Raw genomic sequence first — 226,064 nt, 5'->3', positions numbered from 1 at the left:
TGTCACACACACTCATTACCTCTCTCACAACAACACTCAGCCCCTCTCTCAAACACACACTCACCCCCTGATCTCACACACACACTCACCCCCCGATCTCACACACACTCATACCCTCTCTGTCACACACACTCATTTCCTCTCACACATACATCCATCCACTCTCTCACATACACTCATACCGTCTCTCACACACACACTCATACCCTCTCTCTCACACACACTCATCCCCTCTCTCTCACCCACACTCAGCCCCTCTCTCAAACACACACTTACCACATCTCTCTCACACACACTCATCCCCTCTCTCACCCACACTCAGACCCTCTCTCACACACACACTCAACCCCTCTCTCAAACACACACTCACCCCTCGCTCTCACACATACTCACTGCCTCTCGCACACACAAACTCACCCCCTTTCTCACGCACACACTCAGCTCCCCTCACACACACACTGATACCCTCTCACACATACACCCATCCCCTCTCTCACAACCACTCATCCCCTCTCTCACACACACACACTCATCCCCTCTCTCAAACACACACTCACCCCCCTTTCTCACGCACACATTCAGCTCCCCTCACACACACACTCATACCCTCTCACACATACACCCATCCCCTCTCTCACACACACTCATCCCCTCTCTCACACATACATCCATCCCCTCTCTCACACACACTCATCCCCTCTCTCTCACACACACTCATCCCCTCTCCCACCCACACTCAGACCCTCTCTCACACACACACTCAACCCCTCTCTCAAACACACACTCACCCCTCGCTCTCACACATACTCACTGCCTCTCGCACACACAAACTCACCCCCTTTCTCACGCACACACTCAGCTCCCCTCACACACACACTGATACCCTCTCACACATACACCCATCCCCTCTCTCACAACCACTCATCCCCTCTCTCACACACACTCATCCCCTCTCTCAAACACACACTCACCCCCCTTTCTCACGCACACATTCAGCTCCCCTCACACACACACTCATACCCTCTCTCTCACACACACTCATCCCCTCTCTCACACACACTCATCCCCTCTCTCACACATACATCCATCCCCTCTCTCACACACACTCATACCCTCTCTCTCACACACACTCATCCCCTCTCTCACACACACACTCATCCCCTCTCTCACACACACTCATACCCTCTCTCTCACACACACTCACCCCCTCTCTCACACCCACATTCATCCTCTCTCTCACAAACACACTCATCCTGACGTGACCTGCAGCCTGCAGGTCGAGTTCTAGTCGGTCAGGTTTGAGGGCTGATTCCATAGTAGTTTTCTTCAAGTTTCCTATGATTATTAAATTGATGTGACCATCAATTCACAATACACGTGATTGGAAGTGAACAGTGGTTTTAATAGTCTTGCAACTGAGCCTGCCTGCGACGAGATGAACTGGCAGCAGGCTCACAACTGCAGATCTTTATACTTTCAGTTAGTGGGAGGAGCCATGGGCAGAACCATGGGCGGAGCCAAGGGTGGAGCCCAGTACAAACTCCTCATTTCCCCCCATGGGCAGAGCCGCGCAACTGCTCGTACACCGAGCTTAGAAGAACACAACACATGCAATATAACACAGTGTGAATTACTAGGAATGTGATTCACCACATTCACCCCCTGTACAAAAATCAAGTCCAGCGGGGGTGATGGGTCTACAAATTACAAATTGGGTCGGTCCGGCGGTCGCGTCGTCCTGAGATCTACGAAGCACCGGGGTTGCAGCCTCTTCTGGTGGCTGGGTCGGCGACTGGTTCGACTGGCGACGGGGAGCGCTGGAAACCCATAGGTTTCCTACAGGGAACCTGTAGGAGCGAGGGCGCAGGGCGTGGAGGGTTGTGCGGGGTGTAGTGTGAGGGGTAGCTTAGCAGTAGTAGTGGTGGGATTGGATCCTGCAGGCGCCAGGTCCCGGAGGGAAACAGTGTCCTGACAGCCGTCAGTGTATTCGATGAAAGCGTATTGGGGGTTGGAGTGGAGTAGGAGCACTCTTTCCACGAGTGGGTCAGTTTTGTGTGCCCGGACGTGCTCCCGGAAGAGAACCGGGCCTGGTGTCTTCAATCATGCTGGGAGCGAAACCCCCGTGGTAGTGCCCCTAGAAAAAACAAATAACCATTCGTGAGGGGTCTGGTTGGTGGCTGTACATAGGAGGGACCTAATAGCATGGAGCGCGTCGGGGAGGACCTCCTGCCAATGGGGGTCGGGAGCTTCCTGGACCGGAGGGTCAGTAGGAAGGTCTTCCAGATCTTTGCGTTCTCCCTCTCCACCTGCCTGTTCCCCCTGGGGTTGTAGCTGGTAGTCCTGCTCGAGGCGATGCCCTTGTTGAGCAGGTACTGACGCAGCTCGTCGCTCATAAAGGATGAACCCCTGTCACTGTGTACGTAGCTGGGGAACCCGAACAGGGTGAAGATACTGCGCAGGGCTCTGATGACTGTGTGGGAGGTCATATCGGGGCACGGGATAGCAAAGGTTCCCCTTTGAGAACTCATCGATGACGTTCAGGAAGTACACATTCCGATTGATCGAGGGGAGTGGCCCTTTGAAATCGATACTTAGGCGTTCAAAGGGCCGGGAGGCCTTTACCAGGTGGGCCCTGTCTGGTCTATAGAAGTGCGGTTTGCACTCTGCACAGATCGGGCAATCCCTGGTGATGGCTTTTACCTCCTCGGTGGAGAAAAGCAGATTTCGGGCTTTGACGTAGTGGGCGAGCCGGGTGACCCCCGGGTGGCAGAGGTCATTGTGGATAGCTTTCAGGCGGTCGTCTTGCGCGCTGCAGCACGTGCCGCGGGACAGGGCATCTGGGGGCTCGTTGAGCTTCCCCGGTCGATACATAATATCGTACTTGTAGGTGGAGAGTTCGATCCTCCACCATAGGATCTTATCATTTTTAATTTAGCCCCTTTGTGAGTTGTCAAACATGAACATAACCGATCTTTGGTCGGTGATGAGGGTGAACCTCCTACCTGCGAGGTAGTGCCTCCAGTAACGTATAGCTTCCACGATGGCTTGTGCTTCCTTTTCGACTGAGGAGTGTCGGAGAGGGTTCGGGAGAAAAAGGCGACTGGTCTCCCTGCCTGATTTAGAGTGGCTGCGAGAGCAACCTCTGAGGCGTCGCTCTCCACCTGAAAGGGGATGGATTCATCCACCGCCCACATGGCCACTTTGGCGATGTCCTCCTTAATGCAGGTGAAGGCCTGGCGAGCCTCATCTGACAGAGGAAAGAGTGTGGCCTTAAACAGTGGGCGGGCTTTGTCCGCATACTGAGGGACCCACTGGGCATAATAAGAGAAAAATCCCAGGCACCTTTTGAGGGCCCTGGGACAGTGAGGGAGAGGGAGTTGGTCCGGGTCGGGTTCCCAGGATTCCGTTTTCCACGACATATCCGAGGATGGCTAGTCTGGTTGTGCGGAAAACGCACTTCTCCGTGTTATACATGAGGTTGAGATTCTGGGCAGTCTGGAGAAATCGATGGAGGTTAGCGTTGTGGTCCTGCTGATCATGGCCGCAGATGGTGACATTTTCCAAGTACGGAAACGTGGCCCGCAGCCCGTACTGGTCCACCATTCGGTCCATTGCTCGTTGGAACACCGAGACCCCATTCGTGACGCCAAAGGGAACCCGGAGGAAATGGAAGAAGTGGCCATCGGCCTCGAACGCCGTGTAGTGGCGGTCCTCCAGGCGGATTGGGAGCTGGTGGTATGCAGACTTCAGATCCACCGTGGAGAAAATGCGATACTGGGCGATCTGATTCACCATGTCTGCAATCCTGGGGAGTGGGTACGCATCGAGGAGCGTGAACCGATTAATGGTTTGGCTATAGTCCACTACCATTCGGAATTTTTCCCCGGTGCCACGGTGTACTGTACCCGTTGATTTTAAAGGTCATCATCGAGTTGCGGAGGTGTTTCGGATGCGACTGGTCCACCGTGACCGCGCTGAGTTGCGGGTAGTCGGCGGCTCAATCAGCTGTGCTGGAGAGGCCCCGTGATGACTGTCCGCTGAGGTCGTAGTCTTCGAGGTGAGTTTCAGTGTTTGAAGAGGATGGATCGCAAGATGGCCGCCCCCGTGGATCGCACGTGGCGGGCGGCGAGGAAGATAGCTTCCAAGATGGTGGCCCCCATGAGTTGCACATGGCCAGCCGCGTGGAGGAGGGTTGCCAAGATGGCGGCCCCATGAGTCGCACGTGTCGGGTGGGGACGGAGTTGGAGTACAGGCCGCAGCATTTCGGGGCCTGTGAGTTTTGGAAGCGAGTGCTCTGGGCTACGGGAGAGTTTGGAGAGGGGGATTTCTTCGGCAGGCAGACCCGGGCATAGTGTCCTTTGCGACCGCAGCTGCTGCAGGTCGCGTTGCGGGCCGGCAGTACTGCCGTGGGTGTTGGGGCTGCCCACAAAAATGGCAAACTGGGGCTGAGTAGTGGGTGGGTGCCGCGCGGCGCAGGCGTGGGGCAGTCGCTGGTCGGGGGCCCAGGATGGGGTCGCTTGGTCCGCGGGGAACAAGGTGAGGCTGCGGAACGAGACCTCCATGGTTGTAGCTAACTCTACAGTGTCCTCCAAGTTCTGGGCCTGTTTTTCAAGCAACCGCTGGCGCACATAGTTTGACCTGAGCCCTGCCACGTACACATCTCTGACAGCGAGCTCCATATGCTGTTCGGCTGATACAGCTTGGTAATTACAGTCCCGAGCTAAAGCTTTTAAATCGCGCAGTAATTCATCCAACGACTCCGCGGGGCGCTGGCGGCGGGTCGTAAAAATGTGGCGCGCATAGACCTCGTTGATGGGCCTCACGTACATTCGATCGAACATGGCCAGGGCCTCCGTATACGAGGAAGTACTATTAAGTTGAGTAGAGATACGGTGGCTCACCGTTGCGTGCAGTAGGCTGAGTTTCTGCTCATCCGTAGTTTCTGAAGTGCTTGATTCAGCCAGGTAGGCCTTGAAACATCTGAGCCAGTGTAGAAAGATTTCTTTCACCTCTGCAGCCTGCAGGTCGAGTTCTAGTCGGTCAGGTTTGAGGGCTGATTCCATAGTAGTTTTCTTCAAGTTTCCTAAGATTATTAAATTGATGTGACCATCAATTCACAAGACACGTGATTGGAAGTGAACAGTGGTTTTAATAATCTTACAACAGAGCCTGCCTGCGATGGGATGAACTGGCAGCAGGCTCACGACTACAGAGCCTTATACTTCCGGTTAGTGGGAGGAGCCATGGGCGGAGCCAAAGGTGGAGCCCAGTACAAACTCCTCATCTCCCCCTATTTTTTTTTAATGTTTTTTTATTGAGTTTTCATATTTTATATACAACATATTACAAATCATTAGAGAAAAAAAAACACACGCAAAAATTAACATGTATATTTACAGGTAAGCATCTTCATAATAACAATTGTGGCCGCCCCCTTTCGCCGGCATACATATTTTACATTCCCCAATATGGCCGAGGCACATGTTTATAGGCATTCATTTATAGTTTGGTTTTGGGCTTTAGCTTGCCATCAAACCCCCATAACGAACCCCCCCCCGGCTACCTTCCCCCGATTCCCGTCCATTTTCCCCTGATTCTTGGCCACCCGACTATTCTTCCTCTTGTTCGTTGGCCACAAACAGGTCCCGGAACAATTGCATGAATGGCTCCCACGTTCTGTGGAAGCCGTCGTCTGACCCTCGGATGGCGAATTTGATTTTCTCCATTTGGAGAGATTCCGAGAGGTCGGACAGCCAGTCTGCAGCTCTGGGCGGTGCTGCTGACCGCCAGCCAAACAGGATTCTACGGCGGGCGATCAGGGAGGCAAAGGCAAGGGCGTCCGCCCTCCTCCCCAGGAATAGATCTGGCTGGTCTGAAACCCCGAAGACCGCCACTATCGGGCATGGCTCCACCCTCACCCCCACCACTTTGGACATAGCCTTGAAGAAGGCTGTCCAGTACTCCACAAGTCTGGGGCAAGACCAGAACATGTGGGCGTGGTTGGGCGGGCCTCTTTGGCACCGTTCACATCTGTCCTCCACCTCCGGGAAGAACCTACTCATACGGTTTCTCGTTAAGTGGGCTCTATGTACCACTTTTAGTTGCGTCAGGCTGAGCCTTGCGCACGTGGAGGTGGAGTTGACCCTATGCAGTGCTTAGCCCCAGAGTCCCCACCCTATCTCCATCCCCACGTCGTCCTCCCATTTCATTCTTGTTGCGTCCAGTACGGTGTCGGCCCTTTCCACCAGTCGGTCATACATGTCGCTACAGTTCCCTTTCTCTAGGATACTTGCGTCCAGTAGGTCTTCCAGTAGTGTCTGTCGTGGCGGCTGTGGGTACGTCCTTGTCTCCTTTCGTAGGAAGTTTTTGAGTTGCAGGTACCGTAGCTCGTTCCCCCCAGCTAGCTGGAATTTCTCTGTCAGTTCGTCCAGTGTTGCGATCCTGTCGTCCGTGTATAGGTCCCTGACTGTCAGTGTCCCCCCGTCCTGCCTCCACCTTTTGAAGGTGGCGTCAGTCAGTGCTGGTGTGAACCTATGGTTGTTGCAGATGGGAGCCTTGTCCAACATTTTGGTCAGGCCAAATTGCTGCCGCAGTTGGTTCCAGGATTGGAGGGTGGCTGACACCACTGGGCTGCTGGAGTGTTTTTTGGGTGGGGATGGGAGTGCTGCCGTGGCGAGGGCCCGGAGGGAGGTCCCCACGCAGGAGGCCTCCTCCGCACGCACCCACTCGGCTTCTGGCTCCTGGATCCATCCCCTTACTCGCTCGGCTGTTGCCGCCCAGTGGTAGAATTGTAGGTTCGGGAGGGCTAGCCCCCCCCTGGGTTTTGTTTTTTGTATGACCTTCTTTGGGATCCTAGCATTTTTACCCCCCCATACGAACGCCATGATAAGTTTGTCCAGCACTTTGAAAAAGGCCTTGGGGATGTAGATCGGAATGGATCTAAACAGGAAGAGGAACCTGGGCAGTACGTTCATTTTGATCGTCTGGACTCTCCCCGCGAGGGAGAGTGGGAGTGTGTTCCATCTTTGCAGGTCCTTTTTTACTTCCTCCGTCAGGCTGGTGAGGTTCCATTTGTGGATCCCTTTCCAGTCATGGGCTATTTGGATCCCCAGGTAGCGGAATTTGTGTCGGGCTTGTTTGAACGGCAGCCCCTTTAGTGCTGCCCCCCACCCCCCCCCCCCCCCCCCCCCCCCCCCCCCACCACCCTTGCGGGTGTACTGGGAAGATCTCGCTTTTGCTCATGTTGAGTTTGTAGCCCGAGAAGGCTCCAAACTCTTTCAGGAGCGCGATGATTCCGTCCATGCTGCTTTGTGGGTCCGAGATATAGAGGAGCAGATCATCTGCATAGAGTGAGACTCTGTGCTCTCTGCCTCCCCTTCGGATCCCCCTCCAATTTTTTGCTGCCCTGAGCGCGATTGCTAGCGGTTCGATTGCTAGTGCGAACAGCAGCGGGGACAGTGGGCATCCTTGTCTGGTGCCCCTGTGCAGCTGGAAGTATTGGGAGTTGGTATTGTTGGTCCGTACACTCGCCATGGGAGCGTTGTATAGGAGCTTTACCCAAGCGGTGAACCCTGTTCCAAGCCCGAACCGCTCCAGTACCTCTATGAGGTACATAGAACATAGAACATAGAACAGTACAGCACAGAACAGGCCCTTCGGCCCTCAATGTTGTGCCGAGCCATGAACACCCTACTCAAACCCACGTATCCACCCTATACCCGTAACCCGTAACCCAACAACCCCCCCCCCCCCCTTAACCTTACTTTTTTTTTTTTTTTTTTATTAGGACACTACGGGCAATTTAGCATGGCCAATCCACCTAACCCGCACATCTTTAGACTGTGGGAGGAAACCGGAGAACCCGGAGGAAACCCACGCACACAGGGGGAGGACGTGCAGACTCCACACAGACAGTGCCCCAGCCAGGAATCGAACCTGGGACCCTGGAGCTGTGAAGCATTTATGCTAACCACCATGCTACCCTGCTGCCCCAAAAGGTATTTCCATTCAACTCTGTCGAAGGCCTTTTCTGCGTCCAGGCAGACGATCACCTCTTGTGTTCTCTCCCCGGAGGGGGTCATTATCACGTTCAGCAGGCGCCTGATGTTCGCGGTAAGCTGTCTACATTTGACGAAGCCCGTCTGGTCCTCTGTGACCACCTCAGGTACACAGTCTTCTAGCCTTTTGGCTAGGATTTTGGCCAGTATTTCGGCGTCTGCGTTCAGCAGAGATATGGGTCTGTATGACCCACATTCCGTTGGGTCTTTGTCTTTCTTAGGTATCAGCGAGATTGAGGCGTGTGCTAACGTGGGTGGCAGTGTGCCCCTAGCTAGCGAGTCTGTGAACATCTCCCGCAGGTGCGGGGCCAGCCCTGTCGCGAATTTTTTGTAGATGTCCGCCAGGAATCCGTCCGGTCCCGGAGCCTTCCCCGCCTGCATGGAGCTAATGCTCTCCATGATCTCTCCCAGTGCTAGTGGTGCTTCCAGATCCCGTTTTCTGCCCTCTCCCACGACTGGTATGTCCAGTCCATCAAGAAACCGGTTCATCCCAGCCTTCCCCGTTGGGGGCTCTGAGGTGTACAGCTCTTGGTAGAAGGCCTTCAAGGTTTCGTTAATCCTCTCTGGTTCTGTTTCCAACGTGCCTCTGGTACCTCTGATTTGCGCAATTTCTCTGCTGGCTGCCTGCTTTCTCAGCTGGTGTGCCAACAGGCGGCTGGCTTTGCCTCCGTGTTTGTACAGGGTCGCGCGCGCCTGGCGGAGTTGGTGCACTGCTTTCCTGGTGGAGAGCAGGTCAAAGTTCCTTTGTAGTTCTTTTCTCTCCGCCAGGAGCTCTACGGTCGGGGCCTCGGAGTATTTATGGTCTACCTCCAGTATGGAGTCGACCAGCTTCTGCCTAGCCACCCTTTCCTCCCTATCTCTTTGCGCTTTGAAGGCAATGATTTCCCCTCTTAGTACGGCCTTAAGCGCTTCCCAGAACGTGGAGGATGAGACCTCCCCGTTTTGGTTGTTCTCCATGTACTCCGCTATGGCCCGCGCTATCCTTTCGCTGAAGGCCTTGTCAGCTAGTAAGGCACCGTCCAACCTCCATGTGGGGCGCTGGGCCCTTCCCGTCTCCAGCCGCACGTCCATGTAGTGTGGGGCGTTGTCTGATATCACAATTGCGGAGTACTCCACTTTGTCTATCCCTGGAAGCACCGTTTTCCCCACCACAAAGAAGTCAATTCTGGTGTACACGTTGTGTACTGGGGAGAAGAAGGAGAATTCTTTCTCCCCCGGGTGGGAGAATCTCCAGGGGTCCACTGCTCCCATCTGCTCCATAAAGTGACTGAGTTCCCTTGCCATGCTTGAGGTTTTCCCCGTTTTGGGGTTTGATCTGTCCGTCTTTGGATCCTGTACACAGTTGAAGTCGCTATGATTAGTCGGTGCGTCGCTATGTCCGGGATTTCTGCCATGTTCTTTTTGATGAAACTCGTGTCGTCCCAGTTGGGCTAGAACTACCGGCGCCCCATCCAGGGCCCCGCTGACCATGACATTCCGCCCCCCTGGGTCTGTAACCGTCTTTGTCACCCTAAACATTGTCCTCTTGCCGATCAGGATCGCCACCCCCCTGGCCCTTGTCCCATAACAGGAATGGTAGGTCTGTCCCACCCAGCCCTTTCTTACCCGCAGTTGGTCCTGCTCCCTCAGGTGTGTCTCTTGGAGGAAGACTATGTCGGCCCTCATGTTTCTGAGGTGGGTGAGGACTCTAGATCTCTTCACTGGGCCATTAAGTCCCCTTACGTTCCAGGTGATTATCCTGGTGGGGTGCTTCTGCCCCCTCGTTCCTGTGGGATTAACCATATTTATCCGGTGGACGTGCCCCTGCCCTCTGGGGTTTCCCTTTGTTAGGGGGCCGTCCAGGATGGCTGTTATCACTGCTCTCCCCATGCGGTCGGGTCTCTGCGCTCCGGGGTTTCCCCTTGTCCCGGGGGCACCCGCCATGGCCGTCCACTGTGTGTCCACCACGCGGGTAGTCCCCTGCACGCTGGGGGCCCCCTTCGCCCACAGACCGTACTGGGTGGGTGCTTGCAGCGGTTCCCTGTTTCGAGCCCTTGGTTGTGGCACTTTGTGGCCCTGTTCCTTTTCTGGCCTCTTTTGTCCCTTTGTCCCTGCATTTCCCCTCCCTGGTCTCTCGCTCCCAGTGTGCCCCACCCCCCCCCCCCCCACCCCCGGTCTCTCCCTTTTCCCTCCTCCCCTGTATACCCCTCCTTTGCCCCTCTATCCCCTATTCCTGTCCCCGTTTGCTCTCCCGACTTTGATGGGTGATCCCCCCCCTCCCCTGCCTGGCGCCTTCCCCCCTGTTGGGGGTGACTGTGGCCCTGCTTTGTTGCGTGCCCCCGGCGATAGCTTTCCTGCTAGTACGGTGGCTCCCCTCTCGGAGGTTGCTGTCCCGCTTCTCCTCTGCCTGGCCTCTACGGTTTTCTGCCCGTTCTTCCCCCATCCTACCCTGCGCCCCTCCCGCTTGCTCTCCCTTCTCCAATACTCCCGTTCCCTCGTGCTGGGGCCTGGCCTCCCACCTGGAGCGGTCCCTTGGGCAGTGGGTTGTTTTTTGTTCTGGGTGTTCCTGCCGGGGAGGGGGGGGGGGGGGGGGGCTGGCTTTGCCTCGCCCCTCCCCACCCCCCCGTCAGCGTGTCGTTGCCCCTTGCCATGGGCCCCTCGTCCCTACCTCCCCTGATGTTTTTCCAGCCCGTGCTTTTCGACGAACCTATTCGCCTCAGCAGGGGCTGTAAAGAAATATTCCTTGTTTTGGTATGTGACCCAGAGTTTCGCTGGGTACAGCATACCAAAACGCACTTTGCTCTTGTAGAGAGCTGCTATCGCTCTGTTGAACTCAGCCCGTCTCTTAGTTATGTCTGCTCCAAGATCCTCATAGACTCGGATGGCGTGCCCTTCCCATTCGCCGGCTGGGCCCCCCTTTGGTCACGGCCGCTGCCGCACTGTTCCTGGCCTGCGTTGGGGGGGGGTTGTTGGGGGGGGGGTTGTTGGGGGGGGGGTTGTTGGGGGGGGGGTTGTTGGGGGGGGGGGTTGGTGGGGGGGGGGTTGTTGGTGGGGGGGGTTGTTGGTGGGGGGGGTTGTTGGTGGGGGGGGTTGTTGGTGGGGGGGGGGTTGTTGGTGGGGGGGGGGTTGTTGGTGGGGGGGGGTTGTTGGTGGGGGGGGTTGTTGGTGGGGAGGGGTTGTTGGTGGGGGGGGGTTGTTGGTGGGGGGGGTTGTTGGTGGGGGGGGGGTTGTTGGTGGGGGGGGGGGTTGTTGGGTGGACCCGCCGCTGCCGCACCGTTCCTGCCGCCACCGAGCCCCTCCTGCTGCCGCCACCGAGCCCCTCCTGCTGCTGCCGAGCCCCTCCTGCCGCCACCGAGCCCCTCCTGCTGCCGCCGAGCCCCTCCTGCTGCTGCCGCCGAGCCCCTCCTGCTGCCGCCGAGCCCCTCCTGCCGCCGCCGAGCCCCTCCTGCTCCCGCTGCCGAGCCCCTCCTGCTGCTGCCGCCGAGCCCCTCCTGCTGCTGCCGCCGAGCCCCTCCTGCTGCTGCCGCCGAGCCCCTCCTGCTGCTGCCGCCGAGCCCCTCCTGCTGCCGCCGAGCCCCTCCTGCTGCTGCCACCGAGCCCCTCCTGTTGCCGCCGCCGAGCCCCTCCTGCTGCTGCCGAGCCCCTCCTGCTGCCACCGAGCCCCTCCTGCTGCCGCCGAGCCCCTCCTGCTGCCGCCGAGCCCCTCCTGCTGCTGCCGCCGAGCCCCTCCTGCTGCCGCCGAGCCCCCTCCTGCCGCCGCCGAGCCCCTCCTGCTGCCGCTGCCGAGCCCCTCCTGCTGCTGCCGCCGAGCCCCTCCTGCTGCTGCCGCCGAGCCCCTCCTGCTGCTGCCGCCGAGCCCCTCCTGCTGCTGCCGCCGAGCCCCTCCTGCTGCCGCCGAGCCCCTCCTGCTGCTGCCACCGAGCCCCTCCTGTTGCCGCCGCCGAGCCCCCTCCTGCTGCTGCCGAGCCCCTCCTGCTGCCACCGAGCCCCTCCTGCTGCCGCCGAGCCCCTCCTGCTGCCGCCGAGCCCCTCCTGCTGCTGCCGCCGAGCCCCTCCTGTTGCCGCCGCCGAGCCCCTCCTGCTGCTGCCGAGCCCCTCCTGCCGCCACCGAGCCCCTCCTGCTGCCGCCGAGCCCCTCCTGCTGCCGCCGAGCCCCTCCTGCTGCCGCCGAGCCCCTCCTGCTGCTGCCACCGAGCCCCTCCTGCTGCCGCCGCCGAGCCCCTCCTGCTGCTGCCGCCGAGCCCCTCCTGCTGCCGCCGCCGAGCCCCTCCTGCTGCCGCCGAGCCCCTCCTGCTGCCGCCGCCGAGCCCCTCCTGCTGCCGCCGCCGAGCCCCTCCTGCTGCCGCCGAGCCCCTCCTGCCGCCGCCGAGCCCCTCCTGCTGCCGCCGAGCCCCTCCTGCTGCCGCCGCCGAGCCCCTCCTGCTGCCGCCGAGCCCCTCCTGCTGCCGCCGAGCCCCTCCTGCTGCCGCCGAGCCCCTCCTGCTGCTGCCACCGAGCCCCTCCTGTTGCCGCCGCCGAGCCCCTCCTGCTGCTGCCGCCGAGCCCCTCCTGCTGCCGCCGCCGAGCCCCTCCTGCTGCCGCCGAGCCCCTCCTGCTGCCGCCGCCGAGCCCCTCCTGCTGCCGCCGCCGAGCCCCTCCTGCTGCCGCCGAGCCCCTCCTGCCGCCGCCGAGCCCCTCCTGCTGCCGCCGAGCCCCTCCTGCTGCCGCCGCCGAGCCCCTCCTGCTGCCGCCGAGCCCCTCCTGCTGCCGCCGCCGAGCCCCTCCTGCTGCCGCCGAGCCCCTCCTGCTGCCACCGAGCCCCTCCTGCTGCCGCCGAGCCCCTCCTGCTGCCACCGAGCCGCTCCTGCTGCCGCCGAGCCCCTCCTGCTGCTGCCGCCGAGCCCCTCCTGCTGCCGCCGCTGAGCCCCTCCTGCTGCCGCCGCCGAAGCCCCTCCTGCTGCCGCCGCCGAGCCCCTCCTGCTGCCGCCGCCGAGCCCCTCCTGCTGCCGCCGAGCCCCTCCTGCTGCCGCCGAGCCCCTCCTGCTGCCGCCGAGCCCCTCCTGCTGCCGCCGCCGAGCCCCTCCTGCTGCCGCCGAGCCCCTCCTGCCGCCGCCGAGCCCCTCCTGCTGCCGCCGCCGAGCCCCTCCTGCTGCCGCCGAGCCCCTCCTGCTGCCGCCGCCGAGCCCCTCCTGCTGCCGCCGAGCCCCTCCTGCTGCCGCCGCCGAGCCCCTCCTGCTGCCGCCGAGCCCCTCCTGCTGCCGCCGAGCCCCTCCTGCTGCCGCCGTGCCCCTCCTGCTGCCGCCGAGCCCCTCCTGCTGCCGCCGCCGAGCCCCTCCTGCTGCCGCCGAGCCCCTCCTGCTGCCGCCGCCGAGCCCCTCCTGCTGCCGCCGCCGAGCCCCTCCTGCCGCCGCCGAGCCCCTCCTGCTGCCGCCGCCGAGCCCCTCCTGCTGCCGCCGAGCCCCTCCTGCTGCTGCCGAGCCCCTCCTGCTGCCGCCGCCGAGCCCCTCCTGCTGCCGCCGAGCCCCTCCTGCTGCCACCGAGCCCCTCCTGCTGCCGCCGAGTCCCTCCTGCCGCCGCCGAGCCCCTCCTGCTGCCGCCGAGCCCCTCCTGCTGCCGCCGCCGAGCCCCTCCTGCTGCCGCCGAGCCCCTCCTGCTGCCGCCACCGAGCCCCTCCTGCTGCCGCCGAGCCCCTCCTGCTGCCGCCGAGCCCCTCCTGCTGCCGCCGCCGAGCCCCTCCTGCTGCCGCCGAGCCCCTCCTGCCGCCACCGAGCCCCTCCTGCTGCCGCCGCCGAGCCCCTCCTGCTGCCGCCGAGCCCCTCCTGCTGCCGCCGAGCCCCTCCTGCTGCCGCCGCCGGGCCCCTCCTGCTGCCGCCGCCGAGCCCCTCCTGCTGCTGCCGCCGAGCCCCTCCTGCTGCCGCCGCCGAGCCCCTCCTGCTGCCGCCGCCGTGCCCCTCCTGCTGCCACCGCCGAGCCCCTCCTGCTGCCGCCGAGCCCCTCCTGCCACCGCCACCGAGCCCCTCCTGCTGCCGCCGAGCCCCTCCTGCTGCCACCGAGCCCCTCCTGCCACCGCCACCGAGCCCCTCCTGCTGCTGCCGAGCCCCTCCTGCTGCCGCCGAGCCCCTCCTGCCACCGCCACCGAGCCCCTCCTGCTGCTGCCGAGCCCCTCCTGCTGCCGCCGCCGAGCCCCTCCTGCTGCCGCCGCCGGGCCCCTCCTGCTGCCGCCGAGCCCCTCCTGCTGCCGCCTCCGAGCCAGCTCCTGCTGCCGCCGCCAGTTCCCCCTCCTGCCTGCCCCGCCGAGCCCCTCCTGCTGCCAGTCCGAGCCGTCCTCCTGCCCGCCCGAGCGCCTCCTGCATGCCGCCGCCGGCCCCTCCTGCTGCCACCGAGCCCCTCCTGCTGCGCCGCCCGAGCCCCCTCCTGCTGCCACCGAGCCCTCCTCTGCCACCGCCGAGCCCCTCCTGCTGCCACCGAGGCCCCTCCTGGCACGCCAGCCGAGCCCCTCCTGCTGCCGCCGCCGAGCCCCTCCTGCTGCCTGCGCGAGCCGCTCATGCTGCCCGCACGCCGCCCCTCCTGCTGCCGCCCGAGCCCCTCCTCTGCAGCCGAGCCCCTCCGCTGCCGCCGAGCCTCCTGCGCCGAGCTCCCCTCCTGCTGCCGCCGCCGAGGCCCCTCCTGCTGCCGCCGCCGAGCCCTCCTGCTGCTGCCAGCCGAGCCCTCACTGCTGCCCGCCGAGCCCTCCTGCCTGCCGCCTGCCGAGCCCCCTCTGCTGCACCGCCGAGCCCCTCCTGCTGCCGCCGAGCCCCTCCTGCCGCCGCCGAGCCCCTCCTGCTGCCTCCGCCGGGCCCCTCCTGCTGCCGCAGCCGAGCCCCTCCTGCTGCCGCCGCCGGGCCCCTACTGCTGCCACCGCCGAGCCCCTCCTGCTGCCGCCGAGCCCCTCCTGCCGCCGCCGAGCCCCTCCTGCTGCCTCCGCCGAGCCCCTCCTGCCGCTGCCGAGCCCCTCCTGCCGCCGCCGCCGGGCCCCTCCTGCTGCCGCCGAGCCCCTCCTGCTGCCGCCGAGCCCCTCCTGCTGCCGCCGCCGAGCCCCTCCTGCTGCCGCCGCCGAGCCCCTCCTGCCGCCGCCGCCGGGCCCCTCCTGCTGCCACCGAGCCCCTCCTGCTGCCGCCGAGCCCCTCCTGCTGCCGCCGCCGAGCCCCTCCTGCTGCCGCCGCCGAGCCCCTCCTGCTGCCACCGCTGATGATCCTCCGCCGATCCTCATCTCCCCCTATGGGCAGAGCCGCTCAACGGCTCATATACAGAGCCCACAAGGACACAATACATATAGTGGAACACAGTGTGAATTACTTGGTTTATAATTCACCACTGGAACTATCATCGGGAAACAAATGGGAGGTCGGGGGCGGCTTCTGCTTGTGGGGGAGCTCGGGGAGTGGGGGTCGCTCGCTTGTGGGGGAGATCGGGTGGAGTGGGAGTAATTATGGGAGACGCTGGGAAGGTTTGGGTTTGGTGAGGGCTTTATTGACTGGGTGTGATTGATCTAACAGGCACCGGTGGCAAGCGTGTGCACGAACCAGCTGAGGTAGGGGAATTGTAAGCTACACCGAGGGACGTGGGACATGGGTGGGACGTTGCTGTTCGCTCTGGCTATAGAGCCATTGGCAATGGCGCTGAGAGCGTCAAGAAATTGGCAGGGGCTGGTGGTTTCGCTGTACGTGGATGATCTGCTCTTGTACATCTCGGACCTGGTGGAGGGGATGGGGGAGGTTATGCAGATCTTGGGGGTATTTGGCAGGTTTTCGGAGCATAAATTGAACATGGGAAAAAGTGAATTGTTCGTGATCCAGGCAAGGGGGCAGGAGAGGAACATAGAACATAGAACAGTACAGCACAGAAGACTGAAGGAGCTGCCGCTCAGGATGGTAGAGAGGAGCTTTCGTGGCCTGGGAATACATGTGGCTCGGAAATGGGAGGCCTTACACAAGCTCAACCTAACTCGGCTGGTAGAGCAAATGGAGGGGGACTTTAAAAGATGGGATATGTTCCCACTATCACTGGCAGGGAGGGTACAGACCATGAAAATGACGGTCCTCCCTAGATTTTTGTTTGTCTTCCAGTGCCTCCCCATTTTCATCCCTTAGGCCTTTTTTAAGCGGGTGAATAAGATTATTTCAGGCTTTGTGTGGGCGAGTAAAACCCCATGGGTGAAGAAAATGTTGTTGGAGCGCAGTCGGGGGAGGGTGGATTGGCGCTCTCGAACGTCTGCAACTACTACTGGGCAGTGAATATAGCGATGGTTAGGAAGTGGGTGGTGAGGGAGGAGCCGGTATAGGACCGAATGGAGGCGGCGTCATGCAAGGGCACCAGTTTGGGAGCACTGGTAACGGCACCTCTGCCGTTCTCCCTGGCCCGTTACTTCACTAGCCCGGTGGTGGTGGCGGCACTGAGGATCTGGAGGAGGTACAAGAAGGTGGAGGGTGCGTCAGTCTGCAACAACCACAGGTTCGCGCCGGGCAGGATAGTTGGTGGGTTCCGGAGCTGGCAGCGAGCAGAATTAGACAGATGGGGGATCTATTCATAGACAGGAGCTTTCCCAGTCTGAAGGCGCTGGAGGACAAGTTCAAGCTGCCTCTGGGAATGGTTTCAGATATTGGTTGCAAGTCCGGGTCTTTCTGAGGAAACAGGCGTTGGCTTTCCCGCTGATCCCGCCACGGGGGATACAGGACAGAGTAGTGTCTGGTACCTGGGTGGGGGAGGGGAAGGTGTCAGATATCTATCAGGAGTTGTTGGAGGCGGAGGAAACCCCTGTGAAGGAACTGAAGGACAAGTGGGAGGAGGAGCTAGGTGGGGAGTTAGAGGCGGGTCTGTGGGTGGACGCCCTAAGCAGGGTTAATTCCTCCTCATCATGTGCCAGGCTCAGTCTAATACAGTTTAAAGTGGTGCACCGGGCACACATGACGGCGGCGAGGATGAGCAAGTTTTTCGGGGTAGAAGATAGATGTGCGAGGTGTGTGTGAAGCCCTGCAAACCATGTCCATATGTTTTGGGCATGCCCGAAGCTTGGAGGATTCTGACAGGGGTTTGCCATTGCAATGTCCAAAGTGCTAGGTATGTGGGTGGTGCCAAGTCCAGAGATAGCGATCTTTGGTGTGTCAGAAGACCCGGGAATTCAGGGAGTGAAAGAGGCCGACGTTCTGGCCTTTGCCTCCTTGGTAGCTCGGAGACAGATCCTTTTAATGTGGAGGGACTCGAAGCCCCGAGCATGGAGACTTGGGTCAGTGACATGGCTGGGTTTCTAAAGCTGGAGAAAATAAAGTTCTCCATGAGAGGGTCAATGCTGGGGTTCTCCCGGAGGTGGCAGCCGTTCGTCGACTTTCTCGGGGAAAATTAAAATGTCAGCAGAAGCAGCATTCTGAAGGGGGGGGAATGGGTGGGTGCAATATGGTTAAGGGATGTACAGAAGGGGGTGGGTGGGAAATGTCTATTTTACCATGTTGTTGTTTATGTTATTATTATTTTGCTTGTTACTGTTTTAAAAATTTTGCAAATACTTCAATTAAAATATTTGAAATAAAACTTATGATGAAAACTTACGGTGTGAAAACCAATACAAAACATTTTTCTAAAAAATACCTATATCTGTGTCTGAAGTGCTGTAACTTGCAAGATCAGGTGCTGAAAAGTGGAATTAAAATGAGCGGCTATTTCTTTTTTAGATATACAGACGTGATGGGCTGAATGACCTCTTTTTGCATCATAATTTTTCTATTCTTTTTGGAGACTCCTGAACAATCGAGGAAGGTTGATGAGCCTAATGGGAATCTGCTTTCAAGTTTCAGGAATGTAAGGATATATTCCTGTCATTTGCAGCAATGCCTGAGTGACCTGACCAGCTGTCCTTATAGGGCGACTGCAGAAAAGCAACCAAAACCTATTTGTGAGGATTCATAAATGCTGAGGGCTGGGATTGATCCCGAACTTGACCCCTTCTGAATCAATTATGTTCCAACATCCTACCCCATTTCCCCAGGCCTAATCCCTCAAGTGAACCAGTGAGGCTTACTGGGCAAGATACCCTGGTTCATTCATTTGTCACCCATAACTCATTTGCTGCAAATGCCTCGAGCATTTACTGGTTACAAAGAACAAACAAAGAACAAATAAAAGTACAGCACAGGAACAGACCCTCGGCCCTCCAAGCCTGCGCCCATCATGATGCCCCAACAAAAACAAACTTTCTGTCCTTACTCGGTCCGTATCCCTCTATTTTCTGCCTATTCATGAACCCATCCAGATGCCTCTTAAATGTTGCTAATAAGGTTAAGGGGGGTTTGTTGGGTTACGGGTATAGGGTGGATACGTGGGTTTGAGTAGGGTGATCATTGCTCGGCACAACATTGAGGGCCGAAGGGCCTGTTCTGTGCTGTACTGTTCTATGTTCTATGTTCTATGCCTGCTTCCATCACATCCTCTGGCAGCACATTTCCAGGCACCCACCACTCTCTGCATGAAAAACTTATCCCTAACATCTCCTTAAACTTTTCACCTCTCACCTTGAACCTTGTAATTGACACTTCCACCCTTGGAAAAAGCCTTTGATTATCCACCCTGTCTATGCCTCTCATAATTTATCAGGTCTCCCCTCTGCCTCCATCTTTGAATAAACAATCCTAGTTTATTTAGCCTCTCCACGTAGCTGAGGCAAGATTGTCTGAAAGGGAGTCTGTCGAGTGACTCCACTTTAAGTGGGCGCAGCCCTGGCAGCCTATCTGCTGCTTCCTGTACTTGCTTGTTGATGAGTGGTATTTTTTTTCTCTAGTATTTACTGTGGTTCATGAACCTTCACATCTGTTTGCTGTTCCCTCTGCTCTTGTTGACTAACTGTTGAACTTACAGAGCGGTCAGGGTAGCAGTTCAGAGGTCAGCAGGTCAGGGGCACCGCAAAAGCCTTGTTTTCCAGAGAACATGTCCTCCAATGCGTCACAGGTACAGGCTGCAGTTTGACAGCTGTAGGGCTAAGCCCTGGAGGGTGTCCAGGGGCTCCCTTGCAGTCAGTCAGCTGGGACCAAAAAATGAGAGAAAATAAGTAACATATTCTTATTTAAATCAGCATCTTTCTATCTCCAGATTGTCATTTACTTTTCCTCTGAATTATTGGTGAGAATGCAAGGCAATGCAAACCCTTGTGGAAAAGCTTTAATTCAGACAATCTCCAGTGTGGTTGTGTAGGTGTCACAACTCAGAGGAGAGGGAAACAGAAGCTGTGGAAATTGTCCCTTCACCCCAGCCTGCATACTGTGAGAGTGTGGGGGCAGCATGGTGGCGCAGTGGTTAGCATTGCTGCCTACGGTGCTGAGGACCCAGGTTCGAATCCCGGCCCTGGGTCACTGTCCATGTGGAGTTTGCACGTTCTCCCCGTGTCTGCGTGGGTTTCACCCCCACAACCCAAAGATGTGCAGGGTAGGTGGATTGACCACGCTAAATTGCCCCTTAATTAGAAAAAATAATTGGGTACTCCCTACCTGCAACAGTAGTGACCTCGCCAACATTGAGGGCATTTAAAAGTTTATTGGATAAGCATATGGATGATAATGGCATAGTGTAGGTTAGATGGCCTTTAGTTTTTGACTTCCCATGTCGGTGCAACATCGTGGGCCGAAGGGCCTGTACTGCGCTGTATCGTTCTATGTTCTATGTTCTATGTTACATTCCTCCTGCACAGAAAAAATATTACAAAGTAAGAGCTGTGGACAAAACAGAAGATTTCACGGAAGATGATGCTATTTTCTCATTAGCAAATACTTTCTTCGTTGGTGTGGTTGAATCGTCCATCAAGAATGATCTGCAAGCAAGCAAGAATCATCTTAAAGCAACAAAGCCAGCTCATCAAGAATATGAACAGGATCTTTAAGCAATGAAAGATCAAAGAGTCAATGTTGTTAGCAACGAATGGATGACCACTGTGTACATTAACACAATACCAATTATTTTCAAACTGGATACAGGTGCCTCGGTGAATCTTCTGAATTCCAAGGACTTGTCCAAGATAAAAAGTCATTGATAAATGATACCTCCCGAGTGCTCATTACGAGATTATAATGGCAATCCCATTTTCTCACATGGTTCGTGTTTTCTGAGTGTCACAAACATGGACAAGAAGTAAGGTTCGAGATAGTGAATGATACTTGTTCATCTTTACTTGGAGCTAAAGCGTGCAAACATTTCCCGCTCTTTCTGGGAGAGTGTGCTTCAGGAGAGTGAACAGACAGGACCTAGAATAGCTAGAGAGAGAAGTTATAAGTTATTTCATTATTACATTGTATAGTTAGTTTGTTATCTTTACTGTATTTTATTTATTTTACTAGTTGAGTATTGAGTACAAAGGACTCACAAATATTATTTACATTACTCATTGAAATAGTTAATCTTTTACAAGACTATTGGTCATTTCATCATCTTGGCTGGTTCAAAGAGTCATATATATATTACGTAAGGTAATTATAAGAGTGGGGATAGTGGAGTAGGGGCAGAGGGGTGAGGTTGGTGATTCTGACTGCCCTGCTTTTTACATAAGTGAGTTTAAGGTATTGAGGAGTGAGGGATTGAGGTGATGGGGCTGAGGGGGAGTCAGGTGGTGAGGGGTTGAGTTGGTGGGGGATGAGGGGTTGAGGTGGCGAGGAGGCAAGGTCATGAGATAGGGAGGGGCCCCCTAGCTGTGCCCTCCCTGTGAATGTGTCGAAAGGTGCTTCACTCAAAGTGCCCATTTGGCTAAAGGAGGAGTTAAAATCAAACAGTTTCTATAATCATGGAATTTGTTTTGTCATAGAATTTGCAGTGCAGAAGGAGCCCATTTAGCTCATCTGGTCTGCACCGGCCCTTGGAAAGAGCACCCTACCCAAGCCCAGGCCACCTCCACCCTATCCCTGTAACCCAGTAACACCACTTAACCTTTTTTAGACACTAAGAGCAATTTATCATGGCCAATCCACCTAACCTGCATATCTTTGGATTGTGGGAGGAAACCGGAGCACCCGAAGGAAATCCACGCAGACACGTGAAGAACGTACAGACAGTCACCCAAGCCGGGAATCGAACCTGGGACCTTGGAGCTGTGAAGCAACTGTGCTAACCACTGTTCTACGGTGCTGCTCCAAATGGGCTGTTCAACTGCAACAGGGGGTTCAGACTGTCGGGGGGAGGGGGACTCTGAAATAATCCTTCCACTGGTCCTACTCCCGTTCTGTTGCTGTTCCCTCAGAGTCAATGAGCAATACCTTCCATCTTTGATTTCATGTTCCACTGAATATATTAAACCATCATTCACCCCCACAAAGCAACCCACATTTCTCCCGCTCCCCAACCCCCACCACCACCAATCAGGCATTGTGCTGTAGAAAATTTCCTGGGAGTGGCTTACAATCCCACAACCACCCTCACCTCACCCTTCCCCTATATGCATCTTAATGTGGGGGTTGGAGAGAGTGATTGGATATTCAGTCCCCCTCCCCTCTTTCTAAAATGCAAGAACCCTTCTCTGCTGCTGGCTGGACCACACTTACTTGATTTTCCATCATAGCAGAGGTTGGGAGATGGGACTAGTGATATTGTGTTCATTATGATCTAAGTCACTCCTGTAAAGTGCACTAAGTAGCTCTTCATTGTGAAGACTGTTCATGGCTGCTTGTGCCATAAACAACTGAGCGTGGATATCACCATCACAGCTGCAGTGGCATCAGTGAGGAAGCAGGTGACCATGGCTGCAAGGATTCCATGAGTAAGTGTAACATCTGCCCGTAGACCACTTTGCAAGGTGCTCTTTTTAACTGAACATCCCCTAATGAAGCCCTGTTATGATTTGGGCAGCCTGTATAGTCTTGGGAGTGGGTGCAATATGGTGGGATACAGGTTCTTTACAGGTTGTCCACATGGCCAAAGATAGTGTCCAGATCTGCCCCCACCCTCCCTTGTCAAGAAGCTCTCACTGCTGGGAGTCAGTCCAGAAGTAAGTCAAAGGTTCAAAACATTGTTGAAGGAAGTCTTCTCCCTCCCCTCCCCGCCTCCCCCACCTCGCATAAATCACAACTGAAACACTCCGGAATCTCTTGGCTCTCAGTAGGATCTCCAGTGATTGGAGCTCTTGCTCAAGCTGCCCCCAGAGCTCTAGTTGCAGAGACATGAGCACTCATCAGAACATATGGTCAGTGAAGTGATGGAGGGTATCATTGACAATGCTATCAAACGGCACTTACTCAGCAACAAAATGCTGACCCACGCTCAGGTAAGATTCCTCCAGGACTACTTGGTTCCAATCCTCCTTACAGCCTTGGGTTCAATCATGGACAAAACATACGAATTCCAGAGGAGAAGTGAGAGTGACTGCTCTTGACGTGAAGGCAGCATTTGTCTGAGTGTGGCATCAAGGAGCCCCAGCTAAACTGGAATCAGTGAGAATCAGAAAAAATCTCCACTGGTTGGATACTAACACAAAGTAAGGTGGCTATGATTGTTAGAAGCCAATCATTTCAGTCCCAGGATATTGCTGTAGGAGTTCCTCACGGTAGTGCCCCAGGCCCAATCATCTTCAACTGTTTCATCAATGGCCTTCCCTCCATCAGATGACCAGAAGTGGGAATGTTCGCTGATGATTACACAATGTTCAACTCCTCACATACTGAAGCAATGTGCCCTCATGCAGAAAGAGCTGAACAACATTCCGGCTTTGCCTGATAAATAACAGGACAACATGCTGGAACCATCCATATGAATACTCTGGATACAATAGCAGATCATAGACTGGGAATCTTGTGGCCAAAACCCAGCTCCTGACTCCCCAAAGTCTGTCCACATGAGTGTGATGGAATACTTGCCTGGATGAGTGCAACTCCAACAACACTTGAGAATCGCTACATCATCCAGGACAAAAAATCCCCCATAATCCTTACCCCATCTATCTACTTAAACATTCAGTCCCTCACCTTCGACGCTTCACTGATGTACCATCTACAAGATGTACTTCAGCAACTCACCAAGGGTCCTTTGACAGCACGTTCCAAATGCACAACATTACAACCTGCAAGGACAGATTCATGGGAACACCACAACCTATAAGTCACCTACCGATCCATCCTAACTTGGAAATATATCACCTGAAGAAGGAGCCGTGCTCCGAAAGCTCGTGTTTGAAACAAACCTGTTGGACTTTAACCTGGTGTTGTAAGACTTCTTACTGGAAATATATCGCCATTCCTTCACTGTCACTAAGTCAAGTTCCTGGAACTCCCTCCCCAACAGCACAGTAGGTGTACCTACACCACATGGACTGCTGCAGTTCAAGAAGGCAGCTCACCACCACCTTCTCAAGGGCAATTAGGGATGGGCAACAAATGCTGGCCACTCCAGTGATAGCCAAATTCCATGAATGAATAAATAATGAACTCACTATCCTTACTGAACAAGAGTTTATGTTGGCAAATGGATCAAGCAATTTCTAAGCAGACAACCTGTCTCAGTCCCAAAACAAAGTGCCATCTCAATTTTACACAGCCCAGCTAGGGAGTAGTTGGGGGGAGACGCTGGATGTGCAGTAAACTGCTCCAATCACCATCGCTTGCCCTGAATTCACTAGCTGCAGGAGACACTAAGTTGCTGATTGCGACACACACAGGATGTCAGAGATGAGGGTCGATTGGAACGGAGCGTTTTCTTTTTTCAAACTGGTTGTTGATCTTTGAACTTTTGTTTATTCAGCCAGTTCACCAAGATTCAGATGTGAGGGGTTTTAGCAGAAACAAACCATGGCGAATCTTTCCTGGGTCATATATCTTTTCGTGTTTTTTGATCCCACAGGAGCTGAAATTCCAGGTACAGTCTTTCTGTCAACCACTTCTTGTATAAAGATTCTCAAATTTAAATCTATGTTACCTGTGGTGCAAAGTTTGTCACCTTAATGAGGAGAGGAGGTTCATCCCCTCAGTAAGGTTGCAGTCGATTGACACAAAAGCGTTGAGTGTTGAATTAAATAGAGTACATCGACCAAGTTCACACAAGCTGTTCTTTTAATATTTGGTTCAGTCTGACGTTTCTGATTGACAAATCAGCCCCCAGAACAAAACAGCTCCGTTTGATTAAATGTCGTAGTCATAGTCATGAGCTAATTTCATTTACAATTATTGGTATTGGTTTGTCATTTTACAGATCTTCATCCCCCAACATCCTACCCTGTTTGCTTTTTATTCATCCAACTCAGTTGATCCAATTTCCCCTCTAGTTCTCGTCCAGTCATATGAACTGCCCCTCACCCCCAATCATAACCAAATGCCCCTCCTCTGAGTCTCTGCCCATTGTTTTCTGTTCAATCAGTAATGACCCTGTGTGCAAGATCTGGGTAAGAAACCCAATGTAGGAATTCCCTGCAGGTTTCTGAGCCCATCATCAGGCTCAAATGGGAGTCAGAAGCCCAAATCACTCAATGTGACTTTCTCCAAAGTGGCCAATCCATAGCAGGCTTGCAGTCAAATTCAGGGCGTCTGGGATTGGGGGCATAGGCCAATGATTCTATTGCCCAAGATTTTACACACCCTTCCTCAGACTCATTATCCACCAAGTCCTTCTCTTTGGTGAATACTGATGCAAAGTACTCATTTAGTACCTCACCCATTTCCTCTGGCTCCGGGCATAAATTTCTTCCCCTGTCCTTGAGTGGGCCAACTCTCTCCCTGTATAACCTCTTGCTCTTATATATATATATAAAATGTCTTGGGACTTTCCTTAATCCTGCTGCCCAATGACTTTTTGTGATCCTTTGTTAGCCCTCCTGACTCCTTGCTTAAGTTTCTTTCTACTTTCGTTGTGTGCCACATTTGTTTTGTGTGTTCCAGCCTTGACAAATGCTTCCTTTTTTTTTTGACTAGGCTCACAATATCTCTCATCATCCAAGGTTCCCAAAACTTGCCATACTTATCCTTCATCCTCACAGGAATGTGCCGGTCCTGAATTCCAATCAACTTACATTTGAAAGCCTCCCACATGCCAGATGTTTGTTTGCCCTCAAACATCTGCCCCCAATCTACATTCTTCAGTTCCTGTCTAATATTGTTATAATTAGCCTTCCCCCAATTTAGCACCTTCACCCGGATTAATCCTATCTTTATCCATCAGTACCTTAAAGCTTACTGAATTGTGGTCACTGTTCCCGAACTGCTCCCGACTGAAACACCGACCACCTGGCCGGGCTCATTCCCCAATACCAGGTCCAGTATGGCCCGTTCCCTAGTTGGGCTATTTACATACTGCTTCAAGAAACCCTCCTGGATGCTCCTTACATACTCTGCCCCATCCATGCCCTGAGCACTAAGTGAGTCGCAGTCAATATAGGGAAAGTTAAAATCTCCCACCACAACAAACATGTTACTTTTAGACCTTGCCAAAATCTGCCTACATTACTGTTCCTCTATCTCCCCATGGCTGTTAGGAGGCCTGTAGTAAACTCCTAACATTGTGACTACACCCTTCCTATTCCTGAGTTCTACCCATATTGCCTCGCTGTATGAGCCCTCTGAGGTCTCCTCCCGCAGTACAGCTGTGATATTCTCCTTAACCAGTAGTTCAACTCCCCCACCCCTTTTACATGCCCCTCTATCCCACCTGAAACATCAGTATTCTGGAACATTAAGCTGCTAATCCTGTCCTTCCCTTAACCAAGTCTCTGTAATGGCAGCAACATCATAGTTCCAAGTACTACTCCAAGCTCTTAAGTTCATCTGCCTTACCTGTTACACTTCTTGCATTGAAACAAATGCACTTCAATCCACCCGACCCTCTTTGCTCAGTAACCACACCCTGCTTGCTCTTCCTCTGGGTCTTACTGGCCCGACTCTCCAGTTCCCCTTAAGTTGATTCACCTTTGCTTTGGTTCCCACCTCTCTGCCAAACTAGTTTAAATCCTCCCGGCCAGAATGTTTATGCCTCTCCAGGTTAGATGCAACCCATCCTAAGGGGCAGCACGGTAGCATTGTGGTTAGCACAATTGCTTCACAGCTCCAGGGTCCCAGGTTCGATTCCCGGCTTGGGTCACTGTCTGTGCGGAGTTTGCACGTTCTCCCCGTGTCTGCGTGGGTTTACTCCGGGTGCTCCGGTTTCCTCCCACAGTCCAAAGATGTGCAGGTTAGGTGGATTGGCCATGCTAAATTGTCCTCAGTGTCCAAAATTGCCCTTAGTGTTGGGTGGGTTACTGGGTTATGGAGATAGGGTGGGGGTGTGGGCTTGGGTAGGGTGCTCTTTCCAAGAGCTGGTGTTGACTTGATGGGCCAAATGGCCTCCTTCTGCACTGTAAATTATATGTAAATCCTTCTTGTACAGGTCCCACCTGCCCTGGAAGAGATCCCAATGATCTAGATATCTGAAACCCTCCCTCCTGCACCAACTGTTTAGCCACGTGTTGAGCTGTACTATCTTCCTATTTCTAGACTCACCGGCACATGGCACAGGGAGTAATCCCGAGATTACAACCCTTGAGGTCCTGTCTTTTAACTTTCTGCCTAACTCCCTAAACTGCTGCAGTAGGACCTCATCACTCTTCATACCTATGTCGTTAGTACAAATATGTACAACGACATCTGGCTGTTCACCCTCCCCCCCTTCAGAATGCCCCCTGCCCGTTTAGAGACATCCTAGACCTTGGCAGCAGGGAGGAAACACACCATCCTGGAGTCTCTTTCACATCCACAGAAGTGCCTATATGTACTCCTATTGAGTCCGCTATAACTATTGCTCTAGTGCTCTTTGTCCCTCCCTGCTGAACAACAGAGCGAGCCATGGTGTCACTACTCTGGCTGCGGCGGCTGCTATCCCGTGATAGGCTATGTCCCAACAGTATGCAAAACGGTATACTTGTTCAAGAGGGAGACTATCACAGGGGATTCCTGCATTGACTGCCTGCCCCTTCTAGCAGTCACCCATCTATCTGCCTACACCTTGAGTGTCACCACATTGCTAAACTCCTGTCTATGATGCTTTCCGCCACCTTTATGCTCCTAAGTGCATCCAACTGCTGCTCCAATCTATCCATGCAGCCTGTGAGGAGCTGCAATTGGGTAAACTCCCTGCAGATGTATTCGCCCGAGACGCTGGAAGTGTCACAGATCTCCCATGTCTCACAAGTGCAGCACTTAACACTAATGACCGCCATTTATATCACCAATTAAATTATTTAAGAAAATTTATTAAACTCTTACCTTCACTTATCGCTGCAGATACCCGAGGTAGGTCTTTATATCACTTACCTTCCCAGGATGCTCTCTGGATCACTTCCTGCAGATTAACAGTTACAAAGCAAGAAGAAAGAAAACAAACCAAAAAGAGAAAAGCACCTCCACCCACTCTGCATCAAAATAGCACACTGTTCCAAATGACCAAGTTTCAATCCCACTCTGGCTCCCTCACTTAGGCTGCCTCCCACTTCACCTGCACAAAGCTTACTAACCTTGATTCTTTTTGTAAGTAAATGGACCCCTCCAGCATCTGGCCTGTGCTTGCAAAATCCTACCAACTGTCCTGGCTTGAGACAATTCACATCTCTTTAACCTGGGGTTACCCCTCTCTCCAGTTGCACCGTCTGGACCTGTAAAGACTTAATTACCTGCAAAGACTCGCATTCAAAGTATCGTATTGCATCTTTGACTTTGTCTATATATATTTTTCTGGAACCCACCTCTTCATTCACCTGAGGAAGGAGCAGTGCTCTGAAAACTAGTGTTTGAAATAAACCTGTTGGACTTTAACCTGGTGTTGTAAGACTTCTTACCATGATTCTGTAGTTCAGGGTCTGCCGCATGATTCTATAAATCCCGGACAGCCAGACACTTCTTAGGTTAGTGATGGGCCCATAATTCTGTCGGTCATGAACAATACCATAATTCTCCAAGTCAGAGATAGGAGCATTATTCTATAGGTGAGTGGTGGACCCATGATTCTATAGGTCACGGATAGGCCCATGATTCTATCGGTCAGTAACGGGCCCATGATTCTACAGATTAGGGATTAGCACATGGTTCAATAAATCAGAGATAAGAGTATTATTCTGTCGGTGAGTTATTGGACAATGATTCTATTAATCAGTGATTGGCCGATGATTCTATAAATCTTGTATAGGCCCATGATCCTACAGGTTACCTTTAGTATCCAGTGCACCTAAAACAAGAAAAAAATTCTATAGGCTAGTGATGGACCCATGATTCTATAGGTCAGTAGTGAACCCATGATTCTATAGGTCAGGGATAGGTCCATGATTCTATAGCCCAATGATGGGCACATGATAGGGCAGGGACACAATCACGATCCTCTAGGACGGCAATGGGTCGATGATTCTATAGGCCAGTAATGGGCTCAGGATTCCATAGGACATAAGAACATAATAACTAGGAGCAAGAGTAGGCAATCTGGCCCCTCGAGCCTGCTCAGCCATTCAATGAGATCATGGCTGATCTTTGTTGGACTCAGCTCCACTTTCCGGCCTGAACACCATAACCCTTAATCCCTTTATTCTTCAAAAAACTATCTATCTTTAGCTTAAAAACATTTAATGAAGGAGCCTCACCTGCTTCACTGGGCAAGGAATTCCATAGATTCACAACCCTTTGGGTGAAGAAGTTCCTCCTAAACTCAGTCCTAAATCTCCTTCCCCTTATTTTGAGGCTATGCCCCCTAGTTCTCCTTTCACCCGCCAGTGGAAACAACCTGCCCGCATCTATCCTATCTATTCCCTTCATAATTTTATATGTTTCTATAAGGTCCCCCCTCGTCCATCTCAATTCCAACCAATACAATCCCAGTCTACTCACCCTCTCCTCGTAATCCAACCCCCTCAACTCTGGGATTAACCTAGTGAATCTCCTCTGCACACCCTCCAGCGCCAGTAAGTCCTTTCTCAGGCAAGGAGACCAAAACTGAACACAATACTCCAGGTGTGGCCTCACTAACACCTTACACAATTGCAGCATAACCTCCCTAGTCTTAAACTCCATCCCTCTAGCAATGGGCCCATGAATGTATGGGTAACCAAAGGGCTTATGATTGTATAGGTTAGTAATGGGCCCATTGTTCTATAGGTTAGGGGTAGGCCCATGATCCTATATGTCAGAAATAGGCCCATGATTCTATAGGTCAGAAATGGGCCCATGATTCTATAGGTTAGTGACCGGCCCATGATTCTAACAGCTGTGATGGTCCTAGTATTATACTGGTCAATAATGATTCTCTCAATCAGGTGTAGGCCCAAGATTCTCCAGGTCAAGGAAAGGCTCATGAATTGACAGTCATGTTTAGGCTCATTATTCTTTATGACACTAAAATAGGTGGGATAGTAAGTCACAATGAGAAATAAGAGATTTACAAATGGATTAGGTGAGTGGGCCAACATTTGGTAGATGGAGTTTAATGTGGATAAGTGTGAGGCTATGTATTTTGGTTTGAAAAATTGAAAGGCAACTTATGATCTAAATAGAGAGAAACTTCAGATTTCCCAGTGCAGAGGGATCTGGGTGTCCTCATGCATGAATCTCAGAAAACTAGCATGCCGGTACAGTAGATAATAAGGATGGCAAATGGAATTTTGGCCTTTATAGCTCAAGGAATTGAGTATAAAGTAGGGTAGTGTTGCAACTTTAAAAAGCATCAGTGAGACTGAACCTAGAGTACTGTTACAGTTTTGGTTCCCTTATGTGAGGAGGGATGTAGTTGCATTAGAGGCAGTTTAAAGGAGCTTCACTAGATTGATTTCCAGAGATGAGAGTTTTGTCTCATAAAGAGAGATTGAACATTTTATGCAAATACACTCTCGGGTTTAGAAGAATGAAGGGAGATCAATTAAGGTATATAAAATGCTAAAAGGTATTGACCAAGTAGACCTATAGCAGATGCTTTCTCTTGTGGGAAATTCTCAAATGAGAGGTCAGAGTTTTAGGCTAAGGAGTAGCAGAATTAAAGCAATGATGAGAAGAAATTACAGGCGGGATTCCCCATTTCAGAAACTATGTATTGGCCCTGGGACTGAATTGGTGCTTCTCCAACCACTAAATTGGCGCTGGTCCTGGGGCAATTCATAATCCGTTAATGAGCTAGCACAAGCGCCATGTAAAACTCGATCAATTCCAATGAAAAACGGTGTCCGATTTGCTAAGGTCAGGATTGCCACTTGAGAGGCTGACAAGCTGCAGCTACATATTCGCAATCCACTCCCGACAGACACTCATCTCAACCAACAAGATGGCAGCACAGAGAGCGGCACTCCAGTTCACGGATGCAGAGCTTGAGACCCTGCTGGACACTGTAAAGGAGAGGCGCACCACCCTGTGGGAAGGAGGTGGGAAGAAGGCTTCTACCCACCACAGTACACTGGGCCTGGCGCTGGTGGCAGAGACTGTGAGCACCATGGGCCCCACTGTCAGGACGACAGCAGGTTGCACGACCACCTCAGTGTGGCCAGGGTGAGTAACTAGCACCGTCCCACACATCCGTAACTACCTCCCCCTACAACCCAGAGGGAGACCAAACCCCATGTGTTGGTAAAAAGGAAGGACAGGAAAGGCAGGACTCAGGAACCATGGATGACCAGGGAAATTGTGAGTCTAGTCAAAAAGAAAAAACATGCATACGTGAGGTACAAGCACCTAAAAACAGATGAAGCACTTGAAGAATACAAGGAAAGTAGAAAAGAGCTCAAACAGGGAATGAAGGAGAGCAAAAGGGGTTGAGAAATGTCCTTGGCAGACAGGATTAAGGAGAATCCCAAAGCATTTTACACGTATATTAGGAACAAGAGGGTAGCAAGAGAAAGAGTTGGTCCACTCAAGGACAAAGGAGGACAATTATGTTCAGAACCAAAGGAAGTAGATGAGATCCTTAATGTATATGTTGCATTGGTATTCACAAAGGAGAGGGACATGTTGATTGGTGGTGTCACAGAGGGATGTGTAAACATTTTAGAACAGATCGTTATTGCGCGGGAGGAAGTGTTAGGTGTGTTAAAAAGCATTAAGGTAGACAAATCCCGAGGGCAAGATGGCATCTCCTCCAGATTACTGAGGGAGGCAAGAGATGAAATCAAGGGTTGCAAGGGTAATTGACGTCAGTGATAGTGAAATTGTTGAAAGAGGTTCTCAGAGATAGGATCTACGCACATTTGAAAGTGAATGGTCTTATTAGCGACAGACAGCATGGTTTTTGTACGAGGGAGGTCATGTCTCACTAATTTAATTGAGTTTTTTGAGGAGGTGACAAAAATTATTGACGAGAGAAGGGCTGTGGATGTTATCTCCATGGACTTTAGTGAAACATTTGATAAGGTCCCTCATAGTAGGCTGGTGCAAAAGATTAAATCACGTGACATCAGGAGTGAACTATCTGGATGGATTCAGATCTGACTTGGGCATAGAAGACAGAGGGTGGCAGTGGAAGGGTGTTTTTCCGAATAGAGGTCTGTAACTAATGATGTTCCGCAGGGATCAGTACTGGAACCTCTGCTGTTTGTGGAAATGACTTGGAAGAAAACGTAGCGTGTCTGATTAGCAAGTTTGCAGATGATACTAAGATTGCAGGAGTTGTGGATAGTGATGAAGATTGTCAGAGAATATAACAGAACATAGGACATAGAACATAGAACATACAGTGCAGAAAGAAGCCATTGGGCCCATCGAGTCTGCACCGACCCACTTAAGCTCTCACTTCCACCCTATCCCCCTCACCCCTCCTATCCTTTTTGGACACTAAGGGCAATTTATCATGGCCAATCCATCTGTGGACTGTGGGAGGAAACGGGAGCACCCGGAGGAAATCCACGCAGATACGGGGAGAACGTGCAGACTTTGCACAGACAGTGACCCAGCAGGGAATCGAACCTGGGACCCTGGAGCTGTGAAGCTACAGTGATAACCACTATGCTCCGGTGCTGCCCTTAAACAGGATATAGATAGGCTGCAAAATTGGGTGGAGAAATAGCAGATGGAATTTAACCCGGGCAAATGCAAGGTGATGCATTTTGGTAGATCCAATTCAGGTGGGAGCTATAAAATAAATGGCAGAACCATCAGGAGCATAGAGACACAGAGAGATCTGGGCGTGCAGGTCCACAGATCATTAAAAGTGGCAGCACAGGTGAAAATGGTGGTAAAGAAAGCATATGGCATGCTTGCCTTCATAGCACAGGGCATCGAATATAAAAGCTCGCAAATTATAAAACAGTTATACAGTACGTTGTTTCGGCCACATTTGGAATACTGTGTCCAATTCTGGCCACCACACTACCAGAAGGACGTGGAGGCTTTAAAGAGAGGGTACAGAAAAGGTTTACCAGGATGTTGCCTGGAATGGAGGGTATTAGCTGTGAGGAGAGATTGAATAAACTGGGATTGTTCTCCCGAGGGAGACGGAGGCTGAGGGGCGACCTGACAGAAGTTTGTATAATTATTCGGGGTATAGATAGGGTGAACAGTTGGAGGCTTTTTCCCAAGAAAGAGGGAGGTGGCCCAGTCCTGATCGCGAGCATGAAGACCCTGGTTGAGGACAGAGGGTCTCCAGGACTGGTAAGAGGAGCTCCGAAAGCTAGTGTTTGAAACAAACCTGTTGGACTTTAACCTGGTGTTGTAAGACTTCTTACTGTGCTCACCCCAGTCCAACGCCGGCCTCTCCACATCAGTTCTAGGTCAGAGATAGGTCAATGATTCTATAGGTCAGGGATGGGCCCATGATAGTACAGGTCATGTATGGGCCCATGATTCTATAGGTCAGGGATAGGCTCATGATTCCATAGGTCATAAATAAGCTAATGATTCCATAAATCAGGGATGGGTTCACAATTCTACACGTCAGTGATAGGTCAGAAATAGCATCATGATTCCATAAGTCAGGGATAGGCTCACAATTCAATAGATGAGTGATAGGCCCATGATTCTACAGGCCAGGGATGGGCCTCTGCTTCTATTGGTCAGATTCTGTAGGTCAGGGATAGGTCCAGGATTCAATAGAAACTATAGAAACCGCACACTGCAGTATGGAGCTATTCGGCCCATCGCGTTTCCACTGACCCTTGAAAGAGCACTCTACCTAGGTCCACTCCCCACCCTATCACCATCACACCTTGCATTTATCATAGCTAATCTACCTAACCTGCACACCTTTGGACTGTGGGAAGAAACTGGAGTGGCAGGAGGAAACACACGCAGACACAGGGAGAATGTAAAACCTCCACACAGACAGTTCCCAATCGAACTCAAGTCCCTGGCACTGTGATGCAGAAGTACGAACTACTTTGCCACGATGCACCTATACCATGAGGGATAGGCTCAAAGTTCGGTAAGTGATTCAATAGAATCATAGAAAAGTTACAGCCATTCAGCCCATCTTGTCCATGCCAGCCTGAAGACACCCAGGTATGCTTTCTAATCCCACCTTCCTGCACCCGGTCCTTAGCAACTCGGGCAGTGATTTCCAAATTCTCACTAACCTCTGAAGAAAATTCTTCCCCATGTCATATCTACATCTTCTGCCACTTATCTTGAATCTCTGTCCCCTGGTTCTAGAAGGGAAACAAGTTTATCCTATAAACTCTCTCTGTTCCCTTCACAATTCTGTACATCTCAATTAAGTCACCCTTAATCTTCTTAATTCCAAGTGTTATGGGCCAGGGTTTAGAGAACACCAAAGTGTATCATGGAGTTCACCTGACCTACAACTGTTTATAGATTTTGGTTATGAGGAGGGTTATGCAGGTGTTATGCGACAGAGGCCTTCAGCACTTTAAATCAAAAACAAAATTTATTCTATAAATTCAGTTAACGTTTTATAAACATACACAGTAAGCATTTCTTATCAACTACAAACATAAATATCCCAGACAACTATAGTACTCTATAGTTAACCCTTAATAACTTCCCTTTACTGTCTTTACTCAAGTAACAACATCCATAAACAAGACCACCCTTTTCCCACAAAACAGTAGGTTTGAATTCTTCACAGAAAACAGGTATCACTTTTAAATTATCAAGTGCTATGGATACCTTTTAACGTATAAAAAGAGAGACTAAAATAAACCTTCTTTATCTGAATGCAGTTCTCAACTCTCTGAACCAAAAGTAAAACACAGAGCCACAAACAGCTCCCAGCTCACAACGAAAGTAAAAGCCAGAACCTCAGCCCAGCTCCACCCACACAATGGCATCACTGAAGCTATTTGATAAACACACATTTCTTAAAGGGACATTCCCATGACACAAAGAAAATAACCGAAACCTATCCAATCTCTCCTCGTCGTCACATTTTTCTAGCCCTGGCAACATTCTTGTAAGCCTCCTCTGCACTCTCTCCAGAGCAGTAACAGCCTTCCTGTAATGTGGTGACCAGAACTGCACACAATATTCCAGTTGTGGCCTCAGCAGCATTTTATACAATTCCAACATTGTATCCTAACTTTTATATTCTATACTTCTGTCAGTAAAGGAGAGCATTCCATATGCTTTCTTTACAATTTAGTCTACTTGAACTGCTGCCTTTAGGGACCTGTGTGCTTGTACGCCAAGATCTCTCACTTCATCTACCCCTCCCAGTATATTCCCATCTATTGTCTACTCCCTATAACTGTTTGACCTCCCTAAATATATGATCTCACACTTCTATGTGTTAAATTCCATCTATCACTTTATGACCCATGCCACCAATCCATTATATCATTTTGGAGATTATAGCTATTCTCTGCACTGTTCAGCACTCGGCCAATCTTTGTTTCATCTGCAAATTTCCCCATCATGCTCCCCACACTCACGTCCAAATCGGTAATATATAACACAAACAGTAAGTGTCCCAACACTGAACTCTGTGGAACACCACTTGAAACAACTTTTCAATTGCAAGGGCAGCCATCAACCATCACCCTTTGTTTCCTGTTACTAAGCCAATTTTTAAATCCAGTTTGCCACATTCATACGTTCATAAGTTATAGGAGCAGAATTAGGCCAGTCGGCCCATCGAGTCTGCTCCGCCATTCTATCATGGCTGATATGTTCCTCACCTTCAATGCTGCAGACCAAGAACTGGATTGCAAAATCAGCCAGAGCATCTCCCCCGCAGAACACATGACCTAGGAGCAGAAGTAGGCAATTTAGCCTCCTAAGCTTAAACACCTTCAATGTGATCAGGCTGATCCCATCATGGCCTCAATTCCACCGTTCTACGCATTCTCCATAACCCTTCAACCTGTTGCTTGTTGTGTTCTCTCTTAAATTGGCTCTGTTCATGGCGGTTAATACGGTCACCTTCCTTAATTCTAATTACGTTTCCTCAAGAGTCGGCGGGGGCAACACGGGAGCATGGTGGTTAGCATAAATGCTTCACAGCTCCAGGGTCCCAGGTTCGGTTCCCGGCTGGGTCACTGTCTGTGCGGAGTCTGCACGTCCTCCCCGTGTGTGCGTGGGTTTCCTCCGGGTGCTCCGGTTTCCTCCCACAGTCCAAAGATGTGCGGGTTAGGTGGATTGGCCATGCTAAATTGCCCATAGTGTCCTTAAAAGTAAGGATAATGGGGGGGGGGGGGGTTGTTGGGTTACTGGTATAGGGTGGATACGGTGACTTGAGTAGGGTGATCATTGCTCGGCACAACATCGAGGGCCGAAGGGCCTGTTCTGTGCTGTACTGTTCTATGTTCTATGCTCTATCTTCGATACCGCCACAAGGTTCAAAACCGAATACGGATCAAAGACTCGATACACCAGTTAGTAAGTTCGAAATCAATGCTCATTTATTTACACACACAGTCAATTATACTCATGCACAAACTCTACCAACTAAACTATCACTACTACTAAAGCCTATACTTAACTTCGGGCGCCCACTCAGTCAGAGGAACAATGGCCGTTGTCCGGTTCAGAGGCTGTTGGGGTCAAACTGGTACAGAATAGTAGCTAGGAGCGTCTATCTCATAGCGCGCGTTTACTTTGGACTTATTTGTTCTGGTGCAGCTGCTAGGCAGGTCTCTCCTCGCTGAGAGCCAAGGCCAAGAAGAACGATTCTCTCTTGGGGGCTTCTTCTTATACCCAAAGGGTGCTCTGCGCGCTTTTGGGCGGTCCTTGAACTTGGTCCCAATTAATTGGACTGTATCCTGGTCATCGGTATCAATTTCCTCCAATAAAGGGGTGGGTGCCCTGATTGCTGGGCTAGGTGGCCGTTGGCCTGCTTTGTTCTAGTCTCCTCTGGCGCCGGGGTGTCTGCTTTAGTATCATTTACCTAAATGTTACTCTTTTCCCCCAGAGATGGCACATTAGTATGGTAATGGCTTTGCAGTATCGGTCTGGGAGCTACAGCTCCAATCAACAGACAAACCTTGCACCTGCTTGCTTTCTCAGCATTGTCCATTTTCCCTTCATTCTTTGCGAAGTGTCCACTTTGTAATCGGGACGTGGCCACCCCAGGTGGCTACAAACCCATGACCAATTAAAAATCTTTCTAACTCCTCCTTTAATTTACTCACTGTCCCTGCATCTAACGCACTCTGGGTTAGCAAATTCCACAGATTAACAACCCTTTGGGGGAAGTAGTTCTCCTCAAATCTGTTTTAAATTTGCTACCTTTTATTCTAAGGTTATGACATCTCATTTTAGAATGCCCCACAAGAGGAAGCATCAGCTCCACGTCTACTTTATCAATCATTTTGTCATCTTGTATACTTCGGTTTGATCTCTCCTCATTCTTCTAAACTCGAGAGGGTATAGGCCGAAAGTGTTCAACCTCTCCTCATATGACAAACCCCTCATCTATGGAATCAATCTAGTGAACCTCATCTAAACTCCAATGCCACCACATCTTTCCTCAAATAAGTGGACCAAAACTATGCAAAATATTCCCAGCTGCGGTCTTACCAATGCTTTGTATAGTTGCTTACCGTTTGCTCGAAATGCCAAGACTCAATTTCCTTATTAGCTGCTGCACCTGCATGCTAGTTTTCTCTGACGCATGCACAAGGACACCCAGATCCCTCTGCATCAAGCACCCCAAAGTTTCTCCCCATTTAGATAATAAGTTGCCTTTCAATTTTTCCTACCAAAATGCATGACCTCACACTTATCCAACATCACCCCTCAACCTCCGTAGTTCCATTGAAAAAAGTACAAGTCTATTCAGCCTCTCCGCATAACTAGCACACTCCAGACCAGGTAACATCCTGGTAAATCTCCTCTGCACCCTCTCCAAAGCTCCCACATCCTTCTGGTAGTGTGGCGACCAGAATTGTGTGCAATATTCCAAGTGCGGCCTTACCATGGTTCTATACAACTGTAGCATGACATGCCAGTTTTTATACTCGATACCCCGTCCAATGAAGGCAAGCATTCCATATGCTTTCTTGACGACCTTGTCTACATGTTTGCCATTTATGGCATATTTTCCCTCTATGTTAGGCCTACCAAAATGCATTACCTCACATTTTTCCGGTATAAACTCCATTTGCCATTTCTCTGCCCAAGTCTCTTGGCCTGCTGTATCCTCTGACAATCCTCAACACTATCTGCCACTCCACCAGCCTCTGTGTCATCCACAAACTTACTAATCAGACCAGCTACATTTCACTCCAAATCGTTTAGAAAAACTACAAACAACAGAAGCTCCAGCACAGATCCCTGTGGTACACCGCTAGTCACATTCCATTCAGAAAAACACTCTTTTACTGCTTCTGTGACCGAGCCAGTTCTGTATCCATCTTACCATCTCACCTCTGATCCTGTGTGACTTCACCTTTTGTACCAGTCTGCTATGAGGCACCTTGTCAAAGGCTTTTCTGAAGTCTATGTAAACAACATCCACCGCCTTCCCCTCATCAATCATCTTTGTCACCTCTTCAAAAACCTCGATCAAGAGGCACGACCTCCCCTTCACAAAACCATGCTGTCTATCGCTAATGAGTCCATTTGATTCAAAATGGGTATAAATCCTGTCCGAGTATTCTCTCCAATAATTTACCTACAACTGACGTGAGGCTCACTGGCCAATAGTTTCCTGGATTATCCCTGCTACCTTTCTTAAACAGAGGTACACATTAGCTACTCTCCAGTCCTCTGGGACCTCACCAGTAGCCGATGAAGATACAATGATACGTACATAGATACATAGAAGATAGGAGCAGGAGGAGGCCTTTTGACCCTTCGAGCCTGCTCCGCCATTCATCACGATCATGGCTGATCATCCAACTCAATAGCCTAATGCTGCTTTCTCCCCATAGCCTTTGATCCCATTAAGTGCTATATCTAGCCGCCTCTTGAATATATTCAAAGTTTTAGCATCAACTACTTCCTGTGGAAATGAATTCCACAGGCTCACCACTCTTTGTGTGAAGAAATGTCTCCTTATCTCTGTCCGAAATGATTTACCTTGAATCCTCAGACTGTGACCCCTGGTTCTGGACACACCCATCATTGGTAACATATTCCCTGCAAGGTGTCAGTCATGGCCCCAGCAATGTCCTCCCTTGCTTCCCTCAGTATTCTGGGGTAAATCCCATCTGGCCCTGGATATTTAGCTACCTTAATATCTTTTAAAAGACCCAATACCTCCTCCTTGTTGATGTCAACATGACCCAGACTGTCCACACACCCTACCCAAGAATCATCTTCCACAAAGTCCTTTTCTTTGGCGAACACTGATGAAAAGTATTCATTTAGTACCTCGCCCATTTCCTCTGCCTCAACAGATATTCCCCCACTGTTCTTAGGTAGTCCAATCTTTTCCCTGGACACCCTCTTGCTTTGTACATATGAATAAAAAGCTTTGGGATTAATCCTACTTGCCACGGACTTTTCATGACCCCTCCCAGCCCTCCTAATTTCCCGCTTCAGTCCCTTCCTACTTTCTTTATACTCCTCAAGGGTTTCGACTGTCCCCACCGTTCTAGACAGTACAAAAGCCTCCTTTCTCTTTTTTACAAGGTTCACAATATCCCTCATTATCCAAGGCTTCCTAAACTTCCCATACTTATCCTTCACCTCTCGGGAACATGACTTTCCTGAATCCGAATCAACTGTCGCTTAAAAGACTCCCAGATGTCCGATTTTGATTTACTATCCAACAGCCGCAGCCAATCCAAATTCTTCAATTCCTGTCTAATGTTATCGGAATTTTCCTTTCCCTAGTTTAGCACCTTAACCCGAGGGCTACCCTCAGACCTGTCCAAAAGTACCCTAAAACTTACGGAATTGTGGTCACTACTCCCAAAATGTTCCCCTACTGAACCAGGGTAGCATGGTGGTTGGCATAGGTGCTTCACAGCTCCAGGGTCCCAGGTTCGATTCCCGGCTGGGTCACTGTCTGTGCGGAGTCTGCACATCCTCCCCCTGTGTGCGTGGGTTTCCTCCGGGTGCTCCGGTTTCCTCCCACAGTCCAAAGATGTGCGGGTTAGGTGGATTGGTCATGCTAAATTGCCCGTAGTGTTCTAATAAAAAAAAAGTAAGGTTAAGGGGGGGGGGGGGGGGTTGTTGGGTTACGGGTATAGGGTGGATACGTGGGTTTGAGTAGGGTGATCATGGCTCGGCACAACATTGAGGGCCAAAGGGCCTGTTCTATGTTCTATATTCTATGAAACTTTTACCACCTGTCCAGGCTCATTCCCCAACACCAGGTCCAGTACTGCCCCTTCCCTAGTTGGATTGTCTACATATTGCATCAAGAAGCCTTCCTGGATACACCTTACAAACTCTGCCCCATCCAAGTCCCTAGCACTAAGTGAGTCCCAGTCAATATAAGGGAAATTAAAATCCCCTAACACAACAACCCTGTTATTCTTTCACCTATCCAAAATCTCTCTGCCTGTCTGCCCCTCTATCTCTCGCTGGCAGTTGGGGGGGCTGTAATAAGGGGTTTATTACATGGTGAGTGCTCCCTTCCTGTTCCTGAGCTCTACCCAGAGTGCCTCATTGTATAAGCTCTCTGAGGTATCCTCCTGCAGTACGGCTATAATATTCTCTGTAACCAGTAACAGTACTCCTCCACCCCTTTTCCATCACCTCTATCTCTTCTGAAGCATCTATATCCTCCAGCGTTCAGCTGCCAATCCTGCCCTTCCTTTAACCACGTGTCTGTGATAGCCACAACATCATAGTTCCAAGTACTAATATGTGCTCCAGGTTCATCAGCCTCACCTGCTATACTTCTGGCATTGAAACAAATACACTTCAGACCACTGCGTTTGAGCAGACAGGGTGATGTTGGTGTTCCCTTATTTTTGTTCTCTATTTTCCGTTCAATTATTACATCTTCTAAGCTAACGCCCTGGATCCCACCCCCCGTCATGCTAGATTAAATCCTCTCGAGTGACACCAACACACCTCCCAGCCAGGATATTGGTACCCCTCAAGTTTAGATGAAACCCGTCCTTCTTGTACAGGTCACACCTGCCCTGGAAGACATCCCAGTGGTCCAGAAATCTGAAACCCTCCCACAAAGTCCTTTTCTTTGGCGAACACTGATGAAAAGTCACCACCATTTTAGCCACAAATTTAGCTGCACTATCCTCTATTTCTAGCCTCACTGGCACGTGACACAGGGAGTAATCCTGAGATTACAACCCGAGAGGTCCTGCTTTTTACCTTACTGCCCAACTCCCTGAACTCCTTCTGCAGGACCTCATCGCTCTTCCTGCCTATGTCGTTAGTACCTATGTGTACTATGACCTCTGGGTGTTCACCCTCCCCTTCAGGATATCCTGTGCTTGTTCAGAGGAATCCTTGACCCTGGCCTGAGGACTAGGGAGGCAACATATCATCCTGGAGTCTCTTTCACATCCACAGAAGCACCTATCTGTGTCCCTTACTATAGAGTCCCCTATACCTATCGCTCTCCTGCACTTTGCCCTTCCCTGCTGAGCAACAGAGCCAGTTGTGGTGCCATTGTTCTGGCTGCTGTTGTTTCCCCTGATAGGCTAGCCCCCTCAATAGAATCCAAAATGCTATACTTGTTAGAGAGGGGAACAGCCACAGGGGATTCCTGCACTGACTGCCTGCCCTTTCTAGCAGTCACCCATCTGTCTGCCTGCACTTTGAGTGTGACCACGTCTCTATAACTGCTATCTATGATGCTTTCCGCCACCTGCATGCTCCTCAGTGCATCCAAATATGCTCCAACTGAACCATGCAGTCTGTGAGGAGCTGCCATTGGTTACACTTCCTGCAGACGTAGTCGACCGGAACGCAGGTAACGTCACGGATCTCCCACATCTCACAGTTAGAGCACTGCAACCAGCTGAGTGACATTTAAGCATTAGTTAATTAATTTAAAATAAAATAAAATTAACTATATGGTCCCTGGCACTAGATTGCAACTGTAAAATTAAATGCTAAATACTAATCTCTGCCCTCAGTTTTAATTACTCCTCTACCTAATTAATGAATTAGTTTTAATTCGTTTATTTTTTAAATTTAACACAGATTCCCTACCAGCCAATCAATTTTACTGTGACATCACTTCTCAATTTTGTCCCCCACAATTTGAAAACATAGAGAGACACAGACACAAAGTACCACTTACCTTCCCAAACTGCACTCCGGATTTCTCCCACTCAGCTCCGCTCCCTATGTGAAGGCCACAGACCCCTGAGGTAAGGTTTTATCCCACTTACCTTCCCAGACTATACTCCCGATATCTCCCACTCAGCTCCGCTCCCTATGTGAAGGCCACAGATCCCCGAGGTAAGGTTTTATCCCACTTACCTTCCCAGACTGCACTCTGGATTTCTCCCACTCAGCTCCGCTCCCTATGTGAAGGCCACAGATCCCCGAGGTAAGGTTTTATCCCACTTACCTTCCCGACTGCACTCCGGATTTCTCCCACTCAGCTCCGCTCCCTATATGAAGGCCACAGATCCCCGAGGTAAGGTTTTATCCCACTTACCTTCCCAGACTGCACTCCGGATTTCTCCCACTCAGCTCCGCTCCCTATGTGAAGGCCACAGATCCCCGAGGTAAGGTTTTATCCCACTTACCTTCCCAGACTGCACTCCGGATTTCTCCCACTCAGCTCCGCTCCCTATGTGAAGGCCACAGATCCCCGAGGTAAGGTTTTATCCCACTTACCTTCCCAGACTGCACTCCGGATTTCTCCCGCTCAGCTCTGCTCCCAATTTGAAGCCCTTCATAAAACCATGTTGACTCTGATGGATAGGGATTTAGCTTTCCAAATGTCCTGATTTTACGCCCTTGATAATTGATTCGAAAAATTTTCCAACAGATGTTAAACTAACTGGTCTGTAATCTCCCACATTCTGCCTCCCTCAATTTTTGAATAAGGGCGTTACGTTAGTATTTTTCCAATCCACTGGAATCTTTCCCATGCCCAGGGAATTTTGGAATCCACTATCTTTGCTGCTACTTCCTTTAACACCCTAGGATGTAGGCCATCAGGTCCTGGGGACTTGTCTGCCCTCAATCCTAAGAGTTTGTAAAGTACTGTTTCCCTATTAATGCTGATTGTTCCAAGTTCCACCCTTTCTATTACCTCTGAATTGCCTGTTCCTATAGGAATGGTACCAGTGTTCTCCACCATGAAAACTGAGGTAAATTATTGATATACCAATATTGCCATTTCTGTGTTCCCAACTATTAACTCACCAGTTTCATCTTCCAAGGGATCAACATTCACCTTAGCTCTTCCCTCTTCCCTTTTATGTACCTGCAGAAGCCTTTGCTATCCTTTTTGATATTCTGCGCTAGCTTTTTTTCCGAATTTACCTTAGCTCTTTTTATTACTTTTTTAGCATCCCTTTGTTTATATTTTTGGAATACGATATAACTTAGTTTTTTGTCTTTATAATCTCCTTGATCTCCTTGTTTAGGCCTGGATGTTTTTTACCCCTCTTCCCATCATTCTTCCTCACTGGGATGTATTTAAGTTGTGAGGAATTGAGTCTCCTTAAACAACTGCCACTGCTCATCAGCTGTCCTACCTTTTAGACTTCCTGCCCAGTCTATATGGGACAAAACTGTCCTCAAGCCTATGTAATTTCCTATGTTTAATTCCACAACACTAGTGTGGGTCTCCACTTTCCCGGCCCAAACTGAATCTTGAATTCCACCATACTGTGGTCACTACTCCCGAGTGGATCCTTAACTATGAGATCATCAATTAATCCCGTGTCATTACAGAATACCATATGGAGAGTAGCCTCCTCCCTGGTTGCTTCCCTAACATGCTGTTCCAGGAAACAATGACTCATGCACTCAATGAACTCTGCCTCCAGCTACCCGCGGTACGGTACCACAGTGGTTAGCACAGTTGCTTCACAGCTCCACGGTCCCAGGTTCGATTCCCGGCTTGGGTCACTGTCCGTGCGGAGTCTCCACATTCTCCCCGTGGCTTTGTGGGTTTCCTCTGGGTGCTCTGGTTTCCATCCACAGTCCAATGATGTGCAGGTTAGGTGGAGTAGGCCCTCAGTGTTCAAAAAGGTTACGGTTACTGCGTTATGGGGATAGGGTGGAGGTGTGGCCTTAATTAGGGTGCCCTTTCCAAGGACCGGTGCAGACACGATGGGTCAAATGGCCTCCTTCTGCAATGTAAATTCTATGATTCTGCCCTTGTCAATTTGATTCCTCCAGTCTGTGTATATATAAATCACCCATTATTATTGCCGTACCTTTCTTGCAAGCCCCCAGTATTTCCTGGTTTATACTGTGCCCCACTGTAGAACTACAGTTTGGGGACCCATAGATTCCTCCTACCGAGGACATCTTCCCTTTGTTATTTCTTATTTCTACCCAGACTGATTCCACATCTTGATCTCCAGTGCTCATGTTGTTTCTCATTGCAGCACTGATCCCTTTCCTCACCAGCAGGGCGACACCACCTCCCTTTCCTTTCACAATATGTTTGTGAAATACTGCGTACCCTTGGATATTCAATTCACAGATCCCATCCGGACCTGGGGACTTGTCCACCTTAATGCCTTTTAGAATATCCAACACATCCTCCCTCTTTATGCCAACTTGACCTAGAATAATCACACAATTATCCCTAACCTCAACGTCCATCATGTCCCTCCCCTCGGTGAATACCGATGCAAAGTACTCGTTAAGAATCTCACCCATTTTCTCTGACTCCATGCATAACTTTCCTCCTTTGTCCTTGAGTAGGCCAACCCTTTCTCTTGTTACCCTCTTGCTCCTTATATATGAATAAAAGGCTTTGGGATTTTCCTTAACCCTGTTTGCTAAAGATATTTCATGACCCCTTTTAGCCCTCTTGATTCCTCGTTTCAGATTGGTCCTACTTTCCGATATTCTTCCAAAGCTTTGTCTGTCTTCAGTCGCCTAAACCTTATGTATGCTTTCTTTTACCTTTTAGAAAGTCTCACAATTTCATCTGTCATCCTGGTTCCCTAATCTTACCATTTCTATCCCTCATTTTCACAGGGACATGTCTGTCCTGCACTCTAATCAACCTCTCTTTAAACGCCTCCCACATATCAAATGTGGATTTACCTTCAAATGGCTGCTCCCAATCCACATTCCCCAGCTCCTGCCACATTTTGGTATAGTTGGCCTTCCCCCAATTTAGCACTAAACTTCTAAAACTTACGGAATTGTGATCACTATTCCCAAAGTAATCCCCGACTGAAACTTCAGCCACCTGGCCGGGCTCATTCCCCAACACCAGGTCCAGTATGGCCCCTTCCCAAGTTGGACTATTTAAATGCTGCTCTAGAAAATCCTCCTGGATGCTCCTTACAAATTCTGCTCCATCTAGACCTCTGACACTAAGTGTATCGCAATCAATAGAATTATAGAATAGAACAGTACAGCACAGAACAGGCCCTTCGGCCCTCGATGTTGTGCCGAACAATGATCACCCTACTTAAACCCACGTAACCCGTATACCCATAACCCAACAATCCCCCCATTAACCTTACACTACGGGCAATTTAGCATGGCCAATCCACCTAACCCGCACATCTTTGGACTGTGGGAGGAAACCGGAGCACCCGGAGGAAACCCACGCACACACGGGGAGGACGTGCAGACTCCACACAGACAGTGACCCAGCCGGGAATCGAACCTGGGACCCTGGAGCTGTGAAGCATTGATGCTAACCACCATGCTACCGTGAGGCCCCATTATGTTGGGAAAATTGTGAGACTTTCTAAAAGGACAAAGGAGGAAAGTTATGCATGGAGTCAGAGAAAATGGGTGCAGAAGGAGGCCATTTGACCCATCGTGTCTGCACCGGTCCTTGGAAAGGGCACCCTAATTAAGGCCACACCTCCACCCTATCCCCATAACGCAGTAACCCTAACCTTTTTGAGGTTACCTAACCCCCTATGCCGTCTCCACTGTCCCCAGATTCTTAGGGTCGCCGCCACCACCGGGCTCGTGGTAAACCTCTTAGGGGAGAGCGGCAACGGTGCCGTGACCATGGCACCCAGGCTCGTACCTCTACATGGCGCCATCTCCATTCTTTTCCACGCCGCCCCTCCCCCCTCCATCACCCATTTACGCACCATTGACACATTGGCTGCCCAATAGTACCCCAGAAGGTTGGGCAGCGCCAGCCCACCTCTATCCCTCCCTCGCTCCAGGAACACCCTCTTCACTCTCGGAGTCCCATGTGCCCACACAAAACTCAAACTACTGCTAGTCACTCTCCTAAAGAAGGCCCTGGGGATAAAGATGGGCAGGCACTGAAAGAGGAACAAGAACCTCGGAAGCACCGTCATTTTGACGGACTGTACCCTCCCCGCCAACGATAATGGCAGCATGTCCCACCTCTTGAACTCCTCCTCCATCTGATATACAAGTCTGGGGAAGTTATGCTTGTGAAGAGTCCCCCAGTCCCTGGCCACCTGCACCCCCAGGTACCTAAAGCTCTCCCCTGCCCGCCTAAGCGGGAGCCTACCAATTCCTTCCTCCTGGTCTCCAGGGTGCACCACAAACACCTCGCTCTTGCCTAAATTTAATTTATAACCTGAAAAGATCCCAAACTCAGCTAGCAACTCCATCACTCCCGGCATCCCTCCCACCGGGTCCGCCACATACAGTAACAGGTTATCGGCATACAACGACACCCTATGTTCCTCTCCACCTCGCACCAAACCTCTCCACCTCTCTGAATCCCTCAACGCCATCGCCAGCGGCTCGAGTACCAGTGCAAACAACAAGGGGGACAGGGGGCAACCCTGCCTGGTCCCTTGGTAAAGCCGGAAGTACTCCGACCTCCTCCTATTCGTGGCCACGCACGCCATTGGGGCCTCATATAGCAGCCTTACCCATCTAATGAACCCTTCATCAAATCCACTTTCTCTTTATGATTATCCAATCTAGTATCTCACAATGTTCCTCCTGGACTACTGGATCTGCATCAACCATTTCCTTTGTAAACATGGAGACAAAATATTTATTTAAAACCTTCCCACAGCCAGGGCATCTACGCACAAGTTCCCTTCTTCATCTCTGATAAGTCCCACTTTTTCCTTAACTCACCTTTCACTGTTACTATATTGGAAAACACTTTGGGGTTTTCTTTAACTTTACTTGCTGATCTTTTTTCATGCAATGTAATTAATTTCCTTATTTTCATTTTGACTTCGTCCCTGCACTTTGTAAACTCATCTAGGCTATCTGCAGTGCCTATCGTACGCTTTCTTTCTCTATTTGATCTTCCCCTGTGTCTCGACAACCAGGTGGGTCTAGATGTGGCAGTACCACTTTTATTTTTGGAGGGGAATATCGACTTTGTACGTTTAGGATCTCTCCTTTCGTGCTTCCCACTGGTTTTCCACAGATTTATCCTCCAACAACTCTGGCCAGTCCACCTCAGCCAAGTCCCTCCTCATTACTACAAAACTTGCCTTCCCCTGCCACACTCATTTAAATACCCCCCAACTGAACTAGCGAAAGCCCAGCAAGGACATTGATCACAGTTCAGCCTGGATGCAAACGGTCCAGTTTATCCAGGCAGGAAGGGGGGTGAGGTCCTGCAGCAGGGGTTCAGGGAGCTGGGCAGAAAGTTAAAAGACAGGACCTTTTGGCGAAGATGATTCTGGAAAAGAGCGAAAGTAACAGGGTAGTTGTTATGGGAGACTTTAACTTTCCTAATATTGACTGGAAAAGATATAGTTCGAGTACATTGAACATAGAACATAGAACAGTACAGCACAGAACAGGCCCTTCGGCCCTCAATGTTGTGCCGAACAATGATCACCCTACTCAAACCCACGTAACCCGTATACCTGTAACCCAACAATCCCCCCATTAACCTTACACTACGGGCAATTTAGCATGGCCAATCCACCTAACCCGCACATCTTTGGACTGTGGGAGGAAACCGGAGCACCCGGAGGAAACCCACGCACACACGGGGAGGACGTGCAGACTCCACACAGACAGTGACCCAGCCGGGAATCGAACCTGGGACCCTGGAGCTGTGAAGCATTGATGCTAACCACTTGTACAATGTGTGCAGGAAGGTTTTCTGACACAATATGTTGACAGGCCAACAAGAGGTGAGGCCACTTTGGATTTGGTTTCGGGTAATGAACCAGGCCAGGTGTTAGATCTGGAGGTAGGTGAACACTTTGGAGACAGTGACCACAATTCGGTGACCTTTACATTAGTGATGGAAAGGGATAAGTATACCCCGCAGGGCAAGAGTTATAGCTGGGGGAAGGGCAATTATGATGCCATTAGACATGACTTAGGATGTGTAGGTTGGAGAAGTAGGCTGCAAGGGTTGGGAACACTGGATATGTGGAGCTTGTTCAAGGAACAGCTATTGCGTGTTCTTGATAAGTACGTACCAGTCAGACAGGGAGGAAAGGGTAGAGCGAGGGAACCGTGGTTTACCAAAGAAGTGGAATCTCTTGTTAAGAGGAAAAAGGAGGCCTATGTGAAGATGAGGCGTGAAGTCTCAGTTGGGGCGCTTGATAGTTACAGGGAAGCGAGGAAGGATCTAAAGAGAGAGCTAAGACGAGCAAGGAGGGGACATGAGAAGTCTTTGGCAGGTAGGATCAAGGAAAACCCAAAAGCTTTCTATAGGTATGTCAGGAATAAAAGAATGACTAGGGTAAGAGTAGGGCCAGTCAAGGACAGTGGTGGGAAGTTGTGTGTGGAGGCTGAGGAGGTAAGCGAGATACTAAATGAATACTTTTCGTCAGTATTCACTCAGGAAAAAGATAATATTGTGGAGGAGAATGCTGAGACCCAGGCTATTAGAATAGATGGCATTGAGGTGCGTAAGGAAGAAGTGTTGGCAATTCTGGACAAGGTGAAAATAGATAAGTCCCCGGGGCCTGATGGGATTTATCCTAGGATTCTCTGGGAAGCCAGGGAAGAGATTGCTGAGCCTTTGGCTTTGATTTTTAGGTCATCATTGGCTACAGGAATAGTGCCAGAGGACTGGAGGATAGCAAACGTGGTCCCTTTGTTCAAGAAGGGGAGTAGAGATAACCCCGGTAACTATAGGCCGGTGAGCCTAACATCTGTGGTGGGTAAAGTCTTGGAGAGGATTATAAAAGATACGATTCATAATCATCTAGATAGGAATAATATGATTAGGGATAGTCAGCATGGTTTTGTGAAGGGTAGGTCATGCCTCACAAACCTTATCGAGTTCTTTGAGAAGGTGACTGAACAGGTAGACGAGGGTAGAGCAGTTGATGTGGTGTATATGGATTTCAGTAAAGCGTTTGATAAGGTTCCCCACGGTCGGCTATTGCAGAAAATACGGAGGCTGGGGATTGAAGGTTATTTAGAGATGTGGATCAGAAATTGGCTAGTTGAAAGAAGACAGAGAGTGGTGGTTGATGGGAAATGTTCAGAATGGAGTTCAGTTACGAGTGGCGTACCACAAGGATCTGTTCTGGGGCCGTTGCTGTTTGTCATTTTTATAAATGACCTAGAGGAGGGCACAGAAGGTTGGGTAAGTAAATTTGCAGACGACACAAAAGTCGGTGGAGTTGTAGACAGTGCGGAAGGATGTTGCAGGTTACAGAGGGACATAGATAAGCTGCAGAGCTGGGCTGAGAGGTGGCAAATGGAGTTTAATGTGGAGAAGTGTGAGGTGATTCACTTTGGAAAGAATAACAGGAATGCGGAATATTTGGCTAATGGTAAAATTCTTGGTAGTGTGGATGAGCAGAGGGATCTCGGTGTCCATGTACATAGATCCCTGAAAGTTGCCCCCCAGGTTGATAGGGTTGTGAAGAAGGCCTATGGTGTGATGGCCTTTATTGGTAGAGGGATTGAGTTCCGGAGCCATGAGGTCACGTTGCAGTTGTACAAAACTCTAGTACGGCCGCATTTGGAGTATTGCGTACAGTTCTGGTCGCCTCATTATAGGAAGGACGTGGAAGCTTTTGAACGGGTGCAGAGGAGATTTACCAGGATGTTGCCTGGTATGGAGGGAAAATCTTATGAGGAAAGGCTGATGGACTTGAGGTTGTTTTCGTTAGAGAGAAGAAGGTTAAGAGGTGACCTAATAGAGGCATACAAAATGATCAGAGGGTTAGATAGGGTGGACAGCGAGAGCCTTCTCCCGCGGATGGAGGTGGCTAGCACGAGGGGACATAGCCTTAAATTGAGGGGTAATAGATATAGGACAGAGGTCAGAGGTGGGTTTTTTACGCAAAGAGTGGTGAGGCCGTGGAATGCCCTACCTGCAACAGTAGTGAACTCGCCAACATTGAGGGCATTTAAAAGTTTATTGGATAAGCATATGGATGATAAGGGCATAGTGTAGGTTAGATGGCCTTTAGTTTTTTCCATGTCGGTGCAACATTGAGGGCCGAAGGGCCTGTACTGCGCTGTATCGTTCTATGATCTATGACCTCAAGGGTTGTAATCTCAGGATTACTCCCTGTGCCACGTGCCAGCGAGGCTAGAAATAGGAAGATCGAGCAGCTAAACATGTGGATAAACAGCTGGTGTAGGATGGTGGGTTTCCGTTATCTGGAACACTGGGAGCTCTTCCGGGGCAGGTGTGACCTGTATAAGAAGGACGGGTTGCATCTAAACTGGAGAGGCATAAATATCCTGGCCGCGAGGTTTGCTAGTGTCACACGGGAGGGTTTAAACTAGTATGGCAGGGGGGTGCGTACCGGAGCAATAGGTCAGAAAGTGAAAGAATTGAGCGAGAACTAGGAAATAGGGCCACCATGGCTCTGAGGAAGAGCAGACAGGGAGATGTTGCTGAAAACAGTGGGACTGGTGGCCTGGAAGTGCATATGTTTTAATGCAAGAAGTACAACAGGTAAACAAACAACAAAGAACAAAGAAAATTACAGCATAGGAACAGGCCCTTCGGCCCTCCCAGCCTGCGCCGATTCAGATCCTTTATCTAAACCTATCTCCTATTTTACAAGGTCTACTTCCCTCTGTTCCCGCCCGTTCATATACCCGTCTAGATGCTTCTTAAATGATGCTATCGTGCCCGCCTCTACCACCTCCGCTGGTAAAGCGTTCCAGGCACCCACCACCCTCTGCATAAAAAACTTTCCACGCACATCTCCCTTAAACTTTCCCCCTCTCACTTTGAAATCGTGACCCCCCTTGTAACTGACACCCCCACTCTTGGAAAAAGCTTGTTGCTATCCACCCTGTCCATACCTCTCATAATTTTGTAGACCTCAATCAGGTCCCCCCTCAACCTCCGTCTTTCCAATGAAAACAATCCTAATCTACTCAACCTTTCTTCATAGCTAGCACCCTCCATACCAGGCAACATCCTGGTGAACCTCCTCTGCACCCTCTCCAAGGCATCCACATCCTTCTGGTAATGTGGCGACCAGAACTGCACGCAGTATTCCAAATGTGGCCTAACCAAAGTCCTATACAACTGTAACATGACCTGCCGACTCTTGTACTCAATACCCCGTCCGATGAAGGCAAGCATGCTATATGCCTTCTTGGCCACTCTATCAACCTGCGTTGCCACCTTCAAGGTACAATGGACTTGAACTCCCAGATCTCTCTGGACATCAATTTTCCCCAGGACCCTTCCATTGACCATATAGTCCGCTCTTGAATTTGATCTTCCAAAATGCATCACCTCGCATTTGCCTGGATTGAACTCCATCTGCCATTTCTCTGCAAACTCTCCAATCTATCTATATTTTGTTGTATTCGCTGACAGTCCTCCTCGCTATCTGCAACTCCACCAATCTTTGTATCATCTGCAAACTTGCTCATCAGACCACCTATACCTTCCTCCAGGTCATTTATGTAGATCACAAACAACAGTGGTCCGAGCACGGATCCCTGTGGAACACCACTAGTCACCGTTATCCATTTGAGACACTCCCTTCCACCACTACTCTGTCTCCTGTTGCCCAGCCAGTTCTTTATCCATCTAGCTAGTACACCCTGAACCCCATACGACTTCACTTTTTCCACCAACCTGCCATGGGAAACTTATCAAAGTCTTACTAAAGTCCATGTATATGACATCTACAGCCCTTCCCTCATCAATTAACTTTGTCACTTCCTCAAAGAATTCTATTAGGTTTGTAAGGCATGACCTTCCCTGCACAAAACCATGCTGCCTATCACTGATAAGCCTATTTTCTTCCATTTGTGAATAGATCCTATCCCTCAGTATCTTCTCCAACAGTTTGCCTACCACTGATGTCAAGCTCACAGGTCTATAATTCCCTGGATTTTCCCTGCTACCTTTCTTAAACAAAGGGACAACATTAGCAATTCTCCAGTCCTCTGGGATCTCACCCATGCTCAAGGATGCTGTAAAGATATCTGTTAAGGCCACAGCTATTTCGACCCTCCCTTCCCTCAGTAACCTGGGATAGATCCCATCCGGTCCCGGGCACTTGTCCAACTTAATGTCTTTTAGAATAACCAAAATTTCCCCCTTCCATATGACAACTTGACCTAGAGTATTTAAACATCCATCACTAGCCTCAACATCCGTCTTGTCCCTCTCCTTTGTGAATACCGATGCAAAGTACTCATTAAGAATCTCACCCATTTCCTCTGAGTCCACGCATAAATTCCCTCTTTTGTCTTTGAGTGGGCCAATCCTTTCTCTAGTTACCCTCCTGCTCCTTACATACGAATAAAAGGCTTTGGGATTTTCCTTAACCCTGTTAGCCAAAGATATTTCACGACCTCTTTTAGCCCTCTTTATTGCGCATTTGAGATTCGTCCTACTTTCCCGATATTCTTCCAAAGCTTCATCAGTTTTGAGTTGCATCGATCTTATGAATGCTTCCTTTTTCATCTTAGCTAGTCTCACAATTTCACCCGTCATCCATGGTTCCCTAATCTTGCCATTTCTATCTCTCATTTTCACAGGGACATGTCTGTCCTGCACTCTAATCAACCTTTCCTTAAAAGACTCCCACATTTCAAATGTGGATTTACCCTTAAACAGCTGCTCCCAATCCACATTCCCTAGCTCCTGCCGAATTTTGTTATACTCGGCCTTTCCCCAATTTAGCACTCTTCCTTTCGGACCACTCTTGTCCTTGTCCATGAGTATTCTAAAACCTACGGATTTGTGATCGCTATTCCCAAAGTAATCACCGACTGAAACATCAACCACCTGGCCGGGATCATTCCCCAGTACCAGGTCCAGTATGGCCCCCACCCGAGCTAGACTATTTACATACTGCTCTAAAAAGCTCTCCTGGATGCTCCTTACAAACTCTGCTCCATCTATACCTCCAACACTACACGAATCCCATTCAATGTTGGGGAAGTTAAAATCTCCCATCACAACCACCCTATTGCACCGACATTTTTCTATAATCTGTCTGCATATTTGTACCTCTACTTCATGCTCGCTTTTGGGGGGCCTGTAGTAAAGTCCCAACAATGTTACTGCACCCTTCCTATTTCTTAGCTCCACCCATATTGCCTCAGTGCTCGAATCCTCCATCGTGCCCTCCTTCATCACAGCTGTGATATCATCTCTGACGAGTAATGCAACTCCTCCCCACCTTCTACCTCCCTCTCTATCCCTCCTGAAGCATCTATACCCTGGGATATTCAGTTGCCAGTCCTGCCCTTCCCTCAACCAAGTCTCAGTAATACCAATAACTGATCCAAGCCCTAAGTTCATCTGCCTTACCTGCTACACTTCTCGCATTAAAACAAATGCACCTCAGACCACCTGTCCCTTTGCGTTCATCAACTCTTCCCTGTCTACTCTTCCCCCTAGTCACATTGAGTTTATTATCTCGTACCTTACTGGCGTTAGTTGCTGCTTCTTACTGACCTCTAACTTCCTAATCTGGTTCCCATCCCCCTGCCACATTAGTTTAAAACCTCCCCAACAGTGTTAGCAAAAGCACCCCCTAGGACATTGGTTCCAGTCCTGCCCAGGTGTAGACCATCCGGTTTGTAAAGGTCCCACCGCCCCCAGAACCGGTTCCAATGTCCCAAAAATATGAACCTCTCCCTCCTGGACCATCTCTCAAGCCACGTATTCATTCTGACTATTCTTGAGTTTCTACTCTGACTGTGCCGTGGCACTGGTAGCAACCCTGAATTACTACATTTGAGGTCCTACTTTTTAACTTATCTCTTAACTCCCTAAATTCTGATTGTAGGACCTCATCCCTTTTTTACCTATATCGTTGGTGCCTATATGCACCACAACAACTGGCTGTTCACCCTCCCCCTTCACTATGTCCTGATCGGAGACATCCTTGACCCGAGCACCCGGGAGGCAACATACCATTCGGGAGTCTCGTTTACGACCACAGAAACGCCTGTCTACTCCCCTTACAATTGAATCCCCTATGACTATAGCCCTGCCAGTCTTTTTCCCGCCCTTCTGTGCAGCAGAGCCAGCCACGGTGCCATGAGCCTGGTTACTACTGCCTTCCCCTGATGAGTCATCTCCCCCAACAGTATCCAAAACGGTATACCTGTTTTGGAGGGAGATGACCGCAGGGGACACCTGCACTGCCTTCCTGCTCTTTCTCTGCCTTTTGGTCACCCATTCCCTATCTCCCTCAGCAATCCTAACCTGTGGTGTGACCAACTCACTGAACGTGCTAGCCACGGCCTCCTCAGCATCGCGGATGCTCCAAAAGTGAGTCCACCCGCAGCTCCAGAGCCGTCATGCGGTCTAACAGGAGCTGCAGCTGGACACACTTCACGCACATGAAGACGTCAGGGGCATCGGCCGCGTCCCTGAACTCCCACATTGAGCACGAGGAGCATAACACGGGTCTGGGATCTCCTGCCATTTTTAGCCTTTACCTTAACTGACTACAAACTATACTATTAAATAATTAATAAGTGACAGGAAAAAAAAAGACTTTACTTACCAATCACAATACTCACCAACACAGGAAGAGTAAAATTTCTCCCAGCTGCTGCTAATTGGATCATTTTCCTTGCCAAGGCAGGTGAACTTAAAGCTTGGATTAGTACTTGGAACTATGATGTTGTTGCAATTACAGAGACTTGGGTTGAGGGAAGGGTAGGAATGGCAGCTAAACATTCCAGAATTGAGGTGTTTCAGGCCGGATAGAGGGTGATGTAAAAGGGTTGGAGGAGTTGCGCTACCGGTGAGGGAGAATATCACAGCTGTACTACGGGAAAACACCTCAGAGGGTAGCGAGGCTATATGGGCAAAGATGAGGAATAGGATGGGTGCAGTCACAATGTTGGGGGTTTACTACAGGCCTCCCAACAGCCAACGGGAGATAGTGGAGCAGATACATAGACAGATTTTGGAAAGGAGTAAAAGCAACAGGGTTGTTGTGATGGGAGACTTTAACTTCCCAAATATTGACTGGGACTCACTTAGTGCAGGGGGCTTGAACGGGGCAGAGTTCATAAGGAGCATCCAGGAGGGCTTCTTAAAACAATATGTAGATAGTCAAACCAGTGAAGGGACTGTACTGGACCTAGTATTGGGGAATGAGCCCGGCCAGGTGGTAGAAGTTTCAGTAGGGGAGCATTTCAGGAACAGTGACCACAATTCAGTAAGTTTTAAAGTCCTGGTGGATAAGTATAAGAGTGGTCCTGGGGTGAATCTGCTAAATTGGGGGAAGGCTAATTCTAACAATATTAGTTGTTAACAATTAGTTGTAACAATACCGTTGGCAGCACGGTAGCATTGTGGATAGCACAATCGCTTCACAGCTCCAGGGTCCCAGGTTCGATTCAGGCTTGGGTCACTGTCTGTGCGTAGTCTGCACATCCTCCCCGTGTGTGCGTGGGTTTCCTCCGGGTGCTCCGGTTTCCTCCCACAGTCCAAAGATGTGCAGGTTAGGTGGATTGGCCATGATAAATTGCCCTTAGTGTCCAAAATTGCCCTTAGTGTTGGGTGGGGTCACTGCGTTATGGGGATAGGGTGGAGTTGTTGACCTTGAATAGGGTGCTCTTTCCAAGAGCCAGTGCAGACTTGATGGGCTGAATGGCCTCCTTCTGCACTGTAAATTCTATGATCTATGATTAGGCGGGAACTGAAGAACAAAGATTGGGGGCAGATATTTGAGGGTAAATCAACATCGGACATGTGGGAGGCTTTCAAATGTCAGTTGAAAGGAATTCAGGACCGGCATGTTCCTGTGCGGAAGGAGGATAAATACGGCAATTTTCTGGATCCTTGGATCATGAGAGATATTGTAGGCCTCGTCAAAAAGAAAAAGGAGGCATTTGTCAGGGCTTAAAGGCTGGGAACAGACAAAGCCTGTGTGGAATATAAGGAAAGTAGGAAGGAACTTCAGCAAGGAGTCAGGAGGGCTAAAAGGGGTCACGAAAAGTCATTGGCAAATAGGGTCAAGGAAAGTCCCAAGGCTTTTTACACGTACATAAAAAGCAAGAGAGTAGCCAGGGAAAGGGTTGGCCCACTGAAGGACAGGGGAGGGAATCTGTGTGTGGAGCCAGAGGAAATGGGCGAGATACTAAATTAATACTTTACATCAGTATTCACCAAAGAGAAGGAATTGGTGGATGTTGAGTTGGGTGAAGGGTGTGTAGATAGCCTGGGTCACATTGCGATCCAAAGAGATGAGGTGTTGGGTGTCTTCAAAAATATTAAGGCGGATAAGACCCCAGGGCCTGATGGGATCTACCCCAGAATACTGAAGGAGGCAAGAGAGAAAATTGCTGAGGCCTTGACAGAAATCTTTGGATCCTCACTGTCTTCAGGTGATGTCCCGGAGGACTGGAGAATAGCCAATGTTGTTCCTTTGTTTAAGAAGGATAATCCAGGGAACTACAGGCCAGTGAGCCTTACATCAGTGGCAGGGAAATTACTGGAGAGAATTCTTTGAGACAGCATCTACTCACATTTGGAAGCAAGTGGACGTATTAGCGAGAGGCAGCACGGTTTTATGAAGGGGAGGTTGTGTCTCACTAACTTGATTTCGAAGAGGTCACAAAGATGATTGATGCAGGTAGGGCAGTGGATGTTGTCTTTATGGACGTCAGTAAGGCCTTTGACAAGGTCCCTCATGGCAGACTGGTACAAAAGGTGAAGTCACACGGGATCAGAGGTGAGCTGGCAAGATGGATACAGAACTGGCTCGGTCATAGAAGGCAGAGAGTAGCAACGGAAGGGGGCTTTTCTGATTGGAGGGCTGTGACTAGTGGTGTTCCGCAGGGATCAGTGCTGGGACCTTTGCTGTTCGTAATATATGTAAATGATTTGGAGGAAAATGTAACTGGTCTGATCAGTAAGTTTGCGGTTTGTAAGGTTGGTGAAATTGCAGATGGCGATGAGGACTGTCAGAGGAGACAGCAAGATTTAGATTGTTTGGAGACTTGAGCGGAGAGATGGCAGATGGAGTTTAATCCGTACAAATGTGAGGTAATGCATTTTGGAAGGTCTAATACAGGTCGGGAATATACAGTGAATGGTAGAACCCTCAAGAGTATTGACAGTCAGAGAGTTCTAGGTGTACAGGTCCACAGGTCACGGAAAGAGGCAGGACAGGTGGAGAAAGTAGTCAAGAAGGCATACGGCATGCTTGCCTTCATTGGTCGGGGCATTGAGTATAAGAATTGGCAAGTCATGTTGCAGCTGTAGAGAACCTTAGTTAGGCCACACTTGCAATATAGTGTTCCATTCTGGTCGCCACACTACCAGAAGGATGTGGAGGCTTCAGAGAGGGTGCAGAAGAGATTTACCAGGATGTTGCCTGGTATGGAGGGCATTAGGTATGAGGAGCGGTTGAATAAACTCGGTTTGTTCTCACTGGAACGACAGAGGTTGAGGGGCGACCTGATAAGAGGTCTACAAAATTATGAGGGGCACAGACAGAGTGGATAGTCAGAGGCTTTTCCCCAGCATATAGGGGTCAATTACTAGGGGGCATAGGTTTAAGGTGCGAGGGGCAAGGTTTAGAGGAGATGTACGAGGCAAGTTTTTTACACAGAGGGTAGTGGGTGCCTGGAACTCGCTGCCGGAGGAGGTGGTGGAAGCAGGGACGATAGTGACATTTAAGGGGCATCTTGACAAATACATGAATAGGATGGGAATAGAGGGATACGGACCCAGGAAGTGAAGAAGATTTTAGTTTAGACGGGCAGCTTGGTCGGCATGGGCTTGAAGGGCCGAAGGGCCTGTTCCTGTGCTGTACTTTTCTTTGTTCTTGTTTCTCTCCTTGATACATAGAAGCGTCTGTTTGTGCCCCCAACTATTGAATCCCTATCACTGGAGTACCCTTTTACCCTCAATGTACTTGTAAAACAATTTAGGATTATCCTTTATTTTACCTGCCAGTATCCTATCATGTCCCTTTTTTGCTCTCTTAATTTCCTTTTCAAGTTCCCTCTTGCACATTCTATACGCCTCTAAGGCTTTTGCTGTTTGAGACCTCATTACCTGGCATAAGCCTCCCATTTTCTCTTTATCCAATGCTGCATATCACTGATATCCTTGGGTAGGGTACTCTTTCCAGGAGACGGTGCAGACTCGATGGGCCGAATGGCCTCCTTCTGCACTGTAAATTCTATGTTTACTGGATTTGTTGGTCCCACCCTTTTTCTTGATTGGAACATGTTGGCCCTGCATTTCCTTCTTGAATGCGTCCCACTGTTCTGTCACAGATTTACCTAAAAGGCGGCACGGTAGCACAGTGGTTAGCACTGTTGCTTTACAGTGCCATAGTGCCAGGTTCGATTTCTGCTCGGGTCACTGTGTGGAGTCTGCACGTTCTCCCTGGGTCTGTTTAGGTTTCCTCCGGGTGCTCTCGTTTCCTCCCACAAACCCCAAAAGATGTGCTTGTTAGGTGAATTGGACATCCTGAATTCTCCCTCTGTGGCGACTAGGGGATTTTCACAGTAACTTCATTGCAGTGTTAATGTTAGCCTACTTTTGACAATAATGAAGATTGTTATTATTATTATGTAACTTAACTGGTCTAGACATTCTATGTCTTCCTGACTCACTTCACGTCTCCTCTAATTTTGGCTGTGCATCTCTCCCTGCTGAACCTTCTTTCAGGATACCAGGCCCCTGCCAAGTTAGTTTAAACGCTCACCAACAGCAAACTTCCCTGAGGTGCAACCTAGGATAAAAAATATAGAATATAAAAACAGACAGTAGAAGTTTTTACAAATATATAAAACAAAAAAGAGTGGCTAAGGTAAATATTGGTCCTTCAGAGGATGAAAGGGGAGTTTTAATAATGGGAGATGAGGACAAGGACGTACCCACAACCGCCACGACAGACACTACTGGAAGACCTACTGGACGCAAGTATCCTAGAGAAAGGGAACTGTAGCGACATGTATGACCGACTGGTAGAAAGGGACGACACCGTACTGGACGCAACAAGAATGAAATGGGAGGACGACCTGGGGATTGAGATAGGGTGGGGACTCTGGAGCGAAGCACTACATAGGGTCAACTCCACCTCCACGTGCACAAGGCTCAGCCTGACGCAACTAAAAGTGGTACATAGAGCCCACTTAACAAGAAACCATATGAGTAGGTTCTTCCCGGAGGGGGAGGACAGATGTGAACGGTGCCAAAGAGGCCCGGCCAACCACGCCCACATGTTCTGGTCTTGCCCCAGACTTGTGGAGTACTGGACAGCCTTCTTCGAGGCTATGTCCAAAGTGGTGGGGGTGAGGGTGGAGCCATGCCCGATAGTGGCGGTCTTCGGGGTTTCAGACCAGCCAGATCTATTCCTGGGGAGGAGGGCGGACACCCTTGCCTTTGCCTCCCTGATCGCCCGCCGTAGAATCCTGTTTGGCTGGCGGTCAGCAGCACTGCCCAGAGCTACAGACTGGCTGTCCGACCTCTCGGAATCTCTCCAAATGGAGAAAATCAAATTCGCCATCCGAGGGTCAAACGTCGGCTTCCACAGAATGTGGGAGCCATTCATGCAATTGTTCCGGGACCTGTTTGTGGCCAACGAACAAGAGGAAGAATAGTCGGGTGGCCAAGAATCAGGGGAAAATGGACGGGAATCGGGGGAAGGAAGCCGGGGGGGGGGGGGGGGGGGGGGGCTACGGGTTCGTTATGGGGGTTTGATGGCAAGCTAAGGCCCAAAACCAAACTGTAAATAAATGCCTATGAACATGTGCCTCGGCCATATTGGGGAATGTAAAATATGTATGCCGGCTAAAGGGGGCAGCCACAGTTGTTATTATGAAGATGCTTACCTGTTAATATACATGTTAATTTTTGCGTGTTTTTTTTTCTCTAATAATTTGTAATTTGTTGGATATAAAATATGAAAACTCAATAAAAAACATTTCAAAAACAAAATTATGGGAGATGAGGAAATGGCTGAGGAACTGAACAGGTTTTTTGGGTCGGTCTTCACAGTGGAAGACATAAATAAAATGCCAGCGACTGATAGAAATGAGGCTATGGCAGGTAAGGACCTTGAGAGGATTGTTATCAATAAGGAGGGAGTGATGGGCAAGCTAATGGTACTAAAGATAGACAATTCTCCTGGCCCTGATGGAATGCACCCCAGAGTGCTAAAAGAAATGGCTAGGGAAATTGCAGATGCACTAATGATGATTTACCAAAATTCACTAGACTCTGGGGTGGTCCCGGTGGATTGGAAATTAGCAAACGTGACACCACTGTTTAAAAAAGGAGGTAGGCAGAGAGCAGGAAATTATAGGCCAGTGAGCTTAACTTCGGTAGTAGGGAAGATGCTGGAATCTATCATCAAGGAAGAAATAGCGAGGCATCTGGATAGAAATTGTTCCATTGGGCAGACGCAGCATGGGTTCATAAAGGGCAGGTCATGCCTAACTAATTTAGTGGAATTTTTTGAGGACATTACCAGTGCAGTAGATAACGGGGAGCCAATGGGTGTGGTATATCTGGGTTTCCAGAAAGCCTTTGACAAGGTGCCACACAAAAGGTTGCTGCATAAGATAAAGATGCATGGCATTAAGGGTAAAGTAGTAGCATGGATAGAGGATTGGTTAATTAATAGAAAGCAAAGAGTGGGGATTAATGGGTGTTTCTCTGGTTGGCAATCAGTAGCTAGTGGTGTCCCTCAGGGATCCGTGTTGGGCCCACAATTGTTCACAATTTACATAGATGATTTGGAGTTGGGGACCAAGGGCAATGTGTCCAAGTTTGCAGATGACACTAAGATGAGTGGTAAAGCGAAAAGTGCAGAGGATACTGGAAGTCTGCAGAGGGATTTGGATAGGTTAAGTGAATGGACTAGGGTCTGGCAGATGGAATACAATGTTGACAAATGTGAGGTTATCCATTTTGGTAGGAATAACAGCAAACGGGATTATTATTTAAACGATAAAATATTAAAGCATGCTGCTGTGCACAGGTCCCACCGTCCCCAAAAACGGTCCCAAAGTCCCAGAAATCTAAAGCTCTGCCTCCTGCACCACCTCTCCAGCCAAGTAATCATCTGGACTAACTTTCTATTTCTATACCACTAGCACGTGACACCGGATGTAATCCAGAAATTACTGCCTCTGGTCCTGTTTTTTAATATACTTCCTAGCTTCCTAAATTCTGCTTTCAAGACCTCATCTCTTTTCCTGCCAATATCATTGGTACCAATATGTACCACAATATCTGCCCTCCCCCTTCAGTATGCCCTGCAGCCGTTCAGTGACATTCCGGAGTAGGGAGGCAACATACCATCCTGGAGTCTTTTTTGCGGCCACAGAAAAGCCTTTCTGTTCCCCTCAGAATTGAATCCACTATCGCCACGCCCATGGTGCCATGAAGTTGCCTTCCCCTACACAGTCATCTCCCCCACAAATATCCAAAGCAGTGTGCGGGATTCACCGTTCCCCGAAGCCGATTTCGTAATCGACGATCAAGCGGAGAATCCCTTCTGACGCCGATATCAGGGGTGGCGCCTGTTTGACGCATGGTTTGTATCCTCCACCCTCCTCCGAAATGGTATCATCGCGTCACGTGCTGCGCGCCGTTGGAACGTGTCACCTGAAACCCCTCCCCCGATGCTCCGCCCCGATGACCGCGCGGTTGACATGTGGTCTCAACGGGAAACCGGCTTGGCGGTTGCGAACTATGTCCAGCGTCCACACAGTCGGGCCGGAGCCGTGCTGCTGGCTTCCATGAGGCCTGGGGGCACTGGTGGGGGGTGGCCAGGGGGTGTTCAGGGGGGCACTATCTGGCAGGTCGGGCCCATGCACGGCTGACACCATGTTTAATGGAGCGACTGCTGCTAGTCATCGCTGTGTGCATATGCGGTCATAGACCCAGCCATTCTACGGTCGTTTATATCGTGGGAGCCAGGAGTTTTACTTGCGAGGTTGCTAGCCCCTCACTGGTCGTAGGATCGGTGAGGGGTTGGGGCCTATTTTTTTGACGTAAAACGCCGCAGTTCCTCCACGCTTAATCTCAAAAACGGTGGATCTAGCCCAGTATATTTGTTAGAAAGGGTGATGGCTAAAGAGGACTCCTACACTACCTGCCTTTCACTACTCTACCTGATGGTCACCCTTTCTGCCTGCTCAGTCCTCACCTGCAGTGTGACCACCTCACTGAACGTGCTATCCACAACCTGTTCTACATCGTGGATGCTCCACAGCGAATCTACCTTCTAGCTGCGAAATGGAGTGAGCCAGCAGCTGCAGTTGGACACACTTCCTGAACACGTGGTCATCAGAGACAACTGAAGCTGCCATTCATTCTCCGTTTCAGCACCCGGACATGTTCGAGGGTTGTGGGGGTGGGGGAGGGGGGGGGGGGGTGCTGGAAGTCAAGAGGGTAGGTTAGTATTTGGTTGTTAATGAAAGTTATATTGTGTGCATATTTTGGCGATATGTATATTACTCTTTATATTTGATAATTCAATAAAATGTTTAAATAATGTTCAATAAAATAGAGAACCATGGGACTATGTCTGACCTATGGAATCACAGGCCCATTCCTGCCCTTTAGAAACATGAGCATATCTCTGACCTATATAATCATGTACCTATCTCTAACCTATAGAATCATGAGCCTGTCCCTGGCCTATAGAATCATGGGTCTATCCTGACCTATAAAATCATGAACCTAACCCTTAACCTGTCAACCCCTCCAACCCAATCCATGAGTGAGGACATCCCAGTTTGGGCTGGGATTTGGACATGGAGCGGTTCAATTTAGGGTCCAAGATATAGTTTAAATTGCCTTTCAGAATCATCCAATGTGAGTGTAAATCAGGGAGGGCATTCACAAGGGAGGTTATGAAGCTCGGGTCACCCCAATTGGGAGATTAAATATTCCCCAAAATAATTGGAGTGTTTTCCAGTGAACCACAGACAATAATGTAGCAACCATTGGAGTCATCCATAAACCGGGAGAGAGTAAATTATATCTTTTTGTGGATTATTATTGCCGTGTCTCTGGCCCTACCATTAAATCCTGAGTGAAAGACTTGTCCCACCAATTTTTGCAAGCCTCATCTGGTCCTTCACCTGCAAATGGGCCTCTTGTAGGAACACAACATCCGGGTCCAAACCCTTCAAGTGTGCCAAAATCCTAGCGCGCTTCACTGGTCCATTCAAACCCCTCACGTTCCAGGTTATAAGCATGAGCTGCTCCATCGATGTTTTAGGGAGCTGAAGGCTGAGCTGCTGGAACCGCTAAAGGCCTCTTTCGACAAGCTCCTGGTGACCCAGACGGCCCAGGGGGCGGAGATCCGCGAGGTGAGGCAAAAGGCCTCGGAGAACGAGGATGAAATCCTAGGCCTGGCGGTGAAGGTGGAGGTGCATGAGGCGGTCCACAAGAAATGGCAGTCGAGGCTTGAGGAAATGGAGAACCACTCGCGGCGGAAGAATCTGCAGATCCTGGGCCTCCCGGAGGGGCTGAAAGGATCGGACCTGGGGGCCTATGTGGTCACTACGCTGAATTCGCTAATGGGAGCGGGGTCTTTCCAGGGGCCCTTGGAGCTGGAGGGAGCCCACCGAGTGCTGGTGAGGAAGCCCAAGCCCAACGAGCCGCCAAGGGCAGAGCTGGTGCGGTTTCACCGGTTCGTCGATCGAGAATGTGTGCTCAGGTGGGCCAAGAAGGAGCGGAGCGGCAGGTGGGAGAATGCAGAGGTCCGAATTTACCAGGACTGGAGGGCGGAAGTGGCGAAGAAAAGGGCCGGTTACAACCGGTCGAAAGCAGTGCTGCACGGGAGAGGGGTGAGGTTTGGCCTGTTACAGCCGGCGCGCCTTTGGGTCACTTATAAAGACCTCCAGTATTACTTTGACTCCCCGGAGGAGGCCTGGGCCTTTGTCCAGGCTGAAAAGCTGGACTCAGGCTGAGACTTGAGGGGGGGTCGGGGATTGTGGTATAGTGTTTTGGGGGGTTTTCTTCCTTGTTCCTTTGTTCTGTTTTTTTGTGGGGAAATTTGGGGGATGTTTTGTAGGCCCGTTGGACGGGCTCCGGGAAAGGGGGCAAGGTGTTGGGTTGGGAGGGGTTGAAGGTTGGGGAAGGTTGACGGGGCCTCGGGGGAGGGAAGGGTGGCCTGAGAAGGGAACTGCGCCAGTGGGGGTGGGACCGGCCGAGCGGGCTTTTTCCCGCGCTGGGGCCGGAATGGGAGGGGACTGTGTCTGTTGGTGGGTAGAGAGGGGAGGAGCAGTGTTACACCAGAGGGGGTCGTTGGGATGGCGGGAGCAGCCGGGGTCAGCAGGAGTCAGCTGGCTTACGGGAGTACAATGAGAGGGGCAACGCAGAGGGGCCCTAGTTAGGGGGAGTGGGGGAGGGGGTTGTTGGGGGAGGGGAATGTGGGGGGTTGGGGGGGGAGGGAGTACCGGGTTGCTGCTGGAAGGGCCGAAGGGGAACTGAGTCTTTAGGGGGGGTCGGGACGAGGATTTTCCACTGTGGGAAAGGGCCATGCGGGAACTGCGGGCAGGTAGCTGGCCTAGGAAGAGCTATGGCTGATCGGCGGGCGAGGGGGGTGCGAGTAGCCCCCCGATTCGGCTGGTCACCTGGAATGTAAGGGGTCTGAACGGGCCGGTCAAGCAGGCCCGGTGGTCGGTGCATCTGAAGGGGCTGAGGGCGGATGTGGCCATGCTCTAGGAGACGCACCTTAGGGTGGTGGATCAGGTGAGGTTGAGAAAAGGGTGGGTTGGGCAAGTTTTCCATTCGGGGTTAGATGCGAAGAACCGGGGGGTGGCGATTCTGGTGGGGAAGAGAGTGTCGTTTGTGGTGGCGGATAGTTGTGGCAGATATGTGATGGTAAGCAGTAGGCTCCAGGGGGAGCGGGTGGTGCTGGTCAATGTGTACGCCCCAAATTGGGACGATGCGGGCTTTATGCGGCGTATGCTGGGCCGGATTCCGGATCTCGAGACGGGGGGTTTAATAATGGGAGGGGATTTCAACACAGTGCTGGACCCAGCACTGGATCGCTCGAGGTCCAGGACGGGTAAGACGCCGGCCGCGGCCACAGTGCTGAGGGGGTTCATGGACCAGATGGGAGGGGTGGACCCCTAGAGATGCATGAGGCCGGGGGCTAGGGAATTTTCGTTCTTCTCACATGTCCATAAGGTTTACTCCCGGATTTACATTTTTGTTCTGAGCAGGGCGTTGATTCCGAGGGTGGAAGGTGCGGTTTATTCGGCGATCGCTATTTCAGACCACGCCCCGCATTGGGTGGATCTAGAGCTGGGAGAGGGGAGGGAAAAACGCCCGATGTGGAGGTTAGAGGTGGGGCTGCTGTCGGATGAGGAGGTGTGTGGGCGGGTCCGGAGGTGTATAGAGGGGTACCTAGAAATTAATGATAACGGGGAGGTGCAGGTGGGGGTGGTCTGGGAGGCGCTGAAGGCGGTGGTTAGGGGGGAGCTGATTTCCATCAGGGCGCATAGGGAGAGGGGGGAGAAAAGGGAGGGGGAGAGGCTGGTGGAAGAAATGGTGAGGATGGTCAGGAGGTACGCGGAGGTCCTGGAGGAAGGGCTGTTGAGGAAGCATCGTAGCCTCCAAGCGGAGTTTGATATATTGACCACCAGGAAGGCGGAGGCGCAGTGGAGGAGGGCACAGGGGGCGGTATACGAATACAGGGAAAAGGCGAGTCGGATGCTGAAAAATGAAATGAAATGAAAATCGCTTATTGTCACGAGTAGGCTTCAATTAAGTTACTGTGAAAAGCCCCTAGTCGCCACATTCCGGCGCCTGTCCGGGGAGGCTGATATTAGCGCACCAGCTCTGGAAGCAGGAGGCGGCTGGGGAGACAGGGAGAATTAGGGATGGAGGAGGAAGTCTGGTGTGGAGTGGGAGGGGCATTAACGGAGTGTTCAGGACCTTTTATGAGGAACTATACCGGTTAGTGTCCCCAGTGGAGGAGGGAGGAATTGACTGCTTTCTGGGCAAGCTAAGGTTTCCGAGAGTCGGGGAGGAGCAGGTTGGGGGGGGGGGGGGGGGGGGGTGTTGGGGGCACCAGTTGGGCAGGAGGAGCTGGTTATCGCGATGGGGAGCATGCAGACAGGGAAGGCACCGGGACCCGATGGGTTCCCAGTTGAATTCTATAAGAGGTTTTCAGACCTGCTGGGCCCACTGCTTGTAAGGACCTTTAATGAGGCGAGGGGGGAGAGGCTTGCCCCCGACGATGTCTAGGGCGCAGATCTAATTGATTCTGAAGCGGGAGAAGGACCCTCTTCAGTGCGGGTCGTATAGACCGATTTCGCTCCTCAACATGGATGCAAAGCTGCTAGCAAAGGTCTTGGCCAGGAGGGTGGAGGACGTGGTGCCGCAGGTCATACACGAGGATCAAACGGGTTTTGTGAAGGGGAGGCAGTTGAACGTCAATGTACGGAGGCTTCTCAATGTCATAATGATGCCGACGGTGGATGGGGAGGCGGAGATAGTGGCGTCGATGGACGTGGAGAAGGCCTTTGATAGGGTGGAGTGGGGATATCTTTGGGAGGTTCTGTAAAGGTGCAGGTTTGGATAGGGATGTATTAGGTGGGTGAGGCTGCTGTATGATGCCCCGGTGGCGAGTGTGGTTACGAATGGGAGGAGTTCGGAGAATTTTCGACTGTACCGGGGGACGAGGCAGGGGTGTCCCCTATCTCCCCTGCTGTTCGCATTGGTGATCGAGCCCCAGGCCATGGCGCTGAGGGAGTCGAGGAACTGGAGGGGGATAGTGCGGGGGGGGGGAGGAGCATCGGCTGTCGTTATACGCGGATGATTTATTGTTGTACGTGGCAGACCCTGTGGGGGGGATGCCGGAGGTGATGAGGACGCTTGAGGAGTTCGGGGACTTCTCTGTGTATAAGCTCAACGTGGGGAAGAGTGAGCTGTTCGTGGTGCATCCTGGGGACCAGGAGAGAGGGATTGGGGAACTCCCGCTGAAAAGGGCAGAGAGGAGTTTCAGGTACCTGGGGGCCCAGATAGCCAGGAGCTGGGGGACCCTGCACAGGCTCAACACTACGAAGCTGGTGGAGCTGATGGAGGAGGAGTTTAGGAGGTGGGATGTGTTGCCACTCTCCCTAGTGGGCAGGGTCCAGTCTGTCAAAATGACGGTGCTCCCGAGGTTCTTGATCCTCTTCCAGTGCCTCCCTATCATGATTCCAAAGGCTTTCTCCATAATAGGAGTATTATGGGGTTTGTGTGGGTGCAGAAGACCCCGAGGGTGAGGAGGATGTTCCTGGAGCGGAGTAAGGATGTGGGGGGGTTGGCGTTGCCTAACATATGTGGGTACTACTGGGCTGCCAATGTGGCGATGATACATAGGTGGGTGATTTCATAGAATTTACAGTGCAGAAGGAGGCCATTCGGCCCATCGAGTCTGCACCGGCTCTTAGAAAGAACAGCCTACCCAAGCCCATACCTCCACCCTCTCCCCATAGCCCAACCTAACACTAAGGGCAATTTGGACCCTGAGGGAAATTTAGCCTGGCCAATTCACCTAACCTGCACATCTTTGGACTGTGGAAGGAAACGTGATGGAGGGGGAGGGGGCGGCTTGGAAAAGGATGGAGGTGGCGTCCTGTGTGGGCACGAGCCTGGAGGCGCTGGTGACGGCGCCGTTGCCGCTCCCCCCAACAAGGTATACTACGAGTCCGGTGGTGGCGGCTACCCTCAAGATTTGGGGGCAGTGGAGGTGGCATAGGGGGGAGGTGAAGGCTTCAATTTGGTCCCCGATACGGGGGAACCACCGGTTTGTACCAGGGAGGATGGACGGAGTGTTTTTGAGCTGGCACAGGGCAGGTATCAGGCGGATGGGGGACTTCTTTCTCGATGGGAAGTTTGCGACCTTGGAGGAGTTGGAAGTCAGGTTGGGCCTCCCCCCAGGGAACACCTTTAGATACATGCAGATAAGGGCATTTGTTAGGCGGCAGGTGGCGGAGTTTCCACTGTTGCCGCCAAGGGGGGTTCAGGACAGGGTGCTCTCAGGGACGTGGGTCTGTGAGGGGAGGACCGTGGCAGTCTACCAAGTGATGCAGGAAGGGGAGGAGGCCTCGGTGGAGGAGCTGAAGGATAAGTGGGAGGAGGAGCTGGGAGAGGAGATTTAATGAGGGAACGTGGGTGGATGCCCTGGGGAGGATGACTTCTTCCCCCTCCTGCGCGAGGCTTAGTTTGATTCAATTAAAGGTGCTGCATAGGGCGCATATGAGTTGGACAAGGCTGAACCGGTTCTTTGGGGGAGAGGACAGGTGTGTCAGGTGTTCGGGGAGCCCGGCAAACCACACCCACATGTTTTGGGTGTGCCCTGCGCTGGAGGGCTTTTGGAGGGGCGTCGTGGAGACATTGTCAAGGGTGATTGGTTCCAAGGTGGAGCCGGGTTGGGGGCTCCCAATATTTGGAGTATAGATGAGACAGCAATACTATGCCACCTACATGCACACCAAGAACAGGAAGCTTGAGAAACTTGGCATCACCACCAGCAGCAATCAAGCTTCTCCCGGTACAACAGTCGAAAACAATACAGGGAAATCCATTGTCAACTTGTCAGACTACACCCTTCAACCAGACGAAATCGAAGTCCTCAGCAGAGGGCTCAATTTCTGCACCACCACCAAAATGGACCCCATCAGTCTCGCGGCAGATACGGAGGAATTCATCAGGCGAATGAGGCTCCGGGAATTCTTCCACAGACCCCAAGAGGCCGACAGCGAACCCAGGGACACGACCAATGAACCGGAACAGCAGACCGCGAGATCTGCAGTGCAGCAACCGAAAAGGAAAGAGTCAAATTGGACCCCTCCGGAAGGCCGCTGCCCTAGACTCGACATGTATGCTCAAGCCGTCAGAAGTCGTGTCAATGCCAGATTCATCACTCGCAATCACAAGGCAGCCTCAAACGTCACCCAAGCACAACGCAACGCCATCCGCACTCTCAAGACCAACCGCAACATCGTCATCAAACCAGCAGACAAAGGAGGGGCCACCGTCATACTGAACAGAACAGACTACTGCAAAGAAGTATACCGACAACTCGACAACCAGGAACACTACAGGCAGTTACCCGCAGATCCAACCAAGGAACACATCCGCCAACTCAGCAGACTGATCAAGACCTTAGATCCAGACCTTCAGAACACCCTACGTGCTCTCATCCCACGTAATCCCCGCATTGGAGATCTCTACTGCCTCCCGAAAATACACAAGGCCAACACACCAGGCCGTCCTATCGTTTCAGGCAATGGGACCCTGTGTGAGAACCTCTCTGGCCACATCGAGGGCATCTTGAAACCCATCGTACAAGGTACACCCAGCTTCTGTCGCGACACGACGGACTTTCTACAGAAACTCAGCACCCATGGACCAGTTGAACCAGGAACATTCCTCGTCACAATGGATGTCTCGGCACTCTACACCAGCATCCCCCATGACGACGGCATTGCTGCAACAGCCTCAGTCCTCAACACCGACAACTGCCAATCTCCAGACGCAATTCTGCAACTCATCCGTTTCATTCTAGACCACAACGTCTTCACCTTCGACAACAAATTCTTCATCCAGACGCACGGAACAGCCATGGGGACCAAATTTGCACCTCAATATGCCAACATCTTCATGCACAAGTTTGAACAGGACTTCCTCACCACACAGGACTTTCAACCGATGCTATACACCAGATACATCGATGACATTTTTTTCCTTTGGACCCACGGCGAGACATCACTGAAACGACTACACGATGACATCAATAAGTTCCATCCCACCATCAAACTCACCATGGACTATTCTCCAAATTCAGTTCCATTCTTGGACACACTCGTCTCCATCAAGGACGGTCACCTCAGCACCTCGCTTTACCGCAAGCCCACAGATAATCTCACGATGCTCCACTTCTCCAGCTTTCACCCGAAACACATTAAAGAAGCCATCCCCTATGGACAAGCCCTCCGTATACACAGGATCTGCTCAGACAAGGAGGAGCGCAACAGACACCTACAGATGCTGAAAGATGCCCTCGTACGAACGGGATATGGCGCTCGACTCATTGATCGACAGTTCCACCGCGCCACAGCAAAAAACCGCACCGACCTCCTCAGAAGACAAACACGGGACACCACTGACAGAGTACCCTTCGTCGTCCAGTACTTTCCTGGGGCGGAGAAACTACGACATCTTCTTCGCAGCCTCCAACACATCATCAGCGAGGATGGACATCTTGCCAAGGTCATCCCCACACCCCCACTACTGGCCTTCAAACAACCGCGCAACCTCAAACAAACCATTGTTTGCAGCAAATTACCCAGCCTTCAGAACAGCAACCACAACACCACAAAACCCTGCCAGGGTAATCTCTGCAAGACATGCCAGATCATCGACATGGACACCACCATTACACGTGGAAACACCACCCACCAGGTACGCGGCGCATACTCGTGCGACTCGACCAATGTAGTCTACCTCATACGCTGCAGGAAAGGATGTCCCGAAGCGTGGTACATTGGCGAGACCATGCAGACACTGCGACAACGAATAAACGGGCATCGTGCGACTATCAACAGGCAGGACTGTTCCCTTCCAGTTGGGGAACACTTCAGCAGTCAAGGACATTCAGCCTCTGATCTCCGGGTCAGCATTCTACAAGGAGGCCTTCAGGAGACGCGACAACGCAAAATTGCTGAGCAAAAACTTATAGCTAAGTTCCGCACGCATGAATGCGGACTCAACCGGGATCTGGGATTCATGTCGCATTACATTCGGCCCCCACCAACAAGCCTGGACTTGCAGAGGCCTACCGACTGAACTGGCTTGGGACAATTCACACCTCTTTAACCTGGAGTTACCTCTCTCTCTGCATCTTTGATGATTTGATTGCCTGCAGGTGCTCGCATTCCGGGGCATCTCTGACTGTGTCTATATAAACATTTCTGGAACAAGCCTTTCCATTCACCTGAAGAAGGAGCCGTGCTCCGAAAGCTCGTGTTTGAAACAAACCTGTTGGACTTTAACCTGGTGTTGTAAGACTTCTTACAATATTTGGAGTGGCAGCGGAGCCGGGAGTGCAGGAGGCGAAAGAGGCCGGTATTCTGGCCTTTGCGTCCCTGGTAGCCGCCGGCGCAGGATTCTTTTACAGTGGAGGGATGTGAGGCCCCCGAGCGTGGAATCCTGGATCAATGATACGGCTGGGTTTATCAAACTGGAGAGGGTCAAGTTTGCCCTAAGGGGGTTGGTGCAAGAGTTCTTCTGGCGGTGGCAGCCGTTTCTAGACTTCCTGGCGGAGCATTAGCGGGTGGTCAATTTCAGCAGCAACCGGGGTGGGGGGGTGTTCTTTACTGGGTATGTGTATTTGTTTCCATGATATTTAATTATTTATTGCTTCTGTATTGGGGGGAGGGGGTTACTGTTTTTTCTCTTTTCTTCCGTTTTGTTGGTTAAAATTTGTTGAAAATTTGAATAAAAATTATTTTTTTTTTAAAGTTTCAAAACAGGAATTTCACATATAACAATTCCGTAGTAATAATCGCACTATAAGAACAAAATATATATGATGAAAAACAAAAAGGGGGAACACTTCAACAGTAGTAACTCTACAGTGTAAATCAGCCAAATAAACAACAATGATATAATTTGAACACACAATAATTTAACTTCTAAACAACAATAACGAAAGATTTACACAGAATTCGAACGCAGTTTCTTACTAAAATGTTTGCCTCGTCTGAAGCGAGCCTTTCCCTTGACCGAAACATGAAGACGGGCCGGGTAAAGTAGCCAGCCAGATACCTTTCCTGAATATGGCAGATTTTGCCCCATTTCTGACGCTCTTTTCTTTGTCAATTCAGTGCTGAGGTCCTGATAAATATGGATCGATTGACACCTCCCCCATTTAACCTTGTAGTGCTCCCTGGCCCATCGCAGTATCTGCTCTTTTACTTTGAAGTTATGGAAAGTCAACATCATCGCTTGAGGGGGTTCCTCTAGACGAGGTCTTGGTTGCAGCATGCAATCAGCCCAATCCAGCTCCAGAAGGGTTTTAAGTATCTTCTCGCCCACCATTTTAAAAAGCATGTCCACTACGAATTCTGTGGGGGTTTTGCCCTCCATTCCATCTGGCAGACCCACGAGGCAGATGTTTTGCCTTCAAGACCTGTTCTCCAGGTCATTTACTTCAGTCCTGGATGTGAATCGGTTTCTAAAGAATAAAGTAAAAGACAGGGAGCAGGATTCTTTGCTGGCTGACAGCAAAACCGTGAAACGCGATTGGGCGGAAAACCAGTTCCGATGCCCAAATCATGGCAGGCACCGATTTGATGCCAAATCACGATTCTCTGTCACCTTGACAGCAGCGCCAATGCCGAGTTGGCTGGTGTGGGGGGTCCATGCCAGGGCTGGGGGAGGGGGGAGTGGGGGGAACAGGCTGAGTGGCCCCTTCCACAGGACTGGGGCGTGTCCAGGCATTGGCTGCCATTACCCAGGCCTGCAAGGCAGCCATCTTGCTGCACCCCATTGACCATCCACCCTGCCCCTGGTTCTAAATAGTGGCACTGACACACCCCCCCGCCCCACCTGGCCGGTACCCAGGGCAACACCCATGTCCTATGAGGTCCACAGTGCCTACCCTTGCCAGCCAATGGTATCCCTGGTGTCAGGGATGGGCGCCATGTCCAGAAGCCTCCATAGTGCCTGCCACTGATGGGACCATGGATTTGGGCATAGGGGTGGGGAGAGGGGTTAAGGGGCATGCTGGGGCATATCCCACAGTGTCAACCGGGGCCACCATGTAGCCCAGTGGACCTGGTTGGGCTCAGAGGTACGCACCATGCTAACATGTTGGCCTTTTACCCGCTTCAGACAATGGATATTGGAATGCAACCAGCAATGGCAGCCTTCTTGCTACTCGCCACAGCCCTGGGGGATACCCTGCAGCTGTACGAGCTGTCACTATTGGAGGAGGAGGAGGAAGTGCAGCAGCAGAGCCTGCAGCAGCAGCTCATGCAGCAGCGGAGCCAGCTGCCCAACAGGCCAAGGAGGAGGAGGTACCAAGGAGGCGCCGCATGAGGCCTCTTGTGTACCGGCAGCACCTGTCATTCGAGGACCTGCCGTACCGGGCATGCCGGTGAAGAGTCCGGCTGAACAGGGAGACAGTACGGCGTATCTGCCAGATGATGGCACAACTGGCACCGTGGGGCTATGGGGGGGACACCCCCTCCCGGTGGCCGTCAAGGTGACGGTCGCCCTGAACCTTTACGCAACCGAGTTCTTCCAGACGCTGAGTGGGAACCTGTCTGGGACCTCACAGACCTTGTTGCACAGGTGCATCCGGGCCATCACAGAGGCCCTACATGCCCAAGCGGCTCAATACATCCACTTCAATGTGGATCGAGCCCATCAGAATATCCGGGCAGCGGGGTTCGCTGCCATTGCCGGGATGTCCCTGGTCCAGTGGGTGATCGACAGGATACATGCCCCCTTACGGGCACCCGCGGATAACAGGCCACTGCACATAAACCGATAAATATGCAGCTGATATGTGACCATCATCCTGGCGCGCTTGATGAATCTTGACATGTTTGAGAAGCCCCCCCCCCCACAGCTGAGATGTTGGTTCGTGGGTGACAGGGGTTATCCACTGGTAGATGGCACCTATCTGGAGGCCACAGACTGACACAGAGAGCTGCTACAATGAAGCCCATGCAGCTATCAGGAGCTTGATCGAGCGGTGTGTCGGCCTCCTTAAGAAGCAGTTCAGGTGCCTAGATCGCTGTGGAGGGGCCCTCCAGTATGATGCTAAGCGGGTCGCCCGCATTGTGTTGGCCTGCTGCATTCTGCATAACATCATGCAGCAAAGGAGGAGGAGGAACGCCAGGGCTCATCCGACGAGAAGGACGAGGGTGGGCACAAAGAACAAAGAACAAAGAAAATTGCAGCACAGGAACAGGGCCTTCGGCCCTCCCAGCCTGTGCCGATCCAGATCCTTAATCTAAACCTGTCTCCTATTTTCCAAGGTCTACTTCCCTCTGTTCCCGCCCATTCATATACCTGTCTAGATGCCTCTTAAATGATGCTATCGTGCCCGCCTCTACCACCTCTGCTGGTAAAGCGTTCCAGGCACCCACCACCCTCTGCGTAAAAAACTTTCCACGCACATAGAACATAGAACAGTACAGCACAGAACAGGCCCTTCGGCCCTCGATGTTGTGCCGAGCAATGATCACCCTACTTAAACCCACGTAACCCGTATACCCGTAACCCAACAATCCCCCCATTAACCTTACACTACGGGCAATTTAGCATGGCCAATCCACCTAACCCGCACATCTTTGGACTGTTGGAGGAAACCGGAGCACCCGGTGGAAACCCACGCACACACGGGGAGGACGTGCAGACTCCACACAGACAGTGACCCAGCCGGGAATCGAACCTGGGACCCTGGAGCTGTGAAGCATTGATGCTAACCACCATGCGACCATGAGGTGGTGGTCTCCCTTAAACATTCCCCCTCTCACCTTGAAATCGTGACCCATTGAAACTGACACCCCCACTCTTGGGAAAATCTTGTTGCTATCCACCCTGTCCATACCTCTCATAATTTTGTAGACCTCAATCAGGTCCCCCCTCAACCTCCGTCTTTCCAACGAAAACAATCCTAATCTACTCAACCTTTCTTCATAGCTAGCACCCTCCATACCAGGCAACATCCTGGTGAACCTCCTCTGCACCCTCTCCAAGGCATCCACATCCTTCTGGTAATGTGGCGACCAGAACTGCACGCAGTATTCCAAATGTGGCCGAACCAAAGTCCTATACAACTGTAACATGACCTGCCAACTCTTGTACTCAATACCCCGTCCGATGAAGGCAAGCATGCTGTATGCCTTATTGACCACTCTATCAACCTGCGTTGCCACCTTCAGGGTACAATGGACCTGAACTCCCAGATCTCTCTGCACATCAATTTTCCCCAAGACCCTTCCATTGACCATATAGTCCGATCTTGAATTTGATCTTCCAAAATGAATCACCTCACATTTGCCTGGATTGAACTCCATCTGCCATTTCTCTGCCCAACTCTCCAATCTATCTATATTTTGTTGTATTCTCTGACAGTCCTCCTCGCTATCTGCAACTCCACCAATCTTAGTATCATCTGCAAACTTGCTAATCAGACCACCTATACCTTCCTCCAGGTCATTTATGTAGATCACAAACAACAGTGGTCCGAGCACAGATCCCTGTGGAATACCACTAGTCACCCTTCTCCATTTTGAGACACTCCCTTCCACCACTACTCTCTATCTCCTGTTGCCCAGCCAGTTCTTTATCCATCTAGCTAGTACACCCGGAACCCCATACGACTTCACTTTTTCCATCAACCTGCCATGGGAAACCTTATCAAACGCCTTACTAAAGTCCATGTATATGACATCTATAGCCCTTCCCTCATCAATTAACTTTGTCACTTCCTCAAAGAATTCTATTAGGTTTGTAAGACATGACCTTCCCTGCACAAAACCATGCTGCCTATCACTGATAAGCCTATTTTCTTCCATTTGTGAATAGATCCTATCCCTCAGTATCTTCTCCAACAGTTTGCCTACCACTGACGTCAAGCTCACAGGTCTATAATTCCCTGGATTTTCCCTGCTACCCTTCTTAAACAAAGGGACAACATTAGCAATTCTCCAGTCCTCTGGGATGTCACCCGTGCTCAAGAATGCTGCAAAGATATCTGTTAAGGCCCCAGCTATTTCGACCCTCGCTTCCCTCAGTAACCTGGGATAGATCCCATCCGGTCCTGGGGACTTCTCCACCTTAATATCTTTTAGAATACCCAAAACTTCCCCCTTCCATATGACAACTTGACCGAGAGTATTTAAACATCCATCCCTAGCCTCAACATCCGTCTTGTCCCTCTCCTTTGTGAATACCGATGCAAAGTACTCATTAAGAATCTCACCCATTTCCTCTGAGTCCACGCATAAATTTCCTCTTTTGTCTTTAAGTGGGCCAATCCTTTCTCTAGTTACCCTCTTGTTCCTTACATATGAATAAAATGCTTTGGGATTTTCCTTAACCCTGTTTGCCAAAGATATTTCATGACCCCTTTTAGCCCTCTTTATTGCGCGTTTGAGATTCGTCCTACTTTCCCGATATTCCTCCAAAGCTTCATCAGTTTTGAGTTGCCTCGATCCTATGTATGCTTCCTTTTTCATCTTAGCTAGTCTCACACTTTCACCCATCATCCATGGTTCCCTAATCTTGCCATTTCTATCTTTCATTTTCACAGGAACATGTCTGTCCTGCACTCTAATCAACCATTCCTTAAAAGACTTCCACATTTCAAATGTGGATTTACCCTTAAACAGCTGCTCCCAATCCACATTCCCTAGCTCCTGCCGAATTTTGTTATACTCTGCCTTTCCCCAATTTAGCACTCTTCTTTTCGGACCCCTCCTGTCCTTGTCCATGAGTATTCTAAAACTTACGGAATTGTGATCGCTATTCCCAAAGTAATCACCGACTGAAACATCAACCACCTGGCCGGGATCATTCCCCAATACCAGATCCAGTATGGCCCCTTCCCGAGTTGGACTATTTACATACTGCTCTAAAAAGCTCTCCTGGATGCTCCTTACAAACTCTGCTCCATCTACGCCTCCAACACTACACGAATCCCATTCAATGTTGGGGAAGTTAAAATCTCCCATCACAACCACCCTATTGCTCCTGCATTTTTCTATAAACTGTCTGCATATTTGTACCTCTACTTCATGCTCGCTTTTGGGAGGCCTGTAGTAAAGTCCCAACAATGTTACTGCACCCTTCCTATTTCTCAGCTCCACCCATATTGCCTCAGTGCTCGAATCCTCCATCGTGCCCTCCTTCATCACAGCTGTGATATCATCTCTGACGAGTAATGCAACTCCTCCCCACCTTCTACCTCCCTCTCTATTCCTCCTGAAGCATCTATACCCTGGGATATTCAGTTGCCAGTCCTGCCCTTCCCTCAACCAAGTCTCAGTAACACCAATAGCATCATATTCCCAGGTACTGATCCAAGCCCTAAATTCATCTGCCTTACCTGCTACACTTCTCGCATTAAAACAAATGCACCTCAGACCACCTTTGCGTTTATCATCTCTTCCCTGTCTACTCTTCCCCTTAGTCACATTGAGTTTATTGTCTCATAACTTACTGGCTTTAGTTGCTGCTTCTTTACTGACCTCTAACTTCCTAATCTGGTTCCCATCCCCCGCCACATTAGTTTAAAACCTCCCCAACAGTGTTAGCAAAAGCACCCCCTAGGACATTGGTTCCAGTCCTGCCCAGGTGTAGACCATCCGGTTTGTAATGGTCCCACCGCCCCCAGAACCGGTTCCAATGTCCCAAAAATCTGAACCCCTCCCTCACCATCTCACAAGCCACGTATTCATTCTGACTATTCTTGAATTTCTACTCTGACTGTCCCGTGGCACTGGTAGCAATCCTGAGATTACTACCTTTGAGGTCCTACTTTTTAACTTATCTCCTAACTCCCTAAATTCTGATTGTAGGACCTCATCCCTTTTTTTACCTTTATCGTTGGTGCCTATATGCACCACGACAACTGGCTGTTCACCCTCCCCCTTTAGTATGTCCTGCAGCCGATCGGAGACATCCCTGACCCGAGCACCCGGGAGGCAACATACCATTCGGGAGTCTCGTTTTCGACCACAGAAACGCCTGTCTACTCCCCTTACAATTGAATCCCCTATGACTATAGCCCTGCCAGTCTTTTTCCCACCCTTCTGTGCAGCAGAGCTAGCCATGGTGCCATGAGCCTGGCTACTACTGCCTTCCCCTGGTGAGCCATCTCCCCCAACAGTATCCAAAACGGTATACCTGTTTTGGAGGGAGATGACCGCAGGGGACACCTGCACTGCCTTCCTGCTCTTTCTCTGTCTTTTGGTCACCCATTCCCTGTCTCCGTCACCAATCCTAATCTGCGGTGTGACCAACTCACTGAACGTGCTATCCACAACCTCCTCAGCATCGCGGATGCTCCAAAGTGAGTCCATCCGCAGCTCCAGAGCCATCATGCGGTCTAACAGGAGCTGCAGCTGGACACACTTCCCGCACATGAAGGAGTCAGGGGCATCGGCCGCGTCCCTGAACTCCCACATTGAGCACGACGAGCATAACACGGGTCTGGGATCTCCTACCATTTTTACCCTTTACCTTAACTGATTTCAAATATAGTATCAAATAATTAATAAGTGAAAGGAATAAAGATTTTACTTACCAATCACAATACTCACCAACACACGAAGAGTTAAATTTCTCCCAGCAACTGCTAATTGGAGCACTTTCCTTGCCAGCCAATCAGGTCACTGATTGCTGTGATGTCACCCTTCAAGGTAAGTTTTTAAAGAGATAAACTTACCTTCCCGACAACCACGGTTGTTTTTTTTTGGTTAGAGGAGGGGGTAGGGTGGGAAACACTGAGGAAGTGTTTCGGGTTTCATTGTCACTTGACAACAGCTCCTTCACAAACCACCTTCGAATTAGGCTGACCGCACTGCACGTATGCAAATCTCCCCGGAACAGCCAATCAGTAGCACGCTCTGCTGCCCTCTGCTGGATGCTTGCATGCACTCGAACTCCTCAGGTCTCTATCGCAGGTACACCTCCAAATTAGGCTGACCGCACTGCACGTATGCAAATCTCCCCGGAACAGCCAATCAGTAGCACCGCTCTGCTGCCCTCTGCTGGACATGGAGTCCAGGCAGGCACGGGAGGCTGCATGACATGTGCGCCAGGGCCAAGGCATGCAGAGATCACCCAGGACATGGAGTCCATGTTCAGGACGCTCTGATCGCCTCCAGGTTTACCGACTGGGGAGGGACTGGCCAGGGGCACGGACACCACATCCCAACCCTGCACTCCCTCACTCCCCACACACCCCTCCAGCTACCCCACACCTGCAACTCCCTCCCTTGTTTGACAATGTCTGACTCCTGCCCACGGTGACACTTTCCATTGAACACCTGGGTGATCCCTGCATGCGAGCTGGTCCCATCGGATCCCTGAGGTGGCGATGGTGTGGACGGATGGACCTGGGCCAGCCACAGGGTCCACCCATCACCTTCCCCCTACCCAAAGTCAACCCCCTCCCCTGCCCCAGCCAGCCCAGAACAACCCATCCCTCACGCCCATCAGACAGGGCATCGAGGCAGGTTGTAACGGTGGCAACAGGTGTTTAATGTGAACTAATATATACAGATTTGTGCTCTTGAGCCTATAACTAAAATGTGCCCTGCACCTGTGCCAACATAACTGATGTCTAGCTTCCTAGGCTTACAGGCCCTAACGCAAAGTCTAGGTGGATCACTGTCATGTAATGTCCCTTTAAGAAAAGTGTGCTTTATCAAATGGCTGCAGTGATGTCATGGAGTGGGTTGAGCTGAAAGCTTCTTTTGGCTCTGTCTTTAGTTTCGCTTTCAGTTGGAGAGCTGCATTCAAACCAGGCAAATGTGTATTGATCTCTCTCTCTTCAATCTAAAGAATGTCTCCAGATCACTTGATGATGTCAAAGTAATACCTGTTTCTGTAAGGACTGCAAACCTGCTGTCATTGTTAAAAAGGGTTTTTTGACTCATGGATGTTGTTTGGAAAGTTATTAAGGGTTATCTATAGAGTACTGTATCTTTTGGGGGGATTATCAGTGTTGGTAGTTGGTAAGATGCGGGTTTATAAAATGTTAACTGGTTTCAACGAAGAAACATTGGGCCCGATTCTCCGCCCCCCACGACGGGTCGGAGAATAGCGGGAGGGCCTTCCCGACATTTTTCTCGCCCTCCCGCTATTCTCCCGCCCCCCCCCCCCCGCCCAACTCCCGACACGAATCGCTGCCGCCGTTTTTTTACAGCCGGCAGCGATTCACAGCTGTTCGATGGGCCGAAGTCCCAGCCCTTTACGCTGTTTTTACGAACGGCAAACACACCTGGTCTGGCCGTTCGTAAAAACGGCGGGAACAACTCGCTTTTTATAACCATGGCACCGATTGGCACGGCAGTACCACGGCCGTGCCAAGGGTGCCATGGGCCCGCGATCGGTGGGCACCGATCGCGGGCTGCGGGCCCGATGCCCGCGCACTATTTGTCCTTCCGCCGCCCCGCAGTATCCATTCGCGGGGCGGCTGAGGGGCATCCCGGCCCGCGCATGCGCGGGTTTCGCGCAAATACACGATGACGTCATCCGCGCATGCGCGGGTTGGAGTCTTCCAATCCGCGCATGCGCGGCTGACGTCATATGACGCGTCAGCCGGCGCTAACTCCGGCAAGCGGGCTTAACGAAATTCGTTAAGCCCGTGATGCCGGAGCTTGCGGCGTCGGGCTGCTAGCCCCGACCGGGGACCAGAATCGGTTCCCGGTCGGGAAGGGGCGCGCTGGCGTCAAACCCACCCGGGTTTGACACCAGCCTTACGATTTCTCCCGTTTTGGGAGAATCGCGCCCATTGTTTTTGTTTAAAAATACTTTAGATCTCTGTTGCTCCACGCCTGTAAAGTGGGCCCTTGTGCTCCCCATAACCAAAAGCTATTAAAAATTGTAGGTCAGGTGAACTCCATGATATACTTTGGTATTCTCTAAACCCTGGCCCAATCACCCAGACGGTACAGCAGGATGGATGTGGCCTGCTGTGATTCCTGCCCTGCAAACTGGGTCTCAGTTGACGGGCGTCTTCTGGGGCAAACGGGCAAGGACGGGCTCGGCTGCTGCTCGGGTGGCATGTTGCCGTCCGGTTCTGCCCGCTGCCTACCAGATGCTCCAGGGACAGGAGGAGGGGAATCCGAGACGCTGCAGTATTCCAGCACCTCCCCTGTGGGAGTCATCTACATGGGCTCCATCACTTCCTCCTCCCTCAGGGTGCCCAATGCCCCCCAGGCTACTCCATGGGACGAGGTTGCAAAGGGAGCTATCCCCTGGGTCTCACCCACCACCTGGAACTGCCAGTCCCGGAGACCCGCTCTGGTCGCGACCAGGGCCCCCATGCTCGAGGCCATTGTGCACAGGGAGTGGACCATCTCTACCTTGGACTGCGCCACATCACGCTGTGACTGTTCCACCACCTTCTGGGTTTGTGTCACATCAGCCAGTGACAGCGCCATCTCCCTCTGGGATTGGGGCACCTCCCTCTGTGTCTGCACCACGTCGGCCAGCGCCTGGGTAATGCTGCCGATGTTCCCAGCTATGGCCTGCTGTGACTGGGCCACACTCAGGAGAGCCGCTGCAATATCCCGGTGGCCCTGGGACATGGTCGCTGTGAGGCAGCAACTCTGTTCAGCCAGCGCCTGCACAAAATGCCACAGGCCTTGTACATGCTGATCCATAGTGGAAACCTATAGAATCATGGACCTATACCTGATCTGTAGAATCATTAGCCTATTCCTTACTTAAAGAATCATGAGCCTCACCCTTAACCTATAGAACCATGTGCCTCTCCCTGACCTATAGAATCTAGGGCATACCCCAGACCTATAGAATCATGGGCCTATCCCTGACCTTTAGAATCATGAGCCTATCACTGAACTATAGAAGCATGGGCTGATCACTGATTGTCTAGGACAGGTATGGTCCATGATTATACAGATCAGCAATGGGCTCATGATTCTATAGGTCAGGGATAGTCCCATGATCCTATAGGTCAGCGATGGGACAATGATTCTGCAGATCAATGGATAGGCTCATGATTCTATAGGCCAGAGAGAGGCTCATAATTCCAAAGGATAGGGATAGGCCCTTGATTCTATAGGTCTGGGGTATGCCCTACATTCTATAGGTCAGGGATAGGCACATGATTCTATAGGTCATGGATAGGCCGATGCTTCTATAGGTCATAGATAGGTTTGTGGTTCTATAGGTCAAAGATACGCTTATGCTTCTATTGGTCAGAGTTGGCTCATGATTCAGTCAAGGATAGTTTTTTGATTTTATAGCTGCTCAGAGATTGGCTCATGATTTGAAAGAACTGATTCTGTCTTTGCCGCCCACAAGGCCTCAGTCCTATGCCATAGTGTTCTAACAGATTGATTTGTTTAACTGACAGTGATAGCTCTTTGTTTGGGATTGATTTCTTCAAATTTAGTCTTTCTGACCACTGAAAATGCGAACAACATCTTAACACGCCAAAGACGTGCAAACAGCTTCTGGGAGGAACTGAAAGAAGGTAACGTGGAGAGGGAGTGCATTGAAGAAAGGTGTTCATATGAAGAACTCAGAGAAATCTATGAAGATGATCAGAAAACCGTAAGTACTTTTGTTTCAGTTTTGATTGGCTGTTCCATTTCGGAGGACTGTCATACATTTTTACCGCACTCATAGAATATCACAGAAAATGACAGAATATCACAGAATCCATAGAATAACATAAAATCCATAGAATATCATATAATATCATAGAATCCATAGATTATCATTGAATATCATAAAATATCATGGAATATCATAGAATCCATAGAATACCATGTAATATCATAGAGTCCATAAAATATCATAGAATCCATTGAACATTGTGAATCCATTGAATATCATAGAATCCATAGAAAATCATAGCATCCTTAGAATATCATAGAATCCATAGAAAATCCTAGCATCCTTAGAATATCATAGAATCCACAGATCATAGATCGTAGAATTTACAGTGCAGAAGGAGGACATTCGGCCCATCGAGTTTGCACCGGCCCTTGGAAAGAGCATCCTACCTAAGGCCACACCTCCACCCTATCCCCATAACCCAGTACCCCACTAAGGGCAATTTAGCATGGTCAATCCACCTAACCTGCACATCTTTGGACTGTGGGAGGAAACCGGAGTATCCGGAGGAAACCCACAAAGACACGGGGAGAACATGCAGACTCCGCACAGACAGTGAACCAAGCCGGGAATCGAACCTGGGACCCTGCAACTGTGAAGGAACTGTGCTAACAATTGTGCTACCGTGCCCGTTACTGTTACTGAAACTAAGTACGGTTGCCAGGGCAGGATTCATGGACTTCTGCGGCAGCAAAACTGGCGCCGCACCTGGACCGACTCAGCAACCGTTGAGGGGCTAGCACTGGAACCATGTAGAAATGGTGCTGGATTCGCCAAATTGACGATTGACACTCAGGAGGCTGACAAGCTTCAGCCACATATATACACTTCACTGCCCACACACACCATCCCAGCCAAGAAGATGACAGTAAGGAAGGCGGCATGCGAGCTGGTGATTCCATCACATGGTCCCATCGAATCCCTGTGGTAGTGGAGGCGGGGACGGGGGCAGCAGTGGGTTGGGAAGGAATGGGTGTGGGATAGTGGAGCGGTGAGTGCTGGCTGAATTGTGGTCCCTGACTCAAGCCCACCGGGGAAGGGGGTGGGGAGGGGGGGGGGGGGGGGGTAGGGGTGGGATGCAGTATCTGTGCCCCTGGCCAGGCCCCCCGTCCCCAGTTGGTGAACCTGGAGGTGATCAGAGCGTCCCATATGCGTTGGCCCTGGCGCACACATTGTGTGGCACCCCCGTGCCTGCCTGTGTCTCATGTCCTGTCCACCCTTGCACTACCCCGCGTCCTCCTCATTGGACAAGGCCTGGCACGTTACCACTCTGCTGTATGATGTTGTGGAGGACACAGCCAACTGCCACAATGCGGGCGACCCTCTTGGCGCTATACTGGAGCGCCTCTCCAGAGCAGTCGAGGGACCTGAGCTGCAGCTTCAGAATACCGAAGTGTCCCTGGTCTTTGCATGGGCATTGTTATAGCAAGTCTCAGCGTCGGTCTGTGGCCTCCGGATAGGTGTCATCAGCCATGACCACAGTGGATAACCCCTGTCACCCAGGAGCCAAGCCCCCCAGCCGAAGGTGCACTTCGGCATGATCTGGCAGATGTAACGCACTGTTCCCATGCTCAGTCGGAGTCTTCAATGGCATGCCCGGTTCTGCAGGTACTTGAAGGACAGGCACTGCCAGTATATGCAAGGCCTCATGTGGGGCCTCCTTTGCACCTCCTCCGCCTCTTCCTCCTTCTATATAGTTAGATCACAGCCGAGACAACATGTGTAGTTCAGATACAATTTGTAAAGATGTGCGGGTTAGGTGGATTGGCCATGCTAAATTGCCCGTAGTGTCCTAATAAAAGTAAGGTTAAGGGGGGGGGGGGGGGGTTGTTGGGTTACGGGTATAGGGTGGATACATGGGTTTGAGTGGGGTGATCATGGCTCGGCACAACATTGAGGGCTGAAGGGCCTGTTCTGTGCTGTACTGTTCTATATCTGAAACTATATCTCATTACTTTATTTCTAGAGTTAGTTCAGTCGAGTGTCAAACTTATTTATTAGTTTTACCGTTACTTAATAGATTATTTTACTTTACGTTGAAGACTCGTGTATTCTTCAAGATCATCTGCAATCAGTAACGACAGATATTACTTTAACCAAGTAATACAACATGCTACCAGGAGTAGCAATATTATATAACATGGTACCAGAAGTGTCTACTGAATCTACCCAGTAAAATTTAGTAAGTTTAGAGACAAAATTAGACAGCTATTCGGCAACAGAAGCATCGCCTTTGGAACAAAACTTCGATGAATCCCGGCACGATGGACAGAACACATGCTCCTCGACACCTCCGGATCACTGGTGACCTTAATGTTAACTGGCAGTTGTTTGGACAACCATTTCAACTGTATTTAGAAGCATCTGACTTAACAAATGCCACAGATGCTCGAACAATAGCCCTATTACTAACTATGGCTGATCCACATGCGATAGAGATCTATAAACTCATTTAACTACACAGAAGGTCAAGACAAGACAAAGTATGAAACAATCCTAAAAAAATTGATAGCCACTGTAAAGTACAGTCAAATGAAACATTTGAGTGCTACATATTTGCAAAGAGATTGCAAGGGAAAGAGAAATCCGTTGGAAGCTTTGTAACAGACCTTCAGCTGCAAGCACAATACTGCAATTTCTTAATGCTGCATGATTCTAAGATTCGAGACCAAACAGTTTGGGGATTAAATCATGAGCTCCTCAGAAAAAAATTACTGAGAGAACAGGACTTAACATTAGAAATCGCTATACAAAAATGCCTTGCTCATGAACAATTAAAGAATCATTACCGAGAGTATAAATTTCTTGAAAATGGAGCGAAAATTTACCACGAGGTACAGGCACTGTTGAAAGTGAAGAAGATGGACGTTTTTAATGGCAGCCAATCTTATGTGCGTGCACTCTAACCGTATGCACAGGTGCACATCCAGAAAAGACACAAACTGGCAAAATACTGTTCTGCGCATGCACGGGAAGCTGTGCATGCGCAGTTAAAAAAGAGCGCACTCTGTCGGAGGATCGATTTGCGCATGCGCAATCAATGACTACGCAATACGTCATGAGCAGTCACTGAACTCAACAACAGCAAAAACAACAACAACAAAAATGACAACAGAAACAACAACACAAGCAACAACAAAAACAACAGAAACAACAACAACAATGAAACAACAACCTGTACAATATGGTACAACTCTGCAACTAAGGGCAGCACGGTAGCATCGTGGGTAGCACAAATGCTTCACAGCTCCAGGGTCCCAGGTTCGATTCCAGCTTGGGTCACTGTCTGTGTGGAGTCTGCACATCTTCCCCGTGTGTGCGTGGGTTTCCTCCGGGTGCTCCGGTTTCCTCCCACAGTCCAAAGATATGCAGGTTAGGTGGATTGGCCATGCTAAATTGCCCTTAGGGTCCAAATTGCCCTTTGTGTGAGGTGGGGCTACTGGGTTATGGGGATAGGGTGGAGGTATGCGCTTGGGTAGGGTGCTCTTTCCAAGAGCCGGTGCAGACTTGATGGGCCGAATCGCCTCCTTCTGCACTGTAAAGTCTATGGAAATAAGGGCAATGTTACAGAACAGTCCAAAACAATGGCAAGAGCACAAACATAAAAAGGACATTGTTCACACAAAACAAATGTCATGCCAATGAATTTCACAAATTCATTTTTGCTCCAAGACAAAGAAGCAACCCAATAAAATCAATACTGGGGCTGGTTTAGCTCACAAGGCTAAATCGCTGGCTTATAAAGCAGACCAAGCAGGCCAGCAGCACGGTTCGATTCCCGTACCAGCCTCGCCGGACAGGCACCGGAATGTGGCGACTAGGGGCTTTTCACAGTAACTTCATTGAAGCCTACTCGTGACAATAAGCGATTTTCATTTCAAATGAAAAAGTCCACGTCAGACAACAAAAGTGGTTCGACCATTCGAATACCTAATGATGACTTGTTGGTATTTCAATACACCACAAATGAAGACAAAGGACAGTCTCGATGTGTAAATACTAAACAGTCAATTTATGTATTCATTATTCATTTTGCTCTGTACGAAGTTCCGCATATCATGTTCTTACCTTTACTATTATAATTCATTTTTCTTGTTACCAAGCAAGAAATGTAAAAAAAAAGGAGGGATGTAATGATATGTAGACTGACATGTAACTAAAGGGTTAATCACAACACTTAGCGATGGCACTACCACTAGAGAGCATTACAAGATCCAGTATATATAGGGGCGGGACAATAGAGAGGAACAACACAAATTCTGCCCAGAATAAGAAAATATAATTATAAATAAATTGTTTTAATGTTTTCAAAGAACAAATCAATACAGCACAGGAACAGGTCCTTCGGCCCTCCAAGTCTGTACCGGTCATGATACCAACCTTGGCCAAATCCCTCAGCACTTCCTTGTGCCATATCCCTCTATACCCATCCTATCCATGTATCTGTCGAGATGCCTTTTGAACACCATTAATGTATCTGCTTCCACAACCTCCTCTGGCAGCACGTTCCAGGCACTCACCACCCTCTGTGTAAAGAATCTGCCTCTCACATCGCCTCTAAACTTTGCCGCACGGACCTTAAACCTATGCCCCCTAGTGACTGGCCCATCCACCCAGGGAAAGAGTGCCTGCCCATCCACTCTATCCATGCCCATCATTCCTTGTAGATCTCCATCAGGTCACCCCTCAACCTCCGTTATTCTAATGAAAACAGTCTGAGTCTGTTCAGCCACTCCTCATAGCTAACACCCTCAAGAACAGGCAGCATCCAGGTAAAACTCCTCTGCAACCTCTCCAAAGCCTCCACAGCCTTCCGGTAGTGTGGCAACCAGAATTGTGCACAATAATGCAAGTGCGGTCTTACCAAGGTTCTATACAACTGTAGCATGACTTGCCAGTTTTTATACTTGATGCCCCGTCCAATGAAGGTAAGTATCCGTATGCTTTCTTGACTACCCTGTCCACTTGTATTTCCACTTTCTAAGATCTGTGGATCTGTATGCCCAGATCTCTCTGACTTTCTATATTCCTGAGAGTTTTGCCATTTACGGTATATTTCCCCTCTATGGTAGACCTACCAAAAAGCATTACCTCACATTTGTCCAGCTTAAACTCCATTCGCCATTTCTCTCCCAAGTCTTCAACCTATCTGTATCTTGCTGTATCCTGTGACAATCCTCAACACTATCTGTCAATCCAGCAACCTTGGTGTCATCTGCAAACTTACTAATGAGACCAGCTACATTTTCCTCCAAATCGTTTATGTTTTTTACTACAAACAACAGAGTCCCCAGCACAGATCCCTGACCACTAGTCACAACATTCCATTCAGAGAAACACACTTCTACTGCTACCTTTTGTCTCTGTGTCTGAGCCAATTCTGTATCCACCTTAATAGAACATAGAACATACAGTGCAGAAGGAGGCCATTCGGCCCAATGAGTCTACACCGACCCACTTAAGCCCTCACTTCCACCCTATCCCTGTAACCCAATAACCCTATCTAACCTTTTCTGGTCACTGTGAAGCCACAGTGCTAATCACTTGTGCTACCGTGTTGCCCTATAAAGGTGCACCTTGCCACCTCATCTTTGATCATGTGTGACTTCACCTTTTGCACCAATCTGTCATGAGGCACTGTTTCACGTTTTACTTGAGTGTAATACGCGTTTATTGGAGTGTATTAACACGCCTCCGTTTAAAGGCCGTGTGCTTAACACTGCTATAGCTCTGTGTGTGTAATTTCAGCTCGGAGTCGCCAGGTGTCGTATATAAACACCTCACAAGTATCTCAAGGTCAGGTTCAAAGTAATAAAACTATACACCGATTAGTAAGTTCCAACGATCAATATTTATTATACAAATATAATAAATACGCATGCACACGCTAAAGACTAATACCTATTTCTACTATTAAGCGACTAAATACTTATCTAAGTGGGAACCAGCAAGGTCAGGGGACAAGGCCTTTGTTCCTTTCTGGGCTGCACCTTCTGTTCGTTATTAGTCGAATACTGTATAAGTTCACGTAGCGAGCGTCGTTTTGGGACTTACTGAACGATGGCTGGTGCTCAACGGCTGGTGATGGAAGACAGGATCAACGGCTGGAGTCGGAGTCAGGATACAACAGCAACGGGGTCAACAGCGGAGCCGGAGCAAAAGCAGCAACGGAGCCGGAGCACAACAGCAAGCCGGAGCAAGAACAGATAGAACCATGTGCGGGGGTCTATCTTTATAGGGGCCCCCAATGTCCGTGCCTTTTCGGGGCGGGCTTTACCTGCCATGCATCGATTGGATCATTCCCAATCGATGTCTCACAAATCCCCCAATCTGAGGGTCTCTTCTCGATGGGTGGGGCGGTCTCTAGGGTCTTTTGTGATGGATACTTCTGGTGCCGTTTCGTCTGGGCGTCCACTCAAAGTATCCATTCAAAACCAAATGTTGCTATTGTGTGTGCCCAGATCTGGATTGCCTCATTACTATGCAAAGCGTTTTGCTATTTACACCTTTGGTTGAGATCTTCCACCTGGCCATAAACTAGTTTTGCTACGTGCAGAATGCTAATTAGTCTTTGCAGACTGCTTGTCCTGGCTAAACTGCTTTCTCCCTGCAGTCATAGCAGTTCTCCATTTTGTTAGCCCAGTGTCCATCTTAGGTGGCTACATTCCCTCCTTGTGATCCTCACAATTAAAAATTGGGCAGGATCACCTATGCACGTTGCTTCGAGTGCTTCTGGGTGCCTTCTTTGTGTTCCCTGACCTCGGCAAGTTCCTGAGCGTCTACTCTGTCCTTGACTATGGGAAGAAAATTTTTTACCTGACATCTCTACTTGGCGCTATGTCAAAGGGGACATGCATTACCAAAACCAGGAACCTCTACCTATCACAACTATCCTTATCTTACTTTAAACATTTTATTACAGACTAAACCTCATCCATTCATACCACATCACATAACATTTCCTGACTCGGCAGTCGAGTCCAGGACAATATAATACATGGGTATTTTTTTTTTATTCACATCGTGCTTTATTCATCAAGGGGCAAGGGGGATTGATGAAACCGAAAAATAGGGGATCGAACTCCATAGACGGTTGAGGGGCAGGAACGGGAGGCTCTCCTTTTCCATTTCCTCAACCTGAGGGTCTGTACGATTATGCAGAGGATTGCGATCACTAGCAGTGATTCAATCACATATGACATGGAGTACCATGTCATAAATTTTGTGCACCATGTCTGAACTTCACTGATCAGAGCTGAGCACGGGGAAGTTGCTGTGAGGGAAACATTGACGGCGGGGGTTGTGGGGGAAACGTGACTCGCTTCCACACATACAAATATAACATTTAACAGTAATGGGTAGGCTTCCATCATGGTCTTCTCTTCGTTCTTTTTCTCTTCCTCCTGTATGGCCGATCCTTGCTGTGAACCCTCTTTCGTCCTTCGAAAGCTATGGGATCAAGCACAGTATCTGTCAATACACAGTTTAATATCCGTACTTGTTAGTGTATCTGTCCTCTAATTCCAATTGACCCATTAAAATGACTGGCCAAGTCACACCCTGTGACTCCCCTCATTTTTTTTTTCAAAAGCGAATTTTAGGAACAGAATACACCTAACAACTTGCCTCCTGTGAGCCGTCTCGCAGGCTTTGCTAATTTACCATCCGAATGTTCCTGGATGTAAATAGCATGTGGGATGGCGGCCTAAGGGCTGCCTAACGAAAAATGAAAACAAATTGGAAACAAAAGGTCGAATGGGTTGCGTATGGGCCGCTACGGGTACGATTTGAATGGGATCCCCGGGTAGGGCGTGCTGTGCCATACCCGAGCTTGGCTGACCAAAGTGGGTTCTCAGACAGGGCGGGTCCTCAGTGCCGTTTGTCCACTGCCTGAGTAACCTGGATTAAACGGGCAAGAATGTGTTTACCGTGGATTTGCAGCCTCTATTCGCCGAATAGAGGGGCACCTAAAACAAGGGAGGAGCCAAGATGCTCCTTTTGAAAAATGAGCTGGGCTTCAGATATTGTAGCCGATAAGGTGGGCTGCTCACCATAGAAAGTTCTCAGAGGTATCTGCGGACAAGCTAAAGTGCGTGCGAGGTGGTCACAATCTTTTCAGCTGAAAAGATCTGCAATCAAACCCTTAACATATTAACAAGGAAACAAACATAAACTGACAAACAAAACATACGTGCAGGTTCCATCAGAAAGGACATCGCTTCCCTCAAGCGGTTCCTATTTTACATCATCTGGACACCTCACTTTTCCTCTGTCTCTGTGAACAGGGTCACAAAGGGGATGCCGTATCGGGATTCAGACACCGTGTCGTCCTGCTCTCCCGGATCCCACACCCTTGTGTGGATCAGGCATGAAATTTTTGAATTATGTGACCGGGGGTCACTTTCGTCGTTGCGGACAAGTCGGTACGAATTGTCCCTGTGCCAGAGTGTTGGGTCTAAAAGTGAATGGGTATTGTCGGGGTAGTCGGGGTCGGGTGGTGGGTCTGGGTTTTTAATGTAAGTGACTTCCATGGGGTCACTGGAGTCGGGGTCATAGTCGCTGCAATGTGGGCTGTAGTGTGGTGTGCTGTGGCTGTCCTCAGAGTCAGTGTCTGTATCGCTGTCTCTGCTGCGGCAGCTTGTGGGCGTTTCGGGGCGTGGTCTGTCGTGGTCAGTGGGCGGAGTCGTGGGCGAGTCCGGTGAAGAACTGGTCTGTGAGGGGGATGGTGGAAACGTGTCTCTAGTGGGCGGGGTGAGGTGTTCTGCTGCGTCTAGCAGGACATGGTGTGCATGGTTGGACTGTGTTCCATATGCCTTTAGCTGGTTAATATGGAACCACGCGGTCTTTCCGTCAGGATATTTTATCCTGTAAACTGAGGGGCTAATTTTATCCGAAATTGAATATGGGCCGGAATATTTTGGTGCCAAAAAACTGCTGGGGTTGTATACAAATAGCATTACCTGTTGCCCAACCTGGAATTCTGTGGGGTGTACGGTCTTATTAAAGCATGCTGTGCTTTGTCTACGCCGTTTCCCTAGCTGAACTGCGGCTGCGATCTGTGCAGACCTCACAGTCTCAACTAGGTCTTTAACTGTCTTTTCGTGTGTGAGGGCCGTCACTTCGGGGCTAGTCATGTCCAGTCCTAAAAGGAATTCTGTACCTTTCATAGGGCGTCCGGTCATGAGTGTGTGTGGTGTGTATCCTGTGGAAGTTGAAACTGTATTTCTGATGAACATGAGTGCAAATGGGAGCACTGAATCCCATGTTGAGTTGTTTTCTTGAACCATTTTTCTAAGTGTGGATTTTAGGGTCCGATTCATGCGCTCTACAATCCCGCTGGACTGTGGGTGATACGCAATATGAAAGTTTTGTTTGATGCCGAATATAGTCAGGACGTTCTTCATGACACGTCCTGTGAAGTGAGATCCCTGGTCCGAATCAATACTTCGGGGTAAACCCCATCTCGTGAAGATGTGGTGGGTCAGGATCTTTGCAGCTGTCTTAGCTGTATTCGTTCTAGAGGGGAATGCCTCTACCCATTTGGTAAAGGTATCGATTACCACCAGAACGTATTTATAGCCATTCCTACAAGGGGGCAATGGTCCTATAAAGTCGATCTGGAGGTTTGTCCAGAGGCCATTAACTGGTCGAGTATGCCGAAGCTGTGCCTTTTTAGAATACCTCTCCGGGTTATTCTGGGCGCAAATAAGGCAATTCTCGATGTAGTGGGTTACATCGGTCCTTAGGTTAGGCCACCAACAGAGCTGCCTGAGGTGCCTCGTGGTCGTGTTGATTCCTTGGTGTCCATGCCCGTCATGGAACAAAGCAATCATTTGATTCCTGTCCTGCTGCGGGACCACATAAAGCTGGTCCTTGATGATCACACCCTCATGTGTGGTCAGTGCGTGTCTGAATTTGTCAAACTGAGGCACAAAGTTGCCTTTAAAAATCTCCCTGAGATCCTCATCCTGCTTCTGAGCTTCAGCTAAATCCTTGATATCAGTCTGGGAGACTTGAACTGCGCTCACAGGGGCGCTAGCTGGGGGTGTCCATAAGTATCCTCGCCTGGAACCTGCCTTAGCCAGTGCGTCGGCTTTTACATTCCCAGGGGGGGATGACCTATGGTGGCTTCTAACTTTTATGATGCCGAAGGTTCTGTCCTTCGCTTTTTCTAAAATGTGTTGGAGTAAAGGGGCTGATGGAAGGGGTTTCCCGTCTGCGGAGACAAAACCTCGTGTCCTCCACAGGGGCAGAAAATCTGTCAAACTATTGCAGACATATAAACTGTCCGAATATATGTCCGCCGGGCTGGGGAAAGAATCGGGGTGGTCCACTATGTATGCTATGGCCGCGAGCTCTGCTGCCTGCGCGCCTAAGTGACCTGGCAATTTTAACGCTATTTCTTCGAGTGCGCGACCCTGCGCGTCCTCGACATAGATGCCGCATCCCGTGATACGCTCACCTTCTAAAACCGTGGATGAACTGTCCACGTATATCCGTAGTGGTCCACACGTGTGTGTGTGTTGGGGGCTTTGTCTTGGGTTCCCTATCTTCCTGGGGGGTGTCTTCGCTATGAAGGGTCCTGTGTTGTGTAGGGGTGCTACAATTTCACAATCATGGGGCTGTCCTGGGTATTGGAGGTTGTCGGCTAAAAATGTGTGTGTGCGGGTCCGTTTAACCGTAATGTCGCGTCCTTGTAAGAGTAGTGTCCACCTAGCTGCCCTAATCTGGCTAACTGAACCGTCCTTCAGTCGACCGTCTAGGAGTAACTGTGTGGGGGTGTGCTCGGTCAAAATGGTGATGGGGTTGAGTCCGGTAATGTACGAGAAGTACTGAACTGCCCAGAAAACTGCAAGGAGGTGCCTCTCGCAGGCTGAAAATCCTTGTTCCACTGGGTCTAAAAGTCGGGAGGCATAAGCCACTGGTCTTAGCTGCTCGTGCCGTTCCTGAAGTAACACGGCCGAGAGGGTCAGATCTGTGCTCGCTACCTCTATTGCATAGGGGGAAAGGTGGTCTGGGACTTAGAACATAGAACATAGAACGATACAGCGCAGTACAGGCCCTTCGGCCCTCGATGTTGCACCGACATGGAAAGAATCTAAAGGCCATCTAACCTACACTATGCCCTTATCATCCATATGCTTATCCAATAAATTTTTAAATGCCCTCAATGTTGGCGTGTTCACTACTGTTGCAGGTAGGGCATTCCACGGCCTCACCACTCTTTGCGTAAAAAACCCACCTCTGACCTCTGTCCTATATCTATTACCCCTCAATTTAAGGCTATGTCCCCTCGTGCTAGCCACCTCCATCTGCGGGAGAAGGCTCTCGCTGTCCACCCTATCTAACCCTCTGATCATTTTGTATGCCTCTATTAAGTCACCTCTTAACCTTCTTCTCTCTAACGAAAACAACCTCAAGTCCATCAGCCTTTCCTCATAAGATTTTCCCTCCATACCAGGCAACATCCTGGTAAATCTCCTCTGCACCCGTTCCAAAGCTTCCACGTCCTTCCTACAATGAGGCGACCAGAACTGTACGCAATACTCCAAATGCGGCCGTACTAGAGTTTTGTACAACTGCAACATGACCTCATGGCACCGCAACTCAATCCCTCTACCAATAAAGGCCAACACACCATAGGCCTTCTTCACAACCCTATCAACCTGGGGGGCAACTTTCAGGGATCTATGTACCTGGACACCGAGATCCCTCTGCTCATCCACACTACCAAGAATTTTACCATTAGCCAAATATTCCGCATTTCTGTTATTCTTTCCAAAGTGAATCACCTCACACTTCTCCACATTAAACTCCATTTGCCACCTCTCAGCCCAACTCTGCAGCTTATCTATGTCCCTCTGTAACCTGCAACATCCTTCCGCACTGTCTACAACTCCACCGACTTTAGTGTCGTCTGCAAATTTACTCACCCATCCTTCTGCGCCCTCCTCTAGGTCATTTATAAAAATGACAAACAGCAACGGCCCCAGAACAGATCCTTGTGGTACGCCACTCATAACTGAACTCCATTCTGAACATTTCCCATCAACTACCACTCTCTGTCTTCTTTCAACTAGCCAATTTCTGATCCACATCTCTAAATCACCCTCAATCCCCAGCCTCCGTATTTTCTGCAATAGCCGACCGTGGGGAACCTTATCAAACGCTTTACTGAAATCCATATACACCACATCAACTGCTCTACCCTCGTCTACCTGTTCAGTCACCTTCTCAAAGAACTCGATAAGGTTTGTGAGGCATGACCTACCCTTCACAAAACCATGCTGACTGTCCCTAATCATATTATTCCTATCTAGATGATTATAAATCGTATCTTTTATAATCCTCTCCAAGACTTTACCCACCACAGACGTTAGGCTCACCGGCCTATAGTTACCGGGGTTATCTCTACTCCCCTTCTTGAACAAAGGGACCACATTTGCTATCCTCCAGTCCTCTGGCACTATTCCTGTAGCCAATGATGACCTAAAAATTTAAGCCAAAGGCTCAGCAATCTCTTCCCTGGCTTCCCAGAGAATCCTAGGATAAATCCCATCCGGCCCCGGGGACATATCTATTTTCACCTTGTCCAGAATTGCCAATACTTCTTCCCTACGCACCTCAATGCCATCTATTCTAATAGCCTGGGTCTCAGCATTCTCCTCCACAATATTATCTTTTTCTTGAGTGAATACTGACGAAAAGTATTCATTTAGTATCTCGCTTATCTCCTCAGCCTCCACACACAACTTCCCACCACTGTCCTTGACTGGCCCTACTCTTACCCTAGTCATTCTTTTATTCCTGACATACCTATAGAAAGCTTTTGGGTTTTCCTTGATCCTACCTGCCAAAGACTTCTCATGTCCCCTCCTTGCTCGTCTCAGCTCTCTCTTTAGATCCTTCCTCGCTTCCTTGTAACTATCAAGCGCCCCAACTGAAACTTCACGCCTCATCTTCACATAGGCCTCCTTCTTCCTCTTAACAAGAGATTCCACTTCTTTGGTAAACCACGGTTCCCTCGCTCGACCCCTTCCTCCCTGCCTGACTGGTACGTACTTATCAAGAACATGCAATAGCTGTTCCTTGAACAAGCTCCACATATCCAGTGTGCCCAACCCTTGCAGCCTACTTCTCCAACCAACACATCCTAAGTCATGTCTAATGGCATCATAATTGCCCTTCCCCCAGCTATAACTCTTGCCCTGCGGGGTATACTTATCCCTTTCCATCACTAACGTAAAGGTCACCGAATTGTGGTCACTGTTTCCAAAGTGCTCACCTACCTCCAGATCTAACACCTGGCCTGGTTCATTACCCAAAACCAAATCCAATGTGGCCTCACCTCTTGTTGGCCTGTCAACATATTGTGTCAGGAAACCCTCCTGCACACATTGTACAAAGAGTGACCCATCTAATGTACTCGAACTATATCTTTTCCAGTCAATATTTGGAAAGTTAAAGTCTCCCATAACAACTACCCTGTTACTTTCGCTCTTTTCCAGAATCATCTTTGCCATCCTTTCCTCTACATCCCTAGAACTATTAGGTGGCCTATAGAAAACTCCCAACAGGGTGACCTCTCCTTTCCTGTTTCTAACCTCAGCCCATACTACCTCAGAAGAAGAGTCCCCATCTAGCATCCTTTCCGCCACCGTAATACTGTCCTTGACTAGCAGCGCCACACCTCCCCCTCTTTTGCCCCCTTCTCTGAGCTTACTAAAACACCTAAACCCCGGAACCTGCAACAACCATTCCTGTCCCTGCTCTATCCATGTCTCTGAAATGGCCACAACATCGAAGTCCCAGGTACCAACCCATGCTGCCAGTTCCCCTACCTTATTTCGTATACTCCTGGCATTGAAGTAGACACACTTCAAACCACCTACCTGAACACTGGCACCCTCCTGCAAAGTCAAATCTGTGCTCCTGACCTCTATACTCTCAATCTCCCGTACCCCAAAACTACAATCCAGGTTCCTATGCCCCTGCTGAATTAGTTTAAACCCCCCCAAAGAGCACTAACAAATCTCCCCCCCAGGATATTGGTGCCCCTCAGGTTCAGATGTAGACCATCCTGTCTATAGAGGTCCCACCTTCCCCAGAAAGAGCCCCAGTTATCCAGAAATCTGAATCCCTCCCGCCTGCACCATCCCTGTAGCCACGTGTTTAATTGCTCTCTCTCCCTATTCCTCATCTCACTATCACGTGGCACGGGCAACAACCCAGAGATAACAACTCTGTTTGTTCTCGCTCTGAGCTTCCATCCTAGCTCCCTAAAGGCCTGCCTGACATCCTTGTCCCCTTTCCTACCTATGTGGTTAGTGCCAATGTGGACTACGACTTGGGGCTGCTCCCCCTCCCCCTTAAGGACCCGGAAAACACGATCCGAGACATCACGTACCCTTGCACCTGGGAGGCAACATACCAAACGTGAGTCTCTCTCGCTCCCACAAAATCTCCTATCTGTGCCCCTGACTATTGAGTCCCCAATTACTAATGTTCTACTCCTTTCCCCCCTTCCCTTCTGAGCAACAGGGACAGACTCCGTGCCAGAGGCCCGTACCCCATGGCTTACCCCTGGTAAGTCCCCCCCCCCACAAGTATCCAAAACGGTATACTTGTTACTCAGGGGAACGACTGCAGGGGGTCCCTGCACTGACTGCTTCTTCCCAGTCCCTCTTACAGTTACCCATCTATCTCCAGTCTTTGGTGTAACTACTTCCCTGAAGCTCCTATCTATGACCCCCTCTGCCTCCCGAATGATCCGAAGTTCATCCAGCTCAAGCTCCAGGTCCCTAACACGGTTTTTGAGGAGCTGGAGTTGGGTGCACTTCCCACAGATGAAATCAGCAGGGACACTGACGGCGTCCCTCACCTCAAACATTCTGCAGGAGGAGCATTGTACTGCCTTCCCTGACATCACCTCTAGATTTAAAAAAAAACAAGAAAAAGAAAAAGAAAGGAAGAGCTTACCTGATATTACCTCAAACCCTGCTCCCGCTGAAAGGTAAGCAAATTTAAAGGCACTCACTCACCTTCACTTGTAGCGCGGGTGCTGCGCTAAGGGCTTTCTTTAACTCCTCCACAGCCTCTGTATGCTGCGGAAGCCAATCCCAGGGGGCTCCTTTCTTAAGGAGGTCTGAGAGTGGGGTGGCTTTTGTCGCGAATCCGTCGATGTGGTTCCGACAATAACCAACCAGTCCTAAGAACGACCGGAGGGCTGAAACATTCTGGGGAAGGGGCAATTTGACAATCGAATCAATTCTTTTGAATTCGATCTCGCGTTTGCCGTGTGTGATGACTGTACCCAAATACATCACTTTATTTTCCAATATCTGGGCCTTTCTTGGGTTAACTTTACAGCCAATTGAGGTTAAAAGTTCCAGGAGTTCGGCCAGAAGCGTAATGTGCTCTGCCTTTGTGTCTGTCTGCAGTAGTAGGTCGTCTACATACTGTACCAGACATTCGGGGCGGGAAAAGTTTTCTAGACCATTCGCCAGCTGTCGGTGGAAAATGGAGGGGGAATTGTGGAATCCTTGTGGAAGGCATGTCCACGTATACTGCTGTGTTTTGAAGGTGAAGGCAAATTTGTACTGGCACGCCTTTGCCAATGGGATTGACCAGAAGCCATTGCTAATGTCCAATACCGTGAAATATTTGGAGTTGAGTCCCTGTTTGAGCATGGTCTCGGGACTTGTTGCTACCGTGGGGGCTACTGCTGGGGTTACTTTATTGAGTTCCCGATAATCAATGGTCAGACGCCATGATCCATCGGGCTTCCTCACTGGCCAAATAGGGGCATTATTGGTCGAGGCTACTGTTCTAAGCACACCTTGCTCCAATAAGCTACCTATCACTTTCTCTATTTCTCCCTCTGCTTCTAGGGGAAATCTGTATTGTTTCTGTGGTCGGGGGTCAGGTCCGGTAACGTGAATTTGTCCAGTCATTCTGCCACAGTCGTGCCGGTGACTGGCAAATGCTGTCCTGTGTTTGTGTAATACTGCCTTTACTTGTCTGTCCGTGTTTAGTGTAGTCAGGTCAAATGAATAGTCTCCTACTGCGCTAATCCTATTAGCGTAGTCTCCTACTGTGAGGGTAGCGGGTGCTCTGTCTGATCTCGCCATTCGCCAGACACACTGGTTAACTGGGTCGAACGACAGGCTATGGGCATTCATGAAATCTATCCCAAGTATGTGTTCTGCTGTCCGGGGAAGATTTACTAGAACAACGGGGTGTTTGGTGGAAATGTTCCCTAGCTGGATTGCTACGGGTGCTGTAATGTGTCCCTGCTGCGAGTGTCCTGTGAAACCGCTAAGTGTGATGGTGGAGGTGGTCGGCCACGTGCCTGCCTGTGCCGTGGTGGTGGAATTAATCGTGGTGCGGGACCCTCCTGTGTCCCAAAATAACTCTATGGGCTTCCCTCTAACCTTAGCTGTGACTACCGGTCTTCCGGATTGATCCCAAAGAGTGTCACAGACCCAAGTGGGGGAGCCCGAACACCGTCAGTCCGTTCCGTCCACATTGGTCTGTCCTGACTGGATCCCTATACTATGGATTGGTTTGGCTTTATTCCTATTCAGAGTGCCTGTCTGCTGGCCTCTCTGTGATCTCTGGGGTGCTTTACATTCCTTAGCCCAATGTCCTAACTGGCCACAGTTGTAGCATTCCTGCGACTTCTGTGGAGGGCTGTTCTTTCCTTCATTCACCCACGCGGGGTTTTGGTGCGCTCTCACTGCCTGTATGTCCGCTGCAGCCTGAGCTTCTTCTGGGGATTTCACTTTGCCTCTGCCCAGAACTGATTGCTCCCAAGCGCGGGACAATCTTTTCAGGACCCACTTCTCATTCTGGGCCTCTTCTGAGGGGTCATAGCTGTTGCAAGCACTCTGTCCTGCATCTGTGGCATGGGAAATTATGGTGCGCGTCCATTTAACCATATTTTCTCGGTTCAATTGGGCTCTATTTAAATCGCCAAAAACTGCGTTAAAATGGATCCACAGCCTTCCTGCGAATGCTGTGGGGTGCTCGGTTTTCTTCTGTCGGCACTTATTAAGTCCTTCTACTGGGTCACCTCGATTATACCCTATGGCATCTAAAATGGAGGTGTTCATTTCCTCTAGGGTGCCTCCGCCAACGTTCTGTGGGTCGGGGAGGGCTGCTACTACCGATTGCTCTCTCTCGTCCAGGCCGTACATGGTTGCCTGTTGCTTTACTTTTGCGAAAAAGTGGTGGGGGTCTGCGGTGGGGAGAAACGGAGTGATCTTTTCACACGCGTCCCTGAGTTGGGTTACAGTTAAGGGGGTGGTGTAAGTAATATCGGGTGCGCCTTCTGTGGTCGCCTTTCTTTGGGTGGTGACTGGATTCATTGGTGCGGTAACTATCTGATCTGTGGGAGGTTGGGGTGCTTGTCTTTTCTGCTGCGCTGCTGGCACATGTTCCCTGAACATAACGCTGCGCTGTCTCACTTAACTCTTTCCAGTCTGGGGCATTCTCCTCATCTAACTGCGTTCCAAAGGTGCTTTGAAACCCATTTTGCACTGAAAGCAGCGATTGCAGCTCCGCAATCTGCTTCCTGCATTTTGCATGGTCTACTGTGCTCTGTCTTTGTTCTGTGGTGGCAGCATGGAGCTGCTTTAAGGTCAGAGCATTGCCTTTGCAAAGCCTCTACCTGCTTCTCTGATTCTTCTCTTATCAGGACGGCACGTTGCACGTCCTGATAGGCCTTTTCGTACTGGGTCTGGGAACTGCTGAGATGGGCTAGACAAGACTGATGTGCCCTCTTGGCATCATCCACCTCTCTACCTTTTTCTGCCAACTTCCCTCTAAGATCCATATTCTCTTTCTCTATGTCCCTGACATCCACTTTACTCATTCGATTTCTCTCCTCTAATTCTGCCCGGAGCGTCTGAATGACCTCCTCTGTGCCTCGCAATTGTGCCAAACAGGACACGATTGCCATCGGCTTGCGTGCTTTACTAAGGGTTTTCTTATGAATTTGAGAGAGGTTCTCCCACCAAGTATGTCCTATACTTCCGGGACCTGTCTCCTCATTCAAACAGAATTCTTTCCAAAGGGGCCATCCCTTTCCTTGCAGATACTTGCGGAGTTCCAGCTCCCACACGGGACACTGACCTACTCGGCTACTGCTGGTCGCTGCGACCACAAACCGTTCTGGATTCATGAGGCGTTCCATTGCCTGCATGGCCATTTTCTCTGACTCACTTTGAATTTGGAACAGGGGGTGTTGAGGTTATGTCTCACGAAACGGGTAAGGCTTACGCTATGTTCCGTTCACAAAACTGCCGAAAGTTTGTCGCAACAAAAATGCTTTCAGGTTTTCCTTACAACCCTGTTAGTACGCATGCACTAAACACACTTCCAAATTACGTTTATTCGTTTGAACACCTTGAATACTTGTGATTTCTGTCCTTTTTCTTTACCAGATTTCTAATTCAAATTTCAGGGTCCTCGACGGAGTGGGGGTACCACTTGTAACCGCGTCCCGGCGGAGTCGCCACTAAATGTTGCACGTTTTACTTGAGTGTAATACGCGTTTATTGGAGTGTATTAACACGCCTCCGTTTAAAGGCCGTGTGCTTAACACTGCTATAGCTCTGTGTGTGTAATTTCAGCTCGGAGTCGCCAGGTGTCGTATATAAACACCTCACAAGTATCTCAAGGTCAGGTTCAAAGTAATAAAACTATACACCGATTAGTAAGTTCCAACGATCAATATTTATTATACAAATATAATAAATACGCATGCACACGCTAAAGACTAATACCTATTTCTACTATTAAGCGACTAAATACTTATCTAAGTGGGAACCAGCAAGGTCAGGGGACAAGGCCTTTGTTCCTTTCTGGGCTGCACCTTCTGTTCGTTATTAGTCGAATACTGTATAAGTTCACGTAGCGAGCGTTGTTTTGGGACTTACTGAACGATGGCTGGTGCTCAACGGCTGGTGATGGAAGACAGGATCAACGGCTGGAGTCGGAGTCAGGATACAACAGCAACGGGGTCAACAGCGGAGCCGGAGCAAAAGCAGCAACGGAGCCGGAGCACAACAGCAAGCCGGAGCAAGAACAGACAGAACCATGTGCGGGGGTCTATCTTTATAGGGCCCCCAATGTCCGTGCCTTTTCGGGGCGGGCTTTACCTGCCATGCATCGATTGGATCATTTCCCAATCGATGTCTCACAAATCCCCCAATCTGAGGGTCTCTTCTCGATGGGTGGGGCGGTCTCTAGGGTCTTTTGTGATGGATACTTCTGGTGCCGTTTCGTCTGGGCGTCCACTCAAAGTATCCATTCAAAACCAAATGTTGCTATTGTGTGTGCCCAGATCTGGATTACCTCATTACTATGCAAAGCGTTTTGCTATTTACACCTTTGGTTGAGATCTTCCACCTGGCCATAAACTAGTTTTGCTACGTGCAGAATGCTAATTAGTCTTTGCAGACTGCTTGTCCTGGCTAAACTGCTTTCTCCCTGCAGTCTTAGCAGTTCTCCATTTTGTTAGCCCAGTGTCCATCTTAGGTGGCTACAGCACCTTGTCAAAGATTTTACTGAAGTCAATGTAAATAACATTCACCGCCCTCCCATCTCATCAATCACCTTTGTCACCTCCTCAAAAAGCTCATTCAAGTTAGTGAGGCAGGACCTCCCCTTCATGCAACCATGCTGTCTATCGCTTATGAGTCCATTTGTTTCCAAATGGGTATAAATCCTGTCCCTGAGAATTCTCTCCAATAATTTATCTACTACCGACGTGAGGCTCACCGGCCTATAGTTTCCTGGGTTATCGCTGCTACCTTTCTGAAACAGCAGTACCACATTAACTATTCTCCAGTCCTCTGGGACCTCATTATAATAGAGGGAATTGCAGAATGATTACAGAAGAGATGCTCACAATAAAGGTGGCATGGGCACAGTAGATAGTAACATAAGGTAGAATTTTAATGATGGTGGACTATCGACACTAGCCATCGTGGCAGTTGGCACCTCGCGCACGGCCATCGTCTCTCGAACTAGTCAGATTAGAAATGACAGGAAATATAGGATGAATACGTGGCTGAAGGGATAGTGTCAGGGGGAGGGTTTCAGATTCCTGGGGCATTGGGACCGGTTCTGGGGGAGGTGGGACCTGTACAAACTGGACGGGTTACACCTGGGCAGGGCTGGAACTGATGTCCTAGGGGGGCTATTTGCGAGAGCGGTTGGGGAGTCTTTAAATTAATGTGGCAGGGGGATGGGAATCGATGCAGGAAGTCGGATGGTAGTAAAACAGGGACAGAAACAAAAGGCAGTAACAGGGAAAGTGTAAGGCAGAGACGCCAAAGTCAAAAATCAAAAATGGCGACAGTACAAGGTACAGTGACTGAGGGGAGCTGAGTGAATAGGCCCAGTAATACTAAAAGGAACAAAACGGTAAGTAAAAACATAAATGGAAAGCGACGCGGCAGGTTGTTACATGAAGATATGGGTTCAACGACTAAGAAAATTAGGAGAAAAGTTAAGAGGAAAAATAACTTACGAGAGGTTACGGATCAAGGGGTTAAGATTCAAAACAGAGGTATGAAAGCCAATGTAAGTGTACTTTATATGAATGCTCGTAGTATTCGGAATAAGGTAAATGAGTTGATGGCGAAAATCATCGTGAATGACTATGATTTAGTGGCCCCATTACTGAAACATGGTTAAAGGATGGTCACGACTGGGAGTTAAATATCCAAGAATATCAAACTATTCAGAAGGACAGAGTGGATGGCAAGGGAGGTGGTGTAGCTCTGTTATTTAAGGATGACATCCGGGCAAGAGTAAGGGATGACATCGGTGCTATGGAGGAGAAGGTTGAATCCATTTGGGTGGAAATCAGGAATAGTAAGGTGAAAAAGTCACTGATAGGTGTAGTCTATAGGCCACCAAATAGTAACATTATGGTCGCGCAGGCATTAAACAAAGAAATAACGGATGCATGTAAAAATGGTACAACAGTTATCATGGGGGATTTCAATCTACCGGTACATGTCGATTGGCTTAACCACGTCGGTCAAGACAGCCTTGAGGAGGAGTTTACAGAATGTATCCATGATAGTTTCCTCGAACAGTATGTAACGGAACCTACGAGGGAACAAGCGGTCCTAGATCTGGTCCTGTGTAATGAGACAGGATTGATTAATGATCTCATAGTTAGGGATCCTCTCGGAAGGAGCGATCACAATATGGTGGAATTTAAAATACAGATGGAGGGTGAGAAGGTAAAATCAAAAACTAGTGTTTTGTGCTCAAACAAAGGAGATTAAAATAGGATGAGAGAAGAGCTAACTAAGGTAGACTGGGAGCAAAGACTTTATGGTGAAACAGTTGAGGAACAGTGGAGGACCTTCCAAGTGATTTTTCACAGTGCTCAGCAAAGGTTTATACCAACAAAAAGGAATATAGAACATAGAATATTACAGCGCAGTATAGGCCCTTCGGCCCACGATGTTGCACCGTCCTGTGAAACCCTTCTAAAGTCCCTCTACACTATTCCCTTATCGTCCATATGCCTATCCAATGACCATTTGAATGCGTTTAGTGTTGGCGAGTCCACTACTGTTGCAGGCAGGGCATTCCACGCCCTTACTACTCTCTGAGTAAAAAACCTACCTCTGACATCTGTCCTATATCTATCTCCCCTCAATTTAAAGCCATGTCCCCTCGTGCTGGACATCACCATCCGAGGAAAAAGGCTCTCGATGTCCACCCTATCTAATCCTCTGATCATCTTGGAAGGATGGCAGAAAGGGGGAAAATTAACCGTGGATATCTAAGGAAATAAGGGAGAGTATCAAATTGAAGGAAAAAGCATATAAAGTGGCAAAGGTTAGTGGGAGACTAGAGGACTGGGAAATCTTTAGGGGGAAACAGAAAGCTACTAAAAAAAGCTATAAAGAAGAGTAAGATAGATTATGAGAGTAAACTTGCTCAGAATATAAAGACAGATAGTAAAAGTGTCTACAAATATATTTAAAAAAAGAGTGGCTAAGGTAAATATTGGTCCTTTAGAGGATGAGAAGAGAGATTTAATAATGGGAGATGAGGAAATGGCTGAGGAACTGAACATGTTTTTTGTGTCGGTCTTCACAGTGGAAGACACAAATAACATGCCAGTGACTGATAGAAAGGAGGCTATGACAGGTTAGGACCTTGAGATGATTGTTATCACTAAGGAGGTAGTGATGGGCAAGCTAATAGGGCTAAAGGTAGACAAGTCTCCTGGCCCTGATGGAATGCATCCCAGAGTGCTAAAAGAGATGGCTAGGGAAATTGTAAACGCACTAGTGATAATTTACTAAAATTCACTAGATTCTGGGGTGGTCCTGGTGGATTGGAAATTAGCAAAAATGACACCACTGTTTAAAAAAGGAAGTAGGCAGAGAGCGGGTAATTATAGGCCAGTGAGCTTAACTTCGGTAGTAGGGAAGATGCTGGAATCTATCATCAAGGAAGAAATAGCGAGGCATCTGGATGGAAATTGTCCCATTGGGCAGACGCAGCATGGGTTCATAAAGGGCAGGTTGTGCCAAACTAATTTAGTGGAATTTTTTGAGGGCATTACCTGTGCGGTAGATAACGGGGAGCCAATAGATGTGGTATGTCTGGATTTCCAGAAAGCTTATGACAAGGTGCCACACGAAAGGTTTCTGCATAAGATAACGATGGATGGCATTAAGGGTAAAGTAGTAGCATGGATAGAGATTGGTTACTTAATAGAAAGCAAAGAGTGGGGATTAATGGGTGTTTCTCTGGTTGGCATCAGTAGCTAGTGGTGTCCCTCAGGGATCAGTGTTGGGCCTACAATTGTTCACAATTTACATAGATGATTTGGAGTTGGGGACGAAGTGCAATGTGTCCAAGTTTGCAGATGACACTAAGATGAGTCTGCAGAGGGATTTGGATAGGTTAAGTGAATGAAATGAAAATGAAATGAAAATCGCTTATTGTCACGAGTAGGCTTCAATGAAGTTACTGTGAAAAGCCCCTAGTCGCCACATTCCGGCGCCTGTTCGGGGAGGCTGATACGGGAATTGAACCGTGCTGCTGGCCTGCTTGGTCTGCTTTAAAAGCCAGCGATTTAGCCCAGTGAGCTAAATCAGCCCCTAATGGGCGAGGCTCTGGCAGATGGAATACAATGTTGACAAATGTGAAGTTATCCATTTTGGTAGGAATAACAGCAAAAGGGATTATTATTTAAATGATAAAATATTAAAACATGCTGCTGTGCAGAGAGACCTGGGTGTGCTAGTGCATGAATCGCAAAGAGTTGGTTTACAGGTGCAACAGATGATTAAGAGGGCAAATGGAGTTTTGTCCTTCATTGCTAGAGGGATGGAGTTTAAGATGAGGGAGGTTATGCTGCAATTGTATAAGGCCACAACTGGAGTATTGTGTTCAGTTTTGGTCTCCTTACCTGAGAAAGGACGTACTGGCGCTGGAGGGTGTGCAGAGGAGATTCATTAGGTTTATCCCAGAATTGAGGGGGTTGGATTACGAGGAGAGGTTGAGTAGACTGGGACTATACTCGTTGGAATTTAGAAGTATGTGGGGGGGATCTTATAGAAACATATAAAATTATGAAGGGAATAGATAGGATAGATGCGGGCAGGTTGTTTCCACTGGCGGGTGAAAGCAGAACTAGGGGACATAGCCTCAAAATAAGGGGAAGAAGATTTAGGACTGAGCTGAGGAGGAACTTCTTCATCCAAAGGGTTGTGAATTTATGGAATTCCTTGCCCAGTGAAGCAGTTGAGGCTCCTTCATTACATGTTTTTAAGGTAAAGATAGATAGTTTTTTGAAGAATAAAGGGATTAAGGGTTATGGTGTTCGGGCCGGAAAGTGGAGCTGAGTCCACAAAAGTTCAGCCATGATCTCCTTGAATGGCAGAGCAGGCTCGAGGGGCCAGATGGCCTACTCCTGCTCCTAGTTCTAATGTTCTTATGTTCTTATGAACTCCCACTGCCATTTAACACTCACTGGAGCTGGCAGCGTACGGGACTTAATTCCGGCCTTGGAATTAAGTCCCACCTGTGAGAGCTGTTCAGCTAATCAGGTTGGCTCGCAAACTAGCCAGGCACAGCGCTAAAGTGGCCAGAGGCAGTAATGACCTGGGACTAAATCCCGGGATCTGTGGAAAGGTATGTTCCTGCGTTCCCAGGGGTAGGAGGGTAACGGACGCCCAGGGGGTTGCGGAGGGGGTAATCGCAGCATTGGGGGTTAACAGGAGAAGGATTTCTGGAACTTCACCATTCGGGGGTGGGGGGGGGGGGGGGGGGGGGGGGGGGGGGAGCCAAACTCTAACCATCTAACCCGAGATGGGGAAAATTTCATCTGGACTTGGGCAAGTAAGTTTAACATTTTTGTTCCAATTTTATGATTGTTTTAAGCTCATAAAATTGATTGAGTACGACAGAGACACACACCAGAGTGATCTGGTGTGGTGCCGATCCCGCGGAGAATTGGCGAGCCAGCATCGGGGCGGCGTGGCACGATTCGTGCGACCCCCGGTGATTCTCCGACCTGGCGTGGGGTTGCAGAATCCCGGCCTATGTCTCTTTGTGCCCTTTCACTGTACTATAGGCAGAATTCTCTCAGCCCGGGGCTGGGCCGGAGAATGCCCGCGACCAGAGTGAATCACGCCACACCGCTCCGACGCTGGCACGCGATTCAGAGAATCGGCGCCATGGCCGTGGTTCGCTCGGCGCCGGTCGCGGTCCGCTCTACGCAGCCGACCCGCCGATTTATGGCCCGGGATGGGCCGAGCAGCCATTGTAAAAGCCATCCACACCTGCACTCAGCCGGTGGGAACTCGCCGTGGACAGATCGGGGAGCTGCTTCTGGGGGGGGAGTGGGGTCCCGACCCCAGGGGGGGGGAGGACGGCGATGTGTCCTGGCCCGCGATCGGGGCACACCGATCGGCGGGCCGGCATCTCTGGCTGGGGGCCTCCTTTCTTCCATGCCTGCCCCTGTAGTCAGGGCCGGCACGTTGAAGGAAGCCACTGCGCATGCGCGCGTTGGCGCCGGTGCCACTGCGCATGCGCGGATTCCACGGTGCCCAGTTTCAGCAACCTTCTGCCCAGGTGCCCGGGTTCAGCAACCGTGAACCACTCCAGTGCCGTGCTGGCCCCCTGTAGGGGCCAGAATTGCTGATCCTGAGGCTGTGTTGACGCCATCGAGAAACGCGTTTCCGACGGCGTCACCACTTAGCCTCAGGATCACAGAATCCTGCTCTACGTCTTTCTGTGCCCTTTCACAATACTATGACTCAGTATGTGGATAAGACTAGTGGGGAGGCCAGATTGAATTTGGTACTTGGCAACAAACTAGGCCAGGTGTCAGATGTCTCGGTGGGAGAGCATTTCGGTGACAGTGACCACAACTGCTTGACCTTTACCATAGTCATGGAGAGGGATAGGAACACACAGTATGGGAAGGTATTTAATTGTGGGAGGGGAAATTATACTGCTATTAGACAGGAGCTGAGGAGCATAAAGTGGGAACAGTTGTTCTCTGGGAAATGCACAACAGTAATGTGGGGGTTGATTAAGGAGCACTTGCTGCGAGTGCTGAATGGTTTTGTCCCACTGAGACAAGGAAGGAATGGTAAGGTGAAGGAGCCATGGATGACAAGAGAAATGGATCTTCTAGTGAAGACGAAGAAGGAAGCTTACGTAAGGTTGAGGAAGCAAGGATCTTACTCAGCTCTAGAGGGTTACAAGGTAGTCAGGAAGGAACTCGAAAATTTACTTGAGAGAGCTAGAAGGGGGCATGAAAAAGCTCTGGCGGGAAAAATTATGGAAAACCCCAAGGCGTTCTACACTTATGTGAGAAATAAGAGGATGATCAGAGTGAGAGTCGGGTCGATCAGAATAGTGGAGGGAACCGAGTCTGAGGAGATAGGGGAGGCCCTAAATGAATATTTTGCTTCAGCGTTCACTAGCGAGGGGGACCATGTTGCTCATGAGAACAGTGTGAACCAGGTTAATAGACTCAAAAAGGTTGATATTAAGAAGGAGGATGTACTGTAAATTTTGAAAAGCATCAGGATAGATAAGTCTGCTGGGCCAGATGGGAATGATCTTTGCATCCTCACTCTCCACTGGAGTAGTACCGGATGATTGGAGGGAGGTGAATGTTGTTCCCCTGTTCAAGAAAGGGATTAGGGAAATCCCTGGGAATTACAGACTCATCAGTTTTACATCTGTGGTGAACAAAATACTGGAAATGATTCTGAGAGATAGGATTTATGATTATTTGGAAAAACATAGCTTGATTAAAGATAGTCAGCATGGCTTTGTGAGGGGCAGGTCATGCCTCACAAGCCTCATTGATTTCTTTGAGGATGTGACGACATACATTGATGAAGGTCGGGCAGTGGATATGGTGTATATGGATTTCAGTAAGGCATTTGATAAGGTTCCCCATGGTAGGCTCACTCAGAAAGTCAGGGGGCATGGGATACAGGGAAATGTAGCTGTCTGGATACAGAATTGGCTGGCCGAAAGAAGACAGCGAGTGGTAGTGGATGGAAAGTATTCCGCCTGGAGGTCGGTGATCAGTGGTGTCCCGCGAGGATCTGTTCTGGGACCTCTCCTCTTTGTGGTTTTTATAAATGGCTTGGATTAGGAAGTGGAAGGGTTAGTAAATTTGCCGATGACACGAAGGTTGGGGGAGTTGTGGATAGTGTAGATAGTGTCGAGGGCTGTTGCAGGTTACAACAGGACATTGACAGGATGCAGAGCTGGGCTGAGAAGTGGCAGATGGAGTTTTACCTAGATGAATGTGAAGTGAATCATTTTGGAAGTTCGAATTTGAATGCTGAATACAGGGTTAGAGGCAGAATTCTTGGAAGTGTGGGGAACAGAGGGATCTTGGGGTCCACGTACATAGATCCCTCAAAGTTGCCACCCCGGTTGATAGGGTTGTTAAGAATGCGCATGGTGTGTTGGCTTTCATCAACAAGGGGATTGAGTTTAAGAGCCGCAAGGTTTTGCTGCAGCTTTATAAAACCCTGGTTAGACCACACTTGGAAAATTGTGTCCAATTCTGATCGCCTCATTATAGGAAGGATGTGGATGCTGTGGAGAGGGTGCTGAGAAGATTTACCAGGATGCTGCCTGGACTGGAGGGCATGTCTTATGAAGAAAGGTTGAGGGAGCTAGGTCTTTTCTCACTGGAGCAAAGAAGGAAGAGAGGTGACTTGATAGAGCCGTACAAGGTGATGAGAGGCATGGATAGAGTGGGTCACAAGGGGACGTAATTTTAAGGTGATTGGAGGAAGGCATGGGGGAGATGTTCGGGGTAGGTTCTTTACAAAGAGAGTGATGGGTGTGTGGAATGCACTGCCAGCGGAGGTGGTGGGGTCAGAGTCATTAGGGACATTTAAGCGACTCTTAGACAGGCACATGGACAGCAGTAAATTGAAGGGGTGTAGGTTAGGTTGATCTTAGATTAGGATAAATGGTCAACACAACAACGTGGGCCGAAGGGCCTGTACTGTGCTGTACTGTTCTATGTATGCTGATATGATCTCACCTTCTTGTTTCAGGATGAGTACTGGAGTAAATATGTAGGTAAGTAATTATTTTATTATATTGGTTCTAGTTCCACTGTATGAGTTGCTACTTAGTTGGCTCGTCCCTTTAGGAATGATGGCCCATGAACATAGGAACCAGGAGTAGTCTATTCAGCCCATCGAGCCTGCTCCTTAGAGCAGAAATGATTAAGAGGGAACTTATTGAGGTGTTCAGAATGATGAACAATTTTGATAGGGTAAAGAGGATATTGTGTTTCTGCTGGGTTGTATGTCAGTGACAATGGGTCACAATTTCAAGATGATCAGTAAGAGAGCTAGGAGTGAGATGAGGAGAAATTTCTTGGGGTTGGAGTTTGGAACTCACTGCTGGGTGAATGGCAGAGGCAGATTCCAGAGAAGGTTTCAAAAGAGAGCTGGATATATATTTGAAAATGATGAATTTAGAGGGGCTGGGGAATGGGACTAGCTCGGTAGCTCTTGTGGGAGCAGGTGCCAAACCGATGGGCTGAATGGCCTCCTTCTACAAATATATAAAACAAAAAAGAGTGGCTAAGGTAAATATTAGTCCTTTAGAGGACGAGAAGGGAGTTTTAATAATGGGGGATGAGGAAATGGCTGAGGAACTGAACAGGTTTTTTGGGTCGGGCTTCACAGTTGAAGACACATATAACATGCCAGTGACTGATAGAAATGAGGCTATGACAGGTGAGGACCTATTAGCAAACGTGACACCACTGTTTAAAAAAGGAGGTAGGCAGAGAGCAGGTAATTATAGGCCAGTGAGCTTAACTTCAGTAGTAGGGAACATGCTGGAATCTATCATCAAAACTGTCCCATTGGGCAGACGCAGCATGGGTTCATAAAGGGCAGGTCGTGCCTAATTTGGTGGAATTTTTTGAGGACATTACCAGTGCGGTAGATAACGGGGAGCCAATGGATGTGGTATATCTGGATTTCCAGAAAGCCTTTGACAAGGTGCCACACAAAAGGTTGCTGCATAAGATAAAGATGCATGGCAATAAGGGTAAAGTAGTAGCATGGATAGAGGATTGGTTAATTAATAGAAAGCAAAGAGTGGGGATTAATGGGTGTTTCTCTGGTTGGCAATCAGTAGATAGTGGTGTCCCTCAGGGATCAGTGTTGGGTCCACAATTGTTCGCAATTTACATAGATGATTTGGTGTTGAGGACCAAGGGCAATGTGTCCTAGTTTGCAGATGACACTAAGATGAGTGGTAAAGCGAAAAGTGCAGAGGATACTGGAAGTCTGCAGAGGGATTTGGATAGGTTAAGTGAATGGGCTCGGGTCTGGCAGATGGAATACAGTGTTGACAAATTTGAGGTTATCCATTTTTGTAGGAATAACAGCAAAAGGGATTATTATTTAAACGATAAAATATTAAAGCATGCCGCTGTGCAGAGAGACCTGGGTGTGCTAGTGCATGAGTCGCAAAAAGTTGTTTTACAGGTGCAACAGGTGATTAAGAAGGCAAATGGAATTTTGTCCTTCATTGCTAGAGGAATGGAGTTTAAGACTAGGGAGGTTATGCTGCAATTGTATAAGGTGTTAGTGAGGCCACACCTGGAGTATTGTGTTCAGTTTTGGTCTCCTTACTTGAGAAAGGTCGTACTGGCACTGGAGGGTGTGCAGAGGAGATTCAATAGGTTAATCCCAGAGTTGAAAGGGTTGGAGTATGAGGAGAGGTTGAGTAGACTGGGACTGTACTCGTTGGAATTTAGAAGGATGAGGGGGGATCTTATAGAAACATATAAAATTATGAAAGGAATAGATATGATAGATGCGGGCAGGTTGTTTCCACTGGCGGGTGAAAGCAGAACTAGGGGGCACAGCCTCAAAATAAGGGGAAGTAGATTTAGGACTGAGTTTAGGAGGAATTTCTTCACCCAAAGGGTTGTGAATCTATGGAATTCCTTGCCCAGTGAAGCAGTGGAGGCTCCTTCATTGAATGTTTTTAAGATAAAGATAGATAGTTTTTTGAAGAATAAAGGGATTAAGGGTTATGGTGTTCAGGCCGGAAAGTGGAGCTGAGTCCACAAAAGATCAGCCATGATCTGATTGAATGGCGGAGCAGGCTGGAGGGGCCAGATGGCCTACTCCTGCTCCTAGTTCTTATGTTCTTGTGTGCTGTAAAATTCTATGATTCTTTTGAGGAAGATTTCCACCATCCACACATTGTTACTTTTATCACATCTTTTATCATAGATTCTAGTATTCTTCCTACTACTGATATCAACAAAAATGGTAGCTCTCCATTTTCACTTCTTAAATAGTGGGGTTACATTTGCAACTTTCCAATTTGCAGGAATCTTTCCAGAATCTATAGAATTTTAAAAGATGACCAATGCATTCTTTATCTTACTGGTGTAAGATGCGTTTTTGATACTCTCTTCTCCTTTCCAAACAGCAGGTTTGAATTGCTTCCAGAAAGCAATTATCTCTTTTCAGTAATCAAGCAGTCTGGAAACAGCTTTTAAAATGAAGAGAGAAACATTTCTTTCAACCTGTGCTGTTCAAAACCCAGTCCAAACTCAAAGCGAAAGTAAAACTCACAGAGCCATAGCCCAGCTCCACCCACACAATGACATCACTGAAGCCATGTGATAAGAAAAAAACCTTTCTTAAAGGGACACTCACGTGACACCTCCCCCCAAGAACAAAATCCATCAACTTCAAGATGGCTTAATTTTCCACCTATTCACTTGGCCATTAAGAACAATTGACAATAAACATACATTTTTTAAACAAAAACAAAACAGGCAACATTTTCAATAAGTTGGTCCATTTCAGTTCTTTGTCTTCCTGCAACTGGAATCCCCCTTGATTTGACAGTCTCTTTGAACAAGAAGGTCTTTTCACGATCCATCCATTTCTCTACGGCATCTGCATCTTTCTTCAAGGTCAGGCACTTTTGTTCAATCCGATCGCAAAGATCTTGTAATTCTCCAAGACAGGAGCAGTGGTCAATACAGCCTTCAGGCCTTCAAATGTCTGTTGATACTCCGCCATCCACTGAAATTTGCTACGCTTCTTCAGCAAGTCCATCAGTGGAGCAACCATGCTGCTAAAATTCAGCTCAAATTTATGGTAAAAACCACCCGGAGGAAACCCACGCAAAAACAGGGAGAACGTGCAGACTGCACACACAGTGACCCGGGAATCGAACCTGGGACCCTGGAGCTGTGAAGCAACTGTGCAAACCACTGTGTTACCATGCTGCCCTGTTAGTTAGGGATTACATTAATAACTAGAACGGAGAGGTCTCACCCTCCACGTTCTGGGAGGCACTGAAGGTCGTGATTAGAGGAGAGATCATAGCCTACAAGGTGTGCACAGACAGGGAAGAGAGGGCGGCCAGGCATCAGCTGGTAGACTCCATTCTGGAAGTTGACAGAAAGTACTCCCAGGCCCCGACCCGAGAGCTGCTGGCGGAGAGGAAAAATCTGCAAATGGACTGCTATCCACTGGGAAATCAGTGCACTAACTCCACCAGACAAGGGTGGAGTTCTTCTCTGAATACGGGGACAAGGCTGGCTCACCAGCTGAGAAAGCAGGCAGCCATGAGGGACGGAGCGCAGGTAAAGAAAAGCAGAGGCAGACTGGTGGCAGAACTGAAAGAGGCCAATCAGCCATTCGAGACCTTCTACCGAGGGCTGTACACCTCGAAGCTCCCCAACCGGGACACGGGACGAAACAGTTCCGAGATGGACTGGAACTGCCAATCATGGGGGAAGACAGACAGGGGGAGCTGGAAGCACCAATAGACCTGGGAGAAATCATGGACAGCATCAGCTCCATGCAGGCGGGAAAGGCACCGGGACCTGACGGGTTGCTGGCGGACTTCAATAAAACATTTGCGCCAGCCCTGGCCCCACACCTAAGGGACATGTTCGCAAACTCGTGGGCAAGGGGTACTCTGCCACCTACGCTAGCACAGGCCATAATCTCATTGATACCCAAAAAGGATAAAGACCTGACGGAATGCAAATCATACAGACTCATTTCACTGCTGAATGTGGACGTGAAAATAATCGTAAAGATCCTGGCCAAAAGGTTTGGAGGGCTGTGTACCAGAGATGGTCACAGAGGACAAAATGGGCTTTGTCAAGAGTAGGCAACTCACTGTGAACATCAGGCGGCTGCTGAATGTAATATGACCCCCCCCCCCCCACCCCCACCCCCCCGCCGGGGTGAGAGCACCGAAGGTGATCGTCTCCCTGGATGCAAAAAAGGCCTTTAACAGAGTCGAATGAAAGTACCTCTTTGAGGTACTGGAACGGTTTGGGCTCGGAGCGGGATTCACCGCCTGGGTGAGACTCCTGTACAACGCTTCCAAGGCGAGCGTTCAAAACAACACCACCAGCTCTGAATACTTTCAGCTACAGAGAGGCACAAGGCAAGGATATCCGTTGTCCCCGCTCCTGTTTGCGCTAGCAATCGAACCCCTGGCGATAGCCGTGTGGGATGCGAAAAGCTGGGAGGGAATCCGGAGAGGAGACAGAGAGCACAGAGTTTCACTCGATGCGGATGACCTGCTCCTCTATGTCTCAAAGCCGCCAGAAGGACTGAGGGCAATTATGCAGATCCTGAAAGCGTTTTAAACTTTCTCGGGTTACAAACTTAACCTGGGCAAAAGTGAGGCATTCCAGGTGAACCCAAACGGGGGAGGGGCAGAGCTGGAGGGGCTGCCGTTTAAAACAGCCCAGAACAGGTTCCGCTATCTGGGGATTCAGATAGCCAGGGACTGGACACAGATCCACATGTGGAATCTGAGCAGCCTGGTGGAGGAAGTAAAAAAGGACCTACAGAGGTGGGCCTCACTGCCACTCTCCCTGGTGGGGAGGGTGCAGACAATCAAGATGAACGCGCTGCTGAGGTTCCTCTTCCTGTTTCGATCCATATCGATCTTCATCCCCAAGGCCTTTTTCCAAAATGTCGACACTCTATTCATGACGTTTGTGTGTGTGTGTGGGTGGGGGGGAGGGAGGGGGGGGGGGGGGGGGGGGGGAGGGGGGGGGGGGAAGGGGGGGGGTAAGAACCCGAGAATTCCCAAGCTGACACTGCAAAGGAGGAACGTCAAAGGTGGCTTGGCATTGCCAACCTGCAGTACCACCACTGGGCAGCAATGGCGGAAAGAGTGAGTAGATGGGTAAAAGAACACAACTCAAAGTGGGTACAGATGGAGGAGGCCTCCTGCAAGGGAACAACCCATCGGGCCTTGGCTACAGCAGCACTCCCATTCCCCTCAGCAAAATACACATTAAGCCCAGTGGTAGCGGCCACAATGAAAACGTGGGCCCAATTGAGACACTACTTTGGGCTGACTAGGATGTCCCCCATGGCTCCCATCTGCGGCAATCACAAATTCCTCCCAGCTATGCTAGACACTAGCTTGAAGAAATAGAGACGGGACGGGGCAATTGGCAATTAGGGACTTCTATGTAGGTCACAGACCAGCGACACAAGAATTTACAGTGCAGAAGGAGGCCATTTTGTCCATCAAGTCTGCACTGGTTCTTGGAAAGAGCACCCGACCCAAGGCCCACACCTCCACCCCATTCCCATAACCCAGTAACCCCACCTAACACTAAGTGCAATTTTGGTCACTATGGGCAATTTAGCCTGGCCAATCCACCTAACCTGCATATCTTTGGACTGTGGGAGGAAACCGGAGCACCCGGAGGAAACCCACACACACACGGGGAGAACATGCAGACTCCGCACAGACAGTGCCCCAGCCGGGAATGGAACCTGGGACCCTGGAGCTGTGAAGCAATTGTGCTAACCACCGTGCTACCGTGCTCCCCGTGCTGACGGGAGAATGGGAACTGCCGACAGGACAGGGAAAGTGTAAAAATAGATAAGTCACCTGGGCCAGATGGGATTTATCCTAGGATTCTCTGGAAACCAGGGAGGAGATTGCAGAGCCTTTGTCCTTGATCTTTATGTCATCTTTGTCGACAGGAATAGTGCCGGAAGACTGGAGGATAGCAAATGTTGTCCCCTTGTTCAGGAAGGGGAGTAGAGACAACCCTGGTAATTATAGACCTGTGAGCCTTACTTCGGTTGTGAGTAAAATGTTGGAAAACGTTATACGAGATAGGGTTTATAATCATCTTGAAAAGAACAAGTTGATTAGCGATAGTCAACACGGTTTTGTGAAGGGTAGGTCATGCCTCACAAACCTTATTGAGTTTTTTGAGAAGGTGACCAAACAGGTGGATGAGGGTAAAGCGGTTGATGTGGTGTATATGGATTTCAGTAAGGCGTTTGATAAGGTTCCCCACGGTAGGCTATTGCAGAAAATAAGGAAGTATGGGATTGAAGGTGATTTAGCGGTTTGGATCAGTAATTGGCTAGCTGAAAGAAGACAGAGGGTGGTGGTTGATGGCAAATGTTCATCCTGGAGTTCAGTTACTAGTGGTGTATCGCAAGGATCTGTTTAGGGGCCACTGCTGTTTGTCATTTTTATAAATGACCTGGAAGAGGGTGTAGAAGAATGGGTTAGTAAATTTGCAGATGACACAAAGGTCGGTGGAGTTGTGGATAGTGCTGAAGGATGTTATAGGATACAGAGGGACATAGATAAGCTGCAGAGCTGGGCTGAGAGGTGGCAGATGGAGTTTAATGCGGAAAAGTGTGAGGTGGTTCACTTTGGAAGGAGTAACAGTAGTACTGCAGAGTACTGGGCTAATGGCAAGATTCTTGGTAGTGTAGATGAACAGAGAGATCTCGGCATCCAGGTACATAAATCCCTGAAAGTTGCCAGCCAGGTTAATAGGGCTGTTAAGAAGGCATATGGTGTGCTAGCCTTTATCAGTAGGGGGATTGAGTTTCGGAGCCACGAGGTCATGCTGCAGCTGTACAAAACTCTGGTGCGGCCGCACCTGGAGTACTGCGTGCAGTTCTGGTCACCACATTATAGGAAGGATGTGGAAGCTTTGGAAAGGGTTCAGAGGAGATTTACTAGGATGTTGCCCGGTATGGAGGGAAGGTCTTACGAGGAATGGCTCAGGGACTTGAGGTTGTTTTCGTTAGAGAGGAGAAGGCTGAGAGATGACTTAATAGAGACATATAAGATAGTCAGAGGGTTAGATAGGGTGGACAGTGAGAGTCTTTTTCCTCGGATAGTGATGACCAACACAAGGGGACATAGCTTTAAATTGAGGGGTGGTAGATATAGGACAGATGTCAGAGGCAGTTTCTTTACTCAGAGAGTAGTAGGGGTGTGGAACGCCCTGCCTGCAACAGTGGTAGACTCGCCAACTTTAAGGGCATTTAAGTGGTCACTGGATAGACATATGGATGAAAATGGAATAGTGTAGGTCAGATAGGCTTCAGATGGTTTCACAGGTCGGCGCAACATCGAGGGCCGAAGGGCCCGTACTGCGCTGTAATGTTCTATGTTCTAAATGAGACACCTGCAAATAAAGCACTTGAAAAATGAAAATGAAAAAAAAAAGAAAATCGCTTATTGTCACGAGTAGGCTTCAATGAAGTTACTGTGAAAAGCCCCTAGTCGCCACATTCCGGCACCTGTCTGGGGAGGCTGGTACGGGAATCGAACCGTGCTGCTGGCCTGCTTGGTCTGCTTTGAAAGCCATCGATTTAGCCCAGTGAGCTAAACCAGCCTCTCATGAGCTAAACCAACCCCTTCCTCTTCCTCTGCAGAGAGACAGCTGGGTACCCCGGGGGCCCCAGAAACTACACTATTAGAAGACCTGATAAGCACAGACAGTAAAGAAGGGGGACTATGTGGGGAAATGTATGGACAGCTGCTGGACAGAGCCCGAACACCACTGGATGAGACCAGACGGAAATGGGAGGATGAACTGGGGACAGAAGTGGGGTGGGGACTCTGGAGCGAAGCACTGAGCAGGGCCAACTCCACCTCCTCCTGCACAAGGCTCAACCTCAAGAAACTCAAAGTGGTGCACAGAGCACACCTGACCAGTACCCGAATGAGCAGGTTCTTCCCGGAGGTGGAGGAGAAATGTGAACGGTGTCAGAAGAGCCCGGCCAACCACACCCACATATTCTGGGCTTGTCCCAAACTTGCTGGGTTCTGGACAGCCTTCTCCGAGGCAATGTCCAAGGTTGTGGGGGTCAGGGGGAAGCCATGCCTAATAGTGGCAATTGTTTTGGGAGCGGCGTTTTCAGTACCCCAAAATGTATCATGGAGTTCAACCAACCTCTCCCTTTAATGTATTGTTGCTTTTGAAGCACACGGCTGGGTCTCCAGGTGTGGAATTACAATTATGGACACGTCAGTTTTTAAACACAAAACAATGTTTATTCCATGAATTCACATTAACCTTTTTAAATAAACATTGGATTGCTTAACACCCCTTACTTCAAAGATAACCCCGAAAATAATACAACACTAAATAACCCCCCAAAATGTCAAATGACAAACAGAAACACATCAGGTTAAAGACATTACTATTATGCATTTAAATCACCCAAATAATTCAGAGATAGTCTTTCATGGCAGAAATCACGGCAGATCCAGCTCGCTGCAAACACAGACACACTTAAGCTCTTTTCCTCAAAATTGGCTTTTCCTTTCAAATAGCTCACAGCAAACCAGCCAGGCACTTTTCAGCTGCTCTCTCAAACTGAAACTTAAACACTACAAAATGGCTGAGCTAAAAAACCCAGCTCCACCCACACTCTGACATCACTTCAGTAATATGAGCTGCTGCATTTCTTAAAGGTACATTGCTTAAACATCCATTTCTTAAAGGTACTCTCACATGACAAATCTTCGAGGTATTGGAGCATCCAGAGCTACACATAGGGAAGAGGGCCGATGCCCTAGCTTTTGCTTCCCTAATCAGGCAGCATGGTAGCATAGTGGTTAGCATCAATGCTTCACAGCTCCAGGGTCCCAGGTTCGGTTCCCGGCTGGGTCACTGTCTGTGCGGAGTCTGCACGTCCTCCCCGTGTGTGCGTGGGTTTTCTCCGGGTGCTCCGGTTTCCTCCCACAGTCCAAAGATGTGCGGGTTAGGTGGATTGGCCATGCTAAATTGCCCGTAGTGTCCTAAAAAGTAAGGTTAAGGGGGAGTTGTTGGGTTACGGGTATAGGGTGGATATGTGAGTTTGAGTAGGGTGATCATTGCTCGGCACAATATCGAGGGCCGAAGGGTCTGTTCTGTGCTGTACTGTTCTAAATTTTAATCGCCGCCGGAGAATCCTGCTCGGCTGGGGTTCAGCAGCACCACCCAAAGCTGCAGACTAGCTCGCTGACCTTTTGGAATTTCTCCACCTGGAGAAGATTAAGTACGTCATCCGAGGGTCAGAGGAAGATTTCTTAAACACATGGGGGCAGTTTGTCGACCTGTTCCAGAACTTGTTCGTGGTCAGCAACAATGAGTAAGATGGGGAAACGGGTAGGATAGAAAGAAAAGGGAGAGGAAAAATAAAAATAAAGATGGGGGGTAACAATGGGAATGCACAGCGGGGGTGGCGGGGATGAGAGTGTAGAGAAAAGCCTGAAAAGACACAAAAGAAAGGGGGGGAGGAAGGGGAGAGAAAGGGAAGGAAACACCCCACCCCTGAAAAACTGACCAGGGGGGACACGAGGGGGATTTGGCAGGCAGGGACCACACACCGAGCCAGAGGGCGGCAGAATGTAAATAGTGTAAATCAAGAGAAGGACAAGACAATAAATAAACATAGCCAACATTGTACATAACTATTTATGAACTTTGAAAATGCCAATAAAAGATTTTTAAAAAGAGATTGATTCCCACTTTTCGTTTTAGGAAGTGGTCCGATGTAATCAATTAAGACCCTTGTAAAAGGTTCCTCAAATGCTGGAATGGGTATTATGGGCACTGGTTTTATCACTGCTTGAGGTTTCCCTGTCAGTTGACATGTGTGACATGATGGACAAAATTTAATTACATCTTTATGTAGTCCAGGACAATAAAAATATTTTTGGATTTTAGCTTGAGTTTTCCTTACTCCCAAATGACCTCCCACTGCTACCTCATGCGCAACTTGCAGCATCTCTTTCTATACCCTACCGGCAATACCACTTGATGAACATCTGCCCACTTTTCATCTGCCTGCATATGTAAAGGTCTCCATTTTCTCATCAAGACATCATTTTTAAGGTAATAACATTCTGGTATACACTCAGATTCCTCTTCCGTGTATGCTTTCTGATACATCTGTTTTATTTCTATATCTTTCTGTTGTAACTCCGCTTCATCCTCCACCTGCTCTTGTTCTTTTCCAACCATCTGATCAAAAATTGTTCTTGATAATTCAACCTCAACTTTATCTTCCCTCTTTGTTTTCTCCACTTGTCTTAACCTGTGACTTTGTGACCTTGTTACTACACAATCAGGAAAAATCCCAGGATATTCATCCTTCAACAATTCAGTTGTTTGATTTTCCACTGGCTTATCAACCACCGTAGGCATCACTCCCATCTGTGATCCAGCTACATCATTACCCAAAATAAACTGTATTCCTGGACAAGATAGTTTCTCTATTACTCCTACTACAACTTCACTACTCTTCACTGGACTTTCCAACCTCACCTTAAGTAATGGAACACCACTCTTCTCACCCTGAATTCCACATATTACCACCTTTTCTGGCAATATTCCTCCCAAACTACATAACTCCTCATCTCTTACCATCCAAGATTGACTAGCTCCCGTATCTCTTAAAATTCTGACTTCTTCACCTACTCCTCCTGGTACACATGAGTAAACTTTACCCACACAAGTAAATTCTTTAAAGAGATCTGGCACCTTCTTATCAATCACCTGTTGATCAGGCTGTACATTCTTTTGCACCTCCTTTGCATCAATTTGGCTTTCCTTTATCACTTTAACAAACCCTACTGGCTTATTCTGCTTTACTACATCAGCCTTCCCATTGCTTTTCCTCAACCACCAACACTGTGACTTTACATAGCCTAGTTTATTACAGTAAAAACATCTGAAACTTTTCATTCTTCTTCCACCCTCCTGGATTTCTTTTTTAATCTGAGGTACACTCTCCTTATTATCTCCCATCAGATCCCCTTTACCTTTACCACTTGAGTATTTCTCCTTTCCCCAGTTTCTATCCCTCACAAGCTGAAACTGATGTCGGAAACCAAGCTTTGATTTATGAACTATTTCATAATCATCTGCCATTTCTGCTGCTAATCTCACAGTTTTAACCCTCTGCTCTGCCACATAAGTTCTCACTACATCAGAATTGAATTTTTAAACTCCTCCAAAATTATAATTTCTCTAAGAGCGTGATACGTTTGGTCTATTTTCAAAGCCTTTATCCACCCATCAAAATGACTCTGTTTGATCCTTTCAAACTCTATGTATGTTTGACCAGGTTCTTTCCTTAAATTTCCAAATTTTTGTCTCTAGGCTTCAGACACTCGTTCATATGCACCTAAGATGGATTTTTTCACCTCCTCATATGTCCCAGATACCTCCTCCGGTAGTGATGCAAATACTTCACTAGCTCTACCCACCAACTTTGTTTGAATCAGTAATACCCACATATCCTGTGGCCATTTCATTTGTTTAGCTACCTTCTCAAATGAAATGAAAAAGGCTTCTAAATCCTTCTCATCAAACCTTGGCTATGCTTGGACATATTTAAATAGATTCTCACCAAGCCTTCGACAATGACACTCTTTCTCACTATTCCCATCACTATCCTCAGACTGTATGTTTCTCTTTATCTCCGCCAGTTTTAACTGACTTTCACGATTCATGGTCAGTTTCTGAATTCAAAGTCTCTTTGAACATGTTAGTGCATGTTCTCAGACTTTTCTATCTCCTGCCCCATGGAAGAAGTTGGAAGAGATAATAACCCAGGTGGGAGGGACCTTTGATTATGCTGCCCGCTTTCCCAAGGCAACGGGAGGCGTAGACAGAGTCAAAGAATGGGAGGCGGGTTCGCATAATGGACTGGGCTCTGTTCAAGACTCACTGTAGTTTCTTATGGTCTTGGGCTGAGCAGTTGCCATACCATGCTGCAATGCAGTCAGGTAGGATGCTTTCTGTGGCTCATCTGTTAAAAATTGGTCAGAGTCAACGTGGACATGCCGAATTTCCTTGGCTGCCTGAGGAAGTATAGGTGCTGTTGTGCTTTCTTGTTCGTAGCTTCGACGTGGGTGGACCAGGAAGCTGTCAACTATCTCCACCTCGGCAGCATTGATGCAGATAGAGGTGTGTCTGATACTTTGCTTCATGAAATCAATGCCGAGCTCTTTAGTTTTGCTGACATTGAGGGAGAGATTGTTGTCGTTGCACCACTCCACTAGATTCTCTGTCTCCCTCCTGTATTCTGACTCATTATTGTTTGAGATCCGACCCACTACGGTCGTGTCATCAGCAAACCTGTAGACGGAATGGGAGCCAAATGTTGCCACACGGTAATGTGTGTCTCGGGAGTATTGTAGGGGGTCGCGATATTAATGACTATCATGGAGGAGGTTATGTTGTTTATTCTTACTGATTGTAGTCTATGGGTCAGGAAATTGAGGATCCAGTTGCAGAGAGAGGAGCAAAGTCCTGGGTTTTGGAGATTTGGTATGAGCTTGGCTGGGACTATGGTGTTGAAGGCAGTACTGTAGTCAATGAGTAGGAGCTGACGTAGGAGTCATTGTCAAGATGTTCTAGGGATGAGTGTAGGGCCAGGGAGATGGCATCTGCTGTGGATCAGTTGTGGCAGTGTGCAAATTGGTGGATGAGGCATTCTGGGAGTATGGAGTTGATGTGTCTCATGACCCCCAACCTCTCGAAGCACTTCAGAATGATAGACGTCAAGGCCACCGGGTGGTAGTCATTGAGGCACGTTGTCTGGTTCTTCTTTGGCACCGGTATGGTGGTGGTCTTCTTGAAGCAGGCGTGAACATTGAAATGGAGTAGGGAGAGGTTGAAGATGTCCGCAAACACACCCACCAGTTGGTCTATGCAGGATCTGAGTGCACGGCCAGGGACTCCATCAGGACCCGTTGCTTTCCGAGGGTTCACTTGCAAGAAAGCTGATCTAAAATGCAACGTATAGTCTCAGACCCACGTCTCTTTCCCTCACACTGAATGCAAAATTCAATTATTCTGTGCTCGGTGCTACATACGTACACCTTTGTGGTGATCACAAGTTAACCAGATGCAACACAACTGAGCGACCACTAGAGGGAGCACGGGAGAGCCATATAAATAGATGAGGACAGGAAGTGGAAGACACTCTTCACAGCAGGCGGGCTGATAAGCAGGACACAGCAGGCAAAGCTGGTAGTTAGCACTGGAAGGTAGTTCTAGGTCGAGCTCTGGAAACTGAACAAACCCACAATAAAGCATCTTCTCCACACTTGAGACTGCGAGCTTTATTAAGACACGAGGAACAACACATGGTACCTAGGAGTGATTTCAGACGCTTACGACAGGACAACTCAGCTGCAGATACAGAAAGCACAAAATGGCATGGAAATCTCCTACTGGACATTTGACTGGGGAAGACATCGCTAATTCGAGGATGTGGCATGGATACCCACCTCAGCTGGACACGACTGGTAATGTAAGAAATGTCTGGAAAAGGTTCAAACAAATGTTCGATTTTTATCTCATAGCTAATGATGTAGCAGACGCCTCAGACAAAATTAAAATAGCAATTCTCATCGAAGGGCCTGTCAATAAGAAAGTGTATAATGGATTTAAACACTCAAAAGGTGAAGACAGGAACAGCTTACAAACGTTACTAAACAAATTTGAAGGGTACTGTGAGAAATTTGAACAGCAAGGCATGCTCACAGTCCAACCTGCACAGAGACTGAGTGATGCAAGACTTAAAAAATCACAAAAAGATCAGGAAATTGCGAATGCACAGTACAGATCAAAAAGAAGAAATAACATGAATTTTTCACAAAGCCAAAACGCTGAAATCCAGTCCAGATCGGAAAGAAAAGGTAACTTACAACTTTTAGAAAGAAAAAACGCTGAAATCCGCGATAAAATGGCGTCGGAGCACATTTTGCAGTCTCTGGTAAGCAAAGAACTACAAATCGCGTCTGCGCATGCGCCGGAACCGGAAGTTGCGCATGCGCCGGAACCGGAAGTCGCGCGTGCGCCGGAACCGGAAGTCGCGCATGCGCAGTTTACAAAAGATCGCGGCGCCGATCGTTATGCGCATGCGCAAGCCGCGCATGCGCAGTCAAAAAAAGTCTTCGTCGCGGACCGTCATGCGCATGCGCAAGACGCGCATGCGCAATGGACACCGAACCGCACAAGGAAAGAAAGCCGATTTGCGCATGTGCAAGTCGTTCCTACGCGTGACGTCTGAGAATCCTGACCACGCCCACTTAAAAGGGAAATGCCCGAAAATTGAAAACAAGACACTTAAAGTGGTAAAACCAAATTTTCTTGCCTCAGAACACAGAAAAACGCCTGAACTTAAACCAACAGTGAAAAACAACTTGCACAAAACCTTGGAAAAAGCTGCCTTCACCACACACAGTGAAGCGAACAAAAAGAATTCCGAAACAACAAAAGATGATTTGTTTTTCGACGATTACCTCTCAGACCTGACTGGGTCAGTCGGATATGCTTATCACAGCATCAGCGACACGGTCGCAAAGCACAACACGAACCAACTCGTGGTAGATGAATCCAACCAAGATGATTTGGTTTTCAAAGAATACTACTCAGACATGGCTGAGTCAGTCGGACATGCTTATCACAGCATCAGCGACACGGTCGCAAAGTTCAACACGAATCAACTCGTGGTAGAAGAATCCAACCAGGATGATTTGGTTTTCGGAGAATACTACTCAGACACAGCTGAGTCAGTCGGATATGCTTATCACAGCATCAGCGACACGGTCGCAAAGTTCAACACGAATCAACTCGTGGTAGAAGAAGCCAACAAAGATGAAATGGGTTTCAAAGAATACTACTCAGACATGGAGGAGTTATTTGGACATGCTGATCACAGCATCAGCGACACCGTTGCAAAGCTCAACACGACTCTACTCATGGTGGATGAATCCAACACCATGGTGCCATGGCAGCTCGTCGATACATTGGATGACAGCAACACCCAAGACGAAGACGACGCCACACAGAGAGCACAGGAAGACTCCACGGAGCGAGCGATGACAGGCTCCACAGTGCGGGTGATGAAAGACGCCAACAGGGATGCAAGCAAACACTCCCGGGCGGACACCAAGCATGAACAAGACCATGAAGGTAAACCCGCTGTACCTGAGCAACCGCAAGCAGACTATGAAAGTCTACCAAGCTCACAGGAACAAGAAGAAAGAGCGGACTATGAAAGTCCAACACGCTCACAGGAACAAGAAGAAAAAGCAGACTATGAAAGTCCAACACGCTCACAGGAACAAGAAGAAAAAGCAGACTATGAAAGTCCAACACGCTCACAGGAACAAGAAGAAGACAATGCACCTCTGCCCACTGCATGCGAAGACAGTGACAAGGTGATCACACTCAACGTACAGGATCACAGTGAGACTGACAGTTCTCAGCTTGTCTGTACCGAAGCACAGAGCGAAAACAGTGACAAGGTGCTCGCACTCGACATACAGGATCACAGTGAGACTGACAGTTCTCAGCTTGTCTGTACAGAAGCACAGAGTCGGGCCACCCAACAGTCCAGAGAGACGATGCCGAAAGAAAACATGCAGATTTTGACTCCAGAAGAGGAGCACCTGGAGTCCACAGAGACAATGCCGAAAGTAACCATGCAGATTCTGACTCCAGAAGAGGAGCACCTGGAGTCCAGAGACATCAAACAAAAAGACACCATGCAGATTTTGACTCCAGAAGAGGAGCACCTGGAGTCCAGTGAGATCACATCAACAGAAATCATGAAGATTTTAACTCCAGAAGCGGAGCACCAAGAGTCTAGAGAAACCACGTCAGCTGAAATCATGCAGATTTGGACTCCAGAAGAGGAGCGCCGAGAGTCCACAGACACCGCGTCAAATGTAATCAAGAAGACTTTGACTCCGGAAGACGAGCACCAAGAAAGCAAAGATGCGGAATCCAATTCTCCACAACTGATTGATGTCACCTGCACCGATGCAACATCAGATCATTCGCACCACTCGCAAGACGGAATGCTCAATGACTCAAATTATCCACTCGGGACACTCACAGAGTATAACAAGAAAAACAAAAGTCAAAAGAAACACAGCAAGAACAAAAACAACATGAAGCGCGACAAGACCAACAACAATAGCAAGAAGCACAGCAGAAACAAGAACAACAGCAAGAAGAAAAGCAACATGAAGCGCGACAAGACAAACAACAATAGCAAGAAGCACAGCAGAAACGAGAATGACAACAGCAAGAAGAAAAGCGACATGAAGCGCGACAAGACAAACAACGATAGCAAGAAGCACAGCAGAAACGAGAATGACAACAGCAAGAATAAAAGCAACATGAAGCGCAACAAGACAAACAACAACGTCAGGCACAAAGATAGCGACAACGACAGGGACAGAAACAACAAGAATGGCAACAAACACAACAAAGTCAGGAACAAAGATAGCGACAACACCAAAGACAGAAACGACAAAGACAGCACCAAGACCGGCAACGAGAACAACAAAGTCAGGAACAACGACAGTGCCAACACCAAAGACGGAAACGACAAAAACAGCGACAAGTACGGCAACGAAAACAACAAAAACAAGAACGACAGAAACAACAGCAATGAAACAACGACTTGTACACAATGGAACTACTTGGCACATGACGGACAATGCCACAGCGCATGGCAAAACGATGACAAGACTACAAACATGTCATGGGATGACGACGAATCGCATAAACACACGTCTGCTCCAGAACGAGCAAGCACACCAGCATCCAAGGCGGATGAGACAATAAATCAACACCACAAGCACAGAAAAAAAAAAAAAAAAGTCCATGCCAGTCAACATCAGTGATGTGACCATGCAGACACCTCGGGATGACGCATTGGGTACTTAAGATAACAAGGAACACCAACAACATTAACAGCGGACTTGCAATATCAATATCACCACGTCATCAACAACAAAAAGAAAAAAAAAAAGCTCTGAACAAATTCATCAAGTTTGGACTCATAAATGTTTTTATTAAGATTGGACATATAAATACATTGGCTTTGTTAACTAAGGCAATAGCATCATCACTTGTATAGATACGCATATCATAAGTTACTGTTTTGTGTAAAATTTCTTTAATGATGTACAGAAACTATGTAATGAGAAAAAGGGGGATGTGGTGATCGTAGATTGACCAGATACAAAACAACAGAGCAAACACGAGCGGGAGAGCTATAAATACACTGGGACAGGATGTACAATTTTCTTTAACGATGTTCAGAAAATATGTTAAGAGAAAAAGGGGGATGTGGTGATCACAAGTTAACCAGATGCAACACAACTGAGCGACCACTAGAGGGAGCACGGGAGAGCCATATAAATAGATGAGGACAGGAAGTGGAAGACACTCTTCACAGCAGGCGGGCTGATAAGCAGGACACAGCAGGCAAAGCTGGTAGTTAGCACTGGAAGGTAGTTCTAGGTCGAGCTCTGGAAACTGAACAAACCCACAATAAAGCATCTTCTCCACACTTGAGACTGCGAGCTTTATTAAGACACGAGGAACAACACAACCTTCACTATGAAATCATTAATTAATCCCATCTCTTTGCACAATACCAGGTCTGGCTCCAAAACATGCTTTCTAAGAAATTATCCCAAAAATATGAATACATTCTTCATCTAGGTTACTGTTATGGGCCAGGGTTTAGAGAACCCCAAAGTGTATCATGGAGTTCACCTGACCCACAACTATTAATAGATTGTGGTATGGGGAGCACACGGCTCACTCTACAGGTGTGGCACAGCAGAAATGGAAAAGTATTTTTTAAACAAAATAATGTTTATTCTATTAACTCAAGTTAACCTTTTTGAAACATACAGTGAACATCTTAGCAACCATTAATTCAAATACAACCCCCAAAGAATACAACACTAAGTAATCCTTTAAGCTTTCCTTTTAACATCCATAAGACTTTAAAAAACTTTGAACAGAAGCACATCAGGTTTACATTGACTACTGAGAATAGTTATCACTCTGAATTCACCAAATGATCAAGAGATAGTCTTTACGTGGCAGAGAGAAACAACATTACACGTTCTTTGGCTGGCTGCAGCTCCAACACTGAAACAAAACTAAAAAAACACAGACACACCCAAGCTTTTCTCAAAGTGGAACTAAAAGGCAGAGCCAGAGCTCAGCTCCACCCACACTCTGACATCACTGCAGTAACTTTAGCAGACTATCATTTCTTAAAGTGACACTCTCATGACAGTTACCATTTCCCATCTGATGGAAACATGGTGCACAGTTGTGAGCACTGCTGCCTCACAGCACCAGACACCCAGGTTCGATTACGGCCTTGGGTGACTGTCTGTGTGGAGTATGCACATTAGTCATGGAGTCAAAGAATCATACAGCACAGAAAAGGCCCTTCGGCCCATTACATCTGCACCGGTCAAAAACAACCACTTAACCATTCTAATCCCATTTCCCAGCACTTGGCCCGTAGCCGTGTGTGGCCTGGGATCGCAAGTGCACATCTAAATACTTCTTAAATGAAGCAACAGTGTTAACCACTGTGGCTATTGTGCAAATTTTTATACAGATCCCGCATAACCTCCCTGCCCTTAAACTCTAAATAAAGGCAAGTACACCAAATGCCTTAACCACTGTATCCACATACAGACAGACCAAGTGCCTTTTAGTTCCACTTTGAGTCTGATCCTCAGTGCTTCCCAGGGCCCTGCCGTTTATCATATATTCCCTTACCTTGTTTGTCCTGCCCAAGTGCATCACCTCACATTTATCCGGATTGAATTCCATTTTCCACTCATCAGCGCATCTGACCAGCCCGCCTATATCCTCCTGTAATCGAGGGCTATCCTCCTCACTATTTACCACGCCACCTATTTTTGTGTCATCCGCAAACTTCCTGATCAACCCTCCTACATTCATATCGACATCATTTATATAAACCACAAACAGCAAGGGCCCAACACTGATCCCTGTGGGACCCCACTGGACACAGGCTTCCAGTCAGAAAAACACCCCTCGATCATTACCCTCTGCTTCCTGCCACTCAGCCAATTCTGGATTCAATTTGCCAAATTTCCTTAGATCCCATGGGCTCTTACCTTCCCGCTCAGTCTCCCATGTGGGACCCTATCAAAAGCCTTGCTGAAGTCCAAGTATTTTTTCTTTTTTTAATTGTTTTTATTCAGACCCTTTACCATCTCCTCCAGCTCTATTGGGGCTCCCAGTCCCTCCACCTGATCCTCTTCCACCTTTGGGAACCTCAGTTGGTCCATGAATTGCTTCATCCCCTCCCCTCCCAGCGGGGGCTCTGACTCATACAATTTACCGTAGAACGCTCTAAGACTTTGTTCACCCCCTCTGGTCCATGACCGTGTTGCCCTCCTTATCCCGTATTTCTCCAATTTCCCTGGCCGCCTCCCTCTTGCGAAGTTGGTGTGCCAGCATTCTACTCGCTTTCTCCCCCTACCTCGTAGACAGCCCCTTTGGCCTTCCTCAGCTGTGCTACCGGCTTCCCAGTGGTCAGCAGCCGAATTCCGCCTGCAGCCTCTGGCGCTCTTTCAGTAGCCCCGTCTCGGGGGTCTCCGCGTAACTCCTGTCTACTCTGAGTATCTCCTCGACTAGCCTTTCTCTCTCCGCTCTTTCTTTCTTCTCTCTATGGGATCTGATAGAGGTTAACTCCCCTCTGATAACTGCCTTCAGGGCCTCCCACACCGTGGACGCCGCTACCTCCCCCGTATCATTAGTTTCCAGGGAATTTTTAATGTTCCTCCTTATCCACCCACAAACCTCATTGTCTGCCAGCAGCCCCACATCTGGCCTCCATTGTGGGGGCTGACCTCTCTCCTCCCCAAGACACAAATCCACCCAGTGTGGAGCATGGTCGGAGACTGCAGTGGACGAGTATTCTGTCCTCTCCACCCTCGGGATTAACGCCCTGCTCATCACAAAGAAATCTATACGGGAGTAAACTTTGTGGACATGGGAAAAGAAAGAGAATTCCTTCGCCCTCAGTTGGGCGAATCTCCACAGGTCTGCGCTCCCCACCTGTTCCATGAATCCCCTCAGTTCTTTAGCTGCTGCTGGTCGCTTCCCCGACCTGAGGTTTGACCGGTCCAATACAGGGTCAATGACTGTGTTAAAGTCACCCCCCATAATCAGATTGTGTGATTCCAAGTCCGGAAATTTACCCAGCATGCGCCTCATGAATTCCACGTTGTCCCAGTTACATAAGAACATAAGAACTATGAGCAGGAGTAGGCCATCTGGCCCCTCGAGCCTGCTCCGCCATTCAATGAGATCATGGCTGATCTGTTGTGGACTCAGCTCCACTTTCCGGACCGAACACCATAACCCTTAATCCCTTTATTCTTCAAAAAACTATCTATCTTTATCTTAAAAACATTTAATGAAGGAGCCTCTACTGCTTCACTGGGCAAGGAATTCCATAGATTCACAACCCTTTGGGTGAAGAAGTTCCTCCTAAACTCAGTCCTAAATCTACTTCCCCTTATATCCCCTCTAAACCTTGCCCCTCAGACCTTAAACCTATGCCCCCTAGTAATTGCCCCCTCTACCCTGGGAAAAAGCCTCTGACTATCCACTCTGTCTATGCCCTCATAATTTTGTAGACTTCTATCAGGTCGCCCCTCAACCTTCTTCATTCCAGTGAGAACAAACCAAATTTATTCAACCTCTCCTCGTAGCTATTGGCCTCCATACCGAGTGCTGAGCTTGTTGCATTTGAGTGCTGCAGTGAGAGTTTGGTGACTGAGGGAGTGCTGAGCTTGGTGCATTTGAGTGCTGCAGTGAGAGTTTGGTGACTGAGGGAGTGCTGACCTTATTGCATTTGAGTGCTACAGTGAGAGTTTGGTGACTGAGGGAGTTAGGTGAGGAGGGAGTAAGGTGCTCCTTACATTTCATTTCCTATATTCATCAAAGAGCGTGAAGGGAGCCAAGAGTTTAGAGTACAGCTGACTGGAAGCAGAGTCGGAGGGCGGAGGTCCAGTTGGTCCACGGGGCAGCTAATTCTGTAAAGTAAGAGGGGATGGAGGCTAGGGCAGTTGCATGCTCCTCCTGTAGGATGTGGGTGGTGAGGGATACCACTGGTGTCCACGTTGACTATACCTGCGGGAAGTGCACCCAACGCCAGCTCCTCAGAGACCATGTTAAGGAACTGGAGCTGGAGCTGGATGAACTTCGGATCATCCGGGAGGCAGAGAGGGTTATCGAGAAGAGTTACAGGGAGGTAGCCACACCCAAGGTACTGGACAAGAGTAGCTGGGTTACAGTCAGGGGAAAGAAAACTAACAGGCAGACAGTGCAGGGATCCCTCGTGGACGTTCCCCTTCAAAACAAGTATACCGTTTTGGATGCTGTTGGGGGGGGATGACCTAGCGGGGGAAGTCCCCAGCGGCCAGGTCTCTGGCACTGAGTCTGGCTCTGGGGCTCAGAAGGGAAGGGGGGAGCATAGAAAAGCAATAGTAATAGGAGATTCAATGGTTAGGGGAATAGATAGGAGATTCTGTGGTCGCGAGCGAGACTCCCGAAAGGTATGTTGCCTCCCGGGTGCCAGGGCCAGGGATGTCTTGGATCGTGTCTTCAGGATCCTGAAGGGGAGTGTGAGCAGCCAGAAGTCGTGGTGCACATTGGTACCAATGACATAGGTAGGGAAAAGGGTGTGGAGGCAATAAACAAGTTTAGGGAGTTAGGCTGGAAGTTAAAGGCCAGGACAGACAGAGTTGTCATCTCTGGTTTGTTGCTGGTGCCACGTGATAGCGAGGCTAGGAATAGGGAGAGAGTGCAGTTGAACACGTGGCTGCAGGAATGGTGTAGGAGGGAGGGCTTCAGATATTTGGATAATTGGAGCGCATTCTGGGGAAGGTGGGACCTGTACAAGCAGGACGGGTTGCATCTGAACCAGAGGGGCACCAATATCCTGGGAGGGAGGTTTTCTAGTACTCTTCGGGAGGTTTAAACTAATTTGGCAGGGGAATGGGAACCGGATTTGTAGTCCAGCAACTAAGGAAGCCGATATTCAGGACGCCAAAGCACGTAGTGATGCAGTGGGGAAGGTAACACTGACAAAGGAGAGTACTTGCAGGCAAGGAGATGGGTTGAAGTGTGTATACTTTAATGCAAGAAGCATCAGGAATAAGGTGGGTGAACTTAAGGCATGGATCGTACTTGGGATTACGATGTGGTGGCCATCACGGGAACTTGGATAGAAGAGGGGCAGAAATGGTTGTTGGAGGTCCCTGGTTATAGATGTTTCAACAAGATTAGGGAGGATGGTAAAAGAGGTGGGGGGTGTCATTGTTAATTAGATATAGTATAACAGCTGCAGAAAGGCAGTTCAAGGGGGATCTGCCTACTGAGGTAATATGGATTGAAGTCAGAAATAGGAAAGGAGCAGTCACCTTGTTGGGAGTTTTCTATAGGCCCCCCCAATAGCAGCAGAGATGTAGAGGACAGATTCGGAAACAGATTTTGGAAAGGTGCAGAAGTCACAGGGTAGTAGTCATGGGTGACTTCAACTTCCCAAACATTGAGTGGAAACACTTTAGATCAAATAGTTTGGATGGGGTAGTGTTTGTGCAGTGTGTCCAGGAAGCTTTTCTAACACAGTATGTAGATTGTCCGACCAGAGTGGAGGCCATATTGGATTTAGTACTTGGTAATGAACCAGGGCAGGTGATAGATTTGTTAGTTGGGGAGCATTTTGGAGGTAGTGACCACAATTCTGTGACTTTCACTTTAGTTATGGAGAGGGATAGGTGCGTGCAACAGGGCAAGGTTTACAATTGGGGGAAGGGCAAATACAATGCTGTCAGACAAGAATTGAAGTGCAGAAGTTGGGAACAGAGGCTGTTAGGGAAGGACACAAGTGAAATGTGGAACTTGTTCAAGGAACAGGTACTGCGTGTCTTTGATATGTATGTCCCTGTCAGGCAGGGGAAAGATGGTCGAGTGAGGGAACCATGGTTGACAAGAGAGGTTGAATGTCTTGTTAAGAGGAAGAAGGAGACTTATGTAAGGCTGAAGAAACAAGGTTCAGACAGGGCGCTGGAGGGATACAAGATAGCCAGAAGGGAACTGAAGAAAGTGATTAGGAGAGCTGAGAGAGGGCATGAAAAATCTTTGGCAGGTAGGATCAAGGAAAACCCCAAGGCCTTTTACACATATGTGAGAAATATGAGAATGACTAGAGTGAGGGTAGGTCCGATCAACGACAGTAGTGGGAGATTGTGTATTGAGTCTGAAGAGATAGGAGAGGTCTTGAACAAGTATTTTTCTTCAGTATTTACAAACGAGAGGGGCCATATTGTTGGAGAGGACAGTGTGAAACAGACTGATAAGCTTGAGGAGATACTTGTCAGGAAGGAAGATGTGTTGCGCGTTTTGAAAAACTTGAGGATAGACAAGTCCCCCGGGCCTGACGGGATATATCGAAGGATTCTATGGGAAGCAAGAAATGAAATTGAAGCGCCGTTAGCAATGATCTTTTCGTCCTCGCTGTCAACAGGGGTGGTACCAGAGGATTGGAGAGTGCCGAATGTCGTGCCCCTGTTCAAAAAAGGGAATAGGGATAACCCTGGGAATTACAGGCCAGTTAGTCTTACTTCGGTGGTAGGCAAAGTAATGGAAAGGGTACTGAGGGATAGGATTTCTGAGCATCTGGAAAGACACTGCTTGATTAGGGATAGTCAGCACGGATTTGTGAGGGATAGGTCTTGCCTTACTTCTTTGAGGAGGTGATCAAGCATGTGGATGAAGGTAAAGCAGTGGATGTAGTGTACATGGATTTTAGTAAGGCATTTGATAAGGTTCCCCATTGTAGGCTTGTGCAGAAAGTAAGGAGGCATGGGATAGTGGGAAATTTGGCCAGTTGGATGACAAACTGGCTAACAGAGAGTGGTGGTGGATGGCAAATATTCAGCCTGGAGCCCAGTTATCAGTGGCGTACCGCAGGGATCAGTTCTGGGTCCTCTGCTGTTTGTGATTTTCATTAATGACTTGGATGAGGGAGTTGAAGGGTGGGTCAGTAAATTTGCAGATGATACGAAGATTGGTGGAGTTGTGGATAGTGAGGAGGGCTATTGTCGGCACAGATAGGATGCAGAGCTGGGCTGAGAAGTGGCAGATGGAGTTTAACCCTGACAAGTGTGAGGTTGTCCATTTTGGAAGGACAAATATGAATGCGGAATACAGGGTTAACGGTAGGGTTCTTGGCAATGTGGAGGAGCAGAGAGATCTTGGGGTCTATGTTCATAGATCTTTGAAAGTTGCCACTCAAGTGGATAGAGCTGTGAAGAAGGTGTGCTAGCGTTCATTAGCAGAGGGATTGAATTTAAGAGCCGTGAGGTGATGACGCAGCTGTACAAAACCTTGGTCAGGCCACATTTGGAGTACTGTGTGCAGTTCTGGCCGCCTCATTTTAGGAAGGATGTGGAAGCTTTGGAAAAGGTGCAAAGGAGGTTTACCAGGATGTTGCCTGGAATGGAGAGTAGGTCATACAAGGAAAGGTTGAGGGTGCTAGGCCTTTTCTCATTAGAACGGAGAAGGATGAGGGGCGACTTGATAGAGGTTTATAAGATGATCAGGGGAATAGATAGAGTAGACAGTCAGATACTTTTTCCCCGGGTGGAACACACCATTACAAGGGGACATAAATTTAAGATAAATGGTGGAAGATATAGAGGGGATGTCAGAGGTAGGTTCTTTACCCAGAGAGTAGTGGGAGCATGGAATGCACTGCCTGTGGAAGTAGTTGAGTCGGAAACGTTAGGGACCTTCAAGCGTCTATTGGATAGGTACATGGATTAGGGTAGAATAATGGAGTGTAGATTAATTTCTTCTTAAGGGCAGCACGGTAGCATTGTGGATAGCAGAATTGCTTCACAGCTCCAGGGTCCCAAGTTCGATTTCGACTTGGGTCACTGTCTGTGTGGAGTCTGCACATCCTCCCCGTGTGTGTGAGTTTCCTCCGGGTACTCCGGTTTCCTCCCACAGTCCAAAGATGTGCAGGTTGGGTGGATTGGCCATGGAAAATTGCCTTTAGTGTCAAAAATTCTATGATTAACCTAGGACAGAAGTTCGGCACAACATTGTGGGCCGAAGGGCCTGTTCTGTGCTGTATTTCTCTGTCTATACCAGGCAACATCCTACTAAATCTCTTCTGCACCCTCTCTAAAGATTCTGGTAGTGTGTCGACCAGAATTGAACACTATACTCCAAGTAACCACCAGGTCTCTGACATTTGCCTACAGCTCTGCTCTATTTCTCCAGGACTGTTTGAGGTCTATAGAACACTCCCCCAATGTGATTGCTTCTTTTTGGATTTTAAGTTCTATCTATATCACCTCAGATGCAGAGCCTACTAAGATGGCATCCCTTCACCCTGCTGTGATTGATTCCCTGATCAAAATTAAGACACCACCTCCTCTTTTACCTCCTTCCCTGTCCCTTCCCTTCCCTGAAGATTCCATATCCTGGAATATTGAGCTGCCAATCCTGCCCCTCTCTCAACAATGTCTCAGTAACAAGAATTACATCATATTCCCATGTTTTAATTTGTGCTCTGATGAATATCTGCCTTGTTCGTCAGACTCCTCGCACTAAAATAAATACCATCCAATCTTGCCAAACTTCATGGTAACTTAACTGGTCTAGACATTCTATGCCTTCCTGGCTCACTTGATGTCTCCCCTAATTTTGACTGTGCATCCATCCCTGCTGAACCTTCTCTCAGGATCCCAGGTCCCTGCCAAGTTAGTTTAAAACTTCCCCAACAGCACTAGCAAACCTCCCTGCAAGAACGCTGGTCCCATTTTGGTTCAGGTGCAACCTGTCCACCTTGTACAGGTCCCACCATCCCCATAAATGGTCCCAATGTCCCAGAAATTGAAAGCCCTCCCTCCTGCAGCACCTCTCTAGCCACATATTTGACTGGACTAACCTCCTATTTCTACATCACTAGCATGTGGCAAGGAAGTAATCCAGAGATTATTACCTTCTGGGTCCTGTTTTTGAATCTACTTCCTAGCTCCCTAAATTCTGCATCCAGGACCTCATCCCTTTTCCTGCCTATACCATTGGTACCAATATGTATGACACTATCTTTCTGTTTGGCCTCCCCCTTCAGTATTCCCTGCAGCCATTCAGTGACATCCTTGACCCTGGCACTATGGAAGCAACATACCTTCCTGAAGTCTCTTTTGAGGCCAAAGAAATGCTTGTCTGTTCCCCTTACAATTGAATCCACTACCACGATAGCCCTGAAATTCTTCCACCTCCCCTCTTGTGCATCCATGGTGCCATGAAGTTGGCTGCCACTGTTTTCCCCAACACAGTCATCTCCCCAACAGTATCTAAAATGATATAACTGTTAGAAAGGGGGATGGCTACAGGGGACTCCTACACTACCTGCCTTCCACTACTCTACCTGGTGGTCACCCATGCCCTTTCGGCCTGCTCAGTCCTCACCTGCAGTATGACCACCTCACTGAATATGCTATCCACAACCTGTTCAGCATCATGGATGCTCCACAGCGGATCCACCCTCAGCTCCAGCTCCGAAATGCGGTTAGCCCGTAGTTGCAGTTGGACACACGTCCTAAACACATGTGGTCACCAGAAATACCTCCTTCTTTTCAATGTCAACATTCCCCAGAGTGTCCTCACACCCTACCCAAGAATTAACTTCCACAAAGCCCTTCTCTTTGGTGAACATTCATGCAAAGTACTCATTTAGAACCTGAACTCTTTTCAAACGTATTTGGATTTGGATCGTAAGTACTGTAAGTTACAGAGCTAAGGACCAGGTACATGATGGTGGGATTGGAAAGAGCACCTGGATGGAGGATTGAATAACCAACAGAAAGCACAGAGTCAGGATAAATAGGTCTTTTTATGGTTGGAAAGCTGTTGGCACACTCTTTTTTTTTATAAATTTAGTGTACCCAATCATTTTTCCAATTATGGGGCAATTTAGCGTGGCCAATCCACCTAGCTTGCACGTTTTTGGGTTGCGGGGGCGAAACCCACGCAGACACGGGGAGAATGTGCAAACTCCACACGGACAGTGACCCAGAGCCGGGATCGAACCTGGGACCTCAGCGCCGTGAGGCGGTTGTGCTAACCACTAGGCCACCGTGCTGCCCCTGTTGGCACACTCTTGATGTGCCACAGGGTGTAATCCTTGGGCCCTTACTATTTACAATCTATATTAATGACTTGGATGCAGGGATAGAATGTACTGTAGCCAAATTTGCAGATGACAACAAAATAGGAGAGAAAACAAGTTGCAATGAGAAACCAAGACATTGACAAATGGATATGGATAGGTTAGGTGAGTAGGCCAGAATTTGGCTCATGGGACTTAATCATAGAATCATTGAATTTACAGTGCAGAAGCAGGCCATTTTGCCCATCAAGCCTGCACTGGCCCTTGGAAAGAGCTCCCTACTTAAGTCCATATATCTACCCTATCGCCGTAACCCAGTAACCCCACCTATCCTTTTGGACACTAAGGGCAATTTAGATGGCCATTCCACCGAACCTGCACATCTTTGGAACATGGGAGGAAACGGAAGCACCCGGAGGAAACCCACACAGACACGGGGAGAACGTTCAGACTCCACACAGACCCAAGCCGGGAATCGAACCTGGGACCCTGGAGCTGTGAAGCAACAGTGCTAACCACTGTGCTACCATTCCGCCCAATGTGGTTAAGTGTGAGGTTATCCATTTTGGTCAGAGGAATAAAAAGACAACTTATTATCTCAATGGAGAGAAACTTCAAAATGCTATAATGCAAAGGGATCTGGGTGTCCACATGCAACCTATAGGGCATTGATGAGACCACATCAGTTTGTGTCTTCTTACTTCCTGAAGGATGCAGAGAAGGCTCAGAAAAAGTTGACTAGATTGATTTCAGGGATGAAGGACTTGCCTCATGAAGAGAGATTAAGCAGTTTCGGCCTATACTTTCTGGAGTTACTAAGAATGAGAGATCTAATTGAGGTATATAAGATGCGAAAGATGACTGACAGGGTAGACGGAAAGCAGATGTATCTCCATGTTGGACATTCTACGATGAGAGGCCATAGTTTCTGGCTAAGAGGTGGAAGATTCAAAATAGAAATGAGGAGGAATTACTTCACTCTAAGGGTTGTAAACCTGAGGAATTCTCTACCTCATAGTGCAGTGGATGCCGGAATGTTAAACAAATTAAAGGAGGAGATAGATAGGTTTTTAATTAGTAGCGGGATGAAGGGTTATGGGGAGTGGGCAGGAAGGTGAATTACAGACACTGTGACGCACCAGGAGACAGTCACACCTCTGAGGATAGTGTCTTCTGATTTGGTTAGTGGTCAGGGACAGGAGAGTGTGCCTGTGTGTTACTTAAGAGACTTCAGGAGTCTCTGACTTTAATATTGTCCAAAAGATTTGTAGTTTTTTCAGCTTGTTTGGATGAGTGTGGAGGCTGCAGGGTAGATAAGCTAACTGACCATTGCACCGTGATACAGGAAGCTATTCAAGTGGGGTGAGCAATAAAGGAATGTAGTGGTAGTAGGAGACAGTATAGACAGAGGGATTGACACCATGCTCTGCAACAAGGGCATGGGTCCAGGTGGCAGTATTGACAGGGGGAGCTTGGGACACCCTCCCAAAAAGAATTGGGTACTCTAAATTTATTTTTAAAAGTGTCATTTAGAAATCCTGATCTAGATTTCAGAATCCAAACTGCTGAGGGAAAGCATTATTATGAGAGAAGATTTTAAAGTGTGTGGGAGCGGAGTTTGGAAACTCTCATGTGATCATCATTTGGAGGGATTCTGTGGACAAAATTTGGGTTCAGAGTGCGTGTATTTGACCACAGTCATGTTGTGTGCTTAAAAGAGATTTTTTGTGTTGACGCGACCTGCGACCATTGTAGATTAAGATTTTATTTAAGAAATTTAGAGTACCCAATTCTTTTTCCAATTAGGGGCAATTTAAAGTGGCCAATTCACCTATCCTGCACATCTTTAGGTTGTAGGAGGGAGACCCACGCAGGCACAGGGATAATGAGTCCTCAGGGTTGTGAGCAGCAGTGCTAACCACTGTGCCACCATGCCGCCCTGATTAAGATGTACTTTGTAATCCATTTTGATCTTTAAATTGGTGTGTAATTGTAAAGCTGAGGGGGGAGTAAAGGGGTATGTATTATCATCCAACGTTTCCATCTTTAATAAAGATTTTAGCTTTTTTTGTTGAAACTAATTCATGGTCCTGCGATTCTAAACATTATGGTTTTTTGATCTCCGGTTCCATTATATCAGCCAATGGTGTTACTCTGATACATAACAAGCTAGACATGCAAATTGCTGTCACAACACAATTTGGGGGGCTTGAATCCAAAACTAGCTCCTTTGTTCTGAAGTAAAAGTCATTGCAAGTGTTTCATATTTGGAGTTCCTCTTGTCTTTTAAATTGATTGTGGAATGACATTCTGAAAACACTCCCATCCTGAGGGAATCTGATAATCACAGAGGTGAATTGCACAAATGCATTTTGGCTGAATGTTATTCCTCTGCCTCACAGATGGGAATCAGTGTGAATCCAATCCTTGCAGGCATGGTGGCTCCTGTCGTGATGGTGTTGGAAAGTATGAGTGCCTCTGCAAGCAAGGTTACAAAGGCACCAACTGTGAAATTGGTAAGATCCACGAGAGAGAAAACATTGAAAACAAATTTATTTACAAGGTAAATGTGAGGTTGGGGTGGGGGAGCAGGGGTCTCTGGAGGAGTGTGCAGTCAGCGCACTTGCACTGGTGGAAAGTACGTCTGTGAGGAAGGTGCCCTTGTGGAATCCAGAGGACCATCTTCCTGCTCTTTAGTCTGATGCACGATCAATTGCACAAAGACTCAGATTGGGTACAACTGTGGCTTTATTGCAGTCAGATGCGTGGCCTCCTGCTGCAGCTGGCGAAATGGCAGATGAATGGAGGACACGCATATTTATACTCCTCCTACTGGGTGGAGCCAGCCGGCAGGGGCGACTGTCGAACCTGTAATATAGGTCCTACCTTACATCCCCTAATACAGGTGTACAGTGGTTCACCACAGAGTCCACACTGAACCTTAATGCACCATTTAAAACTTACTTTGTCGGGGCTCTCCTAAACCTCAGCAGGCTTGGTCACATTGCAAAGTTCTCACAGTGACCAAAATTGCCCACATAATAAGCACAGGACGCACACAAGGAGCTTATGGCAAGTTGTGAGCATATGGCACATCCACAGTGAGCTGGGGCCCTCGTGTCACTTCCTGCTACGACTGGTTGGAAGTGGGCAGATCTGCAGTTGAGTGAAAGCTCTGCAGCTAATGTGGCCTGTAGATTCTCCACTGGCAAGATCCCCTATTTCACCGGCAGATCACTCATGCCTGCGGATTTCCCGACGACATGGGGGTGCCCACAATGGGAAACTCCGTTGGCCAGCTGCCGGGACGGAGAATCCCACTGCCAGCGGTGATGCACTGCACCAGAAAGCGGGTGCGACCATTTTCCACCCCTGATTTGTAAATTACTGGGCAAGTTTCCAACTGAACCTCATTCACTCCCAACACCCACCCTGAAAATAACCCCACCCAGAGTTAAGTGTCTCGTTATGTCTGCTCCATGATTCATTTTTGATTCATTTCTGGTGCCTTCCAGATATCCCAAAGCTATGCAAACTGGACAATGGAGGATGCCAGCACTATTGCCGGGTTCATCGATACCGTGTCAAGTGCTCCTGTGTAGACGGTTATGCACTTGGAATTGATGAAAAAACATGTGTTCCACAAGGTAGATAAAATATTTTATGTGATTTTATTTCCCAAGCTTTTCCCACTTACACCTTCCCTCATCAGTGAAGGAAGGGGATAAATAAAGTTTCTTATGTCCCACCAGAACCAATCGTAGAGCAAAGGGGACTAATCTACACAAAACTGTACAAGCTTTTGTTCTTCACAGTAACCGTATCAAAATGTATGTAGGAGGTTATGCAGGATAGATGTTAAGAGGATGTTTCCCCTTACGACTGGAATGAGAAAAGATTTGTGAAGGTCTTCAAAGTTTGCAATTCTCTTCTCCAGAGTTACTGGGGGAGGGATGTGGTGCCGCTCAGCTTTATGGCTCACTGCTATTATTTTTTATGTTCTTTACATATTAACTTGACAACTTGGTCATAATTCTCTGGCCATTGTGATTCTCTGTTCCCATCGACAGCTCACTGCCATCCGTGGGTTTCCCAGCGGCGTGCGGTGGCTTCGATGAAAAATCCCATGGACAGGCGACGGAAGTATAGAATCCCACTGCCAGCGAATGGTTCACTTACTGTCAAGAAATACACGGCTGGGGGACCGGAGAATTCAGTCCATTATCTTATGAGGAAAGGTTGGATAAACTGGCCTTGTATCCACTAGAGTTTAGAAGAGCGAGGGGGTGACTAGATTGAAGTTTATAATCATAGAATTTATCATAGAATTTACAGTGCAGAAGGAGGCCATTCGGCCCATCGAGTCTGCACCGGCTCCTGGAAAGAGCACCCTACCCAAGGTCAACACCTCCACCCTATCCCCATAACCCAGTAGCCCACCCAACACTAAGGGCAATTTTGGACACTAAGGGCAATTTAGCATGGCCAATACACCTAACCTGCACATTTTTGGACTGTGGGAGGAAACCGGAGCACCCGGAGGAAACCCACGCACACACAGGGAGGATGTGCAGACTCCGCACAGTCAGTGACCCAAGCCGGAATCGAACCTGGGACCCTGGAGCTGTGAAGCAATTGTGCTATCCACAATGCTGCCCATTGTCAGGGAGATCTTACAATCCTGCCTTGTGACTCCGTGGTGCCACAGTTTTTTGGGGGACCTGGGCAATTAGGGACAAAGTGATATCTCCAGAAGATCTAGCTGATGACACGTGTTCACCATTCACAGAGTGCTGCTGAGGAGAGCTATGTGCTGCACATTCCTCCACCAGGTCTCTGACTGAGCAGACAATAGGCCTTCTGGATGTTTTCACCACTCAGGCGGGTCTCCCTACAGACAGTGTCCTGGATCATGGCCTGCTGCACCCTGCATAATCTCGTGTTACAAAGGTATGGAGATGCTGGTGTTGGACTGGGGGGCACAGTAAGAAGTCTTACAACACACCAGATTAAAGTCCAACAGGTTTGTTTTGAATCACTAGCTTTCAGAGCACAGCTCCTTCCTGAGCTCATGTTACAAAGGTTGAGGGAGACATGGGGGAGTAAGATGTCTGCTCTAATGATGAGAATGGTGCAGATGGGGGCCAGCTCAAAAAACAAATTGCCACCTCAGGCATTTGTAAGCAGAATTGTGATTTGACCCATGCCCTCACAAAGATCACCTGCATGGAAATGTGAAAGAAATATAAAATCTAAATGTGGCAGGAATGCACCCTTACACCTCCTCCTAAAGGGCTCTTTCAGGCAGAAGCAGGTAGATGGGTCCACAGGAAGGAACAACATGAGAACACCATTTGGCCTCTCGATATGGCACCACTATACATTATAATCAGGCAACATTGTATTCCTGCACCCCTCTTCACCCCCGTCCAATCACCCTCACTCATAGTAAATTCCATACCTTTGACAGTTTTGTCATCTGAGATGTTTCCAGGTTACTTTGGACTCCACTCACTGAGAATGCCTCACCCACGCTTTGAGTGCTGAGTAGCAACCATTCCAGGTGCTTCAATCGCAGAGACAAGTCACAGTCCAAGATGGCTTTAGTACAAGTCTGCGATCCATCATTGTGGACACCCCAGTCAAGGTAAATCTTGCTACTGCATGTACCTTGCATGTTAGAGTTTTTTGTCCTTCACATGGATAGCCTCACATTCCTCGGCACAGTCCAGCATACAGGCCCATTCCACTCTCTCACTTCATGGACTAAGACGCCAGTCCTTCAGTGAGGTTTGGTGCATTTTAGCTGGAAATCCTTTATGAGAGGTCTACTGTCACTCTTGAAAAGGAGATAGACCTAGAAATGTATAAAAGCATGAGGAGGCAGCATGGTAGCACAGTGGTTAGCTGTGTTGCTTCACAGTGCCAAGGACCCAGGTTTGATTCCCGGTTTGGGCCACTGTCTGTGCAGAGTCTGCAAGTTCCCCCTGTGTCTGCGTGGGTTTCCTCCCACAAGTTCCGAAAGACATGCTGTTCGATAAGTTGGACGAACAGGCGCCGGAATGTTCAATAATTGTGTACACAAACAGGCGCCGGAATGTGACGACTAGGGGATTTTTTCACAGTAACTTTATTGCAGCATTTATGTAAGCCTACTTCTGACACTAATAAAGATCATTATTATTAATATTATTCTGCCCATCGAGCCTGCTCCGCCCGCCACTCAATATGATCTTGGCTGAACATCAAATTCATTTGCCGAATCCTGCTTTCCCCCATATCCTTTGATCCCATTTGCCCTAAGTACTGTATCTAACTGTTTCCTGAAAACATACCGAGCAGGATTCTACGTCGGCTGACGCCGGAACTGGGAAACGTGATTGGGTGCAGAATCAGTTTTGACGACAAAATCATGGCGGACACCGGTTCCACTCCAAACCGCAATTCTCCGGTGCCTCGACAGCGACGTCAATGCATTCCAGTCCGATGTACAGTAAACGCCGTTCACATATCACTAGCAGGCCTGACCTGGTATTCTCCGGGGCCTCTGTGATTCCCTGCCACCATTGGGGCGAATTCCCGACGGCAGGGTTCACTTGTGCTTTTAAAATTCATGAAACTGGGACCGTGGCTGATGAGGGAGAGAGAGGAGGTAGGACCCAGAGATGCGCGACCGTGGGCTGCCGTTCCCCGATGCAGGCCGGGGGTGGAGGGGGGCCTGCTAGGGCGGGGGGGGGGGCATGGGGCCAAGGTAAACTGACACGGGACTGGGATGATGCCCAGGCACGGACTGCCATTACCGCAGCCTGCCAGGCAGCCACCTCACTACCCACCAACTCTGGCCCCTGATTCTGCAGTGTGACGCCGATCATATGGGTGCCCCCATACCACCAACCCACCCCCACCCCCCCACAACCAGCCGGCACCCACCAGCAGGGCATCACGCAGCCCAGCCAGGGCAATGCCCACAGTAGCCCCAACAAGGGGGGTGTCGGTTGGGGGTTCCACTTGATGAACGTGCAGCTGATATGTGACCATCAGAAATGCATCATGCATGTCTGCACCCATTACAAGTGCAGTGTGCATGACATCAGAGCGGTGAGTGCTGAGGCAGGTGCTCAGAATATTGTGAACAGCTGATTAATGTGACATCATATATGCAGATATATGCCGTAGCCCCTATCGCTAAACTGTACCCTGCACCCGTGTCAACTTAATTGGTGTCTAATTTTCTGGCTTTACAGGCCCTAATGGGTCTAACTGGATCCCCCGATGGTACATCAGGAGTGGTGGCAGCCAGCTATGATTCTCACCCTGTGACCTGGGGCGATTGCTGGCCGTTGTCTGGGTCAATCCGGCCGGGATAGGTCCGGCTGCTGCTCGTGAATCCCAGATGGCATGGTACCACCCTGTTCTGCTCGCTGCCCACCAGATCCATCAGGAACAGAAGGGGGCTGGTGTCACCGGCACGGGCCCCATCGCATCCTCCCTCGGGGTTCCCAGTGGCCCCCAGGCTACTCCATGGGAATAGGGTGCGAGCAAGTTAACCCCTGAGGCTCCCTTGCCACCTGGCGCTACCAGTCCAGGAGGCCCGCTCTGGTCTTGACCAGGGTCTGCATGCTCGTTACCAAGGAGCACAGGGTGTGGACAACCTCCATCTGGGATGTGCCATGTTGCCCAGCGCCTTGGCAATGCCACTAACGTTCTCATCCGTGCCCCACTGTGACTGGGCTATGCTCAGGATGCTGTTGAAATGTTCAGGTGGCTCTGGCACATGGCTGCCTGTGGGGAGGGTAGCCCTGTCCTGGGCCTTGGCCATCGCCTGCACAGTCTGCCTCAGATCTTGGACATGCTGCTTCATAGCCAAAACCTTCGCCCCAAAGATCTCCACTGCGGACGCTACACGTGCGATGTTGGCCTGGGTGGGACGCATGGCCGGCACCGCCTCCTGCTGCTGCACATAATTAACTTTGTTCACCTGCACCTGCTCGCCGACAACCCCTCGTGTAGTCCCTGGCTCTGCGACTGCATCTCCAAGGTCAATGGGACTGTTCGTTCCAGAAGCCTGAAACCGGTCTGGACGGCAGCTTGTCCCTGGGGTTGGCCTGTCGTCCAACTGTCCTCACCTTGGGAGTTCCTACCTCCACCTGCTGTACCGGAGCATATGTGTGATGAGCACAAATGTGGAGGGTTGGAACAGAACACAGAGTGTTAGACAGTCTGACACATGCAGCCCAGAGGGTGGGTAGCTGGTGTCTTCAGTGACCAGGGCACCTGGCCATGGCTGCCAGTATGGGTGCCGGCATGTGGTGCAGGCTGGGAGTGTGGCGCCCTCTGGGTTGTGGGGGCTATGGTTACGGGCGTGTGATGTGGTGATATGCATATGGGCGTATCTATGTACAGAGTTGTACCAGTGGCAATGTCTACTGATGCTATTTGTATATAATAGCATCACTAGACATTGCCACTGACCAATACATGCAGGGACAGTTATGACCTCCCGCCAGCAGGTGGAACCAGACATAGACATATGTATATCGGGGAACGGACGGGAGGTGGGCACTTGGTAGTAGGACAGACAAGAGGAAAGACATCTTCCTCCATGGTTTTACAGTAATGGAGATGGAATCGTTTGTACACAGAAATGCATGGTTACCATCAAGAATAAATACCAGCAGCAATCACATCTTCGTGTTCTATGTGTACATTCATGCTCAAGGGAGCAACAGAACACAACATGGTACCAGCAGTGCTGAAGAACTAGAGGTAACCACAGAAAGACAAACCACGTGGTACGATAGAAGAAACCAGACGAACAACAGCTCCACCAACCTGATAAGGTGAGGAGGTGCGACTTCACACAATCTGGACTCAAACTGGCGTGGTTTCAAGCAGCAGTTTGAAGTTTCTTTTCGTCCATGGCCTACAGGCGCTGCCTGATGAATGACGCATTGCGTTGCTGCTAACGACAGCAGGTTTTCAAGCATTTCAACTGCTTATTTCATTCGGCTTTAAGAATGGCCAACAGATCTACGAGGAGGCTCCCCTAAAAGCAATTAAACTTTTCAGATAGACGTGTTCCGATCTTGAGCCAAGAAAGACAGAAAATTCTTTGACTGTTTTGTGACGGATCTGCGATTAAAGGCCCAGTCATGTAATTTTGGACAGTTGCAATTCTGAATGATCCGAGACCAAATTGTATATGGAATCTCGGATGGTGCGCAACGAGAGCAGCTGTTAAAGAAAGACAACTTCATGCTGATGGCCGCCATCAGGAGGTGCCAGACAAGTGACCTCTCTGGGCAGCAGATCGGGGCCTTCAGCACAGTCAGTGATTCTGGCGCCACAAATGCTGAGACACAATTTAGTACGAAATGTGGTCTCGATGTGGGCAGCCATTTTAAACATCACAAGAAACGTGGTCTCGCTGGGCACAGTCATTTGGGCAGCAAGCCCCATTGCCATTTTGTGCTCTAGCTGTGGCAATAGACACCCGCTGAAGCAATGTCCTGCTTTTAAAAAGAACTGTTACCAATGTGGCAGGAAGGGCCACTTTGTTCACCGCTGCACAGTTGGTCGAGCAGTACAGAAGAACCCAAATCAGGACAAAAGGGTCAATCACCGGGCTGCTGTGAATATGGTTACAAAAAATGAGTCGAGTGATTTGGCTGGCCTGGGCGAAGAAGTGCCACGTGCCGTCTGCAGTCAGCGTGAGGCAAATGTGGGAACCATCGAGCCAGGTGGACGATCCCGGCAATGCTCAATGTGACGGTCATCAAGTGCAAGCTTGATTCGGAGCGAGAGCCCCTGATTCCGCACTCGGTGGTGCAGCTGCTAAAGACAGTACCTCACATTGATCCGGAAGGCATAATTATCAAGGACTACAATGGTGACGGGTTACAACTGTGGGAGAATGCAAGCTGGATGTCACCATTAAAAAGGTCATGCACAAGATACGATTCTCTGTGATAGCAGTGGAGTGTGAATCGCTCATTGGGGTGCAGGCCTGTGAAGAGCTTGAGCTAGTCAAGAGGTTGTACACTGCAGATTGCATGGCAGCCACCCCTTACCCCCCGACATGCTTCAGTGCAGACCATCTTCACGACACATCCAAAGGTATTTCTGGGATTTGGCACCCTAGCGTTCACCTATCGTATACAACTGAAAGAAGATGCGAGACCGGAGGTGCATGCACCCAGACGGGTTCCTGCCCCATTGAGGGCAATACCCAAGGCTGAGCTACAGTGGATGACAACCCTGGGTATCAACAGGCACGTTGAAGAGCCCACAGACTGGGTGAGCTCGATGGGGCCTGTTTCTTTAGGAGCTCAGAAAGTGGGGCTCCTTTTGTGACGAATCCGTCTATGTGGTTTCTACAATATCCAACCAGTCCTAAAAATGACCGGAGCGCTGTAACGTTCTGGGGCAACGGCAATTTTACAATGGAATCTATGCGTTTGTGTTCTATTTCACGCTTAACATGCGTGATGACCGTACCTAAATATGTGACCTTTACCTGGAGGATTTGGGCTTTCTTGGGGTTAATTTTTCATCCAACAGTTGTGAGCAGTTCTAATAATTCAGAAAGAAGCAAAATGTGCTCTTCCTTGGTGTTCTTCTGTCGGAGCAAGTCATCCACATACTGAACAAGGCATTCAGGACGGGAAAATTTAGATAAGCCGTTCGCCAATTGTCTGTGAAAGGTGGAGGGGGAGTTGTGGAAGCCTTGCGGAAGGCATGTCCACGTGTACTGCTGTCCCTGGAAAGTGAACGCAAATTGAAACTGGCATGCTTTGTCCAGTGGTATGACCAAAAGCCATTGCTGATATCCAATACGGGTGAAAAATTTCGACTGGAGTCCCTGTTTCAACATGGTCTCGGGACTTGTGGCAACGGTGGGGGCTGCTAATGGGGTTACTTTGTTCAATTCCCTGTAGTCGATGGTCAGTCGTCATGATCCATCAGGTTTTCTTGCTGGCCAAATCGGGCATTGTTCGTCGACGCTATGGGTCGAATCACTCCTTGATTTAATAAACTTTGGATTACCTTCACTATCTCTCCCTCGGCTTGCTGGGGAAAGCCGTACTGTTTCTGGGGCTTGGGACCTGTAATGTTCACTACTCCTAGGATTTTGCGGCAGTCATGCTTGTGCTGGGCAAATGCTGCTTTATTTCTCTTCAAGACCTCTCTAACTGCTTTGTCTGTGGTAATGGTTTGTGGATCAAACCAGTACTCACCTACTGAGCTAATTCTATGGCCATGATCTCCTACTGTGAGCATGGTGGGGGCTCGCGCTGCTCTAGCCATTTTCCATATGCATCGGTTGACTGGGTCAAATGAGAGGTTCTGTGTGCTCATGAAATCTATGCCCTGGATGTGTTCTGCTGCCTGGGGTAAATCTACTAAAACACCCGAGTGATTTGTTTTAATATTACCGAGCTGTACGTCCACAGGGGCTGTGATCTGTCCCTGCTGCAGGTGCCCTGTAAAGCCACTAAGGGTAATAGTGTCTGTAGTGGGCCATATCTTTCTTTGGTACATGGTGGAGGAGTTTAATGTGGTTCGGGACCCTCCTGTGTCCCAAAGGAATTCTACGGGGTGTCCCTGGACTGTACCTGCAACTACCGGTCTTCTGGACTTATCCAAAAAGGTATCACAGACCCAAGTTGGGGAGCCCGAACACCGTCAATCAGTGCCATCCATGGCTGAATTATCTGGTTGGGCGCTAACACTGTGGATGGGTCAGGCATTGTTTTGGGGGGGGGGGGGGGGGGTTGGTTGCTGATTCCTTTGCTGCTTCGGGGGGGCTTGACATTCTCGGGCATAATGTCCCTCGTGTCCACAATTATAACATTCCTGTGTCTTGGGTGTGGCGCTGTACCTCTGCCTTCATTTACTCATGCGGGGTCTTGGTGTGCCCTTACTGGGTTCATGGTGGCGTCTACTCTCTCCTGCTCTGCCTTTCTCTGTACAGACTGTTCCCAAGCTTTGGACAATTGTTTCAGAACCCACACTTCATTGTGTGCTTGGTCTGAGGGGTCATAACTGTCACATGCCTTCTGTCCTGCCTCTGTGGCATGGGACACTAACGTACTGGTCCATTTGGCCGTATTGTCTACCGATAGCTGGGCGCAGGCTAACTCACCAAATACAGCAGTAAAATGGACCCAGAGGCGTCCAGCAAACACTGTTGGATGCTCCCCCTTTTTCTGTTGGCACCGGTTGAGTCCTTCTACCAGATCTCTATTATAGTCAATGGCGTATAAATGATCTCCTGGAGGCTACCTCCTCCTACATTTTGTGGGTTGGGAAGGGCTGAACTAACTGACAGGTCCAGGCTCATCACTATGAGCTTTACCTCTTCCTTTTTGTCTAAACCATACATGAGGGTCTGTTGTTTTACTAGCTCGAAAAGTTGGTGTGGGTCTGATGTGGGGTGAAAAGTCTCTATCTTCTCGCGGGCATCTCTGAACTGGGTGATGGTTAATGGCGTGGTATACACAAAATCAAGTTGGTCTTCCGTGGTGGCCCTGCGCTGCGTGGTAATGGGGTTCATTGGGTTGGCTTTCCGTGGTGACCCTGCGCTGTGTGGTAATGGGGTTCATTGGGTTGGGTGCTGCCTGTGTAGTCGGTGGTGCGGATGCTTTTCTTTTCGGGGCCTGGAGGGGCTCTATTCTGATTCTCGGTCTCATTTACGTACCGTTGGGCCATTTCACTCAACTCCTGCCAATTGGGGCCGTCTTCCTGATCTAGCTGTGGGCCAAAGGTGTCTCTAAACCCATTTTGAACAGATAGCAGGGATTGCAACCTTGCAATTTGCTGCCTGCACTTGGCATGATCCACCGAACTCTGCCTCTGTTCCGTGGTAGAACTGTGGCGTGTTCGGAGGGCTGCCTTCAAATCATCGCACTGTTTCCTCAATTGTTCTAACTGGTTCTCTGTTTCTTCTCTGACCATTACAGCACATTGCATGTACTGGTAGGCCTTATACTACTGAAACTGGAAGCTGCTAAGGTGGGCGAAACAAGATTGATTTGCCCTCTTGACATCATCCATTTCCTTGTCCTTCGCCGCTAGCTGCTCCCAGAGTTCCTCGTTTACTCTCTCACATTCGCTAACATTTCCCTCTCTACTTCTCCCCTTCTCCTCAAGCTGCTTACAGAGCGTCCTCATGACTTCCGCTGTGCCTCGCAATTGTGGCAGACAGGACACGATGGCCATCGCCTTACGAACCTTAGCTAAACTCTTTTTCTGGATCTCAGTCAGGCTGTCCCACCAAGTCTGTCCTATGCTGCCAGGACCTGTCTCTTCATTGGAGCAAAATTCCGACCATAATTGCTTCATAATTCCTTTCCCTTCATGTAGCTCCTGATCTCTTCTTCCCATATGGGGCACTGTTCTGATCTATTGGTCGCTGCAACCTCAGGTTCTTGTGGATGCATAAGACGTTCCATTGCCTTCATGGCCATCCCTACAAATACTCTTCTGTCTCTTACTGGATATTTGGAACAAAGGGGAATAAAGCGGTGGTGCAAACACGGGTACGGCTTACGCTATTTTTCCGATTTACACAACGCCCGAAAGTTTCACGCAACAAAATCTCTCGAGTTTACCTTATATCTCTTTGTTAGTACGTAAGCAAATTACACACTTCTGAATTCTGGAGGATTGATCGATACTGGTTTCGCTTGTGGTTTCTTTTACTTTGCCAATTTGAATAACTGTTGCCTTTTCTTCTTTTACTCTTTTACTCTGTCCTTTCTGTGGCAATTCCAATTATGGCAATCAGTGAATTTGCCATTCTTTCTATGTCATCTATGTTCTAATGCTCAGAGTCGCCAGGTATCAAATGATATCACCACATGTTTCAACCGGCTATCGATCAAAGAGCTAAACACCAGTTAGTTAGTTCAAGGTCAAGGGTACTTTATTTACACACAATTAGTCATGCAACATAAAAACAACTAGTTAACTACACCTATCGACTAAGACAACCTGTACTTAACTTTGGGTAGCCGGCTTAGGTTAGAGAAACAGTGGCCGCTGTTCGATTCTGGATCTATTGAGTCCGAAGGAGAAACTGCTGCTCAGCTAGGCTCATCCGTCTGGTAGTGAGCGTTGAACTTATACTTGCTTCTGGTGTTGCTGCAATTGGAGATGGCCGTGACCGGAGAACTAGGTCCAAGAGAGGATGAACATGTGGCGAATTCTTGAAAATTAAAATGAAAATCGCTTATTGTCACGAGTAGGCTTCAATGAAGTTACTGTGAAAAGCCCCTAGTCGCCACATTCCGGCGCCTGTCCGGGGAGGCTGGTACGGGAATCGAACCGTGCTGCTGGCCTGCTTTAAAAGCCAGCGATTTAGCCCAGTGAGCTAAACTAGCCCCTGGCTAGTTTCTTCTTCTTATACTTGGGGGGTTTCGCGCTCTTTTGGGCAGTCCTTCAGTTTGGGCCCAATCCCTGATCATTCTGTTCGATTCCTAACCAATAAGTGGGTGGGGATCTGGGTGGCTGGGGGTGTCCCAAGCGGTCACTGACCCTGTTGTTTGCGTTTCCCTTGAACAGGGAGTGGCGCTGAAATGTCTGTGACTGTACTAGTCGCTCGAGTATCAGTCCTTTGTTTTGCTGAAGATGGGCCATCAAGTGCTAATCAGCCTCATTAAAATGCTAATTGGTCAGAGCTTTGATACCGTCTGGACTTCTTGCTGACAAATATGCATTTCAGGTTCTGAGCCTGCCTGAGTCATGGCTTGTCCATTTTACCCGCTAGGCTTGGCGAGTTTCTCTGTACCTAGTTGGAAGTGGCCATCCCAGATGGCTACACACAGGAACAGGCCCTTCGGCCCCCCAAGCCTACACCGACTGTGGTACCTGCCTAAATTAAAACCGTATGCACTTACGGAATCCCTATCCTTCCATTTTCACCCTGTTCATATATTTGTCCAGATGCCCCTTAAATGCCGCTATCATACCTGCTCATACCACCTCCCCAGGCAGCACATTCCATACATTTACCACCCCTGTGTAAAAAAACTTGCCTCGCACATCAGTTCTAAACTTTTCCCCATGCACTATAAACCTATTACTTGATTCTCCTGCCCCAGGAAAGAACATATGACGATCCACTCTGTCCATGCCACTCATAATCTTGTCGACCTCTGTCAAGTCGCCTCTCAACCTTGGTCGTTCCAGTGAGAACAGACAGCGTTTATCTAACCTCGCCTCATAGCTAATTCCGTCCATACCAGGCAACATCCTCGTAAAACGCTTCTGTACCCTCTTGAAATCATCCACATCCTTCTGGTAGTGTGGCGACCAGAATTGTACACAATATTCCAAATAAGGCCGAACTAAGGTTCTGTATAGCTGCTACATGACTTGCCAATTTTTATATTCAATGCCCCGACCAATGATGGCAAGCATGCCGTCTGCCTTCTTGACCACCTTATCCATATGCATTGACACTTTCAGTGATCGGTGAACATGTACGCCCAGATCTCTCTGCCTGTCAGTACTCGCAAGAGTTTTTCCATTTCTTTTTCCATTTATTTCCTACATGCATTGGACCTTCCAAAGTGCATTACCTCACTCTTGTCTGGATTAAACTCCATCTGCCATTTCTCCGCCCAAGACCCCAATCAGTTTATACCGTGCTGACAATCCTCTTAATTCTCCGCACCTCCACCAATTTTTGTGTCGTCCGCGAACTTTCTAATCAGACCAGCTACATTTTCTTCCAAATCATATATGTACACCACGGGCAACAAAGGTCCCAGAACTGATCCCTGTGGAACGCCGCTAGTCACAGCCTTCCATTCAGAAAAGCACCCTTCTCTTGCTACCTTCGGTCTTCTGTGCCCAAGCCAGTTCTGTATCCAACTTGCCAGTTCTCCTCTGAGTCCATGTGACTTCACCTTTTTGTACCAGTCTACCATGAGGTACATTTAGTGAAGTCCATATATACAACATTTACTGTCTTCCTCGAAAAACTCAATAAAATTAGTGAGGCACAACCATGCTTCACAAAGCCATGCTGCCCATCACTAATAAGTCCTTTTGTTTCCAAATGTGAGTAAATCCAGTCTCTAAGAATCTTTTCCAATAATTTCCCTATCACTGATGTAAGGCTCAACAACCTATAATTTCCTGGCTTATCCCTGCTGCCCTTCTTAAAGAATGGAACAACATTGGCTATTCTCCAGTTCTCTGGAACTTCACCTGTAGCCAATGAGGATACAAAGATTACTGTCAAAGCCCCAGCAATTTCCTCCCTTGCCTCCCTCAGTATTCTGGAGTAGATTCCTTCAGACCCTGGGGACTTATCTACTTTATTGCTTTTTTGTTAAGATGCCCAACACCATTTCTTTGTTAATATCAACATGATTCAGAATATCTACACACTCTACCCTCTACTCCTCATCCACCGAGTCCTTGTCTTTGGTGAATACTGAGGCAAAGTATTCATTTAGTATCTTTTCGATTTCCTCTGGTTCCATATATAGATTCCCTCCAATATCCTTGAATGGACTAACCCTTTCTCTGGCTACCCTCTTGCTCTTTACATATGTATAAAATGCCTTCGAACTTTCTTTAATCCTGTTTGTCAACAACATTTCATGACCTCTTTTTGCCTTCCTAACTTCCACCTTAAGTTCCTTCCTACTTGCTTTATATTCTTCAAGGGCTTCATCTGTCCTAAGCCTTTTAGAACTTATGAATGCTTCCTTTTTCTTTTTGACAAGGTTCATAATATCTCTCATTATCGAGGGTTGCCTATACTTGCCACCCTTATCTTTCGTCCTCACAGGTACATGCCAGCCCTGAATTCTAATCAGCTGACATTTGAAAGCCTCCCACATGCCGGATGTTGATTTTCCCTCAAGCAGACGTGTCCAGTCAACACTCTCCAGATCCTGCCTAATGTTGTTGTAATTAGCTTTCTCCCAGTCTAACACCTTCACCAGAGGACCACTCTTGTCCTTTTCCATAAGCAGCTTACAACTTACAGAATTATGATCATTGTTCCCAAAATTATTCCTTGCTGAAACTACGATCACCTCGCCGGGCTCATTTCCCAGCACCAGGTCCCGAGTTGGGCCATTTACATATTGTTGCAAGAAACCCTCCGAGACACTCCTTGTGCCAAGAAACTGAACAGGGACCTGAGAATTTGCCCCTAGGACCTCAATGAGAGCATCAAAAGAGAGCACTATCTCATTCCAAATAGGGAGCAAACTGCATGCGCAGTGGCTGAGGCGACATTCTTCAGTAAACCGGATGTGTCGCAGGGCTTCTGGAAGCTCAAGCTGGATGAGGCAGAGGTGAGTATTGTGGTCATCACTAAGGAGAAGTTTCTGGGGAAACTGAAAGGTCTGAAGGTGGATAAATCACCCAGACTGGATGGACTACAGCCCAGGGTTCTAAATGAGATAGATAGATAGATAGAGAAATACAGCACAGAACAGGCCCTTCGGCCCACGATGTTGTGCCGAACTTTTGTCCTAGGTTAATCATAGAATTTTGGACACAAAGGGCAGTTTTTCATGGCCAATCCACCCAACCTGCACATCTTTGGACTGTGGGAGGAAACCGGAGTACCCGGAGGAAACCCACACACACACGGGGAGGATGTGCAGACTCCACACAGACAGTGACCCAAGTCGAAATCGAACTTGGGACCCTGGAGCTGTGAAGCAATTGTGCTATCCACAATGCTACCATGCTGCCCTTAAGAAGAAGTTAATCTACACTCCATTATTCTACCCTAATCCATGTACCTATCCAATAGCCGCTTGAAGGTCCCTAACATTTCCGACTCAACTACTTCCACAGGCAGTGCATTCCATGCCCCCACTACTCTCTGGGTAAAGAACCTACCTCTGACATCCCCTCTATATCTTCCACCATTTACCTTAAATTTATGTCCCCTTGTAATGGTGTGTTCCACCCAGGGAAAAAGTATCTGACTGTCTACTCTATCTATTCCCCTGATCATCTTATAAACTTCTATCAAGTCGCCCCTCATCCTTCTCCGTTCTAATGAGAAAAGACCTAGCACCCTCAACCTTTCCTCGTATGACCTACTCTCCATTCCAGGCAACATCCTGGTAAATCTCCTTTGCACCTTTTCCAAAGCTTCCACATCCTTCCTAAAATGAGGCGACCAGAACTGCACACAGTACTTCAAATGTGGCCTGACCAAGGTTTTGTACAGCTGCATCATCACCTCACGGCTCTTAAATTCAATCCTTCTGCTAATGAACACTAGCACACCTTCCTCATGCCTTCTTCACAGCTCTATCCACTTGAGTGGCAACTTTCAATGATCTATGAACATAGACCCCAAGATCTCTCTGCTCCTCCACATTGCCAAGAACCCTACCGTTAACCCTGTATTCCGCATTCATATTTGTCCTTCCAAAATGGACAACCTCACACTTGTCAGGGTTAAACTCCATCTGCCACTTCTCAGCCCAGCTCTGCATCCTATCTATGTCTCTTTGAAGCCGACAACAGCCCTCCTCACTATCCACAACTCCACCAATCTTCGTATCATCTGCAAATTTACTGACCCACCCTTCAACTCCCTCATCCAAGTCGTTAATGAAAATCACAAACAGCAGAGGACCCAGAAATGATCCCTGCGGTACGCCACTGATAACTGGGCTCCAGGCTGAATATTTGCCATCCACCACCACTCTGTCTTCTATCGGTTAGCCAGTTTGTTATCCAACTGGCCAAATTTCCCACTATCCCATGCCTCCTTAATTTCTGCACAAGCCTACAATGGGGAACCTTATCAAATGCATTACTAAAATCCATGTACACTACATCCACTGCTTTACCTTCATCCACATGCTTGGTCACCTCCTCAAAGAAGTCAATAAGACTTGTAAGGCAAGACCTACCCCTCACAAATCCGTGCTGACTATCCCTAATCAAGCAGTGGCTTTCCAGATGCTCAGAAATCCTATCCCTCAGTACCCTTTCCATTACTTTGCCTACCACCGAAGTAAGACTAACTGGCCTGTAATTCCCAGGGTTATCCCTATTCCCTTTTTTTAATAAGGGGAACGACATTCGCCACTCTCCAATCCTCTGGTACCACCCCTGTTGACAGCGAGGACGAAAAGATCATTGCCAACGGCTCTGCAATTTCATTTCTTGCTTCCCATAGAATCCTTGGATATATCCCGTCAGGCCCGGGGGACTTGTCTATCCTCAAGTTTTTCAAAACGCGCAACACATCTTCCTTCCTGACAAGTATCTCCTCAAGCTTATCAGTCTGTTTCACACTGTCCTCTCCAACAATATGGCCCCTCTCGTTTGTAAATACTGAAGAAAAATACTTGTTCAAGACCTCTCCTATCTCTTCAGACTCAATACACAATCTCCCGCTACTGTCCTTGATCGGACCTACCCTCGCTCTAGTCATTCTCATATTTCTCACATATGTGTAAAAGGCCTTGGGGTTTTCCTTGCTCCTACCTGCCAAAGATTTTTCATGCCCTCTCTTAGCTCTCCTAATCCCTTTCTTCAGTTCCCTCCTGGCTATCTTGTATCCCTCCAGCGCCCTGTCTGAACCTTGTTTCTTCAGCCTTACATAAGTCTCCTTCTTCCTCTTAACAAGACATTCAACCTCTCTTGTCAACCATGGTTCCCTCACTCAACCATCTCTTTCCTGCCTGACAGGGACATACATATCAAAGACACGCAGTACCTGTTCCTTGAACCAGTTCCACATTTCACTTGTGTCCTTCCCTGACAGCCTATGTTCCCAACTTATGCACTTCAATTCTTGTCTGACAGCATTGTATTTACCCTTCCCCCAATTGTAAACCTTGCCCTGTTGCACGCACCTATCCCTCTCCATAACTAAAGTGAAAGTTACAGAATTGTGGTCACTACCTCCAAAATGCTCCCCCACTAACAAATCTATCACCTGCCCTGGTTCATTACCAAGTACTAAATCCAATATGGCCTCCCCTCTGGTCAGACAATCTATGTTAGAAAAGCTTCCTGGACACACTGCACAAACACTACCCCATCCAAACTATTTGATCTAAAGCGTTTCCACTCAATGTTTGAGAAATTGAAGTCACCCATGACTACTACCCTGTGACTTCTGCACCTTTCCAAAATCTGTTTCCCAATCTGTTCCTCCACATCTCTGCTGCTATTGGGGGGCCTATAGAAAACTCCCAACAAGGTGACTGCTCCTTTCCTATTTCTGACTTCAATCCATATTACCTCAGTAGGCAGATCCCCCTTGAACTGCCTTTCTGCAGCTGTTAAACTATCTCTAATTACAAATGCCACCCCCCCCACCTCTTTTACCATCCTCCCTAATCTTGTTGAAACATCCATAACCAGGGACCTCCAACAACCGTTTCTGCCACTCTTCTATCCAAGTTTCCGTGATGGCCACCACATCGTAGTCCCAAGTACCGATCCATGCCTTAAGTTCACCCACCTTATTCCTGATGCTTCTTGCATTAAAGTATACACACTTCAACCCATCTCCTTGCCTGCAAGTACTCTCCTTTGTCAGTGTTACCTTCCCCACTGCATCACTACGTGATTTGGCGTCCTGAATATCGGCTTCCTTCGTTGCTGGACTACAAATCCGGTTCCCATTCCCCTGCCAAATTAGTTTAAACCTCCCATAGAGTACTAGAAAACCTCCCCCCCAGGATATTGGTGCCCCTCTGGTTCAGATGCAACCCGTCCTGCTTGTACAGGTCCCACCTTCCCCAGAATGCGCTCCAATTATCCAAATATCTGAAGCCCTCCCTCCTACACCATTCCTGCAGCCACGTGTTCAACTGCACTCTCTCCCTATTCCTAGCCTCGCTATCACGTGGCACCGGCAACAAACCAGAGATGACAACTCTGTCTGTCCTGGCCTTTAACTTCCAGCCTAACTCCCTAAACTTGTTAATTACCTCCACACCCTTTTTCCTACCTACATCGTTGGTACCAATGTGCACCACGACTTCTGGCTGCTCACCCTCCCCCTTCAGGATCCTGAAGACACGATCCGAGACATCCCTGGCCCTGGCACCCGGGAGGCAACATACCTTTCGGGGGTCTCGCTCGCGACCACAGAATCTCCTATCTATTCCCCAAACCATTGAATCTCCTATTACTATTGCTTTTCTATGCTCCCCCTTCCCTTCTGAGCCCCAGAACCAGACTCAGTGCCAGAGACCTGGCCGCTGGTCATCCCCCCAATATCATCCTAAATGGTATACTCGTTTTGAAGGAGAACGGCCCCGAGGGATCCCTGCACTGTCTGCCTGTTCGTTTTCTTTCCCCTGACTGTAACCCAGCTACTCTTGTTCAGTACCTTGGGTGTGGCTACCTCCTTGTAACTCTTCTAGATAAACCCCTCTGCCTCCCGGATGATCCGAAGTTCATCCAGCTCCAGCTCCAGTTCCTTAACACGGTCTCTGAGGAGCTGGATTTGGGTGCACTTCCCGCAGGTATAGTCAGCGTGGACACCAGTGGTATCCCTCACCACCCACATCCTACAGGAAGAGCATGCAACTGCCCTAGCCTCCATCCGCTCTTACTTTACAGAATTAGCTGCCCCGTGGACCAACTGGATCTCCGCCCTCCGACTCTGCTTCCAGTCAGCTGTACTCTAAACCCCTGGCTCCCTTCACGGTCTTTGATAAATATAGGAAATGAAATGGAAGGAGCACCTTACTCCCTCCTCACCTAACACCCTTAGTCACCAAACTCTCACTGTAGCAATCAAATGCAACAAGCTCAGCACTCAGTGCAAACAAAGCTGAAGAGATTGTGGAGGCAATGGTGATGATCTTTCAGGAATCACTGGAGATGGGGAGGTTCCCAGAGGATGGAAAGTGGCTGATGTAACACCCCTGTTTAAGAAGGGAGGGAGGCAGAAGATGGGAAATTATAGGCCGAATAGCCTAACTTCGGTCATTGGTAAGATTTTAGAGTCCATTATTAAAGATGAGTTCGCGGAGTATTTAGAAGTGCATGATAAAATAGGACTAAGTCAGCATGGCTTCGTCAATGGGAGGTAATGTCTGACAGATCTGTTAGAGTTCTTTGAGGAGGTAATGAACCTTACCAGAGGCTTGTACTTTCATTCCCCTCTAATGTCCACCATCTCCACTTCCAATTCTACCTCCTTTGATTTCACCCTGAACCGTGCCCATTCAAGATGGCCCCCTTCTCCACCATGGCCCCGCTCCTACTCCAACACTGCCACGTCGCACCCCCCTCCCCCATTTGACCAACCCCTGCGGCCACCTCCCCCACCTCACTACCGTTCAACAGCATTGCCTGCCAATGTGGCAGCTCCTACCTGCAGGCTTCTCCTCTCCTTCCCCCACCTTTCCTCCTTGGTCTGTGAAATCGACTCCCTGTGGACCTCCCACTCTCCCACACAAACAAAGACAGATCCAAAACCGCAGGTCACCTCCTCCAAAAAGAAACACACCACAAACGGGTGGGGGGGGGGGGGGTAGCATTACCTTATTGCCCCTAAGGAAACAATCACAATGGCAAAATCACCGCATCCATGAAAAAGCCCCCCACAATACCAGCATCTTCCGATCTCTGTTGTTCCAGCTCCTCTGTCTCCCATCAACATTCAGTTTTCCCTCAGTTTATGGTCTGATGAAGTCATTGGCCTCCTCTGGTGTTTCAAAATAGTACTCCTGGTCTTCAAAAGTCACCCAAAGTTTCGCCAGGTATGGTACCCCAAACTGGATTTGCCTTCAGTATAGAACCGTTTTGGCCTTGTTGATCCCAGCACATCTTTTTGCCAGCTCCGCTCCAATGTCCTAATAGATTCAGACCCTTTCCCCTCCCATTCACAGTTCTACTTCTCCCTTGCCCACCACAGGATCTTCTCCTTCTCCACAAACTTATGGAGCCTCATAATCATCGCCTGTGGCAACTCCCCCACTCTCGGCTTTTGCCTTAAGGACCTGTGTGCCCTATCTACCTCTGGATCTCACCCCCACAACCCAAAGATGTGCAGGGTCGTGGATTGGCCACTCTTATTTGCCCCTTAATTGGAAAACACAGAATTGGGTACTCAAACTTTATTTTTACAAACTGCTCCATCTGGGGTTTTCCAACATGCGGCAACCCTTCCACCTTGCCATCTTCACAATTGTTGCTGTGCCACAGGTCTCCTCCAGTTCCTTGGCCAGGTCTTTAACCTTCTTTTTGAAGAATAAAAGGATTAAGGGTTATGGTGTTCAGGCCGGAAAGTGGAGCTGAGTCCACAAAAGATCAGCCATGATCTCATTGAATGGCGGAGCAAGCTCGAGGGGCCAGATGGCCTACTCCTGCTCCTAGTTCTTATGTTATTATGTTCTTTTGCCACGTGTAATAACTAGCAGACATGCCACTTAAGGGGGGAACCTCTCCTCCACACCTTCAGCTACATTTCTTGGCAAAATTCACCTGCTTTTGGGTAAAAAGAGGCCAAACCAATGCCTTGCAGTCGGAGCTGCCCTGTGTGCGACCACTCACTCCATGTCCTTCTGATGTGGAGATGCCGGCGTTGGACTGGGGTGAGAACAGTAAGAAGTCTTACAACACCAGGTTAAAGTCCAACAGGTTTGTTTCAAACACGAGCTTTTGGAGCGCAGCCCTTTCCTCAGGTGAATGGAAAGGTAGGTTCCAGAAACATTTATATAGACAAAGTCAGAGATGCTGGACAATGCTTGGAATGCGAGCATTTGCAGGTAATCTGTAATGATTTGATTACCTGCAAATGCTCGCATTCCAAGCATTGTCCGGCATCTCTGACTTTGTCCATATAAATGTTTCTGGATCATACCTCTCCATTCAACTGAGGAAGGAGCTGCGCTCCGAAAGCTCGTGTTTGAAACAAACCTGTTGGACTTTAACCTGGTGTTGTAAGACTTCTTTCCATGTCCTTCGCCAGTGAATATAATCCTAACCGATTCAATCTCTCCTCATATGTCAGAATTGAAGTACGTTTCTGCCGATCCAATACTTGGTGTCAGACAGGAAGTAGGACACAGTGCAGGGATTGAGATGTACTGGTGAGGTAGAGTTGGGTGTTGTCAACATGCATGTGGAAACATACTGTTTTTGGATAATGTCGCAGAGTCATGTCTGTGAGAAATAGAGAGGACCAAGGACAGATCCTTGGAGGGGTGCCAGAGGTAAGGGTGTGGGAAGAGAAACCATTGCATGTGATACCTTGAGTAAGCTAACACAGATAAAAATGGAGCCAAGTGTTGAATATTTTCTTTTTCTGCAGCTTTCCTCTGGCACTTTCTTCAATTTCCTTAAATTAGTTTTGTGGCTACTGAACTTTCTGCCACTGGAGACAGTTTCTCCGGATTCATTTCAAAATATTAAAAGTCCAGTAAAATCTCTTTATCTTTCTCTGCTCCAAGGAGAACAATCAACATTTCTTTAGTCTCTCACCGCAGAACTGAATTCCCTCATCCTGGGAACCATTTATGTAAATCTCCTCTGTGCAATCTATCTCCATGCAAAGTTCAATGACCTTCCGAAAGTATGGTGTCCAGGAAAGAACTTAATTCTGTAGCTCTGGCCAAAGAATGATTGATATATAGAACATAGAACAGTACAGCACAGAACAGGCCCTTCGGCCCTCGATGTTGTGCCGAGCCATGATCACCCTACTCAAACCCACGTATCCATCCTATACCCGTAACCCAACAACCCCTCCCCCTTAACCTTACTTTAATTAGGACACTACGGGCAATTTAGCATGGCCAATCCACCTAACCCGCACATCTTTGGACTGTGGGAGGAAACCGGAGCACCCGGAGGAAACCCACGCACACAGGGGGAGGACGTGCAGACTCCACACAGACAGTGACCCAGCCGGGAATCGAACCTGGGACCCTGGAGCTGTGAAGCATTTATGCTAACCACCATGCTACCCTGCTGCCCCTATATATATATATTTTTTTTAATCGCTTATTGTCACGAGTAGGCTTCAATGAAGTTACTGTGAAAAGCCCCTAGTCGCCACATTCCGGCGCCTGTTCGGGGTTATGATCCCCATAACTTCCTTGCTTTTGTACTCTGTGGCCACAATAGTCTACGCTGTAAAAATGTTCAGGTAATATGGTCATTTGAAGGCCTCGATCCCATTCATCTCTCATCACCACCTTACAGGAGGCAACCAATTAACAGGCCACTTCCATTTGTCATTCAATTAGGGACAGCAAGGTGAGTAACTCAGAGGGACCAAAGGGTGGTCTGGGCGACAGCCCCACTGGGGAAGGTGAGAGCTGCTCTCAATTGGAAAGTGAGAGGGTACCATAAGATGGAGGCTGCCACCCAGTGATCCAAAACTGTCGATGACATCAGTCTTCAGTGGAAACATGTCCAGGTGAAAATTTCCTAGAGACGCCAAGACATTGTGGAAGAAACACAAAACTCTGTTATGCCCTTTGGCCAATTCCAACTGTCTCCCACCACCTGCTCATCATCCCAGCAATACCAAATTTGCCTTATATTGCTTCCCACTAATCCTCGCCACTTTGTATGCTTTTACTTTAGCTTTTATGCTGTCCTTGACTTCCCTCATCAGCCATGGATGCCTTGTCCTCCCCTTAGCATGTTTCCTCCTCCTTGGGATGAATTTCTGCTGTGCCTCCTGAATAACCCCCAAAAACTCCTGCCATTGCCGTCTTCCCTGCTAGGCTCCTTTTCCAATCAACTCTGGCCAGCTCCTCCCTCATGTCTTTGTAGTTACCCTTATTTAATTGCAATACCGTTACATCTGACTCCAGCTTCTCCCTCTCAAACTGCAGGGTAAATTCTATCATATTGTGGTCACTGCTCCCTTAGGGTTCCTTCACCTTAAGTTCCCTAATCAAGTCTGCCTCATTACACATCACCAAATCCAGAATTGCCTGTTCCCTAGTAGACTCTGTCACAGGCTGCACCAAAAAAACATCTCTGAGACATTCACTACCAACCTGATTTTCCCAGTCCATCTGCATATTAAAGTCCCCCATGATTATTTTGATATTGCCTTTTTTGCATGTTGTCTCTATCTCCTGATTTATTTTCTGCCCCACATACTGACTACTGCTAGGGGGCCTGTATATAACTCTCATCAGAGTCTTTTTACCTTTGCGATTCCTCAACTCTATCCACAGAGATTCTATGCCTTCTGATCCTATATTGCTCCTTGCTATCGATTTAACTTAATTCCTCACTAACACTGCAACCCTGCCCCCTTTGCCCCCTTTGCCCATCTTCCTGTCCTTTTGATAGGACACATATCCTTGGATATACAGGTCCCAGCCCTGATCCCCTTGCAGCCACGTCTCTGTGATGCCCACAACATTGGACTGCCCAATTTAAATATGCGCAATAAGCTAATTACTTGTTCCGTACACTGCGCACATTAAGGAACAACATTCTCAGTCCTGCATTGGCCACCTCCCTTTTCACACTTGTCACCCTTTTTGATCTGCCTGAGGGTGATGTTGTTCTTTTATTTTTGTTCTCCTTCCCCTTCAGTTATTACACCTTCTAAGCTAGTGCTCTGACTCCCACCCTCTGCTAAATCCTAGCAGGGATTTATCCTAAATACTAGCTTAAATCCTCCCGAGTGACACTAACAAACCTCCCAGCCAGGATATTGGTGCCATTCAGTTTAAATGCACCCTGTCCTTATGTTACAGGTCCCACGTGCCCCAGAAGAGATCCCAATCATGGTCCAGAAATCTGAAACCCTCCCTCCTACACCACCAGTTTAGCCACGTGTTTAGCTGCACCATCCTCTATTTCGAGCCTCACTGGCATGTGGGACGGAGTAATTCTGAGTTTATAACCCTAAAGGTCCTGCTTTTTAACTTACTGCCTAACTCTCTGAACTCCTACTGCAGGACATCATCACTCTTCCTGCCGATGTCATGCGTAGCTATTTGTAATACGATCACTGGCTGTTCACCCTCCGCCTTCAGGATGTCCTGTGTTCGTTCAGAGACATTCTTGACTCTGGCACCAGGGAGACAACATACCATCCTGGAGTCTCTTTCCCATCCACAGAAGCACCTATCTGTGTCCCTTACTATAGAGTCCCCTATACCTATCGCTCTCCTGCACTTTGCCCTTCCCTTGCTGAGCAACAGAGCCAGTTGTGGTGCCACTGTTCTGGCTGCTGTTGCTTTCCCCGATAGGTTATCCCCCCAACAGTATCACCAACATTTATGCACTAGTTAATTCATTTTTAAAAAACTTTAAATTGTTATTAGATTCGATTACAATTAACTGTATGGCCCTGGCGCTAGTTTTTTTACTGTAAAATTAAATGCTAAATACTAATCTCTGCCCTCAGGTTTAGTGACTCCTGTACCCAGTTTAATCAATTTGTTTTAATTCTTTTTTTTTCAAATTGAACAGATTTCCTACCAGCCAATCAGGTCACAGTTTTACTGTGATATCACTTCAGTTCCACCCCCCCCCCCCCCCAAAATTTGAAAAGGTATTAAAATCAGTTACCTACCCAGGATTCTGGGTAGTTGATTTAAATTGTTTTATTCCTAAACTATCCATAACATCTTTGAATAACCTTGAGGTAAAATTTGATCCTTGATCCGATTATATTTATGTGGGTGGTCCATATCTAGTAAAGAATTTAGCATGGTCAATCCACCTAACCCGCACATCTTTGGACTGTGGGAGGAAACCGGAGCACCCGGAGGAAACCCACGCACACATGGGGAGGACGTGCAGACTCCGCACAGACAGTAACCCAGCCAGGAATCGAACCTGGGACCCTGGAGCTGTGAAGTATTTATGCTAACCACCATGCTACCGTGCTGCCCCTTTACCATTCATCTCTTACCATTAAAGATTGACTAGCTCCAGTATCTCTTAAAATTGTGACTTCTTTACCTGGTCCTCCTGATATACATGAGTAAACTTAACCCACATAAGTAAAGTCTTTAAAGAGATCTGGTACCTTCTTCTCAATCACCTCTTGATCAGGCTGTACAATCTTTTGCACCTCCGTCGCTTCACTTGGGCTTTCCTTCACCACTTTCACAAACCCCACGGTCTTATCCTGTTTTACCGCATCAGCCTTCCCAGTGCTTTTCCTCAACCACCAACACTGTGACTTTACATGGCCTTGTTTATTACAGTGAAAGCATTTGAAACGTTTCATTTCTTTTCCACCCTCCTCGATTTCCTTTTTAATCTGAGGTACACTCTACTTATTATCTCCCATCAGATCACCTTTACCTTTACCACTTCAGTATTTCTCATGTCCCCAGTTTCTATGCCTCACAGGCTGAAACTGATGTCGGAAACCAAGCTTTCATTTATGAACTAATTCATAATCATCAGCCATTTCTGCTGCGAATCTCGCAGTTTTAACCCTCTGCTCTTCCACATGAGTTCTCACTAAATCAGGAATTTAATTTTTAAACTCCTCCAAAAGTATAATTTTTCTGAGAGCTTCGTACAATTGGTCTATTTTCAAAGCCCTTATCAACCTATCAGAATTACTCTGTTTGAGCCTTACAAACACCATGTAAGTTTGACTAAATTCTTTCCTTAAATTTCTAAACCTTTGTCTGTAGGCTTCAGGCACTTAAGATGGATTTTTTTCACCTCCTCTTTTGACTCAGATACCTCCTCTGGTTGTGATGAAACACTTTTAGGCAGCACGGTAGCATAGTGATTAGCACAATGGCTTCACAGCGTCAGGGTCCCAGGTTTGATTCCCGGCTTGGGTCACTGTCTGTGAGGAGCCTGCATGTTCTCCCCGTGCCTGCATGGGTTTCCTCCGGGTGCTCCGGTTTCCTCCCACAGTCCAAAGATGTGCAGGGATAGGTGGATTGGCCATGATAAATTGCCCTTAGTGTCCACAAAAGGTAAGGTGGGGTTACAGGGGTAGGGTGGAAGTGTGGGATAGGGGTGGAGGTGCGGGCTTAGGTAGGGTGTTCTTTCCAAGTGCTGGTGCAGACTCGATGCGCCGAATGGCCTCCTTCTGTAAATTCTGTGATTCACTAGCCCTACCTATCAGCTTTGTTTGAATCAGTAATACCCACATGTCCTGTAGCCATTTCATTTGTTCAGCTACCTTCTCAAATGAAATGAAAAAGGCTTCTACCTCCTTCTCATCAAACCTTGGCAATGCTTGGACATATTTAAATAGATCCCCACCAGGTCTTCGACTTTGACGCTATTTCTCACTGTCCCCATCACTATCAACCAACTGTACATTTATGTCTGCCAATTTTAACTGACTGTCATGTTTCATGGCCATTTTCTGAAGTTCAAACTCTCTCTCTTTATCTTTTTCTCTGATCTGTATCTCCCTTTCTCTTTCTTTTTGTTCTGCAAGCACTATTCTTTCTGTTTTCCTTTCTTCTCTCTTTTTCCTCTCTCTCTCCTTCTCTCTCTTTTTCCTCTCTCTCTGTCTCTTTCTTTTTCCTCTCTCACTCTTTTGTATTTAAGCTGCTTTAATTATTTCTCATGTTCCTTTTGTTTAATTTGTAACTGAATTTTTGCCATTTCCAATTAGTCAAACTGTATCTCAGGAAACTTTAAATGCTTAACCACCACCATAATTACCTCATCTTTTCGCATTTTGTCAGGTAATGTTAACTGCAATATTTTTGGAAATCTAACAGTCTGCTTTTAGTCTCTGTCCGTAAGGTACTGCGTGTGACCGTCTCCACCCCCAAAAACTTCAGAGCCTCTGAAAGAGCCATTGTCTACAACACACTCCCTACTTAAACTAAAATACCACATCTGAAAAGCAACCACAATATGCTCACTCCTCACTGTCTTTAAGTTCACTAAGCCAATCCAATGATAGACTTTTATCCGGACGAGCCCCCAATTTGTTATGGGCCAGGGTATAGAGAACCCCAAAGTGTATCATGGAGTTCACCTGACCACTCTACAGGTGTGGCACAGTAGAAATGGGAAAGTATTTTTTAAAGCAAAACAATGTTTATTCTTTTTAAAACATACAGTGAACATCTTAGCAACCATTAATTCCAATACATCCACCAAAGAATACAACACTAAGTAATCCTTTAAGCTTTCCTTTTAACTTCCATGAGACTGAAAACACCTTTTATCAGAAGCACATCAGGTTAAAGTCACAAATGTTATTAGTTTTAAATAACCAGGATCGATTTACAGTCTTTAGATTTCAGAGAGAGACTCTAATACACCTTCTGGCTGTGACTGCAGCTATCCAGCTTTGAAAACGAAACTATAACACACCCTGCAGCAAACAGCCTAAAACAAAAGTAAAAAGCTGACAGACAGCCCAGCTCCACCCACTCTCTGACATCACTGCAATAATGAACACCATTTCTTAAAGGTACTCTCACTACACATATTTATATACACACCCATTTATAAACACCCATTTCTTAAAGATACTCTCACATGACACTTGCTTCCTCAACCTTACGTAAGCTTCCTTCTTCCTCTTGACTAAAAACTCCACTTCTCTTGTCATCGATGGCTCCTTCATCTTACTATTCCTTCCTTGTCTAAGCACTCGCAGCAAGTGCTCCTTAAACAACCCCCACATTACTGTTGTGCATTTCCCCAAGAACAATTGTTCCCACTTTATGCTCCTCAGCCCCTGTCTAATAGCAGTATAATTTCCCCTTCTCAATTAAATAACTTCCCATACTGTGTGTTCCTATCCCTCTCCATGACTATCGTAAAGTTGTGGTCACTGTCACCGAAATTCTCTTCCACCGAGACATCTGACACCCGGCCTGGTTCGTTGCCGAGCACCAAATCCAATATGGATTGGATTGGATTGGATTTGTTTATTGTCACGTGTACCGAGGTACAGTGAAAAGTATTTTTCTGCAAGCAGCTCAACAGATCATTCAGTACATGGGAAGAAAAGGGAATTGAACAGAATTCAAGAAAATACATGAGAATACATAATAGGGCAACACAAGATATACAATGTAACTACATAAGCATTGGCATCGGATGAAGCAGACAGGGTGTAGTGTTAATGAGGACAGTCCATAAAAGGGTCATTTAGGAGTCTGGTGACAGTGGGGAAGAAGCTGTTTTTGAGTCTGTTCGTCCGTGTTCTCAGACTTCTGAATCTCCTGCCCGATGGAAGAAGTTGGAAAAGTGAGTAAGCCGGGTGGGAGGGATCCTTGATTATGCTGCCTGCTTTCCCCCGGCAGCGGGAGGTGTAGATGGAATCAATGGATGGGAGGCAGGTTCGTGTGATGGACTGGGCGGTATTCACGACTCTCTGAAGTTCCTTGCGGTCCTGGGCCGAGCAGTTGGCATACCAGGCTGTGATGCAGCCCGATAGGATGCTCTCTATAGTGCATCTGTAAAAGTTGGTAAGGGTTAATGTGGACATGCCAAATTTCCTTAGTTTCCTGAGGAAGTAAAGGCGCTGTTGTGTTTTCTTGGTGATAGCGTCGACATGAGTGGACCAGGATAGATTTTTGGTGATGTGCACCCCTAGGAATTTGAAACTGCTCACCATCTAGCCACCACCACTAGCCACTATGCTCACCACCATCTGGCCACCCCCCTAGTTGACCTATCTACATATTGAGTCAGGAATCCTTCCTGTACACACCTAACAAAACCTGCTCCATCCAAACCATTTGCACTCAGGAGGTTCCAGTCAATATTAGGGAAGTTGAAGTCACCCATGACAACAACTCTGTTACTTCTGCACTTTTCCAAGATCTGCTGCCCAATCTGTTCCTCTATCTCTCTGCTTCTAATGGGGGGTCGGTGGAAAACTCCCAATAAAGTGACTGCTCCTTTCTTGTTTCTGACTTCCACCCATACTGACTCAGTAGACAAACCCTCCTCAACTACCTCTTTTCTGCAGCTGTGGTGCACTCCCTCTTTAACAGTGCCACTTTTACCTCCCTCCCTATTCTTCTGAAAACATCTAAACCCCGGAACATCTAACAACCATTCCTGCCCCTGTGAAATCCATGTCTCCGTAATGGCCACTATATCGTAGTTCCAGGTACTGATCCATGCTCTAAGCTCACCTCCCTTATTCCTGACACGCCTTGCATTGAAGCAGACACATTTTAACCCATTCCACTGAGAGCAACTTTGCCCTATCAACTGTCTATCCTTCCTCACAGACCTGCTGCATACTATTTCTGCCTATTGAACAGCTACCCTATCCTCTGATCCATTGCTCTAGTTCCCATCCCACTGCCAAACTAGTTTAAACCCTCCCAAAGAGCTCTAGCAAACCTCCCACCAGGATATTGGTGCCCCTCCAATTTAGCTGCAATCCCGTCCTTCATGTACAGGTCCCACCTTCCCCAGAAGATATCCCAATTATCCACATATCTGAAGCCTTCCCTCCTGCACCAGCACTGTAGTCATGTGTTCAGCTGCCCTCGCTCTCTGTTCCTTGCCTCACTTGCACGTGGCACCGGTAGCAATCCTGATATCACTACTCTGCTTGGCCTGCTCTTTAGCTTCCAGCCTAGCTCCCTAAAATCACTTTTTAGATGCTCATCCCTTTTCTTAGCTACGTCGTTGGTGCCTATGTGCACCACGACTTCTGGTTGCTCCACCCCTTGCCCCTTAAGAACCCTGGAGACTCGATCCGAGACATCCCTAGCCCTGGCACCTGGGAGGCAACATACCTTCCGGGAATCTCGCTCGCGACCACAGAATCTCCTATCCATTCCCCTAACCATTGAGTCTTCTATCACTATTGCTTTGCTATTTGCCCCCTTCCCTTCTGAGTCACAGAGCCAGGATCAGTGCCAGAGACCTGGCCGCTAGGGCCTTCCCCCGGTAGGTCATCCCCCCAATATCATCCTAAATGGTATACTCGTTTTGAAGGAGAACGGCCCCGAGGGATCCCTGCACTGTCTGCCTGTTCGTTTTCTTTCCCCTGACTGTAACCCAGCTACTCTTGTCCTGTACCTTGGGTGTGGCTACCTTCCTGTAACTCTTCTCTATCACACCCTCTGCCTCCCGGATGATCCGAAGTTAATCCAGCTCCAGCTCCAGTTCCCTAACACGGTCTCTGAGGAGCTGGAGTTGGGTGCACTTCCCGCAGGTGTAGTCAGTGGGGACACCAGTGGTATCCCTCACCACCCACATCCTACAGGAGGAGCATGCAACTGCCCTCACCTCCATCCCCTCTGATCTTACTGAATGTTATTTCCCTGTGGACCGACTTGAACTCTGCCCTAAGACTCTGCTCCCAGTCAGCTGCACTCTCTGTAAATTCCCGGCTCCCTTCTCGCGCTTTGAGGAAATTAAATGAAAGGAGCACCTTTCTCCCTCCTCACCTAACTCCCTCAGTCACCAAATTCTCACTATAGCACTCAAATGCACCCAAATTCAGCACTCCCTCAGTCACCAAACTCTCACTATAGCACTCAAATGCACCCAAATTCAGCACTCCCTCAGTCACCAAACTCTCACTATAGCACTCAAATGCACCCAAATTCAGCACTCCCTCAGTCACCAAACTCTCACTATAGCACTCAAATGCACCCAAATTCAGCACTCCCTCAGTCACCAAACTCTCACTATAGCATTCAAATGCACCCAAATTCAGCACTCCCTCAGTCACCAAACTCTCACTATAGCATTCAAATGCACCCAAATTCAGCACTCAGTGCAAAGTCAGCACTGTAAGCTGGCTCACCTTTATACTGTCTGACTCTAGCCTATGAAAACTGGCCTAATCAAATTAACTAATTAACAAGCTCCAGCTGCAAGTAGCTGCAAGTAGAACATATGTTTAAAGCTGATTGAAAACTCACATTATTCTAACCCAAACAGCAACTTTTAAGTTAATTAACTAAATAAAAGAAAGACTAGACTTTAGATAAAATGAACCCTTAATATCCCTCAGTCACCAAACTCTCACTACAGCACTCAAATGCACCCAAATTCAGTTCAAACTGATCCGCAGTTCATCCCTCTCCAGTTCCCTCACACGGTCTATGGACAAAGAGAAGGGTGTTGGAGCAGGTCTTTCCAAAAGGCAGAGTAGATATGATAGGCTGAATGGTCTGCTTCTTCACTGTATAGCTCTATAATGCCATGACTGCAATTATCGTTCTCCTGTCAGTTAAACACTGTCGGCAGGATTCTCCATTCCTGAGACATGTTGATGCCAGGACCGGATTTGTGGACTTCCATAACAGCAAATCTGGCAGAGGGCATCTAGGGGGGTGACCCGGGGAGACACCCATATGACCAGTGGCCCTAGGTTCACAGTGGTCAGTCAGCGGTGTGCGCAGCTGCATGGCCGCCTGCAGGCCACATCAATGGTGTTCCTGCCTGTCCACCCCGACTCCACAGTCCACCTCCTGGCCACCCCCCGCTACTCCCCCTGCCATGGCAGACGACTTCCCCCCTCCTCCCCAGCCAGTGACATGACTGTCAGTAAACGATGTAGGACACTTTCTGTAGCCCCTCTCTCCCCCTCAGCAGCCATGTCGCATTTTTCATGATTTTTAAAAGCAGAGCGAACTGCGTCGGGAACGCAGCCCATCGGAGGCGGAAAATACCCGCTCAGGCCGGCTAATGATATGCCAATGATGTTTACTGCACGTGCATTCTGAAACGCATTGACACCGCTGTTGATGCACTGGAGAATTATGATATGGCGCGAAACCAGTGCCGATTTTGCCGTCAAAACCAATTCTCCGCCCCATTGGGGTTTCCCAATTCCAGTGGCAGCTGACAGAGAATCCTGCCCTGTAAATTTAAGACTATAGGTGATGGGTCATATGTCTCTGTGCTCAACCAGGCCAAGGAAATGCATGGAAATTATTTATAAATGGCTTGTGCTCAAATAGCCTGACAGCACTGTAATGCACGTGGATATACTCTGTGTTTATTTTAACAGTTCCTCATCCTTGTGGGATCGCTGCTGAACACCGAGCCCGAAGGGCAGTTGTTGAGCTTGATCCTGTGTCAACAAACAACACGGAGCCCACTGAACCAACAAACAACACGGAGCCCACTGAACCAACAAACAGCACTGAACCAACAAACAACACGGAGCCCACTGAACCAACAAACAACACTGCATCAAACGATAACAACGCACAAACTAGTGACTCTGAAGACAGCAAACCTGGATCAGTTGTGAGGATTCTGGGTGGAAAAGAGTGTCCCTTGGGAGAATGTCCATGGCAGGTAGTCCCATCTGGAATACTATGTACAGTTTTGGTCTCCCAATTTTGGTCTCCTAATATGAAAGGTATAATTGCGTTGAAAGCAGTTCAGAATAGGTTCACTGGACTTATTCTTGGAGCAAAGGGCTTATCATATTGTTATGGGCCAGGGTTAGAAAACTCTAAAGTATATTATGGAGTTCACCTGACCTACAACTGTTTATTGATTTTGGTTACGATGATCACAAGAGCCTGCCTTTCAGATGTTATTCAACAGAGTTCTTATGCACTTTTAATCAAAAAACAAACTTTATTCTAAAAATGTAATTACCATTTGTATAAACACACACAGGAAGAACTTTCATCAATGACAAACACAAAGACCTCACACAGCTACAGTAATCTATGTATAACCCTTAGTGAATGCCCCCTTAACTGCTCCAATTCAATAACAAAATCCAAGCTAAACCAGAAACCATTTGTCAAAGGTGTGGCCCAGCACACGGCATTCTCACTGTTATAAGACTTGTTATTGATACTCTGTTCCCCTTTCCAAACAGCAGGATCGAATTCCTTCCAGAAAGCAATCATCACTTTTAAGTTATCAAGCAGTCTGGAAACAACTTTTAAAATGAAGATAGAGAGGCACATCTTTCAACCTGTGCTGTTCAAAACCAGTCCAAACTCTAAACGAAAGTAAAACCCACAGAGCCACAAACCAGCTCCAAAACTCAAAGCAAAAGTAGAAACTCATAGAGCCACAGCCCAGCTCCACCCACACAATGACATGAGTGAAGCCATGTGACAAGACAAAAACATTTCTTAAAGGGACACTCCCATGACAATGTAAAGGAAGGCTTAGCAGGTTGGGCCTATGCCCATTGGCAGTTTAGAAGAATGAGAAGTGATCTTATTGAAACATCCAAGATCCTGAGGGGATTTGATAGGGTCAATACTGGAAAGATGTTTCCACTTCTGAGACAGACTTAAACAAGGGAACAAAGTTTAGAAATAAGAGATCTACCTTTTACGACACAGATGAGGAGAAATTGTTCTCCCGTTAGCCCGTGGCACTCTCTTCCCCAGGCAGCAGTGGAGACGGTTCATTGATTTATTCAAGGCTGTTGGATAGATTTTTGGTAGACAAGGGAAATTAAGGGTTATGGAAGGGTTGACAGCCAAGTGGAGTTGTGATCACAAAAAAAGAGCCATAATCGTATTGAATGGCAAAACAGGCTCAAAGAGTTGAATTGCCAAAACCTGCTCTGAAATCATTTATTCTTATGTTCATTTAGATATTTGAGATTAATAGAAATTAGTGCTGAATATTTTTTAAATTTAATTTAACTACCACTTAATTTACCTTCACTAACATACTCACATGTACGTTCAATTCTTCAGCATAGAAACCTGCCCTCCAACTTGGCCAGTCTGATCTTCACTTCAGATCCCCAGTTTAATCTCATACTGCCACTAAATAATTCCTCAAAATGTCAAAAGACTTAACACCTTTAAACAGAAACACATCAGGTTAAATACATTACTATTATGAGTTTAAATCACCTAAATGATTCAGAGATAGTCTTTTCTGGCAGAGATCACCGCAGATCCAGCTTACTGCAAACACAGACACAGCCAAGCTCTTTTCATCAAAACTGAAACTAAAATCTTCCAAAAAGGAGAAGTGAGCTCAGCTCAATACCCCCACCCTCTGACATCACTTCAGTAATATGAGCTGCTCCATTTCTTAAAGGTACATCGCTTAAACATCCATTTCTTCAAGATACTCTCACATGACACCTCCCCCCAAGAAAAAAAAACAATCAACTTCAAGATGGTTTCATTTTTCACTTTTGCACCATCCACTAAGAAATGTACGCAGTAAATATACTTTTTCGTTTCACAAAAAAAAACACACACCAACAGGCATAATAATAAAGATCACCTTTCCCATTCTACTTCCTCCAACCAAAATCCTTCTCGATTGACAGTCTCTTTGAACAAGAAAGTCAATGCACGATCCATCCAATAACTCTTTCAGGTCAGTCCGTTTTTCCTCTGGAAGGTAACTCAACAATTTATCCCAATTTTTAAGAACATCCTCGCTTTCCAATTTAATTTGAGGTATGTCAAATTCAAAGTCATCTGGATTTGGTTTGTCACTTTGAGTTAGAATCATTAAAACCTCCTCCATTTGCTCTCCATCCCTTTCAAAGTACCTTTTAAGCATATTCACATGATACACTCGGTGAGTCTTCCTTCTTTCTGCCGTTTTTACCACATAATTCACCTCACTTAATGTGTAAAATTTTATAAATGAACCCTCCCCCCCATCCCCCGCCCCGATCTTCTAAAAAAAAATGAGTAAAATAAATGAAAACGATAAAAACGAAATGAATAAAATAAATTAATAAATGAATAAAAACTTCGACAGAACTTGTAAAACAAAAAGCTGCAACCGGTTTTAAAAATAGCGGACGCACTGATGGAAAAAGTGAAGTCGTATGGGGTTCAGGATGTACTAGGTAGATGGATAAAGAACTGGCTGGGCAACAGGAGACAGAGAGTAGTGGTGGAAGGGAGTGTCTCAAAATGGAGAAAGGTGACTAGTGGTGTTCCACAGGGATCTGTGCTCGGACCACTGTTGTTTGTGATACACATAAATGATCTGGACGAAGGTATAGGTGGTCTGATTAGCAGATGATACTAAGATTGGTGGAGTTGCAGATAGCGAGGCGGACTGTCAGAGAATACAGCAAAATATAGATAGATTGGAGAGTTGGCAGATGGAGTTCAATCCAGGCAAATGTGAGGTGATGCATTTTGGAAGATCTAACTCAAGAGCAGACTATATGGTCAATGGAAGAGTCCTGGGGAAAATTGATGTCCAGAGAGATCTGGGAGTTCAGGTCCATTGTACCCTGAAGGTGGCAACGCAGGTCGATAGAGTGGTCAAGAAGGCATACAGCATGCTTGCCTTCATCGGACAGGGTATTGAGTACAAGAGTCAGCAGGTCATGTTACAGTTGTATAGGACTTTGGTTGGGCCAAATTTGGAATATTGCGTGCAGTTCTGGTCGCCACATTACCAGAAGGATGTGGATGCTTTAGAGAGGGTGCAGAGGAGGTTCACCAGGATGTTGCCTGGTATGGAGGATGCTAGCTATGAAGAAAGGTTGAGTAGATTAGGATTGTCTTCATTGGAAAGACGGAGGTTGAGGGGAGACCTGATTGAGGTCAACAAAATTATGAGAGGTATGGACAGGGTGGATAGCAACAAGCTTTTCCCAAGAGTGGGGGTGTCAATTACAAGGGGTCACGATTTCAAGGTGAGAGGGGGAAAGTTTAAGGGAGATGTGCGTGGAAGGATTTTTACGCAGAGGGTGGTGGGTGCCTGGAATGCTTTGCCAGCGGAGGTGGTAGAGGCGGGTACGATAGCATCATTTAAGATGCATCTGGACAGATATATGAACAGGTGGGGAACAGAGGGAAGTAGATCCTTGGAAAATAGGCAACAGGTTTAGATAAAGAATCTGGATCGGCGCAGGCTGGGAGGGCCGAAGGGGCTGTTCCTGTGCTGTAATTTTCTTTGTTCTTTGTTCACTGCGCATGCGTGCCCGATCTTCGTGCGGGCTGAATTTTGTTTTAACATATTCGCGGACTGTGCATGCGTGCCCGATCATCATGCGGGCTGAATTTTGTTTTAACATATTTGCGGACTGTGCATGCGCGCCGATCATCATTGCGTACAGGGGCCCAATATTTTTTTTTCACATGTTCGCGGCAGCTCGCAATCGGCGTAATGAAAAGCCAGCTGCTGCACGGGGATTTGCGTGCTCGGGAGCGCCGCGGACAACTGCTCCGCGACCCTCCCAACACCCATCCACGTCCCACCCACGACCCTCCCGACACACGCCCGCGTCCCACCCCCGACTTTGAAGAACAGAGCCATAGATCAAGTCGTCCACAAGCAATGCCACAAGATGCACCTTTTTGTTGTAATTCATTGGAGATCGGTTAATTTCTTACCATGAACAATGCCACAGGAGGTTGGCTCATTTTTTGTGTGAACATTTCTATTGGATTCGACTGGTTGTCTGTCCATATGCAATGCAGGTGATGATCCTATTTAGCCTGAGATTGGCTCAATTGCAGGCCTCACTCTTGGTGAAGCTGAGTGAATTTCAAACTAATTAGCTTTGTATGGAAGATTTGTGACACAATAACAGTGTGTTTTGTCTAGGAGTCAGAAGCTCTGGGTTTCAATCCAACTCCAGGACTTGATGACCATGAAAGGTGGGACAGAACACGAACAAACTTGCTAATTATTAACCAGTAAATACTTCCAATATGCCAACCACAAAATTGTTACTGTGCTGAAGGAGACCATTCAGCCCATTAGCTCTGCATCATCTCTCCAAATCAGTATCGTGACTCAGTGCTTTTCCGCTGCCATTTCCCATACCTTGGCACATTATTTCTAATCAAATAATAATCTAATGCTCTCTTGAATGCCTCAATGAAATCTGCCTCCACCATACTTCCAGGCAGCGTATTCCAGACCCAAACCATTCATTGTATGGCAGCTGGTAAAATGGTCAGACGTGCCTGATGTGGAATGGTTCCTCTCAAGACTAGTGACCCATTCCAGGGAGTACTAGCTGTGGAAACAGACAGATGAGTATGCTGTGACTACCCCTTGCATCAATAGAAAAGCTTCAAAGTAAGATTAGATTTGTGGGCCTTAATTGTTCTTAGCTTGCCTGTGCCAGTTTATGTTCTTTGTACAATGTGTGCAGGAGGGTTTTCTGACACAATATATTAACAGGCCAACAAGAGGTGAGGCCACTTTGGATTTGGTTTTGGGTAATGAACCAGGCCAGGTGTTAGATCTGGAGGTAGGTGAACACTTTGGAGACAGTGACCACAATTCGGTGACCTTTAAATTAGTAATGGAAAGGGATAAGTATACCCCGCAGGGCAAGAGTTATAGCTGGGGGAAGGACAATTATGATGCCATTAGACATGACTTAGGATGTGTAGGTTGGAGAAGTAGGCTGCAAGGGTTGGGCACAATGGATATGTGGAGCTTGTTCAAGGAACAGCTATTGCGTGTTCTTGATCAGTACGTACCAGGCAGACAGGGAGGAAAGGGTAGAGCGAGGGAACCGTGGTTTACCAAAGAAGTGGAATCTCTTATTAAGAGGAAAAAGGAGGCCTATGTGAAGATGAGGCGTGAAGTTTCAGTTGGGGTGCTTGATAGTTACAGGGAAGCGAGGAAGGATCTAAAGAGAGAGCTAAGACGAGCAAGGAGGGGACATGAGAAGTCTTTGGCAGGTAGGATCAAGGAAAACCCAAAAGCTTTCTATAGGTATGTCAGGAATAAAAGAATGACTAGGGTAAGAGTAGGGCCAGTCAAGGACAGTGGTGGGAAGTTGTGTGTGGAGGCTGAGGAGATAAGCGAGATACTAAATGAATACTTTTCGTCAGTATTCACTCAGGAAAAAGATAATATTGTGGAGGAGAATGCTGAGATCCAGGCTATTAGAATAGATGGCATTGAGGTGCGTAGGGAAGAAGTGTTGGCAATTCTGGACAAGGTGAAAATAGATAAGTCCCCGGGGCCTGATGGGATTTATCCTAGGATTCTCTGGGAAGCCAGGAAAGAGATTGCTGAGCCTTTGGCTTTGATTTTTAGGTCATCATTGGCTACAAAAAGAGTGCCAGAGGACTGGAGGATACCAAATGTGGTCCCTTTGTTCAAGAAGGGGAGTAGAGATAACCCCGGTAACTATAGGCCGGTGAGCCTAACGTCTGTGGTGTGTAAAATCTTGGAGAGGATTATAAAAGATACGATGTATAATCATCTAGATAGGAATAATATGATTAGGGATAGTCAGCATGGTTTTGTGAAGGGTAGGTCATGCCTCACAAACCTTATCGAGTTCTTTGAGAAGGTGACTGAACAGGTGGACGAGGGTAGAGCAGTTGATGTGGTGTATATGGATTTCAGTAAAGCGTTTGATAAGGTTCCCCACGGTCGGCTATTGCAGAAAATACGGAGGCTAGGGATTGGGGGTGATTTCGAGATGTGGATCAGAAATTGGCTAGTTGAAAGAAGACAGAGAGTGGTGGTTGATGGGAAATGTTCAGAATGGAGTTCAGTTACGAGTGGCGTACCACAAGGATCTGTTCTGGGGCCGTTGCTGTTTGTCATTTTTATAAATGACCTAGAGGAGGGCGCAGAAGGATGGCTGAGTAAATTTGCAGACGACACTAAAGTCGGTGGAGTTGTAGACAGTGCGGAAGGATGTTGCAGGTTACAGAGGGACATAGATAAGCTGCAGAGCTGGGCTGAGAGGTGGCAAATGGAGTTTAATGTGGAGAAGTGTGAGGTGATTCACTTTGGAAAGAATAACAGGAATGAGGAATATTTGGCTAATGGTAAAATTCTTGGTAGTGTGGATGAGCAGAGGGATCTCGGTGTCCATGTACATAGATCCCTGAAAGTTGCCACCCAGGTTGATAGGGTTGTGAAGAAGGCCTATGGTGTGATGGCCTTTATTGGTAGAGGGATTGAGTTCCGGAGCCATGAGGTCATGTTGCAGTTGTACAAAACTCTGGTACGGCCGCATTTGGAGTATTGCGTACAGTTCTGGTTGCCTCATTATAGGAAGGACGTGGAAGCTTTGGAACGGGTGCAGAGGAGATTTACCAGGATGTTGCCTGGTATGGAGGGAAAATCTTATGAGGAAAGGCTGATGGACTTGAGGTTGTTTTTGTTAGAGAGAAGAAGGTTAAGAGGTGACTTAATAGAGGCATACAAAATGATCAGAGGGTTAGATAGGGTGGACAGCGAGAGCCTTCTCCCGCGGATGGAGGTGGCTAGTACGAGGGGACATAGCCTTAAATTGAGGGCTAATAGATATAGGACAGAGGTCAGAGGTGGGTTTTTTACGCAAAGAGTGGTGAGGCCGTGGAATGCCCTACCTGCAACAGTAGTGAACTCGCCAACATTGAGGGCATTTAAAAATTTATTGGATAAGCATATGGATGATAAGGGCATAGTGTAGGTTAGATGGCCTTTAGATTTTTTCCATGTCGGTGCAACATCGAGGGCCGAAGGGCCTGTACTGTTCTGTATCGTTCTATGTTGCTAATGGTTATCTTGATGCCTTTTGGGTGTCACGGTGGCACAGTGGTTAGCACTGCTGTCTATGGCGCTGCAGACCTGGATTCAATCCCAGCTCTGGGTCATTGTCTGTGTGGAGTTTGGACATAGAACATAGAACAATACAGCACAGAACAGGCCCTTCGGCCCTCAATGTTGTGCCGAGCCATGATCACCCTACTCAAACCCACGTATCCACCCTATACCCGTAACCCAACAACCCCCCCTTAACCTTACTTTTTTTAGGACACTACGGGCAATTTAGCATGGCCAATCCACCTAACCCGCACATCTTTGGACTGTGGGAGGAAACCGGAGCACCCGGAGGAAACCCACGCACACAGGGGGAGGACGTGCAGACTCCACACAGACAGTGACCCAGCCGGGAATCGAACCTGGGACCCTGGAGCTGTAAAGCATTTATGCTAACCACCATGCTACCCTGCTGCCCCATGCTCCTCACATCTCACACCCCACACCACCCCATACCACTCCACACCCCACACCCTACACAACCCCACACCACCCCACACCCCACAGCACGCCACACGTCTGCATGGGTTTCACCCCCAAAACCTAAAGATGTTTAGATTAGGTGGATTGGCCGTGCTGAATTGACCCTTAATTGGAAAAAAATAAATGGTTTTTTTTTAATTCTGATGCCTTATGTGAATTGTCCAACAGGTTCTTCTAATCGACGAAACTGGCAAAGGATTTTGTGGAGGCACAATTCTGAGCGAGACCTTGGTAGTGACTGCAGCCCATTGCCTAAACCAGACAGTTACCATCAATGCTGTTGTTGGTAAGGGGTTTACACTTTCTTAACGAGCATCTTTGATAAATACTCCCATTTAAAATAAATCCAATTTCACCAGGAAACAGTGAAGGGATTTTCTGATAAAGATTATGGCCAGAATTCTCCCATTCGCTGGCAGCGGGATTCTCTGGTCTCATTTGCAGCACACCCTCTGCTTTCGGGTGGTGTGGGGTGGGAGGTGTGGGGTGTGGGGTGGTGTGGGGTGTGGGGTGCTGTGGGGTGTGGGGTGGTGTGGGGCGGTGTGGGGTGTGAGGTGTGGGGTGGTGTGGGGTGTGGGGTGCTGTGGGGTGTGGTGTGCTGTGGGGTGTGGGGTGGTGTGGGGTGTGAGATGGTGTGGGGGGTGTGGGGTGTGGTGTGGGGTGGGGTGTGGGGTGGTGCGGGGTGTGGGGTGGTGTGGGGTGTGGGGTGGTGTGGGGTGGTGTGGGGAGTGGTGATGTGGTGTGGGGTGTGGTGCGTGGTGTGAGGGGGGGTGTGGGGGTATGGGGTGTGGTAGGGTGGGTGTGGGGGGGTGTCGGATGTGGGGGGGTGTGAGGTGTGGGGTGGTGTGGGGTGTGGCGTGTGTGGGGTTGTGTGGAGTGGGGGGGTGTGGGGTGTGGGGGGTGGGTGTGGGGGGGGTGTGGGATGTGGGGGGATGTGAGGTGTGGGGTGGTGTGGGGTGTGGCGTGTGTGGGGTGTGGGGGGTGTTGGGTGTGGAGGGGTGTGGGGGGTGTGGAATGTGGGGGAGTGTGGGGTTTGGGGTGTGAGGTGCTTCGATGGGAAATCCCATTGACAGCGGCGGGGACAGAGAATTGGGGCAGCCCACAGAGGGGGGTGGGGGGGGAAGGGTCAGAGTGATGTAGGGGAGAGGGGCTCAGAGTGTGGTGGAGGGGCTCAGAGTGGGGAGGGGGGAAGGGCTCAGAGTGGGGAGGGGGAAGGGCTCAAAGCAGGGAGGGGGAGGGGCTCAGAGCAGGAGGGGAAGGGGCTCAGAGCAGGGAGGGGGAGGGTCACAGAGCGGCGGGAGGGGCTCAGAGTGGGGAGGGGAGGGGCTCAGAGCAGGGAGGGGCACAGAGGGGGAGGGGGAGGGACTCTGAGCAGGGAGGGCAAGGGTCTCAGAGTGGGGGGGAGGGGCTCAGAGTGGGGGGGAGGGGCTCAGATTGGGGGGGAGGGGCTAAGAGCAGGGAGGGGGAGGATCTCAGAGTGGGGGGGAGGGGCTCAGAGTGGAGAGGGGAGGGGCTCAGAGCAGGGAGGGGTGCAGAGGGGGAGGGGGAGGGACTTTGAGCAGGGAGGGGGAGGGTCTCAGAGTGGGGGGAGGGGCTCAGAGTGGGGGGGGCGGGCTCAAAGTGGGGGGGATGGGCTCAGAGTGGGGCGAGGGGCTCAGAGTGGGGGGGGAGGGTCTCAGAGTGGGAGGAGGGGCTCAGAGTGGGGAGGGGAGGGGCTCAGAGTGGGGGGGGAGGGGCTCAGAGTGGGGAGAGGGGCGGGGCTCAGAGTTGGGGCTGGGAGGTGCTCAGACCGGGGGGGGGGGGGGGGGAAGGGCTCAAAGCAGGGAGGGGGAGGGGCTCAGAGCGAGGAGGGGCTCAGAGCAAGGAGGGAGGAGGGGCTCAGAGTGGGGAGGGGGAGGGGCTCAGAGCAGGGAGGGGCTCAGAGGGAGGACGGGGGAGGGACTCAGAGCGGGGAGGGGGAGAGGCTCAGAGTGGGGGGAGGGCCTTAGAGTGGGGGGAGGGGCTCAGAGTGGGGAGGGGGAGGAGCTCAGTGGAGAGGGGGGAGGGGCTAACAGTGGGGGGGAGGGGCTCAGAGTGGGGAGGTGGGAGGGGCACAGAGTGGGGGGAAGGGGCTCAGAGTGGGGAGGGGCTCAGAGTGCAGAGGGGGAGGGGCTTAGAGTAGGGAGGGGCTCAGAGTGGGGAGGGGGGTGGGGTTCTGAGCGGGGAGGGGGGAGGGGCACAGAGCAGTAGGGGAGGGCCTCAGAGTGGGGGGAGGGGCTCAGAGTGGGAGGGGTGCTCAGAGTGGGGATCGGGAGGGCCTCAGAGTGGGGAGGGGCTCAGAGTGGGGAGGGGCTCAGAGCCTCAGAGTGGGGAGCGGGGAGGGGCTCAGAGTGGAGGGCTCAGAGTGGGGAGGGGGAGGGGATCAGAGTGGGGAGGGGGAGGGGCTCAGAGTGGGGGAAGGAGCTCTGAGTGAGGGGAGGGGCTCAGAGTGGGGGGAGGGGCTCAGAGTGGGGGGGTGCTCAGAGTGGGGATCGGGAGGGCCTCAGAGTGGGGAGGGGCTCAGAGTGGGGAGGGGCTCAGAGTGGGGGGCTCAGAATGGGGAGGGGGAGGGGATCAGAGTGGGGAGGGGGAGGGGCTCAGAGTGGGGAAGGGCTCAGAGTGGGGACAGGGAGGGGATCAGAGTGGGGAGGGGGAGGGCTCAGGGTGGGGAAGGGCTCAGAGTGGGGGGGGGAGGGGCTCAGAGGGGGGAGGGGCTCAGAGTGGGGAGGGCCTCAGAGTGGGGAGGGGCTCAGAGTGGGGAAGGGCTCAGAGTGGGAAGGGTGGAGGGGCTCACAGTGGGAAGGGTGAAGGGGCTCAAAGTGGGGAGGGGCTCAGAGCAGGGAGGGGCTCAGAGTGGGGAGGGGGTAGGTGCTCAATGTGGGGAGGGGCTCAGAGCAGGGAGGGGCTCAGTGGGGAGGTACTCAGAGTGGGGAAGGGGAGGGGCTCAGAGTGGGGAGGGGGTAGGGTCTCAATGTGGGGAGGGGCTCAGAGTGGGGAGGTACTCAGAGTGGGGAGGGGCTCAGAGTGGGGAGGGGCTCAGAGTGGGGAGGGGCTCAGAGTGGGGAAGGGGTAGGGGCTCAGAGTGGAGAGGGGCTCAGAGTGGGGAGGGGGTAGGGGCTCAGAGTGGGGAGGGGGTGGGGCTCAGAGTGGAGAGGGGCTCAGAGTGGGGAGGGGGTGGGGCTCAGAGTGGGGAGGGGGTGGGGCTCAGAGTGGGGAGCGGGTGGGGCTCAGAGTGGGGAGGGGTGGGGGCTCAGAGTGGGGAGGGGGTGGGGCTCGGAGTGGAGAGGGGCTCAGAGTGGGGAGGGGGTGGGGCTCAGAGTGGGGAGGGGGTGGGGCTCAGAGTGGAGAGGGGCTCAGAGTGGGGAGGGGGTAGGGGCTCAGAGTGGGGAGGGGGTGGGGCTCAGAGTGGAGAGGGGCTCAGAGTGGGGAGGGGGTGGGGCTCAGAGTGGGGAGGGGGAGGGGCTCAGAGTGGAGTGGGGCTCAGAGTGGGGAGGGGCTCAGAGTGAGGAGTGGGTGGGGCTCAAAGTGGGGAGGGGGGGAGGGGCTCAGAGTGGGGAGGGGCTCAGAGTGGGGAGGGGGTGGGGCTCAGAGTGGGGAGGGGGTGGGGCTCAGAGTGGAGAGGGGCTCAGAGTGGGGAGGGGGGAGGGGCTCAGAGTGGGGAGGGGGTGGGGCTCAGAGTGGAGAGGGGCTCAGAGTGGGGAGGGGGTGGGGCTCAGAGTGGGGAGGGGGGAGGGGCTCAGAGTGGAGTGGGGCTCAGAGTGGGGAGGGGCTCAGAGTGGGGAGTGGGTGGGGCTCAGAGTGGGTAGGGGGTGGGGCTCACAGTGGGGAGGGGCTCAGAGCCCTGGGTTCCAACCTGGCACTGCCAAGGTACCCAGGTGGTATGGACAGCTGGCATTTTTTTGTGTGCTGGCGAGAGGCCAGAGGTGCCCTGTGTGTGTGTTGGGAGGGGTGTGGGACTACACTGAGGTGTTCCGGTGAGCAGAGCTCCTCAGTGCACAAAACTGGGCTGAAAGATAGGGGTGGAGCAGAATAAGGCATCACAGGTCCTGGCAGCTACATTGTGAAAGGCGTTGAAGGCAGTGGTTAGAGGAGAGTATATTTCAATTAGGGTGCATAAGGACTTCCAGTGGCGGCGATGTGCTGAGTGATCATACATCAGGTAGCTCTCCTCCCAGTCAGACCCAACACAGTAAATTTACTGGAGAGTTTGGCCCTAAAGCCACCCAAAACCCACCCGAACACAAAAGGCACGAACAGCGCGAGAAGCAAAGAGGATGCCAGCAAACAGCAGATCGAGGGGACGGCAAGAAGTCAGAAACAGGAGCGAAGGAAAGGGGCAAGAACGACGGGCGGACAGACTGGTGGCATATTTGGCAGGATATTTGGCAGCTCGTTGTGGTCTTTTTGTGGCCTTTACCCTGGTTTGTAGCAGGGATTTTGGAGGAATAAGGTGTAGAAGTGAGGGCAGAAGAGAGTGACCCCGAGTTTATGGAGCTGCAGACCAGAAGTGCCTGGAAAAAAAGCAAACCAGTTGGCTGAGGCAAGTGAGAAGTGGGGCAACGCACGCGGAGATGGCGGATGGGCAGGGGCAGGGTCCGGACCTGCCGGCCCAGTGGTCAGTGGAGCAGTTAGTGAGCTTCTTGAACGAGAAGTTCACCCAGCAGCAGAAGGAAAGTTTGGAGGACCTGGCCCGATGATGGACTCGATCACCTCGTTGAGATGAGACAGGCAGCCCAGGGACAGGAGATACAGAGGTTGGAGGAGCTGGTGGGGAGCATGAGGACAGTCCACCTTGATGGCAGCAGAGATGGGATTGATGACCTGGAGGAGGGGGCTGAAGGGTGGGTCAGTAAATTTGCTGATGATACCAAGATTGGTGGAGTAGTGGATGAGGTGGAGGGCTGTTGTAGACTGCAAAGAGACATTGATAGGATGTAGAGCTGGGCCGAAAAATGGCAGATGGAGTTTAACCCTGATAATTGCGAGGTGATTCATTTTGGTAGAAAAGATTTGAATGCGGAATAAAGGGTCAACGGCAGGGTTCTGAGGAATGTGGAGGAACAGAGAGATCTTGGAGTTCATGTCCACAGATCTCTGAAGGTTGCCACTCAAGTGTATAGAGCCGTGCAGAAGGCCTATAGTGTGTTAGCGTTTATTAACAGGGGGCTTGAGTTTAAGAGCCGCGGGGTTATGCTGCAGCTGTACATGACCCTGGTGAGACCACATTTGGAGTATTGTGCGCAGTTCTGGTCACCTCACTATAGGAAGGATGTGGAAGCATTGGAAAGGGTGCAAAGGAGATTTACCAGGATGCCACCTGGTTTGCAGGATCGGTCTTATGAGGAAAGGTTGAGGGAGCTAGGGCTTTTCTCTTTGGAGCGGAGGAGGATGAGAGACGACTTAATAGAGGTTTATAAGATGATAAGGGGGATAGATAGAGTGGACGTTCAGAGACTATTTCCTCGGGTGGATGTAGCTGTTACAAGGGGGCATAACTATAAGATTCAGGGTGGGAGATGTAGGAGGGATATCCGAGGGAGGTTCTTTACTCAGAGAGTGGTTAGGGTGTGGAATGGACTGCATGCTGTGATAGTGGAGTTGGACACTTTTGGAACTTTCAAGCGGTTATTGGCTAGGCACATGGAGCACACCAGAATGACAGGGAGTGGGATAGCTTGATCTTGGTTTCGAACAATGCTCGGCACAACATCGAGGGCCGAAGGGCCTGTTCTGTGCTGTACTGTTCTATGTTCTATGATTCAAGACCAGCAGAATCCAGTGGAGGATCTGGAGAACCATTCTTGTAGGCAGAACATCCAGATCGTGGGCCTGCCGGAGGGGAGTGAAGGAACGGATGCGGGTGCGTATGTGGGGAAGATGCTGGTGAAGGTGCTTGGGGAAGGTTCGTTTGACCGGCCGTTGGAGGTGGATTGGGCCCACAGGGCACTGATGCGCAAATCCAAGGGGGGCGAGCCATCGAGGGCGATGGTGATACGGTTGCATCGGTTCCTGGATAAGGAACATATCACGAGGTGGGCTAGGCAGACGAGGCGATGTATCTGGGACGGTGCTGAGATCCATGTGTATTAGGGCCTGGGCAGAGCTGGCGAAGAATAGGGCGAGTTTCACCAGGGTCAAGTCGGCCTTGTACAAGAAGGGCATAACTTTTGTACTACTGTACCCGGCTCGCCTATGGGTGACCTGTGGGGGCCAGGAGTTGTACTCTGGCTCAGCAGAGGAGGCAGTGGACTTTATGAAAGAGAATGGACTGGCAGGAAAAGGAGGATCTTGAACTTTGATGGAGGAGAAGTGGAGTGAATGTACTGTACTGTGGAAAACGTTGGGGTTTTGGTGTTCGGGTTTCTTCCGTTCTTTTCAGTTGTCTGGTTTTTGGGGTTAGGCTGGTTTATAGTTCATTGTTAAGGGATGAGGGGTGGTTTCTGTGTCCGTACCTTGCCTTTGTTTTGATTATTTTCACAAAGAGCAGGGGAGGGGAATCAGTTGGGGGGTAGGATGCTAGGCGCCATGGGCAGGGGCTGCCAAGCTATCTGGGCGGGTGTGTTCACGGAACAAAGTGGGGGGTGAACTGAAGATCTATGGGGGGGGGGGGAAGTTGGAGGGGGAGTGGGAGTGGGGGGTTTGGGTGGGGGAGGGGAATAATCCGCTAACAGGGAGGGGATTTCCAAAGTGGAGGAGGAGGAGGGTTGATGATAGTAGCTGCCCGAGGGAGGGCCAGGGGGTGTGTTTCAGGAGTTTTACAGTAAATTGTATAAATTGGAACTCCTGGCCGGGGAGGAGGGGGTGAAACGATTTCTGGGGGAGTTCACGAGGATAGATGAGGAGTTGGTGGAGGATATAGGAGCCCCATTTGGGCTCGGGAAGGTTATAGAGGGTTTGGGGGTGATGCAATCAGGCAAAGCTCCGGGACAGGACGGATACCCAGTGGCGTTCTATAAAACGTTTTCCTGGCTGTTGGGACCGCTTTTTGTAAAGGCTTTCAATGAGTCCAAGGAGCTGGGAGTGCTCTCCCCAACGCTGTCGCAGGCATCGATCTCCCTTATTTTGAAACAGGAAAAAAGATCCAGAGAGCTGTGGCTCGTAGAGGCCAATCTCCCTGCTAAATGTGGATGCGAGATTGTTGGCAAAGATCTTGGCCACACACATAGAGCAGGGGTAATAGGGAATGAAAAAATGAAATGAAATGAAATGAAATGAGGGGAGGACCAGACGGGATTTGTTAAGGGACGACACCTGGCGGCCAATATTAGGCGGCTCCTTAATGTAATAACGATGCCTGCGGTAGTGCACGAGGTCGAGGTGGTGGTGGCCATGGATGCAGAAAAGGCCTTTAATCGGGTGGGAATAGTGGAAATATTTGTGGGATGTCCTGGGAAAGTTTGGGTTTGGGCAGGGATTTGTGGATAGGGTTGCTCTCTCAGGCACCGGTGGCAAATGTCAGGATGAATCGGGTGCAGTCGGAATATTTTAGCCTGTGTCGGGGGATGAGGCAGGGGGTGTCCACTCTCACCACTACAGTTTGCCCTGGCCATAGAGCCTTTGGCAGTGGCACTGCAAACATCCAACGTTTGGCAGGGGATAGTGAGAGGGGGGTAAAACAGGGTCTCGCTCTATGCGGACAATTTGTTTCTTTATATAACAGACCCGTTGGGGGGAATTGCAGGAATTATGGGGATACTGGAGGAATTTGGTCGGTTCTCAGGTTACAAACTGAATTTGGCAAGAGCAATGTTATTGCAATCCAGGCAAGGGGGCAGGAGAGGAGACTGAGGGAGATGCCGTTTAAAGTGATGGGAGGGAGTTTTAGGTACCTGGAGATTCAGGTTGCAAGGGACTGGGGTCGGCTACATGAATTAAATTTGGGCAGGGTGATTGACCAAATGAAAGGAGACTTCTGTAGGTGGGACGTGCTCCCGCTGTCACTGGCGGGGAGGCGACAGACTGTGAAGATGACAGTCCTTCCGAGATTGCTGTTTGTTTTTCAGATGAATGCGGCGATCTCGGATTTTTTGGTAAGCCCCGCGGGTAAAGAAGGTCCTGCTTGAGCGGGGGGCGCAGAGGGGAGTTTGGCCCTTCTGAACTTTATCAACTATTATTGGGCGGCTAATATAGTAATGGTTAGGAAGTGGGTAATGGGGGAGGGGTCGGTGTGGGAGCAGGCAGAGATGGCATCTTGTAAGGGCATTGTAAGGGTGCTGTTCTCGATGGCCCGTTACTCCACAAGCCCAGTGGTAGTGGCAGCCCTGAGAGTCTTGGAGCAATGGAGCCAGCACATGAGACTGGAGGGGCGTTGGTGTGGTCACCGATCTGTGACAATCACCCATTCGCTCCAGCGGGGCTGGAGGGGGGGCTTCAGGAGGTGGCAGCGAGTGGGGATTGAGAGATTTGGGGACCTCTTTAAGGAGGAGCTAGAGGAGGAATTTGAGTTGCCAGGTGGGAATGGGTTCCGATACTTGCAGGTGCGGGATTTTTTTCGGAGGCAGATCCCAAGCTTCCCTCGCCTCCCACTACAGGATAAGGTTATGACTAAAACAGGAGTTGGGGAGGGGAGGGTCTCGGAAACATATAAGGAATTGATGGAGTGGGTAGGAGTCCCAATAGGGGAGGTGAAGAGGAAGTGGGAGGAAGAGTTGGGAGGGGAGTTGGAAGTCGGACTATGGGAGGAGGCCCTGAGGAGAGTCAATTCATCCTCGTCATGTGCCAGGCTTAGCCTGATCCAGTTCAAGGTGGTCCACAGGCTGATATGACTGTGACCCGGAAGAGTAGGATTTTTGAGGAGGTGGAGGACAGGTGTGAGCACTGTGGGGGAGGTCCTGTGAACCATGTACACATGTTTTGGGTGTGTCCGAAGCTGAGGGGATTTTGGCAGGGATTCTCAGATGTCATGTCAGAGGTCCTGGAAGGGAGGGTGACTCCGAGTCCAATGGTGGCAATATTTGGAGTGTCGGAAGATCCAGGAACCCGGGAGTGGGGCGGGGGGGGGGGGGGGGGGGGGGGGGAGGGCGAGAGGCTGACATTTTGGCCTTTGCCTCCCTGGTGGCCCAGAGACGGATTCTGCTGGGATGAGGGAACTCAAAGCCTCAAAGCCGAGTGCTGCGTTAGTGACATGGCAGAGTTTCTTAGGTTAGAAAAAATTAAGTTCGCCTGAAGGGGTTCACTACAGGGGATCGCTAGGAGGTGGCATCCGTTCATCAATCTATTCAAGGAAAATTGACTGTCAGCAAGGGGTGGGGGGAGGCACGGAAGTGACGAATATGGGTAGGGAATCTAATGAAGGGAGAACCGTGGGATGGAGTAGGTACATGGACCATGATAGTTTATGCTTGGGGAAGACGGGCATGTTATTGTGGGGTATTTGTGTGTGTTGGATTTTTTTGTTTAAAATGTCAAAATTATAAATGCCTTAATAAAATATTTTCTAAGAAAAAAAGAAGTTGGGTGGGGACTCTGCAGCGAAGCACTGAGCAGGACAAACTCCACCTCCTCCTGTGCAAGGCTCAGCCTAATGCAGCTCAAAGTGGGGCACAGAGCGCACCTGACCAGAACCCGAATCAGCAGATTCTTCCCGGAGGTGGAGGAGAAATGTGAACAGTGCAAGAGAGGCCCTGCCAACCATACCCACATATTCTGGGCTTGTCCCAAAATTACTGGGTTCTAGACAGCCTTCTCCGAGGCAATGTCCAAGGTTGTGGGGCTGAGGGTGAAGCCATGCCCAATAGTAGCAATCTTCAGGATATTGGAGCAGCCAGAGCTACACATGGGGAAGGGGGCCAACGCCGGAGAAACCTGCTCAGCTGGGGATCAGCAGCACCTCCCACAGCTGCAGACTGGCTCGCTGACCTCTCGGAATATCTCTACCTGGAGAAGGTTAAATATGTCATCCGAGGGTCGGAGGAAGACTTCCTAAAGACATGGGGGCAGTTTGCCGGCCTGTTTCAGAACCTGTTTGAGGCCAGCAACAACGAGTAAGATGGGGAAACGGGAAAGATAGAAAGAAAAGGGAGAGGAAAAAGAAAAAGAAAAACAGAGGGGGGAACCATAGAAACACGCAACCCGGGGGTAGGAGGGTGTGGAAAGAGGAGAAAAGGCTGGAAAGACACAAAAGGGACAATGTGGGAGGGAGGCGGCTACCCTCACACCCCGCCCCTGCCAATCACAGGGGAAATACAGCCAAAGTCAAGGGGGGAAGAAAAGAAGGGGGGAGAGGAAGTGGAGAGAAGGGGAACACACTCACCGAAAAACCGACCAGGTGGCAAAGTATATAATACAGTAAATACCAGAGGGACGGTACGTCATGGTCAGCGGTGTCCTGGAAGGGGCACCGGTCGTACGGTCTTACTGGTAAATGTGTACGTTCCCAACTGGGATGACACAGGATTCATAAAGAAGACCATGGCGGAAACCCCCAACATTGACACACACCGATTGATTATGTGTGGGTGACTTCAGTTGCATGAAGGACCCACCGATAGACAGTTCAAACCCCAGAACAGGGAGAAAGACTGGCATGGCTAGGGAGTGAGGAGTCTTCATGGAGCAGTTGGGGGTGGTGGATCCATGGAGGTTCCTGCATCTGGGAGAAAAGGAATTTTCATACTTTTCACAAGTGTGCAAGGTATACACCCGTATTAACTTCTTTGCAGAGGGGTAATCGGTGCTTCCAGGAATCACGGTAGCGGAATACTCCACAATCATTATCTCCGATCATGCTCCACATTACATCGATGTGAGGTTGGAGACAGACTGTGCCCAGCGCCCCACATGGAGGCTGGACACGGACCTCCTGGCCGACAAGGTCTTCTGCCAAAACGTCACGGGCCATAGTGGAGTCACCCTCCACGTTTTGGGAGGCACTGAAGGCCATGATTAGCGGAGAGATCATAGCCTACAAGGCGTACGGAGATAGGGAAGAGAGGGTGACCAGGCAGCGGCAAGTGGACTCCATTCTGGAAGTCAACAGAAAGTACTCCGAGGCCCTGACCATAGAGCTGCTGGCAGAGAGGAAAGAGCTGCAAATGGATTTTAACCTGCTATCCACCAGAAACACAGTAAGAAGTCTTCAACACCAGGTTAAAGTCCAACAGGTTTGTTTTAAACACTAGCTTTCAGAGCACTGTTCCTTCCTCAGGTGAATGAAGAGGTATGTTCCAGAAACATATATATAGTCAAATTCAAAGATGCCAGACAATGCTTAGAATGTGAGCATTTGCAGGTAATTGAATCTTTACAGATCCAGAGATAGGGGTAACCCCAGGTTAAAGAGGTGTGAATTGTCTCAAGCCAGGATAGTTGGTAGGATTTAGCAAGCCCATTCCAGATGGTGGGGGATGAATGTGATGCGACATGAATCCTAGGTCCCGGTTGAGGCCGCACTCATGTGTGCGGAACTTGGCCATAAGTTTCTGCTCAGCGATTCTCCGTTGTCACGCGTCCTGAGGGCCGCCTTGGAGAACGCTTACCCGGAGATCAGAGGCTGAATGCCCTTGACTGCTGAAGTGTTCCCCAACTGGAAGGGAACATTCCTGCCTGGTGATTTTCGCACGATGTCCGTTCATTCGTTGTCGCATCTGGAGGAAACCCAAGTCACTGGGAGAAAGTACAAACTGCACACAGACACCCAAGGTCGGAATTGAACCTGCGTCTCTGGAGCTGTGAGGCAGCAGTGCTAACCACTGTGCCACCATTCCACCCCTTAACGGTGGTCAGATGGGCTGATTGGGACAAAAGGTGGTTAGGAAGGTAATTGGTTTGGGGAAAGGCAGGGGAGTAGTTGAGGGATACTCAGGTTTTGGGGAGGTAGTCAGGAGTCAGGGTGGTAGTCAGAGAGTCCAGTGGTGAATCAGTCGGAAGAAGGATCACTAATATAGTTGTGCAGGAGTTAAAACTGGTTGTAATCCTTCTAACATTTCCTGGGTTAGTATTTTGCTCAAAGAATCAGAACGGGGCAGCACGGTAGCATGGTGGTTAGCATAAATGCTTCACAGCTCTAGGGTCCCAGGTTCGATTCCTGGCTGGGTCACTGTCTGTGCGGAGTCTGCATGTCCTCCCCGTGTGTGCGTGGGTTTCCTCCGGGTGCTCCGGTTTCCTCCCACAGTCCAAAGATGTGCAGGTTAGGTGGATTGGCCATGCTAAATTGCCCGTAGTGTCCTAAATAGTAAGGTTAAGGGGGGGGGGTTGTTGGGTTATGGGTATAGGGTGGATACATGGGTTTGAGTAGGGTGATCATTGCTCGGCACAACATCGAGGGCCGAAGGGCCTGTTCTGTGCTGTACTGTTCTATGTTCTATAACCGTCCTAATTTTCTGACTCTGTATCAGAGTTTTGGAGGCTTTCAGACTCAGGGTTGTAACTTCCTGAGGAATTATTGTGCAGTCAGTGCCTGGGGATTTCCAAGAGGTCCCCAGGCACAACTTCCAGGATATACAGCACAGTAGCATTGTGATTAGCACAGTTGCTTCACAGCTCCAGGTTCATAGATTCGATTCCCAGCTTGGGTCACTGTCTGTGCGGAATCTGCACGTTCTCCCTGTGTCTGCCCTTGGTGTCCACAAACGTTTGGTGGGTTACTGGATTATGGGGATAGGGTGGAAGCATGGGCTTAAGTAGGGTGCTCTTTCCAAGAGCCAGTGCTGATTCGATGGGCCTAATGGCCTCCGTCTGCACTGTAAATTCTATGATACCCGGGGTACGACCATCTCAAAATTTCCCTTACAGAGAAATATCTTGATGGCTTCATTCAAAGAACCTCCACTTTCCCAAATCCCCACCATCTGTAAATTTGTCCAGATTCTCAAGTGTCCAGGATTAATGCAGGACTCCAATTCTTCCCTTGCTTTATGGCAGCAACCTGTTAGTGGTGAGCACTACTCAGCTTGCTAATGAATGGTAGTCGCATCAAGCCAAAAAGATGTTCTACCCATCAAATAAATGAGTAATGTGGTATATGAAGCCAGGTATGCAGGCTTCATGTCCCAAAGACTGGCAAATCATGTCACACAGCATGTCCCTTCTGCTGTTTACAACGGCCAAGGTAGAGACTGCCAACCGCGTTGCCACCATGCTGTCTTGTTCTTTGTATGATGTGGAGATGCCTGTGTTGGACTGGGGTGAGCACAGTAAGAAGTCTTACAACACCAGGTTAAAGTCCAACAGGTTTGTTTCAAACACTAGCTTTCAGAGCACAGCTCCTTAACCCGAAAGCTAGTGTTTGAAACAAATCTGTTGGACTTTAACCTGGTGTTGTAAGACTTGTTCTTTGTAGACAGAAAGGACACAAGGTGCGGGACCCCCTGCCGGCCAGTCCCGCCGGCGTATGTTACACCAGGTATTTGCCGGCGGGACCTGGCTACGCGAGCGGCCTCCGGGGTCCTCGGGGGGGGGCGCAGGTGGACTTGGCCCCAGGGGGTTCCCCCACGGTGGCCTGGCCCGCGATCGGGGCCCACTGATCCACGGGCGGGCCTGTGCCATGGGGGCACTCTATTGTTCCGCGTCACCCGCTGTGGTCTTCCACGATGGCCGACGTGGAGATGAACCTCCCTTGCGCATGCGCTGAGATGACGGCAGCACATGCTGACGCTCCTGCGCATGCGCCGACTCACGCCGGCCGGCGGAAGCCTTTCGGCGCCTTTTGGAATGGCGCCAAGCCCCTTCCCTGCCGGCCGGCGTGGCGCAAACCACTCCGGGGCCGGCCTAGCCCCTGAAGGTGCGGAGGATTCCGCACCTTAGGGGCGGCCCAACGCCAGAGTAGTTCACACCACTCCTCGGCGCCGGGATCCTTCACTCCATCGGGTAGGGGAGAATCCCCCCCATGGTGCCTGATTAAGCTAAATATAAATAAGCTGATTCATTCCTCAGGGCAATGCCTGTACTAACCAGGGTTAAATGGCCTGGTTTAAATTTCAAACAATCCTTGGCAGCTAACCGTCAATCACCTGGTGTATTCTCCATGATGATGCCTCAACCAATCAGAGTCTACTTGCCAACCAATCAGCAATCTCCTGCAGTATAAATTATTATTTTCCTCTCATATTGGTATACTTCCAAAGGGTTCCAATGAGTGGACAGCACAGTGGCACAGTGTCAGGGAGCCGGGCTTAATTTCATCCTTGGGTGAATGTCTGTGTGGAGTTTTCACTTTCTCCCTGTGTCTGTGTTGGTTTCCTCCGGATGCTCTGGTTTTCTCCCATAGTCCAAAGATATGCAGGTTAGGTGGATTGGCCATGCTAAATTGCTCCTTAGTGTCCAAAGGTTAGGTGGGGTCACAGGGATCGGGTAGAGGACTGTGCCTAGGTAGGGTGCTCTTTCAGAGAGTTGGTGTGCACTCGATGGGCCGAATGATCTCCCCTTGCACTGTTGGGATTCTATGATTGCGAGATAAAATATTTTGACATGTCTCTTTCATGTCACATTTTGTATTGCCAAATGACTATTTTTTTCAGTTCATTGTGAACAAATTAATGGAAGTTTGAATGTTGAGTTGCTGCCTTATTGGCACATATCTGTTATTCCCCCCCCAGGTGAGTTTGATGTCAAGAAAGAGGAGAATACAGAACAGCGACTGGAGGTTGTGGCAGCAGTTCCCCACCATAGGTTCTTCCATAAAACATATGACAACGATATTGCAGTCCTGGTATTGAAGGATCCGATGCATTTCAACAAGAATGTTGTTCCAATCTGCCTGCCCCAAAGAGAATTTGCAGAGACGGTCTTGATGAAAATGCCAGATGCATTAGTCAGTGGTTGGGGCCGTATCTTCGATCATGGGATGACAGCCAAGAAGCTCCAGCGCCTCAAAGTGCCGTACGTTGATCGGACAAAGTGCATTGAGTCCAGCAAGTATCCTGTGTCTCAGAACATGTTCTGTGCTGGCTACAAGGATGAGAGCAAAGACGCTTGCCAAGGGGATAGTGGTGGGCCCCATGTTACCAAACACAAGAACACCTGGTTCTTGACTGGCGTTGTGAGCTGGGGAGAAGGATGCGGACAGAAAGGGAAGTATGGCATCTACACAAAGGTGGCCCGGTACATCAAGTGGCTTAAAATGGTTATGAGAGAGATGTCTCCTACTAACAGGAACATAAGCTCAACTCTTTAGTTCAGGAATGAACAAACCTTACAAATGAGTGACACAATTAGATCCACTCCCCATCTAATCCAATAAAACATCATTGTTGAAGTAATGCTCATATATTCATACAACATAAAGACAAAATTCAGACTACATTCCACATGATCTTAGTCACACCAACTGTCCTCAGAATGCCATAGATTAAGCCAAAATTTGTACTTATAATGACAGTGAAAATGTCAGTGTTCATCATTTGGGCAGCATGGTAGCATAGTGGTTAGCACAATTGCTTCACAGTTCCTAGGTCCCAGGTTCGATTCCCGGCTTGGGTCACTGTCTGTGTGGAGTCTGCACGTTCTCTCCGTGTGTGCGTGGGTTTCCTCCGGGTGCTCCGGTTTCCTCCCACAGTCCAAAGATGTGCAGGTTAGGTGGATTGGCCATGATAAATTGCCCTTAGTGTCCAAAATTGCCCTTAGTGTTGGGTAGGATTACTGGGTTATGGGGATAGGGTGGGGGTGTGGGCTTGGATAGGGTGCTCTTTCCAAGAGCCGGTGCAGATTCGATGGGCCGAATGGCCTTCTTCTGCACTGTAAATTCTATGATTCTATGATTAGTGTTAAAGTCATGGCAACTTCTACCGTCTGTACATGTGCAATTAAATGTGGGAATTGGAAAGTTGGTATCAGTGACATTTTGATCTTTCCAGGGTAAACTAATACGTACTTTACATAATTACTTGTATGGCATGATCATCAGGCTTTTATACACTATTCTTTCTCTTAAGAGAAAACATTTTAACTGTTAAACATTGCAAAATGATCCCGAACTGAATTGTTGCAGTGTGTAAAATTGTAGCTACTGCCAACGTCTCTGACCTGAAATATTAATTTTATAAGTGTGGGGTTCCATTCTTTCCATTCCATAATAAAGGATGCATGATTTTTAAAATAATAAACAGTAATTTTTTTAAGTTTGTTTGTGATATTTCATCTTCTATCTTGATGCCATTGTTATGTCCCTTTCTTGATTTCACTCATTGTGTAATGATTAAAAAGTGAGCTTTAATCTGTGATTTTTATTTCCCCGTCTCTGTTTGTGAGAATTATTTGATCTGATTGGATGCACAACTTGCTTGATGACACCACTGTTGCTTATCCGTAGAATCTGTCGTACAGAATGAGGCCATGAGGCCCATCGAGTCTGCACCAACGCCTCCCGCTCCCCCCCCCCCCCCCAACCCCCACCCTGAAAGAGCCCACCTAGGCCCACTCCCTCACCCTACCCTGTAACTCCACCTAACTTGCACATCTCTGGACACTAAGGGGCAATTTAGCATGGCCAATCCAACTAACCTGCACATCTTTGTACTGTGGGAGGAAACCGGAGCACCCGGAGGAAACCCACACAGACACGGGGGAACATGCAGACAGTCACCCAAGGCTTGCATCAAACCCATTTCCCTAGTGCTGTGAGGCAGCAGTGCTTCACACCACAGATCTCATTTAACTGACTGCCATTCACTGACTCATTCCCGTCCTGACCAATCAGGAATAAACTGCCTGGTTTAAATTTCAATTTAGTTCCCAAAGATTTACCTTTCTCAGAAAATGCCATAACATTCTCCTAAGCCATAAGTATAATACCTAATCATATATTCTATGTTGTAATTTGAATACTACATGTCAAAACATTTTTTTTCAACTAGACTGTGCAACAGGATATTGCTATAAAATACACCATTAATATCAAAACTAAACACAAAAATAAAGAACATCAAACAGCCTGAGTAACAATTAGTGTTATTGACATACACTATATCAATAACATAGTGCAGTAGTGACAGGTAAACTGTTGGATGGAGAGTGCCTGATAGTGATGGATAGACTGAATATTGCTGAATGTACAGGAGTGACAGATGAACCGAACAGCGGAGAATCTCTCAGAGCGACAACTACACGAAACTGTGCATGTAATCAATAAAAACAGAGACAGTGGTAGTGATTTTAGCAGGAGGGGGTGACAGGCAGGGGGTGGGTGGGCCGGAGAGCCCCAACGTACCCAGGGCACCAGGAAACCTTCCCACCACGGGGCTGCATGTCGGACACCTGAACACTGACAACCACATTGAATACACAGATACATACATACATAGAAAATAGGTGCAGGAGGAGGCCTTTTGGCCCTTCGAGCCTGCTCCGCATTCATCACGGTCATGGCTGATCAAAGAACAATAAAGTCAAAGAGTCATCAGATGGCCAAAGGGTCATCTGGACTCGAAACGTTAGCTCTTTTCTCTCCCTACAGATGCTGCCAGACCTGCTGAGGTTTTCCAGCATTTTTTTTTGGCATCTGATTCCAGCTTCCGCAGTAATTTGCTTTTATAAAGAACAATACAGCACAGGAACAGGCCCTTCGGCCCTCCAAGCCTGTACTGGTCATGATACCAACCTTTGCCAAAACCCTCAGCACTTCCTTGTGCCATATCCCTCTACACTCATCCTACCCATGTGTTTGTCAAGATGAATGTGATGAATGTTATCAGTAGCTGATATAACGGTACCTTACCTTTAATGCATTGGTCCTTTAAGACCGGGCTTGGAACCCTGGGGGAATCCGCCTCTGGCTCCGCCCCCAGGAAACAGTATATAAGATGAGACTCACTCGGCAGCATGGGATGAGCACACTTCTCGGCTGCTGTACAGTTCTCAGATGATTAAAGTCTTTGAATCACCTATCTTCTCTCCTGTGTCGTGATTGAGGGTATCTCAATTTAAGCATCTGACACATCAAGATGGACAGCGCTCTAAAGCCGGAGAAACTCAACCTGGACTCTCGGTCGCCGGAAGCCCCGAAAATGTTTAAATATTGGCTGCGGTGTTTTGAGGACTATATTGACTCCTCAGCGACTGATGTCGACGGCGCTCGCAAGCTGCGTTTACTACATGCCCGGGTGGGCCACCGACTCTCCTCTTCGATCGAGAACGCTGCAAATTACGAAGCTGCGGTCAAGATACTGACGAAACACTTCGTGAAGCCAATTAATGAGGTACACGCCAGACATTTAGAACATAAGAACATAAGAACTAGGAGCAGGAGTAGGCCATCTGGCCCCTCGAGCCTGCTCCGCCATTCAATGAGATCATGGCTGATCTTTTGTGGACTCAGCTCCACTTTCCAACCTGAACACCATAACCCTTAATCCCTTTATTCTTCAAAAAACTATCTATCTTTACCCTAAAAACATTTAACGAAGGAGCCTCAACTGCTTCATTGGGCAAGGAATTCCATAGATTCACAACCCTTTGGGTGAAGAAGTTCCTCCTAAACTCAGTCCTAAATCTACTTCCCCTTATTTTGAGGCTATGTCCCCTAGTTCTGCTTTCACCCGCCAGTGGAAACAACCTGCCCACATCTATCCTATCTATTCCCTTCATAATTTTAAATGTTTCTATAAGATCCCCCCCTCATCCTTCTAAATTCCAACGAGTACAGTCCCAGTCTACTCAACCTCTCCTCATAATCTAACCCCTTTAACTCTGAGATTAATTTAGTGAATCTCCTCTGCACACCCTCCAGTGCCAGTATGTCCTTTCTCAAGTAAGGAGACCAAAACTGAACACAATACTCCAGGTGTGGCCTCACTAACACCGTATACAATTGCAACATAACCTCCCTAGTCTTAAACTCCATCCCTCTAGCAATGAAGAACAAAATTCCATTCGCTTTCTTAATCACCTGTTGCACCTGTAAACCAACTTTCTGTGACTCATGCACGAGCACACCCAGGTCTCTCTGCACAGCGGCATGCTTTAATATTTTATCGTTTAAATAATAATCCCGTTTGCTGTTATTCCTACCAAAATGGATAACCTCACATTTGTCAACATTGTATTCCATCTGCCAGACCCTAGCCCATTCACTTAGCCTATGCAAATCCCTCTGCAGACTTCCAGTATCCTCTGCACTTTTCGCTTTACCACTCATCTTAGTGTCATCTGCAAACTTGGGCACATTGCCCTTGGTCCCCAACTCCAAATCATCTATGTAAATTGTGAACAATTGTGGGCCCAACACGGATCCCTGAGGGACACCACTAGCTACTGATTGCCAACCAGAGAAACACCCATTAATCCCCACTCTTTTCATAGAATTTTTTTTTTTAGAATTTTTTAGAATTTTTTTTTTACAGTGTAGAAGGAGGCCATTCGGCCCATCGAGTCTGCACCAGCTCTTGGAAAATTCACCCTACCCAAGGTCAACACCTCCACCCTATCCCCATAACCCAGTAACCCCACCCAACACTAAGGGCAATTTTGGACACTAAGGGCAATTTATCATGGCCAATCCACCAAACCTGTACATCTTCGTGACTGTGGGAGGAAACCGGAGCACCCGGAGGAAACCCACGCACACACGGGGAGGATGTGCAGACTCCGCACAGACAGTGACCGAAGCCGGAATCGAACCTGGGACCCTGGAGCTGTGAAGCGATTGTGCTATCCACAATGCTACCGTGCTGCTTTCTATTAATTAACCAATCCTCTATCCATGCTACTACTTTACCCTTAATGCCATGCATCTTTATCTTATGCAGCAACCTTTTGTGTGGCACCTTGTCAAAGGCTTTCTGGAAATCCGGATATACCACATCCATTGGCTCCCCATTAGCTACTGCACTGGTAATGTCCTCAAAAAATTCCACTAAATTAGTTAGGCATGACCTGCCCTTTATGAACCCATGCTGCATCTGCCCAATGGGACAATTTCTATCCAGATGCCTCGCTATTTCTTCCTTGATGATAGATTCCAGCATCTTCCCTACTACCGAAGTTAAGCTCACTGGCCTATAATTTCCTGTTTCTGCCTACCTCCTTTGTTAAACAGTGGTGTCATGTTTGCTAATTTCCAATCCACTGGGACCACCCCAGAGTCTAGTGAATTTTGGTAAATCATCATTAGTGCATCTGCAATTTCCCTAGCCAAATCTTTTAGCACTCTGGGGTGCATTCCATTAGGGCCAGAAGACTTGTCTATCTTTAGCCCCATTAGCTTGCCCATCACTCCCTCCTTAGTGATAACAATCCTCTCAAGGTCCTCACCTGCCATAGCTTAATTTCTATCAGTCGCTGGCAGTTTATTTGTGTCTTCCACTGTTTTGACCGACCCAAAAAACCTGTTCAGTTCCTCAGCCATTTCCTCATCTCCCATTATTAAAACTCCCTTCTCATCCTCTAAAGGACCAATATTTACCTTAGCCACTCTTTTTTGTTTTATATATTTGTAAAAACTTTTACTGTCTGTTTTTATATTCTGAGCAAGTTTACTCTCATAATCTATCTTACTCTTCTTTATAGCTTTTTTAGTAGCTTTCTGTTGCCCCCTAAAGATTTCCCAGTCCTCTAGTCTCCCACCAATCTTTGCCACTTTGTATGCTTTTTCCTTCAATTTGATACTCTCCCTTATTTCCTTAGATATCCACGGTCGATTTTCCCTCTTTCCACCGTCCTTCCTTTTTGTTGGTATAAGCCTTTGCTGAGCACTGTGAAAAATCGCTTGGAAGGTTCTCCACTGTTCCTCAACTGTTCCACCATAAAGTCTTTGCTCCCAGTCTCACTTAGCTAGTTCTTCTCTCATCCCATTGTAATCTCCTTTGTTTAAACACAAAACACTAGTATTTGATTTTACTTTCTCACCCTCCATCTGTATTTTAAATTCCACCATATTGTGATCGCTCCTTCCGAGAGGATCCCTAACTATGAGATCATGAATCAATCCTGTCTCATTACACAGGACAAGATCTGGGAATGCTTGTTCCCTCGTAGGTTCCATTACATACTGTTCTAGGAAACTATTGCGGATACATTCTATGAACTCCTCCTCAAGGTTGCCTTGACCGATCTGGTTAAACCAATCGACATGTAGATTAAAATCCCCCATGATAACTACTGTACCATTTCTACATGCATCAGTTATTTCTTTGTTTATTGCCTGCCCCACCATAACGTTACTATTTGGTGGCCGATAGACTACTCCTATCAGTGACTTTTTCGCCTTACTATTCCTGATTTCCACCCAAATGGATTCAACCTTATCCTCCACAGCACCGATGTCATCCCTTACTATTGCCCATATATCATCCTTAAATAACAGAGCAACACCACCTCCCTTACCATCCACTCTGTCCTTCCGAATAGTTTGATACCCTCGGATATTTAACTCCCAGTCGTGACCATCCTTTAACCATGTTTCAGTAATGGCCACTAAATCATAGTCATTTACGATGATTTTTGCCATCAAATCATTTACTTTATTCCGAATACTACGAGTATTCAGGTAAAGTACACTTATGTTGGTTTTTTTACCTCTGTTTTGAATCTTAGCATCTCCAGTTTTATTCCTTTTAGTATTACTGGGCCTATTCACTGAGCTCCCCTCAGTCACTGTACCTTGTACTGTCTCCCTTTTTGATTTTTGACTATGTCTTCTCTGCCTTGCACTTTTCCCCTTACTTCCTTTTGCTTCTGTCCCTGTTTTACTACCTTCCAACTTCCTGCATCGGTTCCCATCCCCCTGCCACATTAGTTTAAACCCTCCCCAACAGCTCTAGGACATCGGTTCCAGTCCTGCCCAGGTGCAGACCGTCCGGTTTGTACTGGTCCCACCTCCCCCAGAACCGGTCCCAATGCCCCAGGAATTTGAATCCCTCCCTCTTGCACCATCTCTCGAGCCACGCATTCATCCTATCTATCCTGACATTCCTACTCTGACTAGCTCGTGGCACTGGTAGCAATCCTGAGATTATTACCTTTGAGGTCCTACTTTTTAGTTTAACTCCTAACTCCCTGAATTCCGCTTGTAGAACCTCATCCCGTTTTTTACCTATATCGTTGGTGCCTATGTGCACCACGACAGCTGGCTGTTCACCCTCCCCCCCAGAATGTCCTGCAGCCACTCCGAGACATCCTTGACCCTTGCATCAGGGAGGCAACATACCATCCTGGTATCTCAACCTGCAGCCAGCGTTCCGGGGAAACTCTGGACGAGTACGTGGAGAGACTCACTGCGCTCGCGAGGAACTGCAACCATAAAGCAGTGACGGCAGAAACCCACATATTCGCGATGCCTTTGTGTCGGGTATCAGGTCCTCGTACATCCGGCAGTGACTCCTAGAAGACGGGGCAAAGGATCTCCAAGGCACGGTAACGCTCGCCTCTTCTCTAGAAACGGCCCACCGTAACCTCCGTACATACTCCACGGACCTTGCAAACCCCTCTCGATCCCCTCCAGACTCGGCCACGCTACAGGCCTGCGCCGCGTGGCCATCCGCTCACTCCGGGGGTTCCCATGCTATTTCTGTGGGCAAGTTCAGCACCCACGGCAACGTTGTCCGGCCCGCTCCGTGATCTGCAACGACTGCGGGAAGAAAGGGCACTTCGCTAAAGTCTGTCTGGTTGGTCCCAAAGGCCACAAACAAAATCCTCACCAGGCCCAGAAATCAAGCTCCCGGTCTCACAGGCCCCACAACGCGGCCGTGCGGCGGCTGGACACGCCCACTTCCGACGCGCCATCGACCTCGTGCAAGTCATGGGAGCGGCCATCTTGGCGGCGGCCATCTTCAAACCCCGACTCGTGCGACCGACGTCGGCGGCCATTTTGTGACTCCAGGTTGCCATTTTGTGAGCCCGACTTAACCGAGGACTCTGACTAGCCGCAACTAGGAGCGATCACGCCCGATCAATCGCGGCCGAAACACCTGCGAAACTCAATGATGCGGATGCGAATCAACGGCCACGACAGTTCCTGCCTATTCAACTCTGGGAGCACGCAGAGCTTTATCCATCCAGCACGGTAAGACGCTGCTCCCTGCGCACCCACCCCGCCTCCCAAACTATCGCCCTCGCCTCTGGGTCCCATTCGGTTCAAATCACAGGGTATTGTGTCGCTGACCTCGCAATTCAAGGCGCTGAATACACCCGTTTTAAACTTTACATCTTTCCTCAACTCTGCTGCTCGGTCTGCACTTTCAGTGCAGCCACCGGAGCCTGACACTGAAGTTCGGCAGACCCCTGCCCCCACTCACAGTATGCAGCCTGGCGACACTCAAAGTTACGCCACCCCCCCTCTTCGCGAACCTCACTCCTGACTGTAAGCCCGTCGCCACCAGGAGTCGCTGGTACAGTACCCAGGACTTGACTTTTAGCAAGTTAGAGGTTCAGCGGCTACTAAAAGAGGGGGTCATAGAGGCCAGCAACAGCCCTTGGTGGGCCCAAGTATTGGTAGTCCGCTCCGGGGAAAAGCAACGAATGGTAGTGGATTATAGCCAGACCATAAACCGCTTTACGCAACTCGATGCTTACCCACTTCCCCGCATTGTAGAAATGGTGACTCACATCGCCCAGTATCGGGTATTCTCCACGGTCGACCTAAAATCGGCCTATCATCAACTCCCTATCTGCCCAGAGGACCGCCCCTACACGGCTTTTGAAGCAGCCGGTCGGCGGTTTCACTTCCTCAGGGTCCCTTTTGGTGTTACAAACGGAGTCTCCGTTTTCCAGAGGGCGATGGATCAAATGGTGGACCAGTACGGCTTACGGGCTACCTTCCCGTACTTGGACAACGTCACCATCTGCGGCCATGACCAGCAGGACCACGACGCAAACCTGAGGAAGTTCAACCTCACGTACAACAAAAAGAAATGCGTGTTCCACACAACCCGGCTCGCCATCCTCGGCTACGTCGTGGAAAACAGGGTCCGAGGCCCAGACCCCGACCGCATGCGTCCCCTTAAGGAACTCCCCCTCACCCGTAGCCTCAAGGCCCTCAAACGGTAATGGGGCTTTTCTCCTATTACACCCAGTGGGTCCCCAGATATGCGGACGAAGCCCGGCCACTCATTAAGACCACGGTTTTTCTCTTGACGGCTGAGGCCCAGTCGGCTTTCAACCGTATCAAGGCCGGCATTATCAAGGCCGCCATGCATGCGGTGGACGAAGCCATTCCCTTCCAAGTAGAAAGCGACGCATCAGACGTCGCCCTGGCTGCTACCCTCAACCAGGCGGGCAGACCAGTAGCGTTCTTCTCCCGAACCCTCACCGCCTCGGAAATTCGGCATTCTGCAGTCGAGAAGGAGGCACAAGCCATAGTGGAGGCCGTGCAGCACTGGAGGCACTACCTAGCCGGTAGGAGGTCCACCCTCGTCACCGACCAATGGTCGGTTGCCTTTATGTTCATTAACGCACAACGGGGCAAAATAAAGAATGACAAAATTCTGAGGTGGAGGATAGAGCTCTCCACCTATACGTACGATATTAAATATCGCCCGAGGAAGTTCAACGAGCCCCCGGATGCCCTGTCCCGCGGCACGTGCGCCAACGCGCACAAAGACCACCTGAGAGCCATCCACGATGACCACTGCCACCCGGGGGTCACCCGGCTTGCCCACTTCATCAAGTCCCGCAACCTTCCCTACTCCACAGAGGAGGTCAAGGCCATGACTAAGGCATGCCAGATCTGTGCGGAATGCAAACCGCAATTCTATCGACCAGACAGGGCCCGCCTGATAAAGGCCTCAGGGCCCTTTGAGCGACTAAGTGTGGACTTCAAAGGGCCCCTCCTGTCCACCAACCGCAACATCTATTTCCTCACCGTTATCGATGAGTTCTCCCGCTTCCCTTTTGCTGTCCCCTGCCCCGATATGACCTCGGCCTCCGTGATCAAGGCACTGCACAGCATCTTCACACTGTTTGGTTTCCCCGCTTATATCTACAGCGACCGGGGTACATCGTTCATGAGTGATGAGCTGCGTCGATATCTGCTCAGCAAGGGCATCGCCTCGAGCAGAACGACGAGCTATAACCCGCGTAGAAATGGGCAAGTGGAGAGGGAGAATGCGACAGTTTGGAAGGCCATCCTCCTAGCCCTACGGTCAAGGAGTCTCCCAATTGCCTGGCTGGCAGGAGGTCCTACCCGATGCCCTACATTCCATTAGGTCGCTCCTCTGTACGGCCACGAACGAGACCCCTCACAATCGTTTGTTTGTCTTCCCCAGGAAGTCCACCTCTGGAGTCTCGCTTCCACCCTGGCTGACAACTCCGGGACCAGTTCTATTCCGGAGACACGTGAGGAGCCATGAAAAAGATCCCATAGTCGAGAGGGTCCAACTGCTACACGCAAACCCTCAATATGCCTACGTCGAGCACCCCGACGGCAGGCAGGACACCGTCTCCCTGCGGGACCTGGCACCCGCCGGCTCTCCCACCGACCCCGCTGGCTCTCCCACCGACCCCGCTGGCTCGCCCACCGACCCCAACTGTATCCCCACCGACCCCCCCCCCCCCCCCCCCCCCCTACCGACGCTCCCCTCCCCTCCCCGACCCCTGACCCCCAGCCGGCACCGGCACCGATCACCCTCATCATCCCAGATAGCCCCCCCGCTCCAAGGCGGGCAAAGGCTCAGTCAACCTTGCTCCCGGATATACCACCATCAAGACCGACCGTATCCACGGCACCACCACCGGAGCGGAGAAAGTCAGCACAGATGGTCAAACCACCCACAAGACTGAACTTATAACTCCACTTCACCCCCGACGGACTATGTGTTTTTTTTTTAAACAGGGGGTGAATGTGATGAATGTTATCAGTAGCTGCTATAACGGTACCTTACCCTTAATGGATTGGCCCTTTAAGACCGGGCTTGGAACCCTGGGGGACTCCGCCTCTGGCTCCACCCCCAGGAAACAGTATATAAGATGAGACTCACTCGGCAGCATGTGATGAGCACACTTCTCAGTGACTGTACAGTTCTCAGATGATTAAAGCCTTTGAATCACCTATCTACTCTCCTGTGTCGTGATTGAGGGTATCTCAATCTGCTTCGACAACCTCCCCTGGCAACGCGTTCCAGGCACTCACCACCGTCTGCATAAAATAGCTGCCTCGCACATCTCCTCTAAACTTTGCCCCACAGGCCTTAAACCTATGCTCCTGGTGACTGACCCCTCCATCCTGGAAAAGAGTGTCTGCCCATCCACTCTATCCATGCCCCTCATAATCTTGGAGACCTCTATCAGGTCAGCCCTCAACCTCCGTCTTTCTTATGAAATCAGTCCAAGTCTATTCTGCCTCTCCACATAGCTAACACCCTCCAGACCAACATCCTGGTAAACCTCCTCTGCATGCACCCTCTCCAAAGCCTCCACAGCACGGTAGCATGGTGGTTAGCATAAATGCTTCACAGCTCCAGGGTCCCAGGTTCGATTCCCGGCTGGGTCACTGTCTGTGTGGAGTCTGCACGTCCTCCCCCTGTGTGCGTGGGTTTCCTCCGGGTGCTCCGGTTTCCTCCCACAGTCCAAAGATGTGCGGGTTAGGTGGATTGGCCATGCTAAATTGCCCGTAGTGTAAGGTTAATGGGGGGATTGTTGGGTTATGGGTATAGGGTGTATACGTGGGTTTGAGTAGGTTGATCATTGCTCGGCACAACATCGAGGGCCGAAGGGCCTGTTCTGTGCTGTACTGTTCTATGTTCTATATCCTTCTGGTAGTGTGGCGACCAGAATTGTGCGCAATATTCCAAGTCCGGTCTTACCAAGGTTCTATACAACTGTTGCATGCCTTGCCATTTTATACTCGATGTCCCGTCCAAGGAAGGCACGCATTTCATATGCTTTCTTGACTACCTTTTCCAACTTCAAAGATCTGTGGACATGCACGCCCAGATCTCTCTGATTTTCTATATTCCTAAGAGTTTTACCATTTACGGTATATTTCCCCTCTATGTTAGACCTACCAGAATGCATGACCTCACATTTGTCCAGATTAAACTCCATTTGCCATTTCTCTGCCCAAGTCTCCAACCTATCTATGTTCTGCGGTATCTTCTGACAATCCTCAAAACTATCTGCCACTCCACCAACCTTAGTGTCATCCATGAACTTACTAATCATCCAACTCAATAGCTTTCTCCCCATAGCCTTTGATCCCATTTGTCCCAAGTGCTTTATCTAGCCGCCTCGTGAATATATTCAGTGTTACCATCAACTACTTCCTGTGGTAATTAATTCCACAGGCTCACCACAGGCTCAGAAGTACCAATGTGCACTACGACTTCTGGCTGCTCACCCTCCCCCTTAAGGATCCTGAAGACACGATCCGAGACATCCCTGGCCCTGACACCCGGGAGGCAACATACCTTCCGGGAGTCTCACTCGCGACCACAGAATCTCCTAGCCATTCCTGTAACCATTGAGTCTCCTATCACTATTGCTTTTCTATTCTCCCCCTTCCCTTCTGAGCCCCAGAGCCAGACTCAGTGCCAGAGACCTGGCCGCTAGGGCCTTCCCCCGGTAGGTCATCCCCCTCAACAGCATCCAGAACAGTATACCTGTTTTGAAGGGGAACGGCCACGAGGGATCCCTGCACTGTCTGCCCGTTCGTTTTCCTTCCCCTGGCTGTAACCCAGCTACTCTTGTCCAGTACCTTGGGTGTGGCTACTTCCCTGTAACTCTTCTCTATTACCCCCTCTGCCTCCCAGATGATCCGAAGTTCATCCAGCTCCAGCTCCAGCTCCAGTTCCCTAACATGGTCTCTGAGGAGCTGGAGTTGGGTGCACTTCCCGCAGGTATAGTCAGCGGGGACACCGATGGTATCCCTCACCACCCACATCGTACAGGAGGAGCATGCAACTGCCCTAGCCTCTATCTCCTCTTACCTTACAGAGTCTCTTTCCTCGGATGGTGATGACCGACACGAGGGGACATAGCTTTAAATTGAGGGGTAGTAGATATAGGACAGATGTCAGAGGCAGTTTCTTTACTCAGAGAGTATTAGGGGTGTGGAACGCCCTGCCTGCAACAGTAGTAGACTCGCCAACTTTAAGGGCATTTAAGTGGTCACTGGATAGACATATGGATGAAAATGGAATAGTATAGGTCAGATAGGCTTCAGATGGTTTCACAGGTCGGCGCAACATCGAGGGCCGAAGGGCCCGTACTGCGCTGTAATGTTCTATGTTCTATGTAATATAGCTGCACTGTGGACCAACTGGAACTCCGCCCTCTGACTCTGCTCCCAGTCAGCCGCACCCTCGGTAAACTCCCGGCTCCTTTAACGCTCTTTGAGGAAGTGTAGGAAATGAAATGAAAAGGAGCACCTTACTCCCTCCTCACCTAACACCCTCAGTCACCAAACTCTCACTATAGCACTCAAATGCACCCAAATTCAGCACTCCCTCAGTCACCAAACTCTCACTGTAGCACTTAAATGCACCCAAATTCAGCACTCCCTCAGTCACCAAACTCTCACTGTAGCACTCAAATGCACCCAAATTCAGCACTCAGTGCAAACAATATGCTTTGTTGGAATTATAGACCAGTAAGTACTGTAACTGGCTCAGATTTATACTGTGACTCTAGCCTCTGAAAACTGGCCTAATCCAATTCACTAATTAACAAGCTCCAGCTACAAGTAGTTACAAGTAGAACCTTTGTTTAAAGCTGATTGAAAATTCACCTTCTTCTCAACCAAACAGCAATTTTTGAGTTAATTAACGAAATAAAAGACTAGACTTTAGATGAAAATAAAAAATAAACCCTTAATATCCCTCAGTCACCAAACTCTCACTATAGCACTCAAATGCACCCAAATTCACCACTCAGTGCAAACCTCATGGATTCAAGCATTTTCCCCACTCCCGATGTGAGGCTTACTGGTCTATAATTCCCTGTTTTCTCTCTACCTCTCGTTTATAATATTGGAATGACACATTAGCTACCCTCCAATCTATAGAATCCCGGAAGATGACCACCAATGCATCCACTATTTCCGGAGCCACCTCCTGAAGGACTCTGGGATGCAGATTCGCAGGCCCGGGGGATTTATCCACCTTCAATCCCATACATTTTCCCAGCACCATTTATCTGGTAATATTGATCAACTTCAGTTCTTCCCTCTCATTAAACCTTTCATTCTCCAACATTTCTGGTCTCTGATTTGTGTCCTCACTTGTGAAGACAGAACCAAAGTATGTATTCAATTGCACAACCATTTCTTTGTCCCTTGTTATACATTCCCCTGTTTCTGTCTGTGGGGGACCTACAATTTGTCTTTACCAATCTCTTTCTCTTCTCATATCTATAGAAACTCTTATTGTCAGTCTTTATGTTCCCTACAAGCTTCCTTTCATACTGTACTTTCCCCTTCTTAATCAATCCCTTGGTTCTTCTTTGCTGAATTCTAAACTGCTCCCAATCATCAGACCTATTGGGTGGGATTCTCCTTTTCGGGAACAAAGTCCCCACGCCGGAGGGAAAACTGGCGCGAACCACTCCAGCGTCAACAGCCCTCGAAAGTGCGGAAATTCGCATGCGCAAACCGGCCGGCGTATTCTGGCGCATACGCAGGGTATTGTCTTCTCTCGCCAGCCATGGCGGAGCCCTATAGGGGCCGGCACGGAGATCGGTGGGCCCTGATCGTGGGCCAGGCCACCGTGGGGGTCCCCCCCCGGGGTTGGATACCCCTGCGCCCTCCCGAGGACCACTGCAGCCGACTTACCTGCCGGATCCCGCCGTGTGGGACCATGTCTTACCCACGCCGGCGGGACGGGCCAGAAATGGATGACCGCCCGGCCCATTGGGGCCCGGGGAATTGCCAGAGGGACCGCTGCCAACAGCCCCCGACCAACGTGGCGTGAACCCTGCCCGAAAACTGGCACCAGAAAATGGATTCTATTTCTAATTTCCTTTGGCCCTCTTACCCATTTTGTTTTCGTGCCAGACAGGAAAGAACAGCTGCTGCTTGCGGAAAAGGACAAGAGTGATGCTCGGGTGACGATGTTAGACTGGGGAAGGCTAATTACAACAGCATTTGGCAGGATCTGGAGAGTGTTGACTGGACGCATCTGCTTGAGAGAAAATCAACATCCGGCATGTGGGAGGCTTTCAAATGTCAGTTGATTAGAATTCAGGACTGGCATGTACCTGTGAGGACGAAAGATAAGGGTGTCAAGTATAGGGAACCCTGGAAAAATGAAGAAATCATAAGGTCTAAAAGGCTTAGGACAGATGAAGCCCTTGAAGAATATAAAGCAAATAGAAAGGAACTTAAGGCAGGAGTTAGGAAGGCTAAAAGGGGTCATGAAATGTCACTGGCAAACAGGATTTAGGGAAATCCTAAAGTGTTTTACACATATGTAAAGAGCAAGAGGGTAGCCAGAGAAAGGGTTGGTCCATTCACAGATAATGGAGGGAATCTATATATGGAACCAGAGGAAATGGGCGAGATACTAAATGAATACTTTGCCTCAGTATTCACCAAGGACTTGGTGGATGAGGAGTATAGGGTAGAGTGCGTAGATATTCTGAGTCATGTTGATATTAATAAAGAGGAGTTGTTGAGTATCTTAAAAAGCATTAAAGTAGGTAAGTCCCCAGGGCCTGATGGGATCTACCCCAGAATACGGAGGGAGGCAAGGGAGGAAATTGCCAGGGGCCTTGACAGTAATCTTTGTATCCTCATTGGCTACTGGTGAAGTTCCAGAGGACTGGAGAGTAGCCAATGTTGTTCAATTGTTTAAGAAGTCACCAGGGATAATCCAGGAAATTATAGGTCGGTGAGCCTTACGTCAGTGTTAGGGAAATTATTGGAAAAGATTCATAGCGACAGGATTTACTCACATCTGGAAACAAATGGATTTAGTACTGATGGACAGCATGGTTTTGTGAAGGGGAGCTCGTGCCTCACTAATTTGATTGAGTTTTTCGAGGAAGTGACAAAGATGGTAGATGAGGGAAAGGCAGTTGATGTTGTATACATGGACTTCAGTAAAGCCTTTGACAAGGTACCTCATGGTAGACTGGTACAAAAGGTGAAGTCACATGGGATCAGAGGAGAGCTGGCAAGATGGATACAGAACTGGCTTGGGCACAGAAGACAGAGGGTAGCTTTTCTGAATGGAAGGCTGTGACTAGCGGCGTTCCACAGGGATCAGTTCTGGGGCCTTTATTGTTTGTAGTGTATATAAATGATTTGGAAAAAAAATATAGCTGGTCTGATTAGTAAGTTCGCAGAAAATTGGTGGAGTTGTGGATTGTGAGGAGGATTGTCAAAGGATACAGCAAGATATAAACTGGTTGGAGTTTTGGGCGGAGAAATGGCAGATGGAGTTTAATCTGGACAAGTGAGAGGGAATGCACCTTGGAAGGTCCTATGCATGTAAGGAGTACACAATAAATGATAGAACTCTTGCGAGTATTGACAGGCAGAGAGATCTGGGTGTGCATGTCCACCGATCACTGAAAGTGGCAATGCATGTGGGTAAGGTGGTCAAGAAGGCAGACGGCATGCTGGCCTTCATCGGTCGGGGCATTGAATATAAAAATTGGCAAGTCATGTTACAGCTGTACAGGACCTTAGTTAGGCCTCATTTGGAATACTGTGTACAATTCTGGTCGCCACACTACCAGAAAGATGTGGATGCTTTGGAGAGGGTACAGAAGCAGTTTACTAGGATGTTGCTTCGTATGTATCATAATATACATCTATGTATATAATGGAGTGCAGACAGGCAGTGATTAACACACAGGATGGCCAGTAAGCACACAGAACAGAGCAGCCAATCACCAGACAGGACACTACCACTATAAAGCCAGAGGGCACTAGGTTTCCCGCTCTCTCTGGACCCAGCCACTGAGACAGTCAGAGTTCACGAGCCAGCCAGTGCAAACACCATGCGGTAGCTAGTAAGTCTGGTCAGGCTAGTACTAGGTCTCCAGTCAAGCCAGTATAGTGTCAACCCAGAGTTGAACATGTATAGTAGTTAAGACGTTAAATAAAATCCTGTTGCATCTTACCAAGTGTTGGAGGTCTGTCTCTCGCTACACTGCATCAAGTGCAGTCCACGTCGACCCAGCCTACCCAACACATCACGGTACCAGAGAGTGATGCTGCAATTTGACGGACCTACCTTGAGTGAATCAGCGTTGACCAGCAAACAACCGTCCGGTGACACGGAAAACGTCCGCCCTTCTCCGCAGCTCTGCATCGCCGGCAACCTCGGTGCAAATTGAAAGATCTTCCAACAAAAGTTCCAACTATATATCGAAGCCACCGACCTCGAGGCCGCATCAGGCGCCAGGAAGATCGCACTATTCCTCTCCACAGCCGGGCACCACGCCATCCACATCGACAACTCCCTTACATTCGCTGAAGGCAAAGACAAGTCGAAATTTAAAACAGTCCTGCTGAAGTTCGACAGCCACTGTGACATTGAGGTGAATGAGAGCTTTGAAAGGTACGTTTTCCAGCAGAGGCTTCAGGGTAAGGATGAACCTTTTCATTCCTTTTAGACCCATCTCCGCATCCTCGCGCAGTCATGTAACTATGACTCGACAGCTGATTCCATGATCCGGGATCAGATCATTTTCGGGGTCCACTCCGACTCCCTTCGCCAGCAGCTCCTGAAAGTTCACCCTCATCATCGCCATCGAAACGTGCGTTGTCCACGAGCATGCTAACAATTGGTACTCCCGCATCAGGGCGGCAGAGAATGCAAAGCTAGCCTCCTACGAGGCGGAACGGGTTCAGGCTATCGCACAGATGCAGGGCCTAAGTATCGATGAGAGTGGCCATTTTGCGCTATTTTCCCGGGCCCCTGCGCATGCGCCCCATGACCGAGGGGACGGCGAGACAGACGACCAGACTGCGCAGGTGCGTACATCGTTCGACCGCACTGCGCATGCACGATGGCGCACGGAACGTGCTGACGTTGGCGTCATGACGTGTCCGAATTGTGGCTCCGCCCATTTAAAGCGGCAATGTCCGGCAAAATCACGACGGTGTCTACAGTGTGGCAAGCTTGGCCACGACGCAGCCGTTTGCAGATCTGCTCCACTGCCCAGCAGCCAACGATCCCAGCCATTAAGGCATGCCAGATTCCGATCCCGACAGCCCAACAAATCCTGATGCTGAGTGCCTCAAATCCCCATACCGTGTGGGCATCATTACGAAGCATGCGCTGCCTTTCTCCAAGATAGTGAAGCACCTCCCGATCCTCAGTGTGGATCCTGATGACGAGTGGTGTGCTGTCCTCACAGGTAACAAGGCTCGCATCCGGTTCAAACTGGACACCGGCGCATTGGCGAACCTCATCTCGAAATCCGATCTCAACACCATCCGCGTCAGACCAAGTATTCTTCCACTGGCCTGCCAGCTCCTTGACTACAATGGCAATGCCATAGCTGCCAGTGGCTCGTGCCAACTCGGAGTGTCCAATAAGTCAATTAAAGCGACGCTGAGGTTAGAGATCGTAGGACCTGACAGAGCTTCCCTGCTCGGTGCTCGGGCCTGACAGAGCATCCCTGCTCAGTGCTCGGGCCTGCAAACTCCTGATACTGGTTCAGCGAGTCCACACCATGTCATCGTCACCGGCGACGGCCTCACCTGATGAAAACTTCCAGGCTGAAATTGATGACATCATCACGCAGTATCACAGCGTGTTCGACGGAATGGGCACGCTCCCATACCAATACAAAATCCTGCTCAAACCAAACGCCACCCGTCATTCATGCACCACGCCGGGTGCCGGCACCCCTCAAGGATCGCCTCAAGCAGCAATTACAGGACCTCCAGGACCAGGGCATCATATCAAAGGTCACAGAACCCACAGACTGGGTCAGCTCCACGGTCTGCGTCAAGAAGCCAACAGGGGAGCTTCGGATCTGCATCGACCCCAAGGATCTAAACCGTAACATCATGCGGGAGCATTACCCGATACCAAAACGAGAAGAGTTGACCAGCGAGATGGCTCATGGCAAATTCTTTACGAAGCTGGACGCCTCCAAGGGGTTCTGGCAAATACAGCTGGACGCATCCAGTCGCAAGCTGTGCACATTCAATACCCCGTTCGGTCGCTACTGCTACAACTGGATGCCCTTTGGCATCATCTCTGCCTCAGAGGTATTTCACCGCATCATGGAACAGATGATGGAGGGTATCGAGGGGGTGCGACTGTATGTTGACGATGTCATAATCTGGTCCATAACTCCTCAAGAACACATCGCTTGCCTCAAGCAGGTATTCCACAGAATCCATCCATGAGCATGGTTTCCAGCTCAACAGGGCCAAGTGCTCATTTGGTCAATCAGACATCAAATTCCTTGGTGACCACATCTCGCAGCAAGGCGTGTGGCCAGATGCTGACAAGGTTTCGGCGATCAACGGCATGAAGACCCCAGAGGACAAGAAGGCAGTCCTCCGCTTTCTAGGGATGGTCAACTTCCTTAGGAAATTCATTCCCAATATGGCGTCCCACACCACAGCCCTCCGCCATCTCGTCAAAAAGTCGACGGAATTCCAGTGGCTGCCCACTCATGAAAAGGAATGGCGTGAGCTGAAAGGAAAGCTCACCACAGACCCAGTTCTGGCGTTCTTCGACCCAACCAAGGAGACCAAGATATCCACTGACGTAAACCAGGACAGCATTGGGGCGGCGCTCCTCCAAAGCGATGACTCCTCATCCTGGGCTCCAGTTGCGTATGCCTCCAGAGCCATGACTCCCACTGAGCAACGGTACACTGAGATTGAGAAGGAATGCCTGGGCCTCCTAACGGGAATCGACAAGTTTCACGACTATATTTATGGCCTGCCAAAATTCACGGCAGAGACGGACCACAGGCCACTAGTCCACATTATCCAGAAGGATTTAAATGACATGACTCCTCGGTTACATCGAATCCTTCTCAAGCTGCGCCGCTATGACTTTGAACTTGTCTACATGCCAGGCAAAGAGCTCATTGTTGCAGATGCCCATTCCAGGTCTATTACCACACCGTGTGAACAAACTGACTTCATCTGCCACATCGACACACGGGTGCAATTGTGTGCCACCAACCTTCCGGCCTCTGATGAGAGGATTATCCAAATTCGCGAGGAAATGGCCAAGGATCCTCTGCTACAGTGAGTGATGCAGCACCTTACAAATGGCTGGCAGAAGGGACAATGTCCCCAGTTCTACAACGTCAAGAACGACCTGACGGTGGTGGACGGCATCCTCGTGAAGCTTGACAGGATCGTGATTCCTCAGAGCATGCGATCTATGGTGCTCGGCCAACTCCATGAGGGTCACCTGGGGGGTCAAGAAATGCCGACGCAGAGCTCGGGAGGCAGTCTATTGGCCGGGCATCAGCCAGGATGTTGCCAACACAGTCCTCAATGTCCTACCTGTCAGAAATTTCAGCCCGCTCAACCCAAAGAAACTTTGCAGCAACATGAGGTAGTGACCTCCCCACTAAAGTCGGTGGAGTTGTAGACAGTGTGGAAGGATGTTGCAGGTTACAGAGGGACATAGATAAGCTGCAGAGCTGGGCTGAGTGGTGGCAAATGGAGTTTAATGTAGAGAAGTGTGAGGTGATTCACTTTGGAAAGAATAACAGGAATGTGGAATATTTGGCTAATGGTAAAATTCTTAGCAGTGTGGATGAGCAGAGGGATCTCGGTGTCCATGTACATAGATCCCTGAAAGTTACCACCCAGGTTGATAGGGTTGTGAAGAAGGCCTATGGTGTGTTGGCCTTTATTGGTAGAGGGATTGAGTTCCGGAGCCATGAGGTCATGTTGCAGCTGTACAAAACTCTGGTACGGCCGCATTTGGAGTATTGCGTACAGTTCTGGTCGCCTCATTATAGGAAGGACGTGGAAGCTTTGGAACGGGTGCAGAGGAGATTTACCAGGATGTTGCCTGGTATGGAGGGAAAATCTTATGAGGAATGTCTGATGGACTTGAGGTTGTTTTCGTTAGAGAGAAGAAGGTTAAGAGGTGACTTAATAGAGGCATACAAAATGATCAGAGGGTTAGATAGGGTGGACAGTGAGAGCCTTCTCCCACGGATTGAGGTGGCTAGCACGAGGGGACATCGCCTTAAATTGAGGGGTAATAGATATAGGACAGACGTCAGAGGTAGGTTTTTTACGCAAAGAGTGGTGAGGCCGTGGAATGCCCTACCTGCAACAGTAGTGAACTCGCCAACATTGAGGGCATTTAAAAGTTTATTGGATAAGCATATGGATGATAAGGGCATAGTGTAGGTTAGATGGCCTTTAGTTTTTGACTTCCCATGTCGGTGCAACATCGTGGGCCGAAGGGCCTGTACTGCGCTGTATCGTTCTATGTTCTATGTTCTATGGTCCAAAGGCGGTGTCGGCCTTTTCCATGCCAAGCGGCGTGACTATGTCCTCCTGGTCGACTACTTCTCCAGTTACCCAGAAGTGGTGAAACTGTCCGACCTCACGTCGAAGGCAGTGATCAAAGCATGCATAGAAACGTTCGACAGGCATGGGATACCGCTCACGGTGATGTATGACAACGGTCCCTATTTTTACAGCCAGGAATGGTCTGATTTTGCAGTCCTACAACTTCCGTCACGTAACCTCCAGCCCCCACTACCCGCAGTCAAACGGGAAGGCTGAAAAAGGGTCCATATTGTTAAGAGGTTGCTATGCAAGGCTGCAGACTCAGGCTCCGACTTCAACCTGGCAATGCTGGCATACAGAGCAACCCCACTGCCCACTGGGTTGTCTCCAGCACAGATGCTCATGAATCGCACTCTGAGGACCACGGTTCCAGCCATCCATGTTCCAGACCTTGACCACCTCACAGTCGTACAGAAAATGCAGCAGTCTCGGGCCCAACAGAAATCAGCATATGGCGCTCGTGCCATGGATCTACCCGAGCTGGTCCCAACTGATCGTGCTCGTGTACAGTTGCCTGATGGCGGCTGGTCAGCCACAGCTGTGGTGGTCAAGCAAGTGGCCCCAAGATCGTTCCTCATCCGCATGGCTGATGGCTCCCTGCTACGACCAACAGACGGGCACTACGCAGAGTTCCACGCCCGCCACCTGACCGAAGTGCCCCGCTGCCTACAATGCTTCCTCCAGACGATCCCTACCATGAGGCCACCGATCTACCAGCAATCCTGCCGACCCCTGCGACCACTACATTGGCAGCGGTCCCGCCTATCCAAGTACAGGCGGCCCCTGATCCACCCTTGCAGCGATCAACAAGAATTCGTCGCCCACCACAAAGACTAAATTTGTAGACAACTTTTGTACATCTTGTTACCTCATCGTTTTGACCTCTGTAAATATCGTTTTACAGTTTCATCTGCCCTATATCTGCACTAGCAACACCTTCCTATGTGTATGAGTTGATTTAGCACATTCTGTATATAGTCACGCACATCTCCACATCCCCACGCACACGCACCTTAATATTTATTATCTAAAAAAAAGGGGGGGGGAGATGTCATAATATACATCTATGTATATGATGGAGTGCAGACAGGCAGTGATTGACACACAGGATGACAGTAAGCACACAGAACACAGCAGCCAATCACCAGACCGGACACTACCACTATAAAGCCAGAGGGCACTAGGTTTCCCGCTCTCTCTGGACCCAGCCACTGAGACAGTCAGAGTTTGTGAGCTAGTCAGTGCAAACACCATGCGGTAGTCAGTAAGTCTGGCGAGGCTAGTACTAGGTCTCCAGTCAAGTCAGCATAGTGTCAACCCACAGTTGAACATGTATAGTAGTTTAGACGTTAAAAACAATCGTGTTGCATCTTACCCAGTGTTGGAGATCTGTCTCTCGCTACACTGCATCAAGTGCAGTCCACGTCTACCCAGCCTGCCTAACACATCAGTATGAAGGGCATTAGCTATGAGGAGAAGTTAGATAAACTTGGTCTGTTGTCACTGGAACAACGGACGTTGAGAGGTGACCTCATAGAGGTGTACAAGATTATGAGTTGGGAGGTGTGTCACATGACCTCCCCCAAACTGCATTGCCATATTGTCCTGCAGAACTGAACTCTGGTAGTTACTGTTTGACCTTGAACGTGATCAGAACATCCAAATGATAGCCTGTGCTATGCGTGGATAGTCAGATGCTCTTGCCCAGGGTAGGAGAGTCAAGTACTCGGTGACAGGTTTAAAGTGCGTGGGGAAAAGTTTAGAACAGATGTGCGAGGCATGTTTTTTTACACAGAGGGTGGTAAATATATGGAACACGCTGCCTGGGGAGGTGGTAGGAGCAGATACGATAGCGGCATTTAAGGGACACCTCGACAAATAAATAAATAGGGTGGGAATGGAAAGATACGGACTCTGTAAGTGCAGAGTGTTTTAGTTTCAGTAGGTATCATGGTCAATGCAGGCTTGAAGGGCTGAAGGGCCTGTTCCTGTGCTGTGTTGTTAGAACATAGAACATAGAACAGTACAGCACAGAACAGGCCCTTCGGCCCTCGATGTTGTGCCGAACAATGATCACCCCACTTAAACCCACGTAACCCAACAATCCCCCCATTAACCTTACACTACGGGCAATTTAGCATGGCCAATCCACCTAACCCGCACATCTTTGGACTGTGGGAGGAAACCGGAGCACCCGGAGGAAACCCACGCACACACGGGGAGGACGTGCAGACTCCACACAGACAGTGACCCAGCCGGGAATCGAACCTGGGACCCTGGAGCTGTGAAGCATTGATGCTAACCACCATGCTACCGTGAGGCCCCTGTTCTTGTTCTTTGTTCCCACATGTTTTCCTTGAATGTTTGCCATTGCCTATCCACTGTCATCCCTTTAAGTAACACTCCCCAATCTATGAAGGCCAACTCACACCTCATATCATCATAGCTAATAATTATGGGCTCGATTAAGGGCCATTTTCCTGGGCTGCCAGCCTTTTACCAGTGGTGGAGCACCTTGCTGCCCACCCACCCCCATCCTGCCATATTGGAAGATCGACAGCTGTGTGGAGGCAGTTTCCCAACAGCCTCCTTGGAAAGCAGGCTGGGGGTGACGAAGGGGATAATCAAAATCAGGGACTCCATGCCACGAAGGAGAGTGTTGCTGTCAGAAAAGGTCAATCCTGCTTGTTGCAGGGTTCTGCGGAGGTCACTTTCAACTACTGGTTGAATTTCAGGCATTGTGCTGTCGTTCCAGGTGAAATAATCAGGTTTTACAGCTTTAAATTTTTTTCCGTGTTTTGGGACATTTCCCCTTAAGTGGGCGTGGTCCGGGGCCTCTGACCTCACGAAGCGTGTGATGTAGGTCGTAGGAAGCGATTGGGCATGCTCAGATCGCAGTTCCTTTACTTGTGGCCTTTTTCTCAATTGCGCCTGTGCAGCACCTTCACCAAGATGGCCGCCAATCAAAATTGTCGTTCTCTGCTCCGGGATCTCGGCCTCGTGGTGAGTACTGACGCCTTTCTTACCATTTTCTGTTGGTTTGTTTGTGTTTTCCTCGCAGTATTGTCCGAATTTGTCCAGGACTGTCTGGAAGTCGCTCCTGTTTTGCCCTTTGGAGAACTTGAATGTTTTGAAGATTTCTTCTGCTCTGGCACCAGCGCTGGTGAGCAGAAGCTCTGTCTTTTCAGCATGGGCCACGTCTTGTAGGTTGGCTGCTACCAGGAAGATCTCAAACCTTTGCCTGAATGCACGCCAGTTTTCGCTGAGATTGCCGTGGCACTTGAGCCGCTGTGGAACCGGAATTTCGATCATCTTGCCTGGCTGTTGTTGCTGGTTGTCACTGTTTGCTGAGTTGTAACTATATGGATTGAAACAGTCACTCGCTGGTACCATGTCTTGTTATGCTCTTGGCTTGGCATAAGCTGCTTCCTTGATGTTCACTCTGACAAAGGAAGGTTCAGACGTGGAGATAACTTCAACACGTTTATTAAACTATTTACAATTCTCCTACTTGGATTCGCCTCTACTGTTAATACTTCTATAGCTACTCAGACTGACGAACCAGTCTGCTACAATCCACGTGATGGGTGGGATGTTGAATCAACCCTGTGTCTGTACTCACTGAGTGTCTCCATTGGAAAGAAGAAGATCATGTGTGCTGTGTCCTTTATATATGGGTTGGTGTAATGCCCCCCTATGGTAGTGTCACCTCTGTGCATATCATGAATGCCCATTGGTCGTGTCCTATCTTACTGACCTATTGGTTGAGTGTCTGTGTGTCATGTCTCTGGTGCTCCCTCTAGTGTCTAGCTAGTCTACGTGTACTTACATTAACCTCTTGTTTATCTACAGTGATGCATATCACCACATGGGCCATTAGCACCATTAGGAGATTAAGACCCGTAAAGCTGGTCATTGTTTGAAGTTGGCTGGGGCAAGCCCATCCTTTGTAAGGCTGGGTTGGAATGTTTATGCTCAGCCAGGAGTACATTCCTGATGTTTACCTTAGTTACTTGGAAACTGCTGGACGTCAGCATGTGGCCAGCTGGAGACATCTTGTCAGCGCAACAATTGTCCATTTTGAAAAGCACAAATATAATTGACTTTAAAAAGTAATCCAGCTGAGAAATAAGAATAATAATCTTTATTATTGTCACAAGTAGGCTTACATTAACACTACAATGAAGTTACTGTGAAAATCCCCCAGTTGCCACAGTTCCGCGCCTGTTCGGGTACACAGGGAGAATTCTGCACAGACAGTGACCCAAGCCGGGAATCAACCAGAGTCCCTGGCACTGTGAAGCAACAGTGATAACCACAGTGCTACCGTGCTGCCTGTGGAGTTTGCACATTCTCCCAGTGTCTGCATGGGTCGCACCCCCACAACCCAAAGATGTGCTGGGTAGGTGGACTGGCCATACTAAATTGCCACTCAATAGGAAAAAAAATAATTGAGTATTTTAAATTTATATTAAAAATGGGGATCCCTCCAGGAGGATTGACAAGATGGTTTAATCTGCCCACCCTATTGCATTGTGTTAATTAGACAGTGGCACTCGACAGTCTGGTGAGTATTAAAAAAAACTTATTTTAATTTGAGAAGTATTATTTTAAATGTATTTATTTATCAGTTCTAGAAATGGCAATTAGAGGGGTAAAATGCGACACTTGAGAGATGTGGGAGGTCCACAAATCTTCCACCATTCCGGACAACTATATCTGCAGGAGGTGCACCCAATTGCAGCTCCTTACAGCCCTCATGGATCGGTTGGAGCAGCAGGCGGGTGCACTTAGGAGCATGCAGGTGGTGAAAAGCGCCATAGACAGGAGTGTTAGAGACATGGTTACAAAGTGAAGGAAGTTAGATGGGTGAGCAGTAGAAGGGGCAGGCAGTCAGTGCAGGAATCTCCTGTGGCTGTCCCCCTCTCTAACAAGTACATCCTTTTGGATACTGTGGGTGGGTGGGGGGTTGCCTGTCATGGGAAAATAGAGCAGCGATACCATGGCTGGCTTAGTTGTATAGCAGGGAGCGACAAAGTGCAGGAGAGCAATAGTTTAGGAGACTCTATAGTCAGGGGCACAGATAGATGCTTCTATGGATATGAAATAAACTCCAGGATGGTATGTTGCCTCCCTGGTGCCAGGGTCCATGATGTCTCTGAATGGCAGGGGGCATTCTGAAGAGGGAGGGTGAACAGCCAGAGGTCATGGTACATATTGGTACTAATGACACAGGCAGGAAAAGTGATGAGGTCCTGCAGCAGGAGTTCAGGGAGTTGGGTAGAAAGTTAAAAAAACAGGACCTTTAGGGTTGTAATCTCGGGATTAGTCTGTGCCACCTGCCAGTGAGGCCAGAATTAGGAAGATAGTACAGTTAAACACATGGCTAAACAGATGGTGTAGGAGGGAGGGTTTCAGATATCTGGATCATTGGGATCTCTTCCAGGGCAGGTGGGACCTGTACAAGAAGGACTGGTTGCATCTAAATAAACTGGAGGGGCACAAATATCCTGTCCACGAGGTTTGCTAGTGTCACAAGTGAGGGTTTAAACTAGTGTGGCAGGGAGTGGGAACCAGAACAATAGGTCAGAATGTGAAATAATTGATGGGGAACTAGAGAATAGGAAGATTCAGAGGAAGAGCAGGCAGGGAGATGTGGCAAAACACAGCAGAACCGGTGGTATGAAGTGTGACAGGTTAGGCTGATGAACTTAGAGCTTGGTTAGTACTTGGAACTATGATTTATTGCCATTACTGAGACTTGGTTGAGAGAAGGACAGGATTGGCAGCTAAATGTTCCAGGATTTAGATGTTTCAGGCGGGATAGAGGGGGTTGTCATAGAGGTATAGAGGTTTACAGCATGAAAGATCTTCCATCTAACTTGTCCAGCTTTTACCACAAAGCTAGTCCCAATTGCCTGCACTTGGCCCACATCCCTCTATACCCATCTTACCCATCTAACTGTCTAAATGCTTTTTAAAGAACAAAATTTTCCCGCCTCTACTACTGCCTCTGGCAGCTCGTTCCAGACTCTCACCACCCTCTGTGTGAACAATTTGTCCCTCTGGACCCTTTTGTATCTCTTCCCTCTCACCTTAAACCTATGCCCTCTAGCTTTAGACTCCCCTACCTTTGGAAAAAGATGTCGACCATTTACCTTATCTATGCCCCTCATTATTTTATAGATCTCTATAAGATCACTCCTACGCTCCAAGGAAAAAAGCCCCAGACTATCCAGCCTCTCCTTATAAGTCAAACCATCAAGCCCCGGTAGCATCCTAGTAAATCATTTCTGCATTCTTTCTAGTTTAATAATATCCTTTCTATAATAGGGTGGCCAGAATTGTACACAGTATTCCAAGTATGACCTTACAACTTCACCAAGACGTCCCAACTCCTGTATTCAATGTTCTGACCAATAAAACCTAGTATGCTGAATGCCTTCTTCACCACCCTGTCCACCTGTGACCCCACTTTCAAGGAGCTATGAATCTGTACTCCTAGATTTCTTTGTTCTGTAACTCTCCCCAACACCCTACCATTAACTGAGCAGGTCCTGCCATTCAATCTACCTAAATGCGTCACCTCACATTTATCTAAATTAAACTCCATCTGTCATTCATCGGCCCAATTGATCAAAATCCTGTTGGAATCCTAGATAACCTTCTTCACTATCCACAATACCACCAATCTTGATGCAAACTTACTAACCATGCCTCCTAATTCTCATCCAAATCATTAATATAAATAACAAATAGGAGTGAACCCAGCACTGATCCCTGAGGCACACCATTGGTCACAGGCCTCCAGCTTGAAAAACAACCCTCCACAACCACACTTTGTCTTCAGGCGTCAGGCCAATTTTGTATCCAATTGGCTACCTCACCCTGAATCCTGCAAGAATTAACCTTTTGCAACAACCTACCATGCGGTACCTTGTCAAAGGCCTTGCTAAAGTCCATGTCGACAACACCGACTACACTGCCCTCATCTACCTTCTTGGTTACCCCTTCAAAAAACTCATTCAAATTCGTGAGACCTGATTTTCCACTCACAAAGCCATGCTGACTATCCCTAATCAGTCCTTGCCTCTCTAAATGCCTGTAGATCCTGTCTCTCAGAATACCTTCGAACAACTTACCCACCACAGACGTTAGACTCTGCAGTTCCCAGAATTTTCTCTGCGGCCCTTCTTAAAAAATGCACATTTGCTACCCTCCAATCTTCAGGCATCTCACCTGTGGTTGTCAACGATTTAAATATCTCTGCTAGGGGACCCGCAATTTCCTCCCTAGCCTCCCACAACGTCGTGGGATACATTTCATCAGGTCCCGGGAATTTATCCACCTTGATGCACTTTAAGACTTCCAGCACCTCTTTTTCTGTAATATGTACACTCCTCAAGACATCACTATTTACTTCTCAACAGTAAATACTAATGAGAAATATTCATTTAGGAACTCACCCATCTCTTGTGGATCTGCACATAGATGACCTTGTCGATCCTTAAGAGGCCCTACTCTCTCCCTAGTTACTCTTTTGCCCTTCATGTATTTGTAGAAGCTCTTTGGGTGGTTCGGTAGCATAGTGGTTAGCACTGTTGCTTCACAGCACCATCCTGCATTCCCATTGGGTCAAACATTGACCATTTGCTGCTGTTTCATCAGGGATCATTTTAAGTCCCCAAAAATTATGTTAAAAAATTCAAACCTGAACTTAAATTGCCTTGATCTCACCCATCTTGGAGTTTAATGGGGTGTGGGTGGGGAAGGCAGTGGAAGAGCAGGCAACCAACCTCCTCTCCCAAGGAGGTGAGTAATTCAGTTGCATTTGTTAGTAAGGCTGTGTGCTTTCCTCACTCTCAGGAAATCGGAAACTTATAGGGCTGTTGCATGGATGGGTTTAATGTTTTCTTCAGCCAAGCCTGTGGGCTATGAGGATTAGAAGTATTAACATCCTCAGTGACTGGACCCACTGCTCCAGGATTCAATGCCTCCTGGTGTCCTTTCTGGTTCACTAATGATCCATACCAACCCCCAACCCATTGATGACCTCCCTGAATCCACAATCTCTTTGCAGTCCAGTCCCCTGAAAGCGAGGATCCACCATCCCCTGATCTCTATGGCCATTAATGCTCCTCCAATCTCTGCAGTTTGCTCCGCTTCCCCCATTTCAACCTGATTTGAAGGCCTACCCTGTCGTGTTAATCACCCTGAGGTAACAGGGACTGCAACTGGATGCAGGTGTACTTGAAAGTAGACTCCAAACTTTGGTGTTAGTTCAATACGCTTTATTGAACTTGTTAAGCAGTGCACACAGTTCGCTGTGGGTTTGACACTCTACTAATCTAAGCGTGTTTACTATAACTAACTAGACCAGCCTAGCTCTGAGCCACGCGTAGAAGGTGCTAAATACACCCTGACTGTCACTGCAGTTGTCACCAGTGGAAAGAGGCAGAGTGTTGATGACTCGTGTGTTTTATAATGGGAGACCACTTTCTAGTGTTCTGCCTGGTGATTGGTTGTGTTCTGCCTGTGTGTTGATTGGCTGTACTGGATGTCTGTCACTGCTTGTTTGTATCTCATTATGTGCATGAGTGCATATCATGACATCTCTCCCTTTTAAAAAAAAATGTTGGTTGCTTGGAGCATTTGCGACTGTATTTACATGTAGAACTATTTACATTAAATGGCGAGTGGAAGAAAGCGAGTTGGTGAATATATACATAAGAGGTGTCTAGCGTGCCCAGGAAGAGAAACATAAAAATGCTGAACTGCCTCCATCTCCCATGATGCTGCCACTCTGCAAATATCAGGGCCAGGGTGTCAGGCTGTGATGAGAGAGATTTCATAAAATCAGAAGAAATTAGCGCAGGATAGACCATTTAGTCCATCGAGCCTGTTTAAAATACAGCTACAATTGACGTGACATTGCTTTAGATACTGGGACAGAGTTAATGGATAATGTTCTCGTCACTGCATGTCCCTTTTGGCAGTGTTTGCAAACATTGATAACTTATCAAGTATGTTTCATAATATTTGTTTTGATTTCACTTGAGTGTACCCAGCTGACTTTGCTGTGTGTTCATCTGTTCCAAAGTGCAAGTAACCTTCAATATAAAGAGTAAAATTCTTATGAGATGTCTACTGCCTCTTTTTTTATGAAAGGTGACAGTAATTCACACCGAAAGTCTTTTGCGAGATTCTCTGATCCTGAGGCGGAGTGTTGACGCCGTCGGAAACGCCATCGCGTTTCCCGACGGCGTCAACATGGCCTCAGGATCAGCAATTCTGGCCCCTACAGGGGGCCAGCACAGCACTGGAGCGACCCACGCCACTCCAGCTGCCGATCCCGGCGTCAGATGGGTGCCACGTTTCTGCGCATGCGCGGTGCGACTGGCGTGATTTCCGCGCATGCGCGGTGTCTCCTTTCTCTGCGCCGGCCCCGACGCAACATGGCGTAGGGCTACAGGGTCTGGCGCGGAACAAAGGAGGCCCCAGCCCGAGAGGCTGGCCCGCCGATCGGTGGGCCCCGATCGCGGGCCAGGCCACAGCAAAGGCCCCCCCGGGTTCCGACCCCCCTCCCCCCCACCACAGGCCGCCCCCGGATCCTTCCACGCCGAGGTCCTGCCGGGTAAGACCAGGTTAGAAAGGTGCAGGCAAGACTCGGGTTTTTCGATACGGCCGCTCGGCCCATCCCGGGAGGAGAATCACATCCCGGCGTCGGACATTCACGCCAGTCGCGCGATTCTCCAGCCCGGACCCGGGCTGAGGGAATCCCACCCTTTTGTTTTCGTAACATTGATGATAGAATTTACAGTGCAGAAGGAGGCCATTCAGCCCATCTGC

The 226,064-nt window shown here is 49.1% G+C and overlaps 1 protein-coding gene and 1 long non-coding RNA gene across 2 annotated transcripts; one reads left to right on the top strand and one right to left on the bottom strand.

Moving 5' to 3' along the window:
* Window positions 1–19,551: 19,551 nt before the first annotated feature.
* Window positions 19,552–25,851, bottom strand: LOC119969342. Its single transcript, XR_005461336.1, has 2 exons — window positions 25,772–25,851; window positions 19,552–20,284 (listed from the first exon to the last, which is right to left on the bottom strand). It is a non-coding gene; the product is annotated as an uncharacterized LOC119969342 (long non-coding RNA).
* LOC119969341 (coagulation factor X-like) lies at window positions 23,718–196,047 on the top strand. The gene is made up of 8 exons (XM_038802863.1): window positions 23,718–23,864; window positions 81,895–82,055; window positions 109,715–109,739; window positions 139,426–139,539; window positions 140,539–140,670; window positions 171,915–172,207; window positions 180,041–180,158; window positions 194,425–196,047. The coding sequence occupies exons 1-8, from the start codon at window positions 23,798–23,800 to the stop codon at window positions 195,000–195,002; spliced, it is 1,488 nt and encodes a 495-aa protein (XP_038658791.1). The 5' UTR covers window positions 23,718–23,797; the 3' UTR covers window positions 195,003–196,047.
* Window positions 196,048–226,064: the final 30,017 nt, after the last annotated feature.

This window comes from Scyliorhinus canicula, chromosome 7, assembly GCF_902713615.1.
Source record: "Scyliorhinus canicula chromosome 7, sScyCan1.1, whole genome shotgun sequence".
Classification (NCBI taxonomy): Eukaryota; Metazoa; Chordata; class Chondrichthyes; order Carcharhiniformes; family Scyliorhinidae; genus Scyliorhinus; species Scyliorhinus canicula.
This window is presented reverse-complemented; position numbering and strand designations above follow the sequence as displayed.

Excerpts from the sequence above, each read along its gene's own strand:
- LOC119969341 (XM_038802863.1), top strand. The coding sequence starts at position 23,798 with ATGGCGAATCTTTCCTGGGTCATATATCTTTTCGTGTTTTTTGATCCC. Across the intron at positions 139,540-140,538 it reads AGGCACCAACTGTGAAATTG|ATATCCCAAAGCTATGCAAA; the intron begins GTAAGATCCACG and ends GGTGCCTTCCAG. Across the intron at positions 140,671-171,914 it reads AAAAACATGTGTTCCACAAG|TTCCTCATCCTTGTGGGATC; the intron begins GTAGATAAAATA and ends TTATTTTAACAG.